At 46.6% G+C, this 243,793-nt stretch overlaps 2 protein-coding genes across 2 annotated transcripts; one reads left to right on the top strand and one right to left on the bottom strand.

Moving 5' to 3' along the window:
* Window positions 1-50,504: 50,504 nt before the first annotated feature.
* On the bottom strand, window positions 50,505-51,649 carry Lrrc30 (leucine rich repeat containing 30). The gene has a single exon (XM_032899642.1). The coding sequence runs from the start codon at window positions 51,405-51,407 to the stop codon at window positions 50,505-50,507; it is 903 nt and encodes a 300-aa protein (XP_032755533.1). The 5' UTR covers window positions 51,408-51,649.
* A 66,849-nt stretch (window positions 51,650-118,498) lies between these two features.
* On the top strand, window positions 118,499-243,437 carry Lama1 (laminin subunit alpha 1). The gene is made up of 65 exons (XM_032899788.1): window positions 118,499-118,725; window positions 122,576-122,663; window positions 128,193-128,234; window positions 140,426-140,495; window positions 140,744-140,856; window positions 162,031-162,273; window positions 163,310-163,489; window positions 165,027-165,116; window positions 166,263-166,380; window positions 168,284-168,462; window positions 169,098-169,203; window positions 170,007-170,167; window positions 171,174-171,314; window positions 173,163-173,336; window positions 174,189-174,290; window positions 174,673-174,884; window positions 175,642-175,753; window positions 177,909-178,019; window positions 182,037-182,164; window positions 184,011-184,097; window positions 184,817-185,028; window positions 187,013-187,119; window positions 187,406-187,586; window positions 188,328-188,464; window positions 189,395-189,631; window positions 190,958-191,101; window positions 192,276-192,455; window positions 193,262-193,447; window positions 193,904-194,031; window positions 195,162-195,282; window positions 196,348-196,485; window positions 198,129-198,250; window positions 199,674-199,760; window positions 200,021-200,214; window positions 200,565-200,707; window positions 202,945-203,034; window positions 203,928-204,039; window positions 204,789-204,951; window positions 209,798-210,005; window positions 210,172-210,288; window positions 210,407-210,570; window positions 213,807-213,942; window positions 214,812-214,905; window positions 216,246-216,362; window positions 217,998-218,180; window positions 218,434-218,588; window positions 220,220-220,363; window positions 221,939-222,072; window positions 223,448-223,598; window positions 224,389-224,513; window positions 226,994-227,144; window positions 228,375-228,519; window positions 228,957-229,098; window positions 229,185-229,299; window positions 229,474-229,644; window positions 230,567-230,718; window positions 231,413-231,598; window positions 232,923-233,058; window positions 234,261-234,373; window positions 234,942-235,131; window positions 236,045-236,203; window positions 236,672-236,825; window positions 238,355-238,488; window positions 242,168-242,390; window positions 242,959-243,437. Exons 1-65 carry the CDS (start codon window positions 118,499-118,501, stop codon window positions 243,117-243,119), a joined length of 9,426 nt encoding a protein of 3,141 aa, XP_032755679.1. The 3' UTR covers window positions 243,120-243,437.
* The last annotated feature ends 356 nt before the right edge of the window (window positions 243,438-243,793 follow it).

Raw genomic sequence — 243,793 nt, forward strand, 5'->3', positions numbered from 1 at the left:
TCCATTGCCACATCTACTCTGGTCACATGCTGGACCAATGGCCAAGGCTATGGTTTCAGGTAAACTGAACTCGGAGATTTTACTAAGAAATGAGACGATTCCGTTTTTATGGTCAGGAATGAGCACATTTGGTCACAGATCATCTTTGACACCTTGAAACCTCCCTCCTACACACTTATTTCAAATCGCTGTTACACTAATTGGAAAGTAATCTAGTTGTGGGAATACTGCCCATCAATTCTAAAACATTCATTTTTTTTTTAAAATATATTCTTAACACAGAAATTAGGGCTTTACAACTGAGGGCTTACAATTGGTAACATTTTCCCTTTCTTGGTGTTATGTAAAATAACGGTACGTCTTGTAGTCAATGGTGATTTAACGCTGACAAAACACACTGTGTTCCTGCCTATCATTTATCACATGCCTATCTCGTAATTCATCTGTAATTCCATGCCGTGGCCTTTACTTGATAAATGGACGTAGGAGTCTATAACTTAGAACAGAATGTGACGGTTTCTTCCCGCCGTCACTGCTATGGAAGTCACAGACACCCCCAGGGGCTCCACTCCGGGGAAGTGTCGGCAGTGGAGAAAGTAGAGGACTTTGCATAAGGAAAGTATCTGGAGGGAGACAGGGGCGCAGTAGGATCCTGGAAGAGCTTCTTCGAGTGAGGTCCTCTAACACATCGCTCTCCTCTTGTTTCTTATGTTGGCTAAACATAAGAATTAAAGAAAATTAAACATAATTATCTTTTATCTTTTTGTTGGCTAAAATTTTACAGTTTTGTGTTTTATTGAAATACTACAGCATTTCTGTACATTAACATCACACATATCTGGGTTAGTGACTTGTCAACTTTAGCGTCTTTCTTTTTCTTATCAGCTGAAAGCAGCAACATGGACGCGAAGCATGCTGGGAACTGGATGGGTTACTCAGCACTGAAACCCCAGCATGGATGTGAAGTGAAGCATGCTGGGAACTGGATGGGTCACTCAGCACTGAAGCCCCAGCGTGGACGTGAAGTGAAGCATGCTGGGAACCGGATGGGTTACTCAGTTAAAGGATAATTTTGGAAGTGGACTGCTTTGGCCTCCATGATAGCACAGAGAACTGAAAGAGGGTGGTGAGGGAAGTAGGTCATCCATGGCTGCCCTTCCAAAGGGGATGGGAAAATGTTATTATTTCCTCCTTGCTTCTCACTATGGTACAGGTGTGATAGATGGTGGCACGGCCCTTGGCTGCCCAACGTCTATCTTCTCTCTTCTTTTATCACTCATAGACGACCCTTCCCTTTTATATCCAGGATCCGAGGGACAGTTCAGCCCTCCCATCCCTTCTCCTTCTTCAATAACACATCTCATGATGTAGAAAGTGTTTTGAAATGGTCACAATACCCAGCTTGGCTGCCATGAAATGTTGTGTGCCAGAGAAACATTCTCGATTAGCACCCGAGAAAGGTGTGGTGGGTCCTTTATCAGGGTGGTATAGTGCCAGGGTAGCCCATTATCTTCTAGGTCTATGTAGATTTTTACAGAGTGACCTCAAGATACAACCAACATATCTATCATTTCATTTTAAAAATAAATCATCCTGGCAAAAGCTAGTTGCTCAAAACACCTTTAGAAAAATGTCCTGTTCATCCACTAGGGGATAGAGTTGGTCAGTCACAAGAAATAAGAGTCATTGGTACATGCCAAAGAGGCAGAGGATCTTCTCTGTCATATTTCAAAAAAAAAAAAAAATTCAGAGTGACATTGTGTCCTGAAGTGATTTATTAGAATTGAAGGAAATATGACACTTCAATATAAAAATGCAAGAAACTGAAGTAATTTATGAAGTGCTAGCAGCCAGCCTCCCCTTGGCTCTCACTGTGTGGGCACTAAATTACTCTGGGTGCTTGGTGAGAAGCTTCAGTATATTGTTATGAAATTCTAGGTACAAGGTCCAGTGATAGGAAATTAACACTAATTCAAGGTCTGGGAAGGGATCTGACCGGCCTGGGCTTGGCATCAGTGCAGAACAGTGTATTCTAGTTGAATCCAGCCCAGGACTCATGGCAGTTGAGTCCTTGTGGATCCGAGATGGTCCAGAAGGGACTTGCCTGACGACATATAATTTTTACCCTCACATAATAAATAGCAACAGCCAATGGCTTTAGCGGGTTCACAGCGCTCAGTTTCTTGGCGTCTGTGTAGCCTTTGCTCTAGGGAACAATGATCGTATAAGAGAAGTTTACACAGAGTAGGCCTGGTCTCTCAGAACCTGGACTCCAACAGGATTCTGTCTCCTGAACACAAAGCCAGATTTAATTAACAGACCAGATGCTTCCCCTGCGGAGAGCGTGGGCTTTACTGATGGGAGACCATGAGTGAGTCCCCTTGCTTCCATCTTCCACATGGTATTGCATCTCTGTAATCTTCTGCCCTCTTTCTCTATGCTTACGTGGCAAGAAGGAAAGATCACCTCTACTCTCCAGTGAGTTTGCCACAGACATGGCTGTCTCCTACCTCTGTCCTGTTTGTCTGCAATTGAGGAGCCCTACCCCTGTGTAAAAGTCAAAGCTTTTGTCATGTGCTGGTGGGTTGAGCCTTTCTTCTTTCCCTTTATTCCGGGAGGACAAATCTCTACCTGCACCCACACCGATCTCTACCTACACCTGCCCCTGCACCTACACTGCACAGAACACCTGTTTCTTCCCCAGCTCAGGTTTAGTCAGGACTCCAGATTTAGCTCCTCGTATGCCATGGGAAACCATCCCAACTCAAGCCACAGTTACCCTTGCTTGGGAATAGACTATGGCTACTTAAAATTCCTTTATCAAAATCCCAACCCCAATACTTCAAAATGCAATGTTATTGGAAGACAGAGACTTTGAAGAGGCATTTAAGTTAAACTGGGGTTATACGGGTCCCCATTATAACATAACTGGTGTGGTGGTTTGAATATGCTTGGCCCAGGGAGTGGTGCTATTTGGAGATGTAGCCTTGTAAGAGTCGCTGTGACCTTGTTGGAGGAAGTGATTCACTGTAGGTGTGGGCTTTAAGACCCATGTCCTAACTGCCTGGAAGCCTGTCTGTTTGCCTTTGGAACAAGATGCAGAACTCTTGTGCCATGCCTGCCTTGCTTCCTGCCTTGATGATAATGGACACAATGTCTCGACCTCTAAGCCAACCCCAATTAATTGTTGTCCTTTATAAGAGCTGTATTGGTCATGGTGTCTGTTCACAGCAGTGGAAACCTTAACAAAAACAACTGTTGTCACTGTAAGAGAGCAAGGGACAGAGACACTAGGAAAGGCTATGAAGAGAGCCATCTGCAGGCTAGCAAGAGGAGCCTCAGGATAAACCTGTCAGCACCCTGACCACAGACTCCCAGCCTCCAAAATCGGGACAACACATTTGCTATGTAAGCTGTCCACCTGTGCTTTGTTACAGTGATGGAGCTTGGAGCAATACAATCCTCAGGATTCCCAGTCATTTTCCAAGCCCCCGGGTTTCTCCTTTTTAACAACAATGCCTTCTGTATGGCAGCATTGGCTACTTTTCTCCTCATCACTGCTACAGGATACTTGACAAGAAGCATCCCACGGGAAGAAGGGTTTATTTTGGCTCACAGACTGAAAGGGCACCTTCCATCACAGCCACAGCAGGGCAGAGGGAGACGGCAGTATGGCTGTCCAACTGGCTTTCTGTTTGTATGCAGTCAGAGATGCCAGGTGGTGGGAATTGTGCCACCCACATCAATTCACCTAACCTAGACCAACCTTCACAGGAATGCCAAGAGGCTTGTTCCTATGTTGATCTAGATTCTGTCATGTCGACAGTCAATACATATTAAGCATCATGGTGATTGATCAAGGATGGGAACAGTATCCCTAAACCACCACATGACTGCAAGAATCTTCTAGAACATCCCAATGTTCCTTTTCTACCGTGTAATGGGCTGAAAAGCCTCCTGATGTGTAAGGCTCTTGTCCTGTTACCTCAGCTCTCTAGCCTGGCTCTCTGATAGCTTTTCCCATCCGTGTCTCAACCCTCCCTGCCACCCCCATCCTCCCCATCTACCCTGGAGAGCTAAGGTCTGTGACACCCAAGAACTGTCTTCCCTAAATTTCTCTTCTATCTTATAGAGAAGACGTCCCTCTCTGTCGTGTGGGACACATCCCATCTTGTCTAATTTTATAGTTATGTATGCCCAGGCTATGGCTGTAATCACCTGGAGGCCACAGTTCAATATGTTGTGTTTCTTTTCTATTTGCTTCCATTTGGGGTATCCTCTGTACTTCTCGCCAGAATGGTTTATACATGGCAAGGGATGAGTAGCCACCACCAATAAATTATTAACAACCCCAGACCGGTTTAAAGCCAGCCCCCCACTTTGTTCTGCCTTTCTTGTTCATAAAGCTAGCATTTGGAGGGGTCATGAAAACAAGCCTTGAACTTGATTTCTCCAATGTCTCTTCTTTGTTTTCAGGAGACCATTGCCCTTTTTATTTATCTATCTCCTGTGTCTTCCTGCGGATGCCTTCGTGCTTTGTTTTGTTTTTTTGTCTAGTTATAAAGAAGCACGAGAATAGAATACTGTTCTCTCTACTCGAGTTCCCTCTTAATTACTTCTGTAATGTATTCGTTGCAATATTTGAAGTAAACAGTTCCTGGGGGACCCCATGATTGAGAGTATTCATTTCATCAAGATCGGGAGAATGGATAGCAAACCTCTTTTATTATTGTATGTGTTATTGAAGAACGCACACTGCCGCTCTAGCACTTTTTATTCGGGGAGAATTTCTTCTTGTTTACTGGATTGTGAATAATCCCCCCTGCTCTCCACCCCGATGACTGCAGAATAGCAAGAGCTTTGGCAGTTCTGTGGGCTAGACAAGGACATCGCTGCAACTGGAAAAATGTCACAAGAGGGACAGGTCTGGATTTAGAAGCAGAGCAATTAGCACGAAGGGAAAGGCAGTGTATCCAGTGTTGCTGAATCTCAGTAACAGATAAGGTTGGCTTAAGCCAGACACCCAACAGTGGCGTGTGAGACTTCCTGCTGGCATCTACCGAAGATGATCCCTTCTGAATTAAGTTCTACTGCTCACTCCTAGACAGTCTTCCAGGGTTAGCTGTGCAGAATCAGGCTTTGTGGTGTGTGTGTGTGTGTGTGTGTGTGTGTGTGTGTGTGTGTGTGTGTGTGTGTGTGTGTGTATGTGTATACGAGCATGTGTACATATGCACACTTGTATGTGTGCACATGTGCATATAATAGCGGAATATCCGTTTTCCCTTTACACTTCCTACATTACGACCGTTCTGCTCACAGATAATATGACTCTTCCAGGAGAATCACCACAGCGAGCAGTGGGTTCGTGTGTGCCAACCACAGCCTCTTCCTTAGGAAAACTGCTTTTCCTCAGCTCCCATTGCTCCTCATGGGGACACTAACCACAGTTCCTGAACATCTGGCTTGCCTGCCTGAAAAACCACTACCCCGGCTCCTTTCCTGATGACGGATGGGTCAGCACAGAAGCAAGTCAGCAGAGTAGACCACAGAGACTGTCCCCAGGAATCCTACAACCCCAGGGGTACATGGAGGAGAAAGAGGGGCTTGCTTGGTTCTGTAGTTGTTCCTCTTGACACGTGGCTGGACAGGAATAATCCAGGCCAAGTAGTTACGATTCATCTGTCTGGATGAGAAGAAGCCAGCTCATCAAAGTATGAGAACACACGGGATGGGGTTTGAAGAGAAAACACTGTCAGCATCACTGCCCAGCGTTCTTTACCGCCAGCCCCACCCACTGTTCTGTCAGTTACAGGAATGTAGCTTGTTTTATTGATGGGTGCCTTCTCCCTTGAGGGGAAGGTGGCAGCGCTGGGTTTCAGAGGAGCGGCACACAGACCTGGAGTGAGCTTTGCTTTCCTTCCCTTTAAAGCCTGTGTGCTTGGCCATGCCAGGCAGGCTGGCACGGGGCTCACATGTTGTCCTCAGATTCACATAAGCTAGGCTTCCAGGTTGTATAACCACAGTGGCTGTGCGTGGTTCCAGTCTGTAGCCGCTACCCCTCAGCAATTACAATATATCCGAGGGAGACAAGAGGAAGTATGCAGAGTAACAGACAACATTGCAGTCACCCCAACCCGGTCATTCCTTCTCCTTACCACAGGAGTGGTGGGCTGTGTAAGGCACTGCTCTAGAGTCACTGAGGGCTTCCTGGAGGTGGAAGTCCTTCATCCTTCTTTCAGTTTGGAAGACCATCTAGAATCTGGAGTCTGATGAGATGCTCCTTGATGGCAAGGTTGTCTGTCACTCTTCTTGCCCCCTAGACTTCTAGAATAGCTGGAAATGTTTACTACTTTATCAGCAGGGTTTTCCTTTTTCTTTCCCACTCTCTTCCATTTTAATTGTTCCAAGAATTGTATAAGCCAGGCCAAAAGTGCAGTCAGAGTGTGGTCATTGTGGCCTTGGCTACTCATTGTGGCCTTGGCTACTCATTGTGGCCTTGGCTACCGTCTCTCCTTGCAGTGAGGTCAGATGAGGGAATGCCTCTCTACCATTACGCCCAGCATCCCTGAGGCCAAGCAATGCGATATCTAAGTGGCAAACCACAGAAAAGCCAGTAGCACCCAGCGAATGCTGAGGTCCATCTATAAACGCCTCCAGCTCCAGCATTGAGTCAGATCTCCCCCGTGTGCCGACTGCATCCCTTCAGATCTGTTCTGAAGGCTCAGCATAGCCATTTGTCAGAAAGACCAGATCAGACTGACCCATCCAGACGGCTGCTCCAGCTAGTGAACCCTCCTGTGTGCTCTCCCTGTGAGGACGTCCCAGGGAGGCAACTACTGCAAGAGATCAAAGTCATGGCATGCGGATAAAGCACATGTTTAACCTTCTGTGATTTCTACGTGTCTCGTATTGATAAACTCACCCGCGCATGCATGCTTAAACGCTTAAAGCAGATTAAAACTTTTAAAGGAAAAATAGAGTCAAATGAGCTGGTCTACAACTGCAGTCATGGCGCTCAGAGCCTACGCAAAAGAATCATTAGTCCAAGGCTAGCCTGGGCTACGTAGTGAGTCGAAGACCAGCCTAGGCAATAGGGAAAAAAAGAAATGTGGGAAAGAGAGCAAAGAAGAACGCAGGGAGGAGGAAGGAAGAGATCCTGCTCCAAGAAGGGGAGAAAGGAAGAGGACATGGAGAAGGAGAAGGAAGAGGAACAAGAGGCAATGACAGCAGGCAGGGGTGGGCGTCAGGCTGCAGAGATGGGTGCGTTGATAAAATCATTTGTTCTGGAGATGAGCACTGGGGTTAAAATTCCCAGCAAGCAAAGCTGGCTATAACCATGTGTGTCTGTCATCCCAGCGCTGGTGAGGCCGAGACAGAAATCCCAAGATTCTGGTTGGAACCAAGACCCTTCAGTTAGTTGAGTGAAAAATCCTGTCCCGCTCTGGCCTCTGCCCTGCTCTGACCTCTGCATGCAGGGACACAGGAGTGAGTACCTGTGTGTGTGTGTGTGTGTGTGTGTGTGTGTGTGTGTGAGAGAGAGAGAGAGAGAGAGAGAGAGAGAGAGAGAGAGGTGTGCACACCACACACAGGCACACATACACACACACACACACTATTCATATACACATGCATGTGCACATACACACGTATTCCTGCACACATGCACACAAACACTCATATACACATAGGTCATTCGTATGTTCTCACACGCGTGCACACAATCACATGCGTGATAGAACAGACAAGAAACAGAAAACGCCTATTTTTGAGGCATTGGTTTTGTTTTGTTTTTTAATTTCAAGAATTAAGTTCCTTGCCTCCATTTTCAGACAGGCATCCTTAGAAGACAGACCTAACAGGGCCACCTCTGTCCATCCCTTCTGAGCATATTGTGGGAACCGGAGGGTGGATTCCAAAGAACAACGTCTTCCTTCCAGGGGTGAATATGAAATTTCATATTCCAATTTTATAAAGGGCATGAGGCTGAAGCTCGTGAAAGGAACCTGGTTGATGTCAGCTCTAAGGACCTTATGTGAGAAATAGCCCTGGGTTTCATTGTCTGCCTCGTACTGGTAAAATTAGTGTCCCCCATCATGGCTATGTGTTTTAAGGTGACTACAAGGAAGTTCTAAATCTGGAGCATGACAACGAGATAATGAATTCTTAGATCAGACTTATGTCTGGACATCAAGAAATACAGACAACACAATTTCCAGAAGTCCTGGAAACTTGTCTAATTACCACACCGGTGTTGAGCTAGTCCATTGGATCACATGACTCTTGGATAGAATGGGCCTTTCTGCCTAGATACTTGTACCTTGACAACCACAGGGAAACATGTAATATTTACACATATCCTAGATACATCCTCCTGCATATTTGATATAAGTTCTGAGATACACATATCAGATATAACATAAATACTGTGTGAATGGTTGACGGCCAGACTGTTCTGTCAGGGGATCTGCCCTGACTCAATATACAGACTCCATTACAGGCCTGACTACATGGTGCAAACTCGAACACACAAGTACAAACCTGAACAAAGGGGGAGTTGAATGAGACTCACAGCGTGCACACTGGAGAGCGACTGTAGATCTGGGGGCCATCCCTGCCATAGATTCAGTGCAGTACCCTGGGTGCAGCAAACTCAAGCTTGTCTCTTATTTCACCCCCAAACTTTTCAATCTGCTGTTGGCTGACTCTCCCGAGGCATCCACTCCTTCTCTCCACTCATCTGACTCAGTCTGCATCTAAGTGGGACAATGAAGGCCATCCTAGCTTGGCTAACTCTGGAAGGAATTGGACAGAGTGAGCCTGGTATTTCCAAGACTATTGGAAGACTCCGGTGGAATCCCGGGGGCCTCTACCACACTCAGGCTTGCTGTTGGTTAAGGGTGGCTGCTGGCGGGGGACTGTCAGGCAGCCACTGGGCACTCACTGACGCTGTAAGCCCCGAGGAAAGCAGGGGAGGATGCTGCTGGATGTCCTACAAGGACACAGCCTTCACTTCTAGAGGAAGAATCCAGTGGCTTCCAAACAAAGAAGATGCAGCCAACAAGCATGGGACATGTGAGACAAAATGCAAGAGGGAGTTCACAGCCACCGCATCTCCATCTGTGCTCCAGCCCATCCCTGCTAGTCTCCAACAGACTCCACAGGGAGTGGCCCTACTGTCCCCAAATCGGATTCTCATTCATTTTCTCTCTGTCTCTCAGGGACCTGGACCTGCCCAACCCCTCTGACTCTTACTTTTTTCCAAATAAAATCTGTTGCCATGCTAGCAAAGGAAAAGGATGCTTATGTGTTGATTTATTAGCTAGGGCAAGCGAATCCCGACTAATGGAAGCCATTAAAAGTGTAGTAGCCACTTCAGAAATACATTCGTTCAAGTCCTCATTCATGTCTATTTCAGACAAAAGACCCACAAGGACATCTTGCCCCGCAGTCCTCCCTTGCTTCCGATTTCTATGGAAGGTAAAATCTCGATAAGAAAGCAGGGCGACGTCATAGGGCAGGGTAGCTGAGAACCTTTTATGTGAATCTTCCTGCAAGGAGAGGAAGTCGGTTGCCATGCCACAACGCAGGAAAATAAGAGGCAATGAGTCAAAGGGCTCCTCTCTGCCCTCCAGGCTGGGCCGCTCATCAGCTGGATACCTCTGTCAACGACTCATCCATCTCTTGATGGTCACGGGTGTGGGCACGGGGTGGGGGGCAGCATGGGAGAGATGAGAATTCAGCTGGTTTCTGTGGGCTCCAACTCATCTCCTCCATCTCCCGCCCTGATTCGATCGATGCCTGTTGGTTTTCTTTCTGTATCTTCTCCATTTAAAACTTTATTTATAGCTTACAGTTGCCTTCCTGTTCGTTCTGTTTTAAAGTTGTTGGTTTTGTAGAGACTAAGTTTCACATAGCAAAGGCTGGCTACAGACTCACCCTTGTCAAGGGTGGCCGTGATCTCCAGACCCATTTGTGTTCCACGAAGCTAAGATTGCAGGCCCACATATTCCACATGCCTAGTTCCATTTATAGTGTGTGTGTGTGTGTGTGTGTGTGTGTGTGTGTGTGTAGTCATGTACATGTTTGTATAAGTGTCATATGTGTGTGTACATGTGTGTGGGTAGTTTGTATGTGTGTATATGTCATATGTGTGATGATGTGTATTTCATGTGTATGTATGATATGAATGCATCTGTCATGTGTGTCTTTGTGTCTGTATGGTTCTGTGTGTATATGTAATATGTATATGGTTTGTGTGTGTGTGTGTGTGTGTGTATGTGTCGTGTGTGTGGTCATGTACATGCCTGTGTATGTGTCGTGTGTATGCATGTGTGTATGTGGTTTAATATGTATTTATGTTTATATGTGGTGTGTGTGTATTCTGTGTATGTGTGGTATATATGCATGTATCATGTGTGTGTGTTTATACAGGTGTATGTGTGTGTGTATGTGTGTGTGTGCGTGTGTGTATTTAGGTACACATGAGCCTGTCTTCACGCATGTAGGAACCAGAAGTCAACCTCCAATGTCGTTCCTTGGGTGCTGTCCTCTCTGTTGTACTGAAACTCACTGATTCCCCTGAACTGTCTGCTCATGAGCCCCTGAGATATGTCTATTCCTATTTCTCTAGCTTTGAGATTATTGGGCGAGCCACCATGATTGGCTCTGCAGTGCTCTGGAGACCAGTTTCCAACAGCAAACACTTCATTGGCTGAAGCATGGACTATCGTTAGGTTACAGTCTGGAGCACCTTCTCTCTGCCCAGATGGAGAGAAGAGAGCCTGCTGACCAGCTGCACTAACACCAAGAGCTCAGTGACCTGTGGGGAGTGCCAGAAGCTCTGTGGATTTGCTAGATGATCCAACGATAAAGGAATGAGTGTACCAGTGCCCCCCAGGCCCCTGCTGATGTTCTGTGTGTGCTCAGGAGGTGGGAACTGAGGTGCTCTCTTCTTGTGAAGGAGAACTAAGGCCCAAGCTTGCAGCTGGTCACCTAGATGTCCTCCTAAGATTCTGGATGGCCGTTGATATGTTCTCTCCCCTACCTCTACTTGCCTCAGGCAGGGTAGCAAATGGTTTCTGCCCCCTAGGGTGAGCATGCTATGGGCTGACATGCCCTTATGTCTGAAGAAGTGGCTTGGAGTCACCAGGAGGGGCAGCAACTCTGCAGGTGAACACAGAATGTCTGTTGTTTTCTGCCCGGCTTATATCCTGACTCCCTCAGAACCCTGCTCTAGGAAACAAAGTAGCCAGGGGGAGACGTCTGGCTTCCTATTACCCAGTTGAAGTCACACAGTAGGAAGCAAACGAACCTGATTAAAGAAAATGGAGTACATCTCTGCTTTGGCAGAGAAAAAAATATATATAAATTTTTAAAAGCATTCGATATTGTCTCTTAGTGGTGGTGGTGGTGGTGGTTTTAGGAGCGGGACTCCTGAAGTTAGAGCGCCACCTGCTGTCCGGTTATAAAATGTTTTTGAGCAGAGGTCCATAGAGCCACAGTTTTAGACATAAAGGTCTATGTTACTGAGACAGAAAAGCACGCCTATGTGACTGTCTGAATCATGTGGCTGATCCTATAGCAGGGGAACTCCCACGAGTCTGGAATGACTCTGGGAGAGGTGTGGCTTTTCAAAGCCAGAGGCTGCATGAAGAAGCAGATCTGAAGGGTAACCACACTTTTCTAGAAAGACTTGGCTACTGAAACTGGAACTGAACAGTTAAAAGGTGGAAATAAGCAATTATGGCTGCATATTGGATACAGTAAGTTTCTAGAAACCTTTTCCATGGAACCATTGAATTCTATGCTTTATGGATGTATCACAGGGAGCTTTGTGCGTGGGTAAAGTCACTCTCTTATGCACATGATTTTAGGGTGTTGGAGAGAATATAAAGGCTGTGGAATTACAGAGTATTGGTAATGGTGATGGGAACATCGTTTGTCTGCCCTCTCCCTGTGCAGAGGTGGACAACTTCCTCTACCATCCCTAACCAGAAAGGAGGCTCTCCTAGGTAAATCTCTTAAGCACAAGATTAACATATAAACATCTAGAAAAGGCAAGCAGGGCAGAGAAGAGTGTTCTGTCAAGAAAGGACCTTAGTTCAGGCCCCACATAGAGTCAACTGTGGTAAGTCGGGCTTGTTGTCCCCGAGTTGGGAGGCAGAGATGGGAAGATTCCTGGGCTCCTTAGCCAGCCAGCGGTGCCTACTTGGCAAGTATCAGTTCGGTGAGCAGCCTGCCTCAAAACAGCAGACAAACAAACAAACAAGCAAACATAGGGGACTGGGATGATGGCTCAGCAGTTAGAGCATTAGTCGTTCTTCCGGAGGACCCAGTTTTGACTCCCAGCACTTGCCTCACAGCTCACAACCATCTGTAACTCCAATTCCAGGGGATCCAATGCCCTCTTCTGGTCTCCACTGGCACCAGGCACAAATGTGATGCACAGGACATGCATGCAGACCAGACACACAGACATGCATGCAGACCTGACACACGGACATGCATGCAGACCAGACACACAGACATGTATGCAGACCTGACACACGGACATGCATGCAGACCAGACACCCATGCACTCGGAATGGTAACAGCAATGATGGTAATGGCTGACAGCATCTGCTGGCCTTCATAAGCCACAAACACTCGCATGTGTCACACATACATGTACCCACACACACCAAAATGAAGGCCACACAGGTTTACATGAGTTGCTTCAAAGAGCAAAGGGTTTAAAATTAAGTTACACCCCCAAGGCCAGTTTGGATGAGTGTGCATGTGTGTGCCTGTGTGCGGGCATGTGGTATATGTGTGTGTTCGTGCATGCGTGTGCGTGTGTGTGTGTGTGTATGTGTGCATGTGTGTGGTGTGTATGTGTGCTTATGTGTGTGTGTGTGTGTGTGTGTGTGTGTGTGTGTGTGTGTGTGTGTGTGTGTGTGTGTATATGTGTGTGTGTGTGTGTGTGTGTGTGTGTGTGTGTGTGTGTGTGTGTGTGTGTGTGTGTGTGCATGTGTGAATACTGTGTCCTGTGATATGTTAGAGCTAGGGATGAAAATCCCAAAAGAAACTGTTGAGGGGGCCACTTCAGCAGTCATAGGAACTAGAGAAGACCAAGTCTGCCTCATGATGCTCTGCAGGGCTGACCTCGGGTAGCTGCGTTGGTGAGCTCACCTCTGTGTTCTGCCAATTCAACCCCTCAGTGCTCAGCCTAGAGAATCTGGATGTGGGGGCAATGATACATGGCCTCCAATGTAATCAGCCCTTTGGCCTTTTCCAAGTTTTTACTATTTCTATTTACTTCCTATGGAGTTTATGACACACACACACACACACACACGTATGACTCGTCCCTTGTCCTACAGACACTGAAGTCCCCTATGGTGAGCCCCCGTGTGCATGCCATCTCTCTATCTACCACAGAATTCCTCTCAGCCTTATTAACTGGCACCTGAATGGAATCAAGTGGCATTTGCAGAGAGATGCCAGGGGACCCTAAGTGCTTCTAGCTTCCCCCGATTGAATTATGCTCAGTGAAATTTCGATGTCAAGGATTGTTTTTTGCACTGTAATTTTCTAAACAGAACATCTGCATGGCTAACTAGCACATGACTGACTCACAGTCACGCAGGGTCCAGGTGAGCCTGCGGTCACTTACCACAAGAGTAAGTGACGATGAATTTGTTCTTTCTGTGCCAACGCAGTTTCACTTACTGGCGACTGAAGGCTTCTGGGTAAGACAGATGGACTCTAGAGCCTTGAGGTAAACTTTCCAGCATTGCTAAAGATACCAAAGTACACAGTGATGCTAGCTGGCTGGCTTCGTGACCCAAGTTGTATCCAATGAGTGCCATTATAAAAAGGCAGCCAGACCTCAGCTCTGCTCAGCATCAACTTCGTGGGAGAAAAAGAACGGGTAAAGTGTGGCCCTAGCCTTCCCGGAATACTTTTTTAAAAGTTATCAGCTTCCTGGTTTAAAACAATTAATCTCTCTAAATTAAAAGGGAAAGTTGCTTCGTCTACAGTCCTTCCCCACGGAGCCTGTCTGCGCCATGAACCCAGATTCTCTTCCTCCATCAATAAACTCTATCTGAAGTAACAAAGTGTTCATAAAGCAATGGGGTGCGAGGACACCCGCAAACACATCACAGCCAGGCAGTTCCTCTCCAGTTGATTTTCTGTCTCTCCCAGAGAGCGGAAGGTGTTAAAAGGGCAGCTGGCCCGCACTCCTCCCCGAGACCTCGGGGAAGAGAATGATAGACGCCTACAATCATTGGCTTGATTCAGGAATGGTGTTGAGCAAACCTATCAGTTTGAATTTTTAAATATTTTCTTTTATATTTTTCCACATTCTAAAAAAAAGAAAAGAAAAGAAAAGAAAAGACTTAGATGTCTCTGACTCGTGAGAGGGCAATCATTGAAGTTTAGTGAGCTTCTTAATCACTATGCGTGATGCATTTGTAAAAGTGAGACGTTCTGCAAGCCTTGTCTGTCTTGCTAATTTGTTCAGTTTCTCCTAAATTAGGTGCCTCCCGTTATTCGGCGCATCCCTGAGGCAACCACCTTCCACTTTGCAGTCACCCCAGCCTTTCCACAGTGAGATGTATAAACTTCAGAAGTCATTAATCCCCACAGACTGGAGCCCGGGCGTTTATGTTAAGTGATTAGCGAGCCATCGTTTACTGAGCTAACTCGGAGTGCCGGACAAGAATAGCCAGCGTTTTCAATATGTTTGATTTTACCATATTAAGATGAAGGAAAACCTTATTCTCATTTCGAAGGTAAAAAGACCCATACCTCTGACCAGCTTGCTAATGAAACTTGACCCCGAAAAAACTGCCTAATGGATCAGACTCCCCTGAGTTCCAAATCCAGAGGTGGCCATTTTGCCCACTAACTCTTTATTACATTAGAGAGTATCTAACAAATGTGTTATCTTTCCCTGCATAAAACAGACTGCAGATAACCTTATTTAAATAAATCAATAAGCTGAATCTGTCTATAAATATATAACATCTATGCCGTCAGTCGATCTTTTAAAGATTAACTTACGATTCCGAATCACAAGTAGTCAGAGCAGGCTGTGGAGGGGGGTTGAACAGTGGATGCCATGCCATCGGGGTGTGACAAGATTGTAGGTGCTCACTTTGGGGTGAGGCGATTCTGGGATATTAATAGATTTAAGTGAGTTCAGGGATGCTGACTTAAGGGTACAGGAGTTTAGGGTGTTCTGCCTTTAGGGGTATAATGAGTTCAGATACCTATGTTACTGAGGATTTAATGAGACGAAGGTGCCAAAAGTCAGGTCAAGGTACTATGATTTCGGGCTAAAAGACTAAAGTATGTTATATGATCACAATGTTGATTTAGGGACTGTGAACTTGAAAACTGACTGGAGACGTCCGTAAGCTCAGGGATACTAGGAACCTATGGGAGAGAAAGAAAGAGTTCAGTGAGCTCTGGCTGTTGGGAACTCAGGGCAGGGCCACGTTAGACGTTGAGTTGGGGCCAGGAAAATGTGGCTTTCCTATCTCCTGACCTCTCACTATCAGGAAGTTAGTCACCCACATCCTTTACCTACTAAGGTAAATGTCTTTTGAGGAATTCTTGTCTTCTGGACAATTTGCATAGACTAGCAAAGACATAAGCTAGCAAAGACATCTGTCTGTGACCTCTGATGAAGGCAGGTCAGAAGCTGAGCTGGGGCTGGGTCCTGGCCACACAGCTCTCTGGGAAGATGCCGCAGACCCTTTGTCCTCGGAAGCTTGGGTCTCTGTGAACTCACCTGGCCTCCCTTTCCTCCCTGTGCAGCTGGCGATGGTCTAGCTGGTTTCCCTGCACACAACAGCAGCAGATTTTCTCACAGAAATCAATGTATCTTGCCCAACTCCATCCGGTGTTTTCTCTAGCACATACGTACACACATGTCCACACACGTGTTAAATTAGACTTACAGCGGATATACAGACTTTACCCTGATAAATGAAGTACCTGGGCTCCTTGCTACGTCGATGTTTTGAGGTTTTGCTAATGCGTTTGGCTCTTCATTTGCAGATGTATTACAGAACACTGGAAGTCACAGTCACGTGCACTGCTTTACATGTGCTCCTGTGCTCATAGGAAAACCGCTACGTGCACTCGACAGAGGGGGTTTCAGCACTGGCTTCTTTTAGCATGTCTCCTACACCCCAAGCTTTACTCCTAAAAATTTGCTTAGTACATTGATATTTTTCCTACTCAGTATAATTCTGTTTTAAAATTGAGTTTTTGGTACTCTTTCAGACTAAATTTATAACAAAAAGCTTTTCCTAAAATTCTTAAATAACTTGTTTTAGTGTGTGTGTGTGTGTGTGTGTGTGTGTATGTGTGCGCGTGCGTGCGGTGGGAGGAGACGAATCCCACAGCACACATGTAGAGATCTGAACACCACTTGCAAAAGTGAGTTATTTAGTTATTTTTCTTCTCCAGTTGGGTCCTGGGGACCAAACTCAAGCTGTCAGCCTTGGTGGCAAGTGCCACTACATACTGAGCAATCCTACCAGCCCAACAAGTGGATTTTACACAATATTCAGATTTCTTCGTTCACCATTAATCATTTGGGTATTCCTCTCTTTATGCACAAAGGTTGGCCGCATGTATCTGTCAGGTACAAAATACTATCACATTTTAGTACAATGCAGAATGTTTAAAATCAGAACACTTCCTTCCCAGTCATCACTAACATTTAACATTGCTAGCATTTAAAGTTGACTCTCCTCATAAAATTTCAACACTACATTTGCCATGATGCCCCATTGCCAATAAAGAAGAAAAGCATCACACATCTCTGAAAACGAATCCTGTTGAGAAGCGAGCGAGGGGCCTAATATAGACAGTTCTCTGAAGAAGACAGACACGTGCCTTCAGAGACACTAAGCAGTTCCCTGCACCACTGATCATTAGGGAGATGCAAATCAAAACAACTATGAGCTATCCCCTCACGTCTGCTAAGGTGGCTATTATCAGAAAGACACGTTAACAAGTAAGGGTGGGAGGTAGGGAAAAGGAAATCGCCCACACTGCTGGAGGGAGTGTTAATTAGCCCCACTACAGGGGTCCATACAAAACTACTCACAGAATGACTTGCAGGTATTTATCCCAAAGATTGAAAATCGGTTTATCAAAGAGATGTCTGTACATTCATGGGAATTGAACACTGCTCACAGTGTTCCTAAGCGTCCATAGGGGACAGATGGATGCATTCAGTAAATACTGTATGCAGCCCACCTAATATTCAGTGGATGGTATTATCCTGAACAGTCAAAACATGGAACCGTAGACACTGCCTGTTTCCACCTATGTGGCCTCTAAAGCAACAGAAGAGAGACTGCAAGGTGTACGTGAACGAGGTGTCTCTGGTCCTCGCCAAACACAAACTGGTCATCCACTGGTCACGTGATCAACGTCTTACTTGGCTGGGGGACAATAAAAGCTCTCCCCACCTCCTTACACATGCCGGACAAATGCTCTACCACTGTGTGACATCCTCAACCCTTGATTTTCAAGAGAGGTGCTTTCTGGGTAGCCCAGAATGACCCAGTGCTGTTGGAGATGTGCACACTGCACCCAACTCGTGAAGTAATGCTCAGCCGCATAGAGCACCGTCGGTGCCCGTTTCCTGAACCGTGCACACTTGAGAGCAGCTTCCTGTCACCTTCATGTAAAAAGGCAATTCAGCTGTGGATATATTTGGGGGTCTCTTTTAAATGGGAAAAATTACTTCATCCAGCTCTGGTATCTGGAACTCTGCAGTTTTTCTAATTTCTGGAGTTTTTAGGGAACCCATGTTTGCTGCTGCTCACTGGATTTCACCTTCCTAATCCTAGCAGTTCATAAATATTACCATAGATGTCATCTTAGTGACCACCCTCTAATCAGATGATCAAGCGTGCATTTCTCACAGTCTAGAGAAGTTTGCTCTACCATGCCTGCCATGACTATTGCTCCAGACAAAATGGGAGCCTTATTTGTTTAGTCACCTTTCCTGGAAACAGAACTAATTTCTGACTCTCCCTCCCTCCTCCCCTCCCCTCCTTTTGACTATGTGTGATGAGTGTTCATTATATGCCACGGGCTGTATTAAATTCTCACACATAATCATTTCCCCTTCCCTCGCCTTGGCCATCTGAGGTGGCGGCACTGTCTGTCCTCAGATGAAAGACTCAGCCACGTTCACACCTACAGTAGGTGTGGGGCTGGGCGTCCCCTGAAACTCCAGCCCGGTCTCCCACGCATGCGCTCTCTTCCACTTCCGTCCACCGAAACCCCCGCCGCTTTCACTTGAGTTTGCCTTTCTCCTCTCTCCATTTCAGAATGCATCTCCGGTTTGTCTCTCTAGCTGAAAGTCATGTTTTTCCAAGCACGCTCCTCTGAGAAGGCACAATGAATGGGGAGCAGGCTCCAGAGAAGGCCCTGCTGGCAGTACAGGCCAAGGGTTGTTGCTTTTTGGGTGGTCAGATTTAATCAATGGTCAAAGGTCATATGGTCAGGCTAGGAAAAGCTCCTTCAGAATTCATCAAGGATACAGGAGATTTAGAAAGGCGCAGAGATACGGGTCCGTGTAAACTGCACGCTGAGATAAACTTCTTCTCTTAACATATTAACCATATCATTGTCTTATATTGATGGGTATCTAACCAATGCCAGGGGTGCAAATAGCCTCAGCCTACTCCCAAGGTCCAGGAGCGCCGTGTCTTTTGGAAACTCTCCTCCCATTCTGTCGAGAGACTGTTCAGAACTAAGTTCCGATTTGCAGGGTTGCAGGTATAGCGACTTGGGGGACTGACCAAGAAACTGCTGGCTGGCGACCTGCACATGAGAAATTCTCTTTGCGTTTCTCTTCTCCCAGTAAAGCACAGAGTCCCTGGCTAACCCCGGAGAACTGAATTAAGCTTCAGTGTATAATCAACAGGCAGATCAAAGGGAATTATGATGTCACTGAAGTGCCTGTCGCACTGAAGGAAGCTATAGTAAGTTTGGTCCCTACATGGTCGTCTTGAGAGGTAATGGAATCTTCACGTGACAGGATCTGGTGGAAGGTTCTTGGGTGGCTAAGGAATTTTCTGGATGAGTTAGCGTCTTTTGTTTCTGGACCCTGGCATCAGGAGATTTCCTGAGCGAGTTTCTTCCTCCTTCATGTGCTACCACAGGCCTAGAAGTAACAAGGTCTGCCTACCATGAGTTAGGACCTCAGACATCCCAACCAGGACAATGACCTTCCTAAGATTACTGACTCTGCTATTGCACAAGCTAAAGGTGGTAGACACAAGGTGCTGGGCAAGCTCAGAGGCTAGTCCTGGCCAGGGCACAGTCAGGACACCGAACCGGGTAGAGAAGTTCCAGTTGATCACGAAGAGGTGGTTTGCTCGTTCTTGACTCAGAATGGAGAACATGGAGTCCATGTGGAGACTCCAGAGCCTACAGAACCAGTAACATGCATAACTCCAGAGATAGGCATACATGTCTGCAATAAAAGGCTTCTTTACCAATGCCCCCACTGAAAGCCCTCCCTCCTCACCAGTGTCCCCACTGAAAGCCTTCCCTCCCCACCAATGACCCCATTGAAAGCCCTCCCTCCCCATCAATGTTTCCACTGAAAACTCTCCCTCCCCTGCAATGTCCCCACTGAAAGCCCTCCTTTCCCACCAATGTCCCTATTGAAAGGGCTCCCCACCAATGTTCCCACTGAAAGCCCTCCCACCAATGACCCCACTGAAAGCCCTCCCTTCCCACCAATGTCCCCATTGAAAGCCTTCCCTCCCCACCTATATCCTCACTGAAAGCCCTCCCTTCCCAACAATGTCCCCACTGAAAGGGCTCCCCAACAATGTCCACAATGAAAGCCCTCCTCACCAATGTCCCTCATTGAAAACCCTTCTACCAATTTCACCACTGAAAGTCCTTCCTATCAATGGCCCACTGGGAGCCCTGGCTTGTTCTACACTGTACTAAATCTGGTGAATAGCTTTTAATTAAATCAACCCGTTCTGAAGACCTCTCTGGTTATTACCAGAGGGGGAGGTTCCATCATGCGGCACTAGCACTGTGCTGTGTATTTAAGTTAAATGTGCTGTTTCAACGACTGAACAACACCCTCTCCACCACTGAGAGGGCCAGAGGGAAAGACGAGCTTTTGCTTTGAATCGCTGGGGTCTGTTGCCAGTTCCAGCAGCTCTGAAAATTTCTAGCTGCCCAAAGTCAAATAATATAGTGTGGCTGCCTGGACCTGAGCTGCCACCTTCCATTCCCGGAGTCTATGAGGCTAGGCTCCACATTCTTCATGCCTGCGTCCACAGAACAGTCATTGCAACACTGTAGCTCTGTCCCCTAGGTGCCCTGCCTTTTAGTTATGCAAGAGTTCTAAAAATGTTACAAAGTACCAACTCAAAACCCAGAATGGCAGCCAAGGTCATTGTACTAGCTAACAGTGTCAACAACATGACCCTGACACAGCCTACAATGACCTGAAGGGGGTCTTAGCTGCCTCTGTCATTATCAGATTGGCATGTGGCTGTGGTTGTGAGGGATGGGCTTGTTAGTTGATGTTGACCGGCGCGTACCACTGTGAGCAGCACCATGGATGGTGCGCACGGTCCTGGGACATATTAAAAAGCGAGGTAAGAGCAGGCCAATGAGCGAGCCAGCAACCAGTGACTCTCCATGGTTTACGCTTGAGTTCCTGCCCTGACAGGCTGTAATTCGTAACCTAAAAGAAACTCTGTCATTGCCTGAGTCACTTCTGGTCTTAATGTTTGCTATGGTAACCGAACGAAGCCAGAACAGTCAAGTTCACACTGCCTGATGCTCATGGACTTGGATTCTTGATTTGCTTGCGCCTCAGACAGTTTCCAGTAAGAATTCATACTTATAACAGCATATAACAAGGACATGTGCTCCACTATGTTCATCGCAGCCTTATTTATAATAGCCAGAAGCTGGAAAGAACCCAGATGCCCTTCAACAGAGGAATGGATACAGAGAATGTGCATTGTGTACATTTACACAATGGAGTACTACTCAGCTATTTAAAACAGTGACTTCATGAAATTCATAGGCAAATGGATGGAACTAAACAATATCATCCTGAGTGAGGTAACCCAATCACAAAAGAACACACATGGTATGCACTCATTGATAAGTGGGTATTAGCCCAAAAGCTCAGATTACCCAAGATACAACTCAGAGACCACATGAAGTTCAACAAGAAGAAAGACCAAAGTGTGTATGTTTTAGTCCTTCTTAGAAGGAGGAACAAAAATACTCACAGGAGGAAATACAGAGACAAAGTGTGGAGCAGAGACTGAAGGAAAGGCCATCCAGAGACTACCCCATCTGGGGATCCATCCCATATTCAGTCACCAAACCCAGACACTATTGCAGATGCCAAGAAGTGCATGCTGACAGGAGTCTGATATAGCTGTCTCCTGAGAGGCTCTGCCAGAGCCTGACAAATACAGAGGTGGATGCTCACAGCCAGCCATCAGACTGAGCATGGGGACTCAATGGAGGAGTTAGAGAAAAGACTGAAAGAGCTAAAGGGGTTTTTAACCCCATAGGTAGAACAACAATATCAACCAACCAGATGCCCCAGAGCTCCCAGGGACTAAACCACCATCCTAAGAGAACACAGGGATGGACCTATGGCTATAGCCCCATATGTAACAGAGGATGGCCTTTTGGGCACCAATGGGAGGAGAAGCCCTTGGTCCTGTCAAGGCTCTATGCCCCAGTGTAGGGGAATGTCAGGGCGGGGAGGTGGGAGGGAGTGGTGGATGGGAGAGGGAGCTCCCTCATAGAAGCATAGTGGGTGTCTGGAGTGGAACTGGGAAATGGGATAACATTTGAAATAGAAATAAAAAAAATCCAATAAAGGAAAAAAGAAAAAGGATATGATGTTGAAAAGGAAATTTGGTAGGGGACAATGGGGGCCTTTCAGGGAGGTGGTGGTGAGTGGATATGGTCAAAATGCATTATATAAATATGTAAAGTTAGCAGAGAAAATTCTTTTAAAAAAGGAGTTCATACTTTAGAAGGAAGAGATACTGAGAGGGGGGGGAGAGAGGGAGAGAGAGAGAGGTTGGCAGTGGGTACTTAGCTCTGAGATTTATTTGTTACTAACAAGTTAAATGATCATTTTCAGCTCTCCAATCCCCATCCATAAGTTCAGGCAACCCTAACACTTTGGTGGTGGAGGAAGAAGAAGAAGAAGAAGAAGAAGAAGAAGAAGAAGAAGAAGAAGAAGAAGGAGGAGGAGGAGGAGGAGGAGGAGGAGGAGGAGGAGGAGGAAGAAGAGGAGGAGGAAGGAGGAGGAGCAGGAGCAGGAGCAGGAGGAGAAGGAAGAAAAGAATAAGAGGGAGAAGAAGAAGAAGAAGAAGAAGAAGAAGAAGAAGAAGAAGAAGAAGAAGAAGAAGAAGAAGAAGAAGAAGAAGAAGAAGAAGAAGAAGAAGAAGAAGAAGAAGAAGAAGAAGAAGAAGAAGAAGAGGAAGAAGAGGAAGAAGAGAGAAGAAGAAGAAGAAATACCTAACCCACCCAGCAGCCTTGCACAGAAGGAAGCATTCAGCACAAGTGTTGTCTGGGTCCCACCAAATGCCTAGTGGTAGAATTATGGTCACCTGCATTCTATCCTCTGTCCTGAAACTCTTCTGGCAGAAAGAGAGCCATCAGATATCACCTTCAAAGGACCCCCCTGAACCTTCTGCACCCCCCAGTGTTCTCGAGAACACTGGAGCGAAAGGCTCAAGAGCAAACCAACTAGGGCTTTCAAGAGGCTCAAGTCCCAGGACTGGGAAAGCAGCTCCTTTGGTAAAGGAACCTGTTTTGAAAGCATGAGAAGTTGAGTTCCATCTCCTAGAGTCCATAGTTACAAGACTGGGTATAATGCCACACACTGGACCCATAGTGCTACAGACACAGAGGCAGGAGGCCCCTGGGGCTGGCTGGTCTGTCCAGCTGTGTTGGCAATCTCCAGGTCCAGTGAGAGACCCGTCTCCAAAAGGTGAAGAGTCACTGAGGAAGATGCACAGCCACCCTCTGTGCACACACGCTCTTTCTTTCTTATTAGTAAATATCGGTTCTACAGCATGATGATTTGCTGTGAAATTTTCAGTCATGTATAGAGTGTTTTGATCTTGTCTATCCTCTTGTTACCTTCTCTCTTCCTTAGTGTATCCCATGCATGTATGATGGAGTCTGTGGATACAGATCCCAAGGGTGCAGGGGGACCCAAGGGCAAAGGGGGTTGGCTTGCACCTCCCAATGCCCACAAAAATACCTGTAAGTCCAGGTCTAGGAGATCCAATGCCTTTTTCCTGCCTCCAAGGATACAGAATTGGAGTGGCATGCATTTACACAGACACAGCCGTGTAAATAAAAACTAATAATAAATAAATATTACAAAAGAATCCCCCAGGTGAAAGTTAATGGGCTCTAATTTTTCCCATGCTCATTATTGAAGTTCGATTAAATACCAAATTGAACAAACAAACGAAAAAAAATTAACTTCACAGACACAGAAGGCCAACTCTATTTCAAACATGTTTTCTCTGGGGCCTCTGATGGTTCTCTATTAATTTTCACCTTGTGGATGGAAGAGAAAAATACTGGGCAGTACATAAAGGAGAAGCGACGGAAAAGATGGAGGGGTGAGGATAAACTCTCTGGGAACAGGGAGGTGGGGCAAAGCGGATGCAGAAGGCTAAGGGTCAGGCAGAGAGGGCATAGGTCTGGAAAGCAGGAGCCATGCCTTCACCCCCAAAGGAGCCTTTGAGTGCGGGGTGATGAGCCAGGGAGAGAAACTGGGCATCAGAAAAGAAAATATTTCAGAAGCCCACATCAGAACTCTCGCTTGGTTTGTGTTACCAGGATGCCTGGCCTAGAGGCTTAAGACAAAAGAACAAGCAAACGCACAAACAGAAACACAGTGGCAAGTGACTACAGACACCTGTGAAGGTCCTCACTCTCCAGCTGGCTCCATCGTGCTTTGCCTGACCTTCCCAGAAGCCCCATGGCAGGTCAGTGGCTTGCCATCATTAGCCGTGGCAGAGGGGTATTTCGAAACAGCTGTTTCCAAACCCTCTGCTCAATAAGCGAGTGTGGCTCCCATCAGATCCTGGTCTGATACAAACACTCCAGCAGGACAGCCAATAAAATCAACAGCCTTTGGCCTCTGAAGGCTTCAATGAGCCCCGGCAGCCCTGCCAACAGAACGGTTGATTATTCCCCAGCCTTTGATAGCTACTTGGCCACTGCCCCAAACTGTCTGCCTGGCATCCTCTCCTGATATCAACCAGAAACACTAGACAAAACCCACGAACGTCCAAGCAGGGAGGGACATGCTCTTTGGGTCTGGCTAATTAGGTGATTTTCATAACCTAAATACATAGCCTGAAATTTGCCCATAGCTCAAAAACTGAGAGCGATGAATTGCCCGCGACAAGAGCTAGCCTTCTAGCCTTCCATAGCTTCTAGCTTTGGTTTTTTTTTCTCTTCTCTTTTTTCTTTTTTCTTTTTTAATTGGGAGAAGAGGCATGTGCAGTTTGCTCCCAAAGGGAAGTGTGCCTGGAGGGTGGGTAGAAGAACCTAGCATCACTAGCAGGTACAGGAGTCACACTCCTCCATGTCAGAGAAGGTCCACCTGGCTCATCCGTGAGTTTGCAGCTGTACAGGAGGAAGGACTCAGACTGAGGAGATGAATGGACACAGCGATGGTTGTCGGCCTCCCTCTGGCTCAGGTGATCCTGGTTGGTTGTAGGATAAAACTAAGGGAGATGCGATGCTAACTGCCTAATCCACCAATTATCTTTAAGCTGTTTCTTCTGCAAACAATAGTTCTGTTCGGCGTGAGCCTGGGAATTCTGAAACCACCTTTTCTATTTCCTTTTGGATTTTGCTCATTAATTAGAAACCTGAGAGCTGAGAATGAACGTCTGAGCAGGTCTGTGCTCTGTGAACAAGCCACACTCTGCCAGGCTGGGGGTGTTTACTGTGTGTCTCTAGAGTTTGCAGGCCGTACAAGGCAGGAGATGAGCAGAGGCCATGTTACAAGCAGACACTCCCAGCTTGAAGGGAAATGGGCAGAGAAAGGGAAAGGGGGAGGAGAGAGGGAAGGGAGGGGGAGGGAAGGAGAAAGGTGGGAAGGGGAAATTAGTGAGGGGAGGGGAGGAGGAAGAGGAGTGAGAGAGGGAATTTGTAGGTGTTCTTAAATCCACTTCTTGTTAAAGGCCAGCTGAGGGTTATATCCACCCCTGGGAGGACCAAGATGAAGGCTACCTTTCTCCATTTAGGGGATGCCATGATTTAGAGAGCAGCCTTCCAGCATGTTCCAGCACTCAGCTGTCTCATCAGGGAGTCCTTTAGATTAACAAATGTGAACATTCCAACATCACTGGAGGGATTATTACATCGTGTTAAATATTTCATTTATCTGACATCACCCTCCTGACTCACTGCTATAATTTATTAAACTGGCCTTGCATAGAAACGATTTGGTAGTTTGGCAGTTTCTCGAGGGTGGGGCTTGCCTTTCAAGGTCTTTTTCCCGCCATCTCTGAAAATGCGTGTTTTCCTTTGCTGCTTCAGCCTGGCTCCTCTGGCACGTACGTGTGGGAGGTGGCGTCCTGGGAGTGGACAGGCGGAGCTGTAGGGTGGCTTGAGTGAGTGCCCCCACCAGCAAGGGGAGACATGTCAAAGTCATGGTCAAGCAGGGTGCTCTTGGGATATGGTAGCGCTTTTACGGGGTAGACTCCTGTGGGAACTTGTAGAGGGCGTGGTATCTAAGGGGAGTATGGGATGCTCCCCCCTTCCCTTCTTGTCCTGATCCTTGGCTCTCAAGGTTAGATATTGGCACCACTCACTATACACGCTGGCCATGGTATGGATTTCCTGCTAAAGCCCTAAAGACTAGGGCTACTTGATAATGAACTAGAACCTTCAGAAATGCGAGCCAACTGAACCCTTTTTCTCCTTCTAAGCTGATTCTTCACCATGTGCTAACAATGTAATAACAAAGGTGATTGTGGAGATGTAAGGGCCATATGGATTCAGGCAAGCTGGTATCAAGTCAGAGGTCAGAGGTCAGAGGTCAGTCTGGTAGTGAGAATCCAGGCTCAGACACTGGGACTCCATAATTGATTTGCCAAGTTTGTGGTAACCCTTTGAGCTACGATGATCCCAGAAATGCTTTAGAAAGCTGCCTAGAACCTTCTAAGCTTCTCTATTTTCTCTTCCTCGAAGACAGAGAGAGACTTGCCTTGGTCTTGACTTTCCTGGCAACCCTGGGGTGTCTTAGTTAGCAGGTTGAAGGGAAGTCTTGGGGTCCCTTCTGTGAGTTCATACAGGTAGGATTAGGCCCTCATGACGCAAGAGCCTGAGGTTTTTGTCTTCGAAGGGGTGCAGCTCCCTGAATCAAATACAGTGGTCATAGTTATAGCTTCTCCTTTTGCTGTGATGAAACCCTCAAAGCAACTCAGGCAGAAAGGGTTGGTTGCATATTACACGTGGGGTCATAGCTCCTCAGAGCAGAAAGCGGGGACAAGAACTGAAGGCAGAACTGCTTGCCATCCCACACTGTCTCTAATGGAGTCAACTCACAATCAAGCCTACAGAAACCATAGAAAACCCCATCCATTGCCTGGTTTGCTGGTTCAGGCTTAGATGGCTTTCCTATGCAGCTCAGGACAAAACTTCCTGAGGAATGGTGCCACCCACAGTGGGCTAGGTCCTCCTACATCAGTTGATAATGAAGACAGTCCCTCACAGACATGCCCACAGACAAACCTGGCCCAGACAATTCCTCAGTGAAGGCCTCTCCTCTCAGATAAGTCTAGGCAGCGTCAAGTTGGCAATTTGGGCTAACTAGGAGAGTTAGATCTTTCCTTTGACTCTGTAAGTTAAGTGGGTGTGTAATCTCCCTACACTTCTCACTGAAAAAGGCACAGATAAGCATTCTGCTGCTCACTGACCTCTAGTTGGAGATAGCCAAGCTTTGAGTGGCCATCTGAGATCAGTGGCTCCTATTTCTGTTTTTGTCTCTGGAATCCCTTCCCACATTTCCCCTCTCCCTTCTCCCTCCACAGTTTCCCAGCACTTACGTTCATCTCCCATCCCGGAGGATCTCTTCCAGGCGCTCGTGGAAAGGATACCTTGGCTGCACCCGACTTCGGATGGGTAGATGAGTGTCATTATTGTATAGAGATATTAGTGATCTGGTTGAAAACCTCGTGCACACCACGGTCCACCTGCGTGAGTCAAGAAGGCCAGTTTGAGCCTTTGCAAGGGGTGTGAGGTACGTGAGGTTCCCTCCCTGTCAGAGATTGACCTCCAGGGATGTGAAGCCACACGGAGCTTACTGAAGCCTGTTATTTGTAAAATACAAATGGCGCTTTCATCCCTCACCCTGCCTTACCACTCAGTTAAATGAGGCTCAGACACAGCCTGAAGTGCCATTTAAATGATGGCCGTGTCATTTCCACACGGCCTTCATCCTTCATCTGTGGACACTCCAACAGCTCAGGGATGGTGCTGCTCCTTCAATTACGACTCCCTTGTGGTTTTCTGAGTGGATTCTTTTGATTAGATCCACCAGGATAGATTACACGAAGGAACGTAGTATATCTTACAAGTAGTCAACTGATCTGCAGTGACCTCAGAATACAGAAGGACACTCACACTTCAAAGGAGAAGTTAAATTTTCCAATTAAGTTATGCTACCTGTGATGGTTTATATGCTCGGCTGAGGGAGCGGCACTATAAGAAGGTGTGGCCATGTTGGAGTAGGTGTGGCGTTGTTGGAATAGGTGTGTCACTGTGGGTGTGGGCTTTAAGACCCTCATCCTAGCTGCCTGGAAGCCAGTATTCTGCTAACAGCCTTCAAATCATGATAAAGAAGTCTCAGCTCCTCCCTCTCCATGCCTGCCTGGAGTCTTCCGTGTTCCCACCTTGTTGGTACTGGACTGAACCTCTGAACCTGTAAGCCAGCCCCAATTATTAGAGTTGTCCTTATTAGAGTTGCCTTGGTCATGGTGTCTGTTCACAGCAGTGAAGACAAAAGTGAACAATGGTTTCTAAACTATGACGTAATAAGCGCTCCAAAAAACAAAAACAAAAACAAAGGGCAAGATCAGACATCCTGAGGTGTGAGGACTTGTGAGTAGTGGGATCAGGTGGGATGTCTATGTCTTCCAAGTCTGCTTTCTTCTTCCACTTAGTGTCTGTAATGAACTGCAATCTTATTGTATTAAAACACACGTGGTAGCCATTTTATTAAGTCTTAGTTTATGACATTGTCTTTGTTTGGGTTTTACTGCTGTGAACAGATACCATGACCAAGGCAACTCTTATAAAAACAGCATTTAATGGGGGTTGGCTCACAGGTTCAGAGGTTCAATCCACTATCATCAAGGTGGAAGCATGGCAGCATTCAGGCAGGCATGGTGCAGGAGGAGCTGAGAGTTCTACATCTTCCTCTGAAGGCTGCTAGCAGAATAATGACTTACAGGTGTCTAGGACAAGGGTCTTAAAGCCCACACCCACAGTGACATACCTACTCCAACAAGGTGGAAGCATGGCAGCATTCAGGCAGGCATGGTGCAGGAGGAGCTGAGAGTTCTACATCTTCCTCTGAAGGCTGCTAGCAGAATAATGACTTACAGGTGTCTAGGACAAGGGTCTTAAAGCCCACACCCACAGTGACACACCTACTCCAACAAGGCCACCCCACTCCAATAAGGCCACACCCACTCCAACAAGGCCACACCTACTTCAACAAGACCACACCCACTCCAACAAGGCCACACCCACTCCAACAAGGCCACACCCACTCCAACAAGGCCACACCCACTCCAACAAGGCCACACCTACTCCAACAAGGCCACTTCTAACAGTGCCACTGAAGGTGTGGGCAGAACACATACAAACCATCACAGAAACACTGCCAGAAACTTTCACATTTAGACTGTTTTTGTGTTGTTTACACTTGAAATTGCTGAAAAGCCAGACATCTGAGATGAAAACTTCCTGAAAGTGTGCAAGGTTTGTCTCTGTTTCTACGAAAAATGTCTGACCGGAGACCCGGTTCAGTTGTTTTAACAACTAAACACTGTGGGTGTCATATTTTAAGGAAAAGATCAGACAAAGCAGTGTTCTTAAAAGGGAATTCAGAGGGAAGATAGTCTCTGAAGCAGCCATTATACAAACAAAAACCTTTACCAAATTGAGGCGAGCAGGAGAGCCATGTTTCCATTTCATTTGAGAGCAAGGGAACAATGAGGGCCAAACCTGAGATCCTCCCCCAAACCAGATCTCTCCCCCAAGACATTGTCCCTAGGCCAGAATCCATGCGTAGGCCAGGCTGAAAGTGTTGAATCTGCAGACTAGGGAGGAACATACCCGACATACTGTGTGTTTGGCAAACACGATGTGCACATCTGCACCAAAAGGGGTGCTCAAAGCTTGAATCCCACAACTTAGCTTAAAGTAGGCCCATGTGGGTAAGGCACCCACAGATCAGAAGAAGCAAGTTCAGCCCCTCCCTGGGATACCTACTCCCCACATCCTACAACCTAGGTTTGGAAGGACTCTGCACCTGATGGTTAGCAGCCAAAATTCACATTCACACAGAAACAAGAGCTTATAGATAACAGAACAAAATTAGAACTGAAATTAGGCAGGTAACAGAAATACCAAGCAGCAGATATTCACTGCATTAGTCTGTTTCCATCAGTGTAACAAAGCACCTGCAGCCAAACAATGTGTATAACAACAGGGGCTGGTTAGTAAGATGCTCAGTGGGCAAAGGCGCTTGCTACCAACCTTGATGACCTGAGCTTGATCCCCAGAACTCACGTGGGAAATGGAGAGAACTGACTCCCACAAGCTGCTCTCAGATCTCCAGACTGGGTGTGCACATACATATAGGCATGCACACATGTACGCACATGTACACCCTTATCGCTCATGTACATACATGCTGTGACATGCACATATACATATACATGCACATAGACATATACACACATACATGCACATACACACACACATACACACATGCATGCATAGGCACACATGCACACGCAGGCACACCCTTATTGCTCATGCACATACAAGCTGTGACATGCACATATACACACACATGCACATACACACATGCACATATGCATGCACATAGACACACACATGCACACAGGCATATATGCACATACACACATGCACACACAGGCACACCCTCATTTAAGGAAATAACAGATATTCTAAGTGAATTAAAAACTAAGGGCATTTTTCAATCACGACTAACATAACTTTCAAATCAAAGAGATTCCAAATGTGCACGCAATGATTCGAAATGACAGGCGTGTGTTCCTGGAGTGTGGGCTTCAGCTAGAAGGCAGGATGGGTGATAAACTGAGATAGAAGTCAACTTTGAGTAAACTAAAGGAGCACAGACCGCGTGGAGATTATTAAGGTGTCCTCTATGCTTTGTAGAAGAGTGTGGAGAAATGACCCAAGGGTACAGTGGGACACAGTGCAATCGGGAACCCCTGGAAGGAAGCTGTGTGCTGCAGAAACTGATAGACTAGTTGGGATTTTACTCGGGAGGTTGGAATGTTGCAGGTCCAGCAGCTGGTCACCTTGTCTTGGACCATCTCTAGCCCTAGAGTAGCCACTCCTTGCCCAACTCTGTGTCTGATCTAACTTTCTGTGACTGATACATAAAAGAACTTTGGAATTATTAACTTAGCAGACCATTAGCTCCCACCCACCCCAAAGCTAAGAATGTCATCAGATTCCATTTAAGATCTACAGAAAAGCTTCCCTGTATTGCTGCAGTGTCTCTTCGTCGCCCATCAGTGCATTCTAAACTTGCTTTGATCTATGACTTTCCATATTCTGGAAAAAAATAAATATAAAAGCTTGGTGAAACTGCTCCCAAATCGTAATGTGAATCTAGGGCAACCGAAATCTGTGCTCCTGGGCCGTGGTCACTCAAAATGGCTCCAGAATGAGCTATCTCTTGTCCCTTTTAAGACGAGAGCTGTGGTTTGGTGCTGACAATATTAAGTAAAGAAATAGCACAATGGCCTCACGTTATACGCGATTTCATTTTCTAGGCATGGCCTGGGATTTGATGCAGTTCAAAGATATCAATGGGAAATTCCAGAAAGAAACAACCGAAACCCTCATAGCCAGTCACTCACCATTCTGAGTGGGGAGGTCTCATGTGTCTCACTCCACGCCACCTAGAACAGGAGCTGCCTGTCTGTGACGTGCAGCTGCACTGGGAATGCTCTGTGTCCTGCCTCTGTGACACTGGAGCAGAGAGAGAGGAGGAGGTGGAGGCCGAGGCAAGAGCCTGCATTCACATAGGCCCGTGTTAGAGCTGTTACATTTTATTGGTACTTGTTATTCTTCTGCTGTGTCTGGCTTATACAATAAACTTTACCACGGTTTTATGTAGGGTTTGGTTGTATCAAGTTTCAGGCATCCCACTGTGGGTCTTAGAATGTATCTTTGTGGATAGCAGGGCCCTACCTTAACCAGAGATAAAGCCTTCGAAAGATCTTGTAGACGAGAGCTCTGGAGGCATGGATGGACATTACGTGAACAAGGATGCACCATGAAAACACACTTCAGAACTTTTCAAGTCGTCGAGGAGAAAAGCGAAATTAGTAAACAAGTCAACTGGAAATAAATCCAGGAAGGAGCCATGACTACAGGAAAACAGGACCAAGCAGAAGGGAGAACATCTTGTGTTCTTGTGGAATTAGAGGTCACCCTCTTGGTTGAGCAGAAGACAACTGAGGAGCTGGCTTCCTCTTCCCTCTCCTTAACCGGGAGAACTGATTTGAGGCCAATTTTCTCAGGCCAACACTAGCTGGACCCATTCTCCAGCAAACACAGGAGTCCCCTGCTGCTGTTTGTCTGATGGTTTCTTCCCACTAGAACCCTGCAGGATATCTGACACTGATCAAGGATGGGGTGGGTAGAGACTCTGCACTCCATACTGTGGGGCACATCTGTATTGTGTGTGGTAGAAACAATACACGCATGGGTTGTTGATGCCTCAGCACAGGCATTGTTAATGGCTGAATTGATTATCCAGCCCAACTGGGCATGGAGGGAGTAGATGGTTGACACCAGCCGACACTAACTCTACTCTGTGTTTCAAGAAGTGTCTGAACACAGACATCCAGAGGAGGGAAGGGTGCAAGAGACGACAATGAGAGACACAGATGTCTCAAGTCTCAGAACTCTGGCTGGTCACTGGACCAGAGGAGCAAGTCTGAGCTCCGAGTAATGGCTGCCTTGGATCCATTCCACTGCCCCATGAAGTCTGCTGGCTGGAGATGAGAGAGAAGACATATTTCAGGAGCTAACCAGCCTCTTCTCAAATCCCTGGCTCTCCAAATGAAGCCTCCCACTTCAGATCCATCTCTGTCTGTTGGCATGCCTCCTGACTACTGTTCCCAGTATTGGGAGGCTCAGGTCCTTAGAGCTCCCATGGATAGGTCAAAGTGTTTCATGAGGTTATTTCTTGTGCTTGAGCAGAGCATCATGGGACCATCATGGCGGTGGGTGCCTGTGGTGGGGTAGCTTCACCTTTACAATCAACTTGACTGGAATCAGAAACACCTGGAAGATTACAGAAGCTCACCTGGAGTTGGGCTTCTGAGTGTGTTCCAGCCATAAAGTAGGTCCTGAGATCTCTGATCACATCAGTGGATAATTAGTCTCCATAGCTGGGCCTAGTTGTTGGAAGTGCATCCCTGGGCATGTTACTGGGACTATATCTTTCCCTGGCCACTCCCTGTCCTTCCTTTTCTCCGCCATCCATCTAGATCAGTGGCTCTCAACCTATGGGTTGAGACTCCTATGAGAGTTGAGCAACCCTTTCACAGGGGTTGCCTAAGACCGTGGGAAAACACAGATATTTACGTTACAATTCCTAACAGTAGCAAAATGGGAGTTATGGAGTAGCAACTAAATGACTTTATGGTTGGGGGTCACCGCAACACGAGGATTGCAGCATTGAGAAGGTTGGGAGCCTCTACTCTAGATGTATCTAGGAGTGAGGAAGCTGCTCTGTCTGTCACAGCTTCCTACCGCCATGATGCTCTGCCCAAGTGAATGGGACCAAGCAACCACTGGAGAGGAACTCTCTCAATCCACAAACACAAATCAGCCCTTTCTCACTTAACCTGTTGATGTCACAGCAGTAGTGACGAGAAGCTCTCTCCCATCCAACAACCTTAACCCCAGCCTTTAAATGCACTCGGAAAGCCCCTTGTGCCGTACTAATTCTGTGGCAACTGACCCTGCTGGCCACATCGGAGCCACCATTTTAGGAAGCAGCAGAGCTGTGCCAGGCAGTTCACACCTTGCCCTATGGCTTCCATGATGCTACTTGGCAGCAACTGTCAGCAGAAGGCATGACAGAGGCTGGTCACACAGTGAAGTGCCATCTTTTAAAGAGGCATTCCTCACAGCAGTGCGATGATGTTGGCCTCAAAGGCTACAGGAACACCCCTGGGTAAAATAGCTTAGGACAGCAGCAGGACGAGCCCTGTCTCAATCTATCAATAGACACGGCGAAGGGCAGACAGGTGGCTCTACCTGGAGACTCTTCAAAATAGAAGCGCAGCAAAAGGATAAGAGGTGACTGACACTAATCCCCTGGAACTACTCAAGGAGGGAATGCCAGGACAGCAGCATATCAAGTGTGGATCCTGTAGAGACATGTGGCCACACAGTCAGGTCTCCTGGCTGTGGTGGGGTGGGGGGACCGTTGGGTGGGTGGACTGCAGCGTTGACCGTCCTGCCGTAAGGGAGTGGGGGGAGAGGTTCATTTGGACCTCGGCCAGAAAGGTCTCAGGCTACCTAGCAAAATCAAAGGGACTCTGAATGAAAAGTAAGAGTCAGAGACAGAAACAGGAAATGCTGGGTTTCAGGAGGAACAGGGACCGCTGGGATGGGGGAGAGAACCAAACGCTAATCATGGAGGTCTTAGAGAAGCAACCATGAAAAGCCCCGAAGCAAAGGACTTCAGCTGGTGACAGAGTAGGGCGGGGCAGGGTTCATCTCGGAGATGGCTATGTAGAAGCAGACGAGACCAGATCTCGCCAGCTGTGTGCCCCACGTGCCTGTCACATGGTCACACCAATGCCTTTCCTGTAGCTGCGTCCCCTGATTGACCAGCCGACTGAGAATAGTGTGCCTCAACTCCCAGTGTTTACAAGAATGTCCTGGAGCAGGGACGTCCCCAGGGTCCAAAATCGACTTTGCCCTACATTCATTTTTGTTTTTTATTCTGGGCTTGAAATATCTAGTGCAAAAAGCACGGTCTCTGTGAGCAGTCGGAACAATCCGTCTGGGACCTGCGGTGTCATCCATCAGTGTCGGCATTTTAATCCAGCGTTCTGTCTGAAGCTCGGAAGGAGAGCTGCCACTAGACCTGAGACCTGCCTGCGTTCTGTTTACTGTTCCGTTTCACCCTTGATTGGCTGTCACTTTCAGAGGTATTGAACACTCGACGGAAGGGTTCAGTGGGAGTTTGCGGTAGCTTCTCACTCACTGTCTTGGATTTTCACAGCCGGTTATTTTAACAGAGTTAATACAACTGAAATGAAAATGTGCAAACATTCCTATGTGCTTGTTATTTAAAAAGAATTACCTGTAAAATGGTACCATGGAATCTGAGCCTCAGTTGGATTGGAAACAATGGGCTTTCTGTGGCTGCTGGGTTGGTGTCCTTAAGCTGTCTTTGAGAAAGGCACACTGGAGATACCGCTTGGCGTGGCCACCGTCCCCATCCAGTACAGACTCTGGCCCTGAAGCAAAAAAGTCTCTCTCCGTCAAGGGACATCCGCCCGCTCTTCCCTTACCATGGCTGCAGGAACTGTGTTTCAGTCTTCTTATTAAGCGATGAGTCAGGAATTCCCGAACTGCTATTAAGAGAAAAGTGAAGGGGACATCCGGATGTCTCCTTTTGTTCTGACAAGCACGGGTGATCTACAAGGTAAAGATCCAGGTTACACAGAACTGGTTAGAGCCCATGCAAGTCACTGAAGCCTCTCCCAGCTTTAGTTCCCTGACCTGTACAATGAGGTAAAATAGGTGATGTATAACAGACCTTTCAAGACGTAAATGGGCCTCACACGTGGTAAGCGGACAGTAACTGTCACTTACACTCCTGTTGTTATTATTATTGGGTGTGTGGTTTCGGTTAGTCCACACACCAGCAACTAGGTGGCTGAACTCTAGAGGCAGGTTAATATCCTCCACCCAAGAAACAGCCAATGAGGAGGTAATACGGGTGGTCCTCCTGTCCCCACGCTGCTGATTTATTTAACGCATGGCTACACGTTTAATTATGTATGCACGGATAGCGCTGGAGACAATTAAACACCTGATGCTGCTTCCTGTAGCCATCTTCCCCTCCCCCAGAGCAGCGTGGCTTGGCCCACCAGAACTCTGTGCACGTGTGTGCCCACTGTACGTGAGCTTTGGTTGAAGAAACAAATATTAATCAATATAAAGGCAGCTGGTGTTAAGTATTTAACACGAGTTAATGTTGTATGCTAGGTAAAGCAACCCTGGGCCAATGCAGATATTGTCTGTCGTCCTGGTATGGAACAGAGAAAGAGCTACTACTCAAGGTGTAAGCACATTTGTGTGTACACGGGGGCGGTGTGTGTGTGTGTGTGTGCGTGCATGTGTAGAGAGGGTCTCATTGCACAGTTCAGGCTGATCTTGAATTCACTGTGCAGCCCAAATGCATTTGAACTTTTGGTCCAGCTGCCTCAGTATCCCTAGTGCTGGGATTGTAGGAGTACATCTGTGGCATTTAATTACAACTCACATTAGCAAGTTAAAAGCAACACATAATGATATATGTGTAATTTAATTGCATTCAATTATACACACATAGATGGAGACCTGTAGACAGATATCTCTTCGACTGTGGTATATTCTAAAAAGGAATGGGAGAAGTCTTTCTTAACGAGTGTTTCAGCCGTAGCCTCAAGGGACAATGTGTTTCATTCAGCCAAGATATTCAGGGATAGTACTGGGTTGCAGGGCTGCCTCACCTGGTAGGAGCACTAGCTGCTCTCACAGAACACAGAGACTCTGTCCACCATGCCCACACGGTGACTCACAACCCTCTGTAACATCAGTTCCAGGGGATCAAATCCCTCTTTCTAGTCCCCGAGGGCACCAGGCACTCACATGGTTCATAGGCAGACATGCGGACAAAGGAAAGTATGCACATAAAATTAGAATGAAGCCTTATAAAAAGAGAAGATTTTTGAGGGCCACGTCCTCCAGTTGGGTGGTGTCAACCAACTTCAAGAGCTAAGGAGCCCAGCGCTGTGGACATTTGTGGGTGGCTATTGTGGTAGACAGTAGACATGAAGGTCATCAGACCCAGACTTTGCAAGGTCTCGTAGGCTTTATTGAGGATTTTGGATTCTACTATGAGAACATGTGGACGGGGTTTAAAGTAGTGTAAACCCCTCAGCTTACAGAGATGGGGGGAAAGGGAGCCTTAAAAGAGAAGCAGAGAGACCAGAAGAGGCAAAGACAGAAACAGAGAGAAACAGAGGCAGAGAGAATCTGGGAGAAGGATCATACTGAAAAGAGTATGAAGATTAAGAGGCCGGCAAGGTGGCTCATTCTGTAAAGGACTGCGTAAGCCTGCTCTCCCAGAGAACCAAGGCCTGGTTTCCAGCACCCACATGGTAGCTTACAAGTGTCTGTGATCCACATTTCATTGGATCCAATGCCCTCTTTTGGCCTCCTCTGGCCCTACATACACTTGGCACTCTTACATGTGTATGTAGTGTATGTAGGGGGGGGGAAAAACCACCTAAATTATAATATAAAAATTAATAATTTTTTATTAAATTAAAAAGTGGATAAATCAGACCTGACTGTATGTGGTGAGTCCCTCTTTGTGGTGCATCTGAGCACGGCTATTTGAATAAATAAAAGCACACACAAGGGAAGCAAATTAAAGTTTGGCCAATCTAAACGTTTGCTTTGTTTTTACTTTAGAATCAAAAACTATTGGGCAGACGTTAGACTGCTCATGCTGAGAAAGTCATAAGCATTTGTTTGCCTTTAATAATCAAACCCAGGCATACTTCTCTGCCCGATACACGCTGATCACAACACAGTAAAATTTGAATTTTTAAGACCTAAAATAATACTCACAAAAACTCCTTTGGGAATGATGGTGTGAGTCCTGTACTCTGTGTGTGTGTGTGTGTGTGTGTGTGTGTGTGTGTGTGTGTGTGTGCATGTGTGGATGTGTGTGCACTCACGTGTGTTTGGGAGTGTGTATGTTTGACCTTCCCGAGACTCTGCCAGTCTAGTTGGGAGAAGTCTCTCTAGCGTTAGTGACGGGCTAAGACAGCCTTGAATCATCAGCAACACTGGAAAGGCGCCTGCTCCTCCTGTGCCCCAGTCTGAGAGCAGCAACATTATTTACCTTAGAAATTATCCCTCGGAAGTAACTTTGTGCCATGGCCCATGCCCAGTACAACTGGGGAATCCTCCTTCCAAATATTTTACACGTACCTTTCCCCACATTATTTTAAGAGTTTATTTTCTCTTTTCCTTTGCCTCTCATGTTCCCAAAGTGCAGTTTTCAGAGTAGGCTGTTAGCAAGTGTGTAGGTGTTTACACACTGCTATGACACATGAGGAGGAAGGTAAACTACAAGTTCATAATTACTCCATGCATTTCACCACGGGATGGAGGGCCCATCACCATGCAGACACATGTGGAGGGAATAACATCCCACAGAAGGCACAGTTCTATGTTTTCCTCTGCCACAGAAAACTAGTTATACTGAATTTGTCACAGAGTGTTGTTTTTATTGACAACGCATGAACAGCCATCACAAAAAGCAAGCAAGTGAGCATGCTTGGAGAATCGTCTTTACTTCTCAGCATTGCTAATCATTCCATGTTATTTTCCTTCAAATAAATATTATGCACACACACACACACATACACAATTACACACACACACATATATGCACACATGTGTACTCACGCACACATGCATATACATGCACACATGCACACATATATATACCCACATGCAGCTACATGCACACACATGCACAACACACATATGCACAACACACACATGTACACACATGTACACACATGCACATGCACACACACCTGCACACACACATGCATACACTGAAAAGAAACAGAAGGAAGTAAAAACTGGAAATAAGAAATCACACAGTGTCTTCTTATTGACCAAAAGGACCTTCCTCTCCCTGCCCTCAGCAACTTGTGTGAAAATGGAGCACCCTCCGTGGGCAGCTTTCTAACAGAAACTCCTGCAGCACCCTTCCTTTTTGTCTACACTTTCTGGTTCCTCTACCTGTGAAGGAAACCCAGGATGAGGTTGCAGGATCACACACACACACACACACACACACGCACACACCTGACTGTGAGTGCCATGAGAAGCCCATGTGTGGAGAAGCATGAGGCACTCCTGCAAGATGAGTAGTAGTGCCTTCTGTGTGGCACAGTGTGGAGAAGCCAGCACAGGCAGCCCCAAATCAGAGAAGGCTCCCAGGGAGCTCCCAGGCTATTACCATCAGATTTCTCATCCCAAGAGGTGTGTGTTAGGTTGTCAGATGGAAGAAAGATTTTCCTGCTCGGAACTTTGAGAAGAAATATTGTGTGATGGTTGCTTTTGCTGTCCGTTGTTCTGGGTCCAAGTATATTTTGAAAGTGCCCTATTCCTCCACAGGATGGAAATGAATCATAATGGAGGGAACAAAAGAAGGAAGGTAAATTAAAACTTATCCAGTGGACCGAGATGCTGTGGAGATGACCAACAGAGATTGACACTCGACGGCTGATTAAAATTGCTGTTGATTAGGAGAGGGAGAGAGTAAGATAGTAGCCAAGACAGATGGACTGAAGTGTCCACTTGGGAACCTTGCCCCTTCCACCTACAAATGCCTATGTGATGGGAGAGCCTCCCTCTCCTCATCGGATGGCCACTCCAAGAGGTTTCACAGAAGCAGCTGTAAGAGCTAGACACAGTCCCATCTGGGGTGGAATCTGGAAAAATGTATAGGTGACCGCATGTGGTGATTTTCCAGATGCATGGACATACTTTGAAAATCCCAGCACAAAGGGTGAAAAATCACATCTTTTTTTAGTTATTGAAACCCTTGACGATTCCTGCATATTTTCCCAAGGTTTCTCTCCAGTCTAGAATTCCTTTCTGAATCTCAGATCTCAAGGTCCTTCCTCTCCAGCAGATCCATTGCAAGGTCTGTTTATGATTCCATGGGGACCGGCGTGTTCCTCTCTCCAGAAGGTGTCCTCCCACACAGGACTAGGCCTCTGTCCTTCCAGCTGCTCACATCAGACACACTGGTGGTATTTCTGGATCTCCTCCACCTCCATGTCTCCTCCCTCATCAGCAGCTTCCGCTGTTCTATTGTCAAGAATCTCCATGATTCAGCTCACAGTCTCCACGCTGGCTCCAATGACAACTGTCGATCCCCTGGACTAACGCACAGACTCCTCTCTCGGATCACGCTACCCTACCTTAGTCTTTTCTCAACCCAGTAGTCCATGCAGCTCCTCTAAAACGAAGTTCCAGTGTGGTTTTCATCTCCACTTCAAAAGTCTAACAGACTCCCACTTCACTCAGAGCAAAGCCAAAGACGCTTCTGATGGCCTGGAGCCTTGGAAGGGCCATGTGCGATGTCACTGTGACCTTGTGACCCTCTCGCCCCTGCTCCATTCAGCCATGCTGGCTTCCTTGTTCCAGGGGCACATCAAACATGCTGCCACCTTTCTGTGTACATTCTCTTCCTCCTGGGAGTGTGAGCACTGGACTTACCTGCACAGCAGTACTGCAGTACTCTGTTCAAACATTGTTTTTCTCAACCACTCTCCTAGGTCAAATATCCCTCCAGCCCTATTCTTGCTCCTTGCTTATTTGTCTCCAATGTCAGACACATTGTATTCCGTAAGGTTCTCTAGAGGATGTTTAGCTATTTGTTACGTTGTAGGAGATTTGTTAAACCGGCTTCCCTGATAGGTCTGGAGAGTTCACACCGCCCAGTTCACAAGGCTGGATAAGTCTCAGCAGTATCAACCTGGTGGTGAAGGCTAGGATTCCTAGTGAGCTGTTGGTGTTTAGTCCATGTTGGAATCCCAAGGAAGCTGAGTCCAGACATCAGTAAAGGAGGCAGCAGCAGCGCAGCAGGGATAGGGTAGATGAAGTTGTCAGCAAGAGTGAAAACAAGCATGTCAAAATACAACTTCCTTTGTCCACGGCCTTTTATCTAAAATAACAGCGGAAGTGCTTTCCACATTTAAAGTGAGTCTTCACACTTCAAACACTCAATCGATAAAAATCCCCCATATGTACATCCAGTCAAGCTAACAGCCCAGGTTAATTGTCATACACACACAGTGATCCATTGTATCCTCAGGGAACTCACGCAAAACTTTTAGTGGACACTTGAAGCCATGTGTAACAGGAAGTCCCATATGCCCCATACCTTTGTTGTAAATAGGGACATGGCTCTGATAAAATGTAGTTTGTAGATTAGGTCAGCTGAGCCTTGCTGCCTGACGGTCTGGAAGAATAGCATGGGACAGTCATGTGACTGCCCCACATTGCTGACCTTGGTTCCTTCTTCCCCAACACCTCCCAAGTTCACACTGGTACCATAATACCCAACCTCTCAACCACAAATGTCACTTAAGAGATGGATTCTATGATAAAGCCAGGGGGCAAAAGGACACTCTTCTCAGGCAAGCAGGACATCCTGCTATTATAGAGGTCAATGCTAAGAGGTGGTCAGAGTCTAGATCTTTCTCAGAATATGCATACCTTGATACCTGATACCTCAGTTTGGACCCTCAAGCTTTTATTGCATGTGTTCTCTGTGTTGCTGACAAACCCACGCCCAGCCTCTGACCCAATGGCAGTGACTGTGATACTGACCTCATGTTGATCAAAGATGCATTCTAATCAATCAGAAACGAAGTCTCACTCCTTCTGTAGCTGTCGTGGAAGAGAATTAACAGGAATCTCTCCAGTTGTTTACAAACTATACAGACTCAATTTCTTCTAACATATTTGATGGCTAAGTGAGCAAAAAATAAAAAAAAAACAATATTAGAAAACATGTACATTTCTGGGAGATAGAATGAATTTCTTGATATTAAGTTCTAAGGAAGAAGGCTTATTAATCATCTCACGGCTTCTGCTATTCCTGTGATTGAGAGTGTGGATTCTCAGCTTTCTTGTGTGTTTGTTGGTTGAGGGAGTTGACCCCAGAATTTCAGTGAATCCTTCAAGGGTTGTGGCAGCTGTGTTGTTCAAGGATTCTTGTCAAGTGCAATCGGATCTCACACACTTCTAAGGCTAGTCAAAAACAAACCTAAGCCTTTAACTCGTGATTTCTGTACTGTGCTTGACATCAGTTTGTGTCTTTGACCAAACATTTGAAGTGGAGAGAACCTTAGGAGGAGGAGTCATTTGCATCCTCTTGTGAGCATTCAACAGAGGCTGGTGTGTGTGTGTGTGTGTGTGTGTGTGTGTTTGTGTGTGTGTGTGTGTATCCCTTTGGCAGTGACATGAATTCTTTAACAGTTTCTCCACTGGCACCATGGAGTACACAGTGGTTTGCTTTTTTTTTTGTTGTTTGTTTGTTTTCTTTTTAGGGCAAAGGTTTTGCTATAACCCCCTAAAGCATTATCACTGAATCAAACCCAATGAGGAGATTTTAAGGAAACAAACACGTTACTTGGAAATGAATCGCTTCTAGATGGTTACATCAGAGTTTTTGCTCGATCAATCAGTGAAGACAAGCTGTCTTTCCCTTCCAAGTATCTATCCCTGATAATAAAGAGATAGGATCCAGGTAACATGGTGGCCAGCACAGCCTCTGGTGTACCCTAATTCTGGGCTAGCTCATTCTCTATTTTATCAAATTTGAAAGAGTCCAGTTCTGGAGATACGAGCAAGGGCCTCGAGCAGGCTAGGGAGGCCCTTGGTCCCTGAGCTATGCTCTGGGTCTTCCTCCCTATTTTATAACTTTTGAATTGACTGAAAATTAACATATTCCCTACGGTGCTGCAAGGAGACACCAGCTCATTCATTCTGATCTATTTCCACAGTGCGTTTTTTTAAAAATAATCATAACTACCATGAGCTTGGGGGTTCTATGTGCCAAGGAAAGCAAAGTTAAAAGGAGATCATCTTGTAGAATCTCAAGGTGAAGGTAGCCCTGCCTTACCTCTGAATAAACAAGGCCTGGAGGGGCCAAGTGGTGGGAACATACTCACTGTCCTCACTCATTTACTTCACCTGCCACTACTGAGTGTCTAGGTGCAAAGTGACAGTCACCAAAGTGACAGCCACCCTGGAGTCCAGGGTCTCATCAACTGTGGAGCAGCTGGACACAGGTCCCACAGCTTTCGGTTTTCCATGGAACACGGCCTGCTGGCTCCTGTTCTTCTCCTGTCTGCCCTGAGACAGAAATGCCTGAACTGTCATCCCAGCCGGCCACGCCTGGCCCTCCTTCAACCCCATGACAAGGAAGCCATCTCGAAAGAGGCAGGAATCTAATATTTTCCCGGATGTCCAGCTGAGTCTAACAGAGCCTCAGGAGGGTTCCAACCTCCTGGCCAGGTTCAAGGATGCCCTGCCATTCCCTGCCCTCTTCCCATTACCAGGTGCTAATGACCCGTGTTGGCATCCACGTGGTGGGTAAACTGAGGCAGGCAGCCGTTGGGAGTCAGTGCTTAGAGCCACTGACAGGGGTGGATCCGGTACCTACAGGGGCTGCTGACGATAGCAGCCAGTGATGAGAGAAGTTTTACTCAGCAGATTTTTCTTTGAGGGAATAAAGCTTAATTTACTGGGGCTGGCTCTCTCTGTGGCCAGTGGAAAAACTGTGAACTCTTTTAATTCCTCTGGGTCAGAGAGAAAGAGAAGAAATTCACACACACACACACACACACACACACACCCCACACAATCTGAGTGGATGAAACAAAAGGCAGAGTTCAATAACTTTATACACACAAATATAAACATACATACATATATACATATATACATACATGTAAACATTCATATATACATACATGAATACATTCAAGCAGACAGACCTACAGACAGACACACAGAGAGTGGTTAGAGCAAAGCTTCAGCAAGCAGGTTCCAAGCATTTCACACATCCACATACACACATAAATACACACAACTGGTGGAGGGAGCAAGCTCCAACAGACACCCAGGCAAGCTTTACATGTATACATACAAATGTACATGATGGGTGGAAGGAACAATGTTCCAACCCCCACTTACACAAACCTTACACATATGCATACATACATACATACATACATAATACATACATACATACTTACATACACATAGTGATAGATGGAAGGAACAAGGTGCTGACCCCCATTCACACAAAACTTACAATATACATACATATATACATACATACATACATGCATGCACACACATACATACATATAGTTGGAAGAAACAATGTTGCAGCCCCCATACTTTATTCTTTCTTCCATCCCTTATAAACCCCAGCAAAATATTTCAAGCAGTATAAAATTACAATGTGATTACATTTTAGTTCTCTTCTAGTGAATGATTATGAAAAATACAGTGTGTTCCTCAATACCTTTCCAAGAAATAACATTACGTAGTACAGGTAAAGAAAATTAAGTATCCCCCAAAGCCACGTACATTCGTAACTAAGCAACTTGTTATAGATGAAGAAAGTGTGAGCAGACGAGACGAGTTTTCTCGGAGAGTTTCTCTGACTGGCAGCAATTTGCCGCTACAAAGAAAGGATGAGCTATTTTATATGTATCCTTTAAAGTGATCTGTAAGAATCTTAGAAGAATCACAAATTTAAACTTTTATATAAAAATCAGTCCTGTTTATCTTAGATCCTCAGAATGCATATCTACTCACCAGCAATTCTTTTTAAATCATGTCAGGAAGCTGAGGGTAAACATGGATATAAGAAATCACTCACCAGCAGTCCAGTCTCAGCGAGAGTCACGTCAGCCAGTGCTGCCGTTGTTCTTGTTCCCTGCCCATGAAGGTCCCTAGTTAACTAATAAGAGTGACCTTTCTGAGCTTCAAATTGTACCCTGAGATTTTCTACATCAGAGCCAGGAGCAATTGTTAGCTTCACTAACAATTTTAATTTTCCAAATTCTTTCTAAGGGTGGGGGTCAGTGCTGACAATCTATGTCTCCACGTTCTTCTCTGTGGTGGTGACTGAATCATTAATCTGCTCCAGCAGCAATGCCTGAAGGAGATCAAGCATTAGTACTGTGAATGCCAGAGACACTGCCCAGTGGGGGACTGGAAGCCCCTTAGAGTTTTCACACAATTCTTAGATTAGGAGGGATGTGAGGGCAGCAAGCACAGCAGAATTCCATAACAGCATGATGTCCTCAGGACACATGGACCTCAGGCCCATGCCACACCGTGGCTCACCCATGTGGCTGTGATAACAAGTAGGCTGCACTCCATGAGTTCTACAGGCATTTGTCATCCCTCCTGCTTGGTCCTAGGCTGCCATGTTCTGCCTCCCCAGCCTAGCAGCCAAGCAGCTGGCCTTCAACATGAGAGATGACGTCATCCTTTGTCAGTTCAGAGAGGGCAACAGAGTCGCAGGCTGCAGAGCCTTTACAGAGTGTAAAGTGTGGGTCTCCCCTGAACCAGCTACATCACAATCTCTCCCCCATTCTTTTATTCAAACCTCATGGAAGATGCTGAAGACAAGTCAACACCCAGTATCTTTGACAACCTGGGTCCTTTTAAAAGCCCTGTCAGCCCATGATCTAGCAAAGGAAGGACTCAGAATTACCTGACTACCTCAGGACACAGAGTCCCTCATCTCTCTCCATTGGATCTGGGACAAAGAAAAAAAGGGCAGAGGACACAAAGGAATTATAAAGTGGACCTACATTAGGAGAGTGAGATTTATTTCTCCATCAAGACAAAGCAAAACAACTGTAGTCATGTTGGCTGTATGCACCCAATGCTGTTCAGTGACATCACACCCTTGCCACTTCTAGCCCCGCCCCCCCAAGAGATCCTATACTCTCTCACACATCTCTTAGACGGTTTCTGCTACAGCAGATGCATTCTTTAGGCAAGACTCGCCGTCTTTGCTCATGGGCCTGAGAGTGAGAGGACAAATCTTTTAAGTTCAGACTCCGTTTTAGAGAGCCTGACCTTAGTTTGAACCCAGGTAAACTAGCATTAGCTTCCAAGTTGCCCCCCAACCTAAACCTAGCTCCAGTCTCTAGGCTAATCCCCAACAAGACCAGCATCTCCAGGTTACACCCTCACAAGACCAGCGTCTCCGGGTTATTCCCCCAACAAACCTGCACCCCCAGGTTACAAGCCCACTGCCTAACCACCACCAATGCAGAGGGGAGCAGAAATTAAGTTCATGATATGACTCCCAGCACCAGCCACAGCAGCTTTCCAGATAAATGCTTGCACTCTTACCCTGCCACTTACTGCTTACTATAAAATCTTGCCCCAATAGATGTTCAGAGCTCCCCTACCACCGAAACCATCCTGCATGATGGCGGTTCATTGGAGGGGCCCCGAGCTAGCTCAAATGGAATAAAGACCATGCTGTGAGTTGCATCAGATCGGCTCCTGTCTGTTATTTCTGGGGATCGATAGCGTTTCCCTGGCACTACAAGAGCACCTGGGGGTGGTAGCTGAACCATCTTCATGATCCTAACATCTGCACAGTCTCTCGGGGCACAGAGGTGCAAGGCAGGTACTGAGCCATTAACACGTTTGCCTTTGCCCTAAGCTCTGGGCAACCCCCTGCTGGGTGGGTGCATAGTGTAGTGAGCAGGGCACTTAGGAGTGCAGGGATTTCCCAAAGTGGCATGGTCCTCACACTAAGGAACTCAAGTCACGGAAGACCAAGAATATGGGTGATCGATCCCTTGGTAGCTCTTGCCCTCCCTGTTAAAGCCAACACCAGCGCCAGTGTCCACGGCGTATACTTCCCCTAGTACCAGAACATGTTTGCTCCAACTCCAGTTCCGCCTTCTGCCTTCTGGTCTCTACTGAGATAAGTAGCCTTAGGAAATATGTCGTCTCCTTGTAAGTAGATTCCTAGGACGCTACTTTTAAAAATCTGCCTAGCAAGCTTCATGCTAATAGCTTTCACTTATGCTGGCCCTAATGACGCCCAAGCTCTTCCAGATTCATTATGAGGCCTCTCTGCTTCCCCTTTTTATTACTGTGCTGTCTCTATTTTTTCTTTTAATTAGCGATGCTTCGGATTTAGCGTGTAACCTGATGTGTGACTTAAAAGGAACACTTGAAGAGAGTTCTTTTCCGTACAAGGTCAAGATGGCCCCCATCAGTGTTTTAATAGCTTTTATGTTTCTCCGAAGCTTACTTTGTTTCCCCGAAGTGCGTGTAAGGGTCATATTTTGGTATTCTTGGATTCATCGTGATTAAGAAACGGCGTCAAGGGTCCTGATGCACATGACAACCAAGCTGGAGATTTTGTTTCTCCTGGGTGGTGTTACAGAAGACTGAAGAGAACCTCTGAGATAGCAGGTTAGCCCTGGGACACTTAGAGAGTAGACATTAACGCCATCACTCCGTGGGTATTTCCACGTTAGTCTAATCTAGCCGTTTATGTCTTTGCCTTCCTATTTGCATCTTTTTGAGGTAATTTCCTGAACTCGCCCTCCATTTTTTAGCCATTAACCAGAATCTTAGTGATTCCAGGAGGCTGAGGAGGGAGTCACTCCTGGGCCTGCCTCTACGGCATCAATAAGCACCTATCCTGAAACTTCACCTGTCCCATGGTCTCTGACTACTCACATCAGAATGTGATTCCAGTGACAAGTCCTTTCTTCTTCCTTCTCCTCTTGCTTGGCTGTTAAAACACACATTTGTTTAGTGCTTTGAGGACTCTCAGAGATTTATCTCCAAGATGCAGATATTCGTTGCTTGCTGGGGGTGGAGTGGGGAACGGCTTCTTTACGCATCAATCCCTACAGATAATGCTATTTTCTGTTTTCTAATACAGGACATGTTCACTCTGGAATCCAGGTGTGCTGTCCCGAAGTCACTCCGTCTTTGGTGACTGAAGAGTCAGTTTATTAACCAAAGCCCGAGAATGGAGAATCGCTTCTTTAGTCCGTGAATTAAGTCAACAAGTTCAGTGATGACTACGGTTTCTCTTCCTGATGTGCATTTAGCGCTATTATTCCACAAACAGATGTGTCTTTTCAATCGTCCTCCTTTTCTTAGGAGCATAGGGTTTTTGCTTAATCGTGTGTTCATACGTCGCAACTGCTTCAAAAGGTACTTCTGAGCAAACGCCTGCGCGCCTGCGCACTGAGAGCCCAGAGGCTCGAACACAACACTCTAGGGAGTGGAGCCGCCAACTCCCCGCATCAAGCACCAATTAGTTCCTATTCTTTGACAGCGTGAGTTCCACAGCCAGTGCAGTCATCCTCGGCGCTTTGATTCTGAGAGTTTCTGGAACACCTGCAATTTACTTGAATGTGGAAGTGGGGGAGCCATGACAGGCGAGAGGCGTTCCGCAGACAGTCAGTAAATGTGGAGTTAAGACTACAGAGACAGAGGTTATAGTCCCGCCACACTAGTATTTTGAATAACTGAGCCCATTAGCTGGGATTTGGCACAGCACTCCCCTTTATCAATAAAAAGAAGTATTTACAAAGAATCAATAGCTAAAGCACGTTGGGCAAACTGCTCAGCTTTTGTGGCTCCCCAGTGAGTGTTAACAGAGGAAAAACCTCACTGCTGTACTTCTGAAAGCTTCCAGCAGAAGCTGGCAACCGGATTTTTCTCCCCTCTTTTAAAAAGCACAATGAGCTCATAGGTCACCTTCAAAATGTGGTAGATCTGTTCCCAGGAGTGGAGTAGCACAGGATCAAATGGCTGAGAAGGCAGCAGAGGAGATAAAATGATCTCTCAGCAGGATGGGGACGGAGCCCTTGGCCTCACCGGTGTCTCTGCTCAGAGCAAGGTCACGAAAGCCCAGTGGGAGCCAAAGCTGTCCACAGCAGAGACGCTCACGGGCATCGTCCTGGCACACGCCCGGGCCTGCCTGACAGCTGCGGGCACTTCAGCTCAAAGCTTCAGTGAATGACCTGCCCCGCTCTGGAGAGCAGAGCTCGCCCCGTAATTTCCCACTGAGTCAGGAGGTCAAGTGAGAATTCCACTGATGTTTTTAAATAGTCTTGGCTCCAGTAACGCAAAGCGGGTGGGGATTTTGGAGTGTGCCCACGTGGGGCTGGCAGAGAGCTGCAAGTCTCCTGTTACTAGGGGCCGGAGGAGGCTTCCTCAGCTGCCTCCAAGTGACACAGGTGAGATCTGTTTGCAGCAGCGTTGGAGAGAGGAGAACGTGCACAGATGCGTTAACCTGCAAGTGGTGTCTAATTATCAGCGGTGGGAACCGGCTTTCTTCTTTTGTGTATGGGATAATTGGCATTGGGATTTGTTTGGGTGGGAAATCATTTGTTCCTGTAAATTCGTGGACCCCCCAAACCCTCCAGTATCTCTAGGGAAAAGGAAGGTGGCAGCTGCACACAGCTAGAGCCTTACCTCAGAACTTGGCAGCAGCCTCTGCCCCAGTGTTTTATTGCCCTTCCTATGTGAGGAGGAGAGGGGAGAGCGCAGGGATGCTCAGGGTAGATAACTTCAGGGCCAGGAGGATTTATCTCTCCACCTGTGCTCCCAGCTTGCTTCACATTGCTATTCAGGCTCTGGGATTCAGGGCAAGCTGCACCAGGGTCTTGGTATTCTTGCTTTATGGGGATCTCAGCTTAACACACTTGTTGAAGGCCCATGAGGGTGCCAGCCTTTCACCAAACTTTCATCCCTTTGGTGGAAAGCACAGGATGTCATCTCTCTCAGAGCCCCAGCCTCATGTCCTGACTGGAGAGGGAGCTATCGAATTCGGTTGAACTACAAGCATTAATATGAAATCAGCTCTGAAAGTCTTGCCACCAAGCTCAGGTCCTAGAACTTGCTGTTGTTCATTTGTTACCGTTTTCCATAAGCCGTATGCAAAGAAACCAGAGGAGTCTGCTCTGGGTGGACTTGTAGGTTCTTTTACGTATTTTGATTTTTTTTATGTGTTTGAGTGTCATGCCTGCATGTATGTGTGTGTACCCTGTGCGAGCCTGGTGCCGGAGGATGCCAGAAGAGGACATCTGATCTCCTGGAACTGGAGTTACAGTTTTGAACTACCATATGGGTGCTGTGAACAGTCCCCAGGTCCTCTCAAGAACAAGCTCCGTCTCTCTAGTCCCTCCGTCCTAACTCTTTAATATTGACATCCAGGGGCGTCTGGCTGCCACAGGGCAGCCTGATCATGTGACCCAGGCTCACTGTCAAGACTTGCCCTTGCATCCATTTGGCTAACAGCCGAACCCTCTTAAAATCAACACAGAGAACAGCTTAGGACCTCAGTGGGGATGTTTGCTTACGTATCCTATGTGAAACTTAAGTGGCGAATAGCACCTTTCCCAAAACGTTGACGGGTAATTACTTTGTGTACATGCCTTGTCCTTAGCCTGTCTTCCTTCCCACCTCTTGGCTGTTCTCCCCATGGCTTACCTTGTCTTTGAGGGAATAGCGAAAGCAGAAAGGGGCAACTGTTGGGGAAGGGACTGGGAAAGAAGACTGAGGCTCCACACTGAGACCATCTTGTTTATTCCCTGAAATAACCAAGCCATCTGGTTGTCACCAGCACACACAACCACGAATAGCCCGATACAGATCCTGTAGGCATCATAAAGGAATAGTTCCTATGATCATCTCCCCAAAACCCAAAGGGACAGCTTTGCCTGTTTTGGTCCCAGACAGCACTGAGCCTGCTCCTCCTTACCCTCTCGCCTTGAAGGACGCTTGCTTGGGGCTGATACAGGAACCTGTCTTGCTGTTGCCACCTCACTGCTGGTTACTGGTTACCAGTTACCGGGTGGAGTAGAAAACACCCAGAAAGTAGACAGTTTCCACCCTTCCCACCACACTTGGCACACAGGACATAGAAATATATATATTTGATCTTGGAATTACATCAAGTTTGACTTATCACTCATGCTACCAAGAGCTAAGTCTTGCCATTTGAGTAGTTTGTTCCTTTTGGTAAAACCCAAAAGCCTGCTTCAAGTCAGGCTTTGGGTGAGATGAACGTATTTTCTTGGTCAGGGATACCAGGATACTAAGGACGGATAAGGTTAAAAGCAAATGTCTCACCTGGGCCAATGCTGTACAGCAGCTTATCACATGGGAGCCCAGCGCTGGCAGACACTACATTAGAAGGTTTAAACTAGAGACGGACCCCAGCTAACAGAAGCTGCATGAGCTGACCCTTGTCCGTGTGTCTGACGTCCGCCTCAGTTGTGCTTTTTGTCCTTCAGGTAGCTGTAAAGCATCTCCAGGCCGCCCTCCACCAGCTCCGGCAGGGGCTTGGATAAAGGATTATGGGAAATGTGCAGCCCCTTGTCCATGGGATTCCACGCAATCCTCCCCAGTCTGCACAGCAGGTAGAGTTCATCTGGGAGGGTCTGGATGTCGTTATTGTTCAGGTTCAGCAGCTCTAGGCTGGTGACTAGGCAGAGCGACCTGGGGAAGGAGTGGATGTTGTTGCTCTCTGCGATGAAGATCTGCAAGCTAGCCAGGCACTGGATGCTCTCCGCGATGTTTTCCAGGCGGTTGGAGCCCACGTGCAAGAAGTCCAGTTCCTTCAGAGAGAACACGCAGAGGGGGATGTGAGCGAAGTAGTTGTTGCTGAGGTTCAACTTCCGGAGTCTGGCGAGGTCCGCAAAGCTGGCCGGGAGCTGGGACAGGCAGTTGTGGGACATGCTCAGCACTTCCAGGTTCCTGCACAGGCTGAGCTCGGCCGGCACCTCCGCCAGGCAGTTCATGTTGAGGAAGAGGACCTTGAGGCTCTGGAGGAGACTGACTTCTTTGGGGAGACTCTTGAGGCAATTCCCACACAAGTTTAAGACCACGATCCGGGTCAGCCTGCCCACCTCAGGGGGTAGCACTCGGAGCTGGTTGTGGGACAGATTGAGTTTCTGGACTTCCAGCAAGCCCCACAGAAAATCTGGGATGTCTGTCATCCCTTTCGTGACTAGGCTGAAGCTGACATGCCGCATGCCGCGCTTCAGCAGGGACCGTGGGTCCTTCCCCAAGAGCAGGGTATCGTCCCACGAGGAGAACTTCTGCCTCTTCCCCACCAGAAATCTCTTGGGGTCCTTGTCATCGGAGCTGGCCCTGGACTGTTTGACCCCCATTGGATCTTTCTTTCCTCCTTCAAGGTTAGATGTTTGTCCGGTCTGAGCTCCCAAAGGTCAGACTGTGGTGGGCAGTGGCAGTGCGGAGGCGAAGACAGAATATGGCCAGGGGATCCTAGCATGGATGGAGTTTTTCTTACCAGGCCTTGCAGATGACCAAGTCAGAAACCTGCGTGGCTGCCCGAGAGCTGTGCCTGGTCCTGGGGGGTGTGCTGATGTGGTTTCTCTCTGAGTGGACAGGCTGTAATAGTAGCCTTGTCCCTGAGGCTTCCAAACAGAACTGCTCACTTCCCTCTGTGCACCACAAGACAGCTGTCACTGTCATTCTGCTGGAGTATTACTGACCTGGTATGTGCTCACAGGTTACAGGAGAGGTTTCATATAACTGCTCTCTCGGCTCTTCTTTGGTATCGCAGTTGAGCAGGGTGATTAACAAATGCGGCTAGAAAAAGAAACAAAGTAGAAAATACAGCTGACTGCACCCACAGCGATCCCTGGCTGAGGGAACTGATCCCGGAGAGAGCAACCATTGCAGCTTGCCTGGGCGCTATAGGTGGAGTTAGGTTTCCAGAGCCAGGGCTCATCGGATGTTGTCACTGTGCCCACTGCAAGTGTCAATGAACTGTGCTGGTGAAAAAATAGCAAAAGCTGCCTGGACACTCGGCCCCGCCCCAGGCAGAGGTTCTCACTGTGCCTGCCAGGGTGACTTAGTGAGGAGGGTCAGTTTCCCTCGCTGCTGCTGTAACTACAGGAGCTCTGGTCCCTCTGTGAAATGACAGAGTGACACTTCAAGCGCAGGACACTCATTATTCTTCAGGGGTGGTACCATTCCCTGGTTACCTACCATTTCTGTCTCTCTGCCTCTCTGTGTGTCTCTCTTACTATCTCTGTCTCTGATTTTCTCACTGTCTCAGTCTCTGTCTCTGATTTTCTCTGTCTTTCTGTCTCTGTCTGTCTCTGTCTTTGATTTTCTCCATCTCTCTGTCTCTGTCTCTGTCTCTGTCTGTCTCTGTCTCTCTGTGTGTGTCTCATTGTCTCTGTCTCTCTGAGTCTGTTTTTGTCTCTCTGTCTCTCTCTCAGTCTGGCTCTCTCTGTGTCTCTCTTACTGTCTCTGTCTTTTTCTGTCTCTCTGTCTCTCTGTGTATCTGTCTGTCTCTGTCTACCTCTCTGTGTGTCTGTCTCATTATGTCTGTCTCTCTGATTCTCTCTCTCTCTCTCTCTCTCTCTCTCTCTCTCTCTCTCTCTCCCTCTCTCTCTGAAGGCTAATTCTACCCTAAGTGTGCAGGGTTCATGGCTGCTCCTATAGGTTGCCGAAGTGTACCTCGCAAAGTTCACAGAATCGAAACCCTGACTTTTCAGAATGTATTTAGTGACATAGGCACATGAGGACCCAGTGAGGAGAAGACAGATTTCCATAAGCTCAGAAGAGGACTCCCAGGAGGATCACCTGAGCTCAGTGAATTCTGTCCTCAGATCTGTGAGCAAAGCAAACATCTGAGGTTGAGCTATGCCGTCCAATGCCTGTTCTGGCAGCACTGCAAACGAATGTGCTTGGGTAGGGATGGACCCTTTGCACAAGTGGAAAATACTAAAAATTATCTATTTCTGTGAATGGAAGGGAAAGGGCTAGCCAGGTGATGATATGGCTCTGAGGAAGGGTCTGGCAGTGTTCATGATGGACCCAGGAATGCATGGCTCTTGCTGGCCCCAACCCCACTAACCCTTGGATGCTGCTCTGGGACCCTGACCTTGCCCCACTGCCCACCACCCAGGAGCTCCAGCAAGCTTCTACCCAGGAGCTGCCCAGCAGCCTTTGAGTCCACACTTGTGCCTGCTGAGGGGGCCTTCCTGAAGCAGGAAGGGCAGTCATGCCATGGGATGCTGCTTTTGTCTCTGAATGGTGCTGCAGAGCCTGACCTCGGTGCACTTTGTTAGCCTGAGACTCCTTGAGGGAGAGAAGGACTTTGGGAGGTCTTTGTACCAGATGTTCGGTGCTGGGCTATTAGTGAGAGGGTAAAAAAACCAATAGTGTGGATATATATATATCTGAGATTTGGGATCATCGAGTAGTGTCTTGTCTCTGCAAATTTCAGAAAACAAATACAGAGCTGCTGCTTAAAATTAGTGTGTTTCTTCTTCTCTTACAAGATTATGGGGCACTATACCAAGGTGCCTTAGACTGAGGACAAACCAGGGTGGGTTCCAGGATGAGTTGTTAACAGTTTTCATCCTCATAACGACCAGCTCTCTTCCCTGTCAGTATACTTCCCCAACAATATTTGTGGGCACTTCCTGCTAGTGTTCACGGAGTGTTAACTGTGAGAGTCAGGGCACACTGCACGTGCCTGTGTAGAGCAGGTGTCTCAGTCACCGGCATGTTAAAGAGGATGAAACAAAGATGGAGACATGTTGAGGGCTTTTGGCGCTGCTTCTAGGATTTGGTATCTGTCACTGGGCTCGGACCAGGAAGTAGGTTCAGATAAGAATATTAGAAACAGTGACCATGGGATTTTGTGTACTGCTTTACTTAATTATTGTGTGAATTATTGTGTGAATCCTTTTGCTTACTTCTTCGCTTAATTGCTAGAGTATGCAATCTCCTTGTTTGCTACTTCGCTTGACTACTTCATCTTCCATCTAAGAACTGACTTTTTTTTTTCTTTTTTTTTTTGGATGTACGTAGAACGATATAAAAGCAGGCTCGGGAGAAATAAAGTTGCCTCAGCCTCAGTACGGGCTGGAGTCCTGTTATAATTTTATCTAACTTGTTTTCTTTTTCAATCCTCCCTCCCTCTCTTGAGACCCTGAGGACTGACTGAGCTGGCTTGGTCAGAGGAAGGCCAAGCTACTTCTGTAGAATCAACTTACTGTCCAGGATCAAGTGGACAGTCAGAAGTGACGTGAGGATGCGGACCTCCATAGTCCAGGCAGGAAACCAGAAAAGGAATTGAGGCTTAGCCCTGTGGAGATAGGACTAGTAGGGGGAGAAACATGGCTCTTGCTTTCAAGCTCTATGAGGAAGGAAACATCATTGATGATGACGGTGTAGCTACATCATAGAAATAATGTAATTAGGCATGAACTCTGCACACAATAGAACCAAAAAGAGCAAAGCAAATATATATTATATATATGTATGATATATATATGATATATAATATATATACATATTTTTATTCAGAAAACTTTAGTGTGCACAGTTTAAACACTGACTGTCCTGGGTCTTGGTTTCCTCATCGGTGAAGCATGCTGTCTGTAAGAGTGAGTGTCCTTCCTGCTCCGTGAAGCCCCGCAGCAAATGTGATGTCTAATGGCAACGTGGAAATTCATTTTTATTGGTTGAGATGAGACATTTTTATTTTAACTCACGATTTGGAAGATTTTGGGTACATTCCATCAGGATGGGAAGGCTGGCTGGAGTCCATGGCAGTGGGACTATGTCCTGGGGGCCCCTCAGCTCACTGGGCTAGAGCGTAGAGCTCTGAAGTCAGAAGGAAAGGCAGTCTGTGAGCTTAGAATCTTGTCCCTGTGGCCTGACATTTGCTAACCAGGTAAAATATCCTGACATTCCCACCATCTCCCAAAACAGTACTGCAGAGTAGCAACCAAGCATTCAAGCACATGAACCTGTGGGGGACATTTCAGATTCAAGCCATAATACCTCTTAATCCTTGACTGGAAAAAGCGTGCACAGGCGCATACACACACACACACACACACACACACACACACACACACACACACACACACACACAAATCCTCTGGTTAGAGCGATGGCTCATTGATTAAGAGCACTGACTGCTCTTCCAGAGGTCCTGAGTTCAATTCCCAGCAACCACATGGTGGCTCACAACCATCTGTAATGGGATCTGATGCCCTCTTCTGGCGTGTCTGAAGACAGCTACAGTGTACTCACATAAATAGATATTATTTAAAAAAAAAAAAATCCAAGAAAGCTTTTATTTTAATGACTGTGCTAGTAAAATTTTGTGCTTGGGTTGTCTGAGAAGAGGAACCCTCAACTGAGGAAACACCCTCATTAGACTCATCTGTAGGCAAATCTCTAGGGGCATTGTATTGATTTATGATGGGCATGGAAGGGCCCAGCCCACTGTGAACTTGGCAGGGGATATTGAGTCCCACACACTGGCTGAGCAGTGTTTCTCCACGGTTCCTGCTTTGTATTCATGCCCTAACGAGCGCCCCCTTGTGGTGCAAGTGGAAAGATAAAATAAACCCGATAGACACAAGATAACTTTTGGTCACAGTGTCTCTATCACAGCAAGTGGAGAGCAAGTTAGGACAGTGACGTTGACGCTGGCTTTGTGTAATACGCAGTAAGGGAGTAATGTCTCAGGGCCCTTGGCAGAGCCCACACATCTGGCTTCTGCCAAAAGAGACTTTTTAAGTGCTCCCCGGGTGGGTTTAAGGCTGGGAGAGATTTATAAGGAAGCACTGCGGAACATTTTTGAGATCCCACTCTGTAATGAGGTTGTCTTTAAATCCCAAGGAGGCCAAAGACAGATGCTGGGCACACCCTCAGTGTTAACTGCATTTCCATAACCTTGTGATTATTGTTCTGACATATGAAAAAAAAAATTTTAAAAATCTGAAGTGAAATAAAACCGAAAGGATTAGAGTGTAAAATAGCAGCTCGTGTAAATATCTAGAGCAATTCCCAAATTTAAAATAACAAAACGTCTATTTCAAAACAAAATAAAATAAAACAAAACAAACAAAAAGCATTGTTTGGGGGTCGCTGAGACCTTGCCCAGCAAGTCTGAGTTAGAATTCCCAAACCCCACATGAAAGAAGTGAGATTTCCGGCTTTGTCACTTCCGGTTTCAGTATCTCAGTCCATCTTGCTGTGGCTGTGCCCCCATTGACCTCAGAGCCCTTGGCTCGTTCCACATCTTAGCGTTTTCGTGGTGCTTCCCATCACTTCCCTTCCTGGCACAAAGTTTCCAATGTGGACACTGGGAAATAAGCCATGTCTAAAACACCACTGGGATTAGATTATTATTATTGTTTTGTAAAAGAACAGATTTGGGGCTGGGCGGGTGGCTCAGTCAGGAAAAAGCTGCCACATAAGAGGTAAGTCCCAAGTTGAGATCTCCGGCGCCCACGGGCAAAGTCTGTACCCGTCACCCCGGAAGCAGTGTAGCCAAAGCGATGAGTTTCGTGGTCAGTGAGAAACCGCGTTCCAAAAATTAAAATGGAGACATAGAGAAATGGTGTCAGGTAAAGGTATTAGCCATGTGAACCTGACACCCTAAATTTGATTCCTTGGAACGATGGAAAAGACTCCATGGTGCACATCTGTGGGAAGAGAGGCAGCACCGGGTATGAAGCCCAACAGCCAAGAGAAGCTGCCTCAAGGCAGAAGGCAACAACTGACCACCAGATATTGTCCTCTGACCTCCATACACATGTGTTCATGCATGCTGCAACTCATGCACATACAAGCATATGTATATGTATATATGTGTATATATATGTATATGTATGTATATGTATGTATATGTATGTATATGTGTATATATATATCATAAACTCATAAAATATGTTTAAGATGGAGAGCTATTAAGAAAAATGTCTAATTCTGTCCTCTGAACTCCATGTGCACTTACGCCCATGTCTATGAACACTTGTGTGTCACACACATATCTGTACATACCTACATGAGCACATATATACACTGGACACACACCTGTGTGACACACACCTGTACATACTTACACAAACATACACATACATACACTACACATGCACATACACCTGTATATACCTACAGGAACACAAACATGCACTGCCCACAGCCTGTGTGAGGGACACACACCTGTGTTACACACACATCTGTGTGACACACACACCTGTACATACCTACATGAACACATTCATACACTGCACACTCACCTATGTGAAACACACCTGTGTGACACATACCTTTGTGACAAACATTTGTACATACCTACATGAACACATACACTGCACACACACCTATGTCACACACACACACACACACACCTGTAAATACCTACATGTCTACATGTTTAGGAAAACAGAAGTCACAGTAAGGAAGGCTCGTCCCTCTGGAATCAAACATCCCACAGCACCAGCCTGTCATAGAAAGACCCAGAATTCACCAGGGCCGGTACAACACCTGGAAAACACAAGTCTTCATTTTTTCCTGGCCAGAGTTTTATGAGATCTTCCCCAACCCATTTTACCTTTTTAAAAAATGTTGCTTCTGGAAGGAGATCCACTTCATGACTCAGAAACTTCCTCCCAGGAAGCCCCTCCTCTGCTGGACTGGCCTTGGTCCAGGCTACCTTTGCCTGCACCCTTCTGTTTATCCTCTGTGCAGTAAGCAAGCAGGGCAGGACTTCCTTGGGCCTGATCCAGCAGAACACATGATTTGATTGACAGCCCTAAGCTTGAGCTGGATGTGAGCCAGGACGGTAGAGTGTTTGCCCGCCGTGCACAAGACCCTGGGTTTGATCCGCAGCATTGCAAAATAAGTCAGTAAAACAAATAAACAAATTTGAAAAGACATGTTGATTACAGCTTGGGAGAGTAATCAGATACCCAATCAGCATTCTGCACATCAAGTTTATTTTGGAAAGCAAGGTCACGAGTCTAAGAGTATCTAGCAAGCCCTTAGACCAAGGACAGAGCCTTGCCGAAGACTGGGGCTCCTTTCAAGAGGTTAGAAATTGGTGTGACATTCTAGGGTGTAAGTTGATGAACACCTAAAATGGATACAATTTTTGTTAAAAGGCGGAGAGATGGAGGTCAGTTACAAAATACCTCTGAGACCTTCCTAAGAGCTGATGTCATCCGTGGTTCTGCTCATACACTTGGTAAGTTCTGAGTTGGACTCTCTTTCTGAGACTCTCCAAGGTCCTCAAGTGATTTTCATTTCAGGGGCTGTCTGTGTACCAGTGACAGAGGAAGCCCCGCTGCTTGCAGGGGTGCGGAGGTGCGGAGGTTAAGGAACTCCAGTCTATCTCCAAAGGCCGAGGAGCCAGATCAACCGGTAAAGTCCTCGATGCACAAGCATGGGGTCCTGAGTTAGAATTCCCAACGCTCAGGAAAAAGTCAGCTGTGACAGTAGAGGGCTGGAATGCTAGCACTGGAGAGGCAGGAGCAGGAAATCCAGTGCTCCCTGCCAGCTGGCGTGGTCGCATCAGTGAGCTCCGGGTTCAGTGAGAGATCTCGTCTCAAAAATATGGTAGAGAGTGATCCAGGAAGACATCCAGGGGAAACTCGGGCCTACATACACTCACACTCACACACACTCACACACACTCACACTCACACACACACACACACACACACTCAGGCACACACAGGCAAGAGTACGCACACTTGCACACATACACACATGCATACATACATGCACACATGCACACATACACAAGCCCTCATGCACAGGCAAAATTGCACACACTCATAACAATAAGAACACACATATGCCCAAACACACAAAATATTATTTAGTAAATACATTAAAGAATTAGGTTTTAAAGTCAGAGAACTTAGGCCTGGTTGGTGCCTTCCCATTTTCAGTTGGCGAATTTAGTCCAATTACTTAGCACTTCTGACTCTCCGTTTCCTCCTCAGGGAGATATAAAACTAACATGGATATAAACACTAATATTTGGGCTGGCTAGGAGGGGTGAGTGAGGAGAGGCCAGCAAGTTTCGCAGTACGGGCAGGGAGAGGCTCAGAGAGCAGCGGTTGCTACGCCCTGACGGTAGATAGAGAGTACCGTTCCTCCTTCCTGCATGGTGACATGGGCATGCTCTCTGCCTAGGGTACCTCACATTGTTTTAGACGTTAGAAACAAAGCACATGAGATTAGCGTGGTGGTGGCCCAGTAGGCAGTGTCTGCTGCCAAACCTGACTACTTACGTGGATCCCTAGAATCCACATAGTTGAAGGAAAAAGCTGATCCCTGTAAACTATCCTCTGACCCTCCCACAGGAAACATGGCTTGCGCATGCGCGCGTGCGCGCGCAGGTAAACGTACTTTAAGGATAATGGTTAAGATAAATAAATGAAAATCAATAAAGAAAAGAGAAAAGAGCGTACACGATGGAGGCTCTGCACCTGAAGCCAATGATTGATTAGCAGCTGTCAGTGCTACCGCCATGGACATCGGTGTCTTGATAATCACTGAGTTTTAATGATTGCATGTTAGTTGAAAGGACAGAATGAAGGCACGCCATACTTCAAGACATCCGTGGAGAGGACTGAAATTGTGTAATAGACTGTTTCTGCTAGGGGCAAAAACTGAAAGAAAACAGGCAAAAAAAGATCGTTTGGGTGTTCAGCATGAGTTTTAATTTTTTTTTTTAATGTTATTGTGAATGAGCACAATGTTTCACCTTTTAAAAATGTGTCAGGCTAGCATAATGAATCCCGTCTTTCTATTGTCTCTGTTTATAAATAATAATTATTTTTAATCAGACAGAAGAAATGTGCATCCATGCTGCAGTCCATTATAACAGTTCTTGTGAATGAGGCAGTGCAGTTGACCTGGGGTGAGCCGGCAAGACACAGAGCAGAAAGTAAAAAAATGAACTGCAAATGTCCAGTTTGTGCAGAGTGGTCAGGCGCGAACTGAGGTGAGCTCCTGACACGGGGTCCCTTTTGTCACTCAAAAAAAGGCTTAAGAAGCAGTTGCAAGGCGGGAGAGATGGCTCGGTGGGTGTTTAAAGGCATTTGCTGCTCTTGCAGAGGACTGGAATTCCGTTCCCGGCACCTAGGTAGCGCCTCACAACTCCAGTTCCAGGGGATCCAAGGCTGTCTTAAGGTCTTCTCAGGCACCAGGCATACCCATTCAGTCAAACCTTTGTACACATCAAATAAAAGTAAATGAACTCATCCCCGTTATAGAAGAAGCACTTGCTCCGTGGGGTGGGCAGGCTTGATTGCACATTTGATTGCACAGTTGGGCTAAGACCTAGGTTTTTCCGTTATATAATAAAATGTCATATCTCATTTATTATTAGTGTGCGTGTGTACTTGTGCTCCTGGAAGGAACGTCCAGGAGGAAGATGCAGTAGGAAAGAAGATGGGAAGCCGCCAGTACGGCCTGAACGAAGGAGGTTTTCATAGCTTTTCTGCAGTAGGGCAATTTTTATTAACTAATCGCAAGGTTCAAGGAAATCCTAGGAGTGATATTTGGCAGGCTGAAGAGGTTCTATTCCTAACTACCAGCAAAATTAGCCCCAGTGACACAATAAAAGTCAAGTTTAACTCAAGTTAATCAGCTATTGAACCCTGGGCGCTTTCCCAAAGAGTAGAGCAGACAGTGAACAAGAAATGGAACCAAAAATAGATGGGGGGGATAAGGAAAAGAGAGGCAAAGACAGCAGACAGAATGGGAGAGGAGGAATGGAGATAGGAGGAGGAGAGATGTGAGGGGTGTGGAAAAGAAGAGGACAGGGCAGGGGAGTAGAGGACAAGGGGGAGGGTGTAGGGGAAGGGGAGGGGAGAAGAGGAGAAGCGGGTTGGGTGTGGAGGAGAGGTCAGGGTGTGGAGGGGAGAGGAGGGAGGAGAGTGGAGAGGAGAGGGCAGGAGGGGAGGGGAGAGACAGGGTATGGAGGAGGGGAGGAAGGAGAGGGAGAGGAGGAGAGGGCAGGAGGGGAGGGGAGAGACAGGTATGGAGGAGGGGAGGAAGGAGAGTGGAGAGGAGGAGAGGGCAGGAGGAGAGGGGAGGGCAGAGTATGCAGGGAAGGAAAAGAGAGGGAAGGAGAACAGGGGAGGGGATGGAAAGGAGGGGAAGGGAAAAGAGGGGGAAGGGAGAGGACAAAGAAATGGCAGGAAAGAGAACAAACGTTCTCAACCTCTTACTGGAGAAAGCACCAAGGGCACAGGGTTGGGGGCCGATTCTCTTTAGAAGGCGCTGTGGGCTATGACATTCAGAACCCAGTCAACAGAGACTCCTCTGTTTTAGAAGATGATTCAGGGATCTTATTTTCAGCCTCTTTTGGAATGGGCTAACCCACGTCAAGTTGATTACACGAAGTCCTGCCAAACCATTTCACAACTCTCTTCTTGAAGCCAAGCAAATTATTTTTAGCCAGTAGACACCTAAGACTCTCTGAAGCAGGTCCCCTCACAGAAGACCTGCGTCTTTCCTCTGTTGATTCTAACCTCCTACCTCAGAGCTCTGGAAACATCTCAGGCTCCACAAAGGACACAGGTTAAACAGCACAGGAAGCCAGAAGGCTCCTAGAGCCTCTGGTTCGTTACATCTATGTTTATAAATCATTGAGTGGAGACCCACAACCATTGAATGATGCCCCAGGCCTGGATTCAAAACTTGATCTATTATTTTTTCCTGCAGCCCATTGGTTAAAAGTTACTGACCCCAAAGTCTTGGTCTCGTGTAGGAAGCAGGGATGGCTCCTTCATACCTGAAGATTTTGCTCGTGCTCAGCAGGGGTTCAACTCCTAGCATGAACTTGGGCTTTAAAACAAAAAACCAAGTCTCCCTACTTTCCTTCTCCTTAGAACTAAGAGACAGGACTTGGCACCAAAGACAAGACGAGATGTTTAAAAGAGACATTGTCTGAGCTAAAGAGAAGGCCGGGTGAACCTGAGACTTGCACGCTCATGTGCACTTCTAAATGATCCAGTAAAACATAATGGTCACTGCATGAGATGTGAAAGCTACTAGCCAGAAGAGGGAGCATTCTGGTTCTCCCTAGAATGTTCCATTTAATCTGTTGCTTGAGTCCTCCTGTGTAGGATGATGTCATTATGCAGCAAGGCAGTCCAGGATAAGGCGTAGCCTATCATTGGATGAGAAGGAAGGGTAGGCGGGGAAACGTCTAGGAAGGCGGGAGGAGGAAGAGGGGCAGGGAAAATCAAGATGGAGACAATAGAGCGGGATGATCCAGATCCAGGCGGACTGGGTCGATTTTGTCTTGTCTAGGTGGGCGGTTTCTATCTTTATTAATTGGCCGTGAACTTATTGTGTGGATGTATTGTGGATTGGAAATTTAACATGTAAATCTAATTGCTAAATCACAAGTTTCTGGAACTTTGATTTACCAGGCTAAAGAGGACAGAGTGTGAAAGAAATGGCTGAGAGGCAGTTGGAGCGTGCAGATCTGGTTCTGTTGTCTGCGCGGAGTGAGAACGTGCAAGGGCCCCACAGAATGAGATGTGTGTGTGTGTGTGTGTGTGTGTGTGTGTGTCTGTGTGTGTCTGCGTGTGTGCAGGTGTGCGCGCGCCAGGCCTAGGGGACCGTGCGGAGAGCAGAGAGGGCGGCTCAAAGGAAGACAGCCGGGAGAGGGCGGTTTGCAGACCATGTGGTGGAGTAGCAGCAGGAGCGAGCAGATCCAGCTCTTTGGGACCTGATCGCGAACGACCATCATTAATTTGTACCGCAACACTCCTGGGGAGATGTAAAGAAATTTATTCATCCCAGAGAGAGTACCAGTGAGTTACTACACAAGGCCAATTGCACCCAAGCCTACAATAAAAAAACAGTGAGTGCGGCTGTGGATCCTTACGAGAGCACAGAAGACGACATAAGGCAGCCAAGTCATCAAACGGGGTCTCCCTGTCAGCAAGCTCGACCTCCGGGATCGACCTGAGGAGGCATGGTCCCCAGGCATCTTGTGCTCCACCCTGGAGCCTCTTAATTTAAACTAGATTATTATTGAGCGCAATCTTATGGGAGTCTCTTACAGTTCTTCACAATCACTGATTCCGGCATGACAGGAGGAGCCTTGTCATTCCCAGAGCACAGACTTCCTCGATACAGCCTCAATCCTGGACACAGAGCAGGATTTGGTGGGCCTCATTATGTGGGTGTATGTTTGTGTGTGTGTTTGTATACATATGTGTGTGTGTGTGTGTGTATGCATGGGTATTTGTGTGTGTGTTTGTATGTATGTGTGCTTGTGTGTTTGTGTGTGTATATATGTGTGTGTGTGCATGGGTATTTGTGTGTGTGTTTGTATATATGTGTGCTTGTGTGTTTGTGTGTGTATGTGTATGCACATGTATGTGTGTGTGTTTGTGTGTATGTGTATTCACGTGTGTGTGTTTGTGTGTGTGTGTGTGTTTGTGTTTTCCTAGGAAGCTTGAGCAACTGCAAATGTGCTTCCCATACAGGCATGCAGCTGCAGCTCTGATGTGTCCATTAGAAAGCTGCTCTGGCCTCCCGAGTCCTTCCCAGGCCAGGTCAGGCCAGGAGGACACTGTAGCCCTTTCAGTGACTCCATTGGCCTGACCTCAAGCTTCCATTGGACCCTCCACTCCAGCCTCCGGGCAAGCCTCCTCTCCGGATCATCTCCCACACCAACACTTCATATCACCCTGCAGGGCTGCCTCGGGACATGGAGGCTGCCATTTTCTATTGGATTTGTGTCTTTTGTCATCTTTTCAGATCTCTGAGCATCCAGGGCGAAGTCCGACATATTTTACAAACCGTGCATCATCATCTCTTTCGGCTTAGGCAAACAGGAAGATGATATATAATCGTTTTTGTTGCTTCTCTGATGCAGTAATAAAATACCCAGAGTAAGGCAGCTTACAGGGAACGCAGTTCAGTTTGGCCTGTGGTTCCGGAGGAAGACTTTGTAGTGGAGACAGGCGGTCAGAGTAGGAAGCTGAGAGACTAGAACGGGAAGCAAAGACAGAGAGCTGGAAGCAGAGTTGAACGCTCAGCTCTCAAAGCCTATCCCCTGTGATATGCTCCCCCTGGCAAGGCCACAATATCCCTCAGTCAGCACCACCAACTGTAGACCTACTGTTCAAATACAAGAGCTTATGGGCTATTTCTCATTTAAACTACCGTAAAAATATCTAAAATATATAATAATATCTAAAGATACATATAATATATAAATACAACATGTAATTATACATAAAAAGTATTTGTATAGTTTACTTGAATACTTTTGCTGTTATTTTTTAAAAAAATCACTACTTGGTGAGATTAACTGAATATTCTTCATTTACTTAAAATTTTTAAAACGAGTGAAAGCTTTTGGGGTAGACTGCAGAGGTCAGAAGTTGAAAAACCAGTATTTTCTAAAGAGTTATGAAGCAAAAGCGAGGGAGAAAGGGTGTGAATGTGTAGCAGCCGGTGGTAGAAATGAGGTTGAAGGAGGAAGGTAGAGGCTATTGCAGGTTATAGCCCACTACTTTGGGGAAGTCAAGGCAGGGACCTGAAGCAGCTGATGACCTTACATTCACAGTCAAGAGGAGATGCATGGAGGATGCTCTCTCACTCGCTTGCCTATGCGTGATCAACTCAATTTCTCCAGTCTTAGGAGGCGTAGGGAATGGTGCTTCCCACAGTGAACTGGGTCTTCATGCCTTAATTAACTTAATTAATACAGTGTGAAAGCCCCCTACCTGTCCAGACAAATAACCTCCCAGATTGGTGAGGACTATTGTTCACGTAAGATAAGAGGTCCGACGTTTTTACTTCCGTACACAAGGTCTCTTGCCCCAGCTGCACAGGAAGTAGATGGAAGGAATGTAGTTGTGTGCTTTCCTCCGTTAGAAAAAGGTGGGAGGAGCCGTAGCCTTGGAGATTTTGGCTTTTATGGGCACCTGACTGACCTAATCCAGTGCCATTCTCTGGGAATCCTGGGTACGGGCATGGCCCGTGTCCATTTTCCTGGCCAGTATTAAATAAAGTTTACTTCAGTTAGACAATTGGTCCTTCTCCTTGAAATTTTCATGTTCAACAATTCCTCCAGACACGTTTTCACCAGCTATTCCAGGATAGACAATCCCTTTTCAAGACTTGCTTTCCAGGAGATCCTAGATTGTCTCGAGTTGGTGAGTGAAGCTGACCGTTTCTTCTGCCATATTCAAAGCCCCCGGGTTCAATCTCCAGCTCTCCAAAAGAATAGGGATGAAGGAAATTCAAACGACAGAGAGCAAGAGACTCCGTACACACAGAGCTGCAGAAGCTGTGTGGCTTCTGCAGGAGGGTAGGCTGGCAAGTGGAAAGATGGATGCTTGTATCCTAAACAATGCTTTTGTGTCTCAGTAGGTTGCTAGGCAGATGTTCTCTGGGGCCCTGAGTTGCGATGTGCTCCCTGCCTTTGATCTCATGCACCGAGAATCCCCAGGAAAGAAATGTTCTTTGTGAATGAGTACAAGATTACTTGGGGTACAGTGGCAGAGAGGGGAGGGCAAGGGGACAGTACAGGGACACATAGCTATCATATTGGTTTCCATAGGCGAGTAGCTCACGGAGAAGCCTTTTGTGGCCTCTGAGCTCTGAGCTCTGCTCACCTCTTTCTACAGGACGGAGCGACCAGTGTGGACCATCAGTGGTGCTGGGACAGCATGCTTAACCCAGCATCATGTGCCACTGTCACCCGCTGATAAAATAGGACATTCTAAAAAGTCAACTGCAGCTCGTGCCCCTCCCCAAAGCTCACTTTCACGGTGGTTATACATCTCAAAGATGTCGGATTGCATAAAGAAGCCCTCTTCCTCAGCATCTGAGCGTGTTTCACCACAGCAACTGTTCTGTCTTCTATTAATCGGTCATCTTTGTCTGGTCAGTATTTACTCATCCCTTCACATTTGGGGCACCTCTGGGATTTGCATGTACTAGGTGCTTAGATTTTCTTCCAATGACGACTCTCTTTAACTCACTGTCTTGTTACTAGGATTTGATTGCATTAGAATGAGTTGCGGTCAGAGTTGTTCCTGTTCTGTCTGAGCAGACCTGCCTTCTTGCTTTAGTTTTCTGCTCTCTCCTTTTCTGTCATCTTTGATCAACTGACTCTTTTACTCGTTCTATTTCTCTTTCAATTATTCTTGAGGCGATGCATGACACCTTTTATTCATTAAAATTTTTTAAGCATTGTGATGGTTTGTAAATGCTCAGCCCAGGGAGGGGCACTATTAGAAGGTGTGGCCCTGTTGCAGTGGCTGTGCCACTGTGGGCGTGGGCTGTAAGACCCTCACCCTAGCTGTCTGGAAGCCAGTCTACTCCTAGCAGCCTTCAGATGAGGATGTAGAACTCTCAGCTCCTCCTGCACCGTACCTTCCTAGATACTGCCATGTTCCCACTTGATGATAAAGGACTAAACCTCTGAACCGGTGAGCCAGCCCCAATTAAATGTTGTCCTTATAGGAGTTGCCTTGGTGATGGTGTCTGCTCACTGCAGTAAAACCCTAGGACAAGCATTAAAGTTGAGGCTGGTAGGAAGAGCTTCAGTCCCCACTGCTCTGCTTGAGAAGCTGAGGCAGGAGGATGGCACTTGCAAAACTTTTCCTGAGTTGCAGAGCAATGTCAAGATGAGCCCTGTTTCAGAGATAAATTTGGAAGTGGCTTTGTGTCCGTGCCTGAGCAGCTGCTTACTCTTTGTTAGGCCCAGGTTGAACCTCCAGTGTGGGGAAGAAGGAAATGACTTCCAACATTCTCAGATGGGGAAGGAAGAGAGAGGGAGAGGGAGAAATTTAATAACCAACTCTACTCTGGGTACTGCCACAGATTCTCCAGAACAGATTAAACGATGTCCCTGTTCTCATGACTCTCATCTTTGTGTGCCTTCACGTGCCAAATGAATCAACAGTAGATATAATGAAAAGCAAATTACATTACACACTGGGAAGTAATAAGTGTTCAGAAAAAAAATAAGGGAGAGGCAGTGAACGCAGAGTGCAGGGGTTGGGAGGAATCCCAACAGTTACCTGGGGTGGGTCTCAGAGACTAAGTCCCCGGAGCAGACACAAAAGGGACAGAAGGCTTAGCCTGGCAGATTCAGAGAGAAGAGCATCCAAGGCAGCAGAAACCTCAGAGCCATGGTAGAGGTGCAGCCCTGGAGAGCGGAAGACCAGGCAAGGGCTCCTCAAAGCAACGGTCACAACGAGGCAGGAGGGACTCGTCGCAGACAGTAGGATGTGGCTTAGCATTCCGAAGACTGACAGACTAGATTAGTGCACACACGCAGGCATGCACACACTCAGGCACGCACGCACACACTCAGGCACGCACGCACACAGGGACATGCTGCTTCTGGCATGGAAAGGGTTGAAACCTGATATATGTGGCCCGTGCAGATGGAACTGCAGGAAGTGAGGCTGAGTAAGCCTGGCACAGAGAAAGCAGTGCTATGTGTCCTTGCCCATCTCCAGAAGCTGAAAGCCGTGACCCCACAGAAGACAGGAACGAGGTACTCAGTGCGGACTTGATGGGAAGGTGGGAGGGTGGGCAGGATGGTGGATGCCGGCACAAGGTAAATCAGAAGAGCTGAGTTCGCTACCGTGAAGTCGGGCAACAGAGGGTGACAGCAGCTTGGTTAGCGTGTGTCCTGTTTCGGTGTTTCATTTTTACCTCTGTGGTCAACGATTTCATATTCTTGCCTATCTAGATGATCAGAAGGTTCCGAGGAGTAAGTAAGTAAGTGCTTGAGAAGACAGAAATGCTAATTATCTTGGTTTGGCCATTATGTAACACATACGTGCACCAAATTGTTACAGTGTGATTCTTGCATTTGTACACATAGTATATGCCAATTAAAATTGCTATTTTCATTTAAGAGAGCTATTCTAACCCAACTATGCTGGCCTGCCACACAGCCAAATGGCCGGTTATTTCCATCTGGTCCTGCCCTGACTCCCTCTGGTACACGTGTGTCCTCAAGGCCGCTCCCTCATCTCGACCTCACAGGGAATCCTCCTGGTCCCTCTCTGTTTTCTTTCTGACTCTCTCACTCTGTCCTTACGACCCCCTGACTGGGATCAGAAGTCCTGCCCTATTCTCTTCTCCTGCCCAGCTATTGGCTGACCAGCATTTTGTTAACCAATCAGAGGTGATGAAAAACAATCTTGACACACCATTGATAGAGGAGATGCTCCGACAATCGCAGCCATGTCAAAGTCTGTACTGCAACCAGATCTCTGGGGACAGCAATCAGCATCTAAGTACACAAAGCCACCCTCCCACCCCTGACAAAAGCAGCCATGTCCCCATCTCTCTGTCCCCACTGCTAACTTTCCTTCTGCTGTTTCTCTGTTAGTTATATGAAAACTACTGCTAAACCTTTCAGCCATTTTAACATACCAACTGTAGTGGTTTGTTTATGCTTGGCCCAGGGAGTGGCACTATTAGGAGGTGTGGCCTTGCTGGAGTAGGTGTGGCCCTCCTGGAGGAAGTGTGTCACTGAGGAGTTGGGCAATGAGATCCTCCTCCTAACCACTTGAGAGCCAGTCTTCTAGCAACCTTCAGATGAAGATGTAGAACTCTCAGCTCCTCCTGGGCCATGCCTTCCTGGATGCTGCCATGCTCCCACCTTGATGATAGTGGACTGAACCTCTGAACCTGTAAGCCAGCCCCAGTTAAGGGTTGTCCTTAAAAGAGTTGCCTTGGTCATGGTGTCTGTTCACAGCAATAAAGCCCAAACTAAGACACCAACTATTATACATATCTTGTTACTGATTTCTTTATATTTTTAAATCCTTTTGCTATTTTAAACCACCTCTACTTAAACCCCTTAAACGTTTATTGTACAGTATGTTTATCTGATCACTGGACATTGACTCCTTGTGTGTTTCGTCATTCTTAACTGTGTAGATATTTTTTGAGCTCCCATCCGAGGGACATTATCGAGGACTTCGTTGAAGGTCAGTGGCTGCAGACACAGTGCTGGTCACTTTAACCAGCTAGCCCAGAGCCTCATCCATCAACCCTCAGCTTTAAATACATGATGACATGGTTTGGAAAAAGCTTAGAGGTGGGATGATTCCAAGGTGCAACCTGTATGAGGCCACCCAGTATGAAGAAACTTCCAAAGAAAACATCCTGACTTCCCCAGTGCAAGCATTTAAGGCAGGCAGGCAGGCAGGCAGGCAGGCAGGCAGGCAGGCAGGCAGGCAGCCCTGTAACCCCCTGCAGCTGCAGGAGAAACGGGTCGTCCACCTCCATCATTGTCAGGGGTTCTCTCGTGAGCAAGGTCTCCGTGTGGCAAACACAGCCAGGCCTGAACCTGCCTCCTACTTCAGATCCTATTTTCCTTCAAGCTGATGTCAGCCCTTGCAGGTTTATCAGCACAATATAGAGATAGAGATAGAGATAGAGATAGAGATAGAGATAGAGATAGAGATAGAGATAGAGATAGAGATAGAGATAGAGATAGAGATAGGTATAGGTATAGGTATAGGTATAGGTATAGATAGATAGATAGATAGATAGATAGATAGATAGATAGATAGATAGGACAGATAGATAGATAGATAGATAGATAGATAGATAGATAGATAGATAGATAGATAGATAGATAGGATAGATAGATAGATAGATAGATAGATAGATAGATAGATAGATAGATAGATAGATAGATAGATAGATAGATAGATAGGTGTGTGTGCGTGTGTGTGTGAATAGCTTAGTGGTAACACATGAGGATTCAACTACAGCATGGTCTGGAGGCATGGTTTCTTTGTTGTCAAGTCCTTTGCGGTACATAACATAATACTTACTGGTGTCTCTATACCACTGTGGTCCTGTAAAATTCTGGCCTTGGAATGTCTTCAGTTCAATTTACAGGCTTTAAGAACCTATTTTTCTCTTACACTAACTTTGGGAATTTGGAGACTCATTTCCCACCTCGATGAGGGAAGTGCAGAGAAAGACAGTGGGGAGCGGCAGGAAGCTGTTTTTGGCATGCTCAGACACAGAGAAAGCTTCAAAAGGGAAATGCTAGGCCAAGTTCCTGTCCCAACATTTACTGTTACCCACAAATGTAGTCACTCAACAATATTCACCGTGAAAGTCCAGGAAGACTAGCTACCCCAACTGTGTCAGTGCCTGACGCTGTTTTAATAATCCTGGTACCTGTTCTTTAACAAATTAATATTTATGATTTCTCTGAGATAACCAACCTCATTTTAATCTGTGAGGGATTTTATTTTTTCCACATTTAAGAGCAAGTAGCAGGCGGGATAAAGTCATATGCAGAAATAAGCGGTGCGTTAAGTTCTTTGTGATTATAACTGTCACATTTCAAGTTCTGCTTGTAATATTCTGGAATAAACAAATATGAAAGTTGATACCGTGCCTGCTTCCTGGGGACTCTGGAGTGAGCCCCGAGGATCAGTTAGTACCACGTTCTGCCACTAGGGGGAGCTGATGATCCTCTGGGACTTACAAACCTGCCGTGACCTCCACCCACTCCCTGAAACGGCTTTGTCATTAGGAGTGTCTCATTATCACTTCAGGCTTGGCATAATTATGAAAGGACTCTCTAATCACTTGGAGAGGCAAGAAAGAAGCTAATAAAAAGAAACTGATAAACTCCATCAGATACCCTGAAAACTTGTGAGGAATGTTCGTCTGCCTTGAGGCTTACTATCAAATACTAACAGCTACTCAAACAGAAAAAGTCAAATTATAGAAAATTCCACAGAAGAAACACATTTCATTAAAGATAAAAAGGAACAGTCGGTTAACAGTTACATGATGAATGGCCCCAAAATTGCTTATTGAAGAATAAGCAGCCATAAAAATGTCAATCAACCTTGTCATCCCCTCCTCCCCCATCCCCCTTTTCTGGCTTTCCCTTTCAATTTGATTCAAAAAACCTGGTCATTCCAGAACCTCAGCGGGCCTCGGGACTCAGATGCTTGCAGGAACCCTGAGATCTGAACACTCACTTTGCCTGTGGAGCCAAATGTCTTTACAGTTGGAGGTCTCTCACTGATTCTAGAAGATTCTCTGAGAACCCTGGCGATCTCTATGATGGGAGTGAGGCCTCTGTCCCTTAGGATCTCTTCACTGGGGTCCAAATGGTGACAGGGCACAGAGAGTTAACTCCCTTCGCAGGTTCAAGCCCTTCTTTCCCAGAATATAGAACAGGACTTGGTCATCACACGTCCTTGAGTCCTGTGAACCCATTCTGTATGTTTTTCTTGAAGTGTATCTACTCTCAGCGGTAAGTTCAATCCTTACCAACCTCTCTCCCTCAACCCCACTTGCCAGGCTTATCCTTGGCAGTCATTTTGATGTTTGCACAAAGTCCAAGAAGATATTTAACAATATTAAGCTGGGCCAAGGGTGGTGGTACATGCTTTCAGTCCAGTACTCAGGAGGCAGAGGCAGTCAGGTCTCTGTCAGTTGGAAGCCATCCCGGTCTATATAGGAAGTTTCAGATAAACTGTGGCTACACAGTGAGACTCTATTCCAGACAAACAAACTGAACAACTAGGGAATGTTAAATTAATGGACTCCCAATCCCTTCTTCAACAAGGTGTGAAAGGTCAGGAAGGAGGCAGCCATGTAAAAGTCTTGGAGGGAAGTCTTGGAAGGAACCCACATTACTGGTACCTGATCTCAACTTCCAGCCTCCAAACTGGCAAAGAAACCAACCGTTTGTCATTGTCACTCAGGTAAACTGACCCAGGCTGCCTCGCCTCTCTGGGCTAGGAAGAAATTCCCCATGCTGATAGGTTGAAGAGATGCTAAGAACCATAGATCCCTTTGTCTATGTGACACTGCAGAAAGCCCCTAGGAGTCCTTTATCCACTTCAGGAGTCCTGTTGGTGCTACTCGGACAGTGGATCACAGAAGACAGTGTCTCCCTCAACTCCCACAAAAGCTGCACTGGTATGGGCCTCTGGAGGATGTTGACGTTCACCCACATCCCAGAGGACAATGCAAAGAGGGCTGTGGCTTTTGGAGGGGAAATACTTGAACTCCCTAAGCCCTGAAACCCTGGTATAAGTGAGGGCCAAATGGGAGGGTCACGCTGACACTGTGATGGCAAGAGAGAAGCAGCCAGCAGGAAGATAGATGCCAGTCCAGTGAACTGTGAGGTCCCGTCACTAGCAGAAGATGGCATCAGGGTGAGCAGTGACCAGGTGCACAGTCACTACTGTGACCCACAGAGAGGTCCTGGGCTGTACGTGTATAAAGCTCACAATTTTCCCTTGCCAAGGAGCCATCTTGGAACAAAAGGAAACTGTGAGTGTGAGATCTTGAAGACAGGCGAGTTCACCTATTAGATAGCACAGAGAAGCCAAAAGAACCTTCTTGAAAGTTTAACTTTCTCTTCTACTGGGGTGGGGATGGCGGCCGGGAACTAAGACGTCAGAACTGGAAGACACATGTAACCCTGGAGTTACTCCCTGACCACCATTTCTCTCGCTACCAGGTCAAAGGTACCCTCCATACTGTACCATACAGGAAGTGTCACTTCTGGAGCACGCCGTGATCACCCTATCTCTAGAGACAACCTCCCATTGTCATATTGTCCTTTTCCTTCACATTACCAACTGCTCACTTCTCGGAGTCATCCCTGATAGGCACACAAGTCTGTGTTGGCTTTCCCCATGAGGGACAGAGTCAGATAAAAGGGAGAAAGCCAGAGACCTTGATAAGCTTTGGTGACCTTGTTTAGGGTGGGACTTTCTATTGAAGGGGCATTGATTAGGGCTGGATGGAGATAGCAGTGCTGTGAGTCAGGACCGTTGGGCACAGCAAGGCAAGGATTTCAAGATAGTATCAGGGTGTATGCATGCCTTGGATAGTTTCAATTGAATCTTTTCTGGAAGATTCTAGAATGACAAAGGCTTCTCACTTTCCCATTAGGATCACGTCCTAAAACCCCATCCTAGATTGACAACTGTAAATTCCAGTACATCTACAACACACAGCCAACCACCCAAGCTAGCCCAACAGCATCATACACTTCGGTGGGGACACAGACCGTGTCCTGCAACCTATCCTCACAACTCACAGTGCCAGCTGAGAGAAAGGTTCAAACTCAATGTTTCTGAGCACGATTTCAGTTGGTTATGTATTGTTCGTACACCATCACCGGTCCCCTGAGCTCTGTTGCTTATGTGTATAGGGCCAGTATTGGTCATCTTGCCTCAGTTCTTGAAGGAGAGGAAGTTCTTACTCTTCATGCGTGTGGTAGTTTGAATAAGCTTGACCCAGGGAGAGGCACTATTAGGAGGTGTGGCCTTGATGGAGGAAGTGTGTCACCATGGGGGTGGGTGAGCAATGAGACCTTCACCCTAACCACATGGGAACCATTCTTCTCCTATGTGCCTTCAGAACAAGAGGCAGAACTCTCTTCAGCCTCACGTCTGCTGCCTGGATGCTGCCATGTTCCCGCCTTGATGTTAATGGACTGAACCTCTGAACCTGTAAGCCAGCCCCAATGAAATGTTGTTCTTCTAAAACTTGCCTTGGTCATGGTTTCTGTTCACAGCAGTAACACCCTAAGACAATGTGTAACAAAATCTGCTATAAGCCCTCAACAAAACTTGACTTTTGTGCCCATGAGTACTGTAGCAGAGGGTCAGATAGAAGCAGGAAAGACATGACTGAGTCTTCGTGGCTTTCTGCCTTGGAATTTCCCCCTTCTCCCTCGGCCTGATACTCTGCCTGAACCTCAGTGAACACAGATTTCTAACCCTAAGCTTCTTCCCAAATGATATCCTTGTGCTAGAATTGGAAGTTCAACAGACATGGAGTAGAGATTCCCAAGACAGATCTGGGCATCACGGGTGACCACCACGTAACCTTGAGCATTCAAGCCACTGTGTGTCCAGCCTTGGTACTCCTCTGTATCTCTGTATCTCCATTCTGTATCTTCTCTGTATCCTATAGGTCGCTATGGGGATCAGATACCAACTGCATGGTTTGGGGACTGAAAAGATGGGTCAATGGTTAGGGACACTTACTTTTCTCACAGAGGTCCAGAACTCCATTTTCAGCATGTGCATCTAATAATTCACTGCCTGAACTCCAGAGCCAAGGGATCCAGTGTCCTCTTTGAGCACCCATGTGTGCCTGCACACATGTGGTGGTGCACATAAACTCATGCAGGCACACATATAAACAAGAATAAAATTAATAATAAAAGTGAAAAAATAATTTTGCTTATCTTACCAAATGAAATTAAAATTCAATTAAAACTGTGTATTTTGCAGAACTCTGCTGGGTGAAGCATTTGTTGGGGGCCTTTCTTTTCCATTTCACCATAATTTCTCTCACAAAGCCCTCTTACTTTATTTTTATTTCTCTAGTAACTTACCTTGCTGTTTTCTCTGTGCCTATGTACATACCTTCTGCGTGACTTCTTCATTTCAAAGTGAAACCCTGACAGGGTTCTTACTCATGCCTAGTTCTATCTACTACATTAGCTGTGAAGCACTTCAGACACGCTAAAGGGCCATGGGAAAAGCCCGACTTTTAAGCTGTCCTTGGGTCAAGCCCCAGTCTGTGCACTTAGGAGCTGTGTGGATCCATCTGCGTGGCTCAAAGATGAATCTTTGACTCCATCCTCTGAAGTCAAGAGTACCTTCTGTGTGGACACAAGTCTTCATAGTACCCAGAACCAACAGATTCTACCGTAGATGCCTACTTTACTCCTAAAGTCTACAGACAGGATGGGAACACTCTCCTAGAAAGAGAAAGCATGGGGATCACTTGACCCATTGGGCCATAATAGTGACATTCACAGTTTAGTTCTGCCATATCAAGGCCTGTATTATGTGAGGTAGACAAAGCACTTCATCTAACTCAAGAGGCAATGGACACTCAAAATTCTTCATACTCAAGGTAGATTTTTTTTTCTTGGCAGTGCTGGGAACTGTTGCGGTAAATTCTCCAACCCAGACAAGCCTGAGCAAAGAAAACACAACTCAATTAATATGAACACAAGCTGTGGCCCAGATTGGGCAGATCTATCATTCTATTCCCAGCTATGAGGTCCCTTATAACTTGTGGCTTCTCCAGACCGTGTGCTTATTCTCCATCTTCCTTCCACCTCCTCTCCTCTGTCATCCCCTTCTCTCTTCCTCTCTCTCTCCACCTTCCCTTCCCCTGCCCAATCACCAGCTCTAGCCTTTATTTTATGAACTAAAATGGGGAGAAAGTTCTGATGAAGTCACCTGAGTATGTGTTTCACTTCTTGTCCTAGGTGCCCCTCTTGGGAAAGCGTAATTAGCATCAAAATACAGCACCAGGGCAACCCACAGGGAACCGAACCTCACTGCATCATAGGCTACCACACCTCCAGCTCTATTTAAGATTTTAATTTGAGAATATGTTACTGTACAGCCCAGGCTGGTCTTAAAATTGTGACTCTCCTGCCTCAACTTACACAGTAGCTGAGATTAAAGGTGCCTGCCGCCATGCCCTGACCAAGGGAGATAATACTTTAATATGATTTTAGAAAACCATATCAGGTAGGCTTCATAAATGCAATGTCAAATCCCAGCTTTAGTTTTAGTTTTTGGTAGTTATTTCTTGGTGAATCTTTATGTTATTTTTTTTTAACTATAATTCATCTTTATGTCTACATTTTGACAACCCCTTAAATTCTCTGCACAGCCCCTCCCCCTTACTTAGCAATGTGAACTTAAGAGTTATTTACAGCCCTTGTGTTTTAGATTCCCTGTGTGTAAATGCAGAAGGGGGTGAAAGCATCTACCTCACTGGGAGCTCGGTTAAACTGATACACACCAAGCATCCATGCCTGTGACCATATATATAGTTTTCAGATGTTTTCTTTTGGGATACCATGCATATGGCATGACCCCTCCATGACCCCTCCTTGACCTCTCCATGACCCCTTCATAACCCCTCATAACCCCTCCTTGACCCCTCCATGACCCCCCTTGACCCCTCCATGACCCCTCTGTACCTAGTTATACTTCCTCTTTTGCTTACTCTTTTCAGTCCATTGTTCTCTACTCGGCAAGAGATGATCCTTTAAGTACAGAATGGGTTGAGCACCACCTTGGACGTAGTTCTATGAATTCCTAATTTAGTGTAGAAATGAATTGGACTGATTTAAACAGGGAATAGAACCTTAGAAGCCCTCTGGAGTTCACCCACACCACTAGCTTTCAGCTGCCTTCCAAATCACCAGTTTTAAATCTGGATACACTGAGAAGTTTGCTATCAGCCTCCCCAGAGCTTTGCCATGGATAATCGTGCCTCTAACACAAGGGTCACAACGGTAATGACTTCTACACATGTTGGTGTTCAGAGACCTGGAGGCCACATTTGCACTGCTCGAATCCACAAAGCCACAAACTTGAATCACTTGAGGCAACTCCAGCATTGTCAACTGTCTTCTGAGCATGACCATGGAGAGCCACAAAGTCCCCTCGTAGCTGCAAAGTCCCCTCACACTCACCTCTGCTCACCTCTGCTCACATGTTCCTCCATCTTGATTCCCCCTCCTTTCCTCTTCATCCCAAAAATATTCTTACTGCCCTGCTCGCCATGCTTGGCTGCCTTGGGAATAAAAGAGTCTTGGCGATGGGCATCACTTGGTTATGGTTTAATCATAAAACTAAATACTGCAGGTCTGCAAACCAGTTGTGCTGATACTGTGAGGAGGCTAAGGCAGGGAAATTAGGAGTTCCGGGCCAACCTAGGCTACAGACCCAGGCCAAGTCTAAAAGGGAGAGGCAGGGGAGAAGAAAGAACAGGGAGAAGGGGGAGCAGGACATAGCTAAGGAGCCACAGGTTTAGATAGATGAGGGCGACATTTGTATGTGTGCTGAGCACAGCAGGAGACCGCGAGAAGGGCCAACAGGACTCCAGTGTCAGTGGCTGGTATACTTTGGGGTTGCTTAGTGTTGGTGAAGCTGAAATCCGACATCAGCCATCAGCGTGTGGCTCTTGGTTCCTTCACAGCTCCTCAGCCCCAGCACCTGAACAATCTGGCCCCCTGAAGCACACCAAATTGGCCTCTTCACAATGGCAACTTCCTGTCCCGATCTTGTGCTCATTCACTCCATGGCAGCTCTCGGCTTATCTACTTTTAGTAGATTCTGTAAGCCATGTGTTTCTCAGTCCCTAGTTCTGCGCACAAGACTCTCCGTGCATTGGTCTCCATAGTAGCTGGTCTCTTGGTAAACTTGGAGATTTCCCACCTAGGAAAGCTTTCTGCTTTTATTTTGTTCTCTAGTGTGCAAGCGACTTGAGACTTTCCTTGTTTTGGGTGTGCCTTGTCTGGGAAGCCTCTGACTAAATGCCGGGAAAATAGCCAGTAATAACAACAAACAAATGAACCAATAACATGAGAATATTTGAAAGAGGAAACAGACCTTTATCCGGAAGCCATTCTGTTCTGCAGGTGTGGGCCATGCGAGTTTTGCCTCTGGGTGTGAAGAGGGAAACAGAGGCCTGTTCACATGAGAGAACTGTGGATCCCAACCCAGATGTCTCCTTTAGACCTACTCCTCAGTTGCCATAAATGTTACAGTGGGGGAAAAAAAAGTCACCTCCTTGGGGTGACTCCAGACACACTCAGGATGTATGTCCTGTAAGGCCCGAGGCAAGCCTCAAAATTCTAGATTAAACGTCCTTAGGGACAGTTACAGAAGTTGCTTATGACCTCAGATTGGATCCTGTCTCGAGTTAACTGGCTGTAGCAAAGGAAATTCAGGAATTCTCTGGAAAATTCTAAGCTGATGGTGGTAGGTAAGGTGAAAGTTCACTTAGGGAGGTGGGACTACCTGTTGAAAAAGGGAGGCTACAGAATATTGTGCAACACTATTTCTGGAGAGATGCAGACAGGTGTCTACTCACCTCGTCTAGGGAACTGATAACATACCAAAGTGAGGCTAGTACACAGTCCATTTTGATGAACCAGTGAATTTTTACTGGGGTCACTTAGAGGAATATGAGTGAGACTTAAAGGAGCAGAAATGATACAAAGACAGCTGCATCATCAAGCCTACTCCAGCATGGGCAACAGCTCATACAAGCTGGACACCTGAAGCTTATTGCAGAGTCTAACAGCAGCTCAATGGGTCAGAATGTCCTTCCAAGTTGGCCAGTTGGTCTTAGCCTCTTGCAGGTGGCTGGATCTGAGCCACTGCTAAGCAGCCCAGCTTGTCTAACAGTGACTTTCCCCCTTACTTTACTGCTCATGTGTTCTTGGGAAGGGAGGAGCTCATGAATCTGCTCAGTTTTAGGGACTTCCTGAAGCTGTTTTTGTTCACTTCCTGCCTTGATGAGCTTCAGTCCTTTATAAGGCATCCTGTTGTTTCACCTCCTTATAGACATCCTGTTTTATAATACCCGATGTTTCTCCTCTTTCACATCCTGTGTTTTCACAAGTTTCCCTCCAAGATGGAAGGCCTTGGAAGGAAGTACTACACAACACAGAATGACATAAAAATGTTTATGTCTGTAGGAAAGGTACATAGAAAATCACATTCTCTTCTCTCTGTCTCTGTCTCTGTCTCTGTCTCTGTCTCTGTCTCTGTCTCTCTCTCTCTCTCTCTCTCTCTCTCTCTCTCTCTGAACAATATGCAGGGGATAAAAATTCAGGGCTTAGTACTTACTAGCCAACTGGTCTACTACTGATACACACTCAAGTCTATTTGCTTATTTCTGCCTATCTATAATTTGTGGTATTGATTCAAAAATGATTAGAGTTCACCTTATTTAAACAAATAAATACAAGCAAATTGAATACTCTGCCCTAAGAAGGCAAGGTAAATGCCAGTGGCTGTTCCCACCTATAGGAAGGTGCCTGGCCACCTACAGATGTCTTCTTACCTCTTCCCCTCACTTCCTCCTAAAGGCACATCAGCTTACCCAAACTGGAGCACCCTGGAGCCATTCCATAGAATGTTGTACATGTCAGGTGCTTCCCACATATTTCAAAGCTGCTTCCTGGTGTCTATTACAGGTCCGCCTTCCTCTAGGTCCAGGCTTACAACTGACGGGAACCCTGAGGGGCCTTTATACACAGCTTGCCATACTCGAGGTTCATTTTTGGCCTCATTGGTGAATTTTTCATGTTAAAAACTCAGCCATTGTATGAGCAAACATATGCTTATGCATATTGCACATACATACTCACACAGATCACTATCATTTATAGTAAAAAAAATACTGACAATAAGGGCAATACACACACATACACACACACACACATATACACACACACACCCCACCTTGCCATTCACCATCAGTGACAGAAACATGTTTCTCACATTGTCTAAAATGGATTCTAAGAAGTCTCCCACCCTGACGGAGAGCATCAAAGAAGCAAGCACCCGATACTCACTTCTCTGCACCAGCTCCTGGGCTATTTCTGCAGCCCAAGAGTAAACTGGGCTCCCAATGAGTCGCTCCAAACTGCAGCTCTGGTGTCTTCCCCCCAGTACTCTCTATAAAGGGAACGTGTGTCAGTTCCCTCTGAACCCAGTGGTCTCTGCTCTGCCTACCCACAGCTTGATCACAGGGCACAGCATTTTCCCTTCAGCACAACTAGAGTCTTGAACGGGGACTGTCAGAGCCCACCTCAAGAGATGTTTGTTACAGCTCTAAGGGAGGAGCTTCTCCCCTGGAAGTGTTGCAGCTCTGAGGGGAAAGGTATTCTGTCAGTCAAGGAGCCAAGGAACATCAGAGGCACACCACATGACAAAGCTCACACAGGAGATTTATTGGGAGAGACACAGAAGAGTGGCTGCCTCTGTTTGGGCAAGAAGTGGCAGGGAACTGAGCAGGTAGCAGGTTTTATACAGGGACTTTGAGAGGTAGAGTTTTCTAGGGTGGAGATTTCCAGGAAGGGGATTGTGGGGTTTTGAGCTCAAGGATTGATGGATTTTCAGGCTCACGGATGGGTGGATTTAAGTGAGCTTTCCAACCTGGAAGTGGGCTCAGACCTTTTACCCTGAATGTAAGTCAGGGTACCTGAATGTGACACAGGTCACTTGGGTTCCAGTTTTGATTTTTTTTTTCCACTCATAGGACACACTTATGACACATGAGCATTCAGTGAGTTGGTGAATTCAGATATTTAGAATTGTGCACATGCTTCCTGGACACCCACTAGGGACTTCCTTCATAAAAGTCACCTGTGGTTTGGATGAGCAATGATCCCTACATGTTTCGGTGTCTAAACGTCTGGCCTCCAGCTGATGACATTGGTCTGGGGAGTTTGGGGGTCTGATACTTAATACTACTTAAGGTTTTAATTACTATGCTTAATAGATATCAAATAGTGTATTTGATACAGGGCAGGAAGTGAGACCAGGAAAGTCAACCTCCTCCCTGATTATGAGGCCCAAATGAACATACAACATACGGCCCTAGCAGCTGCAGGACCCCATAAGGGACAACATCCTACGAGATAGAAACCATTAAAGACCAGCCTGAGATGGGGTTCCCCCATTAGCACCCCATAGTTACCACTTCTCCTAAATTACAGTAAGCCACAGATGTCTAAACCTGGTGCCCGAAGGTCATACGGCTTCTCCTGTGCCGTCAGAGACAAAGAAGAATGCGAAAGGGGCAAGCTAAAGATGGAAAGGTGAGATTCTCTCGTTTTCTTGCAGTTTAATCACGTCGGTTTTGTTAAATGTATACACAATAAAGCTATGGCCATGTGAAGATGTCTGCTAGATCATTTCTAGGTCTGAGGAGAAAATGGATTGGCGGGGAACCTGAGGGCACTGTTTTCCAGGGAAGTCCTCCCAGGTTGCTGAAGTCTGAGACACGCTGGTATGGGACACATTTCTTTCCCAGTTGCACCTCTGCTGTCTTCTACTTATTGAACCCAGATGCAGTCTCTGTTTAGGTGGATTAAGTATTGTCTTTGGAAGATACAGTGGATAGTAAAAGCTACCTATTAGTGAATGAGAGCTCGCTTATAAAAACCTCATCGTCAAAAATTAGATCTGAGGCAGGTTTAAAAAAAGAGCAATTTACCCTCAAACATCCCCTTGGAAATGACGTGTGCGAAATGTGAACATTAATCTCCAAGACCTGTGACTTTATATTCTGGATGTGCGAGCTGCCTGCTTCCTCAGGCTTTCTGGCCTCTGCTATCCCTGCAGTTTACTGCTACAGAGTTGTTGATTTTTTCCCTCCAATCTTTATTATGTCGGGTTTGTTGTTTTTTGTTTTGTTTTTAACTACTCTGGGCAGCAGAGAGAGAGTGCAGAGAGAGGCTTGCAGAGCAGGGCTTTGGCAAAGTAAAGTCACTACAGGTTAATTAAGAAATTTAAAAAATTCTTTCATAGACAACTCTTTGCCCTGAGAGGAAAGGTTATAATTAAGATAGATTCTATGTCATTCGGATCGTTTAAAATGCCAACTCTTCAAAAAAAACAGAGATAATAAAGTCAGCAGGGAGAAAACGTGCTGTTCAACGGGTTTGCATGAACTGACCTTGCTAGCAGCAAGACTCAAGGAACTTTCTCTCCCTTCAGGGCTGCTTGCTTGCTTGCTTGAACCATCTGATCTTCATCCTCAAGGTCCAGAAGGTGCCCCCAAATCTTCTCTATGCCCAGAACAGTCTCCTCTGCAGACCTCAGAAGTCTCTCTATAACAATAAAGTGTTCCCCAACTCAGGACTGCTAGGGTGTGGTGAGATACCAGCCATATAGTCTGGCCTTGCCAGGGCAGGACAAAGTGTGGGATGCTACCCTACAGGATAAACAGGCTTCTTGCATGGGGTTGGTGCACCTCGTTATTAATGTCCTTCTCTCTGAGTTGGGGGTCCCATGACAAAGACCTTGAGAGGTACCTCTGTATCGTCTCCAGGGACACACAGAGCTGGAAACATCTAACCAAGCCCCACCCCTGGGGTTGGGTGGTAGACGGAGCACCCTCTGGGTGATGAAGCACTGGTCTTTCTGTCCCTTTCTAGGCCACAGACTCACAGGGTCCCTTCTCTTTGCAGGATGCTCTTATGCAAAGGTGCTTTCAAAGTCTGCCCAGTCTGCCCCATGTGTCCCCACTTCTGTCAGTGAAAATCCTACCCACTGTAGCCTCCTATCTGTTTCTGGGTTGCCCCTTCCCCTCTTGCTTTTTGACTTTCCTAAGGGACACCTAGACATACTCAAGTGAGGTAGACACCTGGCACTCCCCAGAAATCCCTTCCTCTTTCTTGTTCTCTGCTTGTGGCTAGAGTCTAGAGACTCTGGACAACTCTTTGGCAACAGATCTGTGCAGAGGGTGGGACCCCGAGCTTGGCACACACTAAGCAAGTTCGTGTCAACCTCTTGCTTACTACACTACATCCCCCAACATTGCCTACTGGTGACAAGGTCTCACTGTGTAGCTCACAGGCAGCCTTTCCACTAGCTATCCTCCTGCCTCAGCCTCTAGAGTGCCGGGATCCCAGGTACATATGAACATGCCTGGTGTGGTGGCTATTCCTGGTTGTCAACTTGACTGTATCTGGAATGAACTACAATCCAGAATTGGAGGGCTCACCTGTGATCCAGATCTTGAAACTGGAAGACCTAGGTTTCTGACCTTGTGTTCTGATCTTGGCATGGAGATCTTTAGGCATAGCGGCCATGAAAAGCTTAAACCCAGGAAAGGTAGTACAGGACTTTAATCCCAGAAGACTGAGGCAAGGACCTCTCTGAGTTCAAGGTCAGCCCGGGACAAAGCAAGTTCTAGATCTAGGCATGGTGGTGCACACCTTTAATCTGGGTTACACCTTCTGCTGGAGACCTACATAAGGACATTGAAGAAGGAAGACTCGCTCTTCTTCTCCTGCTTGCACTGACTTGCCAGCACATCTGTTGGAACCTCCTTCTACAGAAACCAGCTGAAATGACTAGCTTTGTGGGACTGAGTAGCTACTAGATCCTTGGACTTGCCATTCACAGCTGCCCATTGTTGGGGAATTGTGCTACAGAGTGTAAGTCATTGCAATAAATTCCCTTAATATAGAGAGACATTCCATAAGTTCTGTGACTCTGAAGAACCCCTACTAATACAGCTGGTCTGACCTTAGTCAGACCTTGTGTCACATGCATCGTGCTCACTACACACTGATGAATGTGAGCATAATGAAGCAGTCCAGAGTTAACTGTGGGCTGGACTGCAGCAAACTCCTCTCCAGTAGCTGACGGCCGCTGTCTAGGACATGGGAGAGAGACATGGTCACTCCCTGTTCCCAGTGTTAGGGACTCAGCTGAAATTCTGACAGCAATGTTCGTGATGTGTCAACATCCGTGCTGGATGCAGGGAATACGATTCACTGTGGGAATTAACAGGGTGTGAAGTCTTTCTACTCCAACATCACCGGTTACAACAATAGAAAGGGAGTGAGATTGCCCTGCCTTTAGTTTCCTTGAACAGCCTCTTCACCAGCATCTGAACCCTCATGGGTACTCAGATCTTACACCTAGAGCAACAAAACTTTACTCACTTGTGAGAAAAGAGATTCAGAGATGGCCTGCTGCTTGCACATGTTTGCTTGTCTTCTAAGTGGCTGGGATTCAAGCCCAAAGCATGACCGATGTTATTTAATTTTACACTCACTGAATTAGTAAACAGCTAAAATGTCGTTGTGCTAGCCCTCAAAGCTGCTGCCACCTCCAATGCCAAGTTCATCCATGTCTCTATGTGTTAGTTAGTTTTCTGTTGCTGTACCAAAAATACCTGACAGCTGGACGCTGTGTTTACCTCATTCACCAGAGTCGCAATGTCCAAAATCAAACGGTTTTGACTATTTAGCCTCTGGCCAAAGTCCCTGTGATTATGTCACCATGTTGTAGAGACACAGGAAGGGAAACTGTTTTAAGGGTCACCACATGGTGGTCTTCTGTATGACCATATTCTTCCTTGAGGACTAATGCATTCAGAAAATTCAACACAAATTCCTCCCAAGGGTGGCGCCCCAGTGAGCTAATTAGTTCCCATGAGGAGCCTGGTCTTTTTTACCCCCCCTACATTTTTTTCTTTTTTTATTGGATGTTTTTTATTCACATTTCAAATGTTATCCCCTTTCCTGGTTTCCCATCAATAAACCCCCTATTTCATCTCCCCTCTCCCCTGCTTCTACAACGGTGCTCCCCTACCCACCCAACCACCCACCCCTTCCTGCCTCCCCGCCCTGACATTCTCCTACACTGGGCCATCGAGCCTTGGCAGGACCAAGGTCCTCTCCTCCCATGGATGCCCAACAAGGCCATCCTCTGCTACATATGCAGCTGGGAGGCTCCTGGTCTTAAGGATTCTACCACATCACATCATCACACTGGGGACCAAGTTCCCAGCGTGAGAAGCTCTCGGGGATAAAAAACAAACTATCTTCATACTATCACACTTTGAAATATACGGATCAAGTGACACAGTGGATAGATTGTGGGCTAATTTACATGCCTCCATAGCTCCTCACCTTGGTTTGGCACGGAAGCCTCTAGGGCATCACTGGAAGTCGATCTAATGTCTTTGAGTCTCACATCTGTGCCCAGAAAAGACAAGTGTATGGTGGGATCTGAATCTACAGAAGGGCCTGTCATGGCAGGATGCTGTCGGATCTAGAAGGAGGTGTGCTTTGACAGAATTATGAGAATACAGAGGGAACCAGAGAGCATGGAGGGACAGGTTATATGTGTAGGGGTGGGGTGGTCTCCCAGAGCAGCTGGAGATGATTCACATGGGCTCAGGTTAGGGTGTGGGACCCTGTTACCCTGCAGCTCCCTCAACAAAACACCACACACTGGTCATTGTTTACATAACAGAAATGGATTACCGTGGGGCTCTAGAAGCCCCAAGTCCAAGATATTAAAATATTAAGGGCTGTGCTGTGTGCCCTGCACCCCACAGGAGCCTTTCCAGCAGCTTCTTCTGGATGCTGTAGGTCTCGTCTCTCAGCCATGACACTCCCAGTCTGTCTGTGCTATCTCTTGGTCCCCCTTTCTCCATATCTCTGTAGATACCAGCCATCGAGTAACAGCTGGCCCTTCCCCGTGTGACTCCATCACAATTCGGTTAAAGCTGCAATGGCTGATTTGTAAATGAGCATTGAGTCTGAGACACTGAGTTAAGGCTTTATGCTAATGGCTGAAGGGGCAGCCCCAAGCCCAGGGATGTCTGGAGAACCTTTGCTGGTCCCTTCTAGTTCAGTATTCCAAGCTCCTCCCTCACAGTGTCTCTGCTCCCTCTCCTGTCTCGGCTGGCTAATTCTCAGGCACTCTCCAGCCCGGAGGGGCTGCTGGATGGCCTTGGTGAGCTCTGATTTCTCTTGCTCAGCCAGCTTATCCCCTCTGCTGCAGGAACCTTTCCAGTAACCACAAGTTCAAGGTTGTCTCCAGTCCTGAGCCTTCCTTCAGCCTTCCTCCCACACCGAGCTCTCTCTGAGCCTGCAGTAAGACTGTTAACTAGTTTCGATCTTGCCATATAGGTTCTGGGTTCCTCGGTGACAGTGACCAAGTCATTAGAGCCATGTGCCTGTGTTCTCAACCGATTCTCCTAAACCCAGCAAGAACAAATGCTGCAGCTGATAGCTGAGCTCAAAGGAGACCATGCACTCCCACTGCGGGGTAGAGAGAGGCAGACATCCTCACTCGGTCCAGGGTAGATGCTTCCAGAGACTAAGCCGGTCAAGCAGGCACCGTCAGGGAAGCTGAGTGAGAAGGTCTGGGGTGCAGGGGCTCTGACTGGGGAAGGACGTCAGTAAGGTTGTGAAAGAAGGGAGATAGGAAAGGAAGCCTGCTATGGAGAGGCAGGGGAGCTTCCTTAGTTCCACTTCTCCTGTGGAGAGAGAGAGAGAGAGAGAGAGAGAGAGAGAGAGAGAGAGAGAGAGAGAGAGAGAGAGAGAGAGAGAGAAAAGAGACAGGGACTGAAACAAAGAGAGATTTCTGCCAAAGACCAAGGAGATGATGGAACGACTCTCTGATGCCAACTCAAGCACACTGTCACAGTAAAACACAACCAAATTAGGACACGAGTTTCTGAGAGAGGTTTCTCCAGCTGTGTGGATAACCAGCGCCATCTAGTGGGGCATCTAAGGGGTCACAGTCTTGAGCACAGTGAAATCCGAAATCCTTCACACCAAAAACTAAGATGACTTCACTGGAGTTCAGTGTAATTTCTTGCAGGTTAGACTAAAGCCCTAACTAGAAAACTCTCCATTTTACCTCTAACACTACTGGGAGGGCTTCGGGGGTTCTGGCCAGTCCTGGCACACTCCAGCAGGGCACTTGGCAGGGGAATCAACCATCATTTATTCCCATCCATGTTCCTGTAAGAATCTGCCTCTCACAGTTTGCGTTCTATGAGGTTATTGCGAGAGAATCTTGAGTTTGCGTAGAACTGTTAGGGTTTATGGTTTTTTTTTATTTCATTTTAAACAAATGGTGATCTCTCTCTCTCTCTCTCTCTCTCTCTCTCTCTCTCTCTCTCTCTCCCTCCACCCCACCCCCAATGACAGGGTCATGTTTGTTCCTCCTGCCTATCTTTGACTGTGGGTGCTCTCTGGGCAGTCTCCCTCAGCTCTTGGACTGCCAGCTTTGGAATGTAGCTGCTGAGGACCTATGGACATGTCTGAGCCCACACCAGCTCCTCCGAGAGCCCACCTTACTTCCCAACCCACAGGGTCATCTCCACCCAGGTGGCCTGAAGCCTAAAGTTATGAGCGCCCAACCTCGAGCTCTTCCTATTTCCCACTGTTTAGTGCAAACATCCACCCAATCTCTGCACCAGCATTCCTGGGATTGTTTGTCCAGTGTCTTCTCTCAGAGCCACAGCTGCTGCCTCATGGAGGCACAGGACAGGAACTGTGTGGGCCCATTGATCACCCAGGATTCACACCAACGTTATCTGTTATCTCATAGTAGACATCAGTAAGTGTATGAATGGTTAAGTCAAAAACATGTCAGCTTAAGCAACTGTTATATTTAGTGTTCATCCATATTTGATTGCATTAAAATTGTGATATGCGTGTGTGTGTGTGTGTGTGTGTGTGTGTGTGTGTGTGTAATTACTATTATCATTTCCTCTTGAAGCAACAATCTTTCCATATATACAGCCCAGGCTGCCCTCAAACTTGTGAACCTCTTGCCCCTTTCTCTCCAGGGCTGAGATCATGAGTGAATGTCACCACACCCAATCTGCCCATTTTCTTTTCAGAGCACTTGAGGGCGCAGGGTGTTCATGATTCACCAGAACCTGAGAACCATAAATTAAGTGATTGAATGGTTGTCAAATAAATTCAAAAATGAAACAAAAGAACATGGGCTGGAGAGATGGTTCATCGGTTCAAATCCCAGCAACCACATGGTGGCTCACAACCATCTGTATTGAGATCTGATGCCGTCTTCTGGTGTGTCTGAAGACAACTACAGTGTACTCATATATAATAAATAATTAAATATTTAAAAAAAATAAAAGAAAGTGTCCTCTGAGTTTTGTAGCCCACATTTTATAATATGTTTCATGTGGGAAGCTGACTTAACTTGACTGCCAGCTCCAGCAGATTGGAAGGAGGTTCTCAAGGCTCTGTGTTGGGGACTCCAAGGCCCTATGCTGAGCTGAGGCGCTGGTGTCTTCTGCATTGAGATCTGGAGAGTGGACATATTCAATGATGTGGTAACGCTGGCTCATGCCACCATATTGCAACCCAGTTGTTAAACATGGCCTTTATTAAAGAGTAAGTAGAAACCGAACATGATACTCCCCCCATCAATCACTGCATGCTGGAAGCTGGGGCAGGAGGATCATGAATTCAAGGCCTGGAAGCTACAAGAGTGAGTTCAAGGTCAGCCTGACCTAGTAGTGGGTGAGGAAAAAACAAAACTAAAACCGAGCAAAATGCCCCCAAAGAACAAAGTCTTATAAAGGAATTTAAGATAAGTTGCATTACATTTTAAAGGTAAGTCCTCAAGTCCATCAAACTCTAATTATCCTACTACCTTGGGGAGGTGCTTGGCGTTCCTTTTGTGGGGCGAGTTTCTGCGTGTGCTTCCTGACTGTACCTTCAGTGGCATCATGCTGGTGATAGTCACAGTGCGATGTTTAAACCACAATAATTGGCAGACACTAAAAATCAAGACTTTCCCCTAGAGAGGTAATAGCTAAAAATGTTGAAGGACACGAAACACACCTCAACCTTGTCCAGAGGAAGACAGAAATGGCACCAATCGAGGATTGATGCCTACAGGTCTGTCTTATGTGGCTGCCGTTGTCCTGGTTGTTCCTTAACCATTATTTAGATGTAAATGTCCTGGTATTTGTACCTCAAATCTCATGTCAACGCTGAGCCAAGCACAATTGTGATTCCCATTTCACAGGGAAGAATCCAAGGCACAGGTGTGCTGGGGAACTTATTAAGGGGCTGGAGAGACGGCTCTATGATATAGATTACTGGCTGCTCTTCCAGGGGACCTGGGTTCGATCCCCAACACCCACATGGCAGCTCACAACTGTCTGTGTCTCCAGTTCCAGGGGAACAGACACCCTCACACAAACATACATGCAATACACATGAAATTTTTTTAAAAAGGAAAGAAATCTAATTAAAAGCTTATTGAGTGATTAGACTGTATATATCTCTTTATATATACATATGTGTGTTAGTTATATAATATATCACAATGAATTATACATTATATTAGGATATTGTGATGGTTTGTATATGCTCGGTCCAGGGAATAGCACAATTAGAAGGTGTGGCCCTGTTGGAGTAGGTGTGTCACTGTGGTTTTAAGACCCTTATCCTAGCTGCCTGGAAGTCAAGTCTTCCACTAGCAGCCTTCAGATGAAGATGTAGAACCCTCAGCTCCTCCTGCACCATGTCTGCCTGGATGCTGCCATGCTCCCGCCTTGATGACAATGGACTGAACCTGTAAGCCAGCCCCAATTAAATGTTGTCCTTATAGGAGTTGCTGCAGTCATGGTGTCTGTTCACAGTAGTACAACAAGAACACTGGGAAGTGTGTGTGCGTGTGTGTGTGTGTGTATGTGTGTGTGTTAGTCAGGGTTCTCTAGAGTCACAGAATTTATGTGATATCTCTCTATATTTTGATGCCTTACATCTGTAGTCCAACCACCCCAACACTGGTCAGCTGTGAATGGGAAGTCCAAGGACCTAGTAGTTGCTCAGTCCCACGAGGCTAGTTTTTTCAGCTGCTCTTCTGTAGAAGTCGGTTCCAACAGATGTGCTGGCAAGTAAGGGCAAGAAGGTGAAGAAGAGTGATCCTTCCTTCTTCCACTGTCCCTATGTAGGCCTCCAGCAGAAGGTGTGGCCCAGATTAAAGGTGTGCACCACTACACCTGGGTCTGGGACTTGCTTTGTCCCAGGCTGACCTTGAACTCAGAGATCTCCTTGCCTCCTCAGTCTCCTGGGATTAAAGGCATGTACTACCTTGCCTGGACCTAAGCTTTTCATGGCCGTTGTGCCTCAAGATCTCCATGCCAAGATCAGAACACAAGGTCAGAAACTTAGGTCTTCCAGCTGCAAGATCTGGATCACAGGAGTGCCCTCCAATTCTAGATATTAGTTCATTCCAGATATAGTCTGGTTGACAACCAGGAAGAGCCATTATTTGTGTGTGTGTGTGTGTGTGTGTGTGTGTGTGTGTGTGTGTGTGTGTGTGAGAGAGAGAGAGAGAGAGAGAGAGAGAGAGAGAGGATCTAAATTCCTTTGGTACCAGCTGAGATTAGTATGCTTTCGTTCCTGAAGTCATTTGCCAAATTTCATACATGCCGAGAACCAGGACAGGTATCCGCCGAGAGACAGAGAATACATCTTTGCGGCCATATTGACCTAATGGGTTTAGATCCAGAGAAGAAGCCCATGAATGGCAAATGTTAACATCATCAAGGCTGCTGTGTGAGAGGACAGGGCTGATCTTGAAAGACAACGTAGTGAGAGTTCTGTCACATTTCTCTATGAATATAAAGGAGCCCTCTCTGGACCTCTGACTAAAACCTGTAAGAATGCCGTAGCTGTCGAGAAACACCAGAAGGTTGAGGAAATGCACATCCTATGAAATGTCTGAACAATGGCCTTTAGTGCTAGAAAGATTGTCAAAATAAGAGAAAACTCAGTCACAGTCTCGGTCAGTCGAGCCCAAGCCAATACAGCAGCGTGCAATGGAGTGTTCTGATGTGAGCATGAAGAGATATTAATCAGAAAACCTACTGACCGTATTGACGGGCAGATCGGTAACAAACGCTTCTCCCTAGCCTCAGATGTGTTACTCAAACAGACGAGGCAAACACTCATCTTTTCAGGGTTTCTGTAAACATACAACAATGTTACAAAACGAGAATCATTCAAATAAAATGACAGCAACATCTATGAGATTTGCGATCTGTACCGGGAGGAGCTTCCCGGCACTGACCGCTGTACAAGGCAGACTGCTGCCGGATTATCTTATTGTTTAGGAAGTGGAGAAGGGAAAGAAAAACTAACCAATGATCAATAGTTCTTAGAACTTACAAGTTGAGGGGCAGAACTAACGTTTGAGAGTCAGTCTAGCAAACTCACATGCTCATCTCGGATGATTAAGTAAAACAACTTACATTCAAAAGTGTTTCACAATGGAAGTTTCAGGTAATTATAAAGAAATGCAAAGAGGGAAGGGCGCTTCAAATTGTCTGCTTAAAGTGACGATTGGCCAAGATTTTCAAAATGAGAAAAGTATGTCTCTTGCTAGTTACTACCCAACATTTTAGTAATAGTCCTAGCCAATGTAATAAGACAAGAAAAATTAAGGTTAGAGAAGTAGGTCCCTTTTTGTTTGCAATGATTGCTATATCTACAAATAAAATGGTAGCAACCAATAACTGGAAAGCAAGTCAGCAAGAAATCTCACTTCCTAATAATAATAATAATAATAATAACAACAACAACAACAATAATAACAATAATAATAATAAATTAGGGTGAGTCTAATCACAGGGCAGACCCTTTTGCTGAAAACTATAAATAATCTAACCTTAAGTTATATACTATAATCATGGGCAAAGTTCCAATGTTGATAAAACATCCATTGTGCCATACTTAATTATAAGTATAAGAAGGCAGACTGAACAAGCCACAGTGAGTGAGCAAGTAAGCAGCACCCTCCATGGTCTCTCAATCTGAACCTGTCTCAAGGTTGCTGCCAGGTTTTTCACTCCTGTCCCGACTTGCTTCAGTGATGAGTGATGTGAAAGTGTAAGCCAAATAAACCCTCTCCTACTCAACTTGCTTTTGGCCATCGTGTTTCATCACAGCAATAGTAACTTGAACCAAGACTTAATCCTAACATACTTTTGTAGGAGCTGGAAAGCATTTACATTTAAATGAAAAAATTAAAAAAAATTTTTTTAGCATAGTCAGGAATGGAAAAAGAAAGAGAACATTACAAATCTCTGAGGAGTTCATTATTTCCAAGATTGTTATGAAGTGTCACCACAAAAAGGACGACCAAATTGACCAATAGATCAATGTGGGCTGAGTAGATTCAAATGTAGTCTGTGGGTTTACGTTATAACAGCATTGTAATGCACCAGGTAAAGACAGTATTTTCCAGAAATACCATGACTCTGGACCATCCCTACAAACACGGCACCTGCGTGCACATCTGCAGAGTGGTTCTGAGTGCTGGCCTTTCACGTATTTTACAAATATGTAACAGGACCCAGAGGTATGTAATAGTCAACGTGAATCACTAAAGCCTCCGGAATAAATCCAGGATCATCAGTAGAACCTGGAAGTAAACTAAGATTTTTTTTTTGAAGCTAAGACTTTTAAAATATTAGCCAGACAAGTAATTATCATTTATGGCATCTAAGAGGAAGAGTGACACTCGGGAAAAATAGTTACTGAAAAGTAAATAGAACACAAAATAAAGAAAAGCAAGATTGTGAGAGATCAGTGAGTACATGGTGAAGTGCTGGCCCTGACCTCATGGAGAAAGGAAACTAAAACCACAGGTATTATGTTTATTACCCCCAAGAAATTCTAATCTTTTCTTCAAGATACTCTTTCTGAAGGCCACAAGAAATCAAGAGTGGCCATTGTCCCAAGGACAGCAAAAGCGAGACACCACATACAGGTTATTCGTCCTGTCTTTATTTTGTAGGGAATCTATGTATTTTGGCCAAAATCTCGAAAGGTTCACAAAAAAAATAAATTCAAGACTGATTTAGAAAGAAAACATAGCTTGGTTTCAATCTCGCCTTGGGAGCCTTGTGGGTGTTTGGAAGGAGTCTGTTGCTATGGTTTAATGGAACTGTCCCTCAAGCCTATGTGCGGAGAGCATTCCCAACGTGTGTTCCCCTACTGGGACTTTTAAGTCATGATGGCAGGCCCTCCAAGCAGCTTACAGACCCCAGGCTCTTTCTCTTGTGCTGTTTCTTGTGTGGTTGCAAGAGGTGAGCAACTTTGGTGAAGAGTTGTAATTAAAGAACAGCACTTGCTTCTCCCGACCCCTGTTTCTCTGGCTCCCTACTTCCCTCTGTGCTGCCCTCCTTCTCAGTCGCTTTCCGCTGTCAGCCATGAGGCACACGAGGTGACCTTCATTGGTACTAAAGGAGATGTTAATGGCATTCTCTTAGCTGTGTGCTCAATAAATCTCTCTTCTTTACTAATTAATGAGCCTCAGGTATGTTGTTACAGCAATGGAAAATGAATTAAGAGACGTGGACAGGGAGGAAAAGTCTAGAAGGAGAAATATGGCTGAAACAAACCGGAAGCCATGTGTGGATGGATGGTGTCAAATACACAGATACATACTGGGAAACAGAGCCAGACAGGAGTCTTTAAACTTGCCTGGTAGACAAGAGGTGGATGGCATTAAGGTGCACCTGACTGTCATTTACCTGAGAGATTGGAAGAGACACTCGACATAAGACTGGGAAGAGGAGATGCTCAGCCTTAGACAGAAATAGTAATGGTGTGGGGAGGAAGGAAGGAAGGAAGGAAGGAAGGAAGGAAGGAAGGAAGGAAGGAAGGAAGTTGCAAGAGAATCCTTGAATTAACCCTGTGTTTGGAGATGAGATGATGAATATTCATGGTAGAGACCCCCACACACACACACACACAAAGCCTTATGCACAGAATTCTCCAATCATCTTATTTTAATTGATGTTGTAATTATTCGTTGTGGAATTGCTGATTAGTTAGGGAACTTTATGTCTCTACCTCAAAGACTACATCTCCCAGCCTCTCTTGCTGTCGGGAATGATGTTCTTCTGGATTATCGCAAATGACGGACGTTACAGGACCTGGAGAACAGTGATGCTCATGGGAGTTGGATCTAGGACTGTGGCTCCCTGCTCTGCCTGTCATTTTAGCTGGGGGTGCAGAAATGATTGTTGAATCTCCTGCTGTTGCACCGAGCCACATCCTAATTTGGTTTCTCTTGGTACAGTGAGGAACACTGGGGGATGGTAACTGGGGATGGAAGGGGAGGGGTCTACTTAGTATACAATCCTAAGTCACAACCAATCATCACAGGGAAGTGGAGACAGGAGCTTAAAACACTTCATCCACGTCATGAGCAGGAAGACACGCATGCCGCCAGTTTACTACTTGCTCAGCTTTCTTCACTGTTACGTAATGTAGGACCCTCTGCCTAGGGAATGGTTCTGCCCACAGTGTCCTGTGTCTCCTTATATCGGCAGTCAAGACCATCTCCCACAGGCATGCCCACAAGCCAACCGAGCTAGATAACTTCTCATTAAACCTCTCTACCCAGATGATGTTAGGTTGTGTCAATCGGGTTGACCATTAAAACTAACCATAGCAGGCCATGAGGTAAACTTTGAAGAAGCTTTGAGTGCTGAGAAATGGTTCAAGATAATTGTCACACAATCATGAGCACCCAAGTTTGCTCCTCAAAATCCATGTAGAAAGTCAAGTGCACTTCCGACCCTAGCACTGGAGAAGCAGAGATATGGGGAAATCCTTAGGGCTTGCTGGCTAGCTGACCTTGTCAAATGGTTGCCACTCATCTCAAAAAGCAAGATGGACTACACCTACGGAAGTTTAGCTGGCATTAACCTCTGGCTTCCGCATGCATACACACACATACAAACACACACAGACATGTGTGTACATGCACACAAGCACACACACAGCACATGCATACACACACACACACGCACACGCACACCCCACACAACAGATGTATACACACAAGCACACTCACACAACACATGTTTACACACATACACACACACACACACACACACACACATCTGGCTGTACACACAGAAGAAAAGAAAGGAAGTTTCAGAATGGAAATTACACAGTAGAAAATAAGAACCATCAAAAGCTCCTAGAGATCTCCTCAGACTTTACCTCTGTTCTGGACCAGCTGCCTCGAGAATTCTGTGGATAAGGCTCTGTGTGTGTGTGTGTGTGTGTGTGTGTGTGTGAGAGAGAGAGAGAGAGAGAGAGAGAGAGAGAGAGAGAGAGAGAGAGCGCCATGAAAAGGACAGAACCCTAACGCTTGAAGGCAAGGCATCTACACAAAGAATCCGAGGCATTCAGGTAGGGTAAGCGTTTACTCTAGCAGTTAAGTAGGGAAATACTTTTGACGTATTTCATTGAATTTCTGTCCTTTAAAATCATTTGTTCCTTAAAGAACAAATTGAATTAACCAATCCTTGTCTATGTGTTAATCGTGCACAGAATGCCTGTGCTCTGTCATCACTTATGGCCACATGTGCACCTCCTGCTCAGAAAGCTTCACCCTGGATTCCTCAGTGAGTCTAAGAACAGATGACTCCAGAATGCCACCCCCACTCATCACCTAAGGCACCATCTCTTTCTCTGCACTATTCCCTAGCATAAAGTCTGACCTGAGGAAAATGCAAGTTCAGAAGACTTGTATCTGAAAGTTTAAAGCATCACTGTTGAGAACACTGCCCATCTTTAATTACGAAGAGACAGTCATCCGATATGCATCAACTCAATGCTCAACCTGCTACCATTTTTTCCAGATGTCTCTCAAACCCTCCCAAGACCCTTTCTCCTTTCCTTACTCTTCTGTCTTGTCCTAGCATTCCTAAAATTTATCTCCCCAGGCTTTGATTGGAGCAAGATTTAGACCATTGCTACTCCAAAAAAAAAAAAAATCCTATTCTCAGGAGCAGGGAAATTTGATTTTCTCTTCTGTAACCTCACCCATAGAGATTACTCCAGGGAGACGTCATTATGGTCAAAGAGTTCACATGGTGTTTCACAAAACAAAAGGGACATGATTCCCAGACCTCTATCCTAGGAACATAAAGAGCTGGCTAAAGCTTTGAAATTAAGGTTCTCTTTGAACTTGAGCCAGGGCAAATTATTCTCCCTCTCAGTAGAAGGACTCAATAGAGCATTGTTTGCATATGGTCGGAGCAGGGGTCCAGGGCTTGTGATTCCTAGAGCCATTACCCACATCCACGTACCACCACCATCCGTTCCCATATCTCGACCTTTTTACCATCTCAAACTGCACCTCTGGAACCATAAGACAATCTTCTGGTCTCTCCTATAGCTTGCTTTTGGGAGTCACTATCCTGTCTCTATAAATTGTATAACTCCAGAACCTCATACAAGTAGAATCACACTTACCATACTTTCTTCAGATTGTACCCGTATTGTAACATACACCATCATTTCCTTCTTTTTTAGGGTTAATCATACTCCATTATGTGGTGCCCTAGTTTGATAACTATCAGACACAACCTAGAATTATCTGGGAAGAGGATTTCGATTCCAGAATTGCCTAGATCATTTGACCTGTGGACATGTTTGTCGGGGTTGTCCTGGTTTCTAACTGCTATAGAAAGACTCTGCCCACAGTGAGTGGCGCCATTGCCTAAGCAGGTGGTTCTGGAATGGGTAAGAAAGCTAGCTGAGGCTAAATCTGCTCAGCGGCCAGCAAACCAGCATCTGCCATGTTCACACTACATTTCTTCGCCTGCAAAGTGAGTTCCAAATGAAACTATAGTATCTCTCTGTCTCTGTCTGTCTCTGTCTCTGTCTCTCTGTCTCTCTGTCTCTCTGTCTCTCTGTGTGTGTGTGTGTGTGTGTGCGTGTGTGTGTGTGTGTGTGTGTGTGTGTGTGTGTGTGTGTGTGTGTGTGTTTATCCATCAGTAAACATTTGAGTGGATCCCCACTTTGCCTGTTGTGAATGGTTCTGTCACAAGCGCTGCTGTACGTTTCTGCTTTCAGCTCTTTGAGCTGCATGTCTTGAGTTGGAATTACTAGATCACTTCTCCTGTTTCAGTTTTTGAGTCATTGTCACTCCACAGTGACTGCTTCGTAAATAAAGGTATGTGTCTTGTAACCACAATCCCAGCCTAGAAAGTTGCTGTCAGGAAACAAAGACACAACTCCAACGCTGCTGCTTCTGTCTTGTTACCATTTACTGTTTGATTCTAGATGGCACTGGTACTTTCCTGTTGACAATGTGCATTATGTTCTTGTGAATGCACACATACAAAATCTCTATACATTTAAAGCAAGCAATGGGCGGTAAGTCTACAGGGGCCTTCCAGACGTAATTGTCAGAGCACTTGCATCCCCTGAGGAACTTTTCAAAGTGGAGTAAGTGTCAGCACAGCCATGACACACCTCTGAGGTCAACTCTAACAGACCCATGAGTGAAATGGGTCACAAAACAGCCATGTTTTTGATTCATGTTCAGAGCATAGCATGATGTCTTAAGCAGTTCACACCAATCCGTATGTGCAAAAGAGAGCTTGGCTGGCGTCTCCCTACAGTTCTGCAGATAAAACCTCCAGATTCCCAGCATTCCAGAGTGACAGACTTTCTTTACACTAAAAATGATTCTCTCTGTCTCTGTCTCTGTCTCTCTCTCTCTCTGTCTCTGTCTCTGTCTCTCTCTGTGTGTGTGTGTGTGTCTGTGTGTGTGTGTGTGTGTGTGTGTGTGTGTGTGTCTTTCTCTCTGTATGCGTGTGGGGGGTGAGAGTTCATGTCACTGTCAGCCTCAGAATTCAGAGTTTTTACTGATATTTCACACTGAAATATCATGTGTGTGTAGGATCTCATGTAGAGTGTGTAGGATCCCGAAGAGGCTAGAAAAGAAAAAATAAACTGTAGGCTTCCCTAGAACAAAAAGCAATGAGAGGGTTGGGAAGATGACTCAGCAGTTCAGAGCACAGGCTGCTCATCCAGAGGTCCTGAGTTCAATTCCTGGCAACTATCTCTTTTTAGGGTTAATAATATTCCATTATATGCCATCCTGATTTGATAACTATCAATTTGATACAACCTAGAATTATCTGGGAAGAGGACCTGAATTCTGGGTTGCCTAAATCAGTTGGTCTATGGGTATGTTTGTCAGGGTTGTCCTGGTTTCTAATTCCTGTAGAAAGACCCTGCCCACTGTGAGTGGCACCATTCCCTAAGCTTGTGGTTCTGGCACATGGAAGAAAGCTAGCTCAGGATAAATCTGGTGGTTCTCAACCCTCTATAATGGGATCTGATACCCTCTTCTGATGCATCCTAAGACAGTCACAGGTCCTCATATAAATAAATTGTATTTTTAAAAAGGAGCAATAAGGAGATAGAACCTAATTGCCCTGATTTAGTCCGTATACTTTGTATTCAGGTGTTAGAATCTCATAGTCCATCCTATAAAGATGTAGAAGGCTATGTGCTGACTGCAGAGGGAAAATTAAACTGAAAGCTTGTATCACAAGAACCCTTCATCCTGCATGTGAAGAGAGAATACAGTGAGTTAACTGTCCTGTGGCTGAAAGAGGCTCCACCATCATGTGAATGAATGCTTTGAGCACAGAAGGTCTCCTTGGGATATATACTCACTAGTTGAAGATGGAATGGACCATCTTTATCCCTAGGAGAAGCACAGAATGACTCCTAGAAGCTGAGAGCAATCCTTCGGCAGCATAGGGTTTGAACTCTGTTTTGTTTTTTTTGTTTGTTTGTTTGTTTGTTTGTTTTTTTCTCAGAGCTGGGGACTGAACCCAGGGCCTTTCGCTTGCTAGGCAAGCGCTCTACCACTGAGCTAAATCCCCAACCCCTCGGTTTGAACTCTGGTCCTTCCCCTTCATCCATGCAGATCTGAATTCTGCCAATGAGGGGTGGGTATGGGGTGATATCTCAACACCTGTATGCATGACATGCTAAGCCAAGGAAATTACCCCCATGTGTGCTTTTATGTTTGAAGGCTTTACGCTTGATTCTTCTAGACAAACATTTGTGATGCTTTGAGTATGATTGGCCCATGGAGTGGCACTATTAGGAGGTGTGGCCTTGTTGGAGGAAGTGTGTCATTTTCGGGGTAGGCTTTGAGACCCTCCTCCTAGCTACCTTCTCCTATTTGCCTTCGGAACAAGATGTAGAACTCTCAGCTCCTCCAGTGCCATGCCCTCCTAGATGCTGCCATGCTTCCTGCCATGATGATAATGGATTGAACCTCAGAACCTGTAAGCCAGACCTAATTAAATGTTGTCCTTTATAAGAGTTGCCTTGGTCATGGTGTCTGCTCTCAGCAATGGACACCCTAACCAACACAACATCTAACAGGTTACTGTAAGTTATAGCCATGTTGTCATACCAAAAGAGCACTAGAGAGTAGGATCCCATTATCCACCCCTCCTCTACCTTCCCATCACAGTCTTTAGTATCTTCTAGTCCAGTCTCTTCTACTTTGAGGCCAGATCTTGCAGTTTGGATAGCTGAGAGAGAATGTGTGATACACAGACAGGTAGAGCAGTACTCTCTTAGGTTCTTGTGAGAGGCCAGCCTGGCACAGTTTCAGTCTTTGCAAACTCAAGCAGTGGATCCAAGTGGACCCCTGTAGACCTGTTGTATACAGATTAATAATTGCAGGTACTAGCTGTGTGGCCATCCGAGGTCCAGCATTGACTAATGCAATGCCCTTCCTATCTGAGGAGCACAGACAGCTGGGATCCCAGAGCCTTGGCTGTCCCATTCATAAATAGAAGACAGGAGTGCAGATGGGCTCATTGTGTGCCTTACGTGAGGTAAGGAGTGTGGAAAACTTTGTAGGCTGTAAAGTGTGGCATTGTGAAGTATTTCTGTGTCATGACAGCGTGCTCTTCAGCTTGGCCTAGCTGGCCATTCGTCAACATATGGTCCAATTAAGAAGGAGCAGTGTGAGGTGGTTGAGATGAGGGACATGTTGAGGAACTCTCCAAGACAGAAGTCTCTGTCTTCTGCAATCCCAAACCACACACACAAGATCAACACTCCTGCGCTCCAGTTTCCTTCCTGTTCCAAAGGCGAACAGTTCCCTTACAACTGGCGTTTGAGAATGTAAACCATCCCTGAGAAGTACGAGTTTGCAAATGCTTTCTCTTCTCTCTCCCAAAATGCAGTGGGGAGATGTTCCTGTTCTGGCATTTAAATTATCTTTGTCAAACTGGATGGCCTATGACCATAATCCCGGCATTTCGGAGGTGGAGTCAAGAGGATTAGAAGTTCAAAGCCATCCTCAAGGACAAACCAAATTCAAAGCTAGCCTAAACTACATGAGACCCTAATTCAAAACAACAAAACAAAGGAGTTGTTTTTGTTAGAGACCATTTTTGCAGCCATTTACTTCCTGTGTTCTGTTGGCATCTTTTTGGAAACCCCCTCTTGCTTGAATCACTGTGCTTCTTGTGTGTCTCCTCCAACCCCAGCCTTCTCCAGCCTACCTGAGTGTCTCCCCCAACCCCAGCCTTCTCCAGCCTACCTGAGTGTCTCCCCCAACCCCAGCCTTCTCCAGCCTACCTGAGTGTCTCCTCCACCCCCAGCCTTCTCCAGCCTTCCTGAGTGTCAGCCTTATTAATGACTTTCCCTGTGCCCCGTGCAGGGAAAGCACCCCACTGCACCTATGACTTTGGGAACATTCTGTCACACTTTCCACAGGATTTAAGGCCAACGTAGACATGTTCTGACCAGCTACATGCCTAACAAGAAGAACACGAGTATTGTTAGAGTTGGATTCTTGGGACAAGAAAATACCAACTCAGGGTTTCTCTAGATTCTTTTCTCCAAACTGGAACCAAGAATTTTTTTTCCTCCAGTAAATTAAATTTATTCTTGCCCACAACCTGATTTAGGAAAAAAAATTAGTTTAACGGTGATAGATTTTGAAATTAAAACAACAACAACAACACCACCTTTGTATTTGTTACTAAGAGTCCAGGATCTACTTCTTCATAGCCTTTTCAGTAAATAAATAAATAAAATTCTAGTGACAACAGAAAATACAGGTGTCCTCTGAGATTCATATCCATACGCATTTGTACCTGAGCGACTGGATTGGGACCTATCCTTACCTCTATAGAAGTTTGATGTTATTATGTCAGTACTGAACATGACAAAGTGAAATATTAGATAAGACGGGTTTTTATTATTATTATTTTTGCTTTCTCTTTTAGTTTATATTCACACTTTAAATCATAATTTGCTGCAGAAGACAGTAGGAGGCCAGATATTGGTATCACATTATCCAAGGCCACTCAACGTCTTAGGCTTTGTAGATCTTCCTGAAGACTCAAATGGACTCATCCCATTCATCCAGTGGCTTGCTTGTTTGATTATTTGTTTAGTGGTATTTACCCCAGTGCTGCACACTACACACGTGCTTGACTACTGAGCCACGGTCTCAGATTTCTTTTTAATGGTTTTTTGGTTTGTTTGCTTGTTTTTTGGTTTTGTTTTGTTTTGTTTTGGGATGAGTTCTCACTAAATTGCCCGTTAGCCTTGAATTTGAGAATCTCTTGCTTCAACCTCTGGAGAAGCTAGGGTTCCAGGCCTGCCTCGGCGGCCCTGGGTTATTTATTTATTTTACAGGGCCTCGGGATTGAACCCTGACCTTCAACTGCTGTGGAACTGCCTTTTAGGAGTTGAGAAGGAAAAGAGACAGGAGAAAATCTAGAAAGAAAACAAGTAAAATACATTCAGTTGTAGGTAAAATTCATCTAGTTGTAAGAAAAATATATCTAGTTGTAAGAAAATACATTTAGTTGTAAGTAAACTACAACATTTAATTGTAAGTTTTAAGTCGCAGGCAAAGTGAGAAATATAAACTGAAAGGGAAAGCAAAATTGATTGGCAGAGAAAAGTATCCAGTAGTGACAAAATATGAAGTATTTTAAAATATCTGTATGTTCAGAACTAGAAAAGAAGAATGGATTTGATATAGAAAGAAAGAAAGAAAGAAAGAAAGAAAGAAAGAAAGGATGGAAGAAAAAAGGAAGGAAGGATGGAAGAAAAAAGTAAGGAAGGATGGAAGAAAGAAAGAAAGAAAGAAAGAAAGAAAGAAAGAAAGAAAGAAAGAAAGAAAGAAAGACTGGAGAGGAGAAAAAACTCAGGGGGTATTTCTAGAGGTCAAAAATATGAGTCACCAAAGTCAGGAACACACAAAGACAAGCATTAGATAATGGGGAAGGAAAGCTCATCAGATCTGTGGTCAAAGTGATTGAAGCCAAGAGACCACAGAGAGAACAAAAGACCCTACGTCATGGACCCTTTAACAGTAACCTGCAGGATAAAGTCTCGCTGTGTGCTGCATAAACCACTGGAATTCCAGAAGAATAAATAGAAGGGACACCTACACATGGTTAAAGAAACAGTGGTCCAGACTTTCCTAACTCCACCAAACCCCCACGCCAACAAATCTAAGCATCATAATGAACACCACACAGTACACAATACACAGAATAAACACACAGTAGGACCAGCACCATCGAAGTGCCGAGAACCACCAAGATTAAAATGTGAGAGCAGACAGGAGAGCAAGATCTGCTGCCCACAGAGAAGCAAAGGAAAGACTTAGGGAAGACGCCGTCTGAAAGTTCTCATGCCGGAAGACAATAGAGTGGAGTCCTCCAAGGACTGAAAGAAAACAGCTGCCACCCTGGAATTCTACTCCCAAGAAAGCCGTCTTTCATCACAGAGCAAGGTAGACAGTGAGCTGAACTGATGAGCTCTGAGTCCGGCGAGAAAGGACTGCTTCAGTAAATAAGTGGAAAACCACCAAAACCGACAAGGCATGCCTGGCCTCATAGGAAAAAGGTACATCGACGTGACTTCCCTGATGAGCTACACCAGGCATTTAAACGAAAAAGCAACACAATCTTCTCTATACACAGTCTCATAAACACAAGAAGAAACTCTTACAACTTACTTTTGAGGCCATCAATATACTGATACCACAAGTACGAATGTACACAGCAAGTCAAAGAATACCATCAGCTCAGAGTCCTCAAAAGCAAAGATACAAAACTCCTTACCAAACGCCTGGAAATGAAATCCACAGGCAATCAATAACTCGTTATCACCATGTGGAGCTTCCCCAAGAAGTGCAAGGTCTGTCTAATATGTTGGTAAGCTTCACGAAAAGGATCCATATGATGACTTTAACAGATATGTGCCACACCCACTCCAGTAGAGTCTGTGTGACAGGAAGCTCTTGTGCTTTGTTTCTATCCAGAGCAGAGGCATGTGCCTGGAGTGGCTTGGCCTCCTGGAGGTCCTGGCCGTCTCCCTACAAATAGATGATGACTGGGGTCTATGCTTGCAGTGGAGGTGCCTTCTGTGTTCTAGCCTTGGTGATCTTGGCAACTTTAAGCCTGTCAACAATATCTGATTTTAAGAATATAGCAGTGTGGGAAGATGGTCATGGACCTTTAGATGTCTCAGGAACTGAAAGTTCAGAGACAGAAACGTCTCACACCATCATGATCCTGATGAACTCAACAGCTGCGATGAATTCAACTGCTGTATCCATTAGTTCCCAATAAATAGGAGATAAATTAATTGCAGCTATTAAGAACATGACTGTTCCAGAAAAGTCTTTTCCCCCCTTTTGGGAAAGTTTTGTTAAGCATGATTCAGAGTAGTAGTGACTCTTTTAGAAAGATCATGGATAAGTTCCAACAAGTTGAACAAACTTATCAAGAGTTAACAAGAAGGAAAAGAGAAATTTACCAGAGCTTCCAGGGACTAAGCCACTACCCAAAGACTATACATGGACTGACCCTGGGCTCCAACCTCATAGGTAGCAATGAATAGCCTAAGTGCACCAGTGGAAGGGGAAGCCCTTGGTCCTGCTAAGACTGAACCCCCAGTGAATGTGATTGTTGGGGGGAGGGTGGTAATGGGGGGAGGATGGGGAGGGGAAGCCTATATAGAAGGGGAGGAGGAAGGGTTATGGGGAGGTTGGCCCAGAAACCGGGAAGGGGAATAACAATCGAAATGTAAATAAGAAATACTCAAGTTAATAAAGATAAAAAAAGAGAGAGAGAGAGAGAAATTAACATTGAGCAAGAAATGAAAGAAATTATAGAATGGTTACAAAAGTTTCCATATTATTCTGAGGGGCCATAAATACAGAGTTTAAACTTTATTAAAACAAAGGTAAATGTTGAATGCATATCTGGCACCCACAAGTCTGGCAGTATAACTGCAGTTTTCTAAACCATTGTCTGCGACTGAGAATTGTTTCCTAGACTGTATGTTCAGCTTTCCTCCTTGCAAGAGACATTTGGTGGGGTGATGAATAAGAGCTGGATGGTTGCCAACTATGATGTACCTGTTCTAATTGCTTAAATCTATGTCAAGAAGTAAAGCTTTTTGCAACAGCACACACCTCGAGTTTGTGTGTGTCTGTCGTGCTGAATCCGTTCTCTACCTGAAATCCAAGCCTTGGTCCCTCTGCTGACACACTCCCCTGGGTGGTCTTCGGCAGATATGGTTACGTCACAAGCGCATATATATATATGCGCATAATGTCTGCCTAGACACGTCCTTCGTACACTTAGGCCATCTCTAGATTATTCCCAGCAGCCAATGCCACCCTGGTACATGTTCAGCGTAGACCCAAAATGTTTTTCTTCAATATCTTCAATACACAGTTGGTTGGGCCTCTCTAGTTGTCAAAAGTAGGGCAGTGTTTTCAACAGGGATGAGATGAATAGAAGGAAGGAGAGCAAGATGGCAGAGGCAAGAAGTGCATGCTGACAGGAGCCTGATATAGCTGTCTCCTGAGAGGCTCTGCCAGAGTCTGACAAATACAGAGGTGGATGCTCATAGCCAACCATAGAACTGAGAATGAGGTCCCAAATGGACGAGTTAGAGAAAGGATTGAAGGAGCTGAAGGGGTTTGCAACCCCGTAAGAACGACAATACCAACCAACCAGAGCTCCCAGGAATTAAACCACCATCTAAAGAGTACACATGGACAGACCCATGGCTCCAGCTGCATGTATAGTAAAGGATGGCCTTGTTGGGCATCAATGGGAGGAGAGGACCTTGGTTCCAGCCAAGGCTGGATCCCCCAGAGTAGGGGAATGTCAGGGAGGGGAAGCAGGAAGGGGTGGGTGGGTGGTGGGAGAATGCCCTCATAGAAGCAGGGGGAGGGGAGATGGGCTATGGGTTTATGGATGGGAAACCGGGAAACGACAACATTTGAAATGTAAATAAAAATATATCCAATTTAAAAAAAGAAGGGAGGTAGGGAGAAGAAAGGCAGGCAGGCATGGAGGAAGGAAGGAACCATTTTGTGAGTAAGGAAGATGTCTCATCAGAACAAAGGCATGTATCATTTCCTCATACAATCACTTACCATTTCTGGCTTTTCTAATACCATAATAGAGATAATAATAATAATAATAATAATAGAGATAGACCCTAGTCATCTCTGTTAGGAAAAGAATTGGGTCAGGAGCCAGTTTCTTAAGCTGACTGCTGGCCAGGGGAAGAACTACTCGGCTGATTTCCATCTCTCCAGAATGACTGCAAGGGATATGGGGAAGATCCTAAGCCTCCCTCAAGTACTGCCCACCTTGGACTTGAGTAAAATGGGGGTCCATTGGCCAGGAGGAAGGTGAGCTGTAATCAGCGTTACTTTGTTTCCGGGGTCAGCCCTATGCATGTGCATAGGGCTCCGAAGAATACAAACGCCTTTATTAAAATTTATCATATAATCATTTTATAGTTACCCAATTTTCATGAATAATTGTTAACCATTGGGCCATTCCTGATAACCAATCCTGAACTCGATACTAGTGAGAACCGAGCTCTCCTTTTTCCTACACCGGCAGTGGCACTCACAACATATACCAAGAGTACCAGGACCTGACCACCGCCGGCGCGATCACACGATGCTACTGAGACATGGGTGCCCGACACGGTCCCCGCACGCATTCCATCCAGATCACGAAGGTGGAAGACACTGCAGCTGGCAAACGCCACCGGCCACTGTCAAGCAGTTCCACGACTCCAAGATCAAATTCCCATTGCCCCACCATGTGCTGCCAACACAAACCACACTTCACCACCAAGAGGCCCCAACACCTTCTTCAAGACACAGAGACCCACTGACTAAAAGGTTCAGACTGTCAAAAAACAAAAAACAAAAATCCTAGCTCTCTAGTAGAAAGGTGCATACCAAGCCATCCCTGCAGCTGAGTGAGTGGCGGCCTAAGGAAGATTGGATTATGCCGTGACATTGTTTGGAACATGTGGTGGGTGACCTTCCTTAAACCTCCCTTCCCGTCCCTCCGTACGGGTTGTTTTAGTTTCCGTCCTTGGCTGTGCAGTGCACCCCTCTGCTTTGAAGGGATGACATTTCTGGGCTAGCTCTAAGAGAGGGAAGGCATGCGGAGCTCCTCTCTCTCTCGGGATGTTTATTTTTCTCCACACAAAGTTGGCTGCACCCTTCTCTAATATCCTACTGAAAATTAAGACGTCTGCCGAGTGCCAATGGTCCTCATTAAAGCGAACCCACACACACCCACACCCAGCTCGTGTCCGGCATTCTGGACCACTACTTTGCATGAGTGAGTGATAGGGCTATGCATTAACTTCTCTCCTGCGGTCCCTTTTTCTTGAGAAACAATTGGAGCTTAAGTGCAGGCGATATGGTATAGGCTCCCTCTAAACATCTGCCATCCGAGAAAGATAAGCTAAGAGAACAAAAGCCCCCTGTGCACTCCCCCACGATTCCTTGGGCCCCTAAATACCTCAGGAATGCAGGCAATCAGAAAACAAACAAGTCGGGCCTCATTATCTCAGCCTCTATCCCGGGAGTTAATAAACACAGAAAGTTCCACTCAAAGAAGGTGACTCCGAGAACTTGATAGAATAGTTCTGGACTTTGGAAATAGTTTTGGAAACTTTGGAAACTAAAATATTGTCCGCGGTGTGAGTGAAGCAGATACAATAAATAACACCCTTGGGTCTCTTCACACGTACGTGTTTGTCTCCTGGGATGCACAGTTTTTAAATTGAAGAAATGAAAACAGGTGGCCTTCGACATGGCCTTCGACATTGCAAATCTTGTCGGCGGTTGTCAGGAAACACGAGAGCTGAGCCTACTGCAGAGTGAGTCCTAAACATTTTGTTGCATGTATGTGAGTGCTTTGCCTGCGTGTATGTCTACACATCATGCCTGGTGTCCTCAGAGGCCAGGAGGAGGTGGTAGGTCCCCTAGAACTGGAGTTACAGACAGTTGTGAGAAGCCATAGTAATTCTAGGAACAGAATCCCCGGTCCTCTGTGAGAGCTGCAAACACCGTTAACCACTGAGCCATCTCTCCAGCCCTACGGCCTAGGAGTTCTGATGATGAAGGTAGCTTGGATAGTTGTAAATGGCTGATGTGCTGACTCTCGTAAACCACCTCTCTCTGAGCCCTGAGCAAACGTCCTTAGAAAATGCTCTCTAGGCTCTACTCGCCCATGACATCTCCTATCCCAAACTCTCATTCCATGCCTTGAGTAGGTCTTGCCTTGCCTCTGGTCACACCTGAAGCCTGGGTTGGGGGGTAGAAGAGTTGAGCAGGGAGCAGGGGAAGGGGGGGTAACTTCCCCAAATTGATCCAGAGCAGAGTATCTTAGATTGGGCCTTGGTGCTGGGGAAACAGGACTCAGCAAAAGCCCTGAACTGTGTGTAGTTGTTGGTAGCATGATCTAAGCATGAGACCCTGACACACCCTTCTTAGAGCCTAGATCCTAGACCTGAGTTCCTACTCTTAGGTATCTCAATCCTGTCACAGTCTTGAGAATTTCCCTGTGGTCTGCATGATCCCCATTTCCCCAGTGTGAGCCCAGGACAACAGTCTACTCTCATGTTATGCTATGACCAGGTGTGACTAGTGTAACATACGTGTCAACTTTTAGGGGCCAGGATGTGACTGACTCAGTTCCCTGACTTAGATATTTAAAAAATGTACTTTAAAAATAAACCCCCAAAGCCAGGTTCTGTGGCCCACGTGTTGTGATCTTAAAACACTTGGGAAGCTGAGGTTAAGGGGTGGAGAAATCAAAGACAGTCTGTGGTAGATAGTGATTCACCGTTGAAAGAAGAAAAAGGAGGAGGAAGAGAAGGAGAGGAAGGAGGGAAAAGAGGGGAGGGGAGGGTTAGGGAAGGGGGAGGAGGGGAGGAGGGGGGGAGGAAAGGGGGAGGGGAGGGAGAGAAGGAGGGAGGGGAGGGAGGGGTAGGGGAGGGAAGGGAGAAGGGGAGGGGTAGGGGGAGAAGGGGGAGGGGAAAAGGGAAGGGGAGGGGAAGAGGGAAGAAGAGGGGAGGAAGAAGGGGAAGGGGGAGGTGGGAAGTGGAGGAGGGAAGGGAGGGGAGGAAGAAGGGGAAGGGGAAGGTGGGAAGTGGAGGAGGGAAGGGAGGGAAGGAGGGAGGGGTAGGGGAGGACAGAGTGGGAGAAGCAGGCATCTCCATCAGATCAACTTGGATCCCTGCCTGCTGACAGGGAACAAAACTCAGTGCCAGCCCACAGTGATCCAGCAGAACTCTTTTTGCTGTTTTAAGTTTCTGTAGTCGGGAGCTGTTTTTGCAACCTGACCCAGCACATCCCAGTGCTGGACCCCCTCCAATGCTTTTCTGCTTCTCAGCATCATCCACTCTTGGTCATGTCCCATGTTTCGGTGAATCTTTGGGGGGGGGGTAGGAGGCTTGGTTCACATCTTTGTGTGTGTCCTAGTTCACTACAAACCATTACTCTTTACAGACTCAACATCTAGAATTAAGACCCTTTGGTGTCTGACTTAGACTGTAGCCCCACCTTCCTCGCCTTTAGAACATTAGTTTTTTCCAAATGAGCAAAGTCACCCAAACCAGCCTCTGTTTCAAGTTGTATGCCTCCCGGTCTCCTTGATGGAGCTGCTTAGGGAGTTCACATCTGATTTCTTGTTGAGAAGACAGGCGTACAGTCTGGGCCTGTCTCCATGGGGATCAACAGGCTGAGTAGGAGAGTCCAGGGGCTGCCTGGCAGCCCTATTCGTTACTGCCTAGATCACCCACAGACAGCAACTGCTTTCTACCCAGTGCAATAGATCCATGCCTGTTCCTGTTCCTTGAGATATTTGATTCTAATTCTAATACCTACAGGCCACAGTTGGCTATGGTGGACTCCTGTACTGTAGCCCCAGGCACCAGGCTCCTCCAAACACCTAGTCAGTGCACAAGAAAGTCCAGGGAAGGTACACGAAAGGCCTCCCACCAGCTCACACATGTGATCATCTGAAGGGAGAAATGAAGACTGTCGCTTTAAAGCCAGGAAGTCCAGGCATGGCTTTGCAACAGGGCAAAGGAACTCCTACAGTTTAAACTTAGTTTGTTCCTTCTGAAACGCCTGGAGAGACGGGATTGCCACTGCATGGCATACGCATGACCTTAAGGGCATGCTTTAAGAGCATGCTTAGGTTATCAGTTCAAAAAATTAATGCCTTTAATTCTCTTTAGATTCCTATTCAAAACAAGTTATAAAAGCAAGGGTACCCTGTATTTTGCTTGCTTTGCAGACAGCTACTTGCTTCCCCTTCCTGCCGTGAGTAGAAGCCATAAACGGCTCTGACCAGTGCTGCGGTCTGTGAGCCAGAACAAACCTCTTCCCTTCATGAATGACCTCATCTGATCTTCTAGCCTTTAAGATAAAGCAGAGGCACCGATCGACCTGTGATTGGTCGATGGGTTGGTTGCTTCCTTGGAGAGAAGTTCTGCTCTCAAGTTCATTTTGACCTTGAATTTTAGATCTTTCCGGACGGTCTCCTGAGTGCTACGACTGGAGACATCTGCCACTGCTGGGCACTTTTTAACTGGGCGACCTTGAGCAAGCTGACGTCTCCGGTCCTCCGCTTTTCACCTGTAGCCCTGAAGAGAGAAGTAGTCTCGCCTGGTGCACTCTCAGTCGAGCAAATGCTGGCTCAGCATCTCTCTGCCTGCCTAGCGTTTCAGCCACAAATGCCACCCTTGATGAACTCTGTTCTTTCTCTTTCTTCAAATTCCGTATGTCAGGCCTCAGGCTTCCTCCCCACCCTCTGCCCCTTGAAGGAAGGTTTCCACTGTCTTTCAGAATCCTCAACCATCCCTCTTTCCCAGTGCTACCTGCTGTTCTGGGGGCAAGCAACAAAGATGGGCCTCTGGCCCCAGCCGCCATCTGTCTTGAATTCCGATGCTGTTGTAGTGTGGCCATCTGACTATCTGGGAACATCTAAAGCACAACAGTCAAGCTGTGCTCTGTACTTCCTGTGCCGTTGGCTCACCTTCCTACCTAATAGTTTGCAGTCTCGGGAAGAAAGGGACTCAACACCCAGTTTCCTTTGTCATCTGTGTCCAATTAGTGAGTGCCCTGTGTGATTTCCTTCTGAAATCTCCCTGCTCTCTCCCCTCTGTTCCACCGACAGACACTGCTTTCTCCCCAGTCCTCCTTCCTGCCACCAATATCATGACAGCGACAACACCCATTTGATTCCTATTAATTCTCCTCTTTCTGTTTAGGATTGACAGGTAACTTTTCCTACGCACACCCTCCAATCCCATGCTTAAAAGAAAATAAGAATTTCCCACTGCCTCTGCTCGGTGCCTTGATTCCCAGTCTCTGTCTCTGTCTCTCTCTCTCTCCCTCTCTCTCTCTCTCTCTCTCTCTCTCTCTCTCTCTCTCTCTCTCTCTCTCACACACACACATCAAAACACATACACACAAACCCCACACACACAGCCCACACACAAACACCCACTACACACACAACACACACACACACACCCCACACACACACACACACACCAAACCACACACACACCACACACACACCACACACACACCACACATACACACACACACACACACACACACACACACACACACACACACACACACACACCACACACACACACACACACACACACACACACACACACACACACACACACACACACACACACACACACCACACACACACACACACACACCACACACACCACACACACACACACAGACACACACACACACACACACACACCACACACACACACCACACACACACACACAGCACACGGACCCCCCCAGGAACAAAAACACACTGCACACACAAACACACACACCACACACACACCCACACACACACCACACCACACACACACACACACACACACCCCACCCACACACACACACACACACCCCCCCACCCCCCCCCACCCACACCACACACACACCACCCCCACCACACACCACCAGCAACTCCCCATCACACACACACACACACACACCCAGAGCTAAGTCCCATCACACACACACACACACACACCCAGTGCCTTCTTCTGGAGAAGCTCGTTGGAATGCTGCAGTACAACCCACTTCTGCCTTGTTCTCTGCTCCACTCAGGAGGGTTTTCTCGCAGCCCGGTATGAACATGAGGAGAACCACAGCCGGGGTGAAAATGCTGAGGTTAACTGGAAAATTGCAAATCCTTGGAAACGAAAAGAAGACGGAGATAAAAGGGAGGAAAGGCGGGAGGAGCTGATACCCTGGTCCCCATCATGAAGAAGAACAGACATGGTGGCCTTTCCAAAGTGGGTCCTGCAGGAGTGCATGGTAGGGAAGGGTCGGAGCTGCTGTCAGTCTGGCTCCCGGTCTCCTCCCCTGTACAACAGGCTGCACTGTGCTTCACTTCCACCCTTCCTCTCTGCCCCGCCAGCTCCAGTCTATTGCTAATTCAGGGTTAGGGAGAAGTCTGATGTCATAACATGAATGTGTAGTGTCTCATCCAAGCCCAGGGCTGTAAGGTGGGGAAAAATATTCCCAGCTGTCAGGGACAGCCTAGCAGAAGACGTAGCCAGAAGACCTGACTGGTTGAGCCTAGAGATGTCCCACCAGATCTGTGTCCCAGACAGTCTTGACCATAGATTGACACAATCTAAGCACATCGGTATCTCGACCTCCCTAGAGCTGTTCCCCGACCTCAGGTACTGTGCTCTGAGCGCTAGTCCTCCCTCAGTATCCACAGGTGAGTTGGTTTCATGATTCTCCCGGTCACTGTGGATGCCAGGACTGTTGACATCACTCCAGTAAAACGCTGCAGTGTTTACATATGAGTTACACACGTCTTCCCATGAGCTTCATTCCTAAGTGATGGACAAGACCGAACACGGTAAAGGACACGTGTCACAGCTGCCGTCCTGAACTCACAGCGTGTCAAGAAGAATAAATCTCACAGCTCCAGAACAGGCATCGGCACAGTCAGCTTAAGTGCATGGCGGCACCTCAGGAACAATCCATTGTATTTTCTTCTCTGAGACCTGTGTCTAGAGAAGACTGAGGGTACACCCACCCCCAGAAACCATTAGGCTTTCTGAGCCTTCATAAGAGGGTGAAAGAGCAGAGAGCCGTGTAGCTGGAATGCTGAGGTACGGACTCCATGGAGAGAAATAGAAGATACCCAATGTCAACCTCTGACCTCCAGATGTGCCCCCATGGTCAAGCACATCTGCACACAGCCATGAGCAGCACACACACACGTCCACACGCTTGTACACACAGGCATAGACAGGTGTTAATTTGGATTTCGTCCTGCAGTTTAGGGCTCTGCTCTCACTTTGTCACTTCTTGCTCCTCTTAGAAAGGCAAAGGGGGTTGGTGTATTTCCTATCCCTGCCCTGGGCTCAGAGGGTGAGGTCCGCCAACCTGTGCCTGGTTCTTCAGGTGGTGAACCTTGAGCTAATGAAACAAAGACACAACAAATCCGAGAAGGGCAGACAGCTCCCACTGCGGCTGTCTGCTTTAGCCATCTGGCTTTGGTGGATGACCTTGGCTGAGAATTCTTCAGCCAAATGCCTGTAACTGCTTTGGTTCCAGTTTTCTTCTTAAGTTTCTTTAGGTTCTTGTGGGCTTGATGAGCCCCTTCCTCTCTGCTGTGCTGCTGTTTGTCAGAAAGACTTGGCCTGTTTCATGACGTCAAAGCCAGTTGTAACTTAGAACACTATACTTCACGGGTTACATTGCTGTCTGTCACCTCAAGAATATATTAGTATTTGTTTGTATGTATGTATGTATGTATGTATGTATGTATGTATGTATGTATGAATGTATGTATGAATCGAACCCTCTCTCTCTCTCTCTCTCTCTCTCTCTCTCTCTCTCTCTCTCTCTCTCTCTCCTATTTATAGATAAGATCCTGATATGTAGCTGAAGCTGTCCTGGAACTCACTATACAGCCTAGGCTGGCCTCAAACTTTTATTTCCTTTTCCTCAACCTCAGGAGGGCTGGAATTCTAGGCATGCCCGGGCCCTACATCTGACTTAATCTTGGGGGCTTTTATAGCACTTGGACACAGTTTATGTAATTTGTTTAGCATAGCCCAGGACAGCACAGACACAGCTACAATGATGAATGTTATTTTTATTTCAGTAAATAACAACTTTCAGGCACCGTGGGTGATATGAAGACAATAAAATAAGAAGAAGCTGAGCTTCTTGGGTAATAAGACAACTACACCAATAAAAGCAGCAGGACACTTGCAACAGAGCTCATATTTCAAAGCGTGTTGCTGACCCCAGAGGAGCAAGTAGCTGGCATTCCAGAAGAATCAGAAAGGTGTCTAAAGGAGAAGATGTTTGGTTTGGGCTTCAAGGATGAGTAGAAATTATAGGCGGTAAAGGAAGAGTAGAGCTCATAGACATGAAGTACTGTTGAGCTGAGAAAGGATGACGTGGTTGGGATAGTGTGTGTGTGTGTGTGTGTGTGTGTGTGTGTGTGTGTGTGTGTGTACAGTTTAGAGCAGGCAATGTGGTGTCATGGTGGGTCTGAAGGGCCACAGACAAGACCTTGGGTTGGAGGGGAGGCAGTCTGCATCGCTCTCCATCCACATTCAGCCACTCAATGCAGATGGGGTTAGACAGATGTTTAAGCAGAACATGGCAGGTCTTTCCATTTTCTAGTGTCTTCCTTGACTTCCTTGACTTAAAGTTTTTATTATAGAGATCCTTCACTTCTGTGAATTACAGCAACAACAACAACAACAAGAAAAGACTAGATTGCAAAATATTGTTTTATGATTCAGTCTGGTAGCCATGCTATTTTCCCTGTGGTTAGAAACAGCCATAGACGTTGCTCTGGGGAAGAGATGACAGTTAAGTTTAACATTTTATTTATGTCGTGTGTTCATGTAGAGGCCAGAGTACCGCCCTGAGGAGTTCTCTCCTGCCCTGTGGGACTCAGGGATAGAACTCAGGGTTCCAGGCTTCATGGCAGGTTCCGTTCCCTGATGAATTTCATAACCGTAAAAGTGAACACCATGACACATGTCTTTAGTCCTAGTACTCCACAGGTAGAGGCAGGTGGATCTCTGTGAGTTCAAGGTCAGCCTGGTCTACAGAGTGAAACTGGACCACCGCTGGGTTATAAGGCCCTGCCTGGACTCTTGACTGAATTTTTGATGGTTTCTGGATAAAAGGATCTCAGAGAACTGGAAGTTCTAGAATGTTCATCTCTACCAGGAATAAATGGAGGAAGCTTGATGCCTTCTAAGTGTCTCTTCCAACAAAGTAGCAAACAAAAATGACACAACAGGCCAGGATGAGCCTTTCCTAGGTGAATATTTTGACATTCCAGACACTTGGTACCCAGGCGTACATTTCTAGTGGGCTGCTACTATTGCAAGCTTTGATATCCCCGTTGAAGGGTTTTATTGTTCCAGACACCCAGCAGGCAGAGATGTCCTGCAGAGTCCAGGGGACAAATGCTGTTTACACGTCCCTATGAACAGCTGTCTTGAACCCCATCAATTTGGCTTCCTTTTCCTCTATAAAAGAAAAACACAAACCAAGTTTCCTAATGACCAAGTCCCTGCCAATTTTTTTTTTGTAACGTTTTTGCTTTTTCGATACAGCTGTTTGCTACTTTGTTGCAACCTCCTTCCATACTTAGCTTCAGGAGAGAGGATCTTCCTCCTTTCTCCCATCTCTTCTACGATCTCAGGGCTTCGCTCAAACAAATAAGGAAAAAGATAAGGGACCGTCTTGTTTTCTTGAGACAAGGTCTTTGCTGTGTAGAAGTTGGCCTTGAATTTGAGATTTCCCTGCTTCAGCCTCCTGAGTTCTGGGGGCACACATGGCTACACCAATAGTACTTTGTCTCTACGTGCCTCCAACTTTCTTGAAGAGTAACAGGCTGCAAGCCTGCCCGCTTATTTTACAGCTGGTATTCCCTGCCCCTGCATCTCCCACATTGTTTCTTAATCCAAGTGATCATGGTCCTGAGGTTGGACTAGAAAGGCGTGCTGGATGTCTAAGATTTTACATACTGTATGCTCCCCTCTCCTCCCTCCCCTCTCGCTGTCTCTCAGCCTCTCTGCCTCTCTCCATTGATCTTACTTTTATCCTCATGTTACAAGCAAGGTCATAACTTACATAATTTTTCAGAGATGTCAGGCTGTTGCTTGTCACCAGCCACAAGCCACATGTGATTGTGTGTGTGTATGTGTGTGTGACTTTCCATTATACTTTTTCTCATTTAAAATTCATGTTTATTTCTGCTTAAATATATTTTGTCTGGGAACTAAGATATATAAGATAAAATATTTTAAACCCTTAAGAAATAACAAAGCATAAGAAAGCAGATGGCCCGTGGCATCCTCTATGGAGGTAGGTGGAAGAAAGATAAATGTTTTCTAAAGTGCGTCAGGGCTCTGTTTCGAGTGACACAAAAGCAGCTAGCTGAGGGAAGAGGAGACCAAGACAACCCTAAGTGAAGTCACCTTAAAGGAAAAGTCTCAGTAATCCCTGAGTCAAGCCACAGGGGCTGGGAGGGGGGTGGCCAGGGTCGAGGAGGAAGGGGTAGGGTCAGGTTGTGCAAACTAAGTATTCTTCTGGTAACCTCAGCTCCAGGAAAGGAGAGACGGTTGTCAAAGGGTATGTGGGTGTGGTTAGACCATCCCATAGTAATCTGGGACAATAGAGAATATGGGTGTGTGGTTAGACCATCCCACTGATGTCCAGGACAATGGAGAGGCTCTGATATGTCTGGAAAAGCATTCTCTTAAGAGTTACTGTCAAAGACAAGGTCTAAATGGGTTTCGGGGAAACATCTTCTTTAGATAACGCAGTCCTGGGTGAGGCAGGGCAGGACGGCCTTCTGACCTCGCGTTTGTGCTTACGTCGATCTGTTCTCTTACAAATAAATGGAATTTTAAAGGGTAAAATGGTTCTGAGAGTGAAGCAAAATTAAGACAGAAGAACTCATGGGGCAAAGCTGGGGTACAATGACATAACCCTACCCTGTGGGGTGCTGTGACATCATAATCCCAGCATGTGGGGTGCTGAAACAAGATGAATGCTGTGGGTGCAGTTTGAGGCAAGCCTGGGCTATGTCGTGAGTTCAAAGCTGGCCAGGACTACCTGGCAAAACCCTAGTCTCAGGAAGAGAGAGAGAGAGAGAGAGAGAAAGAGAGAGAGAGAGAGAGAGAGAGAGAGAGAGAGAGAAGAAAAGGAAGAGAAAGGAAGGAGAAGAGAAAGTAAGAAAACAAAGAAAAGCAAATCAAACCCCCCAGACAAAAACCAAACAAAATAAACCCCCAAAACTCCAACCTCTGAGGCACAGAAAAGTTGTGAATTTTATCTCAGTATCTAGATACAGAGAAACCTTGTTTTAAGACAAATGCCAGTGAGGGATAAATCTGTAAATGCCAATACAATTAAAATGAAGCAGTTCTGAACGAGTCAGAAAGAAGCATGCCCAAGTCAGGGCTGAAACCTAGGGTACGCTCTGCTTGTCCACCCCGCCCCCCCCCATTTTGAAGATGATTCTCATATCATAGCTACCTCATTATTTAATTAATTGGAATGCATCTGTGTTTTTAATTGTAAGATGGATCGTCTGCTATAAAACTCTTGCTAACTGCACAGAGAGAGACTGGCCGCTCTCATTGTGACACAGTGCAGGGAGTGGAGAGGTCTTGTAAAAAGCCTCTGTGGCAGCCCGCACTTGGCCGGTGAGTGCTTTATTACCTTATAGTTCGGGCAGCAAGATGGCTCCTCTCACGTCTCTGTCCTACAGCAGTGGTCTGTTACTGTGCAGGATGGAAAAAGAGAAAAGAGGGGGGGGGCTAGTGTCTGGCCCAAGCAGGTGGAGTTCATAGGCTCTCCAAAGAGTCAGACATTTCCTCATAACTCATTTTATTCACCCTGAGCAAGTCTCCACACTCCACACAGGACTGGAGGCAATTTAGGTATTTTCCAAGGGTAGTGAGGAGTGGAAACGTCTGTACTGTGAACTTTCATAAGACATTTGGGATGAAGGTATTTCGATCATTCCATTGTATCCCTGTGCTGTTGTGAAATTTTCTTTTGCTGAAACTCCCCCTGCTTAATTCTGAGCTGTGATAAATCATGACCCACGGCTCCTGATGCTTCCGTCTACTCCCTGGAGGTGGTGACTGCTCTTTTCTTGATGTCACAAACCTGTGTCCCTGCCTGGAGCTCCAGCACCAGGTGTGACTGACCTGCAGGCCGCATTGGGGAGCTTTCTGGAGCCTCAGGCCCTCCTACACTGTAGTGTGATGAGGTACAGGAAACTGGTCGAGAAATCAGATCTGAACTCTAGCCCCAGACCAAACACAAGCAGGTAGGACAGGCCTGCCTGAGCCCACTTCCTGGACTCTCACAGGAGCATCTCACTGCCCGTCTTAGAGAAAGTCACTGCTGTGAATATTTTTTTAGGATGCCCTCTGCATGTATCTAACTTACAAGCTTCTGTACAGGCAGTTATTTCAACGCAGAAACAGTTGTGATGTTCTAAATGTTTCATGATTGAGCTGTTATTCTTAAACGCTTATCTTACCTCATAACTTACTTGCCAGTTAGGTCTTCGTTTTAATATTCAAGTACTCCGGATTTGACCGTAACTGCTGCACCACTGAGCTACAGTGCATCCCCCCACCCCCATGTATGATAGTTTAGCCTGTGCTAATTACTCACCACATGCATGCTTAGCGGTCAGGAGAGGGCATCATGTCCCTGGAACTGGAGTTACAGAAGCTTGAGAGCCTGAATTGAACCCTGATCCCTGCAAGAGCAGCAAGTGCTCTAGGCCCCAGTGCACCTTTTGTAAAGGGCCAAACGCTACAGGTATGTTTTGTACTCCTTGTCAGCAAGTAATAACCGAGTATTCTCATTAAAATTTACTCATTCCGTGGTTAAAGACCTTTGCTCAGAGAAACTGGAATCGGTAGGGTTTTCAAGTTGATTTAGAGGACTGGATTAAAAAGTACCTCCTTCTGTGAAAGAGAAAACTGCCCGGGGCATGGTGAAAGACATCATAGTGTATGTGTATAGTGTACAGATGCATTATGAATACTTTTGCGAGGAAACTAAACTAAAACTTTCCTAGGCGTAAAACTAATTTTTCCAAAATCAGCACTGAGACTTGGAGACTTATACCTACTGATAAGGTCCCAGCAACCATCTGTGCTTTCCCTAGGCAAACAAGTTAGAAAACGAGTTGCTACCCATTTTCTGAAGGGGGAGGGGGTAGCAAACAAACAAACGAAATTAAAACATAACAACCCAAACAGAAGACCGTAAGAGCATCCTGAGCAGGCACAGACAGCATATAGGGTCCCGTAAGAACGGACTCTGTCCTGACTATATTTCTGCGACAGATTGGCTAAGACCGCACAGCCCCAACAGGCAGAAAAGGGTCAACAGGGCAAATACTTTCTTGGAATTCACTCTCAGGGTCAGACTTAACAGAAACTCACTTCTTCCTGGGCACTGTCTCTCCACCTTCCTCTCCATTGAACCCCTAATGCTGAAGCAGCTCACCCCAACTGGAGTAGAGGGTCAGAGTACCACCTAGGAGAGGCACCCCACCACCACAGGCAGGACAGGCCCCCTTGAGGAGGGACCCCTAGGAAAAACACGGGCAGGGCGGGGCTCCCCCTGGAGGACAGACCTGGGCGCAGCGGGGCGCCCTTGGGGGAGGTCTCGGGTAGGACAGGGGCGGGGCGCGGCCAGGCCGGCGGGGGTGTGTCCGAAGGGCCTGCGTACCAGGCCAGGGTCGGGCTGGGAGGACCACACTTGCGCGGTGCCTGTGAACGAGCGTGGTCGAGACCTTCCCCTGGATCGCAGGGAGCGACGACGGCGTCATGCGCGGCAGCGGTACGGGAGCCGCGCTCTTAGTGCTCCTGGCCTCGGTGCTCTGGGTCACTGTGCGGAGCCAGCAGCGAGGTGAGCCCTGCGGCGGGAACAAGGGTGACCGGCCGGCTGGCGAGCGGGAGCTTGCGGGTGCTGCGGACAAAGCGCGGCGCTCGGGGCTGTGGGTGGGCGCACGCACCCTGGCGCAGCGCGGACCTGCTGCGGGCCGCACCGGGCTGTAGGGACGCGGGCGGAAGCCGCCCCCTGAGGACGCTGACTGCTCTCTGGAGCTCTAGGCTCCAGTTTCCTCTGACTCCAGGGGTCACCTGCTTTGTAGCTTAGCGGGACCTTGAGGTCCAGGAGTGCAGTGAGTGGCGAGAGTGGAGCGTCCGGCTCATGAGAAGGGACACAGACTCCCTACCCAACACCTGAGTGGCTGCGACTGGCCGGAGACCGCCGGCTTGGTTGACCGTGTGCACCGCTCCCGGAATGAATGGGAACGGAGTTCTCCCGCATTCGCCTCATTGTCCTGTGCTGCAACGGGAGACCGTGGAAGGAGCAAGGCGGTCTCCTCTGGGCCACTAGCGTCCGGGGTGGTCTAGCGGAGAAAGACTGATGGAGAAGGGGTCCCAAGGTCAGCTGTCTTGGTCAACTGGGGCCGGCATATGGCGCCCAGGGCACAAATGTGTTCTCCAAAGTGTGCTCTTTGTGTAGTCCGTAAAGTGAGCAAACAGACTCCCCACGCGTGTTAAATCGTGTGCACTAGGGGCGGCGTAAGAGGCTAGAAAGGACTGACAGTGTGCCCTCTCTGCAGGGACTCACTAGCTTTCTTTACAAGGTTTGAGAACAGAAACCAACCCAAAGTGAATTTTCAGTGTTCTCTGGGGATGGGAGATGGAGGGACAGAGAATGTGCCCTGTCACCCAGAGTTGTCTGCAAACCTCTGCTTAGCTAAGGTGGTCACAAATGCTTGTCGAAAACATCTCAATGTATGCAACAAGTGACATTGAGTGCGTTCCCACACAGATTGCCCGCTAAGAGCACAGGTTAGAAGTAGGAGGCCGAACTCGAAAAGCCTTCGTGGGAAAAATGTGTGTTTGGGCATTGTGCAGAGCCGCGAGCTGTGCAGGCTATGAGCATCCCATTCATTCATGCATTCATGATGAAAGCGCTGGACCGAGCTGGAAACGCGGCTTTGAATAGCCCGGCGGCTGCTCGGCTGCTCAGCTCCCGAGCGGGGGCTGGGAGAGGGGGAATTTACATAGTTATCAGGGAAAGAAAAGAGCCAGCCTTTGGGAGGGAAGCCTTTGACGCCGCAGAGAGCCCAACTCCTGCCGGTGAGGTTGTTGAAAGTGACCACATCGTGGTTCTCTTAGGGTGGAGGAAGCGGCTTGCCTCAGTTTATTGTTTCAAGACATTGAAAGTCTTAGACTGAGGAGATGCTCTGAATGCTTTCCGTTCCCCGAGGGCTGGGCTCTTGGCCTGGGTGGTAATGAATGGTGTTTGAAGAAAGTGGACGGCGTGGGGCTTTCCTGCTTTGAGACACTGCTGAAAAGCCACGTCAGGCAGGGGCCTTTGAATCTCCCCTATCTGGTCTATATCCACAGCTTTCCTAACGAGCGTCCTTGGAAGTTTTGTTCTCTGTGAACAAAACTTGGATGGCTGGTGAAGTGGCATGACTTAAGAGTAATAAAATAATCCTGATCTGTAAATCATCCACCTAATTAACACACACTTTCTGCCTGTCTGTCTGTCTCTCCCCTATCACCCCTGTGTGTGCGTGTGCACGTGTGTGTGTGTGTGTGTGTCTATGTCTGTGTCTGTGTCTGTGTCTGTGTCTGTGTGTGTACTACAGCTAACCCAGATCTTATGATGTTGCCCTGGTTGGTCTTGAATTTATGGGTTCAGGTCATTCTCCTGCCTCAGCCTTCAGAGCAGCTTAGACCACAAGCACCAGACCCACACCTAGTGGGGTGCTTATAGTTTTGAAACTGATCGCCATTCTAAAAGCATCAGATCCTTGGGTGTTCCTATTATTCCACAGGGGCTATTTTACAACTAACAATGTCTGACTCGGGCTGAAATGTAACCTTTAAAGTGAGTTGTCCTTTAAGTATTAGGATCATAAGTGTTGTGTTTCCCGGACTGTGGATTTAGTGCTTAGTGGTAGAGCACTTGTCTAGCATGCACAAGGCCTTAGGCTCAGACTCTACCTAGCACAGCCCAAAGGGAAATCCAAGCTGCCGTGTTTCCTAAAATGGTATGCTGGGTTCACAATTGGTTACTTCAATTGCAGGAAAACACCTATGAGCAGAATGCTCAGATTGGTGAGTGGTGTGTTAGGTTTTAGCGGGTAACTACTTAGTCCTGTGGTCTCAGAGTTCTGTAGCCCTGTTTTCTAAGTGCAGGGCAATAGGTGTTACTGTAACCATTGGAAAGTAGGGTGTCCATAATAAGACACCCCTCCCCCTCCCTACAAAGTCCTGCTCCCACCTTGCTTTCTCCCGTTTCCCAGACGTTCTGTCTGAGGCCTGAGTTTGTAGTCACTCTGCAAAGTGAGCACAATGATGCCAGAAAGGTGTGAAATGGACAGACTGTCCTGCGTAGCTCTTAGAACCGCGCTATTTCACAAGCGCACATGATCAAGTGTACGTGACTACTTACTTCGCTGTTACAATGCTTGAAGCTCCAGTTTGTTCATGAGGCCCCATGACCACTCTTTATCACTTACCGCAAACGTGTGGGGAAGAAGTAATGTGAGCAGCAACTTCTACTTCCAGCCACCTAGTTCTGTAGCGTCACCGGCCACGGTCCGTAGTAAATTAAGTTCTCTGTGGCCGAGTTTCCCTACAGCAAAATAAGAGTAGTAATCATGTCTTCCTGGAAGGAATGTTCATGGTTAGGTGAGGTGATGCAGAGAAAGGGGTCCAAAGTGTACTAAACATAGCTAGGCTGTGATAAACAATACTCGTGCCATATGATGATGATGATGGTGGTGGTGGTGGTGGTGGTGGTGGTGGTGGTGGTGGTGGTGGTGGTTTACAGAGTTATGGGGGAAGGGCCCTTTTCCAAACCATACTGTCTCTATGCTGTTAAAAACATCTAAGTCTACATTTGGAATTAAATGGCGCTGGACTCAGCTGCTCAAATACGTTACTTTGATTAACCTTGACCTTGTTTCTTAACCTTAGTGGGGGCCAATCTGTCATCCTCAGCGGAAAGATGAACTTAAGAACAGTTGCCTTCCCTGCTTGGGTTTCTCCCATTTCCCTGTAGTATGATGCTCCCCTGGGTTGACTTTCTGTGTACACAAGCAAGCAGCCTTCCTCTATCTTATGACCCCGCCTCTCTTATTCCCTTTCTAGGACCACCTTACCAACTCAAATTATACCCCCAATTTCTCACTTTCACTCTGTCCACAAATGCCACCATGGTGCTGTACTACACTGGGGTAAACTGGGGAAGCTGGAATGTACCCTGGCTTACTGTCCCGCTGAGGGTCTTGGGCAAACCTATACCCACTCATTGCTAACTAGTGTCCATGCAGGCAGACTGACAAGCGCTCCATCAGTCTGCTGTTTGGTTCTAGGGACCTGGAAGCCTGCCATACCCTCTACCCCAAACTCCAGCATTATGAATCGCACTAAGGAATACATAGTTACAAAACGTACTAAAGGATACATAGAAAAAGGCTGTCCTTCCATCACCGATTCTCTCCTTGGAATGTTTGAGCACAAGTTGCTTGTGAAAATTACTTCTCTAAGAGCTGTAATGATGGTTTGTAGTTAAAGTGTAGATAACGGAGACAGGTGAACAATGCCCTCGCACTGCCCTCCCAACACGAGCTACCTCCATGTATCTCCTGCAGTTTTTAATATTCCGCTTACTAACGTGTGCTCTTTTACACTGGCGACCTCCGTTCATCTTGACCGGTCCTGGACAGATGGGTGTTATCGGAGCCCTGCTTTCTACATCTTAAAAACTCGAGAGCTGGAGTGTTGCTTTATACCACTTCTCACGGTGCTGTTCCCAGTAGTGCTAAAGCTGTTTCTTCCCTCTTCCTTTTTCCCCTCTTCTTTTGTCCATAGGGAATTGATTGACATATCTGAGGACACTTCTGGCCCAGAGAAACCAAGTGTTGGCATGATTCGGTTTGACATTAAGGGCAGTGTATTAGTAAGTTCTCAGACACTATGATGTCACTGCTATGCCATGGCAGACACAGAGTAACTTAACTCTTTAAGAAGTTATTGTTAATGAACAAAGTTACATCTTCACTGGGAGCCCTAGAAATAATGGAAGGCAAACAGCAAAAATTGTAACATAGGCAGGAGTTGAAACATTTGTTAGCTCTACTCTTCAGGAATGTGTGGATGAGCTAGGCGCACTCCCGGCTCCCAAGGAAGATAAACAAAGCTTATTTACACACTTGTAAGGGATTTTTCAACTCGCTTCTTTTCCAATATAATAAGATACATCCCCAGACAACCAAGTAATCAATGCATTGTGAAATTAATGAGCAGGAAAAAGCTTCTTCATAGAAGTAGTTTAGTTAGGGTCATGAACTTTGGTTCTGTTGGAGCATGCCTGTCAGGTAGCTATTTCAGCATAAAGCACAGCTGGGTTAATTTCCCCGTCCCCCCTTTATAGGAGGGGTGACAGTCAGTGCTCACAGTAAGCATTTAATAATAAATAGCACAGAGTCCTTCCACTTGGTCTTTGTTTGTCAAGGCCGGGTCAGGAGCGCTTTCTTGGGTTAACTGGTTCCCACTCTTGCTGTGGGGGGAGGGCACAGACAATGGGAGCAGTGTGGAGCTTGGTGGACGATAACATTCTTGTCTAGGTAAGCATTCATCTCCGAGTTGTTAACTCAGAAACGGTGGCAGAGGCGTGCCGCCGCCACGCTATCAGCAGCGTGATTTCGGTTTGTGTGCACTTAAAAGAAAAGTCATTCATTTGATGTTTCAATCTCTCCCGTCCAGAAGTTATCTGTGCAGGCTGATCTGCTGAGTCAGCGAGCCGTAAATTCTTGCACCTCTTCAATCTCTGGTGGTAATATCGCCTTTAGATCAGTAGGGGTTTATGAACAGGGCCGGCTTTTCTCATTCCTGAAGGTATTTCCGGAAGTTTTTTTTTTTTTCTGTGGTTCCATAATTTCCTTAGGAAATTCTCTGCAATAATAAAGATCTTAAAGGAGACATTTACATTGAATGGATCAGTTTTAATTAAAAAGAAAAAAAAAAAAGGACATTGCAGGCCACAGAGGTCTCTCAGTGGATAAAGTACACTCTGCCCTGCCTGATGACCGGAGTTTGATCCTTGGAACTCACATGGTGGAAGGAGAGAACCAATTCCAGTAAGTTGCCCTCTGACCTCTGCACATGTGCTAGGACAGCATGCATCATGCATGCATCCATTCACAAACCTGCACACGTTGTGTGTGTGTGTGTGTGTGTGTGTGTGTGTGTGTTTATCCATCTGTAAACATTGGAGTTGATTCCCACGTTGCCCGTGTCGAATAGTTCTGTCACGAGCACAAGGAAATGTCTTCGACCCTTGATAAAGATGGAACTTTACTTCTAAACACTGGTGATTATCCCAGGTCCAGATTCTTCTTCTCAGCGTGGCTCCCCCCTGATCTCTAGCCGTTCGTGTAATCTCCTTTTCCTTATTGCTCTTGTTGAACCATCTTTGCTTGTTCTTTTGCTTGTTCGTTTATGACATGTATCCAGCTTGTTTTTCTGAAGTCGTATTTCTTTCTTTATTAACGCCTCCCTCCTGTTTTCATTGGAAATAGTCATTCCTGCTGGAATTATCTGCCAGGTGATCTAGTGTCCTGCCACAGCAGGAATCCTGCTAAAGTGACTACCCACTGTCACCATATGCCCCACCCTCTTGAGCTTCATCTCGTGCCTCTGTACCATGGCCCCCCATACTCTGTCCAAATTCAGCCCTAACCACCAGCCTTATCCTAGCATGATCTCCCCCTCCCCCAGTCAGGGTTGTTTGTCTGCTGCACAGCTGTTGAGAATCCCCTCACCTGAGCTGCCTGCTGTCCGTGCCCCACTTGAGCCCAACCATACACTTACAGCCTGCAGCTCATTGCCCGAGGACCACCTTCTTACAGCTTGGGTCTGCTGACTTATTTCTAAATCTACACTGGATTCTGTGCTAAATCGGGAGGGGAGGGATGGGGGGGGGAGCCCATACAGTCACCGTTGTTCTCTGGGACACTTTTGGGTAGTTTTCCCATCATGCCATTAGCCAGAGTAAAAAAAAAAAACAAAAACAAACAAACAAACAAAAAAAAAAGGACATTTTTCTTACGGTTCTTGGTATCTCTTAATGCACATGGAAAATCAGAGTCGTGGCTCTGGGTCAATGGAAGTGGATGACGATAACACCCACTGTACCCCAGCATGCAGATAGAGTTTGTGAATCGAATAATGCACCATGTTAGAAGTCTCTCCAGTTCTTAGTACTTAAAGGGGGGTGGGGCTGCGGTAGTAAGAACTAACTTCACGTGAAAGACAGTTGTTGGCAGAGGTAAATCAGTCACAAGGCGAGTTGTTCTCTTAAGACGAAACCTCTGCGGGACTTAGCTCTAACGGAAGTCCAAGCCCACTTTGTATGATCTATTCTCAGAGGAAGCTGGCAATGGCTAGCACAGAAAAGTTGGCAGGGACCACCATAGCAAGGGCAGCCGTGACACTTGAGGGCCCCCAGTGCTGAACAGTAATGCTGTGGATGAACCTTCAAAGTTCCAAAGCCAACAGGGAGAACGGAGTCCTTTCAAAATGTTGGTCATACTCCGAGCTTACATGGTTTTGAAATCCAGGATGTGGGGAATGGATGAGATTTGGTACACATTCCAAGGGGGGTTGCTCACCACAGAGTCCCATGGGTGGGACCTGAAAAGTCTGCCCTTAAACAAAACATAAAGCCCAAGCTTCAAGGTAAATCATCTAAGCAAACAACTCAAGGGTTCAGGACATTTAAGGATACATACATTTCCTGAGATGGCACGGAAAACCCATCCCCCGCTCCTACATGGCAAACCCAGCCCTGTACCTGACTCCTATATCTTTCAAGATAGGAGCCAGAATTTATGGATCGAACGTTTTTACTGACTTCGTTACTCACAGGCTCTGGAACCTTTCCCATCCATTTTCAGTTCTACCCTCTGGGGTGTCTAGTTTAAATATTTATTTCCAGAATAATCTCTGTCACTTGCCTGATCTTCTGTACTTGTCTCTGTGTCCCAGGCTTGGGTAGCTTTGGTCTCTCTGATTCTGAAAACCCCTAATCTATTCTTTCAGCTCCTTTTATTCCCAATGTCTCCCCCTAGCGTTGCCTCTGACTCCTTACCACTCTACCCCAGGCTTTGTGGACGGCGTGGTGGGCTCAGTCTAGAAGTGTAGAATGGGTGGAACTGGAGATGTTTCATTCAAGGGTCCTGCTTTTGGGAACTGACTCTGCTTGGTTTTGCGTTTTTTTTTTTTTTGAAACGGGGTCTTGCGTTTTTTGTCTATGCTAGCCTATTTCTGAGCAGAAGAGGTCTTCCTGCCTCGGCTTCCCAAGCACGCAGGACTGCAGGTGCAAAACTTGTTATACCTTCCTAAGAGCAGAATAATACTCCGAATGGGGTGTTTGCCGTGCTTGCTTCTTCTCTATGTCTTACTCCATACCTGTTGTCCTTGCACCGAGGTCATGCCGGAGCGATGTGACATGGTCCATCTTGGGGGCTTTGTGTCTGTCCTAGCTGGTTCTGTGTCATCTTGACAGAAGCTAGAGTCATCTGAAAGGGGGGAATCTCAATTGGAAAAAAAAAATGGCCTCTATAAGATCCAGATCTAGGGCTGGAGAGATGGCTCAGCGGTTAAGAGCACCGACTGCTCTTCCAGAGGTCATGAGTTCAATTCCCAGCAACCACATGGTGGCTCACAGCCATCTGTAATGGGATCTGATGCCCTCTTCTGGTGTGTCTGAAGACAGCTACAGTGTACTTAAATATAATAAATAAATAAAAAAAAAAATGGCCTCTATAAGATCCAGATCTAAGGCATCTTTTTTTTTTTTTTTTTTTTGGTTCTTTTTTTTCGGAGCTGGGGACCGAACCCAGGGCCTTGGGCTTCCTAGGCAAGGGCCCTACCCCTGCGCTAAATCCCCAGCCCCCTAAGGCATCTTCTTAATGAATGAGTGATGGGGGTGGGGGCAGCTTATATCGGATCATGCTGTCTCTGGTCTGGTGGTCCTGGTTGCTTATCTGAAAGCAGGTTGAGCAAGCCAGTCAGCAGCACCCTCCATGGCCTCTGCCTCAGCTCCTGCCTCAGGTTCCAGTCCTGCCCGAGTTCCTGTCCTGACTCCCTTCATCGAGGAACAGTGATCTGGAAGCGGAAGCCAGATACACCCTTTCCTCCCCAAGTTTCTTTGGTCATGTGTTTCATCACAGCGATAGCAGCTCAACTAAGACACAGTTCCCTGGCCGTCTTCCTCGCTGTCAATCCACGGCCTCAAGGACATTTCTCGCTTTCTGTATGGATTTGCTTTAGAGTCTGGGAAGCTCAAAAGTGTATGCTTGAAAAGGGATTCTCTCTGTAACATAATTCTCAAGAAAGAGGTAGAGGGAGTCCCAGGTGGACTTGCCATTCAAGCTTTATAGCAGGGCACCCCACCGTTGCCTGCAGGATGTGTCCCTTGTCTCTTTTTCCTTCTCCTTGGAGAACTCAGAGCTTGCCTGCCTGCCTGCCTGCCTGCCTGGCTCTTTGGGTGCCAGGAGAGCATTTTTGAACAGTTTCATACAAGTTCCCTCTTCAGGTTGCACATAAGACTTTAATAACACAGATCCCCAGGTCCTAACCCAGGGATTGTAATGTATTTGGTCTGAGATGGGACCTAGTCATTTGCCTTGAAAGGACTCCCTTAGGTGATTTGGCTGTGCCACCAGGGTTAAAAACCACGCAGCGGACTTGCCGTGTGGCAGATGCAGTAGCACAGGGTAGGCACCCAGGACCTGTAGAGACCGCTTGCTTGTCGGCGGCAGGGCGAATGTGTTTCCTGCTGCCTTTGTTCCTGGTGTGCTGCGTTTTCTTGTTGCTCCGCGTGTTTAAGCAAGCATAGTCCCAGTCTGGCTTTATTGTCTCAACAAGGTCCTTGTTTCAAAAATACTTTTTTTTTTTTTTTTTTCTTTTTTTTTTTTGGAGCTGGGGGCCGAACCCAGGGCCTTGCGCTTGTCAAAAATACTTTTGATCAAGTCTTCGGGTCCCTCATGTTCTGGGGTAAGATCTGTGGGTATTGTAAGGGACGGTTTGATCGACTCCGGCAGAGTTAAGCACATTCCGCACTCAGGGGTCCCATGCCCCTCCTTCCCTGTCTTCTTTAAATGACTCTCCTGATCCATAGGTCCTTTTCTCTAGGATCTGAGCCACCTCTTCTCTCCTAGGACTAGCCTGCCCATTGCCCCTGCACCTTATCAAGTTGGGTGACTCCGGGGTGTAGTTGTCCTCCATCACCTTCCTGGGTGTTGTCTTCTGTGAGGGGATCCATCTCACTCCCTTCCTTTCCTGGCTTCCGTTGGACATTTTTATTCCTTATCATCTGATTGATTACTTTCCTCCTAACTCCACCCAATACAATATTACACCTCTGTTGTTCCCACACCTGCAAGGTGCTCTAACCCACTTATACCCTACGTTGACCCTGCAGCCAGCTCCCTTCCTGGCTTCTCCGTTTCAGGCGTATGAGAAGGTAAGGCAGGGACTGCTTCAGGCAGAACAGGGGTAGAAGCTGTAACGGGGGTCCTGCTGTCAGTGCTGGGTGCTGGTCTGAGTCAAATGCAGCCTCATTCTATCTAAGACAGTTTTCAGAAAGCCCAGGAAACTGTTGGTGTACTGTATTCCTTCAGAGTGAACGGACTGTGAGGCTGGTCATGCCGTTCCAGCCCTTTTAAGTGGCTTGCTACTGTCTGCTGAGTGCGGCCTACAGGGCTCTCTGCTGTGACCTGCCTCACCTTCCGTGGCTAACCATTACCTTTCCGGTAAACCTATGGTCCTCATGTCTGGGAAGCTTGACTGCTTTTCATAGCATAGTGGAAGCCCTTCCTCTTTCTCCTGGGGCACTCTGACTTATTCCTTCTCTGGCAGATCTCATAGCCTTCTCTTTATTTTCTCATCTTCCTGTTTATAATTCTAAAGCCTTGTCCAGCACTCAGCAGTGTCTGTCAGTCCTGGAGGGACTGTTGGATGAGCGAATGTCGAATGCAAACAGCAGGGTCTGGAGAGGAGTGTAGGGGACATCACTTAGACATCCAGACAAATAACATGTTTGGGACCAGGAGATCCAACCAGAGTGATAATCTCCTGAGAGGATCAGGCTAGCCCAGGGGGCTGGAGTCTCTATGTTACCCAGACAGGCCTTGGACAGAGAACAGGGAAGAATCTGAATAACAGTCCTGGGGCAGAGGTGACCAAGCAGTTTTGGGACCCAGGGCTGAGTTTGAGATCTAGAATAGCACACACGAATAGAGATCTCCTGGGGGGAGAAACACCCTAAGAAAAGCTTTGGCTTCAAGCGGGGTCCCAGGAATTCTCAGGCCAGCCAGGGTAGCCAAATCCAAAAGCTCCATTTAAATTCAATAAGTCTGCCTTAGAAAGAAATAAGGTGTGGAGGGGTTGGGGAAGATACCTGACGTAGACCTAATTCATTTGATGCACACAGATGCACACACAGGCATGTACACAGAGTGCACAATGCATCATTCTTGCCTTCTGCGGGTGTTATTAAACATTGTTGTTATTTATCTGTTGTATTAAACCTCCCGCTGTTCCATCCCATGCGGGAGAGTCCTCACCCTGGGGGAATGGCCCTGCGTTTGCCCCTATACAGTCTTTTGAAAACCCCCTTTCTCCTTCTTCTGTCTCCAAACAGTCTGTGAAGCAGAAATTCAAGGTCTAAGGCACCCAAGGGACAGCTTAGCAATTTCTACAAACCAGCCAGTCAGGAAATTATGGCAGCCATTGGATCCAATCCGTAGAACATTTTGGGAATTACTGCTTAGCACTATGGAGTCTATTTCTCTATAAATCACATATTTTTCTTTGTTCATCATGATCTTTAATTTCTCTCGAAAATTTTCTGTCCTTTTTGGTGTATTGGTCTTGAATTTATTTCATTAATTTGTGTGTGTGTGTGTGTGTGTGTGTGTGTTTGAGTGTATAAGTGTATGTGTAGGTATGTGTGTGTGTATAAATGTATGAGTTTATGTGTAGATATGAGTGTATGTGTGTGTGAGTGTGTGTGTGTGTATGGGTGTGTGTATGTGTGTGTTTGAGTGTATAAGTGTATGTGTAGGTATGTGTGTGTGTTTAAATGTATGAGTTTATGTGTACATATGAGTGTATGTGTATGTGAGTATGTGTGAGTGTGTGTGTGTATGTGCGCGCGCGTGTGCTTTGATACAAATATGTGACAAACAGACCCCCTGGCTGCACCCTTGAATGTTTTGTGGGGAGAAGGCTGAGGCTTCCCAACAAATTGTCAGTGGTCTCTGTTTATAGAACTGCCTTTGTTTTGGAGCCTTTAACATGTTTTCTCCTAACAACAAGCTACAGACCTTTGCTTTTATGAAATCTCTATAGCTCTTCCAAAGGTAGTCACTCAGGGGATCTCGGATTGGTGTCTGGAGTTCTGCTTAAATAGTTCCCAAATTGCTGAAGGAGGCAGGATCTTGCTGATCATTCTGGTGAGGTTTGTGCCAAGCTTGGCAAGACTGGCTCAACTCAGTGTCAGAGCTGGAGGAAAGCCCACGTGGTCCACTCCTGGGAACTCAAAGTATCACTCCCCTGGGAGCTGGTTACACAGAGAGTCTGGTGGCCCCAGCCTGACCTACTGATTCAGCAGATCTGCAGTGATCTGCGAACACTGAAGCTGAGGCTTCTTTCCTTCTGTGCAAACACCTCTTCGTCATGGCGGCCAGACTTGTTTATGGCTGGGGAGGGTCACCCTTCATAGCACTCATTTTGTAAAAAGAAATCTGGTCCAAGTGGCCTATCTTTCAAACCTCTTTCTGGGTTGCTTGAAACTGAATAGCACCAAAGCATGTAATACTGTTTCCCCTTGTACATGTTCTATACATTAAGTTTAATGTATAAAACAGGCTGGGTAAGAGATTTATAGCCACCAATGACAAAACGGGACATAGCAACATGATGCAAAGTTTGAGTTGAGTAGAGAGAGAATGTGAGAGAAAGAGCTGGAGACAAGGGATCAGTTCCTGTAACACATGTGTCATGTGTGCCACCGTGAATGTGGTCATGTGTGTGACCATGAACATGGTCATACGTGTGCCACCGTGAATGTGGTCATGTGTGTATGCTTATGTAGCATATGTGGTCAGGCAGCTCAGTGTTAGAGGACAGTGCTCTTTGAACTGAGAAAACACAATGTTATCAAGGCACAGAGAATAACATGGAGGTTGCCTGAGACCCTGTGCACTTTAGGCTGGACTATCTGCCTTGCCTAGTTAAGTCTGTGCTACTGTTCCACAGGGTGGCAGCCATCTCTAAAGACTTTCAGGATGTAAAGCATGTGCTAGAGAAAAAGCAGGACTAAGCTGCCAGGTCCAGGTACCTTGGGGGTTATCGTGGGCAGAGCGTGCAGCACCTCTTAAATGCAGAATGATCTCATCAGTCACTATGGCGCATGGACACTGGGAAGAATACGTCCCCGTCCCCACTGAAGTTGTTGCCAGGCACATGTGTAATCACATAGCTGGAGGATGCAGTGTAAAATGAATAAGAGGAGACTTGTTTAAATTATTTAAAAATGCCAAGGCCATTTATGCAGAGCTCTACAGGGAGGGCAAGTGTGCATGTGACTAATCTGAAAGCCACCCTCCGCACATGCCTGGGATCACGTCGGGCATGTTAACAATTTAAATCATACACAAGAGTGCAGAGGTGGAAAAAGAATGGGAAAGAAGTAGCCAAGACCTGCCGGGTAGTTAGAAAGGTTCATAGAAAAGTTTGGGAGATGTTTGGGCAACTAAAAACGATGAATTATCCGGACACGGTAGCTGAGACCTTTAGTCCAGCACTTGGGAAGTTGAGGCAGGGAAAGCCGGCTAGGAGAGCCGGCTACAAATTATGACTCTACCTTAAAAAATCAGAGTTGATTTTTTTCAAGCCAAACTTGATGGTTTTAAGTAACAGGTGAGGTAGATTTATGAACATAAACATCCAAGCCACACGTGCCTCCATTTTGTAGGAAGGGAATCGGAAATGTCTGTGTTTAACTCAAAGGCCTCACTTGTTCTGACATCCAAGTAAGGCTTCTTCTTCCTCTAAGGATTTGGAAGGAAGAGGAAGGGGTGGGCTTCCCTGCTCAGTCAGGGTGTGAAGTTTGAGGTGTATGTGTGTGGGTGTTGTGCTTTCTGTGAGGTAATGATTAGGATTGGGCAGAATGTGAAGCTACTGCCCTTGGCTGTGTGTGTGTGTGTGTGTGTGTGTGTGTGTGTGTGTGTGTGTGTGTGTGTTCTCTGCCACCAAACTGCTGTACCCAAACCCTCAACATGACTAAACGCAGGCATTACACAAATAGCACGGGTGCTGAGGAGATGGCTGGGTGGGTCCATCACTTGCTGTGCAAACATAAAAGCACGAGTTTAGTTCCCGGTCATCACGTGACGCAAGTTCTGTAGCACATGTCTGTAATCTTAGTGGTCTTATGACAAGGCAGGAGTGGAGATGTCAGAAGCTCCCGTGGCAGCTAGCCCAGTGTGAAGAAAGAGGCAGAGGAGAATGTGTTAGTCGAGGTGGAGAATGGAGACTCACACCTGTGACCTCCACACCTGTACCATAGTATGCACGTGTACACACACATACACATACACACACACATGCACACACCTGTACTCACAGAGATAAGCACACACTTATCACACACATGTGCACATACTAGCACACAGGAATGCACGCTCGTATACACACATGCACACATGAGAGCACACACATGAACGCATGAACACGAACATGCACATACACATGAGCACATGTGAGCACACACAGGCACTCATGTGAGCCCACAGGAACATGCACACACACATGAGCCCATGTGAGCCCACCTTTGGGCACACACACAACATGCATGCACTCACGTATACACATTTGATACCAGTTTAAAAGAGAAACCCCATGAGGGGCTCAGCACACACCACTGGACACTGTCTCCTACAGACAACATTTGTGTCTAACTTGTTTTGACCGTTTTTGTTTATCAACAGTAGGAATCTGGCTTTGTCAAGGACACCTCAAGAGTGTTGCTATGGAAATGGGCTTTTAGCAAAGCCCTCCTCCTGCCTTTTGCTCACCACCCACTCTTGTTTCTGAGATCAAACTTCTTTTCATCGTCCCACGGGAGGGAGAGAAAGCAAGCCCAGCGTGCTTTGTGCTGTGCGTGCGCTGACTCCCAGGGTGCTGGCATTGGCGTTCTCCTTGCTGTGTGGATCGCTTCTCTCCCATCCCCCCCTTTCTCTCTGTCTCTCTATCTCTCCCCTGTCTCCTTCTATCCTTCCTTTCCTCTCATTCTCCTTCCTTCTCTATCTTCCGTGTCCCCTTTTTTCTTTCCTTTCTCCTTTCTTCCTCTTCATTCGTCTGTAGTTTTCCTTCCCCGTTCCTCTGCCTTCCTCCCTTTCCAGCCTCCCATCTGTTTTGATTCTACCCCTTCATAGCTCTGCCCTGCCATGGCTCCTAGTGCACCTCAAACTTTTTCTTTTTACTAAAGTCGCCAGCGATTAATTCGCTTTTCTTCCCAATAACCAAGCATTAGCTTTGGGAGCAGGAGAGTGTCAGTAGAGGTCTTTCTCTTCCTAGGTGGCTCTGTCCCTAGAGCTGACTCAGGTCACCTTTGTCTAAGAAACAAAGGCACTCCTAAGCGAGGGCTGTTTCTTTACCTGAGTAATAAAGTAAGTAACTAGTAGCTTGGATAGCTGTCCTTGAAAGTAAACGGCCTGGTCCAGATCTCCACTAGGCAAGCAATACTGTCCTGTTGCTTTAAACCTCGGCTTTGATGTTCAGCGTTTACACATGTGGAAATACTGCTCTTTGATATACAAAGCAAGTTCATGTGGTAGCCATTTAAGTAATCTTCACTTTATAACGAACAGTTATGCCCACTTAACCACAGGCCTCCACTCTGGGAAGGACCCTGCAGGGAGCTTCATCCCGAGGCACACAGCATGCAAATGCTTACACAGCATGCAAATGCTTACACAGGAAGCATCAGCCACTGCGCAGGCCTGTGGACTCAGTCAAGAGACACAGCAACAAGAGGATAGGTGGAGCTGTGATTGAGTAACATGATGCACTGTCCCACAGGGCGGGTTATGGCTAAGAAGTAGATGGTGTGCACTCTAAAATAAACGGTAGGAAGGAATGTCGTGCGTGGTATTACGGAGATGCAGACTGGCCGCAGTCATTCTGACTATCCCATGAGTGCTTGTACTTAACCGTTGGTTCAGGAAGTTCGCTTATATCAGCATCGTCGTAAACCCAGGCATAGTGTGCTGTACCGTAAGAGTGCTGAGTGATTGGAAGCTTTGAGGCCTGTGATACATTTATTGTTCTTATTGTTATTTTTCGAGACAAGGTTTCTCTGTGTAGCCCTGGCTATCCTGCAACTTGCTCTGTAGACCAGGCTGGCCTGGAACTCGGGGATCTACCTGTCTCTATCTCCCAAGTGCTGGTACTGAGTTACACATGGGTTACACATGTTTAATGTGTTTCTGGGGGTGGAATGCAGAGCCTTGCACTTCCTAGCCAGCAAGCATTCTAGCTCTAGACATTCTCAGCTCTTTCCTTTGGATGTGACACGTTCAGTCTCCCTGTGCAGCCCAGGGAGCTTCTGCCTCGGTCCCTAGAGCAGAGGGATCATGGGAGCATGGCAGCATCACCGGCCTGTGCCACCATGCACCGTTGTCCAATGCAATCTATTACCAGCTCGCACACTGCTCCCGTGTTTCTGTAGATGTTATATTCTAAAGCCCACAGCTGCACTGAAGACAAGTTTTTCCAACAACACACTCACATTGAGACAAACACTGGCCGTGTCTCCCAGGAAAGGATCAGAGGAGTTAAAAGTGCATCTCCAGGGAGCCCCTGCGGGACATGGATCGTTCAGATGAACCATGAAGCCCTCGCAGAGCATGCAGCGTCAGGATGCTGTGGTGGCAAAGCAGGGTTTCGTTGACAGTCATTTTGTTTTGTCATGGCAAACGTTAGTCTCAGAATCATTCCTTGGCCACTAATTACACAGTTTCATTCTTGATCACTTTGATATTAAGAAAATCACTCCATGTCAGCAGTTCTATAACTGGGGCTAGGCAGATGGCTCAGTTAGTAAAGTACTTCTGGTGTAAGCATGGGTGCCCAGGTTCATATCTTTAGCACCTCGTAAAAGGCAGGATAGGGCTTGGTGCACATCTGTCCTTCCAGCACAGCTGGGGCAGGGTGGAGACAGACGGGGCAGCCCTTCTCACTAATCCCGTGAGCTCCAGGCTCAGTGAGAAATTTGGTCTTAAAATTGAGGAAATCAGGCAATATATCAACCTTTGCTTGCATGTGTAGACCCCCTCCACATGCACATTGACACACAAGCACATTGACACACATGTTCATGCACGCACACACGCACACACACACACACACACACACACACGTATACACAAAGACCGAAAGCCTTATTCTACTTCATCACTATTTCTAACCAGGTGTATGTGTATGTGTGCATGGGTGCTTGTGTGTGTGAATGTGCTTGTGTGTAAATATTCTTGTGTGTTTGTGTGAATGTGCTTGTGTGTGTGTGTACATGCTTGTGTGTTTGTATGTGAATGTGCTTGTGTGTTTGTATGTGTGTGTGTGAATGTGCTTGTGTGTTTGTGTCTTTTGTGGTCTTTTTGTGTGTGAATGTGCTTGTGTTTGTGTGTGTGTGAATGTGCTTGTGTGTTTGTGTGTGTGTGTAAATTGAGGAGTAATAGACTTACATTATTTCACTCTTGCTGATACCCCATGGACTTTCCTTTGAAAGCACAAAGGGAAAGTTCACAATGTATCACACAGAGTAAGGGGCTCTGCTTCGGTGTCTGCTACACACTAGTGAGCTCGTCTTCTGCTCACTATGGACGTGTGGCCTGTGGTCTTGTCAGGCTTTCTTAGTGCTTTTATTTTGATGCTGAAGCTAGTGCACATCACTGGGGCAGAGACTAAACTTTTCAGTACACTTTTATCATATACAGGCGCATCGCTACTGTTTTCTTAAGGAAAAATAATTGAATTAGCATGAGCTCTGACCAGTTTGTGATTATCCTGGAGAACATGTGAGGGTTTCTATAAATAACTTCAGTGTAAACCTTACCTCATCATTGATCCTTGAGACCCACCTTGCCTGGGACACTGAGCCTGTGTTAGACATTATTAGAATATGTTCAAATCTCTGCTACTGTTAATGATACATTCTCTTACTTTATATAGTGCTCACTCCTTCTGATGTTCATTATTTTGTAAATTAGCAGAAATGATGGGGACGTGGCCAATCAGACTTCCTGCCAGCAATTGAAGTCTCTCTTGCTGCTGAGCAAAATGGTTCCAACAGCCGGACAGATAGAACAGCCAAATATGTCTCAGACAGTCATGCAAAGGGTTGCAGCTGAGAGTCTGGCTCTTGAAGTCACAGCTCCAGGGCCATTGGAAACAAATGCTCACACACCTGGATGCACCCTGCACCCTGGCCAGATGGGAAGCACGCCCCCTAGTGGAGTGAATCTGGAGCCTTCATGACCTCAGTTGATCCAAAACAAAGGGTTGTGTTTCTGTCAAACACACACAAGAGTGGCCGGGATTTGAAGAAGATAAGGACAGATACATGGTTGGATGGATGGATGGATGGACATACATACATACAGACAGACAGACATAGAGAAATAGGAAATGCTTAGGTCACCGTAAGACTTGTCAAGTCTTCAAGGAAGTAATCTTGGACCCCAGTGTAAACTGCGAGCTTTCTTTCTTATCTCTTTGCTCTGCAGTAAATTTGTAGATGCATCCTGGGTAAATGAGAGATGAAGCAAGAAACACTTCGTAAATGAAGATTAAAAGTGGTGTTGAATACTTAAAAAATAATCATAGACTTTAATTTAGGAACTTGGATTCTTAGGTTTTTCTGAGATTAGAATCAGTGGCTTTGACTTTTGTGAAAGTCGCCTTTGTTTTCCAAGAAGAGCACTGTACCACTCTAAGCCATTTAATTATTCAACTATATAAAACATTCCCGATTGTTTGTTTAATTCTAGGAAAAGGTTATCTGAACATATTACCAGGTTCCTTTAAAGAGGAATTTCACATCCTCTTTGTGGACTATCACATTGGGTTTTTATTATAGATTAGATAAGTACAGCATTGTGTGGAACTTAAAACATTTTCCTCCCCAAGACAGGAATGCACACATGCACACACTTTTGTGCACATGCACACTTGCACACACGTGCACACTTGCATGCATATGCAGGCTTGCACACACACTTACCTCTAGGGTCTGAAGGACTGACTCTGAATTGTTTGAGAAGATTTAGTGAAAAAGGTGCTGGAATGAGTTCAGTCAACATTTGAAGATCCATTATAATGTGAAAACACTGCACAGGGAGGAACTCAGAAGTGTCTGATAATACATTATTAAACTACTAGAAATACCCAGTGGAAAGCTATGGTAATTGTGTAATATTGTTTTCTGTCCATAGGTTGGTGGCAATTTGTTTTAACCTAATCTTAGTCAGGGAACTTTCCAGTACAGCAGCCCAGCCCTGAAGGTCCTTCTAGGAGGCCAGGCGTGCTCAGGCCTTGGAGAAGGAACAGCCAGCAAACGGGGACGCATGTATTTCATGCTCTGTGGAGTCTGGTGTAACCGAGTTTCTAGGTACTGATGAAATGCATAGGCCTGTGAATTATTCTGCAGTGAATGGGAGGAAAAAGAGATTACTGTCGCAGTCACCATAACTAAAGGAGATGACTTTCCCAACAGAAGCATAGAGTCTAATTTATTAGGTGTGCGACGTGCACGTGACATCTACCTTGGATGCTTCTATGCAAAGCCAGACTTGCCTTCTTGTAGGTTTGAGGGGATTTACTGTCCCTTCCTCTACCTGCTTAATACGTACTTGGCCAGTCACCCTGGGTTGAAGCATTTCATGAGTACTTGAATACCAGACTTTGAAGGTGATTCTGTGGCTGGAGAGAACTTCAAACATACATTCAAACAAACAAACAAACAAATGTTCTTATTCAAATTGTTATCTCCAGTCTCTAATTCTGGCTTTCTTTAGCCTTCCAAGATGTGACCAGACGCAGCAGGGAATGATATTTATTCTATAAGATAGAATTAAAACCATGCTTATGTGAGGTATAGTTTTTAGCCATGCTCAGGCCTCGGATTCTATGACTTGAGCCTAGAATTACTGCTAGGTAATACTAATTTATATGCAAAGACTCTCTGAAAGACTTAAGTTTTGAAAAAATATATTTTTGTTAATTCTTTGAAAATATATATGCAATGTACTTTGAACAGACTCACCACCGTCCCAGCCCTCCCTTTGAGAGTTCTTCTTTCCCTACCAAGTCTACTTTGTGTTGTCCAGTTAGTCTTAGGATTAAGGCCTGCTCAGGGGTGTGGTCAGCCTAGCAGGGGGCTCCTCTTTAAAAACAAAAACAAAAACAAAACCCAGCAGCAACAAACAAGTGGCTGTCTGCTTCCAGCAGGCCCAGGGTAGCTTGTTGTTTGCAACCCAGCAAGTCTCTCAAGAGAACCATTTTTTGTTTTATGACTTAAAGTCCTAAACCTTTATGATAAAACACCATAGGAAATACCAGGTAGTACTCAAAGATCAAAGAAATTAAGGGCAAGGGTTCCTTCTGTAGAATTAATACAATGGTATATTATTAAATTGGACATAAACATTTTAGGAATAATACTGACCCAGTGTGTGTGTGTAGGGCTGAGAACACGCTAGGCAAATCTCTACCCCTGAGCCACATCCCCAGACCTAACTAAGTTATTTACAAGGAGCCTATCATGGCCCGTGATCCGTGAAGATCAAAATCTGTGGAATCAGGAGCTCAGCAGCAGGCTAGGCTCCCCTCGGGACTGTTTACATGGCTCCTTCCTGCAGATTTCCTCCTCCACCTCCTGCACACTGTAATTTCTGGATCTCTATGGCATCTTTGATGCCATTACCCTCCTTTATCAAGATAAAGTTAAATCTCAGAAGAACCCTAATGGGAACCCTGGTCTCAGAGTTGTGCAAAAACTGCTTCTGAATACTTTGAATCTGCCCGGGGCCCGGCTGCTTAGAGATAAAAATCATCCAGACAGAGAAACCGGACAAAGGCAGAGCTATCTGAGCCGGGGAGAATTGTAAAATTTGGGTATCTGTGCTCTGAGGTTTTATTCACACAAGAAAACAGGCCATCTTCAGGGGAGAAATGAAAATCACACAACATTACAGGGAAGACCCTGCAAGTCTTGCCGGAGACAGTAGGCAGCTGGCTCCTTCTTTGAGGCAGGCGGGCAAATTTCTTTGGACAACATGTGAATTTAAATACATTGTTTCAACATTCTAATAAGAAAATTTCAATCAGAAACTAGAAGGATACACTGAGAAATCTCTCTATCGACCAGGTTATGTGTGATGCATTTCAAGATGAATGGAAGGCGTAAGGATAGCCTACCCCTAACCACTGATTGAGGTTACCCATTGATAATTGTTTTTGTTATTTCAGATAAAGTACACCTGCGGCAAATGCCCAAATCTTAGTGCATTCAACCTATATATTTTCCCACAATCGCATGTGCCTAAGAAGCCCAGACTTTGAGGAAGATATTTGGAACATTTTTTTTTAATTTTTTATTAACTTGAGTATTTCTATATACATTTCCCAGAAAATCCCCCTCCTTCCTTTCTTTATGGATGTTCTGGGTTCTAGTTCACTGGGGTTCAGATGCCCAGGTCTCAGAGTTTCACATTCAGGGTCAGTCCAGACCTTTAGGTAGTGGCTTAGTCCTGGAAGCTCTGGTTGTTTGGCAGTTACATGAGTTTTTCCATTCTTTCTCCATTCCTTCAACGGGGGTCCTATTCTCAGTTCAGGATTTGCTGTAAAGTCCTCTCTGGATCCATTGCTATGGAGTGAGCTGCACAGATCTGAATGGGTGTTCCTTCTGGCTGTTTTTATTTGGTATTCTTTTCCCTTTTAAAGAAGGAGGGGGTTGATTTTCTCAGGTTTGCCTTCCCTGGGTTGTCCCCCATTCTCAAAAATAGAAAAAAAAAAAAAAAAAGAAGGAGTGAAGCATTCACATTTTGATCATCCGCTTGAGTTTCAATGTTCTAGGCATCAGGGTAATTCAAGCATTTGGGCTAATAGCCACTTACCAATGAGTGAGAGTGTTTTTCTGGATTAGGTTACCTCCTGGATGAGAACCATTTGTTCATGTCATTGTTTTTTGATAAGCTATTCCATTGTGTAGATGTACCACATTTTCTGTATCCATTCCTCTGTTGAAGGGCATCTGGGTTCTTTCCAGCTTCTGGCTATTATAAATAAGGCTGCCATAGTGGAGCACGGTCTTTTTTATATGTTACAGGTATATGCTCAAGAGAGGTATAGCTGGATCCTCAGGCAGTTCAATGTCCAATTTTCTGAGGAACCTCCAGACTGATACGGAACATTATTTACCCCAGAAAATTCCTTCTTGTGTTCTGGGTTCTCTCACAGATGTGTCTGGCCTCAGAGTTTCACATCAGTGAGACCTTTGCAACTTATTACTGAGGGCCTGGATTTACAGTCCTCCTATGGAGTGAGCTGCACACCTGACTGATTTGGCTTTGGACTTTGATTTTTTAGGCTTGTTCCTGCCATTCTCAACCTGTGTTCTGTGAGATGTTCTTGGAGCCCCAGCCTGGGGTCCCTAGAGGCAAGTACAGCTTTTCGTGCACTCATGGGATTCGCCATTCTTGTGGGGTCTCTGGTGGAACCCAGGACTTTGCGCTTACCTATGTGTTCTGTCTTGGAGCCCCAGCCGGAGTCCACTGGTGGCAACTGAAGACTTGGGTTGAAAATCCCCCAACACTGCTCAGTGTGGCTGCTTTTCCTTTGCATTGGGTTTGGCAGTGTAAGGATGAACAACATCCAAGAGCTATGTCTTTTGCTTTCTTTTAACAGAGCGCCACCCGATAACCCACGCAATAGACGGCACCAATAACTGGTGGCAAAGCCCCAGCATTCAGAATGGGAGAGAGTATCACTGGGTCACCGTCACCCTGGACTTACGGCAGGTAGGTTGGGCCAGGTCCACTGGAGATGGTCCTCAGCCCTCTGATGTATGCCTTGGTTTTGTTGTTTGTTTGTTAACACATCTGTCCAGGTATGGTGTAGATGATACTCCATGGTACCGCTTCCTTCACCCGTATATATGGTCCTGATCCAAGGCCAGAGTGTGAGGGTAGATCTGGCTGCATCTGTGGTATACGTGTAGGGGACTATGAGTGGGTGAGGGGCAGGGAAGGCAGGTCTGACAGAAACCTAGGAGTTATTTGTTGTGCTGGCAGGAGCCCTGCTGTAGGATCTGGACTAGTTCTGACCAGTTGGGGAGGGTCAGGCAGACTCACCAGTTTGACCCCACAGAAGGACATGCAGGATCAGGCTGGGCAGAGAGAGAGGTTGGGTATGATGTCTGGATGAACTTTCTTATGACTTTGCGTGAGTAACCCCTCCTCATTTCTTTCTCTGGCTGGTGGTATCTGAGAAGTTCTGATTTTGGCTCAACCATTTGTAAAACAGTGAGAGTCGACGTATATGCTAGCCCAGCTTTTAAGGAAAAGACATGTGTCTTAAGGAAAAGCCCTCACAGTCCAGTGGGCTGTAGTAAGGGAGGAGCTGAAGTTTGCATGGTAGTGTGCACTCGTAAATTCTTCTCACCTTCAGGGTGTGTAGGCAGAAGTGATGCCACCGTCAGTGGGCGTTTTGGGTACTCTTAAACCAGAAACAAGTCACCCTGAGAGAGAATGCACATTTTATGAGTCTTGAGTATTATGGTTATCAGAACGATTTTTAGCTCCTGCTCACTGCATTGACGTGCAGTTCCCATGCTGACATTTCTCAGCAGAACAGAAGGATTTCTGATTGGAGGGAAAACCGTGTTAAAGATTAATATGCATTAGAGAAGTGAAAACCAAATCCACAATAAGCTACCACCTCACACCCACTAGGGTAACTGTTAGAAAAGAAATGGAAAGTCTGCGAGTGTGGCCGGGAGTGGAGGAGGCGAGACATCTGTACACTCTAGTTGGTGTGTCAGTGTTGCGGCACCAGGCAAACCCAGCAGCGGTTCCTTAGACATTTAGATGTAGCGTCAGACTGTGCTCAGCTCTCCCCCCCGCCCCAGGTATATAACCCTGCTGCGGTAACAAAAGAAAAGGCTTAACCGGTTCTCGCACACACCACTCCACACTTTACTTCAGGCTCTCCCTGACCTGGGCGATCCGCGAGCCATTCCAGCTTGGCACCTTGCATGCTGCTTTGCTCTCACTCACAGTTCCCTTGGCAGGTTGTTACCATGCCAGGCGCACACATCCCAATTCCATGGCGGGCTTGGTGTGTTCTGCCACTGCACCTTCTCTAGAACTCATTTAGGTCTCCACATGAAAGGGCACACCACAGAGCAACCTCTGATCCAATTGATAAGAAGTGATTTGCCCGTCAGGACAGCACAGAATCCTGTACACACCCATCCCTTAAAAATAGTCATAACAACCTGTATCTATACGCAGAGAAGAATCTTAACATCTGCCGCCATGTTCTCCCAGCTCCTCTCCTCGCTCTGGCTCCTCTCTCTGCTTCTCCCTCTCCTTATAAAACCTCTGTTCCCGCCTCCCTCCCTTCCTGTCCAATGACTGGCCTCATTTTACCTTGTCTGCCTTCACCTGCATAATGAATGACATCAGCCTATGTAACCCAAAGAGCAGAAAGGAAGGACTCAGGGTTACAGCAGCATTGTTCTCAAAAGCCCAAGGATGGCGGACAACTCAGATGTCCATCATTGGATGAATGGGTTAACTGACGACGGCACACACACACACACTCACACACACACTCACACATACTCACATACACACACACACACATACTCTCACACACCACACACATACACACTCACACACACACACCACACACACACACACACACTCACACACACAGGCCACACAGTCACACACACAGTCACACACACTCACACACACTCACACACACCCTCACACACCACACACACACACACACACACACACACACACACCACACACAGGCCACACAGTCACACACACAGTCACACACACCACACACATACCACACACACATACACACCACACACTCACACCCCACACACACCCACACACACACACCAACACACACACACACACACACCCACACACCCCACACACACACCCCACACCACCCCACACACACCACACACACCACACACACACCACACACACACCACACACACACCACACACCACACACACACATACCACACACCACACACACACCACACACACACACACGCACACAGTCACACACACACACTCACACACACAGTCCACACACACACACACACACACACACACACACACTCACACCCACACACACACACCACCCACACACACACTCACATACCACACACACACACTCACACACACTACCACACACACACTCACACACACACCCCACACACACACACACACACATGCTCACACACACACACTCACACCCCCCACCCACACCCCACACACACACACCCACAGACACACACACACACACCACACCCACACACACCACACACTCTCACACACCACACACACACCACACACACACACACACACACACCACACACACACTCCAGGCCACACACACACACACACACCACACACACACATACACACACACCACATACACACATCACACACACACACCAGAACACACACACACACACACACACACACATACACACCACACACACACACACGCGCACAACACACCCACACACACAGACACACACACACCACACAGGCCACACAGTCACACACACACACACACACACACACAGGCCACACAGTCACACACGCACTCACACACACACTCATACACACACACTCACATACTCACACACACACTCACTCACATACTCACACACACACTCACACACACACACACACCCCACACACAAATACACACATACATGCTCACATGCTCACACACACACACACTCACACACATACACACCACACACACATACACATGCTCACATGCTCACACACAGTCACACATAGTCACCACACACTCTCACACACTCACACACACCACATGCCATTCACCCTTGAGAGCAGACAAAAATTTAACCCATGAGTAAATCTCAAAATTGTGTGGCATAAGACACACTCAGAAGGAGGAATACTGTATGGTGTGGAGGTGGGAAGCAGACCGGCCATTGCGGGTGCCGGGAGAAAAATAAATGGGGTTAGTGTCTGATAGGGTCGTCGGATGATGGTCAGACTTGTTTAGGTGGGTGACAGTGACAGTGGAAAAACCATGAAATAATCCAGTGAAACCATTCGATTTAATTGCCTGAAAGGGTACTTCTGACATTACCTATATTTTAATCACAGTTAAACATTTTACTGCACTGTGAAAAGCATGGTACATTGCACCAGTCAGGACAGCAGGAAGCATTCGAGTCGGGCATGGAGAGAGGCCTATTCAATCTCAGAAATTGGTTCAGCTGTGTCGGAGAACTGACAAAGGGGGGCAGAAAGTCTTTCAGGCTGTGATGGAGCTGGAGGGACTGGAGGCGGGGGGTGGGGGGAGAGGCTTAGAATTGTTAGCATCTGTTTGGGGGAGAGCCTCCCCATGCTGACTCCATGGCAGAGTAGGAGGCTCCTCTGGGAAGTCCTGGATGAAACTGGAGTCAACTATTGTAGCTCTGTCAGGGGTATCTGTTGGGGTGAGGCCAACAGTGAAAGCCAGGTGACAGGCAGGGTCTGATAGCCTCCCTCTGCAGGGTTCCAGCCTCTTGAAGGAGACACCTGGTGGTTTGCAGAGATCCAGTCTGAGCCTCAAGAATCAGAATGTAGGGGAGACTCTCAGTTGTTGGCAGCTAGATCCACCTACCTCAGCAGGTGACTCGCTGTGTCCCTGCAGGGATGCAAGCGCAGTCCTGGACTCCTTGGCACCACACCTTGTCTGGATGGTGGCCAGCCAGATCCCAAACCCGTTGGAAGGAAAGTGCAAACTCTGGAATCCTCCTAGCCAAATCATGGGCTGACTCCTACTACACCTAGGACTAGGTGCCCTTGGATCTCAACTGAGAGAACTCTGAGGGGCCCCAGAAACAGCTCTGTTTAATACGGGTTTATTACCTCGCTGATGATTGTTGTTGGTGTGGTCTAGTGGAGGTGTGTAGAGAGTGACCCCGAGGCAGTCATTTTACAGAGTAGAGTGTGACAACACGAGGAGAGGTATAGTGAGGTCAACTAGTACCTCACATCCATAAACCTCAGTTTCTTTCTCTATCCGTCCCTTCTCTTTGTGTGTACTGTATACACGAGTGTGTATATTGTGTGTGCGTGAATGCACATGCATATGCACATGTATGTGTGTCCATGATGGTTCACAGGCATGTGTGTGCACAAACATGTGGAGGCCCGAGGCTGATGTCATGTGTTCTCTTTAAATGTTCTCCTCCTTACCTTGTTGAGATGGTCACTCTCAGCCCCTGGTGCTCGCCAATTGACTCAGCTGGCTGGCCAGTGAGCTATAGGATCCACCCGTCTTTGCACCCTTATAGTGTGTTACATATATGCACCGCCCTGCCTGACTCATGTATGTGTGTGTTGGGGAAGGAACTCAGGTCCTCAAGTTTGTGTGGCAGGCACTTTATAGACCAAGCCATCTAACCATTCCCCCTCCCCCATCAACATCCCCTCCCCCACTAACACCCCCTCCCCCATTAACACCCCCATCCCCCATCAACATCCCCTCCCCCATCAACATCCTTTCTCTGATCTTCAGATACCACCAGGGGAAATGTTAAAGGAGACCTTAAAATAACCTAACTAGACTTACTAAGAGGATAGTAACAATTTAAAAAAAAGCAATTATGCAAAATCTTAGAAAACAAACTTAATAAGTCAGTGATGACATTTCAGATTTGGAAAATGAAATGGGTTCGTTGTAAACAGAGAGTTCAGGTCAGACACTCACCATCCCTTTACTCTGAGGAGAACCACTGATAACTCCATGAAAGGGCCCCGACTTTTCTTTTCTTTTCTTTTCCTTTCTTTTCTTTTCTTTTCTTTTCTTTTCTTTTCATTCCTTGTAGCTCTTTGCATTTAATAACCCTCCAATGGTGTTCACACCTCTGCCACTTTTCTTCCTGAGGCGTGTGCTGTGCACGCCTCTGCTCTGGGTTGTGTCCCTGAACTCCCATAATCACACTCCAGCCCCCCAGTCAGGGTCAGTCACCACGGCCTGTGACAGATGACTAAATGGAGCGTAAAGAGTCTAAGAGTGAGAGTTTGCGCGGCTCGCTCAAGGACAGGACTCCTGCAGTTCCAGAGGGTGGACAATGTCATCGTGTAGCACCCTCAGACCCCACCTTCCTCCAGCGGAGACTCCAGGATGTAAAATATTTACATCCCAGTGCTTTATTCGTTCTTGACTTTAACAACATAACTGCAACTCACTTCTGAGGTGGTCTTCCATCCCGGTTACCCATCCTGAGCTTAATCGTTCGCAGGCCTGTGATTTGGGTTGTTTTTGTTGTGGATAACAACTCGAGCTCTCGGTTAGAAAGCTCAGCCTCATTCCCACAAAGAAAGAGTGCAAAGAATAGCAACCACAGCTTGAAGTTTCAATTACAAATTCCTGCTTAGTTTTGAGGGTCACTGTAAAAGGAGTATTTATTTACCGACCAATGCAGAGATTTACAGGTGTCAGCGGGAGACTGCTGTGCGTTTTCTTCCTCAGTGCTGTCCTGTCGTCTGTTGTCTAACCGTCCAGTAATGAAGAGGTGCTCTCCTGTTTATGAAGGAAAATGTCAGAATAGAGCAGCTTGCACAGGGCTGGTAACTCCACATGGAGAAACTGGGATCAATCCCCCAAATCTGAGTTCCTCCTACACTGCCTGTTTGCCTCACCTGATCCCCTAACACTGCTGCCCTTTAAGCTATGACATTATGAGGTGGCTGTCATGGTCGTTACTTCCTTTTTTTCCTGACTTTGTCAAGCTGAGCTGAGATTCTGGCTTTTCTCTGCTTCTTCTGCTGCCCTGCTGTGGAGCCCACTGGGGTCCGCTTGCCTGCAGGTCTGCGATATCAGCACTTCCGTGTTTTGGAAGTGGCTGATAGAATTGGGTGCTCTTTACCCCATAGTGTGGAGAATACAAATTGAACTGGTGTTTTGTATTTCCTTCAAAAGAATTTTTAAAGCCTGCTCAAATATTTTCACCAGGAGGGTCAGATCTATGAGCACAAAAAAAAATCCTTTTAAAGATAAAAATCTGTTTTGTGAGAAAGGAAATGTTCCCTGTGGCACCAAGAGAGGAGGGCTTACTTTTTTGTGTAAGTTTAATTAGGCAGTGCCACTTAGTTGTGGGAACGGGATCACAGAAGGACCTTTGTTGCGTGCAAGCCCTTAGACTAGAGTCTCTGGCTTGGGGCAGTTGTAAAGTCTCATTAGTTCGGATGTCCATTGTGTTTTGTTCACTCAAATCTCAGATACGTTGGCAATAATTAGGTGGGTTTGGCTGTTGGTGCACACACACACCACATACACACACACACACACACCACACACACATAAACACACACAGAGACATCCCTACACACACTCACAGACACCACACACATATACTGCACACACACTTACTATACCACCATATATAAACCACACCACATACACAAACACATGACACCCAGACACCACACACACATACCACACCACACACAAACACACACATGCACACGCACTCAACAGACACCACACACACACACACATACCACACCACAAACAAACACACACATGCACACACACAGACACCACACACACACACACACACACACACACACTTTTTACTGAACGCCCTGAGAAGATCCATAAGAAAACAAACTACCTTCTTAAGACACCCAAAAGATTTGTAGCTCTTACCTGTAAACTGGGCCCTTACAACAAAAGGGTCTTGGCTTGTGTATTCAAAAGAGATTTCTGCAGGGAGTGGAAGGTTTCCCCTTCTGAGCACTGTGTCACAGAAGCCTCTGTTATACAAGCTGTGATAGGTCGGTGCGATGCTGCGTGTGTGATGCTGTGTGTGGGTACTGACCCCTGTCCAGCGTCAGATAGAACATTTGTCTGGCATTGTTTGGCAAGACAAATACAGGGCACCCTTTGCTCCTCTTGATGACTTAGAAGTAACCCACTCTGTCCTGCTGTCCCCCACGAGGTTATCTCTTCTGCTGTATTCATTCCCCTCTCATCTCCACATGGCTGAACATTGGTTAGCTGTGTCTGCCATCTTGTTTTATTTTCTTCACACAGTGACTCTTCCAGTTACCCAACGATGTGTAAGAAATCGGCATTGGTGACTGTGGCACACCAGTCAGGGACGACCACGCTGTTGCTTGGGGAGTTTAACAAACACTCCTGTTCTCCCTTTTGGGTTCTGGGCGGCAGAGCCTTGCACATTTTGTCTGCCTCAATGTCAGCAATTCTGGCTGGGACCTGAGCAGGATTCTGGGAAAGTGAATGGGATGGTTTGGCAAGATTTCTTTCGCAATATGCTTTTCCCATCCCCAACTGTTTGGCGTCAAAATAAATCTGTTTGCGCATTTGTGGACAGAAAGGGAAGTCCGCCAAAAGAAAAAAAAATCCCTATTTTTTTTCTGTTACACTAGGGATAAACAAAGATTGTAATTTCTGACGAAATTTTTGAGACCTACTTAACAATCCATTCCGTCTTTCCCTCCTAACCCCTTTGGTACAAGATCTGTCTCACTGTGTAACCCTGGGTGGACTGGATCTCTATAGAGCAGGCTGGCCTGGAACTTACAGAGAGCCTCCTGCCTCTGCCTCCCTAACGCTGAGGACTTAGGGTGTGCACCAGTAAACTGTGCTTGCGGTGGGGCATTACACAGAAACGCTTCATTCTGGTGTAGAAGTAAAGCAAAGTCATGACAGGAACGTTAAACAAATTATGAGACAAACATCTGTTTGGGAGGACTAGGAGATGGCTCAGCATTCGTCCCCCACCCCGACCCCACTCCCATATAAAATCCCAGTTGGGCGTGGCAACCTGCCTGTAATTCCAACCTGGGAAAGCAGAGACAAGGGATGCCCAGAGCAAGCTGTCTAACAGGACCAGTACATCCATGAGCTTTGGGCTTGACTGAGAGACTACGCTCTCGGTCGTCAATGATTGAGGACCATAGCAACCCTGGGCCTTGCATTCATAGGCACACGTGTGAGCACAGACCCACGCATATACAAAAATATGAACACACACACACACACACACACATACACACAGACACGCAAGCAGGCACAACCCACATGAAAAGGAGGCAGGGGAGAGGACTTCTTTTTCCATAATCACCATCAATTTTAACAAGAACCTACCTTCCGAACCACTCTTCACATTTGCGATATTTGCATCTACTGTACACATTTAGTACATGACGGGCTTGCTGTCCTGTGGGTTCTGCAGTCTCAAGACTTGGTGACACACAAGACAATTACTGTATCCCCACAAAACCCTCGACATAGGGAAAGTAGGTTCTTATCAAGACCAGACAATACAGCAACATTTCCTCTGCTGTCGGTGTGGAGAAGAGCTGGCCCCGCCTGGGGCTTGTGCTCTAGTGTGGTAGGAGGCGGGTAGCAGCTAACATCTGTTCGGTGGTCCTGCAGATGCAAAGAGAACGTGCAGGAAGGGGCTTGGGGGGATCTCACAGAAGGACTCACTGGAGGAAGGAAGGAGGAAATGAGGAAGGCCGTCCGGGGGGGGAGGGGGCAGGACAGTAGCTGTGTGAAAGCTTGCAGCAGAGAAAGAGAAGTATGTGTGAGCAGAGTTGGTACAACCCTAGCTGGTATCTCTCGCTTTCCTGCAACCCCCCGTGTTCTCCAAGGGATACCGACTTCATGATCAAAGATCTCCCGAGTCTCAGGATGCTGACCCCAAACCCCAGTCCCTTATAAGGTGTATTACATATGCACTAATGACGTCCGCGTGAATACTTGGGACCATTACTAGCACACATGGAATACCTCCCCAGCGCGAATGCTGCGTAAGTATTTGCATTAGTTAGAGATAAGGAAATGCCCACACGTTCTCAGAACCCGCCGTCAAACCTGACCAGAGAGCGGGAGCAAGATGCCAGCCTGCGGTGTTCAGGGGTGCGTGCGGGAGCCACAGCAGTTCCGTGGCTCGGAGGGGTCCCAGCAGTTAGCACGCGTCATCAGCATGGCCAGCAGAGTCTTTAGACACTGGAGTGCTGCGCTCAGATGCAGAGGGCGTGCTGTCAGCTGCAAACAGTGAATCCCTCAGACCCTGAGCATACAGTTGGATGACGTTTGACAGGCACAGAGGCACAGTTGAGCCACACACTTGTCAACTGTGACCATCCCCATTATGTCACCCCACAGCTCCGCCCCACACCCTTCTTAGGCGGTTGTCTTGTCAGCCTCATCCTCTTCCTTCTCCAGCCAGACAAACTGCCCCTCTGATTTTGTTTTTCCTTCCATGAGGCCACGTGATTATATGTATGTATGTGTGTATGTATGTGTGCATGTCTGTCTGTATGTCCATATGTATATGTAGATGCATACAAAACTTCCAAGCAGTGGGGTCACACCCCGCACCTGGCTTCTTTCCCTGGTCCTCCTGTGCTGGTTCGTCCCATCTCCTGAGCACACGGACCGGCCTTTGTTCATTCTTTCCTGGTCAGGGGTGTTGCCAGCTTCTGTTGATGGTGTTAAAGCATCCGTGGACACTCTTGTAAAAGTCTTTCTCTGGGTGTATGTTTTTGCTTTTTCAAGAAGTGGGATTAACCAAAGATACGAATCTGTTTAACTGCAGGGCAAATTAGTCGAGCACGGCTCAGAAGGAGGCCGCAGCAGAGAGCGCAGAATCGCAGCTCTTCTCCTGGAGGTCCCGGTGCCTTACACGTCAGAACTCAGGCACCGTCTCTTGTATACATGGCCACTGTTGGCTGTGCAGTATGGGTTTTATCTCTATGGGCATAACCTAAATTCCTGTGACAGCGTTTAAAGACTGAACAATATTTTTATTATGTAGGTTTATATTATTTTATTTAATGTGTTTCCAGTGTGGGACCACTCTAAGTCATACATGAATATTCTTGTGGCTGTCATGTTGATTACTGTCTCGTTGTAGAGTCTTCAGGACCAAGGATTGGATCCAGCTCAGGGACTTTCATGTGCTCTACCACTGAGCTACATTCCAGCCCTCAAACGCAGTTCTAAAACTTGTTTTGTTAGTTTGTTTTTCTTTTTTTCCTTTCAAAAACATTGTTCACTTTACTTGTCTGTGGCGACTGAAAGTTTTTCTCACAACGCCTTAGCATCATGATTAAAAGGCCCTTGCTCTCCCTCCCTCCTCCTCGATCCTTCCCCCTCCCTCTTTCTTTCCTTTTTGAATATCAGAGAATTAAGTGATCAATAACTCGCCTTTATCCTATGTCATTATATTGGATATATATCTAGGTGCACTGGGCTGAATACAATGTTTGGTCTTTTTAATTATCTTTTCGTGCCTAAGTTATGTTCCGATCGTTAATCTCCGTTAGTGGTGTTCTCAGTGTTTGAGTATCGGTGCCCAAGATTGCCTGGATTTCCAAGTCTCTTTCTAACTATAGAAAAAAGAGGTGATTAACTGTGTCATCATCTTGAGAAGCTATCGGAGGAGAACTCCGGAGGAAGCAACATCCCATGTATCATAACCCCGCTGTGTATTTGGTTAAGTGCCTTCCTAGTGCCCTGTGTCCGCCGAGGGCCATAACATGGAAATCACATCCATTGCGTGCTGTGAACAATGCAGCGGACAGTGGGCAAACCCTCCCCGGGATTTATTACCTGAGGGCTATATCGTGAAAAACAATAAATTGAGTTTTATATTAAAAAAAAAAAACCCATCACTGATAATGCACTGCCTCTTGGGGGATAGAGTGGCCAAAGAGATCCAGCTATAACCCTTAGTTCTGACAGAATGGTGACCACAGGGGCAGACTCACTAGGGACTGGGCAGGGCTGGTGGTGGAAGTACATTTCCTTAGTGCTGGGGTCTAGACATGTGGAATCTAGACATGCACAGTGTCACGCAGCACTGATGCTGTTCATGCAGGGATGGCTCTCATACACGACAGTGTTTCCACAAGATTATAACGGACCAGAGTAGGCCCCTCCCCGCAGTGCCCCCATTTTGTGTGTTGTACCCTTGCCTATCCGTGTGCCTGGTGATGTTTAGATTCATAAGCACACCGTGCCACAGTTCCCTACACTATTCTGTGCAGTACCATGAGAGGTGAGAATCCTATGAGCAATTGGCCAGCCCCTGGGGACGAGTGCGGTGCAGGGGGCACCATGCAGGGGTGTGTAAGTGCACTCTGGTGCTCACAGAAACCACCAGATGACACATTTCGCGGAGAGCATCCTCCGGTGTGCACGACTGTACTCAGAGAATGGCGCCTCAGAGTAGCCTCCTCTTCAGTCTTCCTAAGGTATGGAGATGGAGCCTGGGAAACCCTGAGGTCAAGTTTTAGAACTGCAAATAATTAACTGGATGACACAGCTGTCCAAACCGGGAGCCCTGGGAAAGCTGGGGAGGCCGTGAGATCACTTTCCAGCTTAAACCGCTGACAACCGTGGTGGCCTAAACTTCTTAGGGTTCATAATTACCAGAGCATGTTTATAATAGTTTCATTGTTTTATTTATTTTTTTTGACTAATAGACTCTTAGGTTTTAGATTTATAGAAAAATTGGACAGACGTATGAAGCATTTCCGTAGAACCTCAGTACCGTAGTGCTTGGGTCAAATTTGGGCTTTTCATAACTCTTCTTTTAAATGGGACTGGCCTAGTGTATTTTCAGGAGTCCTAATGTTTCTTCCCTACAGGGTTGAGGTAAACAAAAATTGTCTGTCCTTAGAGTTAACTTTCTCTCTCTTCCCCATTCTTCCTTACTGTGGGATCAAAAGCTGGACACCTTTGTCCCTCCTCAGGGAAGCACACAGAAGTGAGCCATCGACCATCAAGTCCATTGAGACCCTGGCTTTCAGGGTCACAACTCAGTTCTAGCCTTCTGGTGGGGTCCCATGCTGGTTACATGTTCAGGATACAACCTCTGGGAGCAAGTGTTCTCCTGACCCATGGGGCTTTGCGCAGACCGTCTGTGAGGCCCTGGGAAGCCCTAGCAGCTCTGGGCTGAGTATGGTGTTGGTAAAGAGACTTCACTTGCTAGAGCTTAGTCAGAACCTAATTGAACACTGTCACAAGGAAGACAATATTTCAGACACCCTCTGTAGTGTTCTCTCGACTTCCAGCTTGAAGTCTTATTGGCTTCTCTAGATGCCCTTACTCGGAAACACTGCACCTAGCCCATTCCAATGCATACTCCCCTTCTCCGTCTTCTGCATCGCACTCAGTTTCATCTCTTCATATTTTCTTTATTTTTTTAAACTTTGTTTATTCTTGTAAAATATACAGAATATAAAGTTTACCACTTTGAACAAGTGTAGAGTTCAGAGGCATTTAGCGTATGCATTCGTCATGCAGAGATCTCCCAGCCCCAACCCCAGATCCTCTTTATCTTCTTGACGTGTGAAACACGAACTCCACTTTTCTCTCCCACTCTTGGCCACGATAACAGCTATTCTTTCTTATTCTAAATCTCAAAAAATATTTTATCTTGATTTACGCATACATGTGTGTGTGTGAAGTAGACATATTCATGTTGGTCTGGATGCCCATGGAGGCCAGAGGTATGGGATTTCCCTGGAACTGCAGTCAGTGGTGAGATGACACGTGCAGTCATGTGACAGGAATACTGGGAACGCAGTTCATATCCTCAGGAGCACATCCGAGCTATTTCTCCAGCCCTGACAACAGTTCAGCTATGAAATCTGATGACTCCAGGTATCTTATAAATAGGACAATGCTATTTTAGTAATTCTGTGTCTGGGATCCTTCCCTTAGTGTAAAGACCTCCAGGATTGGCCATGTTGCAGATGGTGTCAAAATGTATTCCTTTTGAAGACCAGATAACTTTCTATTGTAGGTATTTCCAAAATTTTGTCTAATCAGTCATCCACGGATGGACATTTGGACTGTTTCCAACTTTTGGCTATTCTGAATAATGTTGCCATAAACATTGGTCAATAAATAACTTTTTGAATGCATCCATTCTACCCCAGGCACGTACCATATTGGAATTGTTGGACCATATGGTAATTCTGTTGTGGGTTTTTTTTTTTTTAAAGGGACACTACACTATTTTTCACAGTAGCTCACTGTTTTATGTTTCCATCACTCTTTTTAAACAACCGAAAATATTCCATACATACCGAACGCTCTTCATATGTGAATGTTATTTTTTATAAGCTTTAAATGTACTGATTTGTCAGCTTAACCCCTGGCCATGTTGAGATGCTCAGTGAGGTAAGACATCTCAAGAACAAAAGGAGGATCTTCACACAGGATTCAGGTGAAGAATTCACATCCAGAGGGAGATCTCCCTTCACAGCAGGGAGCTCTCTGATCACTCCAGTGCGAAGCTGTTAATGATTCAGTCAGTGACCAAAGGAAGGAAAACACACCATTACCGTTCTTAGGAGTGGTAAATGTGTAACTCGAGGGGCAGTGTTTTCTGGGGTTGGCTCAGTAGAGATTTTCCCAGCTCTTGTAGACAGGGCCCCCATTGGGTTTGTGAGGTTTAATGAGGGGGGCCATTTGCTTTCGCTGCTTTCATGATGGTGTGTTTTGGAGAAAGGTGTGGAGGAGGAAGGAGGCTCGAAGCCTTTCATCGTCACTGTTTGCTGGACCAGCACCAAGTCAATGTGCAGACTAGGGGATACCAGGCAGAGGACTTGCGTTTTCAGCCTGAGTTCCCTGCCCTGAGAGAGGAGGCAGAGTGGAAGCAAGAGTCCTCCTCTTGTAGACTGAGAGTCTGGAGTTGGAAAGCCCTGTGCTGCCCTCTGGTTCTTTCTCATTCATGTTCAGAGTTTTCAGGGAACCCATTAGGACCTCTTGCTGGTGTCTCTGCTCTGTTCCTTTGACCTTTTCAAAGTCACGACCACCCTTGCTCACGAATCCCAAGCATCAGACTCTAGTCCCATGATCCTTCACTGCTGCTGGCCCTGTCTTTCTCCAGTTTATGAATCTCAGTGGTCTAAGAGTACAGCCATTGGTTGCTGAGACCTACGAGGTACTCATCACCTTTCCGGTCTCACTCTGGATCTCTAATGCCTGTGGCTCTGTGAGCTGCTCTGTGTTGTCCCTTTGGCTCTTTGGCCTGTTCTCTAGACACGGGTTTTCTCTTTTCAAACTCACATTTGGATGAAACTTCTTAGACAACCACAGCTCTCCAAACTAGATAGAACCCCCTTCTACATCCAAATACCCTTCTGCCTCTCTCTCCCCGGGACTCAGGCAGTGCTGAATTAATAGTACCAACTACACTCCTTCTAACAGCGGATACTGGATCAGTGATCATCAAATGACGCTTAAATATAAAGTTGTTCTGGTGTCTCCTCAGTTTCATTTGTCATTGGAGGGTGTTCTTCTGCTTAGCTCTCCTTCTTCTTGTGCTCTGGGGAGGAGAGGACTTACCACCCTGGAGCTCCCAAGTGTCTGTATTGAAAGGTGCAGGCTGTTCTCAGAACACTCGGCCACAATCACAGGTCAAAGCTATGGAGGTACCTGTGTCCCTCAGCTGTGAGGTAGGAGGGAATGAGATTTCACGGAAGCATCCAGCTAAGCTGCAGCCTCCAATTTTGCCTCCCCTGCCCCCCAAACATTGAAGGAGACACGTATTGTCTCCTCTGTTTTGACAAGAGCAAAATGGGAGCTTCATTATCAAGAAAAAGCTAGTGTTAAGTTCGAAGGTGAGGACTTGTGTAAGCGGAACCCGGGTAGATCCGGCTGGGAGTAGGAACCGTTTGGACTGGCTTGTTACTGCATGCCACAACCAGGTTCGTCTCGCCCTGAGGGTCCCTAGGCTCTCTTCCGGAGGGTTCAAAGAGAGGAGGAGGAAAGGGAAGAGCCCCACAAAGAACATTTGGTAACAAGAAGGTTCCAGAACACATAGACTAGGAATGGACAGCACCCTACTTTTCCAGTTTTATCTTGTCAGAGAAAGTGGTTCAACATTTTTGTTTTGAAATAATAAACACTGTTAGTCACCCTCCCGGCTAGAGGGCGGTTCTGGGAGGATGGGGCAACTTCCTGCTGGGCTATTTGAAACAGCCTTCCCAGCTGACAGAAAGCAGGTCTTCCTCTGACAGACATCTTTAAAATTCCTTTCCCTTCTTCAGATTACTGATTACAGCTGACTCTTTACTTTGTTGAGCCCTCTTTACTGTCTCTGAGCCCTCTCGATGGCTACATACAGGCTTGGGCATTCCATCTCAGCATGGATCAGAAATGCATGCTCCCTGGTGTTCTGAGCTGTTCTGAAAGGTATGTGTGGTCTGAGTTTATCACCACCGGGAGCCAGCCCCCTCCCCCTGAAAAGAAAAGGCAGACAGAAAAAAAAAAAAAGGAGGGAGAAGCCGCTAGACTTTGACCTGCTCATCTCAAAGTGAGAAGGAAAAGCAAGTCCAATTGTTTTTCCTCGTTTCTGCGGCCATCTCTTTCCGTCCTGACTGTGTAGGCTGTACTACTGTGAGAGGATTGCAGTGAGACAGACAGCCCACCTCCTTTCACATCTCCAGGGGATTCCTTTAGGAACAATGTTGCAGGCTCGCCTCCCCAGGAAGACCCTGAGCTTCCCACCTCAATACATCCTGGCTCGTGGCCTCTTACTGCTTTGCCAGGACCTTGAGTGGTAGACGAGACTTCTCTGACGATTGCTTCTTCGTTCTTGAGTAAAATGCAATCCCCGCAAACCAAACAGTGCTCATAAATTTCATTATCTGATCGTTTCAGAAGCAACAAGTCTTACAATGTACAAACCTCTCGCTTCCTCAGGGGATCTTCCAGCGATACAATTTATGAAATGCACTTAACTATCATCCTAGACGCCTTTTGTCGGGGACAAGTGTGTTTACCCTGAGAATGTCAGGAATAAAGTCCTCCCTGTTAGGTCACTGCTAGAAGGGCGGGGTAGGTTCTACCATGGGGAATTCCCAGAGACTTACAGGTGTCATCAGCCCTGTGCATTCCGGGAGGACACAGAGAACCTCGGTGGGGATGAACATCAGACCCTAGAAACGGGGTTATCCGTACTCTCAGACGTCTGTGTTTTAGATAGGTTTGCTCTGTTTAAGCGAAGATGGAGGCTCACAGCAGAACTCCCGTGTGCGTTCTGTGGGAAGGCAGCATTCGATGTGTGCCCACGATATTATGAGACGTTCTTCATGTGCATTCCGGCGATCATTAACGAGTGGAAAGCTGTCATGAAGTGGACTTGAAAACGGCTGGATCCGCTGCGGTTTAGGCAGGACAGCGATGACTCAGAGTCTGCTGAAAAACGCCTCCATCAGCAGTCAGCGTGCAGCCAGGCTTGCGTCGAGAGAAGACGGTTTAGTCTCAAGCGTGTTTTTTTTAAAAAGCCAGCAAAAGTTGCATGGGTTTTGTTTGGACAATGGCTTAAGGTTTTTGTATGTTAGAATCTGTGCTTCTTCATCGTAAGGCCTGCTCATCAACTAGAATTGGCAAGTGAGGGCTTTATCAGTCACTTGGGGCTGCTGGAACAGGTGCCGCAGACTGGGCCACTTAAAAGAGATACAGGTCGACGTGTCTCTGGCTTGCAAGTGCTATCTTCACATGACATTCTCCCGTGGGTGTCTGTCCTAAGTTCTTCATTCGCCACGTGTGCATATGATGTAGGTACACGTGTGTGAATGGGTGCATGCGCATTTGCACGCCTGTACATGTGCAGGCCAGAACCTTACTTTGCTATTTGTGCAGCTCAATTTGTTTTGCACATGTGATTAATGTGTATACGCATATGTGTACATCATGGCGACTAAAGGGTGACCTAGGGTGTCTGTCAATCCCTCGGGAGCCACCGCCTTTGTTTTTCTGATATGAGATTTTCCATTTTCCTGGGCTCATAGGCTAGGCTGGGTTCGCTGGAGAGCAACCACAGGTTTTCACGCACCTCCAACCTCTCTAGTGCCCGAATTACGAGGACACATGGTGGTACCCAGCTTTTAGAATGTGGGACCTAAGAATCAGGCTCAGGTCTTCATACTTGCAAGGCCACATGCTCTCCGCCGACTGACCAGTCTTAGCCCACCTCACCAGTCTGGAGTTCAGAAACTGGCTAAGCTTGCCTTGGAGCCCTGAGATCTGCCTATCTCTACCTCTGCCTCCCCGGAGTGGGGCTGTGATTACAGTTCACGCTCTCAGGAGTTGTTGTTTATGTGAATTCTGGGAATTGAACTCAGATCCTTGTGCTTGCACAGCAGGCACCGTACTGAGTTATCTTCTCACTGGACACCCGTCTCCCTGAGTCAGTCACCTCTTACTTCAAAGGCCTTATTTCCGAATGCAGTCGTATCCAGAAGGAAGGGCGTGAGGGGTTAGGAATTTTAACACAGGACATCTGGGGAGTGCGTAGGTCAGCCACAGCTGGCTTCAGCCGAGAAGTTTGTATCTAGATTCTTAGCAGCATCACATTTTTTTTTTAAACTTATTTGACTTAGAGTGGGGTCCAGTTTTTGTTTCTTTTTCTGGCTTCCATTCTGGAGAGCCCTGTGAGACCTGCAGAGGCAGCAATGGCCAATGAAACAAAGTTGCCTTGATTGTCTCTGTAGCATCCTTTCCCTTTTTATCAGAGTTACAGCCCACATTCCTCTCTCAGTTGCTCCTGGTCTCTGGTTTGGGGACCTTGAGGACTATCCGGAGATTGTGGGAACAGTGGCCTGCTGCTTCCCAGTAGAGGAGTTCCTATCAATCTGCGGGTGATAGCAGCCTAGTCTTTCCCGGCTCAGCTGCCCTTCCCTTTGGCCTTGCATCCTGCACACAGCTCGGCTGTCTGTCTGTTTAAAAGACGGCCAAGAAGTTGGTAAGGCACAAGAATGTGGTAACTGTTGCTACTTGGTCAGAAGAATTAGACAAACTGGGTCAGTGAGAACTCAGCAGCCACTCCAAACACTGCCTTTCACCCTTTCCTTTGAGTCACCTGTGGAAATTGTCATGACACAGGCTGCCTGGATCACTTCTTAGGGTGTAGTACTTGGTGCTTGTGAGATTCCCAAGAAGGTTGCAAACCCTTTCTGTGCCCCCCCCATCGCACCCCCCCACCCCCCCATTTGCTCACTGAAGTACAGGAAACAGCCATTCTCGTCCTGGGAAAGCAACTGTGAGCTTCTACCAGCTCATTCCAATAAACTTGGTGGCACTGTAATTAACTTTATCACTTAAACTAACAGGTATTAGTTGCTTTTGTGTGTCTCCCATCCTCAATCCTTCCCCTGCCTATCCTACGCTGTCTGATGAAGATGTACCCAGAGCAATAGCTGCTCTGGGTCTTGAGGTATGAGGCTGGTTTCTACATGGATGTAGAGGTCACTGCCTCCACCGCCATTACAACAAAAGGAGAGCTCAGAACTGGGGTGCTGCTTAGGGGTCAGTGCTGGCTCCCTGAAGGCGGTATGGGTCCTAGCTGAGGACTTGAAAGGAGAGAGCCTGGGTTCATGTGGAAACGTGCAATAATAGTTTCCAAATATGTAAACCAGGCACAAGACCAACGGTGGGATCATTCAGGATTACATGAGACGATCGGTGAGCGTTAACAGGCTGGCGGTAAGCCTGTTGGCTCACCTTATTTTTGAGTGTGAAACTAGGACAAATACATTTCATTTTGATGTCACTGTCACTGTACAGGGAGCTGCCCACTCATCATCTCTGCCTGTGTTTGCCAAGTCTGAGTATGCCTGTGCACACGAGGAGGTGTCGTTGGCCCATGACATCCACAGGCTAACCTCTGCCAGGGAACTCTGTGTGGGTAAAGAGTTGTTTGTAATAAGGAGACAGCACTGTTATTCCCCAGGTTCCTTAGAAACAATAGGTGCACAGTTGGCATGTGACAGGGCAAATCTAAGGAGCCCCTGTGTCCTGAAATTAGTGAGGAAATTAGGTGAGAAAAAGCTAAAACAAACAGAAACCAGGAACTTCAGAGATGGTAATTTATGCCCTGTGTGTATGCATGCATACACACAAAGGTTTTTTTGTACACATTTACATATGTGCATTATGTCTGCAGTAATCCCTGGTGTCCCGAGGGCACTGCTCCAAAGCCCCAAACAAAACCCTGGTCCACAAAGTGCCTGATGGAAACAAGTTCCGGCTTCCACAGGTGTGCACACACAGAGACATACACAGACATGAGTGCACAACTACACACACTCATGTGCACACACATGCACACATATGCACACATGCATGTGTACAAACATGGACATATGCACATGCATACACACATGTGCACAAACACAAGTACACAAGTGCATACATTTATGTGCACACATACATGGATACATGCATGTGCATACACCCACATGCGTGCATGCACACACGGACACACAAAGATTTGGGTTTCTAGAAGTGATGTTAGAGAATCACCTCACAGTGGAATCTATCATCTTCTCAATAACTGGAGCACAGACAGAATTTGTGGCAGATTTTGAATCACCAGGAATACAGCCATTTTCGGAAATCATCTGGAAGTGCCCTGAGTGGTGCTGGGCTGTGGGAGAGTCGATGCCTGTTTAGTGCTGGTCAGGGACTGGAGATCAAAAGTCCTGTTCAAACCTGAGCTTCGTTTAGCTCTTCCCTTCATACCTCACCCACTGTCCTCCTGTCTTTGCCTTACCTGGCTGACGTCATCGTTGTTTAACTGATAAAGTTCTCAGTTTTAGGCTCACGGTGATGTGCATGGGGAGTTCGTTCGTATTCTGCATTCGATCACACCGAGCTCGTCCTCTTGTTAACATCTTGAGTCAGTGTGGGGCATTTGTATAACCGATGGCCCTGTGTCCGTCCACTCGTGTTTTATTAACCAAGCCTATAGTTTACTCTTCAAAGCTGTGCGTGTTCTGTGTATTTTGACCACTGTATGGTGACGTGTGCCCATAGTTATGGCCAGCATAAGGTCATTTCTTCTCCCATGCTCCCTTAGGCTTACCCCTCCCCCGAGTCCCTGACAGCCTGTGTTGGTTTTTTTTTTTTTTTTTCTTTAAATACTTCCGTGGTTTTGCCTTTCCCAGAAAGTCACTGCCTTGGAATCCTGTAGCCTGCTTCCTCTCCAGGGAGCCCTCTCCTGGTTGTCACTGTGTCTTTTTGCAGCCTCATAACTTTTTTTCTTACCATCGACTGGCACACTTGTGTGTCCTTTTCTTATGGAAGCACTTTTTACTGCTCCTGTGTTGGGGCGGCTATAAACGGAGTGCTCGCAGTCATCTCTGTGCAGATTTCCATCTAGCTGTAATTCCTAAACAGGGCGGTTATTGGGTTCATACAGAGAGTGTTTACGGCTTGGTGTGAGACAGTGGTACTGGCTTCTCCCGTGTTCCTGCTGCTCCATATCTCTGCCAGCTTTTAGCATTGTCTATGTTTTAGATTTTAGCTATTCTAGTAAACTGTGGGGAGCTCTCATTCTCCATCTTATCTCCGATGTGCTGTGTGAAAATATTTAACATCACCATTAAGGCAAAGCAACACTGCACGAGTCAGCTCCAAGCAGCGAAGACATTGGGACAGCAAAGCCAGCCACAGCAGTGTTAACACTGTTAGAGATTCTGACTGTTTTAAAATTTTATGTATTTAATGTGTACAGCACAGGACTTGTACATGCCCACTGTGCTGCAACCTGCCACCAGAGTCACTGTCTGTGTGTGTGTGTGTGTGTGTGTGTGTGTGTGTGTGTGTGTGTGTGTGTGTGGCCAGAGCACAGAAGGTTTCTCTGTTTAGTAAATTCAGGGTACAGGACTGTTACCGTAGAAACGCTGTTGTTGTTCATGGGACCAGTACATCCTGTCCATCCTGTGCATCTGAAATTTTGTACCCAACATTCATCCCCTGTCCTCCCTCCAGCCCCTGGGAACCAGAATTCTACACTTGATGTCTATGAATTGGGCTCTTTCTTGTGCAAGCAAGTTCTCTCAGCGTTTGTCATTTTGTGTCTGACTTATTAATTCTGGATCGGGATCTCCTCCTTGGTTTCAGGTCTTTCAAGTTGCGTATGTCATCATTAAAGCCGCCAATGCCCCTCGGCCTGGAAACTGGATTTTGGAGCGCTCCGTGGATGGCGTCAAGTTCAGACCCTGGCAGTACTACGCAGTCAGTGACACAGAGTGTCTGACGCGCTACAAAATAACTCCGCGGCGGGGACCTCCCACCTACAGAGCTGACAACGAAGTCATCTGCACCTCGTATTATTCTAAACTGGTGCCACTTGAACATGGAGAGGTAGGTATGGTGTGCACTGCAGAAATGGCTTTTTTGTCCTCTGAGCCCCCTACCTCAAATGTCCCATGACATCACTCAGAGGAGCTTATATGCTGAACATTCAAAACTAATCACCCTTAACCCAAAGCTGTGCATGTGGCCACCTCACTCTTAAAGTATCCTTGACTCCTGTCTGCCTTGATGTCTTCCCAGCATAGGGTTCTCCCAGTCTTTCCTGTCCTCTACCCCCGTGGGATCTTTCTATAACACCACTTGTTATATCTTCTATAACAAGGGCACGCGTTATATTTGGAGCAAAGACAGGCATGGTGGCACATTAAGTGTAATCCTAGCACTCCAGAGGCTGAGGCAGGAGGATCATGAGTTGGAGGGAAACATAGCAAGTCTTTATTTTACTCAAGCAAGGAGAGATGCAGATCAGAGGGGGTAGATGCTTCTGAAAGGTGCAGCTTCTCCCTCCCTCCCTTTCAGAGGTGTGGAGAGGGGAGCTGCCCATGGGCTAGGAGCTCAATGTACAGGTCAGTAAACTCCTAGCGAAACAGAAACAGTGCATTCATCCAGCACCTTGCTTGATGAGGGAACCCTGTAAAAACTCTCAGGTGCTCTCTGTGATGGGAGATGGGCAGGAAGCCCTACAGTTACATAGGTTAAGGAAGACAGCCGAAATCCTTAGGTTTGGGGCATATTTTCCTTACCCTCTCTGGCCTGTTCATGGCATTAGGCATTTGCTTCTGAGAAGTTATAGTGTCATAGTAGGTATTGAAAGACACCCCCCCCACACACACACACAATATGGGGAGAAGTTTACTACCGAAAGAGCTCCAGAAACCTCTGAGGTAACACAGTGGGTAACCCCCAAACTGAGGCAAAAGCGAGAGTCGCTGTTTATGAGTACCTAACATATGTTAGGTGAGGTATATGGTTCGGTTTTGCACTGCCTAATTTTTAGATTTATCTTTGTAGTAGTTCCGTCACAGGGTTTTATTGTACATGTTATGCGTGCAGACAGTTGACACGTGTGTTTGCCCATGTCCAGATCCACACATCACTCATCAATGGCAGGCCCAGTGCTGATGACCCCTCGCCCCAGTTGCTGGAATTCACCTCAGCACGGTACATACGCCTTCGCCTGCAGCGCATCAGAACACTCAACGCAGACCTCATGACCCTTAGCCACCGGGACCTCAGAGACCTTGACCCTATTGTCACAAGACGTGTGAGTATGTGGTGGGGTCCCTGACCGCTGTGACAACCTTTGTTTCAGGGCACATTCTTTTCTTCATTTCCCTTGGTTGACTTCTTGCCTTCCCAACTATCATATTTTCCTGATGATTTTCTCCTGTCATTTGTTATGAAGCCAGCTTGTAGGCGATGACCCTAGCATGGACTCTTCAGGCCTCCTGGATCCTTCCCACCTGTCCCCATCATGTAGTATGTAAACCTGGAGAATGTAATGACCTTTGTCCTAAATATCCTTGGGTGGCTCCACGTATGAGCCTCGGTGACTTGGGAATTTTAATTGGTTTATTTGAAATGATAAAAAAATTTGAGAAATATTTAGGAAGACGCTTACATGCTGAGTGTCCAGTTGAGTATAAAACACATCTGTGGACAACATTGGATGTCCCTTCCATCACTTCAGAGGGAATTACTGGGATATGGGTGGCTGGATGTGTAATTCTATGAAACTTTTTTTCAAAGCAGAGGACATATTTTAGCCAGACCAGCAACATGTGTGATCCCTGAGCCTATCACACACACTTAAAAATATCTGGTGGTGTCAGTCAGACACTGTGGGCTGCTGGGATGCTGCACCATGGCTCACCCAGGTGGCTTTCATTTGCTGATGATCCCAGTTGAGCCTGTTAGAACTCACAACATTGGGGGGGGGTCTATTTTTGTGCATTTTGTGTTCAGATCAGGTTATGGAAATCTTCTCAATGAGGTTTTCTGTTCACATGGAAGCCATGGATCTACATCTAGATGATGACGTTCCCTCTGGAATATATCCTACATACCTTGGGCTAACAATAGCCATAACCCTAAGAATAACAATAACAATAATCACAACCAAACCCTAACCAAACCCTAACCAAACCTTAACCAAACACTAATCCTAACCCTAACCAAACCCTAACCCAAACCAAACCCCAACCCCAACCCCCAACCCCAAACCTAACCCCAACCCTGTAACCCTAATCCCAACCCCAACCAAACCCCAACCCAACCCTGTAACCCCTAATCCCAACCCCAACCCTCTAACCCCAACCCCAACCCCAACCCTGTAACCCTAATCCTAAACCCCAACCATCACCCCAACCCCAACCAAACCCTAACCCCAACCCTAACCCTAACCCTAACCCTAACCCTAACCCCAACCCTAACCCTAACACTAACCCTAACCCTAACCCCCCTAACCCTAACCCCCTAACCCTCTAACCCTAAAGGTTAGCTCCTGCCAAATGGAGCTGGGTCAATGATGAAGAGGGGTGTTTGGCTTACAAAGAAACCACACTGAAAAGTTCTTTTAGACCCTCAGTCCTCTTGATGAGCAAATCTGAGTAGAATTGCTTCCAACTGAGCACCAAGGCTCTTGGTGTGTGAAATAAAAATTTAAACGTGCGTGTAATTAAGTTTAGAGTACCAAAAGTAACTCATGAGCCCAGGTGAGATATTTGTGGGGTGCCACTGTTTACTTTGTGCTAAAGTGAGGGTGGTTTTTAACTTCGGTTTGTCGCACTCTTTCTCCTCAGTATTACTACTCGATAAAAGACATCTCCGTTGGAGGCATGTGCATTTGCTCCGGCCATGCTAGCAGCTGCCCCTGGGATGAAGAAGCAAAGGTTTGCTCTAGTGTTTATAAATACCGGGACCCAGACATAGAAGGTTTATCTGTAGCGTTTTCCTGACTCTGCTGTAGGCAGACAGTAAGAGGCATCAAATCAATTTAAAAATAAATAATTAACTTAGCTGGTTTTGGTTTTAGCAATGTCATCCATTTGTTTTGGTTGGAGGGCATATTTCTAATGGGCCCTTACTATGTTATTTATAGTAAGATATCTATGACAGAAAATTGACAGTTCCACAACCTTCCATATTCATATAAGACATGTGCTGATAAAAGTTATATCAGCTATTTTTATGATTCCCTTCTTTCCATTATTGTGGGTACTAAATGAAAAAAATAATAGACTTTGTTTGGGTGTAGTACTAAGTGAACAATTTGAACAGAGTTGGATAAATCTTTTCAGAGCACTTATTTACTTCTAATCTTTGGAGTTCTGTACCCGTTAAGTAGGAATATTCTGATTTATTTATTTTACTTATTGTTAATTCTAGTTGTTCAGTCTTTACACTACTTGGGACTGAACTCAGGGTCCTGTGCATACTAGACAAGCACTTCAATGGTGAGACATACCCTCAGCCCACATTCTATATTAACATTATTTTTAGCATTTATTTATTTGGGGGTGCACATCACAGCGCACATGTGGAGATCAGAGAGAAACTCATGGACCCCAGTTTTCTTATTTCATCATGTGACTCTCTGGGGTGGAACTCAGGTTGTCAGGCTTGATGGCCAGGGAGATGACCAAGCTGTCTTGTCTGCCTGTTTTCCTGTGTTTTGGTACTGACAAAATATTGATAAACATCAGAAATCATCAACCAAACTATGCTAAGATCTCTTCATAATTAATCCAAGTATTGATAAGGACTCCCAATCCCCAAAGTCAAATGCATCCTTGTAAAGAACATTCTTGTTAGTTAACACATGGGTGTTTGCAACTGGGCTTGGTGTGCATCCCCTTCAGAACTGAAACATCGGTAAATTAATTGATAGCACAACATGACACAGTCCCACATCCCTCACCATGAAGAGCTACCACATGTTGACTTCACATGGTGGCTTTTTTTTTCCCTTAAGTAAAATTAAGGATAATACACAGGTACAGTTTTGAGCTTTTGTTTCTTATCCCTGTTTTGCCCAGCAACTTCAGTGTCAGTGTGAACATAATACATGTGGTGAGAGCTGTGACAGGTGCTGTCCCGGCTTCCATCAGCAGCCCTGGAGGCCCGGAACCATTTCCTCCAGTAACCAGTGTGAAGGTAAGTACTCTTACAATATAGAGAGACTAGGCTCCAGCTTAATGGTGGTTAAACAAACGCTATCTTGATTGCTAGAAGCCTTACATACCTAGTTTTTCTGCATTTCAAACACTGCACAAAGCCTCTGCGATGTTTGGATTCACTGTTTTACCTCAGTTTCTTAGCCCGTGTGCTTGTTTATTAGCTACAAATCTGAAGTTGAGGTGAACAAGTTACTCGATTATGGTACTGGCTACTGGGCCTATAGAAGTCCGCCATGTTGAGAGATGCTTTACCACTGAGCTACATCTTGAGCCATGGCTACTTTGGCTGGTGACATGGCTCAGCAGGTAAAGGAACTTGTCCCGAAACCCAGTGACCTGAGCTTGAGTTCTAGAATCCACGTGGTAGGAGGCAAGAAGCAACTCCATAAGCTGTCCTTTGATTTCCACATGTAGCTCTAGACTGCACATACCACAACACACATACACACACACACACACACACACATACACACATATACACACATGCACACACACATACACACTCACACACATACACACACATGCACACACACACACACACACACACACACACATACACACACACACACATCACACATACACACACATACACACATTCACACACACACATACACACATACACACACACATACACACACATATACACACACACATACACACACATACACACACACACACACACACACACACGTGAGTGCTCACATTTATACAGATATGTTTAAATTAAAATTTTTTCGGGGTTGGGGATTTAGCTCAGTGGTAGAGCGCTTGCCTAGGAAGCGTAAGGCCCTGGGTTCGGTCCCCAGCTCTGAAAAAAAGAACCAAAAAAAAAAATTTTTTTTTTCACTTTATCTCCCTCCCTCCTTTCTACATTTTTTTAAGTATTTTTTCTGAGCGCTTATGTTATATGTTAATATAGGATATATTATTCAAATAATTTCATATATTTATTTGAATATTCAAATAAAATTAATATGTACTTGAAATATATTATTAGAATACATATTTCAAATAAAATAAAAATAAAATTTCTTATGTAAGAAATGACCTAAGAGTGTATGCCACTCTTCAGAATTGCTTTTTAAAAGCCGTTAATTTTTTTTTAAGTTCAGCTTTTCCATGTGTCTCCGCACCTTTTGCCTGCTTATATGTCTGTACGTTACTTCATACCTAGTGCACAGAAAAGGGCATCGGATCCCCAGAAATGGAGTTATAAAACGGTTGTGAGCCGCCATGCAGTTGCTGTCCTTTGAACCCGGGTCCTCTAGAAGAGCAGCCAGTGCTCTTACCTTCTGAGCCATCTCTCCAGTTCCCAGAATTGCTTTTAATTTTAGACCTGGCACTCGCACTTACTCAACAAGCACTCAACCCCAGATGCACTCTCCGAGCCTACCATATCATTTTTTGAGGGGGAAGCGGAGTCTCCTTGTATGGTGCAAGCAGGGGTCAGATTATCATGCTTCAGCCTGTAACTCTGTGTACACTACCACACCTATGCAGTACCTTTAATTACCTTGATAGCAATTCCCATTCCCCCTCTAGACTATCCTTTTAGAAAGTATCTATTTATTTAATGTGGATGTGGGTTTTACTTGCATGTAGCCTTGTGCCTGGTGTGTAAGGAGGCCAGAAGAGGGCATCAGAACCCTGGACCTGGTGTTAGGGATGGTTGTGAGCACCCATGTGGGTGCTGGGAACTGAACCCTGGACCCATGAAGAACAGTCAATGTTCTTAACCACTGAGCATCTCTCTAGCCTTGCCTACATCTTAAGGAATTATTTATGTTAGAATGTTAAAACACAGAGGCTTCATGAAATAAGGGTTTTCTTTAACTGGGTCACATCACCTGTGTTCATTGAGATATTCAAATACTTCCTAGAATGTAACTGTCACAACAAAGCCAAAGATTGTTACTATGACGACAATGTTGCAAAGGAGCGGAAAAGCCTTAACACTGCCGGGCAGTACAGTGGAGGAGGGGTTTGTATCAACTGCTTGCAGAACACCACAGGGATCAACTGTGAAACCTGCATCGACCAGTACTACAGACCTCACAAAGTAAGTGCTCCCTGACACAGCCTTCTAGGTGAAGACATGCCTCGCTAACTCTCAGCCTCTTTCTGAAGGACAGTGTGCTTTCTTTATACTCCATCGGACCAGTGTTCTTCATGGTTTTATCTCCTACAGAGGCTTGCTTTCTTGCTTAAAGTGGATACATGGGGCTATTGTTATTCAATTTGAATTGGGGTCCTGTGAGGTATGATGATTCTAACTATAAATATGCAGATTCAGCTAATAACTAAAGGGGCCATACGTTAGCTACAGGATGCATTCACTCAGCCCCCAATTGACTTGATTTGCAGCTGAGCTCTGGGAGTGGGCGTGCTCATTGGCAATGCTCAACTGTGGCAGTAATAGGTGACCTCAGTGGAAAGAAGAAAGGATAGCATGTTGTTATCACCAGCAAAAAGATGTCTAGAGCCTCTTGCCTGGGGCCATTTTATCTTCCTGACACCTAACATCCCGTTACACAAAATCACTGCGATAGTCTCACCCTGAATAAGATGCTAATACCTCGTGGGTGACATTTTGGTTATTATTTCAAGCGACGCTTGAAATAATTTTATTGTTTAATAAAATACTAATAAAATGTTATTCTGGTGAGGTCATCCAGGACAACTTCTGCTTTGCAGGTATCTCCGTATGAGGACCACCCTTGCCGTCCCTGTGACTGTGACCCGGTGGGGTCTCTGAGTTCTGTCTGTATCAAGGACGACCTCCACGCCAACTTAGCCAACGGTAAGGACTTGGTCTGTTGTGTGTGCAGTTGATCCAGGGTGTACCATTTGTGCTGGGTAGAGTTATTACCAGGATGAAGAAATGTGAGGATTGATCCTGTGTTGAGTATTTTTGTCTGCTAGGTATTTATTATCTTTTACATAAATTGACCCTCTAGTGTGTGGGGCTTCTGTGAGTCACTCCATCCTCTCACTCAGGCTCTAGGAGGGTCCTGTTGTTGTGCGGGTATTGTAGTTAGCTCTGTTGCTCCTTTAGCTTATCGCATTTTACGTATGCAAGTGTGTATCAACTGATGAGTGGATCTATAAAACCTGATATTTCTAGTCACCAAGGAAATCTAAAACATCGCCTGCAACTGGGGGATGCCCGTTCACGAGTCCTTCGTGGATAAGCCTTGGGTTATTCATACCTTCCAGCTGTTACGACTAACGCAGCCGTGAACGTTCACATACAGCTAATTTTGTGAGTGTGTGTTGTAGTGCAGTTGCAGCAACACTTGTTGGCTCTGCCTGTGGGTTTTAATCTCAGTGTCCCCCTTCACACCAGCGCTACAGCAGACTGTGGCCCACGGGCAGTAACTGCACCCTGTTGTGTTTAAACAGAGCCACGGACATTTGGGTATGCACACCCCATGGCTGTGTGAGAGCAGTGAGAGTGACTGTCCACTTAGCTTTACCTGAAATCCTGCTCGGAGAGGTTGCAGTTGGCACGTGTTGGCCCCCTACAGAGAGTTTGCAGGCCCCCGCTTTCAACCCCAGAACTTCATGTGTTAATCAGTACTGCTGTTTTTCTCTGCCCCCCAGGGAAGTGGCCGGGTCAGTGTCCATGTAGGAAAGGTTATGCAGGAGACAAATGTGACCGCTGCCAGTTTGGCTACCGGGGTTTCCCGAATTGCGTCCCCTGTGACTGCAGCACCATTGGCAGCGTGAACGAGGACCCATGCACAGAGCCATGTCTTTGTAAGGTAAGCGTGGAAATCAAGGGAGTTTTGAGTCTCTTCTGGGGCTCTCTGCTCCCCTGGATCAGACGATCGCGTATTCTGCAGAGCAGGGAGGCTTAGGTAGAAGTAGCATGTCATGGCAAGATGGCCCTGTTCTGTGCCCTTGGATTGAGATAGGCACCTGGCTTACTCTTCTGTGACACCTCTGGGTGATGGCCGTGTATTCCCAAGGCGACTCTGTGACTTCTTAGACGAAACCCAACACTGCCATTTTCTTTGGCCCTGGCTTCATCCCGTGGCATTGCCTTCCACCTCCCTGTTTGGAGGAGAACCAGGTACAAACCGAATTTCCCAGAACTCTAATGAAATGCAGATCTGTTATCTTGAGTTTCTCTTGAAAGAGGGTTGTATAATCGTAGGAATGCACACACACAGTGCCCGAGAGGGGTCTTATTTGGCTATATGATATTAATAACCATTTCCCCGGAATTCTTGAGATTTCCTGTTTGTACCTTCTGTCCTATTCCCATAAAAGCAGAGTCCTCTGCCTGCGTTGCATGGGACCCAGGATAAGCTTGAGAATTTATAAGCAAAACAAATAGTTCTATAGCCCTCTTTAAATATGAGAGTGTTAGCACAAGCAAGGCATGTTGTATATGCTTGTAATCCCAGTGCTGAGTGGGGTGCCTGGAGGGGTTTGAGAAGTGGAAGCAAGCCAGCTAGCCTGGCTGCACAGTAAGACCCCGTCTCAAAAGGAAAAACCAAAACAAAACAAGTTTATTTCAATGCACTGACCAAGCTCTAACATCTTCGACTTGTTCTCGGTGACAGAATCAGGCAAGTTGTCACAGGCTCACACTCATAAAACCTCAAGGCCTGAGGTTTCCCACGTTCTTTGAATATTTATTTAACTGAGTATGTATTGCCTGTTTTGGTGCACTCTCCTTGCCAACACCACGTGCCTGTCCTATCTTTCTGTCTGTCTGGATACACCGGCCTCAGCAGCTAATCTTTTTTTTTTTTTTTACAGAAAAATGTTGAGGGAGAGAATTGTGATCGCTGCAAGCCAGGATTCTATAACTTGAAGGAAAGAAACCCCGAGGGCTGCTCCGAGTGCTTCTGCTTTGGTGTCTCCGATGTCTGTGACAGCCTCACATGGTCCGTCAGTCAGGTGGGAGACACTGCAACTTCCTTAACCAGCAGGTCATGGGCCATCTGTGGCCACACGAGGAAGCCAGGAGGCCAGAGTCTTCCATTGGAGAGACCAAGGCATTCATGCAAGGCAGCCCACTCCTTAAAGTGTTGCTACATTTTTGTACCAATTCACACATTTATTGCCATATATATTTTCCAGTTGAGATGATTGGCTGGAATGGTGCTGCAAGATACAGCCTGTTTTCCTTTCTTCTGTAGAACACACGTGGGAGCGTGGGAGTTTCTCATTTTGGAGTGGGGGGCATCCCAGGGGTAGAAGAACAAGAGCAGAGGGCATGGAACTGTAGAACAGGCAGGCTCTGGGGTATGGGGAAGCTGGGGCCGTGAGTTTGAAGGGTTCACAGGGTGATGGCTGGAAGTTAGGGAGGGGCTGCTGGGCTCCAACTTTATCCACTACTGACCATTGTAGTCACCAAACTAGGAGGCTCTCCCCACCCCTGGACAAGTGAGACATTGGCAGTATAAAGTCTGAGGTTTTAAAATATTTTTCATTATTGCGCTATAAAGCTGAGTGAAGAAAGTAAAGATAGTCAGAAACAGGAAGATACTTTAATCATGACATTTATAGTCTGAGTACCCTGTAGCTAAGACACTGGGAGCAGATGTATTTTGGATTTTTAAAATGTATAAAATATATATATATATAATTATAGTTTATAATATATAACTATATTATATATTATACATATCATAATATATATTATGTTATACATTATATTTATATAGCATATATTATATATCCCAACACATAATATATATTATACATTTTATATATTTTTCTAATTTGTAAATGTATGTATAGTATATAATATATAATATATAAGTATATATACATTTATAATATATTATATCAATATATTATGTATGAATATATATTCATGCCTCATATACACCTTGCCCACATAGCCTGAATACAGGTTTTGTGTGCTGTTTTGGGTGTACCTGTTTTATGACTCAAGTGAGGTCAGGTGTGAGGGTTCCCATGTTTGAATCCATTAATTCTGGATTTGGGGACCTTTTAGATTTGTGATGTTAAACCCATAGTAGTTTCTCTGCTCTTACTAAAATTCTAAAATATGAGGTCAGGTGGAGTGAGAATTTTGGTCTCTTAAAAAGAAAAAGCAAAGAAACAGAGAAATAGGAATGTGCTTCCATTTTAATCCCAGGTGTGGGGCTATGGGGCTGCTTCAGGCCGTCTGCAGCAGGTGATTATGATTTGCCTTGTGCTCTAGCAGGGGCGTGATTTTTTCCAGCAGCAGATGGTTTCTGCAATTGCGTGATATTTGGAATTCTGGGGACTTTAAGTTTATATAAATTCTGGTGCCTCAAGAGGGGAGGGGCTGTTGGTTGTTTCCTGTGTTTGTTACGCAGCCATGAGCAGAAAGGAAGTAACAACAAGAAGAAATTAGATATCCTGGTGGCAAAGATCAAGCTGGCCCCAAGTGCCTTCCAGCACTTGGAAGTAGAGGCAGGCGGACCTCTGTGAGTTGGAGGCCAGCCTGATCTACGTAGTGAGTTCCAGGCTAGACAGAGCTACATAGTGAGACCCTGTCTCAAAGACAAAATCTAAACTACATAACCCTGATCTGCATGGTTGTGCTCCTTCCGTTGTGTGTAACTGTGGGTTGGAGGTGTGTGACGTGTTTACTTTTCCTCGATCCTAGCCCAAAGTCCTTCGCCGTGCTTTGGTGGCCTGAGCCCCACTTGCTCTGTCTGTCTCCTCGAGCAAAGACATTTACCCAGGACTCGGTGCACTCTAAGGTGACCCTGATGTCATATTCTAAACTTCTTTTTTTTTTTTAAGGTGACCAATATGTCAGGGTGGCTGGTCACTGACTTGATCAGCCCAAATAAGATCCGGTCTCAGCAGGATGCCCTGGGCAGGCACCGTCAGATCAGCATCAACAACACGGCGGTCATGCACAGATTTACTTCCACTTACTACTGGGCAGCTCCTGAGGCCTACCTTGGAAACAAGGTGTGTGTGTGTGTGTGTGTGTGTGTGTGTGTGTGTGTGGTGTTGGGGTTGGGGAGGATGCCCAGAGTACCAGAAGTGTAAATGTATGTTTCCACATATGGCCTACCTTGTGTATTATGATATGCTCTGTTTATGATGATAACCAGAGAGCTTAAGAAGACATTTGTGAGATTTCATGATGGTACCATCGCTGTCTGAATTTCGTCTCACCAATATGCATTAACAATCCCCAGTATATATTAGTGGGCAGCCCTAACATATATTAATTACCCCAGTAACTAATCCCATGTATATGTTAACGGTCATCCCTCATATACATTTAAAGGAAAACATACCTTGAGAGCTTTCTTTAAGTGACATGTCTAATAAGCTAGGCAAAAGTGAAACGGTCCATTTAAGTAAAATAAAAATGGTTGCCAAGATGGGTCAGCAGGAAAGGGGGCTTTCTGCCGAGTACGACCTGTTTCACTGCCTAGGGTCCACAAGGTAGAAGGAGAGAACCATCGTCCATAAGTTGCCCTCAGACCTCCACCCCTACGCCACGGTGTACACAAATATACAAAAATAAATGCAATAAGGTTCTTTCCAGTTAATTAGTTAATTAACATTTGGAATGTTTGCCTTGGGGGCTTGTAGAAGGATTACATATCTTTCTTCCAGCAATAAGGATTTCTTGATCATAATCCTATCTATTAAATGGTACCTAGTATGCCTTCGAGTGTGAACGTCCTCTCTGTGGCCATCGGGATGGCTTGTGTCTGTACACACCCAGGTGGATCTTAGCGATGGATTCCCCTGACCTAAGGCTACAACTGTTGTCTCCTGCCCCTCACCCTTGCCTTCCTCTTCCAGCTGACAGCATTTGGTGGGTTCCTGAAATACACAGTGTCTTACGACATCCCTGTGGAGACGGTGGACAGTAATCTCATGTCTCATGCTGACGTCATCATCAAGGTGATTGATTTGATTTGCTGTAGATTGGGGTCTGGCGGGGTGGCACACATATGTATGTGTGTATGTGTTATGTGTGTGTACATATGTACGTATGTATGTGTATATGTGTTTGTATGAATGTGTATTTGTACATATGTATTATGTATATGCGTGTGTGTGTGTGTGTGTGTGTGTGTGTGTTCACACACACGCCATATCTGCAGAACTGTTCATACACATGGGGAAAAATGAGTACAGCCAACTGCCCTCCCCTGGTAACTCTGGATTGGGTCATATATTCCATTACATGTTTGCTGTAAGGACTTGATTGCTGGACACAGAACTTAATGTTGGGGCATCGAATTGAATTACAAATGTTTTTCCTCTCTGTTTCGAATGCTAGGGAAATGGGCTTACTATAAGCACACGGGCTGAGGGCCTGTCCTTGCAACCCTACGAGGAATACTTCAACGTGGTTAGACTTGTGCCTGAGAACTTCCGGGACTTTAATACCAGAAGGGAGATTGACCGTGACCAGCTAATGACTGTCCTGGCCAATGTGACTCATCTCTTGATCAGAGCCAACTATAATTCTGCTAAAATGGCACTGTATAGGTAAGTACTGAAAGGAATCTCTGCACAGGTAACACAATCTCGTCTTAGTGATACTTCAAGGTTAGTGTTAAAATGAGGGATATGGTTAAGAGAGCTGGGTATATTAGAATTGCTCTCATGCATGTAATGTTGTCCAAAACCTGAGGCACAAGAACAAGCATGTCTTGTTGGAAAGAGATGACTTTAGGTTCAGAAAGCTTCAAGTGCACAATGAATGCTTCAAGCTTCCAAGCAGTGCCCAGTGAGTTCACAGTGTCTGGATCACACTACCTCCTTGCCCTTCTCTCTCACCCTCTCTCTCCCTTCATTCCTCTGATGCCAGTGGCCTTAGTTTTGTGCAGTTATTTAAGCTACTGAGTCCATCCTTGGTCCTTTGATTGCCTTGAGGGGGTTAGTGTATAGAAGCCAAGCTTATAAAAATGAATGCTGCTAAAGTCAGCCTGGTCCAACCCAGAAGAGAATGGTCTCTGTAGTTATGATGAGGCAACTGATCATGGTGAAGTGCTTTCATTTCACTCCAAGTAAGCTCTGTCGGAGCTTTCCCTCAGCAACCTGTGGGTGGAAGCACTCCTTGTCAACAACTGTTGGAATATCCTCAGAGAATCATGGTGGCTGCCAGGGTGCCTGGTGAGGTACACACAGACACCACACGCCCATTTCCTTTAAATAAACCGTGTAGGAGCCTACCTTCAGCGAAGCATTAGAAGTCTTTTGCAAGCATGGAAGCTATGTAATGATGACCCTTGTCTGTTTTCAGGTTGGATTCTGTCTCTCTGGACATAGCAAGCCCTAATGCTATAGACCTGGTAGTTGCTGCTGACGTGGAACACTGCGAATGTCCCCAAGGCTACACAGGGACCTCCTGTGAGGTACTGCTGGCCTCTGCCAGTCTCTCCCTTTCTCTAATTTCCTAGGGGGAAAGGTCTGCTGAAGTTGATGTGATGACCATCTATCTGCACTTAACTTTAGGAAACTCCCACCGTGCTTAGACCTTATTGAGTTATGAGAGTATTGGGCATTATGTCGTTTAAAGGAGTGCACTTTGCTCTTGCAAAGGACCCAACCAAGTTCAGCTCCCAGAATTCTCATCAGGCAGTTTATAACTGCTTGTAACTCCCACTCCAGGGGCACCTGAGACCTCTGACCTCTGCCAGTACCTGCACTCCTGTGCACATACCCACATACACACCAAACACACATGCACACATATCAAAACATATGCACTGCACACCCCATCACATCCCCACACATTTCATACACACACCACACATACTGCATCTACACTGTACACACACACACACACACACACACACACACACACACACATACACACATAGCACACAGCACACATACCAACACATCACAAATACCACACCACACACATACCACACACTGCATATACACTGTACACATACACATACACTTATACACACACACTCACATATATAGCATACACCACACATATACCAACACATCACAAATACTACACACACTGCATGTACACTGCATACATACACATACACTTACACATACTCACATATATAGTACATACCACACACATACAAACATATCACAAATACCACAACACACACACACACACACACACACACACACACACACACACACACACACACTGTCTTTCCCAAAGATTAGGGAATTTTAAGGCAGTGAGATTCTGTATCCATAATGTAGCCTTGTAATGTGAAGCCTAACCTTTACAGCTAGGATGTGGTCACAATGAGGTTTGGGTCTCACTAGCAGAGTTAGCCACTGTGTACATAATCATGGCCCCACATGGTCATGGCTCATAGTCATTATGAGCATTTATTATTGATGACGATTTCCTTCCAATCATTTTACAGGGAGACAATATTTTATCAGTCTTTAAAATCGTAAATGGTGTAGTTAACAAAGACGGCCTAATAGCTTGTGATGTAGACATTTAAGTACTCATATTTTTAAATATCTTGCAAGGTTTTTGTTTTGTATTTGGAACCAATGAACATTATTTTTGGGTATGAAGGATGAAATTTTTAGGCCTACCTCACATATCCTGCGTCTAGGCACTCCATGTTTAATGCTTAGTAGATAAATGGTGATAGGTTATGGAATAAGAGACCATGGATGTGAAGCAGGGGAACCCTGCATTGAGAGGTTGAGCCAGCAATGCCAGGAGAGCTGACTGCTCCTACACTCACTCCAAGTTTACTGGGCTTTGGGAGCAATCGTGGTAATATGCGAAACTGGTCCTAGGATCCATGGAGGATATCCCACCCTGCCAATCGCATGTAAAGGGTTTAAGCGGCAAGACATTTCCACATACCCCAGGCCCGTCATGTTTGTATACTTTCTCTATCTGGAGGACGCACCAGGTGCTTCTCCACCTGCATGTGCTAGTTACAAAGGAGAGGTGCTGTTCTCAGGGATGCCCTGAGAAGGAAATGCACCACTGTGCAGAAGGGTTCCTTGCCCCTTGTAAGCAGGAGCAGAGAGTGCCGTTGGATGCCCACAGGGCCTCTCTGGCTTCTTCCCACAGAAGGTCCACCTGGACTCTTTGCTCAGTTAAACTGACACACTGACCCAGGCCTGTCCTTGAGCACATTCACTGTTTGAAGGCAACAGTGATTTGCATGCCAAGAGGGAAAATGGGGAGAAAGGAAATCTGCTAATGCAAGGTTCTCAACCGGTGAGTCAGGACCCCTTTCAGTGTGAGAACTCTCTCATCCTCTGAAAACATCGAACAGATTAGATACTAAAGATATTCAGACTAGATGAGCTTACTACACGGCAGTAAGTTTACTGAAGAACACTGGATCGCACAGTTAAAGGGGGTGTGTTTCTAAGGCATGGAAATGCTATCTGGATTAAAACGCTTGAAAGTCAGAAAGGAGAAATGGTTTCCTGCTCGTGGAAAACCCTGCAGTTCCCTGGGTCCCACAGTACCCAGAGCCACATTTTGCCTGCTGCATTTGCAAGGCCACACATCAAGAGCTCTGACTACACACTGGACCTCTTTTCCTGCAGGCCTGCCTCCCCGGCTATTATCGAGTAGATGGGATACTCTTTGGAGGAATCTGTCAGCCCTGCGAATGCCACGGCCACTCATCCGAGTGTGACATTCATGGAATTTGCTCTGTGAGTTTATTGCTGACCTTGTGTGTCCCCAACCTGCTCATTGCCATGCGTCGTGGGCAGTGGCTCCCTACCTCAGCTCTGCCTCGGTAGATGCCGAACTCTGTGTCTGCAGATATTACTTGCTTTTTGGTGGGAAAAAAACAAAACCAAACTGGCTTCACACATTGTTTTGTGGGATGAGTTGAGTATCTTTGGTCTGGAAATTCAAATTCTGGAACTTGTTGACCTGTGAGTTTCCATCACAAAGAAGTCCCACACTCTTTCTTTTGTGAGGAATCAGTCAAAAGATTTGCACTTTAAAGTTACTCCACGTCTTCCCTTTCAGGCTGTGCGTGTAAGGCATACCCAAAAGATAAATTAATGTCACTTCTAGAGTCAGGTCTTATCCTTAAGATACCACTAATCTGTATCATATATAAACATATAGATGCAAATTATAATATAGGTAAATGTAAACACATAAATGCAAATAGTAAAACCTTTAAAATTGACAAATCCAAATAGAATAATAAAACACGATAAAGTCACATGTGTACCACATGTGACGTTATAGTTAGTTCAGCTAAACTCTACAAACAAGGGGCCCTTTCCCGATCAAGGTTGTTGGAATGGGGCTTAGCCAAGTGCACAGTTAACCTTGGGCATGGACTCAGGTGCAGGGTAACACTTACCTGGGTTCAACCAGGAGTTCTTTCTGCCTTTAAGGGACAGAAAGCCCCTGTGTTCACATGGATCCACTGCTCAGAAACAGTGCGAATGTGAACACTAATAGCCCTGTTATCTGGGCAAGGAAGCCCCAGCCCCATGCTCTTTAATAATTAAAAGATTGATTGAGTCGCAGAGCTAAGGAGAACTAATCATCGGACCCCAGAGACGCATGAAGTCCGGTTGCACACTTTCTTGTTGTTTGCCCACATACTATAAAGTCCCTTGGAGAACTTGGTCAGCATCTCACAGCCAAGATCTCATGCTGCTACCATGCCATTCACTGAGCCATGTGCTCTCGTCCCATCTCGTCCCACTCCTATCCACTGTCTTCTTTACTTCTAAAACCACGAGTCCTCTGGCTTAGCAAAGCTTTGTGTCCCTCGCCTCCTCTCCTATGGTAGCTCATGCTTCCTGGTACACTGCCAGAAGGCCAGGCCTCGGCTGAACGCTCTCAGCTATACATTGTTCCCTCATTTTCACTGGGACCAGGCACTGGGATGTGAGGTGGTGGGAAGGATATGCCTTCTCAGAGCCTCCATGGGAATGTGACGTCACTGCCTCTGCTTCTGGGAATGCCACCCTGAGCCACCCAGATAAGATGGTGTCTGCTAGCCTTTCCTGCCAAGCAACCATTTTCCACCTTTGAACAAATAATGTTTATTTTTTAGGGGTGATGGGTGGAGAGAAAGATAACATAGATGAGAGTTGAGAAAAAAAAAGAACACAAAATCTTGTTTAAGAGCCGGGTTGTGGCTCTGTCGTTGAGGTTTTTGTCTTGGACCCCAATAAAAAGAAACTTCTCTTTGCCAGAGAGCTGACTGTTCTGGCCCTCTGGCATGCAGACCACCACCAGCAGCAGCATTTAGAGTGGCCCACTCCAAAGGAAACACCGAGATACATGCTCCTTAGGCTTTCAACAGAATTGCTAAACAGTTTACCCAAATAGAAATTTCAGTACGGCCCCTCGATCAGATTCTCAGATGTACACCCATAAAAACACAACTCATACTTCAAAGGAGGCAAGAGAGAGTTTATTCTGGAGCCAAAATACTAGTGAGTGGTGGCCCAGGAATGCAGATTTAGGTTACCCCAAACCCATACTCCAATGTGGTAAGAGAAGTTTGTATAGTAACAGAAGAAAGACTTATTTTAAGGCCCCCTTCGAATATGCCGGTGGAATCATTAGATGGGAATCATTAGAACATGGGGGATTCTCTGCTATGGGTCCCAGATGCTTTCTGCTGGCAATCTTAGACTTTTGGCTGGCAGAAACTAGTGATCTCTTAAACTTAATACATTCCAAGGGGTTTTATCTGCTAGTCACAAGGATGTAAGGTCAGTTGAGAGAACTGAAGGTAGCCCAAGATAAATCACAGTCAGGCTCCGGATCTGCAACATTCCAACCTTCCCACAGCCATTGGAGTTCTTCTCAGCTACCCAGCCTCGCAGAAGGTTCTTTTTTGTCCATTCATGTTTCGGGCCAGCGTAACGCGGTATTTTAAAAATGTACAGCAGGATTAGTTCAGCCACGTGATTTCCTGCCAAGTCTCTTTACATTTTTCAAATGCATCTGGGTTAACGATCAAAGGTCATGGTGGGGATGGAAAGGAAAACCAGACGACGATCGCTTCCTCAAATGCCTGAGAACAACACAGGCTTTGCCTGGAAGCTCCTTAGAAATGCAGGCTCCTATCTGAAGCCCGAATCCAAATCTTCGGCTCACTGTGGTTGGTGGTCAGCACCCACATTTGAATTAAGGCCCTCAGGTCTAGGATAACTCAGTAGGAGAATCTGGTGCAACCCATATGAGTGGGTAGAATACCAGGTGTTTATAGTGCTGACTTTAGGTTCATATACAGGGACCCGCCAGCCTCAGGAATCGCAGAAGTGCGCATAGTGTGAAAGAGAAAATCCATTCCATTGATGTGTGAAAATGACCAAGTATATAAAAGGAGTGTCTTCAAAGATCTTAGGGCCCCATGCAAGTGGGGTGAGGGGAGGCTCAGGTACCATAAACTACAGGGTGGATACTTAAGGAAACTAAGTCAGGGGAACAGTGGAGTGTGAGAGAGCTTGTATGGAATAGGTCCAGCAGCTCCTTGAAGCCTGCCCTACCCATGGTCTCTGCCCGACTCACCTACCCTGCCATGCCCTGGCCAACAGTTTAATATTTTCTCCACATCTCCCCTCTCCCCATCTCTGTCTGTTTCTGTCTCTCTGTCTGTCTCTCTGTCTGTCTCTGTCTCTCTGTCTCTCTGTCTGTCTATGTCTCTCTCTGTCTCTCTGTCTCTCTGTCTCTCTGTCTCTCTCTCTGTCTCTCTCTCTCTCTCTCTCTCTCTCTCTCTCTCTGTGGTTTTGCTCTCTTTTAACTGCTTGTCTGGCTTGGGGGTTGCTGACTTAGTGGTTATAACTTGGGATTTACTGAGCTTTTAGACCTGGTAGGTTTATAGTTTTACCACCTGATTTTGAAAATCTTGAACTTGGAAATAATTTTAATTTTTAACCCAGACTTACAGGAGTAAGAACAGAAGTCATGACTCGTGCTGTTTACCCCAGTTCTCGTGTTTCGGGTGGTTCCCACGCTTGCTCTGTTCATGTCACGCCTGTCTACCCAGGCAGACACCGTTTAGCTAATCCTATCTTCCCGTTACTAGGAAGTGCATTGAATACACAGTGGCTGGTTATCCTTCAATCCTTCAATCCTTCAGTGTGTATACCCTGACACAGGAACTGTAACCTTAATACATTTAAAACCTAGAATGAGTTGAGACATTGCTCTGCTCCCCGAATCTACCATCCATGTTTTGTTTTTTTTTCCCTGAGTTTCCACTGAGGTCAGATATTGAATTGTATTGTCATGACTCTTTGGGATTCTTTAACCTAAAGTTTTTCCACAATCCTATACAACCCACACTAAAAACAAGCAAACAAAAGCATCAGTCCAGGGCCCCAGAGATGACTCTCGGGTCGAGAACATGTTCTACTCCTCCAGAAATCCTGAATTCCCAACAGGTGGCTCAGAACCTTATCTGTGAGTTCATCCATCCCCAGGGAACATGGTGTCGTGTCTGCTCTCTGTGGACATCTGTACACACATATCAGTGTGCCCCCAACACATGCATAATTAAAGACTTGAAACCTGTCAATCTGAAAGCAAGTGGCTCTTCTTTCTTCCGGGTTTGATGTGAATTCCAGAACTTGGCTTTGCCCATTTTCCGTTCTAACGTGAACACCAGCTCGTTAGTACCTGACTCTGAAAATCCTGTAAGGAAGCCTGAACTGATGGATCTCTTCATGCCTCTGGCCTAGGGGTGTACACACAACACCACAGGGGATCACTGCGAGCAGTGCCTGCCTGGCTTCTACGGGACACCTTCACGTGGGACCCCAGGGGACTGCCAGCCTTGTGCCTGCCCTCTCTCCATTGACTCCAACAAGTAAGTGTCAGGTCCCACTGTCTGTGATGTTGCCAAGAAAGACTGTGTCCTGAGTGTTATCATCGTGAGTGATAATTGGTGAGAGAGGGAAAGAGTTCTTTTGTAATTAAAAATCTGGTGCATTTAATAACACAAAGATGGACACGCACTCTTCTCCCCTTGTGTCCATGTCTGCCATGTGTCTTCTCAGGAATACATTTGGCGGTCAGGACAAGGTACGGATGAATAAAACATTATTCTTGTGTTTGATGAGATTTGATCAGATGACTAAATTGTGAAAATAGGAAGCTAAGTCTGCCCACCAAGTCAGCAGACATGAAATACACGCTCGCTGTACACTTGGTATCCAAGCAGATGATCTGCATGGCAGGCTCCCACCCATGACTGCTGGCCCCAGGGGCTCGGTGTAATCAAGGTTGCAGCAGAGGCCATTCCACCGACAGTGGGAGTGGGTGGGCTGGGGGACTTCTCTGGAGGAGCTCAGGTGTCAGATGTGATGAAAGGGGACTCAGCATCCAGAGGGAACTGAGTGTGCACACCGGGACACCAACACACATGGTGCTTGAGGAATTGCAATTGGTCTTGAAGCAGAAAGCAGGGCATGTGTGGATGGAGATCTTTTCATTAAATCCTTTATTTCCTGCCAGGACATGTGAATTCTATAGGCCAGTACTTTGCTATTACATTTTCTCTCCACCTCCTCCTTTTCTGCCTTCCTCTCTTTGTCTCTCTCTCTCCCCTTCCCTCCCCTCCCCCTGCCCCTCCCCCATCTCATCGGTATTCTTCCTCTACCTGTGACCAGTGAATTCCCCTCCACAGGGGCTTTCTTTGAAACTCCTGTATGTAGGACAATGCTGTTTTAGACTCCGCCACTATCAAGAAATTCCTGAAGCTGGATACTTAGGAAGAAAAGACATGTTAGTTCATTCTGGAGGTTTCAGGACCTGGCTGCGTGTGAGAGACAGGTCACATGACACAGATAGAGGTTCAGGATTGGCCTCAGTGTTTCGTAACAGCTCACTCTCACAAGAACTAACACAGTCACATCCTAGTGACCTTCCTTGTTCCCAAAGGCAATGGCTCAGTGACCAAACCACCCCTTCCTTCTCAGTACTACCACAGCGGGATGCAACCTTTCTGCATAGAGAACTCTGAGGAGCACCCCCAAGCCATCCCAAAGTGGTAGAAGAGATAGTTGATGGTTGGTTACCTATGAAATGGTGAGGTACTGTCCGTCTTCCTGATTCAGGCCACTCTAGTACCGTGTGTGTGTGTGTGTGTGTGTGTGTGTGTGTGTGTGTGTGTGTGTTTATGTATCTGTCTGTGTGGTGTATATATCTATGTATGTCTGTGTGTAGGTATTTATGTATCTGTGTATGTCTCTCTCTCTCTCTCTCTCTCTCTCTCTCTGTGTGTGTGTGTGTGTGTGTGTGTGTGTGTGTGTGTGTGTAAGTGTGTGACTGGAGGGGCTGTGTTCAGAACTTGAAAGATCACTACCACAGAACAGGAGAAAAAGGGAGTTAATGCTTCCAGAGCATCCAGATAGCCTTCTCAGGGATGTGAGGCAGGACAGGCAATGGGGAAGAGGCAGTTAGCAGTTAGTACAGGCAGAGGTGGGAGATGTTAGTGTAGGGTGGGCTGAAGGACAGAGGAGGAGGAGGCAGTGGACACAGGAGGGCACGCCAGGCTGTGCTGCATGGAAGAGGCGTTGGATTCTGGGCTAAATGCTGGGAGAGAAACTGCTAAACATTTGCTAGGACAGAGGTATCCAAGAACAACCCTTTTAAAGATTTAGCAGCCGGCAGCATCCACTGGACAATAGCACTCATTTCAAATGTTTTGACAGTTTCAGCCCTACCTGCCACCTCACCGACAGAGAGGAAGTGGTCTGCGACCAGTGTGCCCCAGGTTACTCAGGAGCCTGGTGTGAGAGGTACTTTGTGCCACCCCGACCCCCGGTTTCACGAAGCAACAGTAACGTCATTTCAAAAACCCAGCACATATTTTATATTTTCTTCTTGAATATCTACAGATCTTCAGTGCTAACTGGCACCTATCAGTTGTCCATACCGCTGTAGCTATGATGTGATAATTCAATGTACACATACAATGGGTAGCGATGGGTGCTTAAAATGTGTAGTTAAGCGTGGTCTCGGCGTCTCAGTGCCTTATTGTTATTCTGTAAGATCATGGAGAAAAGCAGGACGCCTATTGAGAGCAGTGTTCCACCTCCTGGAGCACATCAGGATTCACACCAAGGACAATGGCAGAGGGTGAGGGAGGTCAGTAGTCACGGTTGTCACAGGACTGAGAATTCAGTTTCTTCAGACAATAGTGAGGGCGTTGGGTGGTCTGATTTAAGAGTCGTCTTCTGGCACCCGAAGGCTAGTCTTGAGGTCTGCCCCTGGTTCAGCCTGTCAAGAGCTCAGTGACTTAAGACGCAGTCATGGTGGCTCATTTCAACTTGTTCCTGTCTCACAAGAGGCGAGGAGGATTTGTGACTGTCAGGATGGGAGGTCACCCCTTTTCCATGACAAATCTTAAGGGAAGGAGCCACTCTGATTTATTAGCCATCCAGGGAGTCCCTGACTTGCCCAGTAATATCTTTGAGCAATCCTATTGACTAGACCTTGCTTTCTGTCTTGGATATAGATGTGCAGACGGTTACTATGGAAACCCAACTGTGCCAGGGGGAACCTGCGTACCATGCAACTGCAGTGGCAATGTTGATCCCCTGGAGGCTGGCCACTGTGACTCTGTCACTGGGGAATGCCTGAAGTGCTTGTGGAACACAGACGGTGCCCACTGTGAGAGGTGTGCAGATGGCTTCTATGGAGACGCAGTGACTGCCAAAAACTGCCGAGGTGAGTGCCTGTTATATATTGCCATGGGAATCTCGTAGCATTTGTCAAAAGGACTCGACCTGGTGCTCAGCGTCTTAGGGTTTTACTGCTGTGAACAGACACCATGACCAACCAAGGCAGCTCTTATAAGGGCAACATTTAATTGGTGCTGGCTTACAGGTTCAGAGCTTCAGTCCATTATCATCAAAGCGGGACATGGCAGCGTCCAGGCAGACATACTATAGGGGGGAGCTATGAGTTCAGCATCTTGTTCTGAAAGCAAACAGGAGAAGACTGGCTTCCAGGGAACTAGGAGAATGGTCTTAAGCCCACACCCACACTGACACACTTCCCCCAACAAGGCCACACCTCCTGATAGTGCCACTCCATGGCCTAAGCATGGGCCCATCACAGAGACCTTATCTTGAATCTGTCTTGTGTACTGATGGGGGGTCTTGGGTTGATCAGTCATGGACCCAATGTCCATGGTCCGAACTCCTCACTGTGTTCTACAGCTGCTTAACTGGTGGCTATCTCTGAAGGACAGAAGTCTAGAAAATTATCCTTCGTGGTCAAGGACAAGGTTTTCTTTCTGACAGCATGGTGGTGCCACACCCTGGTGGTTTGCTTTTACACTACCTGATCCTGATTGGCTATGTTCTGTTTGGAGCCATGAAATCAGGGATGATGTAGAACCACTCACCGAGAAGGTCACTTTCATATGCCCAAGATGATCAAGCACTGGGGTTGATACTGAAGCCCTCACAGTTGTATTTTTGCATAGTTAAGGAAAAGCTTTATTGTGTGAGAGTTTGAAACATGATACAGTGTATCTCATTTGCCCCTACACCCTCCCCTCCAGCTCCTCCTATCTTCTGCTACCCCTCCTATCTCCCCTGCTTTTACACTCATGGAGTTCTTTCAGTGCTGCTGCTATGTGGGTGGAGTTGGGGCCACCCATAGAAGCTCTGGTGGCAAAAGGGGGAGGGGGAAATCTCTGAAGAAAACTCTCCAGTAGCCATCAGCTGCCAGCTCAGCCTCATGGGTCCCCTCTCTAGATTATGCTGTCATTTCTGCCGTCTGGACCTTGTGTAGGTCTGTTTTTTGAACAGTCTCAAGGAAGGGCTACATGGATAAGAATTGTCACTTGTATATTTCCATAATGCCAGGTAAACGTTGGCCTTCTATTACAGCATAGAGACGAGGTGGTGTCAATCATACAGGAAAATAAAATTGTAGGCGTGCATGTGGGTGGTATATGGGTCAAATTCTGAAGAAAGATCCTGCATGATGACCGCTAAGATCTCCTCGCTGAATTGAGCACTTACGGGGTCCCAGAGACTTTGAAAAGTGATGCATCAGCACACAGGAGACCAGGAGGACAGAAAATAAGGGTTGAAGTTGATTGACATAGTAGGGAAAGAGAAGGACCATGGAAGGGGGGAGCCAGGGAGATATATATACTTCAGAACAATAAGTCAAGAGGATGGGGGAGAGGAAAGAGAGGAAGGGAGTGGAGTAGTGGGAAGGAAAGAGAGAGAGCTGGGAGAGCCCCAGCTAGAGAGCAGCTAACTGTGTGTTGGTAGCCTGCAGGTTGTGTACTGGGAGGTAGAAGTCATGTTCAAAGTCAGGCTATGGGATGCAAGAGTAAGTCCTTTCCAAAGGGCAGCATGGTTGTAGCTCTCAGGAATGTGTGTGCATTGCCCCACATATACCAAGGGAAATCGAAGGCTGGAAGGAAGCCAGGTCCTCAGGAAAGGTGGATTAGCCAGGAAGCTGATCCCAGACCCACTCTTGGGCTGTCAAATCTTCAGGTCTAGGGCCAACACCCCTGCTTCTGAGGTTGCTTCCCACACTGACGGGGCTTTCATTGTCTTGGAAGTATGTTAGCTCTGTGATCTGGTATGTTGCGTGTTTGAGCCTTTTCCTTAGGGAATTAAAAGGCGTTCCCTCAAATTATTTATTTTTAAGTACACAAATAAAGCCCTTCTGTGTCTTGTCCTAGCCTGTAACTGCCATGAAAATGGCTCCCTTTCTGGCATCTGCCATCTGGAAACTGGACTGTGTGACTGCAAACCTTACGTGACAGGACAGCAGTGCGACCAGTGCCTGGTAAGATGCTTACTGGGCATTGTATGCTCTTCAATTACTTGCCAGCATTTAGAATGGATACTTAGCTTGGGTCCTTGGGCACTTGAATTCACATGGGAGGAGCTCACTCCTAGGCTTGGCTTCCCCATCAAGAGAACATGCATGCAGTATGCTCAGGACATGCACATGGTGTGCCCAGGAACTGGCACGCGCTGTGATCCCACGACACACGAGTGTGACTTGGAGAACATTTGGTTGTGTGCACAGGCCACTAACCCCGTGGTTTTCTTCCTCTTTTCTGACACAGCCTGGCTATTATGGGTTGGACACGGGACTCGGCTGTGTGCCCTGTAACTGCAGCGTGGAAGGCTCCGTATCTGACAACTGCACGGAGGAAGGCCAGTGTCACTGTGTACCAGGTGTATCTGGAAAACAGTGTGACCAGTGTTCACACGGCTTCTATGCATTCCAGAATGGCGGCTGTACACGTAAGCACTGGGGTACCTTGTGTTCCCTGAAAACTTACCCTGTCGCCTTTCTTGGTGTCAGGATAACTTCCGCACACGTTACTTTTCTCTTGTCTTTATGGTGGGTTTCTATACTGGTTTTCTCTTTCTAACCTCTCCTAGAGTTCAGACATGCAGTTTGGAGGCTGCCAAACTTCTTGTTATGGGGAATTTATCTCTAGTTTTCGATACTCTAACTATAGACCACATCCAGCGGTCAGTGAGTTCTAGGGGGTCACACCTAACACAATTGGCAGCTGATAAGAAGTCAATGACTTTAGAGCTGTGGTTCTCAACCCCCTTAATGCTGTGAGCCTTTAATATGGTTCCTCATGTGGCGGTGACCCCCAACCACACACACTTTCCTTGCTATTTCATGACTATAATTTTGCTACTGTTGTGAATTGCAATGTAAATATCCGATATGCAGGATGTGTCACACGTGACCCCTGTGGACAAGGTTGCTCAACCACCATCAGGGTTGTGGCCCACAGGTTGAGAACTGTTGCCTTCTGTTTTTCTGTCCATCAGGTATCTGTCCCACTCTCTTGACCTCTCAGACTCAGAGCGAGTTGGGGTACCCAGCCCCCTCAGGAACCTACGAGGTCTCGGGAATCATTGCCTCTCTTTTAATAGTAGTTCCAGTTATTGATAATAGTTGTGCTATCAACTCTCACTTGGGTCACACACCCCCATCTGAGTCTGTGATGTTTCTTCTTTCAGCCTGTGACTGTGCTCATACTCAGAATAACTGTGACCCCGATTCTGGAGAGTGTCTCTGCCCACCTCACACTCAGGGTCTGAAGTGCGAGCAATGTGAAGAGGCATTCTGGGGCCTGGACCCGGAGCAGGGGTGCCAGGTGGGTGTTGCCACTGTGCCGGAATGAGTATTCCTTCCCCGCTGCAAACTTCCTTTCATCCAGTCACCTGGCTTTAAGGAGTTATATTGCCATGGGTCATAGCTAAAATTTGTACAATTTGGAGCACTGGTCATGCACCTGGAATCCTGGCTACTTTGGAGGCTGAGTCAAGGGGATTGTTGGGTTTAATTATAGGATAGTCTGGGGAAGCTAGACTATGGAGACCCCACCTTTAAATACATAAATTTGTAAATAACAGGGTACCTTATGGTCTGGGGAACAATGCAGGAGAGTTAGCATCTTTCAAATTCCTGATTTTGGGCTTTCTGCAAGAACTTAGCTGGAAATTGATAGGTAGAAATATACATCTATATATCTATATATCTATATAACTATATAGATATATATTACATAGATATAGATTTATAGATATTGACCTTTAAATATGCTTCCGTCTAGTCTGTATTTTATATGTTAGTCCAGTATATACTTTTTGGTGGAGTTGTTAGTAGTTTCATGAGAGAATTAGGTTGAATCAGAGAGCCCAACTGATCTGTAAATAATTGCTTAGAATCAGGTAGAGTTGGGTTTTAGAGTAGTGGGACCATGACTTTTGCTGAGTTGATTGCACCATTAGATTTAATTCTAGTTCAGAGTTTCGATCCAGCGTCTCTAGGTCACTAATGTACACACAGACCCTGCTATGTAGGCCTTGTCTCATGGTTCCTGGCAGAACAGCTCCACTTAGGAATAGCACAAGGTCAATTCATCTACATTATTGTCCTAGAGGGTGTTTTTCTGGTGTCTGAGTTTCTGTACTTTCTGAGGACATTTAAGTTCTGCCCTTAGATTAATTCTCTCCCTCTCTCTCCCTCTCTCTCCCTCTCCCCCTCCCTTTTCCCCTCCACCGCACCCTCACCTTCACCCCAGGCTTGCAATTGTAGTGTGGTGGGCTCCACAAGTCCCCAGTGTGATGTTCTCTCTGGCCAATGCTCCTGCAAAGAAGGGTTTGGCGGGCAGAGCTGCCATCAGTGTTCCGTGGGCTACAGAAGTTTTCCTGACTGTGTTCCCTGTGACTGTGACCTGAGAGGGACGATGGCTGACACCTGTGACCTGGAACAGGGTCTCTGCAGCTGCACAGAGAACATAGGCATCTGCTCCTGCAAGGTATTGTGGGCCCTCAAGCCTCAGTTTCCTTCCCCTGTTTTCCCCCTTTATACCCTGGGGGCTTCTGACTACTTACATAGACTCTAATGATTAGAAGTATGGTTTCAAACACTTTATCATCTGTCAATCAAAAGGCTGATGGCCAATGATCTGGGACAGGAAATAGGAGGTCAGACACTGGTGGGAAGAAAGAGAATTCTGGGGAACAGTGAGAGATAAAAGATGAGATGGGAGAGAGACTTGGGGAGACAGGCTGAGGATGTGCATGTAAACCAGCAGGTAGAGAAACTCAGAGAGATACTGAGGGGGACACCGAGGAGATGAGAATGAAGAAGCAGGCCAGGATGGAAGGAGAGGTTAACCACTCAAATGGTAGACATAGACTAGTTTAAACTAGTTAAATAAGTTAAGAGCTCATCAGGGAATGAGCCCAAGCTTATAGCCTAGGCCTTTAATAAAAAATAATTAGTCTTGGAGTTGAGATTTGGAAAGCCAGGGCCAAGAAAGAAAAAATGGGTTTAAAATTATTGTGACAAGTCACAGTGTTCTCTCCTGACATGATGGGAGAGTCTTAGAACAGAATTTTACCACTTACAAGGTTGCGTCTGGTGACTGAAGTTCTCTGAAGACAATGGTTCCCCAGCATGCACCCATGCACTGAGTAGCCATTCATTCCTGAAGAAGCAAAGTAGCTAGTAAGGCTTAGGGGAAGATCTGGGGGTTTTATAGCTGTGTTCTCTCTGACTGGTGACTGTTACATGTGCTTGCTAAAGTAAAGGAGACTATGTACGATGTTTTCCCACAGGTAAGAGTTTACCGTCACTTTGACTTGCACATGTGTCTGCTGGTTTTCCCAGCATGCTTTGTTCTCAGGTCACCGCCACTCCACTCTCTCTAGTCATCTCTGCCAGAAGGAGGAAGTGGCAGCCTGAAACTGGGGTGTTGGTGTAGGGCTAGAGGTGATGAAAGAAGGAGAGATCCAGGGAGGTTTATTTTGTAAGTGTCTTACCATGTCTCCTGGCAACAGTCAGTCAGAATGGCAAGGACCCGGCTGGCCTTCACTTAGCCTGGGGTTTTGTCTGGAGGCCCTCAGCATCACCAGGAGACCGTGAAGATTCACATTAGCGAATGTGTATTTGCAGTCTCTTCCATCACAGTTTTGATCCTCAGTCATAACTCGGGAGTTCTGAGCATCCGAGTTCAGTGAGAGAGGTGTGGCCACCAGAGACTGAGTTTAGCAATGCATGTTATTACTTTGTCTCTGTGTGGACATGAGGTCACATCTATTCTTCTTCAGGCATTAACTTATTGTCTTTTCACCTTTAGGAGAATGTCCTGGGACCCCAGTGCGATAAATGCCGAGCTGGCACCTTTGCCTTGCGAGCTGACAACCCCCTAGGCTGCAGCCCCTGTTTCTGCTTTGGTCTGTCACAGCTCTGCTCGGAGTTGGAGGGTTATGTGCGGGCTCCAGTAAGTCACATACAGACAATGAAAGGGTTTGGGAGTCAAGTGGGCGTTGGGAGAGAACAAAAACATCAGAAATTCTAGGATAGTGATTTGCTTGCTATCCGAGTCAGAGTCTTCTGACCACTTCTGGGATGGAGTGATATAAACAGAGATAAAGGCTGTCTATGCCCCCCTTCAGCCGGTCTATTGAAGCCTTTTCTCAGAAAGAAGAAATAACTATGGCATCTTCAAGGTGTACTTCCTGTCATTGGTGCTCCAGGGTAGCAATAGTTTGAACTTAATTAGTCATAGTGCTTCTGCTCATCCTGATCCAGGCCTGCAATCCAGATGAAAGGTCTTTCTTTTCTATCGTTAAAATGAAGCTCATCATCTGGCGACCACTGGGGGATCTGCAGATCAAAAATCAAATCTGGGGTGTGTGTGTGTGTGTGTGTGTGTGTGTGTGTGTGTGTATGTGTGTATGCATTTGTCTGTGTCTGTGTGTGTCTATGGTGTCTTGTGTGTCTTTATGTGTGTGTCTCTGTGTGTCTGTGTGTGTATGTCTGTGTCTGTGTGTGTGTGTGTGTGTGTATGTGTCTGTGTGTGTCTGTGTGTCTGTGTGTGTGTGTGTGTGTGTGTGTGTGTGTGTGTGTGTGTCTGTGTGTGTGTGTTTGTGTGTGTGTCTATCATATCTGTGTCTGTATGTGTGTCTATGTTTTGTGGTATCTGTGTGTCTGTGTTTTGTGGTGTGTGTGTGTGTGTTTTTGTGTGTGTGTGTTATCTGTGTCTGTATGTGTGTCTATGTTTTGTGTGTATGTTGTGTGTGTGTGTGTGTGTGTGTGTGTGTGTGTGTAGGTGGGTGGGTGTGGGTGTGTGTTGTGTGTAGTGGGGTACAGGTGAGCAGGAGCCAGAGGAGGATGTTGAGTATTCTTACTTTGTTACTCTCCACTGTATCCCCTGGAGCCTGGGTCTTTCCTTAAACTTGGAGTAGGTTAGTAGCCCCTAAGCCACAGCTACCCCTGTCTCTGTAACCTCATAGCTCTGGGGTTATAGATCGGCATGCAGCTACACCTGGTGTTCTATGAGAGTGTTGGGGATTACATTATGGGTCTTCATGCTTACACAGCAAGTGCTGTTACCCACTGAGTTATGGGTACTTAACTCCTAATGTGAAGCACGTCTTTCTCCTTATCCCTAGATAACCCTAGCCTCCGATCAGCCCATCCTGCATGTGGTTTCACAGAGCAACCTCAAGGGCACAACTGAAGGTGTGCATTTCCAGCCTCCGGACACCTTGCTGGACGCAGAGGCTGTCCGCCAGCACATCTATGCAGAGCCATTTTACTGGCGGCTACCAAAGCAGTTCCAGGGAGATCAGGTGAGCACACGCCAGCTGAGTTCCCGCCCTTTCCCAGAGAGAAAATCAGAGTCCTTTTCCGATATCCAATCACTCTTGTGAGTGAAGGTGGAGACGTTCTGTCCTTATAAAAATCCCCAGAGAGGCTTGGGTTTTCAAACGCTTTAATTTTTAAAGCTCTTACAGTTTCATTCATTTGTATTATTGTTTTCTTTTTTCTAAAGCAATAATTCAATAAGTCCGTAGTGTAGTTGCTTGTAGCAGTGCTAGATCTGACCCGGGAGCCCCTGTGTATGTAGAAAGCAGCGGTCAGTTGGCGAGCCGCCTCCTCTGGAAGTGATCAAAGGCTTTCAGTGAGGCACCTTGCCTAAGAGAACATGAGTTCACTCTGATCTTTATGTTATTCTGGTTTTGTTTCCTGAGATAAGGTTCAGTGTGTTAGTCCAGGCTAGCTGCAGATTTCTAATCCTCAGTGTCCTGGGTGCTAGGAGAACTGATCTGCACTACCATGTGGGCTCACTGTGAACTTTAAATTTTAAAAATCCACCCCAGTGGTCCTATAGATACAGATGATTTTAATTCAAAGAACCTGAAGTTAGAATCCTTGCCTCACTGGTTTGTTTCCTCTCAGGCTGCATTTGGTGGAATCACTAGCCTAGCTTCATTGTATCTCACAGACCGTTAATAAGCAGCATTAGGCGATTCCAGACCACATACTCGCAGTTGGATAGATACATTGTAACGTGTAATGCCTTTCTTGTAATGACAAGCGTTCCATGAAACACAAGGCTGCACCAGAGGAATAATGTGAGCTTGTCGTTTGTTAGCTCTTGGCCTATGGTGGGAAACTGCAGTATACCGTGGCTTTCTACTCCACCCTCGGCACCGGTACATCCAATTATGAGCCTCAAGTCCTCATCAAAGGAGGTCGGGCCAGAAAGCACGTCATTTATATGGATGCCCCAGCACCAGAGAACGGAGTGAGACAGGACTATGAAGTGGGGATGAAAGAGGTGATGTATGGTTGCTCCGTTGTATGTTCCATAGGGATGTGAACTTTGTTATCAGGGTAACAAAAGCCAGAGCCAGGAGCCCCAGGGAGACAACCTCTAAGAGTGACTCATGGCTTCATGAAAGCCAAACGACAATGGTTATTGCTTATCTCCAGCTTTGATTTCCACTGTGTTGGATGTCCGAGTCAACTGAGGTCCAGACATATTAAATGGAAAATCCCAGAAGCAACTCCAGGCTTTAACAATGTATACTGTTTCTAGTCTCACAAAGAACCCATACATCTTTCTTCCCCACCCTGCCCAGGATGTATCTTCCCTTGTGTGGGCCACCTGCCTGTTAGGTTACAGCCCATCTTTGTCAGTCCGTTAACCTACCCAGAGCAGGACTGATGTTTGAAGCTATCTCTGAAGGAGCTGTGTTCTCTGACTTTAATTGGTCTCATTTCTCACCCACAGGAGTTTTGGAAATATTTTAACTCTGTGTCTGAGAAACATGTCACACACTCCGATTTTATGTCTGTTCTCAGCAACATTGAGTACATCCTCATCAAAGCATCGTACGGCCAAGGACTGCAGCAAAGCAGGTACTTGGAAGCTTCTGGAACTTTGCGTGTTTCCATTATTTGAGGCAGAAGTGGAAGATTTGTCCCCTCACTCCAATGACCTACGTCTTTATTAATAGATAATAGATCTGACCCTTATTTAAACCTTGTTCAGTATTGATGGCTTGTTAGTCAGTGTTTTGTTGCTATGATAAAATGCCCGAGAGGAAACATACTAAAAGGAGAAAAGGTTCATTTGGGGTCTATGGTAGATGCTCTTCTGTTGCTGTGATAAACACTCTGACACAAACTGCATTAGAGAAGGAAAGGTTTATTTTGGTTTACGGTTCCATAGGGCTAGATAATGGCAGGGAGGCATGGAAACAGGCAGTCAGGGCAGAAAGCTTAACCACATGCCAAGTGAACTAGAAGTGGGGTGAGGCTATCACCCCTCAAAGTCCACCCCTCTAGCAAGGTCATACCCATACTTCTTAAGGCTCTATACTCTCCCACAGTGCCACCCTCAGGGAATACACTAGCCTGTGTGGGGATATTTCTCATCCTAACCTCAGGAGGGTCACAGATGAGGAGGTTTGCTCAGCTGGCATCATCATCACCTACAAGCTGCTTACCTCAGTAGAAGCAAGTGAGCCTGGATGGGGGTGGGGCAGAATGTCCCCTCAAGAGCATGCCCTCAGATGGGGACCATGCTATGAGCATGGTAGCTTTATGGGGTATTCCATCAGGACTATCACACTATAATTATGGATTAGAGAGTGCTAACTAAGACTATTCGCCTGTCTGCTATGGTAACAGGGCTTACCAGAAATCCAGCATCTTAAAGATTACTTAGACCCCTGAAAGCTAGGCTGTCTATTTTTTTTTGGAACCAGTCTAACCACAGTGCTACTTCCCGTGATATCTATGGGCTATCATTTGATATCCCATAAGGAAATATATTTGGTGCTGGGCAGAGCAGTCCTGGCGGGGTCTTGAAGGTGTTCAGACTTGGATCTATTCTCCTGTAGGCTGACATGCTGTGCAATTGTAGTCGGAACTACTCCGCTGGGATAGGTCTGGGGCTCAAGACAGATGTAAATACACAGTGTTTCCAGAAGTTTGTCACATTGTTAATGCTTCTTCTCCTGCCTCTCTTCACAATGCTGCCTCAGAATTGCCAACATCTCCATGGAGGTTGGCAGGAAGGCTGTTGAGCCCGCCCCTGAGGGCAAGGTGGCACTGCAGTTGGAGCTCTGTGTCTGTCCTCCTGGCACCGCTGGACACTCCTGTCAGGTAGGGAGGTGCTACCTTCAATTCACATCTGTGACCTAACTGAAAGCTGGAATATGGTCATTTACAGCAATCCTGCATGGGGGGGGGGAGACCACGAGTGTCTTACAATGTCGCTTTTGAATTTAAAATGTTATTTTGTTTAAATTCAGTTTTATTGACTCTGCCAACTTTTGAATGTAGGAGTTTGTAGGGTCAAATGTACTTACAGTTCTGTAGATACAATTATTCTTTAGAATATTTCTTTTTCTTACCACACTGAACCAGCAACCTCTAACTCTGGCCCTCCACCTGCTTTCTCTTCCTTGGGACTCTGACTAATCCTAGTTCCCCATCCAAGTGGAATCCTGCAGTGTTTCTGCTTTTGTGGCTGCCCGCTCTACTTAGCACATGCCTTCGGGCTTCTTCCGTGTTTAACACATGCTAGACTTTTTCTTTTTGGGGCTGAACAATACCCCATCTTTTGGACACACTCATCATCTTTCTGTGAGGCCTTGACTTGCTCCTGTGGATGCTGCTGTGAGGAAGGGAACGTGAATGTCTCTTCCAGTTCCTTTGCGCCATTCTTCCAAGCCCACCAGAAGTAGACTAGTAGTCTTGGCTAAGATCACTTTTAATTCTGGAGAGGCCTGCACACTCTTTCCTCCGTGCCAGGGGCACACAAGCACTCCACTGCTTTCCAGGAGGGACTCTTGTTCTGCTCTGTTACTCTGGCTTTTGTGCAGAGTCCGGACTTTTGCTTTTGTTGGTAGTGTTTGAGACAGTTTTTTGTTTGTTTGTTTGTTTTTGTTTGCACTCTGCAGCCTTGGCTCACTTGAAACTCGCTCTGTAGTCTAGGCTGGACTGAAACTCACAGGAGTCCGTCTGCCTCAGTTTCCCCACAGGTGTGATTGTGGGTATGGGCCAGCATGCTCAGCTCCTGGCATGAATGTGATTGGCAATTCTTCCCAATCGTGCCGTGGCACTTGTCATGTGCTGCTAGCCTTCTGTCTTCGCTGGAGGAGAATTTTCACCCTGTGCCAAGATTTTAACCAGGGTCCACTTCCTTGTTCTTTTTCTTCCCTTTAGGACTGTGCTCCTGGGTACCACAGAGGGAAGCTCCCAGAGAGCAGTGGTAGGGGACCCCGCCCTCTGTTGGCTCCCTGTGTCCCCTGCAACTGCAACAACCACAGTGATGTCTGTGACCCCGAAACTGGAAAGTGTCTGGTATGTTTGCTTGGGTGGGAACTGACCCAAGTTAGCACCTTATCAGTGTGACTTAATAGGAGAAGGCTAGGGACAGAGAAGGCCCTCCAGGGACCTCCAGGAGGACCTTGGGGCCATCTCTACCTAGAGGGCATGGGAACCTCCTCACATCACTGGGAAACTTGTTCCTCAGTCTCCCTCAGCAACTGATGCCCCCTCAACTCCAGTCCTCAGTAGTGCATCCTTGTCTCTCTGCCACTCTCTGGGGTGACTCATTCTCTGGAATGACAGCCACCAGAAGGCTAGAAGCCACTGTCTGTTGTGGGAGCTGCTTCGTGCTGTACTTGACATTCCCTGGAGAACACCTAGAGCTGTTTCTGTCCTATCTCGTCTTCTAGTACTTGGTCCTTGTCTGTGTCATGCAATGTTTATTGCAATTTATTTTTTAAGAGATCCCAGATACCCCCTCTGAAGGGAGACCCATTTAAGAGGCCAAGAGGATCCTAACAAAACCTATTTTTTTAATCAGTTGAAACAGGAATGAAATTTTAAAACAAAAATGTTCAAGTGTTTTCTAGTTGAAGAGTCTGTAGACGTATTTTGAAATATTTCTTGCTCTGTCATTTCTTGCTGTCAAGGGGAAAAGGCAAAGCAAGGGTGACCACTGCTCAGGAACTCCCGGCTCTGCGCCTCCCCCTTCAGCTGCACCATACAGGGTGCTGTGTGCACAGGGGCAGAGCAAACAGGGAGGGACGGAACAGTGCAGATTTTAAATAGAATTGGTGATGAAAATTGCTTGCACTTTGAGCTTAAACATACATCTATGTACTCTTTTTTTTTTTTTTTTTTTTTTGTAGTAAGTTCTCTGGCTCAACTAATGACATCATATTTTAACTGATGTTTATTTAGTTGTTAAGAGAGTTTGCCACGAGGGTCCTCCCTCCACGGGTTGCTTCCTAAGTTACCTGCTCATTATCTTTAACCACTGCAGCTGCCTGCCTTTGTGTGACTACTGAACCCTGAATTAGTTACTTTTCTGTTACTGGGAGGTAACAAAAGGGAGAGTTTATTTTGAGTTTCCTTCCAGGGCGGGAGTCAGTCCTAGCAGCCCAGAGATCACAGGTCACCCATACACAGGAAGCCCAGAGGGGATTGGAAATGGAGTGAGGCCTTAAACTCTCAAAGGCCACCGCAGGGACTTGCTTCCTACTACAAGGCTCCACATTCTCCCAGTTCTCCTCACACAGCAGCGCCAACTGGAGACCAAGCACCCGAATGTCCAGGGCGCTCCTCACTTAAACCACATCCAGCCCTAACTGTCGAGTGGACCCACTGTTGGGTCTCTATGTACTTTAGATCGTATTTTGAGGATCTGAGTTGTGACTATTTTGGGGTGCTAGGCCTGTTCACCTTCTGTAGAACGTATTAGCAGTTTCTATCCTGTATTACTTGATATAGTCTTATGCCGAGTAAAAGTCACAGATCTGGAAAAGGGTCCAGAGCCCTAGGAAATATGAAGGAACAATGTCCCACCTTCCCTAAGAATTAGAGAGCATCTCGCTGATAGGAAGCATGGTTGGTTATAGAGTCCTCACCTGGTGATGTTCATATCCAACAGTTTCCATTTTTTTCCTTTGTCCCTCCTTTGAAATGCGGAACTTCAGAACTGCAGGGACCACACAGCCGGCGACCACTGCGAGCTGTGCGCTGCTGGCTACTATGGAAAAGTGATTGGGTTGGCTGGAGACTGTACCCCATGCACCTGTCCTCATCACCCCCCTTTCAGGTAAACCTGTGCTGGGGCAGCAGCTCCATTCCGTATGGGGGCTGCTTCCATTCCTGGCCTCACTCTCCAGTGCGCTCCTCTATTAACGTTGTCCCTGAGGGGAGATAAGCACATGTTAAGGGTGAGCCTGAGTGCTCAGGGGTGTTTAAATAGGATCTCTACAAAAGGAAAGCACTGTGTTAGTGCGGAGTGTTAGAATAGAACCAAGTTTTAAAGCAGAGGCCCTGTGGGATTTTTTTTTTCAAGGCAAACTTTAGCTCTCAGCTATGTGTTCTGCTGTGTGTCCAGTTCCTTTTCGATGCAGGGGAATAGGGCTGTGTATACATAGGCCTAGGATAAAACACACAGGCCCTGAGAAAAGAAACTCTGTCAGCCAATCACTCATTTGGAGGGCCATGGCACCACCTATGCTATTGAATAAGCAATGTGGCACCATTCTGAAAGAAAAATAATGTCTGAACAAGTATTCCACACCCATGGACAGTGGCTGTGTGCACCCAGGGAAGTGCACACATGACCATTTCACCTTCTGCTTTACATATTTCAACACAGCTTGGATAATGGCTTTGTTTCTTCCATCAAGAAAGGTTAATCATCCCCCTAACCCTTAGTGATGATCTATGGGGCAGGAGAGCTAGCAACTTTGAGAGGATTCTGATGGCTTGGTTTACTTCTTATGTGCCTGTGTTTCCTTAAAGCCTCATTACTTAAAGGTGAGAGACTTTAGAGGTAGTGCAGACTGTGGTTATCCTGCTTACTCCCTGGCAAGGAACCAACCCTGGTTTCCTGCTAGGTTTGGGTGAGTTTTCAGTGGTTTGCAGTTACCCACTCCCGCCTCCAGGGGGCCCAGAGCAGTTTATCCTGTGAAAGCAAAGAGTGTTGTTCAAAAGAACCAGCCAAGTAGCCATATCAGGTTACTTCTGCTGGTCTGTGAATGGCTGCCAGCCACTCATTCCTGTGTTCCACCAGAACTCAGCTTCTCTGTGGCTGGTCCTCGGCTCGTGGCCGTAGCCTGTGGAACTGTAATAACCAATGACATTCGGTCTTCCCGTTTTCCACGCTTTATCAATTCCGTCATTAGTAATAAATACAGTGACTCTTCTCAGGATAAGACCCCTGATGATTAGGAAAGCTTTCTTGGGAAGCTAGCTACAGTCCACGAGACCGATATACATGGCACTTACCTGATGCTATGTTGCAGCAAGTGCCTCTTCAAACACAGGGGACAAGAGATTTGTATCCTTAATATTGCCCACGGGTTCCTTTTGTTCTATATAGACTTAAGCCCTCGCTCATCTAGTCACGAGATATAATCACTCGCCGTTTCGAACAGTGAGGACGAATAAACATTTAACAAAGACTTGAAGCCAATAACTGAAACTTTGTGAAAACAAAACAAAATAAAACAAAACATTTCTTTCAGTTTCAGCCCCACTTGTGTCTTAGAAGGTGACAGTGGTTTCCGGTGTGATGCCTGTCTCCCCGGCTATGAGGGACAGTATTGTGAAAGGTATGACGCTGGCCTGTCACAAGGAGGCAGATAGGGAACACCCGTTCTTTTTTATTGCATATGGTAGCGGTCCTGGAACTCACTACAAACTCGTGTGTTTGTACAGATTGGGGAAACCCATAGCAAGATTTCCTAAAGTGAGTGTGTGCTCGGAATTTCCTTTTGCAAAAAAATGGGTGGTTGGCCCAGGGCAGAGCTGGCATATGTGGCTGGTTGGTACAGACGTCTCTGTCCTGTGCCTGCTGTCCTCTTTCCTGTAGGTGCTCTGCGGGCTATCACGGCAACCCTCGAGTAGCGGGTGGCAGCTGCCAGAAGTGTGACTGCAACCCCCAAGGCTCTGTCCACAGTGACTGTGACCGTGCATCGGGGCAGTGTGTCTGCAAGCCAGGAGCTACGGGACTCCGCTGTGAGGAATGCCTGCCGAGACATATCCTGATGGAGAGCCACTGTGTGTGTAGGTGATTCTCCTGTGTGTGCCTAAAGTTGGGTTTCCCCTCACTAACAAGGGCCTGGGACCTGGCTACAGTACCCACGGGGTCAGTGGGATCCCACGAAGCTCACTCACTATATACTTTATATTTTACTGCATTTCCTGAACGCATGTTGCCGTTAAACCTGCTGAATCAAACCTTAAGTTGTGCATAGATCAGCCAAGACACCTTTGATTGTGGTAGGCTTTTTAGAATATAGCCCAGGCCGGCTTCCAACATCACAGTTCTGCCTCAGTTTCCCAAGTACTGACTGGGATTACAGGTGTGTGTGCATTGCACCCAAATGTTGTTTTCTCCCCTTGTTCTCTTCAAGCTTGTGATGATGAATGTGTGGGCGCTTTGCTGAACGACCTGGATTCTATTGGTGATGCTGTCCTGTCTTTGAACCTCACGGGTGTTTCCCTTGCTCCGTACAGAACTCTGGAAAATCTGGAAAATACAACTAAATATTTCCAGGTTGGTGCCAGGGGTATGGAGATGGTAGATAGGTAGTGACGTCTGTCACTAAGGGAGGAGTGGGGGGTTGTCACCCAACCTTTCAGTCCCCCATGACACCAGTGGTAGTGACCTCATCCCACACCTCATTGGAGTCTCTGGGAGCTGCTTCTCACAAACTTCCTTGGGCATTCTACGCACGGATTTTGTTCTACCTTCTGGAATTAGGCAGCACCCCTCACCCCTGTGCCTTTGCCAGGCCCCTGGGTATTTGAAGAAGCTGTCTCAAGTATAAATCCTAGAAATCAACCTGGACCATATTTTCTTTGGTGTTGGTTTATGCCAAAGATGAGCCACTTTATTATGTTACATGTTGTTAATTTTAATTAGAGTTCCAGGACACAGAAAATAGTCTTCCTCCTTAGCTGACTACTAAAATCTCCTTGGTTTATATTTTATCAAGAGATCTGGTCAAAAAAGTAAGGAAAGTTAAGAAATTGACTCAGAGATAGCGCCCTCCTCTGGAATGCCACTTCTAATTGGAAACATATTGCTAAATTATATTTTTATCTCCACACAATAATTTAAAATAATCTATTCACTGTGTCATGCAGTAAGAGGGATGGCCATTACTAAGTGATAGTTTATAGACTGAAGCCTTCCCTTAGTGTGTGTTCACATCAGACACATACACACACACACACTCACATACAGACACACACAGGCACACTCACATCCATGCACACACACACACACAGGCACTCACACACTCACGTGCACACATACACTCATATACATACATACACACACTCACATATTCCCATACACACTCACATATGCACTCACACATTCACACACACCCTTAAACAGCACTCACACATTCACATGTACACACGCACTCAGATATACACTCACATTTACACACGCACTCACACACTCATATGCACACATGCTCTCAGATACACACTCCCACACACTCACACACTCCCATACACACACATGCACTCACACATTCACACACACTCACACAGGCACTCACACACTCACATTCACGCCTGCCCTCAGATACACACTCACACACTCTCCCATACCCTCTCACATGCGCTCACACATTCACATACACACTTGTACAGGCATTCACGCCCTCACATGCACACATGTACTCAGACACACACTCACACATGCACACTCACTCTGGCATGCACTCACACACTCACACGTGCACACATGCACACACATTCATACACTCACACAAACTTACATGTGCTCACACATACTCGCACATGCTTGCATACAATCACACACAACACTTCCCTCCCACTCACAAACTCACGCTCACACACTGGTTCTGGGAGGAGCTGATAAGAATATTCTAGGAAATATTGTATTACTTTTTGTTACATTTCAAAATATGTTTCTGAAGGGTGGAGAGTCTACATTCGTTTAGAAAATTCCACAAAAGGCAGGAAGGAAGAGATATTTCAATTCCTAGTCCAACCATCATATAGCCAATCAATAAGTGATGTGTTCTGCCAGTTAGGTCACAAGGATATAACTGTGTTTTGAATTTATCAAGCTACTAAATAGTTGGTTCAGATTTTAACTAAGCTTGACTGGTTTGTCCTAATGTTATCTACCCATTTATCCCCTTAGAATGCTTTAAGCTCACATCCAACATCTCTTTGGAGGGCGGGAATGTGAACAGAATTGGTTCTGATTTTTACCAGCAGTGAAATTGGGCAATGTACCCACACCCTTCCTAATTAGCAATGTAACTACACTATAGCATTGTGAAAGGAGATTAGAATGTTGGAATGGATTAAGCACTTAATTATAAACCATTGTAAAGGCTTCTCCTTATTGGATACATTTTAATTTTAGCCTAGTAAGCACTCTTTTATGTTTTGACAATTATCATTAATATTTTATAACTTTGATAGTCAAATGAAGCCACAATTGTTCTACAAAATGCCACCTGTCTAAGATTTTGCTCAAGAGACCAGAGCTTGAATTTATGTCCCTGTGGGAGCGTCTCCAAAGGGGGCAGCATGGAGGGACATTGCTGTAATTGAAGGTTAATGGTGACTGAACAGGAGCCCCTTTCTTTTAAGTAACTGTTAAAAGCAATTAGGATGTCTTTGTGTGTACTGAAAAGCAATTAGCCCACGACTCTCTTAAGAATGGAACACTTTAAATGTGAAACAGTAAGCAGTGTAATCGCTTTAAGCAATGTAATGTCCGTCTTTTGTTTTTCCTAGGGGTATTTGTTAGAGGAAAATGCCAAGAAGATGCAGGCAGAAATCCAGCTTGGAGGTATCGAAGAACAGACAGAAAATCTGCAAAAGGAGGTACGTTCTCTACAAAAAGGTCCAGCTTATGGCAGCCCGCCAGCACAGCCTCTGGGAGCTCCTGGGTCCCACCTGGCAGGTTCACGAGGTTCTGATGAGATGTACACCGGATACCTGTCATACTGTCAGACAGTTCTAACCCCATGAGCTCCTGGGCTGTGGTGGGCAAAGGCTCCTGATTGGTCACTGTTGCCACGAATGCTGAGGAAAAACAGGGTGGTCTGCTTTGCACTTGCCTTTTCCTAACCTGAGTGGTGCTTTGAGAAAGCTGAGCTAGCCTCCTTTTCCTAAATCTAGTCTGTCGTGGAGTTTGTGAGGAGACCGATCCCTTTGCTGAATAGCAGCCCGCTTCATTCATCTTCCCAGGCAAAGCAAGCCGTGTATCTCCTAAGGAGCATTTATCTTGTCATTCAATTGGATGCTAATGCGAATGTCCCCATTTAGGGGGTCCAACAACCCTTTCACAGGGGTCACCTAAGACCATTAGAAAGCACAGATCTCTTCATTGCAGTTTGTAAGAGCAGCAAGATCACAGTTAGGAAGTAGCGACTAACGGAACTTTATGCCTGGGGCATCACCCCAACATGAGAAAATGTATTTTTTAAAGGGTCGTAGCATCAGGGAGGTTGAGAACCACACTGCAGTATGAACAGAGGACACGTCCTGCCCTGCCAGTCATTTAGACAGTTTATAAAAACAAACCATCTTTTCCTCACGCTGAATGTGTCTAAAGTGAGTCCAATACCCACCTAGTCAAATTGGAGCCCAGAAATATTAGCCTTGGTTTGTGATAGCATACCATTTTAGTTCGTTGCTTAAAAGAGGCAACCGCTAGAGTTCAGAAACGTGAATGATACTCAGGTAACTCATCCGAGTCCTTTCTGTCTGCTCAGCTCGCCAGAGTGTTGAGAAGCCATCAGCAGGTGAACACAGCAATGGAAAGAACCTCCAATAGGAGTCAGGCCCTGGCCACGTTCCTCGAGCAGCTTCACAGAAACATCAAAGGTAGTGTGGGCAGACCCTCCACTGGGGACTTACAGACAGTAAGAGTCATGGTCACCATGTACCATGTGCGCACAGTGTGGGACTGGGCTTCCTAGGGCTAAGGGACTGGAACATCCCATGGAAATATCCAGGTCACAGGCTCTCACAGTGTTTCCCGTTTTATATTCTATATTATTATGCCTGACTCTTGGGTCTACATCTCCAGCCCTGCCACACCATCCATGCAACTTACCCACAAGAAAGCTGACAGAATTGGGGCTTCTGTTTGGTGCCAACCAACCACCCTTTCAGAGTACCTCTGCCACTCCACAGTGCCATTTAACACACTGTTGTTGGTTTCTTAACTATTAGAAACTATCTGTGCTATTTGTTCAGAACTGTGATGGGAGGCTTAGAAGGCACAGAACATGGTGCCAACCATATTTAAGGGGAATGAGTAAGAGAAGGGTCAGAACAAGAATTGCTCAGCGAAAGAGTGGTGTCAGGTAGATACTGCTTTATCTAGGAGATACTGTTGCAAAGTCAATGTCTGCCTAGGCACACGGCAACATGGTAGTGAACACAGAGCCAGCCCTCGTGGGTTTCTGAGTGTGGAAGTGATTTCAGAGAGCACTTGGGTGCACAGGGTGCTTAGAGGTCTAACCCAGCCTAGATGTTCAGAGTTGTCCTCACCAAAGAACATTCTACACACTTCCATTCACTGCTTTCTACCTAGAAGAGACTTAGTCCCTGATGAATCTTCTCTGTAGAAATCACGGAGAAGGTGGCAACATTGAATCAGACCACACGTGAAGATTTCCAGCCGCCCGTTTCTGCTCTTCAGAGCCTGCACCAGAACATTTCCTCTTTGCTGGAACTTATAAAGAAAAGGAATTTCACAGAGATGCGGCAGAATGCCACCCTTGAGCTCAAGTAAGTCCCGAGCATTATCCAAACACCATCAGTGAGAACCAGGCTTCTGGATGCTGGGGAGGGGAAATGGTGTTGAAAGTGGTGTCTAAGAATTAATATTGCTAGAGAAGGGCCACTGCCCAGGAAAGGAAGAGGGGTTAGTACCCCTCCAAATGTAGAAAAGAAGTCAGTGAAATCAGTATAATCCATTCTGGTCCTGTACAATGGGCCCCTTGCCGTCTTGTGACTCTAGATTAATTTTCCCTACCACAAACTAAGGAGCCCGGTGAACTGCTACTGTAGATCAATTACAAGGTAATCTGTTAAAAGGGAATAAAACCAGACCATAGGCTCCGGGACAGACGGACACTGTCACGTCACTGAATTGGTCATAGAAGCCGTCATAACACCTCATGCATGACCCTGGAGAATGGTTGTACACAGACTAGGGACCTTGTGACCTCCTTCCTGGACCTTTCTTACTTAGCTTTTCCCTCATACAGTTATTGGCTGACATCGTCTTTCTGTCAGGCAGGCTCGGGAGTGTTTTAATCACTTACCCAAGTCTCACTAACGCTCTGCTCTTCCTGGTAACATTCGAAGCGTTTGTAAATTTTGTTACTGTGAACTTGCCTGTGATCCATGTCTCAGGCAAGCTGTTTTTCTCATTTTTCCATATTGCTATGCGTTTTAATATTAAATATTTATAGTGCAGTTTCTTCCTCTTCTTCCTATCCCTCCTCCCCTTCCTACTGCTTCTTCCTTCCTTCTCCCTCCCCTCCTCCATTTTATTCTCCTCCCCTCCTTCTTCTCAATATCCTTCTTCCTCCTTTTCCCTTCTCCTTTGAGACAGGGTCTCACTGTGTATCACTGCTGGCCTAAACCTTAGAATTTTCCCACCTCACCCTCCTGAAAGCCGGGACTTCAGTCTGTCTTCCTACAAACAGATTGTGTCCCTGTTGCTGTATTTCAGGGTATTATCTTACCAGAGGAGACAGTAGGAACTAGATCATTTAATCAAATCATCTGTGTTGCATTAAATAATAATAAAAAAAGATGCACGATACTAGGGCTGGCTACTCTCTGGCCCCAGTGGGCTCCTTGCCTCCATGGCTACCCCATGCAGAGACTGCCTATCTCCTGAGTGCCTCTCTCGCTTTGGACTCTGCCCACATTCCCAGCCATCTGCCCCCTGCGGTTATAGTCACAACTCCCAGTAACACAGAAAAATCAAAACTCTTGTAATTTATCAATCAGATTTATGTCAGTAAATTCTCACCCCACCAAATGTCCACACGATAGATTTGGAGCCAGCTGATATTGATATGAGCTGACAAATGGTCCTGTAATCATCCGTCCCTTATAGGATATTCATAGCCACCCGTGGCTATTTAAAGCCACACGGATCTATGTCGTCCTTCCCTTCCTCTGTTCCTTCCTTCTCCCCTCTCCCTACTCTCTGTCCTATTTCGAAAACTCTCAGTCTGCCTTTCTTTTTCACTGCCCAATCACAGGCCTTGCCTTATCTTGTGCCTGCCCTCACCTGCACATAGACATCGACCCACACATCTGTTCTTTGGGGATGCCTCATGCTCACTTTCAGATTAATTCCACAAGCATGCTAAAGCAAAGCACTATATGCTTTTCCTGCAACACGCACCTCAGAGCCATACCCCTCCCTTTGTCCTTGAGCACATTTTTTTTACCCATGGCTTTGAGTAACTAGAACTTAAAAGGAACGGCTCGTGGTTAGATAGGGGTTTGGAACAAGGTCTCCTGGTCTAGTTACTTGGTTCCATGAGCCTGGGGAGGCCTGGGAAAACTGAACTGGGTGTTAGGAATTAACAGGGACCCAGCATGCCCATCTGTGCAGGGAGAATGTTGCCTTCGCCTTTGCTGCTTCCCCACGCAGCACAGAATCTGTGCCTGGGAAGGAACTTATTAAAGATGCAGATTCCCAGGCTGTCAGTCCCGGAGATTCAGTCATCCTGCAGGATGCCCCCTTTCTCCCTTTGTTCACCCAACAGAAAGGATTGAGGCCCAGGTGCTCAATCCAACCTGGTGCCAGGAGTTGGTGACACCCAGGGAACAGTAGAGTCTTTGTGCTGACCAGAACTCCTGGACCATGCAGGAAAAGTTCATGTTTGAGTACACATTTGATGTAAGGCAGGGAAAGCAGAACCACCCCCTTAGCCCAGCCTGTCCCCTGACTGCCCCATTGGCTGGGTCCTCTGGGGGCAGCCTACTGTATTACTGCAGCTCTCCTGCTTAGAATAGAGCGGTAAGTCACAATCTACATTTCTTTCTTCTATCTATAAGTGAAGCTGTGACGAAGGGGGACTCTAATTTTAAATAATGACCTTTCTAGCCTCCACAGATAACCTCTCTCCCAGTGTCATTATTTAGGATTACTTATCATCACATTACCGATTATAATTATTATAAAATCCACAGTTGGTGCCTGAGTTTTGGCACCTATACCAGTCATTTGCTTGCTATGTCAGGCCACTGTCACTTTCAGCTCAGTGCAACTCCCAGGCCTCCACGTGTGATTGAGTTTAGGGCCAGGCTTCTTTTAGGATGTATGGGATGAGAAACGAGATAGGGAGGGGTCTGAAGGACGGATGGGAAGGAATGCATGGGAGGTTCCCTAGCTTGTGTTTCCCAGCAGGGAGCGTGCAGTGCTGGTGGTATTTCTGCCTGGGAAAGTCATTAGAAATTCAGCATCCAAGGTTTTACTTGGGGCTGGTCATCCATAGTGCTCACTCACCTGAATGCCAGACTCCCAGTGGGAATCCAGGGGCTTGTCCTAAATCTCCTGGCTTGCACAGTGGGGCCACTGTCTTATCAGTTGGAGAAGTGTGGTGACACTTACGACATTGCCCACTGGCCTCTCTGAAGCCAGCTTGCCACGTGACCTTGTCTGTACACACTGTAGATGACTCCTGGCAGCTGAATGAACCCCTTTCCCTGCTGGTGTCCCCACAGATGTTAAAAGATAACTTCAGTACAGAAACGTTCTGAGATGAGTGTAGGAGAGGCATCATGTACCGAAGGGACCGGTTCTTTACTACAAGTCTTTCCGTTTCACTACACTGATGTGCGTGGAGAGTTTCCAGGGAGTGGGTGGCCCAAGGGGGCAGACCTGAGCATGCTGTTCCTATGGAATCTGCTTAATGATTTCATGGGATTACAAAGAACAGCAATCTATGGAAAACCGCTATTCTACACGGCTTCCCGAGAAGCTGAGTATGGTGTCACCGATCCATACTAATCATTTTGATCAGTTTGAGGCCACTGATAACGTTCAGGAAGGAATAGAAGAAAATCTACATGGACAGTACTATGTGCTTTTAATTTCAGCACTAGGGAGGCAGAGACAGATGGGGTTGAGGCTAGACAAATGGATCTCTCTGAGTTTGAGGCTAGCCTGGTCTACAAAGTGAGTTCCAGGCCAGCCAGGACAACACATTAAGACCCTATCTCAAAAACAATGAATGAATAATAAGAAAAGACAATTAATAAACCTTGTGTTTATTAGTAGGGCCAATTGTATCTTTTAAGCAATTTGGACTTCAAAGTTTTTGTAAAAACTATTTACTCTGCCTCAAAAGACTTTTTCCACCCTATAAATAAGTTTCCCTGTTTGTTCAGTTTCTTGCCCGGGTGCAGTTGCCACGGTTAACACAGAACATAGTCACCGTTCTTCCAGGTCCAGCTTCACTGAGGTGGCTTATTTTAATTTCACAACTAAAGTGTGAGGAGAAATTTGTGAATCCAGACAGCCTGCTAACCTAGGAAACAGTCAATCCGGCTGTAGCCATTGTGGTCCCAGGCAAGGGCTGGGGTGATGGCTTCCTGGGTAAAATGCTTACTGTGGGTCCTAGTTACCATTGCTGAGATGAAACACCATGACTAAAAGCAACTGGGGGAGGAGAGGGTTTATTTCACTTAGCTTCCTCATCACTGTTCATCACTGGAGAGACTCCAACAGGGCAGGAACCTGGAGACGGAAGGTGACGCAGAGGCCATGGAGGAGTGCTGCTTATTAGCTTACTCCCTGTGTATTGCTCAGTCTGCTTTCTTAAACAACCCAAGACCACTGGCCCAGGGATGGCCCCACCTACAATGGGCTGAGCCCTCCCTTATCAACCGCCAATCAAGCAATGCCTTACAGGCTTGCATACAGCAAGATCTTACGGGGGCATTTTCTCAGCTGAGACTCTGTCCTCTCAGAGGGCTCTAGCTGGTGCCAGGAAGACATAACATTATGCAGCACGGCGCGCAAGCTTGAAGACCTATGTTTGATTTCCCAAGAACAAGCCAGGCATATTAGCATGGGTCTGAGGTCTCAGTGCTCTTAGGGCGAGATGGGAAGTAGAAGCTGGAGAATTCCTGGAAACTTGCAGGCCAGCTTGTCTGGTTATGGACAACAGAAAGAACCAGTCTCTAACAAGGTTACAAAGTAGGGATTAGCACCTAAGGCTGTCCTCAGCACCACATGTTTGGTATGTCATCCATCCATTCCTTCCCTCATTGCACACACACACACACACCCACCCACACCCCCACCCACACCCCCCCCCCCCCCCCACACACATGCACACATGCACACCAGAAGAAGAACTGCCTCTGGTCTTAAGCAGTCAGGATGCATGCTAAACATTGTGATTCATGTTCATTATCCAAACAACAAAGGACTCTGACGCAGGAGATTTCTTTGGGAGCCTAGACCTGTCTGAAAAATAAAAAGTGAGTCTCCATAGGTAATTTATATTCCAAAAAGAAACTGAATGTGTAAAAACCCCACGTCAGTATCTCAAGACTTTGTTTTTGACGTTCTATGTGAACCCTCTCTATTCATCAGGGCCGCCAAAGATTTATTGTCACGGATTCAGAAAAGGTTTCAGAAGCCTCAGGAAAAGTTGAAGGCATTGAAGGAGGCCAGCAGCCTCCTCTCAAACCACATCGCTGACCTGCAGGCTGCAGAGGAGCTCCTCAGGGAAGCTGGGAGCAAGACCCAGGAAAGCAGCCTCCTGCTGCTCCTTGTCAAGGCCAACCTGAAAGACTTCAGGGTGAGTCTCAGTGTCTCCTCACTCCACGGGCCTGTTTGCAGCTAGCACCCACTTTAGTTTCTGACAAAGTGAGCCTGGTTGCTGGCTTCAGCAGGTGGCATTTGGTGCCAAATCGGGCACTGACTTTCTTTTGTGATATATCCTCAATGGGTGACTTTTGATGCAGGAGAAAAAGCTGCATGTTCAAGAGGAGCAAAATCTGACCTCAAAGCTCATTGCCCAAGGAAGAGAATGGGTAGATGCTGCCAGGACTCATGCAGCTGCTGCCCAAGACACCCTAACAGTAAGTTACAATTTGGACAGCCATTGAGGTTTCCAGAGCAGCTGCACACCTCAGCTATGAGGACACGCACACTAGTAGCTAAGTGTGCATAGGTGTCCATTTTTATTTCTCCATGCAGCAGCTGGAGCATCACCGAGATGAACTCCTATTGTGGGCCAGTAAAATCAGGAGCCACGTAGATGACCTCGTCATGCAGATGTCCAAACGAAGAGCCCGAGACCTGGTCCACAGAGCGGAACAGCACGCCTCTGAGCTGCAGAGTATGGCAGAAGCGTTGGACAGGTAAGACGGCACAGTTCTCATAATCCAGGAAGCGCTTGCTGACCCTTGATAAGGGTAAGCATGGCCAGTTTGGTTAGTGTTGAATCACTCTTATGCTGGGTTTGCATGCACACTCATGCATGCACACTCCTGTGTGCCTGTGCCCTAGTGCACACATACGTGTAGATGCATGAGTGGATATGCATGTAAAAGCCATAGGACAACCTTGGATATCGCTCTTCAGGTTCCTCAAGTGAGGTGCACCTATTTTAAAACAGTCTCTTGTTGACTAGGAACTCATCATGTAGGCTAGGCTAGCTGGTTAGTCACCCTATCACAGCACTGGGTGACAAGCCACCATGCTTGACTTTTTTTTCCCCACAGATTCTGAGGGATAGAAGTAAGATACTCATGCTTCAAAGCATGATTTTTGCTGACTGAGCCTTCTCCCCCGTGTACCTTTATTCTGTCATGTAAAAATGAGACTCCTATTTTACTGGTGTGGCTTTGTGTCTGCCAGTTTTCTTTACCATAGGCACGCATGCATGATGGGAAAATGCAAACAGAATACTATGCTACCACACCAGGCTACCAAAGCTTGTGCACACCTATGGTGCTTGAGTGCTTTGCACATGCATTGTCCAAGGATGCTGGGTTCTCTATAGATCTTGAAGTCCATGGTTCAAATGGAGGATGTGGCTGCCCACACTCTGCCTCTAGAAGTCTCTTTGCCAGTGCTAAAAGATAATACGTCCAATCATTGTTGCCTGCTGGTGTGTGTGTGTGTATGTGTGTATGCGTGCGCACATGTGTATATGTGTGTGCACATATGTGTGCCTCTGTGTGCATGTGTGTATGCATGCATGTGTGTATGTATATGTGCCTCTGTGTGTATGTGCATGTATATGTACATGTGTGAGCGTGTATGTATGTACATGTGTATATATGTATGTATATGTGCATGTGTATGTGTGCACATGTGTGTATATGTGCCTCCATGTGTGCCTGTCTATGTGCATGTGTGTGTATGTGTGTGTATGTGTGTGTGTGCATGTGTATATGAGTATGTGCATGTGTGTGCACATGTGTGCCTCTGTGTGCATGTGTGTATGCATGCATGTGTGTATGTATATGTGCCTCTGTGTGTATGTGCATGTATATGTACATGTATGAGCATGTATGTATGTACATGTGTGTATATGCATGTATATGTGCATGTGTATGTGTGCACATGTATGTACATGTGCCTCCATGTGTGCCTGTCTATGTGCATGTGTGTATGTGTGTGCATATGTGTGTGTGCATGTGTATATGAGTATGTGCATGTGTGTGCACATGTGTGCCTCTGTGTGCATGTGTGTATGCATGCATGTGTGTATGTATATGTGCCTCTGTGTGTATGTGCATGTATATGTACATGTATGAGCATGTATGTATGTACATGTGTGTATATGCATGTATATGTGCATGTGTATGTGTGCACATGTATGTACATGTGTCTCCATGTGTGCCTGTCTATGTGGATGTGTGTATGTGTGTGGTTATGTGTGTGTGCATGTGTATATGAGTATGTGCATGTGTGTGCACATGTGTGCCTCTGTGTGCATGTGTGTATGCATGCATGTGTGTATGTATATGTGCCTCTGTGTGTATGTGCATGTATATGTACATGTGTGAGCATGTATGTACATGTGTATATATATGTATGTATATGTGCATGTGTATGTGTGCACATGTGTGTATATGTGCCTCCATGTGTGCCTGCCTATGTGCATGTGTGTGTATGTGTGTGTATATGTGTGTGTGCATGTGTATATGAGTATGTGCATGTGTGTGCACATGTGTGTGCCTCTGTGTGCATGTGTGTATGTATATGTGCCTCTGTGTGTGTATGGGTGTACATGTGTGTATGTTTATATGTGCATGTGTGTGTGAGTGTGTGTGTGTGTGTGTGTGTGTGTGTGTGTTACAGCTATCAACCAAGGACTGAAAGCACATCAGGCCATCACTCTAACATTGAGTTATATCCACAGTCCTCTTCTTACTTTTTATCTTGAGACAAGGTCTCACTAAACTGCTTAGGCTGGCCTCAAACTCAATATGTAGCCCAGGCTAGCTCTGAATTTGTGATCCTCCTTATTCAGCCTCCAAGTCTAGGCTAGCAGGTCTAGCTCATTTTGGGGAGTTAATTAGCTGGTGGATTTGTTTCTTTAAACTTTGTTTTAAAGGATGGATGCAAAAGGTCCAAGCATGGTAGGAACATTTGAAAATAGGAAACTACTCCTCACTGAGAAAGTGTCATGAATGACTAGGTTATACAACCAAAGGGATTAAAAAATAACTCGGTAGATTATCGAGGAAGATAGGTACTGGAATGAATGGCTGTGAGTACCATGGCAACCAGTAACAGAAAGTGGAGGTGGAGCCTGGGCTCCTCTGTATCCCCTCCTCTCATTCCTAAAAGAGAGGATATGCGGGCTCCACCCACAGCTAGACTAAAATCTTTATCGTTTAGTATAAGAGTAGTGCAAGCAATTTGAGCATGACAGTCAACATTAAATAGTGTTATTTCTAATTGATGAACCATTGGGTTTCCCAGTCAGATGGCGACAGACAATGATTGCTGGTGTCGGGTGCGGGAATTGACCAGTTCAATAAAGTCAGAGGGAAAATGATCTCTCAGCAGGCAAAGACGTGTCAATGGTCATGGTTCATCATCCTTATAGGGCTAGTGAAATCTCACCCTCGCTGGATGGCAAACTCATAAACTATGTGCCTGCTAGCTAGAATGACGCTCAACTGAAATATTTTCTGATTCTCCTGCAGGTGAATCTCACCAAATTGGGGTACGGCCTTTAGGGACCATCCTAGCACCCCTGTATGTTGTCAGAAAGCCTTTTGGAAATTAACAAGTGGGTTACTTGGGAGATTATAGCCAGTACACATGCAGGGGTACCCCAACACCAACTGGGAACTTAAACATGGATCAAGAGGGCAGAAGAGAGGCAGTGGGGATTGGTGGCCTGGCTCTCTATAGGAAATGGCCATGGTGGCTCTCAGTGTTAATTAAAAGCCTTTCTGAGTGTTGCCCTGACAGGCAGCTTCCCAGACATAACTTCTGTGTGTAGATGGGAAGCCTTCTTTTCTAAGGAGAAAGAAACCGAAAGGCTTTCAGGGTTAGTAGGCATCTACTCTACCCATGAGCGTGTCCACTAATATTTTTTAAATAACATCTTGAAATAATGTTGATTCCATAGAGACCTTGAAAATGTTAGAAACGTGTCTTTGAACGCCACCAGCGCAGTGCATGTCCACACCAACATCCAGACACTGACGGAGGAAGCAGAGAGTCTGGCTGCAGATGCTCACAAGATGGCGAATAAGACAAGCTTGGTGAGAATCATCTGGCCTTCATTGTGCGTCTCCCTTTTCTGCACGCCATACAAGGTTCAGGAACACAATTCTTCTTAACTTGTTTGAGCAAACCCCAAGGTTCAAACGACTCTTTCAAAAGGGTCACCCAAGACCATAAGAAAAACCACAGAGACTTAATGTTATCATTCAGTAACAGTAGCAAAATTGCAGTTATGAAGTAGCAATGAAAATAATTTTGTGGTTGGGGTCTTCTCAACATGTATGTATCAAAGGGTTGCGGCAGTAGGAAGGTTGAGGGCCACTGCTCTAGAGGGTTTTTGAGCATATACTCAGCGGCTCAAATAATATGTTTTCTCCACATTCTTTCCTGGTGAAATCCATTTGTGATTTGTTTGGTTGATCGGTTGGTTGGTTTCGTTTGTTTGAGCATATCATATGCCCGTTGGTTCTTAAATAATTTTGAGAGTATGGGTCTCACTGTGGTGCACAACATGGCCTTGAATTCCTCACTTGCACTCGAGTGAGCTCCTGACCCAGACTTGTGGGTAGTTAGAAATGACTGCACCACCCCATGCTATGTTTTTGGTCATTTTTTGCTTCTTTGTGAAGACTAACGACTACTATTAAAAACAAGGGGACATCTCAGTTGCCTGTGATAAAGACGGCGATGCTGTCCCAATAAGCACTTGGCATCTTTTACTCACAACTGTGTAATGACCGATTCCCCTCTTTATGTCCTTAAAAATGTCTCTGTGTTCCTCCTCTCAGACAGTGGCCCTCGCCTCCAGCTCTGAGGTCGGCTTTCTTACTTGGAGCTCGGTTGATGCTCTTCTGAAGGGGCTGCTCTCTCTGGGAGGTTCCTATGCTTGGACTCTTCTGTTTTTCAGATCTCAGAATCCCTGGCTCCTCGGGGGAAAGCAGTCCTTCAGCGTTCTTCCAGATTTGTAAAAGAAAGCGTCAGTACCAGGAAGAAGCAGCAAGGTCAGTTTGTGTCAGGATGTGAGGGGAAAACTCCCTCAGTGCAATATGAAGCTTCCTGTGTCTCTCTCCTTAACGCTGTAATTTCATCTCAAGTGAGCAAACCTTGTGGTGGAGGTACCGCTTACACAAATGTGCATGCTGCTCTTGACATTACTACCATTCTTCCTGGCGTGTTTGGAGTCACCTCTGATGACAAGGGATCCTCTTTTTCCCCCCTCTCAAACTTCCCAATTTCTTGGTGAAATAGTTATATCTGATGGCGTCTTTGCATTTTTTTCATCTGGAAATGATGATAGGCTCTTGTCAAAATGTCACTGGATTACATCATAAATGACAAGTCTTTTTACATAACCACCTATGCCGTTCAAGAGTTTCAACAAGCATTTGTCTGGGACTGTAAGAGCTATTTAATAAGCGTAACATAAAATGGTGAGAATGTGTTCTATAAGAGAAAATAGGCAGGCGTGGAATTTTCTTAATGTATAAAATGCTTCTCACGTTGATGCAGACAGTTCGTGAGGGTGGCAGGGGACCCTCTCCTAGCTCTATGAACCAAGAGCTGGACTTTACTGAAGCTGTCCAAACCAAGCATTGGGCCAGGGTGTTGTTTTTGTTTGTAGGTTTCTCTTGTGAGTGAGACAGTTTAGAACCTCCCCTGTCCTCTAAGTGTTAGATCTTCACAATTCTTGCTCACTACCTCATAAGTGCTGGCTGGCATTGGCTTGAGTTCGCACAGGTAAAGGTCCTTCTAGGTCATTATGCTGTGACCTTCTTGCCAGTTAAAGTTCCATGTTCTAATCACATCCTCAGAATGATGCTAAACGTGGCATCGTGCTATGAACAGAAACTGTAAAAGCTTTGGTCCGACCATGTAAATTAGAGGAAGTCCAGATTCAGTGGAGGGAACAGAGAAGAACTGATTGGCCAGAGTGACAGGTCAGGGGTCTTGACAAGCCAGACCACCATCAGGATTTGAGAGCTTTGAGGTGACAAGTTCCAGCATATGAGAAGAATTCCTGTCAGGGCAGAAGACACTTTAAACATTTCTTCATCTCTGTGCTTTTGTAAATTTAGGCACGGAATTCAAGAACAAGTAATAGTGATAAAGACAATAGCAAAATAGATAAAATGATCAAATAAAAAACTCCAAAACCCATGCCGCCACCCTACCCCACATGTCTGTGATGAATTGTGCTAAGAATCACTAGGAAACCTCTGAGTGTTGAGGTGTCCTCAGAAAGCGCTATGTCCTGTGGATGGCTGACGAATGATAAAGCTGTGTCTAGGTGGTGTCCCAGCAGACTAATCTGACGTGAGCGCTTCCTTTCTCCCCCACACAGGCATTACACTGAAGCTGGATGAGTTGAAAAACTTGACGAGTCAGTTTCAGGAGCGTGTGGACACCATTACAAGACAGGCCAATGACTCCCTCACAGTACTCAGACAAAGCCCAGGAGGTGAGCAGAAAGACGCTTCCTGGACTATGTATCTTCTCCTTGGGAAAGCATCTCACACGAATGTGAGGGAGTCCTGCCTCATGGCTCATGGGAACTGGAGCTAGAAGATTGATTAAGCCTCAACTTGGGGAGGGATGTGATTTAGAGGTGCAGGTCATGAAACTTTTTAAAACCAGTAAATATGTCCAATCACACTCTGAAAGGTGTTATGATTATGCTCTTAAAAGACTAGCGACACTTGGCCACCACTTTTAATTGCACTGAGGAGAGAGGGGCCTTCCAAAGTGGCCATGTGTAGAGAAAAGAGAATGCACTTGCCCAGCAAGATCCCCTCGCTGTGAACACGGAGAATTAGAGAATTCTTATTGAGTGATCTTCCTCCCTCAGATGAGGGAACACTATAAACTCAGCCTGTTGATCACTAACATTGATGATTTGGAAACACGGTTCTCCGAGGCTTTAAATGAGTCTTGAGTCACCAGTGAGCTGTGCTGCTGTGCACCTGACTCCAGACACCCTGTGGTTTGATTCTAAGACTCATCTGCTGCCCTCCTCATTGGGAAATTTCTTTTCCCGCTTCTGATCTCCCACAGGAAAATGACCCTTCATCTATTTTAATAAAACACCTAAATATTCTTTATTCGAACTTACAGAAAAGTTGAGAGAGAAGTGAAGGATTGCATGGGGATTTTCTCCTTTATTGCTGGGGTAGGAGGGGCTGGGTACCATGTAGCCCAGGCTAGCTTCAACCTCATGATGGTGCTGTGCCTGCTTCCTGGTAGTGGAATTGCAGGCACGCGCCACCATGCCTGACTTGACAGCTATACATTTCCATGTGGCTTTTTTCAAGAATGAATTATTTGCTGTGTGCGTGAAGCATTCTCAAGTCTCAATGGCACCATGTACACATCTTCAACCAGGTGTCCTTGAATAACAGAATTTTTTCCCTTGTGGCCATGTCCTTGCTGAGCTTTGGTTCCTTGTGACTAAATACCACTTTGTCTTTCTGTGGCCATGTTGCTCTTGATTGCAAACTTACGTTCCAGAATCTTCTTATCTGGACATTAAGTATCTTCTTATCTGGCATATGTTTCCAGAAGATGAGAGAGACCTACAGAGACAGAAAGGGGCTAAATAGAGAGTTTGGGGCTGGAGAGGTGATTCAGTGGGTACCATTGCTAAGCCTAGAGGTGTGAATTCCATCTCTGCACCTACAGAGTGGAAGGGGAAAACATCTTCCCACAAGTTGGCCTCTGACGTCCTTATGTGTAGCATAGTACATGAACACACATGCTCACATATGCACACACTAAATATAAATAAATAAATAAAAATTTCAAAGTACTTTCAGCTTACCAACCATCCCCAGAACATACTAAGGGCATGGCCACTAAACACTGCTTTTGTAGTCACACTGTGTAACTGAAATCATGTTCCAGAGAATTAAGTATCCAAATTATTCAATGGTCCTTGAAAGGGGTGGTAGAACATGTGACATGGAAACTTCTTTGACGAGAAAAGAAAAGAAGCCTTGTTTTGTATTCAACATGCCTGTCTCTATGTAAAATGGTGCACATAGTTCAGCCTTTCTCAGTGCTTTCAGCAGGCCCATGCTCACCCATTTATTCATTTTAGGTATGAGAGAGAAGAGTAGGAAAGTCAAAGAGCTGGCGGTGGCAGCCAATGAGACTGCGGCGAGGACACTGGAGGACATGCTGGGTTTGAGCCTAAGGGTCTTCAACACATCTGAGGACTTGTCCAGAGTGAATGCCACAGTTCAGGAGACAAAGGACCTTCTGCATAACTCCACAATGACCAGTACGTCTGTGACCCCTGTTTTGAAAGCCTGTAGCATGCCAATTGGAAGAGAGCTGAGTACACAAGGGTTTGTAGATTCAAATTTGAGAAGAGGGGCCACAGAGAATGCAAGCCGCCCGTGAATCCTTCATGTATCTCAGGGTTTCCTCGCTCAGTTCTGCCTTATCCAGAGTCTTAATAAGGAACATACCTCCTTTTCACTCTCTTCCTCCTGCCTCACTCTCACCAACCCCTGCCCCCTTGTCTTCATTAGCTCTCTTGGCTGGAAGGAAAATGAGAGACATGGAAATGCAAGCCAACCTTCTGTTCGATCGATTGAAGCCTTTGAAAATGCTGGAAGAAAACCTGAGCAGAAACCTGTCGGAGATCAAGCTGCTCATCAGCCGGGCCCGGAAGCAAGCGGCTTCGGTGAGTTGGGCCTGGGGCTCCTAACACTGCAGCTGCAGAAGCTTAGGCTCCTGAATACTCGTCCTGGAGAAGTCGGTGGGCAGGGCGCTCTGTCACCCCAGCTCCCCTGCACCCTCTACAGGCCCAGATCCCAATAACCCATGTATTCTTAGGCTCGTCTTGGGATATTTAAACCATTTTTCTTGGAATCCCACTCACTTTTAAAGTATTTCAAATCTCATTTACAGGACTGATAGTTCATAGTTAATGCCTGACTCCACAACTCAGCCTTTACACCTGGAAGACATTAAGTCTAATGGCAGCACGTGGTGCCGTTTCTTCATCTTTACTGACTTACCTTTGATACTGGGGTACTCCCCAGAATGAGTAGGATGGGCCTGGTCCTCCGGGACTCTGAGAAAACAACTTCCATCCATTCAGATGGTGTGCAAGTCTACGTCTCTACATGCAAACGCTACCAGAGAGGTCCAAGTTGAGGAATCATTTTGTACTGCCCATGGATCAATTCACTCATTTCAAACCATAGTAAGAGAGTGTACAGTGCTGTGGGGCCCTAGAGAAAAAGACTGTGACCCCTGATCTCAGTTTGGCCTTTCTGAAGCTTTCTAGGTAAAGGCGCTCTGGGTTCTCCAAGAGTCTTCCCTTCTAGAAGAGGATGTAGGCACACACAGGCTCTTTCATAGACAGACCAGGGAAATGTGTGCTAAAGTTGTAGTTCTAACTACCACGGCCAATACAAACTTAGAAGAGAAATTGATAGAAAATCTATATACAGATAATTATGAAGCAGAGCGATATGTAGTAACTAACCTCTCAATAGCTATTTCCTGAGGGGTACAGTGATATATTTCCCTTGCACTTTCATTGGACAAAGATCATTAACTGCTCTCGGTGGGCCAGGTGCTAAGAGCCCGAGTAACAAGGTATCCAATCTTACATGCTAAGAACCCACAGTAACAAGGTATCCAATCTTGTGAGAGTGAGACAGTTTCCTGTATAAAAGAGTTCCACAAAGGGCTGGAGAGAGATGGCTCAGCTGTTAAAAAGTACTTACTGTTCTTGTGAAGACCAGAATTAAGAACCCAGCACCCAGGTCAGGTAGCTGGTAACTGCCTGTAACCCAGCTCCAGGTGCTCTGATGCCCTCTTATGGCCTCTGGGTATTCCTGTGTGCACGAGAACACACACACACACACACACACACACACACACACACACACACACACACACACACACACACACACCCAAAACCCAAAATTTAATGAACTAAATCTTAACAAAACAAAAACCAAGAAAAACTAAATTTTTCATAGCAACCGCACACCTATAATGCCAGTCTGGGGCAAAGAGGATCGTGGTTTCAGCTCAAGGTCAGCCTGGTCTACATAGTGATACACTGTCTCTAAATAAGCCAAGAGAACATAGCCTAATTGGAAACGACTGTCCAGTATCTAAAGGGTTGGCCCAAAGAGTTTCCATCTTGGTCTGCTGCCTTGCTCTGTGAAGCCCAAAGCATTACAAGTTCTGCACCGAGGAAGCTCTTGGCAGAGCAAGTGGACCGGCATCTGTGGCGTCCTGGGGAGCTGCCTACATGTGTCGCTAAGTCCCGGGATGCTGTTTTCTCCCTGTCAGATCAAAGTAGCCGTGTCTGCGGACAGAGACTGCATCCGTGCCTACCAGCCTCAGATATCTTCTACCAATTACAACACCTTGTTACTGAACGTTAAGACCCAGGAGCCCGACAACCTTCTCTTCTACCTCGGCAGCAGCAGCAGCGTAAGTGATGGACACTGGGTGTTTGGGAATTCAGGTGTTTCCTCTGTGGGCACTCCACTGATGAGAGCAAAAACACGACGGTCCTGAGATTGCTAGATTCTCCTACCAAGGAAAACCTTTGCTACAGTTGTAATGTTGAATGTTGTTAGAAATATTTAAATCTCAGCCTGAGATTTCTACCCTGCCTTAACTCTTTAAGTTCCCAGATGAAAGACACACACCCCCTTTACATTTACAATAGGCCTTAAACAACACAAGAGCTGGGCATATCCTATTCCCTGTGCTGTTAGAATCTATTTCCTGTTGATATCCCCGAGTTATTACTTACTATGTTTCATCTGGGCTGTTCTTAACTCCAACTGGGCAGCCCTCGTGGCCATGCTCTCTTGACTCTTAACCCATGGCAGCTTCTCCTTTCTCCTCTCCTGCTCCTTCTCCTTCTTTGTGGTCCCCTCTGACCCCCAAGCCCACAAAACCTAAGCACCTCCTATGTCTCCTTTTCCCAACTATTGGCTGTGGGCATCTTTATTTACCAATCAGAAATGTTAGGACCATGGCGTACATGCAGACTCATGTCTGGGACAACCAGGTGTTGGGGACCCGCATTTAGCGTTACCATAGATAGCAGGAGACCAAATCTCACCAGTTGAATGTCAAATAAACACAGAAGTAACTGTCTGGGGTTTGGGCAGATGGGTCAGAGGGTAACTGTGTGCAAGCCTGAGAATCTGAGCTCAATTCACAGGAGCCACTTAAATCAAACCTGGGCCCAGGTAGATGCAGACAGTTAGATGTAGGGAGATCCCTGAGGCTTGCGGGTCAGCCTAGCCTAATTAGCTGAGTCCCAGGTTTGTCAAAAGCCCTGTTTCAAAAGATATACAGCACTTAGGATACCTCAGGCTATCTTCTGGACTCCTCCTGAATATGCGATGCTAATATGCACACATGTGAACACACACACACACACACACACACACACACACACACACACACAGGAACATGCACACAGTGAGCGGCACAAGAAAGAAAGTGACATTTCTGATCAGTGTCCCCATCAGCCATATTGTTGGTATACCATGGGTGCATCATTCCTTGGTGGACTCAGGGCGATTTTCAGATAGCCAGGCATTGCCTATGGTGGCCAGAAAACAGTTTCCTAGACAAGACCACTGCTGCTTCGGCTGTATCAGAAGGGTGCAAACCCTGGGAATGTCATGGAGGAGATGTTAGGATGCACATTTATTACCACAGACGTCTGCTGAGGAGACAAGGCAAGGTCACCTGTGGCTCCTTAGTATGCCTTCTACACTCATTGGTGCCGTCTGAAGCAGAAACAAGCCAGTTCCTTGCCTAACCTTCCTGTGGCTTGGTGACAACCCTTTGAGCATTCCCAGGACCTTCATAATAGTGGACAGTCTATCTGCAAAAGCACTAATGTCAGGTCTGCCACAGGACCTCCATGCCCAACCCCAGAGATGTGGCTACTTAGAGGCAGAAGATCGCAGAATCCTTGTGCTGGCTGTGTAAACAGCAATGTGTAACTCATTCCCCTCATCCCCCATCCCGCCCCCGTAGTCCGACTTTCTCGCAGTGGAGATGCGGCGGGGGAAGGCAGCCTTTCTCTGGGACCTGGGCTCCGGCTCCACCAGGTTGGAATTCCCAGATGTCTCCATCAACAACGACAGATGGCACAGCATCTACATAACCAGGTAGCAGAGACTGTCCTCCAGCACCTCTCTCCTTTCAGTTGTACCTTATAGCATGTCACTAACGTTATAATAAACAGGCATCGAGTCATTAGTAAAGTTGGATTACAAACAAATAATACTGGATTTATATTAACTATAAAAATAAGTTGTTCAAATTATAGAACCAATATTTTTTGTTGCCAGAAGCAAGGATCAAAAGAGGTATAGTTTATCTAAATTTATTAGGTAATTTTAATATTTATTTTCATTTTGCATACATTAGTGTTTACCTGCATATGTGCATAAGCACCGTGAGTACGCAGTGCCTTCAGAAGCCAGACGAGGGCATCAGACCCACAGGAACTGTACTTAGCAGGCAGTTGTGAGCCACTGTGTGGGTGCTAGGAATGGAACTCCGGTCCTCTGCAAGAACAGATGGTACTCTTAACCACAGAGCCATGTCTCCCAGTCCCCTGATTGTTTAAAAAATATTTTTAGAAAGTCCAAATGACCAGCCTTGCAAAATGGCTCCTTCCATGGAAGAGAGGATTTTGTGAAAAGCAGCAGAAGGAGAGGGGAGAGGGGGATGAAAACGGAAAAGGTATTGTGTGACTGCAGGCTTTCCTACCCATGGCCCAGTTCCCAAATAAAGACTTGGAGGCATATTTATTTATGAATAAATGCCAAGGCCATAAGCTTATTCCCTGACTAGCTTATATAACTTACAAAACCCATTTAAACTATTCTGAGTTTCCCACAAGACTAATTACTACCTCACCTCCAGTTCATGAGTCTGACTTCCTCAGAGTCTGGGGTCAGTCTCCTGACTCTATCTCCCAGAATTCCCATCGCTTCCTGCCAGATGTCCCACCTCCTGGTCCTACCTCAGCTCATTGGCCACAGGGTTTTGATTAACAGGTGATGTTTCCGCACAGTGCACAAAACCATCCCCCAAAGATATTTTCTCAAAATTAAAATACTAAGTCAAATTGTTCCTATTAAAACCCCTTCCTGGAAGTCAATTCATGTAAGCCGTCTCAGGCAGAACTCTCCCTTTTACTGTTCTGTAATATTGTGGGGTTTTGTTGGTGATGTTGGAACTATTGATATTATATTTAAAAAATAGTGTCATAAAGAAAGGAGTAATATTTTTTTAGATGTGGTTGGACTCGGTAATGACTCTCAATAGAGGGGAGAGATGTGGTGAACTATCTGTTCCCAAGAGCTGCTTATCAGGATCTGGGGGAGTAAAGGAAAGGTTGAATAGCCGAGGTTGGAGGCAAGGTGGGAGTTGCCGGGGCAACCCTGGAGGGGCAGGTGGGGCTGTGCCTGACAGGCATGCTTTTGCATGACATGATGTATGTGAAGTTCCTTCTGCAACTCTTTCTGGCCCAAGGTTTGGAAACATGGGGTCCCTGAGTGTAAAGGAAGCAAGTGCAGCTGAAGACCCACCGGTCAGGACAAGCAAATCTCCTGGACCGGCGAATGTTCTGGACATAAACAATTCGACGCTAATGTTCGTTGGAGGGCTTGGAGGTCAAATCAAGGTACGATAATTCTTGAAGGCTATCTGAACAGGAGCCCTGGCTGATATGCTCAGTGTTAAATATATCCTGCCCAATCCAAACATTTTGGCTTTTATTAGTTTTAATTTCAGCACTGCATCTGCAGAGCAGGGCTGGTTTTTGCAAGGGCAAAGGGGTCATTTTTAATCCTGAAGACAAGAGAAGTCAATGGTGCTGTTTGCCATTTAGACATTCTTTTTTCCAGTGATGAAATAGGAAATTAATTACATCTATACTTCTGTAAAGTCCCTTTATTATCTCTTCTAGTTCTAGTGGTTATTGTGCTAATTAGTGTTTAGCAAGAGTGCATAGTATTTGTTTAATGACATCAGCTAGTTGGACTGGCTTGGGAGGACAGACTGCATCCCTCTAGACTACTGACCCCTTATCGGGTCTGAAAACTCACAGCAGGCTTCCCCCAGAAACCGAGTGGATCCTTGGGAGATTGTCCAGAGCTGGGTGTGGCCATTCACACCTACAATCACAGCATCCTCAAGGCTGAAGCAAAGAAACTGAAAATGTGAGGCCAACTTGTGCTGCATATATAAACAAGCCTCTTTCTCATCCTCCCTCTCCCCACCCCACCCCCAAACAACAGAAAACAATGTAACTGTTCGTTCTTAGAAGAAATTGTTGCAAACTGGCCTTTCCATCCAATGTTCTCTCTTGGAATCTGAAGTGCTGGGTTTGAGCTGCTCGACAGTTAGGAGAATATATGCCTCACAGGCTAACGCTGTGCATTATGTGTTTGCTCTTTGTGTCTTTGCACCAGAAATCCCCGGCTGTGAAGGTTACTCATTTTAAGGGCTGCATGGGAGAGGCCTTCTTGAATGGCAAATCCATTGGCCTGTGGAATTACATCGAAAGAGAGGGGAAGTGCAATGGCTGCTTTGGAAGGTAATCTGCCCAGGTTTGAATTTTCTGTTAGCTCTATACGCTGTATTCACGTAAAAGGCTATGCGTGGGTTCTCAATTACAGCAGCCTTTGAGCCAACACCAGGTTTTGAGAACAGCTTTCTCCGGCTGCTGACTGAGGTCATCTACCAAGGTTTTCTTGGTGACATTGGCTAATTTTTCTTTTTCTCTGAAGTTTGGTGTCTTCCAGACTTTTCTTATCAACCCCTACTCATCAGGGTCAGCATGCAATGTGTGTGTGTGTGTGTGTGTGTGTGTGTGTGTGTGTGTGTGTGTGTGTGTAAAACATTATAAATCTGAGAGAAGCTCTACTCCAGTGTTCACCACTGGTCTTCCAACCAGAATGTAATACTGAGTTACTTGTGAACACCTGAAGATTGCTTTCTTGACCCTTATTGCAGGGAACCACAAGGTTTGCAATTGGTAAGAGCAGCTTTTACATGTGCAGTTAGTAAGTACAGCTTCTAAACTGTGATACATCCTTTTTTCTCATGCCTATGTCTGATCAAGACGTAGTCCCAGCAATTTAGTAACTCTGACATGAAAACAGACCCAACCCCTGGACTCTGCCCCTCCTCTTTAGCCAATTTAAATGGCAGATGCTGGTTCTCCTTCACTGTGGTAAAGACGTCCATTTTGTGTGCATCCTCTGGTTTCATTCCTGAGACACCTGCCATCCTACCAAAGTTCCAACCCTGACCTTTGAAGCAAAGGCTGAGGAAAAAGGGTCAGGATGCCGCTGGGCTCTGTTTATCCTGGATTCACTGAGGGCCTAGTCATCCTGCTGCTGGGCTGGAAGCCTCACTGCCTACAGGAGCAGGTGGATGACTGTTCAGACAATCTAGGACTTAATAAATATGTTTTGCTGGACACCAACTGAACAAATCTGGTAGCCATTCTTATACTACATTGACCAATATATTGACAAAAGTTTCGAACAACCCTAGCTTTGTAGGATATTAATACATGTTCTTTAAAAAGAAAAAAAATAGTAGAGGGTCTATATTTATCATACATGTTTGAAAAATGTCAAGTTAAAATATCAGCTATAGCCAGGTGTGGTGGCAAATGCCTTTAACCCCATGACTCGGGAAATAATGGCAGGTGGATCTCTGTGAGTTCCAGACCAGCGAGGGCTGCATAGAGACTCCATTTCCAAAGATAGATAGATAGATAGATAGATAGATAGATAGATAGATGAGGTATATGGATAGATGTAGGTAGATAGACAGATATAGATATTGCTATAGATAGATATAAATATACATATAGATTATATAGATATATAGACAGAGATAGATGTAGACAGATATATAGATATAGATATATAGAGAAAGAGAATAGATATAAATATAGATATTATGATGCTGTCAGAGCTTTAAGTTCGTTTTTAACATGCTAATGATATACTCGCTACCCCTACCTCACCAATGGGCTACAGTTGTAGTCTTTCCCAAATGCACTGAATCTCAAGCCCTTTATAAAAATGGGATCATTAGGAGTTGCTTCATATAGGATGAATTTGGGCCAGTGCCAATACATGCATAGACTGGTACTTGTGTCTGAGTTTCTAAAGTGACTGTCTTCATTTTAGCCAGGCCCCTACACACACACACACACACACACACACACACACACACACACACGATGCATCCTTGCTAAACAAAGCTTTAGTCCACACAGAGCCCGTTGCTGCAGACTGAAGGGACACAGTGTGCTCCTCCCTGGTGTCCCTTACTAGTGTTATGTTGTAGGTACAGGCTGTCCTATTCCTCAGGTTAATGACTACACTTGGTTTATATTGCCAGCTAGACTGGTTAATTCCTCAACCCGTCTTTTTATGTGTCACTAGATACTCGTACACAGTATCAGCATTTTTCTAATTCTACCCACCATGATGGCTGTTTGCATGAACTCTCTCATGGAGCAGCTGGGCTCTGGCTGAAATGGGTTTGTCCTTCATGGAAAAGGCCTTGTGAGGCATGCTTGAGTGCCGTCTCCTCTCTGACACGTTTGGGACTGAGAGTGTTTGGGATTTTACATTTGTATTTTGGGATTTTGGGGTAATTGCACACATCATAATGAAGTATCCTGGAGGTAGGATCCAAACCTAGACACACTCTCTTTTTCCTTTTTATCGAATATACCAAACGCAGAGCTTGAGATCATTCCATATATTTTAAAGCATTTTTTCCCTTGGGAAACAGACTCATGGTGCATACATAATTTCCCCCTCATATCATCTTGTCTGCCAGTGTTGAGAGCTGTTCTGACTTCAGAATACTTAGGTTTTCACACGTTCAAAGCCGCAACTTGTCTTACGTTCTACACTCACTCTCAACGATGGAGATCAGTTTCTCCTGTGGCCTTGGATAAGGGAATCCTTTGTCCCCCACCCCCACCCCCACCCCACCCCTCGCCCTCCTGTGCGTGGATGGTATTTCTTGACTTCTACCTTGCAGCTCCCAGAACGAAGACGCTTCCTTCCATTTTGATGGAAGCGGGTACGCAGTGGTGGAGAAGACGCTCCGTCCCACCGTGACGCAGATAATAATTCTCTTCAGCACCTTCTCCCCGAATGGGCTTCTTTTCTACCTGGCTTCAAATGGCACCGTGAGTTTTCTGTGTCACTTGGCCCTCTATGTATAGAACCATTGCCCTGAGATTACCTATGTCTGCTGTAAGCTTCCCTTACCAGAGGTGAACAAATTGTTCACTCCAGAAAGTGCACCCACAGAGCAGAATGATGCTTCCACCACAGCTTGCTAGGAGAAACAATGAGGTTTGGGGCTTCACTTACAGGAGGGTGAAGGAGGAGTTAGTAACTGGAGAACGAGTCCCCGAGACCAATGCAGGCCTGCGAAGTCTCTCCCTAGCATGGGTGATACTCCCAAACACTGCTGCACATAGGGGCCTGTCAGTCAGTTCCGCTCTTCATAAGGACCCACCACCTAAGTCCACAGGAGCTGAGAGCATTACCTACAGGAGGGAGTAAACCACAGAAACAGGTGGTTAGCTGCAGTCTCTGAGGGAGCATCACCAACCTGATCTTGTCAAGGTCTCTGAGCCGGTTTCTACAAGCTCTTACTACTGTAATCTACATACACGTGCTGTATAGATTCTCATTTAGAAATCGCTTACCAATGAACACAAGTTCAGGAAGAACTGTCAGGAAACACGGGAAGGCAGAGTAGAAGCAGTTCCAGTCAGCACAGGCGTCATTCAAACACTCCCGGTTATTCTAGTTTAGGTCATGTCTTGTTCTTTGTGTAACCACAGTGCCTTGCTTTTTAAAATTACTTTTATTATTACTTTGTGTGTATGAATAGCTTCCCTGTCTGTATGTCTATATACCATAAGCGTGCATATTGCCCATTGAGGCCAGAAGAGGGCATTGGATCCCCTGGACTGGAGTTACAGATGGTTGTGAGCTGCCAGATGGTTGCTGGGAATTGAACACAGATCCTCTGCAAGAACAGTCAGTGCCCTCAACCGCTGAGCCATCTCTCCAGCCCCCACAGTAGCTTCATTTGAATCTCATCTATAGGAACGGTCCCCTTTGTGTCTTGTATGCTGGCCATTTTCAGAAACAGTCTACTTGTGACTCTATACAAAGCACGCGAAGGCAGTCCGGCTCTCCTCCTAACATGGATTTTGGTGACAGTGCGTAGCACTTAATGCTTGGTAATATTCCACAAAGCTGCTAGTGTTTTATGTGACAGGCAGCAGTGGGGCCAGGCTCAATCCCTAGTTTGACCCTTAGGGCTTCCTTCCATCCCTAACTTGGGCTGGGAAAACATCTAGAGATAAAGCCATATCTGCAGAGACTTCTTTCCTCCACAGAAGGACTTCCTGTCCATTGAACTGTTGCATGGCAGGGTTAAAGTGATGGTGGACCTGGGGTCAGGACCCCTCATTCTTATGACAGACAGGCGGTATAACAACGGAACCTGGTATAAAATCGCCTTCCAGCGGAACCGGAAGCAAGGTAGGTGCACAGGGTGGACTTCTGTGGTGTTGGCCGCCCCTCTAAGAACAAACAGCACTCCAAAACCAGTGGTCCCTATGTCCCGTTAGCATCACCCTCGCCCCTCGGCCACAGCTGCAATCTTGAGTGGTTTGATTGAAAGCTACCCTTGTCTTTGGAATGAGAAACAATGGGATCTGCCTATTACCGGGAGAAGAGTCTAATTCCATTTGTCTGAGGCTTCAGTATTTCTCCTTAAATGCAGCATCAGAAACAAGAATCAAATTCATCCGGTTTTCTTTTACACACCTGCTCTTACTGTTCAGCAGAACGTGTTCTGGGTCTCCGTACAACACCAGCAAAATTTGCAGGATCTGAAAGAACACGCCGTCATAAATGGGATGCGTTGACAGAGGTTTATGTAGTGTTAACTGTCCCTCTCTTCCCCGTCCCACTAGGACTTCTAGCTGTCTTCGATGCATATGACACCAGTGACAAGGAGACAAAGCAAGGAGAAACTCCCGGAGCCGCTTCCGACCTCAATCGGCTGGAGAAAGACCTGATTTACGTGGGCGGATTACCTCACTCTAAGGCCGTGAGGTATGATGTGAAACCGTGGGACGGTTGTGTGGAATTCCCAGGCCTCTGTGACCCAGCGTGAATGGTTCTCATGTCCTTGCCTCCAGGAAAGGGGTCAGCAGCAGAAGCTATGTGGGCTGTATCAAGAACCTGGAGATATCCAGGTCCACCTTTGATTTGCTGAGAAATTCCTACGGAGTGAGAAAAGGCTGCACGCTGGAGGTAGGAAGCAAGCAAGCGTGGTCATGGGGTCTGGATGGGTTTCCAAGTGTACCTGGTGGTTTACCAGCATAATAATGCCACACGCTCCCATCCTGTGGGTGGGTGAGATGCAGGGGAGGCAGGCAGTCCCACAGCTGCAGGCCAACCTCGCCCTGCTCTCTCTCCCGTCACCAGCCTATCCAGAGTGTGAGCTTCCTGAGAGGCGGCTACGTGGAGATGCCACCCAAGTCTCTGTCACCAGAGTCATCCCTGCTGGCCACATTCGCCACCAGGAACAGCAGCGGAGTCATCCTGGCTGCCCTGGGCAAGGATGCGGAGAAGGCTGGAGCGTCTCAGGCACATGTGGTAAGTAGCTGTGACTCAGATCTAGAGCCGTCCTGAAACGTGTGTGGGGAATTTCTGCCTCACGCGTTTACTGTAGCTGCTTACAAAAGGTTATACATGGTTAAATTAGTGAGCGAAAGTTATGGCTGCCTAACGTTCTGCTCATGGACCCAGGATTTCCTGAGTCGCATGATCAATGTCCCACCTCTAGGGGTGGATGAAAGGCTGCTGCCTTCGGACTAAAGCAACTCCTCAGGGCAGAGCCTGGGTTTCCTTCCATCTGCAGAGTGAAAGCTCTTTCCTTGCATACTTTGGGCGGTGGGGGGGGTTTTGTTATGAGTGTGAAGGGAGGAGAGAAGACAGAAGTGGCCTGTGACAGGTGTCCAGTAGGAGAAGAAAGCAGAGAAGACATTTTCCAGAGTTTGATTCCCCACAAGAGGGTGCCATGTAATCGCATAGCTGAGGGAAAGTTTGGAGAACACTAGCCTGTGTTCTGGATGAAGAAGAAGGCTGTGCATGTGCAGCTCACGGAACAGCGTGCCCTGCCGCTCCAGACGTGGCTGTGCAATACCATCATGCACCCTGCATGGTGGATACTGCTTCCTAAACATACATTATGGGGGGAGGGTGTTCAGAGAATCTGATTAAGCTGCCCAAGTTTCTTCAGTGAAAAAATTGGTCTCCTGCATCATGTAGCAGTAAACAGCAAGCATGGGGCCTTGAAGAAATAGAAATCTGTGACGGGACCACAGGGCCAGCAACAGCAGGTTGCAGAGTGATGCAGGTCGGAGTGCAGTACATCAAATCCAAAAATACCAGCACTGATGGTGACTCTTCTAAGTGCTTGTTCGCCTTGTGCCTTGGGTCTACATCATCCGTACAAGGCATAAGCATTACAGGCCCCTTGATAATGTGTTTTGTTTTGGACAATGTATCCTCCCAGCCCTTCTTTTCCATCCTGCTGATCGAAGGCCGCATCGAAGTGCACGTCAACTCTGGGGATGGGACCAGTCTAAGGAAGGCCCTCCTGCATGCCCCCACTGGCTCTTACAGTGATGGACAAGAACATTCCATCTCCGTGGTTAGGAATCGGAGGTACTTAGCTCCCAGGGATTTGTGTCAGGTCGGGAGGCTGAAATGAGCTTGAGGAAGCTCCTTAGCTTGTGAGATGGGACACCCAGTGTGATTGACACCCTTTGTAACTGACACTCGCTGTGACTGGGATGGTTGGCACAAAGTCATTCACAGTCGTAGATCTTACTCTTTCAAATGCTGGAACTCCACCACAGAGTCGGCTCTCTTCTGGTTTGTAGCGGTGTCTTTTGTGAAATGTTCATAGTTGAGAGCCTTACCTTTGTCCTCTATTTAAGCCCAGTATAAACTGCCTACAAACTGGATGGATGTGGTGGTGAATTGCAGGCTGGTTTTGGTGGACAGTATCTTGCCAACAGTAAATGCCATCTTGTCAGTGTTCCCTGTGTTTCCACCTACAACTATAGACCTCGTGTTTGAGGCACACTGGACATTTTCACAATAGGAAAAAGTAAAGGTGTTTGAATACACTCGCTTATCTCTAATTAATATTCAATCAAGCTTGCCGATGTATTCATAGGTTTTATTCTTTGATGTTAGATGTTGAGGTTTCTATGTTTTGGATTCGCACACAATCCCCTGCCAAAATTTATCTATAGGAAAATTGATCGTTCCAAATGAACTTAACCAGAATTATACATTAAAATGGGGTTCTTTGCTGTACCTACAAAACTCACTTTCTCCTTTGGTCTGGTAGAGTTATCACCGTACAGCTGGACGAGAACAGCCCTGTAGAAATGAAGTTGGGTCCGTTAACAGAAGGAAGGACGATCAACATATCCAACCTGTACATAGGGGGACTTCCTGAGGGCAAGGGAACCCCGATGATCAGGATGCGGACGTCGTTCCACGGGTGTATTAAAAACGTGGTCATTGATGCTCAGTGAGTGTGGGCAGCTCCCGTTGTGGTCCTGGGCTTTGTCATCTGCCTTCTGGGTTGGCTGTGGGAGGTGTCCTTTAAGCAGTCCCATTATAAGTGAACCTCCTTGGCCTATCATGACAGTCTCTCCCGATGGATCTTATTAGGTCAACGTGGTGGTCAGATCTGGCCATCAAATTGTATTTAGAGAGGAATCATCATTGGCTGCCTTTGTGTGTGTGTGTGTGTGTGTGTGTGTGTGTGTGTGTGTTAGGAGTGGGGAGCACTGAGCTGGCTTTGATGCATGTTGAGCAATTACTCTACCCCTGAGCTGCAGCCCCGTCCTTAATCGTGTGGACCCAACTGGATTGCTAACAGCTACATCTAATTAACGGCTCTCCCCAAGACGGTTGCTGTATGGTTAAAATTTGCAAGCCTCCATTCTCTGTGAAGAAGAGAATTATTGTGTGCACAGATGGCTGTTCATTCCACCCCCCCCTTCCAAGCTCTAGTCACATTGGAATAGAAGGGAAAGTTGTGTCTGAACCTACAGGCCAGCATCTGTCCTCAGGAAATCACGACGGGCTTAGTAGTAGACGATACTGAGTCCATCCTTGCTAGACTGCTAGAGGGACTTCCTGAGGACAAGGGGACCCCGATTCAAAAGATGTAGCCTTGAGAGATGACAGGGTACTTTCACAGTCACAGTGTCCTTCTCTGAGAAGTTACCTTCTAGGAGTCCCTGAACAGAGCATGAGTAGGTCTGCGGTTGGTTGCACAGACTCCAGTGCAAGGGCAGAGCCTTACTCAGGTATCTGTAAACTTATATACAGTCACCGGTTGCTCATCCATCCCTTTACCAATGAGGCAACATCATGTTCCTGAAAGCTAGGAGGCTCTGGAGTGCATAGCTTTGGGAGGTGCCAGCCAAATCCAGGCTGCCACGGGACACCTCGCTAGAGCTTCTAAGAGGCCTGTGACAATCACAGCTCAGAACAAAGAACCAGTGTTAAATGGAAGCTGCTGCCTGGTGGGTGGGGACCAGAGATTCGATGACCTGAGAGCCCAGCCTGCAGCAGGTGACAGTCTTGACTCTACTCTGAGCTCAGGAACATCCAGGTTACCAGCATTGTCCTGGCTTAGGGGTGTATGCTTATTTTAATCAGAACCGAACAGAAAAATGGTGTGCCCCTGTGACTCAGCACTGTGAAGGACGGTTAGCTTGGTTACCCCAGAAAAGGGAATCAATGGTTTAAAGTGGGTTCTAATTACCCATTTTAATCAGACGATTGGGCTCCCAAGCGCCTCCATGGTGTTTCTACTCCAATGCTCTCTCGTTTGTCCGTAGACTTTTGGACTTCACCCGTGCGACTGGCTCTGAACAAGTAGAGCTGGACACATGCTTGCTGGCAGAAGAACCCACGCAGGGCCCGCACAGAGAACATGGGGAACTCCCTCCAGAACCCCCAACGCTACCAGAGCCTGTAAGCACGGCATTCTTCAATGGCATCTTCCAGGTCTGGTCAGGAAGAAAGCTAGGGAGAGTGGACCCAGGCAAATGGAGTCTGGGAAAGAGACAGAGAGGGAGAAAGGGAGGGGGAAGGGAAAGGGGAGGGAGAAAGGAAGAAGGGGAGGGGGAAGAAGAGAGGGAGAGGAGAGGAACTGAGTGCCAAGTGGCCACTGAAGCTAGGAGGGAGGGATGGTGGGGAGGGACAGAAGGAGGGAGGGGGGAAGGGAAAGTGTGCCAGCTGTGTCCTCTCCTCTCCTCTCCTCCCAGTTCTTCAGCTGTACCTCAGATGGCAGAATATCCAAGAGCCATTTGTCTCTGGAGACTGGGAAGTGGCTTTAAGGGTCTGATAAACAGCCAGTAGGGATAAGGCAGAAGCTCTTGTCTGTGGGTGACTCGGGGTCAGCTAACCAAGTGGTTAGCGCACCGTGAGTTCTGATAGAGTTTGCCTAATGCCCACGCAGCGTGTCAGATTTAGGTGGGGAAGCACAGAAGTAAGCACATAGTGGAGTTGCCATGTGTGTGTCAGTGTCTAAGGTCAGGAGTTCCATCCACTGGGGGAAATCTTGTCATCACTCTTACTTTCTCCCCTTCGGATTTTGCAGAAGATGGTGTGTGACTATTCCAAAGCAGCACCGTCTCTGTTGGGTGCAGGAATTCAGGAGAGTTTTCTGGTTGTCTGTGTCTGCCTTGTGCCACATAACAGTCTCGGGGATCCTGTGTGAGACAATGTGGAGGCAGCCAGCACTGCCAAAGGCCGTGCCCTGTGCTTTTGGCTTCTGGCCAGGGTCCTGAATCCCTTCAAGCCCCGCCCTGTGAGACCTGAGGGCACTGATGTCTCCCTGTGGTATCCCAGCTATGGCTGCCTTTTGGCCATGGGTGTCTTTGGGCTATCCTTATGATCCCTTAGACCCACGGAAGTCTCGTGGAGGAGCTCCCATATCAATCTGAAGGGAAGTGAACTTGAGTAACGGTGGCAGGGAGTTCAGACTGCTCTCTGGGGAGAAAGGTGCGGAGGGGTACATAGTTCAGAACAGAGATCCAGATGAGTCAATCCACAGTGGTAGCAGCTGCTATTCTGACACGGTGGCTTCGGGGACGTTTCCTTTATGGAAGGACATGTCTGTGTCAATGGGGTCCTGGCTACACGGTCTCAGGATCCCTGTGCACCTCTTACAGGAACTCTGTGCAGTAGACACGGCTCCCGGGTATGTGGCAGGTGCTCACCAGTTTGGCCTCTCACAGAACAGCCACTTGGTGCTCCCTTTTAATCAGTCTGACGTCCGGAAGAGGTAAGCATTTCTCTGTGGCTGCTTTGAGGTTCCCGTTACCAGATGAGAAGGAAAGTGTGGTGTTATCTGAAATAAAGCGGATTTGCTCACACCTGACAGGTCTGGCATCCACATGGACCCAAGCAAGGGTCCCATCAATTTCTGGCTTCTAAGGATGGCATACTCTGCCCTGTCCTAAAACAAGCGAAGGCTTTCCCGGTGACCTACGTGGGAGTCTCGCTCGTTTTCGTCATCATTCAGAGCTCAGATAAAATGCCATCTCCTCAGAGTTGCCTGCCCTAACTACTTAGTACGGCTACCAGTGGGCCTCTCTGTGACGCAGCACAACGCTGATGTGATTCTAGCCTCGGTTTCAAGGGTTAAAGAATTCCTTCTCCTTTACTGTCTTAGAAAGTTCCCATAAGCCATCTCTGCTGTGGATGGAAGCATGGGTGTGTGGACACCCCCTCTCTCTGGAGACTGTAAGGGAGGCGTATGATAAAACAGCAATGGAGGTCTCTTGGAGGTCACTTTAAATACTTGAAGCTGACCTCCTAGTTGCGGGTGCTGAGGTCCTGTTCTCCCTCAGGCTCCAGGTGCAGCTGAACATCCGGACATTTGCCTCCAGTGGGATCATTTACTACGTGGCTCATCAGAACCAAATGGACTACGCCGTGCTCCAGCTCCACGAGGGCCGCCTGAACTTCATGTTTGACCTTGGCAAGGGCCGAACCAAGGTCTCTCACCCTGCCCTGCTCAGCGACGGCAAGTGGCACACCGTAAGTCACCAGGAGACCCTGTCGCCTGTCCCCATCTTTGTCCCTGCGTCTGTGGTAGCAATTCCATTTTCATGAAGGAAATCTGAGCAGGTGACCCCCTCGTTGTCTTTATGTTTGACATTTCTCCTGAATGATGTCAGCATCTTGTCAGCAGGGCCCTTTCCCTCTGCCTGAATTCCCCCAGAGACTTGTTCAATGTTGAACACCCAATAAACACACCCATCAGATTGTGACAGAACGGATCAAAGGTCTCAGAAAGGTTCTTGACTTGGCAAGAAACTAGTATCTTAGGTTTCCTTTGCTGTGAAAAGATACCATGACTAAGGCAACTTTATAAAGCAAACCATTTAACTGAGGCTAGTTGACTGTTTCAGAGGTTTAGTCCATCATTATCATGGCGGCAGGAAGTATGGCAGTGTGCAGGCAGACACAGTGGTGGTGGAGCTAAGAGTTCTACATCTTGATCTACAGGTAGCAGGGGAAACAGTGCCTCATTAGGCCTAGCTTGAGCCCATGAGACCTCAAAGCCCGCCTCTGCAGTGACACACTTCCTCCAAGAAGGCCACATCTCCTCCAAGAAAGTCACACCTCCTAGGGAGGCCACTCCCTATTTAAACACATGGGTCTCTGAGAGGCATTCCTCTTCAAACTACCACAACCAGTGGCCCGATGGGACTGAGCTGCTCATCACAGCATCTGCCGCTAACCAGGGCTCTGAAGCTCTGCCGTAGGGTCTCCCCGTTGTCTACCGGCCTCAATCTAGTCTCTGTCACAGCGTGCCAAAGGCAGAGCCATCCTACCGAGTTTAGTCTGGGCTCTCACTGATCTAAGGAACACGTGACCTAAAGCACACCTCTGTTAGAGTCTCCTCAAATGGTTTGCAAATTCCGGATGTTTTCATTTTCTCGTGTAGGTCAAGACGGAGTACATTAAAAGAAAGGCCTTCATCACTGTTGACGGCCAAGAGTCCCCCAGTGTCACTGTGGTGGGCAATGCAACCACGCTGGATGTGGAAAGGAAGCTGTACCTTGGAGGCCTTCCTGCTCACTACAGGGCCAGGAGCATCGGGACTGTAAGCAGCGGCTTGTGTTTTAGGACCGTCATTCTCCATTGTTCTTGTTCGAGCTATTCTGCATGAGGCTGGGGTTCATAGATAGTGCAGACCCTTTAAAGATCCTACGTGGGTCATATGGTGCAGCTTCCCCTTAGAGCTGTCCAGTTTTCCTGGACTCGAGGCTAATGAACTTACCCTTTTCTGGAGCCACTCAGCCCCTAAGCAAGTTGGGTAGAACCCGGTCAATTTGTAGGTGTACTTTAGTGAGAGAGCAGCGTTTTAGCAGAATGGTAGAAACACTTCTGGTGTATTATCACTGAAGCACCGGGTTGAGAGAGAGCAAGGGGAGCATTCACCTCAGGAATTGCCATGGTTAAACTTTAGACATCAAGATGCTATCCTACTGTGTGCTATGGAGGGAGGCTTAATAAAGCACAGGAAAATTCCGTCCTATGGCATCATCATCTCCTGTCTTGCTCGATTTAGATCACCCACAGCATCCCTGCCTGTATCGGAGATGTGACGGTTAACAGCCAGCAGCTGGATAAAGACAGGCCGGCCTCCACCTTTGCAGTGGACAGGTGCTATGCGGTGGCCCAGGAAGGAACTTTCTTTGAAGGAAGTGGATATGCAGCTCTTGGTAAGTGCCGTTAGCAGGCTGGAGGGAACTCCTTGGGTTCAGTGTGTGCTCTGAGACGATGTGGATCCATCTCTGACAGGATAAGATCCCACTAAAGAGGCTGCCTAAGGCCGAGTTTGTTTATTCGGTGTTCTGGTCTGTGCCTAACTGTTTGTGCAAAGCCTGCACCGATCTTGTCCTTGGCAGATGGCTGGAGTTTATGTAGGCCATGTTCCCTGTCCAGGTTAATAAAGACCCTGAATTAAAAGGCAGGTGTGTGTACCTATGATTCCAATGTTCAGGAGGCCGAGGCAGGAGGAGTCCCAAGTTGCCTATCAATTGGAAAGATAATAATGATAATAATGTCTTTAAGAATAAGAACATGAATGTAGTAAGTAATAAATAGAATTCACCATCCCACACTATTGCCTGGACTGCGGGGCCACCTGGCATCTGCGGGGTATTTTCATCTTAATCAACCAAGCGTCTCACCCCGACTTGCTACGTTTCCAATTTCCACCCCAAGCTGTCACTGGCTACTCTCTGGGCCCTGCAGTAGCCTCCCTCTTGCGACTCTCTTGCTTCGGACTCTACTCACATTCCCAGCATCCACCCCCTGTGATTAGAGTCACAACTCCCAGTCACCCAGTAAAATCAAAACTCAGTAAGCTTGTAATTTATCAGTCAGATTTATATCAGTAAATCCTCACCCCACAAAACTTCCACACAATAAACTCTGAACCAATTAATATTGATACAAACTGCCAACCTAGATAAGACAAACTGTCCTATAAAAATCCACCCCTTATGAAATATTCATAGCTACCTGTGGCCCTTTAAGGCCACACAGATCTGGGTTGTCCTTCTCCCCCACTCCTCTCTCTCCTCTCTCCAAAACTCTGTGCCCGCCTTCCTTTTCCATTGCCCAATCACAGGCCTTACCTTACTTTGTGCCTGCCTTCACCTGCACATAGACATCAATCCCCAGCATGAGATACGGAGAAGAGCCAAGGCTCTGGTTGGAGAGGAGGCAGGGAGCATGGATGCTGCAATGCGCCACTCAGTCTGTCTTCCAGCCCCGGGAATGGTAACAGCTGCCTTCTCTGGCCAGTTTTCATACAACAGCAGTGGTGCTCGCCAGGGTTAACAGGTTAAGACGCTAACAGGGAAAGTCCAACAAGCTGGGTGTATCCCCAAGGGACCGGATGCAGAGGAAGGAAGTCTCTGCCCACGCTCTGCTCTGGTTTCTGACCAAGCAACTTCTTCAAACGCAATCTTTCTGTCTGGGCTCGGTCCTGCACACCTGCAGTTTCATCGCTCAGGAGGCAGAGGCAGGAGAATTGCAAATCTGGTGGCAGTCTGATGACATATTGAGGTTCCGCCTTAGGACAAAAGCGAAAAAATACGAAGTGTTTCTTCTTCTGAGCACTGAAACCTGGGGGCATGGGTGGAAATGCACCTGGGTCCAAGTCTCAAACTTGACTGCTACCGTGAGTGCTTGCCCAGTCCGGCCTGGTCTAGCCTGTGGGTTACTATCTTGTGTTTTCCAGTGAAGGAAGGCTACAAAGTTCGATTGGATTTAAATATCACACTGGAGTTCCGAACTTCCTCTAAGAATGGCGTCCTCCTGGGAATCAGCAGTGCCAAAGTGGATGCCATTGGCCTAGAGATTGTAGACGGCAAGGTAGGTGGTCCATCTGCAAGCCCCACCCACCCTACCATTGGTCTAGAGATTGTGGATGGCAAGGTAGGTGGTCTACTGGCAAGCCCCGCCCACCATACCATTGGTCTAGAGATTGTAGACGGCAAGGTAGGTGGTCCACCGGCAAGCCCCGCCCACCCTACCATTGGTCTAGAGATTGTAGACGGCAAGGTAGGTGGTCCACCAGCAAGCCCCGCCCACCCTACCATTGGTCTAGAGATTGTAGACGGCAAGGTAGGTGGTCCACCAGCAAGCCCCGCCCACCCTACCATTGGTCTAGAGATTGTAGGCAGCAAGGTAGGTAGTCCACCGGCAAGCCCCGCCCACCCTATCTCTGGCCTAGAGATTGTGGATGACAAGGTAGGTGGTCCAGTTCCAAGCCCCGCCCACCCTACCAGAGGCAGAGCAGGAAAGACATGTAGACAGGCTTAGATTCAAATATCTTATTACTCACTTCATCAATGGAGACAAAAGATAAAATCAGATAGTCCTAAAACGCTATTTTCAGAGTAACTTCTTTTTATAAATTGAATTAAAATGGCAGCTGTAACACCAAGGCATTTCTGCCTGAACTTTACCAGGAGTGAAAAACATACAATGCGCTGTCTCTTCCAATAATCCTTAACTATTCACTTGCACATAAGCAAAGCCACACAGGACCACAGTGAAATGTACACACATTTCCCCAGGCACCACCCCACCTCCCCAGGTTCCTCGTAGTCATTGCAGGTACAGGCCCTCCCTGACTCCCCTCAGGACAGTGTCACAACCCACAGGACTTCATAAGATGGACCACGTGCACACCTGCCCGAGTGCATAGCTCATGGTATGCAAATGAAACCATTACCACCATTGGATCCATGGCAACCATAGCATTACCACCAGTCTCCTCCCATGGTGCTCCTTGGTAACCACAGCCTCCAGACCCTGCCTTCCTCGCCCCTCGGCAGTCACTGGTCCCGCCTCCATCTCTCAACCGTCACTTTAGAAATGTCGTAGGCTAAGTTTATGCAGTGCGTTTTCCTGAGACCAGGCAGGCTGTGCAGAGCAGAAGTTATTTCTTATTAGAATGTTACTTCAAGGGTTGAGTATATTGTACGTTGGTTTATCTGGTTTTTTTTTTTAATTAAAAAATTTTTTTAAATGACTCTGGTGCTCTTGCATCGCAGATGCCCCCTTCATGCCGGGAACCAATGAGTGCAACCATTCAGAACGCATCTTCCCTCCTCTTCCCTTTGGGGCCATGTGTGCACAGGCAAGAAGCACATGGAGGGCCATCTGGGGTCCCTCTCTTCAGGATGTCTCATACACAGCTGTAGTTCAGTTAGGCTCCTGAACTTGGTCCTCAGGTGGTCCTCCTACCTTTGGCTGTCACCACAAGTGGCTAGAATCTCATTGCTGCCACTGGATGGGGACCCCTCCCAGACCCTGTGTATTTCACCCTTGATGACAGACTTCCCAGGTGTCTTTGCCAGTGCTGCGTCTTCCCTTGAGCTACCTCCCATTCCAGTGCCTTGCAGGAGAGAATTGGGCACCTTTGCTATGCCACCCTTAAGCCACAGACACCATGGATACTGGAGTCTTGGCTTGCCCTCTCCTGAAGTGTACTTGGCCACCATGAGTGAGATGCTGGAGCCTTCCCTCCGGAAGGCAAGGGATATGGTGTCTCTCAAATTCACATGCTGCCATCCTACCCATTAGCATCTCTCAGGGTCTGATCTTATGTGGACTTTAAAGAGGGAGCTAGTGAGATGGCTTACTGGGCATAAACGCCTGATGCTAATACTAATGCTATCAGTTCAATCTCCACGACCCACAGGGACAGAAGGAAAGAAAAAAAAATCCAGCAAGTTGTTCTTTGACTTCTACATGCTCGGACATGGGCCCTTCCTCGCACACACCCGTACAATGAATAAATGTAAATAAAAAAGTAACTCAGTTAAAACAAGGTCATTAGCGAGGGCTGTGAACCAGTCTGACCTGGTGGACACAGACACGAAGGAGACCAGTTGAAGAGAAGGTTCCCATGGATTGACTTGATTGGTTTCAGTATTTTCCTGTCCGGTTCTTAGCCCTTAGGACTGCCTACGGTGGGGTCAGGGGAGACTAGCAAAGTTCCCTTAGCCTTGCCCTTCACCCTCCTCTTCCCACTGCAATTAAAACACAAAAACAAAAATAAAACCCTACCTGCGTGACAGATCGCTGCCTCAGTGCTGTGGTTTAGAACCAGTTTTCCTTCTCATCCTAGGCTTTACATTCTTTTTGAAAAACCTGAAGTCTATTTACAAGCTTTTACACAACAGCTAAAAAAAATTATCAGGAGTTGAAAGGCTATTTAAAAATGTAATTTTCTATTGTATTCTATATTTTACCTGTGTGTGTGTGTGTGTGTGTGTGTGTGTGTGTGTGTGTTCTACATATAACTTCTTACTCTCTTTCAATTAGTGTTCTTTCCAAAGCCCTGCAATACACATCTTTAGTGTGCTCTGAAATGGGGTCTCCTGGGGGTGCGGGGTTGGGGGGGTGGGAGAGTTGGGGGAAGAGGACAAATGCTAACAGTGGTGCCTATCCGCATACCAAAGCAGCTCTGGGCTCCAGACTCACTCAGGACCTATGACTCCTCCCAGCTCTTCTCACCCCACCCCCTACCCTAACTGTCCCCAGCCCATGGGCTTCCCCCCCTTCTGAGTCCCTGTCACTAATCCACTCCCCCCCCTCCCCCGCCCCCTTCAGTCTGCTGGCCAGACTTCGTCTACTACTTCCTCTGTCTGCTCTGGACTCTCCCAGAGGCCTCTGGCTGTACTCCTCAGCCATACCTTGGAGCGGTCACGTCCTCAACTGTCCACAGTAGGCAGCGTGGGAAACTTACAACAGAGTGCTTGAAATTCTGCTCACTTTCCTCAGTCATCCCGAGCTGCCAGAATCACGGCAATGTAATGTCTAGGTTTAAACACAAAAATTGACCCTCCCAGCTCTAGAGGCTGGAAGTCTAAGGCTTGGCAGGGTTGGTTTCTCCTGAGGCCTCGCTCCTCGGCCTGCACATGGCTATCTTTCCTTCACACTGACGTTTCTCTGTGTGTCTGTGTTCTGATGCTCCGATCAGGATGCAGATCGGATTAAAGTTCACCGTAGTAACCCCATTTTAACTTAATAATCTTTCTTAAGGCCCCCGAATCTGAATATCATCCTATCCTGACAGATGGTAGAGGTTAGAACTCCAAAGTGTGAACAAGTTTTGGAATGACACCGCTCAGCCCAGAACCCCTCTCCACCCTTTGCAGAGTCCTAGCCTTTTGTTTGCCACTCATCATTGTGGAGCATCTGTGCTTGGTCGGGGAAGTTATCTGATCGCGCATAGGTACAGTCCATGCTCAGCCTCAGGGGAAACTGCAGAGTCCTGAAAATGTCCTCCAGTGTCCTGAGAATGGAGCACAGATTTCAGAACTGTGGGGTCTGGGGGGGATGGAGTCCCAGTCCTTTAGGTGGTGACTCTTCACCGTCACTGTCATGGTCCTTGCTCCTTGCTTCTGGAATCCTATTCTGTTCTCCGCTCTGACTCATGGATGTGCTGTGCTCCACGGCCTCTTGGCCTTCTGGCAATGATCCGGTGCAAACAGGTCCCAAATATAGAAAAACTCACCCAAGTATTTGCATTGCCCAGGTCTCATTTCACGTCAACAACGGTGCTGGAAGGATAACAGCCACCTACAAACCCAGAGCCACCAGAACTCTCTGTGATGGGAAATGGCACACGCTCCATGCCCACAAAAGCAAGCACCGAATCGTCCTGACTGTGGATGGGGACGCCGTTAGGGCTGAAAGCCCCCACACCCACTCCACCTCGGCAGACACTAACGACCCCATTTATGTGGGTGGCTACCCCGGTATGTGTGACTCCCCGTTCGGGTTATCTACACAGGAGGCTCAGTCCTGGCGAGGTGTGAGTGCAGAGAATCATGGGGCAGCGGTTGAAAGATACATAGTTTAATAACAAGTCCCACTGTTTTAGAAAAGCTGTTCCAAGTACTGTACCTAAACTTTCCTGAGAAATTTAGCATAGCCCTGTCCCATATGAGTTTCTCACTGAGAGCGTTGGCTCTGTCCTGATAGGTCAGCTGGGTGATCCCACCTTTGCCCTAGGTGATCTCAAGGTTGGAGTCTAAGTCACAAGGATAGACTGGAGTCATGCTCCCACACCAAATCTGCATTTGAAATGTCCCAGGAAATTATCTCAGATCCTCAACACCTGCCTTGTGACTTTCCTCAAGTCCCAACCGTGCCTTCAAGTTGCCTGTTAAAAGTTACCGGCAATTCTGCCACCCTCTAAAGCCACCGCGTGCGCAGGAAGCATTCTGACCTGAGGGTCCGCTTGAGATTATTTTTTGTCTCTCATATACAGCTCACCCTATCTCAGCAAAATTAAACAGCCCTTGTGTCTTTCTCCCTCAACAGCCCACGTCAAACAGAACTGCCTGAGCAGCCGGGCCTCCTTCCGGGGCTGTGTGAGGAATCTCGAGCTGAGCAGAGGCTCACAGGTGCAATCCTTGGACTTGAGCAGAGCCTTTGACCTCCACGGAGTTTTACCTCACTCCTGCCCGGGGCCTGAGCCCTGATCTGCCGCCAGACTCTTCCCTCGGAATCATTGCCAGTGCCTTGAGGAGAACAGTCTGCGAAGTCACGCGTCTTCCATTCCCATTCCAGCTCAGGTTGCATTTCCAGAGGAAAATGCTGTATTTATGTTGAAGGAAAGCCAGACGGACAACAGATACCTCTATTAAATGGTCTAAAGTGTCAGTGCTATCCCTGCTCTCCTTCCCTGAGTTTTCCAGATGGAACTTGGTGGGCGTGGGGTTTTCTGTTGAAGACTTGATAGTGCTTGTGGGTTTGCATGTTGGGCATAAAAAATTAAAATGTCACAGCGGGCTGTATTAGATTAGAGCGTAGTGTGGACAATTTCGCTTTTTTAAAGTTTCATGCACTGGTTAGAAGTCAGGACCTGAGCACAACCTAAGTTTGTTTCTTACCAAAACTTCGTTCAAAGGCTGACAGAAGGATCCAGAGCCTGAGCCACATTGTTTTACAAGGCTTGGGATATAATTTAATGCCTCTTAGCACAAGCGACCAGGGGAAATGGGGCTGATTTGCTAAGAACATGGCATCAACAAATGCCAGCCTCAAGAGGGACCACGTCAGGCGGCTCTTCTCGTTAGGCACACCTGCATGTAGCCCAGGCTGGCCTTGAGCACACTTCATAACCACCACCATCTTCCCTTTCTGGTTCCCTCAG

The sequence above is a fragment of the Rattus rattus genome, chromosome 4, assembly GCF_011064425.1.
Source record: "Rattus rattus isolate New Zealand chromosome 4, Rrattus_CSIRO_v1, whole genome shotgun sequence".
In the NCBI taxonomy this organism is placed as follows: Eukaryota; Metazoa; Chordata; class Mammalia; order Rodentia; family Muridae; genus Rattus; species Rattus rattus.

Excerpts from the sequence above, each read along its gene's own strand:
- Lama1 (XM_032899788.1), top strand. The coding sequence starts at position 118,499 with ATGCGCGGCAGCGGTACGGGAGCCGCGCTCTTAGTGCTCCTGGCCTCG. Across the intron at positions 174,885-175,641 it reads GCTAAAATGGCACTGTATAG|GTTGGATTCTGTCTCTCTGG; the intron begins GTAAGTACTGAA and ends GTCTGTTTTCAG. Across the intron at positions 188,465-189,394 it reads ACCCGGAGCAGGGGTGCCAG|GCTTGCAATTGTAGTGTGGT; the intron begins GTGGGTGTTGCC and ends CCTTCACCCCAG.
- Lrrc30 (XM_032899642.1), bottom strand. The coding sequence starts at position 51,407 with ATGGGGGTCAAACAGTCCAGGGCCAGCTCCGATGACAAGGACCCCAAG.